General features: G+C 50.4%; 6 protein-coding genes and 2 long non-coding RNA genes across 27 annotated transcripts in view; 3 read left to right on the forward strand and 5 right to left on the reverse strand.

Moving 5' to 3' along the window:
- Positions 1 to 7,282: 7,282 nt before the first annotated feature.
- Positions 7,283 to 16,576, forward strand: BBC3 (BCL2 binding component 3). 3 transcript variants are annotated; one of them, XM_045441926.1, is made up of 4 exons: positions 7,283 to 7,365; positions 11,172 to 11,460; positions 12,953 to 13,143; positions 15,474 to 16,576. In XM_045441926.1, the coding sequence occupies exons 2-4, from the start codon at positions 11,187 to 11,189 to the stop codon at positions 15,588 to 15,590; spliced, it is 582 nt and encodes a 193-aa protein (XP_045297882.1). In that variant the 5' UTR covers positions 7,283 to 7,365; positions 11,172 to 11,186; the 3' UTR covers positions 15,591 to 16,576. The 3 variants fall into 3 exon arrangements, with proteins under 3 accessions (XP_045297882.1, XP_045297881.1, XP_045297880.1); XM_045441925.1 differs by lacking the exon at positions 7,283 to 7,365 and adding an exon at positions 8,299 to 8,619; XM_045441924.1 differs by lacking the exon at positions 7,283 to 7,365 and adding an exon at positions 9,145 to 9,251.
- A 7,061-nt stretch (positions 16,577 to 23,637) lies between these two features.
- Positions 23,638 to 98,650, reverse strand: SAE1 (SUMO1 activating enzyme subunit 1). Of its 4 annotated transcripts, XM_045441920.1 has the most exons (9): positions 98,361 to 98,650; positions 85,835 to 85,946; positions 79,687 to 79,860; positions 77,442 to 77,584; positions 74,883 to 74,982; positions 62,823 to 62,928; positions 39,408 to 39,552; positions 28,729 to 28,798; positions 23,638 to 24,686 (listed from the first exon to the last, which is right to left on the reverse strand). In XM_045441920.1, the coding sequence occupies exons 1-9, from the start codon at positions 98,456 to 98,458 to the stop codon at positions 24,594 to 24,596; spliced, it is 1,041 nt and encodes a 346-aa protein (XP_045297876.1). In that variant the 5' UTR covers positions 98,459 to 98,650; the 3' UTR covers positions 23,638 to 24,593. The 4 variants fall into 4 exon arrangements, with proteins under 4 accessions (XP_045297876.1, XP_045297877.1, XP_045297878.1 ...); XM_045441921.1 differs by lacking the exon at positions 28,729 to 28,798 and having other exon boundaries at positions 98,361 to 98,560; XM_045441922.1 differs by lacking the exon at positions 79,687 to 79,860 and having other exon boundaries at positions 98,361 to 98,559.
- Positions 98,651 to 101,089: 2,439 nt separating this feature from the next.
- Positions 101,090 to 117,370, reverse strand: LOC123578768. Of its 2 annotated transcripts, none has more exons than XR_006702504.1 (2): positions 117,258 to 117,365; positions 101,090 to 101,296 (listed from the first exon to the last, which is right to left on the reverse strand). It is a non-coding gene; the product is annotated as an uncharacterized LOC123578768 (long non-coding RNA). The 2 variants fall into 2 exon arrangements; XR_006702505.1 differs by lacking the exon at positions 101,090 to 101,296 and adding an exon at positions 104,802 to 105,383 and having other exon boundaries at positions 117,258 to 117,370.
- Positions 116,797 to 161,531, forward strand: ZC3H4 (zinc finger CCCH-type containing 4). Of its 9 annotated transcripts, none has more exons than XM_045441930.1 (15): positions 116,797 to 116,880; positions 118,000 to 118,165; positions 135,498 to 135,717; positions 136,026 to 136,136; positions 139,527 to 139,749; positions 142,139 to 142,290; positions 142,961 to 143,057; positions 143,170 to 143,309; positions 143,869 to 143,976; positions 145,337 to 145,448; positions 146,010 to 146,119; positions 152,369 to 152,733; positions 152,931 to 153,274; positions 156,193 to 156,444; positions 157,636 to 161,531. In XM_045441930.1, exons 2-15 carry the CDS (start codon positions 118,005 to 118,007, stop codon positions 159,153 to 159,155), a joined length of 3,915 nt encoding a protein of 1,304 aa, XP_045297886.1. In that variant the 5' UTR covers positions 116,797 to 116,880; positions 118,000 to 118,004; the 3' UTR covers positions 159,156 to 161,531. The 9 variants fall into 9 exon arrangements, with proteins under 9 accessions (XP_045297886.1, XP_045297891.1, XP_045297885.1 ...); XM_045441929.1 differs by lacking the exon at positions 116,797 to 116,880 and adding an exon at positions 117,614 to 117,876; XM_045441932.1 differs by lacking the exon at positions 116,797 to 116,880 and adding an exon at positions 119,597 to 119,658 and having other exon boundaries at positions 118,071 to 118,165.
- On the reverse strand, positions 120,854 to 134,458 carry LOC123578767. Its single transcript, XR_006702503.1, has 2 exons — positions 130,049 to 134,458; positions 120,854 to 121,088 (listed from the first exon to the last, which is right to left on the reverse strand). It is a non-coding gene; the product is annotated as an uncharacterized LOC123578767 (long non-coding RNA).
- Positions 161,532 to 176,283: 14,752 nt separating the features above from the next.
- Positions 176,284 to 178,959, forward strand: TMEM160 (transmembrane protein 160). The gene is made up of 3 exons (XM_045441943.1): positions 176,284 to 176,529; positions 177,812 to 177,904; positions 178,618 to 178,959. The coding sequence occupies exons 1-3, from the start codon at positions 176,322 to 176,324 to the stop codon at positions 178,881 to 178,883; spliced, it is 567 nt and encodes a 188-aa protein (XP_045297899.1). The 5' UTR covers positions 176,284 to 176,321; the 3' UTR covers positions 178,884 to 178,959.
- Positions 178,960 to 179,077: 118 nt separating this feature from the next.
- On the reverse strand, positions 179,078 to 194,812 carry NPAS1 (neuronal PAS domain protein 1). Of its 5 annotated transcripts, none has more exons than XM_045441940.1 (12): positions 194,637 to 194,812; positions 193,349 to 193,531; positions 192,686 to 192,921; positions 186,022 to 186,095; positions 185,670 to 185,759; positions 183,606 to 183,777; positions 182,107 to 182,222; positions 181,788 to 181,945; positions 181,221 to 181,327; positions 180,747 to 180,894; positions 179,994 to 180,088; positions 179,078 to 179,663 (listed from the first exon to the last, which is right to left on the reverse strand). In XM_045441940.1, the coding sequence occupies exons 2-12, from the start codon at positions 193,468 to 193,470 to the stop codon at positions 179,200 to 179,202; spliced, it is 1,782 nt and encodes a 593-aa protein (XP_045297896.1). In that variant the 5' UTR covers positions 193,471 to 193,531; positions 194,637 to 194,812; the 3' UTR covers positions 179,078 to 179,199. The 5 variants fall into 5 exon arrangements, with proteins under 5 accessions (XP_045297896.1, XP_045297895.1, XP_045297894.1 ...); XM_045441939.1 differs by having other exon boundaries at positions 193,349 to 193,558; positions 194,637 to 194,807; XM_045441938.1 differs by having other exon boundaries at positions 193,349 to 193,579; positions 194,637 to 194,807.
- Positions 194,813 to 207,614: 12,802 nt separating this feature from the next.
- The window catches only part of ARHGAP35 (Rho GTPase activating protein 35), a 78,186-nt gene continuing 3,244 nt past the window's right edge, over positions 207,615 to 282,556 (reverse strand). The window contains exons 1-6 of one of the 2 annotated variants that reach the window (XM_045440768.1): positions 282,106 to 282,556; positions 269,650 to 269,794; positions 219,377 to 219,454; positions 217,621 to 217,752; positions 210,486 to 210,591; positions 207,615 to 209,703 (exon numbers count right to left, since the gene is read on the reverse strand). The exon at positions 282,106 to 282,556 is cut by the window's right edge and continues 3,244 nt beyond it. In XM_045440768.1, the coding sequence (XP_045296724.1) occupies positions 209,346 to 209,703; positions 210,486 to 210,591; positions 217,621 to 217,752; positions 219,377 to 219,454; positions 269,650 to 269,794; positions 282,106 to 282,556 (1,270 nt within the window). In that variant the 3' untranslated portion in view covers positions 207,615 to 209,345. Of the gene's footprint in view, positions 209,704 to 210,485; positions 210,592 to 217,620; positions 217,753 to 219,376; positions 219,455 to 269,456; positions 269,525 to 269,649; positions 269,795 to 282,105 lie in introns of those variants that run through there. The other variant, XM_045440769.1, reaches the window with a different exon arrangement.

Consider the following 282,556-nt stretch of genomic DNA (forward strand, 5'->3'; position numbering starts at 1 on the left):
GCGGCGGCGGCGCGGCCGAGTTACCGAGTTACCAAGTTACCGCAGGATTCGCGAGCTTCTCACTGGCGAGGCCGCAGCCAATCAGAAAGCAGCGCCGCTGTTCTCGGGCAGGAGGCCCGGAGACGCGCGCACCTTCCCCCGACACCCAGCGAAGCGCACTGACACACAATCACAGCAGCTCACACACACACACACACACACACGCGCGCGCGCGCTGTCCCAGGGACGCGCAGCCTCGCCCCCCCCCCACGCACCATCCCAGTGACAAGCACACCGACACACACACACACACACACGCACCAGGAACGCGCCGAGACGCACGGCATCACACGGGCAGCAGACCCGGCCCCAGGACGCACGGCACTGCCCAGACCCACAATCACAACGACACACAGCATTGGCCTCACACCCACGACCACGTCGCCCAGACACATGCCATCCCCGGGACTGAGTCCCTAGAACACACGATGTCAGTGACACGCGCACACGATGGCAGCGACGCCCTCACGATCCCGCAGCCGATTTATCCCACGGACACACGATCACACAACACTGCCGAGACACGGCCGTGTATACAGTCCCGTGGACGCACAACATCGCCCCGACAACACAACCGCAAGGACACACGTAATCATCGCAGTGACACCCAGAGGTGCACACTCTCAGGGACAGGTAGGGCCACAGACACACAACATTTCAGGCATAATGACAGTGTCGCACACAGGGTGCCACCCCACGCGGCACTGTCCAGACACACGCGGGAACAGTAACACGCATGCATGCCTTGCCCTCCACACAGAGCAAAGCCCAGTGGCACACACTGTCCCAGGGGCACAACATGCCCAGCAGGCTACCCCAGTGACACCGATGCATCCGCTAACACGCGGGCGCAGTGACACAGCCCTTTCACAAGCACATCCGCTAACACGCACACAACCCCAATGTCACACGGACACACTCCATCTCAGCCCTGCGCACGAGCACATTGCACCAAACGACACATGGACCGCAACAACGCACAGATACACCCGTCACACCCGTACACAGCACGCCAGGACGTCCTGCGGGAGCACACTGACCCACAGCCACCCAGTGGGACACACGCAGCGCGCTAACAACCAGCATCGCCTGATGGACACCCACAACCGACCGACACGTGATAGCGCACCCACAGCCACACACACCCACGCGAGGCACCCGGACACAGCCACCATACTCCTAGGTCAACCCCTTGACCCACAGCCCGCTGACCCCACGGACCTCCAGAGAACCCTCCAGGACACAGACACAGTCACACAAACACTGCCCCCATCCCTGCCCTTGCCCCAGTGAGATGTGTGCAGTGTGGGATGCTGGAGGGGGCGGGTGTGCTGAGTGGGTTTGTGTGTGTGTGTGTGTGTGTGTGTGTGTGTGTGTGTGTGTGCGTGTGTGCGCTTATGCCTCCCGCTCCCGGCCTTTCCTGGGGGGGCGGGGCCATGCGGCAGCCGCTGTTACCGGGTAAACTTCCCCGCCCCCCCCCCAGCGCGGCCATTAGTCAACCCCCCCCCAGGATGATGTCATCGCCTCATTCTGGAGGCTGAGTAATCCTCGACTCCGCCCCCCCCCTCCAGGTACCGGGGTAGGGGCAGGCCGCACCTGGGCTCACCAGGGTCTGGAGCTAGGTGCTCTGCTCCGTGGGTCTCTCCGGGGTGGGGACTGAGGAATCTCAGCCTCTCTGGAGTGGCCTGGGGACTCACATCAGGGTCCCTTGAAGCCGGAGGCTCCCAGCCCTGGATCCCTGGTGGCCAACTAAAGGCACTGGAAGGCTGGAACTTCCAGACCTGGGGGCCAGGGCATCCCAGGGTCCTGGAACTGGGAAGAGGCCCCCTGCAGCGCTGTGAGGTCCTGGGTCACCTGGGCAGGTGTTTGGGGGGAGGGTGTCTGAGACACTTGGGGCTTAGACTCCCAGGTCGTTGGCATTGTGAGGCCTGGTACCCTGGTGTGGGGGAGGGGGGCTGGGGGGGGCGGGTGAGTGCCAGGGAGTACAGAGGGCAGCTGTGGGGTCAGATGTCTGGGTCTTGGGAGATGACCAAGCTGGACCCTGGGGGAAAAGGACTCAGAGGGGAGGGAAACGATTGGTCTGCACCCTGGGTCTGAGCTGGTGGTCATCTGGATGAGTTAGACACCTGAGGGTCTGGTGCCTGTTGGGGGGAGGGGTCTTCCAGTACCACTACGGAGGCCCCGGAGGCCCAGGGGCTCTAAGGCATCTCAGGGCCTGAGGTCCAAAGGCCTGAGTCCCTGTTTGGGAGGGGAGCTGGGATGCTGTGTCCTAACTTTCACAGCATCAGGCAGGCCTGGAGTCCCCTGTTGGGGGCACCCTCAGCCCTTGTTTCCTGGGGCTAGGAAACTAACATCCCCTGGGGTGAAGGGGCTCATATCTTTGATGTCACAGAGGGCATGGGCATGCCTGGGTCCTTTGGAGAGGGCGGAGGCGGTGGGGGGGGGGCACTCCTGTCTTTATGGGGTCAGGACGCTGGGTCCTTTTCGGAGGAACAGGGAATCCTCAGCTTCTTTTTCAAGATGCCTGACTCCGGTTTGGGGGGTGGGTGGCGGAGGACAAACAGCCCCTGCCTTCGTGGGGTCAGGGCGCCCAGGTCTCCTCTGGGAGGGGAACGCGTGGTCCCTGTTTTCACAAGGCCAACTCCTGCGTACCTTCCCGGTGGGGTGGAGGGACGGGATGCGCGGCCCCTGTTTCCAGCCCATCCCGCGTGCCCATCCTCGCCCGAGAGTGCGGGGCGGGGTGGAGGGGGAGGGGATGGGACGGTGCCCAGCCCGGGCCTCACCCCAGCCCGGCCGCAGGCTTGCAGGCCGTGCGCCCGGCAGCTCCCCGGGGCCCGGCTCCCCGCCCCCCGCGCCGAGGGCTCCCCCGGATCCGGGCGGGCGGGCGCGGCGGCGGCCAATGAGCTCGCTCGCCGTCTCCGGGAGCCGGGCCGGCTCTGCCCGCCTGGCATTGGGCACGCGGTGGGCAGCGGCGGGCGGGGCCTGGGGGGTCCTCGCGCCTGGTTGGGCCAGGCTTGTTGCTGGGTAACGGGGCGGCGAGTTTCCCCTGGCAACGGCGGCGGGTACCGCTCACTGGCTGGCCGGGAAGGAGGGGGGGCGCGGGCGCAGGCAGGCCCCGCAGACCCCAGCAACAGCGCGCGGCCCCCGCCCCGCCGGGGAGCGGTAACCTTCACACGCGCCGGCCGCTCGGACCCCGCGGACACCGGCGCCCCCGCCCAGCCCCCACCCGGCTCCGGTCCAGCCTCCGGGCCTGGGAGGCCGGCTGCACCCGGGAACCCAGGAGCCCCCCCCCCCCTCCTCCCCACCGTGGAAGGCCAGGACTCAGCCCCTGCAGTGAAAAGTTAAGTCCTTCCCAACTCCCTCTCCCCGAGCTGAGAAATCTACTAACCCAGCACGGCATACAAGATCCTGGGGAAGGTAGTGGGTCTGCAGTAAACCAGCGGGGCCATTTATTTTATCTATTTTCTTTAACCAGTATTTCCCACGGAAGCAACCACGGCGGGGGTGGAGGGGGGGGGGAGCCCCGTTCTAGGTGCGCTACAAACAGAAACCCATGCAATCCCCACATTTCATTTTGGGTCCCACGGTGACCCTCTTTGCACAGAGGAGGAATCAGAGAGAGGAAGCCACTTTCTCAAGGTCATCATTTGAACCCAGGCGGCCCGACTCCAGAGTCTGGGGGCTTTATCACTTCACTGTGCTGAATGTCCCTTCGAGAGGCCTTCTTATGCACAGCTTTTTTTTTTTTTTTTTTAATCGTTTTTATTTTTTAACTAATCTCTATGCCCAACGGTGAGGCTCGAACTCAGGCCCCCGGGGGACCGAGAGTCACCTGCTCTACCCACGGAGCCAGCCAGATGTCCTGAGGCATTCATATTCAAGATGAGAAACCGTGCAGGTCAAGCAAAGCGCATCAGTGGCTGGCCTGTGGACCACTGGTCTGAGACCCCTGCCCCAACCTGAGAGTCTTAGCTTGAGATCCTTGTTTGGGATTCTCAGAGTCAATGGACTCCCACACTGGCAGTATTAATGATGGGTCACATGTATCATTAATCACCCACTAGGCCCCAGAGCTTTATTTTTATTTATTTTTATTTTTTTACATTTATTTATTTTTGAGAGAGAGAGAGAGACAGAGCACAAGTTGGGGGAGGGGCAGAGAGAGAGAGAAAGAGACACACAGAATCTGAAGCAGGTTCCAGGCTCTGAGCTGACGGCACAGAGCCCGACGCGGGGCTCGAACTCACAAACCGTGAGATCATGACCTGAGCCGAAGTCGGACGCTTAACCGACTGAGCCACCCAGGCGGCCCCCCCCACTTTTTTTTTTTTTGGCCTTCTTACTCTTCAAAATCGTATGAGGCGGGAGCCTGTGCTGTCCCAACTCAAAGATGAGGAAATTGAGGCTCAGACACCAGACCACGGGCCCAGGGCCACACCGCTAAGAGGTGGGCAGAGCTGGGGATCCTAACTCAGGCCATGGAGACCCAGAGTCCATTCTCTTTGGTGAGCTCTGCAAGCAAGCTCGGCGGGGAGGAGCCACAGCTTTGGGGATCCTGACTGATTTCCCTGAGCCAGTGGCTCTCAGACAGGGGTGATTTTGCCTCCCAGGCGATATTTGGCAATATTTGAAGACATTTGGTGATTGTCACAAAGGGTGGGGTGCTCTAGCATCTAGTGGGTAGGGGTCAGGGAGGTCACTGAGGGCCCTACAAATCACATGACAGCCTCCATGATAAGGAATCCTATTTGGCCCCAAACAGAGAGGAGGTGGAGAAACCCTGGTCTGTGCCAAGCCTGGCCCGCTCTGTCCCCTGTCGACCACCCCACCCCTGAACCCGCTCATGTTCTCTCCTTCTGATCCCTCCCTCAGTCTCTGACTTTCTCCACTTCCCTGAGCTGAGTCTTCCTGTCTCTGTCAGTATCTCTCTCCATCTGTATCTCTGTTTCTCTCTCAGAGGTGCGGGTGACTCCTCCCATCTTAAGAGACCCTTGTCCCTCCCCCACTCCACCCCCCCCCAAAAAAAATAGACCCTTGTCTCCTATCCAGGGGAGCAGGGACCAGAGGCAGGATTGGAAGGAGGCCCAGAATGCTCTTCCAGGAACTTAGAAGACAGAGTCCCTTGGTCCCTCAGGAGACCAGGTAGAGGTGGAGGTGGGTGGGGCCTTCTCCTTCCCTGGGCCCCTAGGATAGGGGGCTCTCAAAAAGGCAGCCCTCCGAGCCAGTCACAAACTTTAGTTTTCTTTGCCCACGCAGTTTGTTATGCCTCTAGAAGGAAAACACCTGCTCTACTTAGCCACAGTCCTCACTACTCCCTGTTGCCTTACACTGGAGGCACTTCTCTCACTTATCTAACGATGGCTCTTGAGGTTGAGACCCCTGGTCCGGGGTGATAGGATGCCAGCATTTGGGACAGGATCTGGACTAGACAATGGGAAGGATCTTAACAGGTGACCATGTTGATGGCCTGGTAAACTCTTGGCTCACACCTCTCTCCCCACGAATCGTCACACTCGTTTTTTTTGTTTTGTTTTGTTTTCTAACATTCCAACACATCTGGCTTCCTGGTGTCCAGTCTTAGATGAGGCAGCTGGAGGGGACAGATCTGTAAGTAAGGATAGACTGTGAGCTAGCCCAGGGCTGGGTTTGCCAGGCACAGAGCAAACACGGACAATAATTAGTATTACTAGTGATAAGAGCTAACATTTATGAGGTGCTCACTATGTGTCAGACGCTGCACTCACTTGACTCCCATGCATGATCTCATTTCATAAAGGTCTAAAGCAGCGTTTCTCAAACACCTTTAAACTTGGTTTACGGTCAGAAACACACACTCTTTGTGACCTGGTATGTATTCCGGATGTATAAAGAAATTTTTCACAAAGCAACATTTTCCTTTGACTTCACGATAGTTTTAAATGATATTCTTTTTCTTTTCTTTTCTTTTCTTTTCTTTTCTTTTCTTTTCTTTTCTTTTCTTTTCTTTTCTTTTTTCTTTTTTCTTTTCTTTTCTTTTTTCTTTCTTTCTTTCTTTCTTTCTTTCTTTCTTTCTTCCTTCCTTCCTTCCTTCCTTCCTTCCTTCCTTTTTTTCTTTCTTTCTTTCTTTCTAAGTCTGGTCATGAGCCACTCAAGTCACAAGTCAAGGGATTGGCTATAAAGGGGCACCAGGGGAGTATTTGAGGTGATAGAAATGTTCCGGAACTTGGGGTGCCTGGGCAGCTCAGTGGGTTAAACATCCGACTCTTGGTTTGGTCATGATCTGAACAGTTTGTGAGTTCGAACCCCCGGCATTGGGCTCTGCGCTGATGTGTAGAGCCCGCTTGGGATTCTCTCTCTCTTCCTCTCTCTCTGCCCCTCCTTTACTCGTGCTCTCTCTCCTCTCTCAAAATAAATAAACTTTAAAAAATGGAAAAAAAGAAATGCTCTGAATCTTGATTGCGGTGGTGCACGCACATTTACACACAGCATGCATTAGTCACAACTCACCAAACCTTACACCCAAAAGAGTGAAGTTAATTACATATAAATACAGCTCAATAAAGTTCAGTAAAAACAAGATCCACAAAAGTGATTTCACAATCCATGGTTTGCTCATGATCCACAGTTTGAAAAACACTGGAAGGGAGGAAGAAAAGGGAAACGAATGAATGAAGGAAGGGAAGGAAGGCTGAATTAGTCCCCGGTATTTATTTATTTAGTGAGTAAGCTCTACACCCAATGTGGGGCCTGAACTCATGATCTGGAGCTTAAGAGTTGCTTGCCCTTCGGACTGAGCCAGCCAGGCGCCCCCCAACTCCCCAATATCTCAAGTCAGGAGATTTCACAGGAGATGTAAATTTCCTGTTTCTCTTGGGAAATGGAGGGACCTGGCCCCCGGGAGAACCACATTTGAGAACCTGGAGAAGCCTACCTTTGCTCGGGTCTGGCATCCTTCTCAGTCAGCCCAGTGCTGGGCACTCAGAGGCCACTGGCCCTGAGTGGGGGGGGGGGGGGGGGACATAGAGGGAACTGAAGGTATACAGGAGACCGAGCTCCGGAGCCCTTGGCGGGAGGCGGGGGAGGGGGGGGCGGGGGGTGGGGAGGAAGGATAGAGGGTCACCAAGTCCAAGAGAGGGCAAGAATGACAAAGAGAAACTGAGAAAGGGAAGTGAAAGCCAGAAGGCAGGGGTGTACCTCAGTGCAGGGGCTGCCCGGGCATGTCCCCGTCAGGTGCCTGGGGCTTCCTTCTTCCCTGGGTGCCCCGTCAGATTTGTGGCAAGTGTGGCTAGGTGTGCATGCTCCAGAGTGTGTCCTGTCAGTGGGCCAGTTACCGGGAACCTTTTACAGGTGTGACTTTATGACCGTATCGGGGGTCAATTTTTGTTGATGTCTAACTCGATCTGTGTCTGTGAAAGTCCATTTCTGACAGTTTTAACGTGCCAGCTGTGAATGGGTGTGGGCGTGTTTGCGTGTGTCCCTGTAGGAGTGGGAGTGTCACCTAGATCGCGCTGTGTGTCCAGGTGTCCCTGTGACAGGTGTGTGTGTGTGTATGTCCCGCTGCGCCTATCAGGAAGCGTGCGTATGTCCTGCGAAGCTCTCAGCCTGTGAGTGTGTGTGTGTGTGTGTGTGTGTGTGTGTGTGTGTTGTGGGTGCCTGTTCCGTGGGGACGTCTGTGAACACAGTTTATGGGTCTGGATGCGCTCATCAGCGCGGGTGCTTGTGCAACACACCCCCGCCATCGTGTCGGTCTGCGTGTCCCTGTGACCCTCCCGTCCAGCCGGACTATGCGTTTGTGCCTGGGTGTGGGAGTGTGTGTGCCCCGGTGTGGGAGTCTGCACATCCACGCCCCCGCCCGGGGGTGTGCGTCTGTGCGTGGCCGTGTGCCTGCGAGTCGGCGTGTCCCCGTGGCCCTGTCAGCACGTGACTTTGTGTACCCCGGAGCGCAGTCGGTCAGCCTGCGTACACGTCTCCGGGCGCGTGTGTCTGTGGGTCTCAGTCAGTGTGTCAGTGTGTCAGCGTGGGTGTCCGGCTGTCCCGCTGTCTGGGCGGGGCCCCCGTCCGCGCGCCTCGGTCCCCCTCTCCCCGGGGCCAGGCACTGCCCCGCCCCCGGCTGCAGGGAAACCCCCGCGCGGAGGTAGGGGGCGCGGCGCGCGCCTGCAAGTCCCGACTTGTCCGCGGCGGGCGGGCGGGCGGGCGGGGCCGTGGCGTCACGCGGGGGCGGGGCGTGGGACCCGCCGGGCGGGGGCGGGGGCGGGGGCGGGGCGGGGCGGGGCGGGGCGGCCGCCGAGCGGGCCGGGGATCCGCCGGGCGGCCTGAGACGCGGCGCGAGCCACATGCGAGCGGGCGCCCGGCGGCGGCGGCGGCAGCAAAATCGGCAGCGGCGGCCACGACGCGGACGCGCCTGCAGCCGGAGCAGGAACAGCGGCAGCCACAGCAACAGCAGCCGCCACTGCAGTTAGAGCAGCAGTAGCAGCGGCCGCAGCAGCAGCAGCAGCAGCAGCAGCAGCCGTCGCAGCGAGCGGCGCTCGGCGGGCGCGCCCTCTTGAAGGAAGCCGCCCGCCCCCCCATCGCCGCCCCCTCCGGCGTGTTCATGCCCCCGGGGTGAGTGTGCGCACCCCGAGTCCTCGCTGGCCGCGATTGGCCAGGCCGGGTGGGCTCCCTGGAGGAGGTGGCAGGAGTGCGCTGGGAGAGCAGTGGGGGCGCGCTGCATCCCCACAGCGTGCCTCCCTCTCTCCCCTCCCTCCACCCCACCAGCGACCCTGGGCTGGGGTCGCTGGGCCGGAGGCGCTAAGGGTCCGGGAGCGCAGGTGCCTCAGCGGTCTGGCGGGTTTGTTTACAAACAATGGGGTGCGGGCTCGGCAGCGCCCCCTGGCGGCCAGTGCGGGCCCGGGGAAGTGAGTCGACCCCGACTGCCCCGGTCCCCGCAGTCCGGGAGGGGCGGGCGGGGGGGGGGGGCGGCCCGGCTTGTCGGGGCGGCCACACCCCAGGCGCGCGCCCGCTGGGGGCGGCGACAGGGGGCGGCACACGGGCCGTGGAGTCTGCGGCTCCTACGGGCGGGGGCTGCGCCCCAGCAACAGCCGGTTATTGGCCCCGCGCTCGCCTGGCGGGCGGGGCGGGCGCACGTGGCGGCGGCGGGGTGGGGGGGGGGATGCTGTGACAGCGGAAGGGGGAGTCTGGGCCCGCCGTGGGAGCGCGCGTGTGCGGGGTTGTGGATCTGCAGGTGTCTCGCCTGGGTGTGTGCGTGTGCCTGTCTCCGAGTTTGTGCTGGGGTCTGCTGGGAGTGGCGGTGCCAGTCCAGGGGAGTGTTGGGGCTGTGGCCCGTCGCCGTGGGCGCTGGAGTCCCCGTGTGCATTCATGTATGCGAGGCTCTGTCTGTGTGTGCCCTGCCGGAGGGGTGGGTGTTGTTTATGTGTGCTGTACCTGTGTGTGTGGGGGGGGGGGGTCTCGGTGAGAGTTGTGTGTGTGCGCGCGCGCGCTGTGTGGGGGTGACTCCGTGGGTCTGTGTCGCCTGCGCGTGCCACGGTGGGCGGACGGAGTGTTTGTGTGCTGCGAGAGTGAGCTGTGTTTGTGGGTCCGTCTGTGTGTGGCTTGCCCCATGTGCTGGGCTTGCGTCCACGGTGTGGACTGTCTGTGACTGTGTGTGTGTGCATCTCCAGGGCATGTGTCTCAGCTAAGCGTTTGTGACGGTGCGCGTGCTGAATGCGACGTCTGTGTGCTGTCCAGGCGCGTGTGTGAGTTCTCTCGGTGTCTGTGTTCTGTCCAGGTGCGTGTGTGCGCGCGCACGCGCGCGCGCGCTGGGTCTGAGGGGCTTCTCTCTGTGATCGGCTGGCTCATGTGTGTCATGTGGGCTGCGTGTGTAGTGTTTATGTCGGTCACGTGAGACCAGTGTTTTCTGTGGGTGCTTTAGGTGTGCGTTGCCAGGGCTGTGTGGGATTAGAGTTAGCCGCGGTGTGTGCGTGTGTGTCCGGGGCTGACAGTTGGCGGAGGAGGGTGAGTTGATGTCTGCTCGCCTGCATCCGTGGGTCGTGGCCGTGGCCCGGCATGTGTGGTGACGCATCTGGGTCCGGTGACCTGTGCCTGTGGGGGCCCGACGTACATGGGTCCTGGGGGCCGAGAGTTGGTGACAAGGGGGCGTGTTTCAGTCGTGTTGGTCTGCATGTGGCCGTGGATGTGTTTCGTGTTGATGGGCGCGTAGGTCTTACCTCTTGGGTGTGCGGGGGGGAGGGGCGTGTGTGTTTGCAAAGTCTGAGAGTGCCTATTCAGTGTGTCCGTGTTTGCGATGGCTGCGTTGCGTGTGTGTGTCCACGGGCATATCAACAGTGGGTCAGCATGTGAGGTTCTGGCGGGGTGTGTGTGTGTGTGTGTGTGTGTGTGTGTGTGTGTGTTCGGGGATGGAGGGGACGGGTCGCGCCAGCCAGTATGCGTTGTGTGTCTACGCCTTGGCACCGTCTGAGTGTCTGTATGTCCACGTTGTGGCCACCACTGGGTAGCAGTGTCGGAGACTGGAACCATCTCGGTGTTTCTGTGCAAGTGGGAGATGAGGGGGGAGGAGGTCAGGCTGGCCAGTCCTGAGTGAGTCCTTATCTGTGTGCTGTGGGCCTTTCACACCCATCCGTGGTCTCTTCCATTTGGGTCCTGCATGAGTCCCTGTGTGTGCCCATCACTGTGTTCCGGAAGTTAGCCCCACCAGGCCATGCCCCCCGGGGGACTCCCAGGCTGGGTGAGTTTGTGTTGTGAGGCTGTCAGCTCTCATACACACACACACACACACCAGACAGACCCCTCCATCTGGGTCCCGCGTGAGCCCTGGGACTCGCTGTGCCTCCATCCTGTACCTCCTTGTCCCTCATGTGTGCCCATCACCATGTGCGGGGGAGGCTGTCCCCACCGGCCAGGTGCCCTGCATCAGACCCTCGGTGGGTGTGTGTCTTGTGGGGCCACCACGCACACCTACAGTCCCCCATCCGGGGCCGTGTGTTCTGTGGGAGCCATCCCTGGGCTTCCCTGGCCCCCCGCCCCCCCACCAAGTGTGCTGATGGCCGCGTGCAGGAGAGGGGGTGTCCCGTGTCCCCCAGGTAGGGTGTGTGTATTGTGGGGCCCTAGTGCCCTCTGCACTCCCCCGCTGACCGCACCCCTCTCCCCCTGTCCTGCAGGCCCCAGGGAGCGCCATGGCCCGAGCACGCCAGGAGGGCAGCTCCCCGGAGCCCGTAGAGGGCCTGGCCCGCGACGGCCCGCGCCCCTTTCCCCTCAGCCGCCTGGTGCCCTCGGCCGTGTCCTGCGGCCTCTGCGAGCCCGGCCTGCCCGCCGCCCCCGCCGCCCCCGCCCTGCTGCCCGCCGCCTACCTCTGCGCCCCCACCGCCCCGCCCGCCGTCACCGCCGCCCTGGGGGGCCCCCGCTGGCCTGGGGGTCCCCGCAGCCGGCCCCGAGGTCCGCGCCCCGACGGTGAGTGCCGCCCCACAACTGGCGCCCCGGGATGCTGGGAGCGGGGAAAGAGACACTGAGGGACTGGAGAAGTGGGAGCGAGTGGGGGGAGGCGGCGAGCCGGCCGGGCCACAGGGAGGGTGTGGCCAGTGTGGTCTTTGTGTTGCAAGAAGCAGGAAGAAGGAGTGGGAGGCTGGGGGGGGGGGGGGAAGGGGGGGAGGCCGAGTGGGAAGTCCCTCCTGGAATCTGACTGCAGTCCCCGAGTTGCAGCCCACGGCCTTTTCCGGGCCTGGGGCAGCAGCTGTTTCCCAGCACCGCTCCCCCCCCCCCCCCCCCCCCCCCCGCCGCCCCCCTAGTCTGGGTCTCCTTAACCTCCCAGAGGACCGTGGTTGGGGAGAGTGTGGGCAGAGCGAGAGGACTGTCACTTCAGGACTTAGGGGAGGGTGGCCTTTTGCCTTCATCTGCATCTCCGGCCAGGGCCGCCCCTCTCCGCAGTCCGGGTGGAGAGAGGAGAGGGGGAGGGGCCATTGTGCGGGGAAAGTGGGGGTGGGGGAGGCGGGAGTGGGAAAGTGAGTCTTGGGAAGGGAAGGGTTAAAGGTCCCCTGCCGGATGGGCTGTTAACCCTGTGGTGCCCTGCTCGCCCCATCCCAGGGAGCACACTCGGTGGCAGGGAAGACGCTCCTGGCTTCTCTCTCCACCCCAACCCCCGCACCCTGTGCCTGAAGCCCAGGGAGGTCAGGGGAGAGAAAACTTCCCCGGCTGAGTTCCCCGGCAGCGGGGGCAAGAGGGGACCCGGTTTCAAGCCCACAGTCACAGGTGTGGAAACTGAGGCCCCGATCTTAGGCCTTCGAGATCCCTCACACCAGGACCTGGTGTGGCAAGGAGGGAGGAAGAGACTTCGGGGCTGCTCAGAAGGGGGTGAGGCAGGAAGGCATCTCCCGAATCCCAGCCCCCGCCAGGCCCGAGCTCGGAGGCAGCCAGTCTGGCCTTCTGGTCTCCATGCCCCTGCCACATCCGGGGGGTGTGGCTTCACTGTGGTTGGACACGAGAGGGCAGGAGACCTGAGGCTTGTGACTGGGTGTAGTCAGTCGCCTTATCCCTATGTGACCTTGGGCCACTTCTTAGGGTGGGCCTTAGTTTCCCCGTCTGGTAAATGGAGCAGGCAAAATTTGGTCCCGTTTTGGAAGAGTTAGGTCGGATAAGAGGAAGGACTTCCAGACTAACATGGGTCGTGGGGGTGGTAGCTGGCTAGACAGGTGGCCCCCAGAGAGGCCTCCTCCGGGCCTCTTCTTGCTTTCTGGTACCTGGGGAGTAGAAGCTGAGAAACCTGACTTTAGGAGGGGAAAACAGAATTGCTAGAAATGAGGCGGGGAGTAGAAAGGAAACCAGGAGGCTGGAAAAGGGAGAAGCGGGCCCTGGCTAATTGGTCCCTCGGGAACACCTCAGGGCCTAGAGGGGTGGTGGGTGCTGATCACGCCCCCCCTCCCCCCCCCCCCCCCCCGGCTTTCCCCAGGTCCTCAGCCCTCACTCTCGCCGGCAGAGCAGCACCTGGAATCGCCGGTGCCCAGCGCCCCGGGGGCCCTGGCGGGCGGCCCCACCCAGGCAGCCCCGGGAGTCCGGGGGGAGGAGGAGCAGTGGGCCCGGGAGATCGGGGCCCAGCTGCGGCGGATGGCGGACGACCTCAACGCGCTGTACGAGCGGCGGGTGAGTGCTGGGGGAGGGGTAGACGGCAGGTGGGACTTCCCGCCCGGGAGGGGGCTGCGGGCCGCCCCGCCAGATGTGCGGCAGCTGCCGCCCGGCGCGGCGGGGTCGCGCCGGGGACAGGCAGGTGGGAGGGGCGGCGGGCCCGCGGACCTGCCGAAGGGCCCGCGCCGCGGCGGGCACAGCCCGGGCAGGGGCCCGGACCGCCTCGAGCGCCGCGGCGCGCCCGTGGCCCGCGGCCGCGGGGACTGAGGGCGGCGCTCAGCGGAGCTGCTCATATATCCCGGGCTATTTATAGCCGGTGAGTCAGCAGCGGCGGCGCGGCCGCGCCCGCCCCTCCCACCCGCCGGCGCGCGGCCGGCAGCGCGTCACCCAGCTTCCCGGGCGGCGGGGGGCGGGCCCTGGAGCCCCGCCCCGCGGGACGCCCCGCCCCCAAGCCCACACCTCGGCCTCTAAAACAAAATCTGTGAAGCCTGCCGCGGAGAATAGAGAATAACAAATATCAGCGCGCCCACCACCCGGCTCTGTCCAATCCGAACATTACACCCGCACGGCTTGCTAATTGAAAGAAAAACAAAACCCGGATGTTGTGAAGCCCCGTGTTCCCTTCCCTTGACCCTCTTCTCCTCCTTTCCGAAGGAAACCTCTCAAGTTGGCTTGTCCCCTGGCCCCCCGGGTGCTGATTCTTTCACTACATATTTATCAGGCCACAAACAGTGCTTAGGTTGGTAGGATGCTTTTTGGCTTAATGTACACATGGTGTGTTCCTCTCCAAACTTTCCCCCTCCCTGTATCGTGCTTTGAGATTGAGCCATGGGGGCAAGCTTTTAGCTCATATATTTTCGCTGCTGTGTAGCATTCTATCGGATCGTATAGTATCCTTGTTCATTTTCTCACTGGTGGATATTTAGGATTTTTAAAAATGTTTCAAATGTTACTGGCTTTTTTTTGTTGCTTGTTTTTTTGGCGGTGGTGGTGGTGCTGGTGGTGTTTTTGGTGTCTTCCAAACGATGCCCATCTCTGGTGCACTTGTGTGTACCCCCAGGGTAGATTCTTGGGTGCTGCGCACCACCCCCCCCCCGGCTTTACTAGATGATTGCCAGCTTGCTCACAGAGATGTCTGTGCCAGGTGGCCCTGTAGCAGTGTGCCATTGGTAGGCTTTGTAACTAATGTCATTCTGACATGCCCCCTTTGCTACCTCCTGGCTGCAGGAGGGAGTAATGAGGGGGCAGGGGCTGGTACAAGGCATCCCACACCCTGGCACCCACTAGGATCATTAGGATGGCTTATCTGACCTTGTCCTCAGCTGTAAGATGGCTTTCTCCTCTTTTCATGGGGCTGAGACTAGGTGGGCCCTGCTTTTAAGCACAGGGCCCGGCCATGCACTCAGGATAGGAGCAGGAGAGTGCTACAGCTTATGTTTAATTTTTACCGGTGGGGACTCTTTTCTTGTATCTAGTATCTTTTGTTCTCGCTTTGCTAGCAATTTGGAACTGAGAGGGGCCTGGAGGCCACCCCAAGCCTTCATCCTGTCACTGGGGAGGAGGGCAGGGGTTAGCTTTGCCTGGATATGTTTCCACGCAGCCTCCACACAGAATGTGAACTGTGGTTCCCAGTTCTTGTCCTTTTACAGATTGTTCTAGAATTGCTGAGACCGGGGCTCCTGGGTGGCTCAGTCAGTTGGGCGGCTGACTTTGGCTCAGGTCATGATCTCACAGCTTGTGAGTTCGAGCACCACGTCGGGCTCTGTGCTGACAGCTCAGAGCCCGGAGCCTGCTTCGGATTCTGTGTCTCCCTCTCTCTGCCCCTCCCCCGTTCACACTCTGTCTCTGTAACTGTCTGTCTCTCAAAAACAAATAAACATTAAAAAAAAAAAAAAAAGAATTGCTGAGACCATGGGCTCCCTGCTCCTTTCTCTCCCACTTGCCAACCTTTGAGAGGAGGGCGGGACAGGCTGCCATCCAGACTCCCCTGCCGCCTCCCCCACCCCCAGCCTTGGCTGACTTTGGTGACTTTCTGGAAACTGGAGACGAGGGGCACCCCTGCTCCAAGCAAGCACTGTGCTGAGAGCATTCTGTCTTGTCTGCATCCTCTCCATCCTGTTCTGCTCTAGACGAGGATGCCGTCGTCCCTTGAGGTGACATGAGCCCAGGTGGTCGGGGAACTGGGACTTGGGCCCAATTAACGACAAGAGTACCTAGGCTCTGAGGGTTGGTTCAGACTGTAGATGGCTCTTAGGACTGTGCCTCCCCAGCTCGCTGCCCTTGGGCCTAACCACCCGACGCCCCTGCCACTAGCCCGCTCCAACTTCCTCTTCTCTCTCTCTCCCTAGAGACAAGAGGAGCAGCAGCGACACCGCCCCTCACCCTGGAGGGTCCTGTACAATCTCATCATGGGACTCCTGCCCTTACCCAGGGCCCGCGGGGCCCCGGAGATGGAGCCCAATTAGGTGCCTGCACCCGCCCGGTGGACGTCGGGGACTTGGGGGGCAGGACCCTCCCACCTCCTGATGCCCTGGCCAGCGCGGGGGGACTTTTTCTGCACCATGTAGCATACCGGACTACCAGCCCTGCCTGTCCCAGGGGCGGGCCGGGGCAGCCACTCCAGCCCCAGCCCCGGCCTGGCCTGGGTGCACTGACGGAGATGTGGACTCCTGGGTCCCTGGCGGAGAAGCCAGGGGAGAGAGGGCTGACGGACTGAGCGTCTGAAGGCGGCGGTGACGGAGAGGGTGGGGACAGAGCCGCCCGCCTCTGCCGCCCACCACCATCTCAGGAAAGGCTGCTGGTGCTGGCTGCCCGTTCCAGCTGCAGGGGTGACACTGGGGGAGTCTCCCTCCCAGTGCTCCTTCACTTTGGGCCTGGCCTCAGGCCCCTGGTGCTTCCCCCCCTCCTCCTGGGGAGGGGGCCCGTGAAGAGCAAATGAGCCAAACGTGACCACTAGCCTCCTGGAGCCAGAGAACGGGGTGGGTCTGATTGGCTGCCCCAGCCCAGCGCCCAGCCATCTTCCCTGAGCCAGCCGGCGGGTGGTGGGCATGCCTGCCTCACCTTCATCTGGGGGTGGCCAGGAGGGGCCCAGACTGTGAATCCTGTGCTCTGCCCGTGACCACCCCCGCCCCCATCAATCCCATTGCATAGGTTTAGAGAGAGCACGTGTGACCACTGGCATTCATTGGGGGGGTGGGATATTTTGGCGGAAACCGCCCCAGCCTTAGTCCCCAGGGCGAAGCGCTGGGGGGAAGACAGGGGAGTCAGGGAGGGGGGGAAATCGCAGAAGAGGGAGGAGTCTGGGAGTGGGGAGGGATGGCCCAGCCTGTAAAATACTGTATATGCGCTGCTGTAGATACTGGAATGAATTTTCTGTACATGTTTGGTTAATTTTTTTTGTACATGATTTTTGTATGTTTCCTTTTCAATAAAATCAGATTGGAACAGTGAATGCTTTCTGCTTTCTTTCTCCCCTGCATGCTCTGGTCCAAGCCTCTGTGACCCCTGTGTGGGAGGAGGTGGGAGAGGGTGTCCATGGAGCACATCGGTCTGTCTAGCTGTATCCGAAGCGAGACTAAACAGCACGGGTGCCACAGTATGTACCCAGTCTTCACGCATCCCCATCAAAAGCAAAGCCTCATGGAGGGCAGGGTTGTTTTTTTCTTTAAAGACTTTATTATTAAAAAATATTTTGGGGAGAGCGCAAGTGGAGGAGGGGCAGAGAGAAGGGGAAAGAGGATCCGAAGCCGGCTCTGCGCTGACAGGCTGACAGCAGCGAGCCCCATGCTGGGCTCGAAACCACCAACTATGAGATCGTGACCTGAGCTGAAGTCAGACACTCAACAGACTGAGTCACCCAGGCGCCCCTAAATATTTTAAAGTAATGTGGACACCCAGCATGGGGCTTGAACTCACAACCCAGAGATCAGGAGTTGCAGGCTCCACCCAGAGAGCCAGCCAGGCATCCTGAAGGCAGGATTGTTTTTATTTTTTTTTGGTGCTTTCTTCTCACTTCTTCCCTGCTGGAGGAAGTATGTCCTGGAAGCTCAAAATATTTACCGAACAAACGAGTGACCTGTAACTTATTCAGAAGTACCACCATGAGGAGTCCCTGGGAAATGGGTTGGTAAGGAGGTGGACCTTGTCCCCACCCTCAAGAAGGCAGGTGACATCTGGGAGAGCACCTCAGGCTAAGATCAAAGTGAAGCTTCACCTACACGAGGCTGCCCTAGAGCCTAAGACGCGGCCTGGCATAAAAAGCCTGTAATTAATTAGCGGGGCTCCTACCGCTATCTTCCTGAAAACGGGCAACTGGCCAAATGCTTTCCCTACGCCCTCTCCTACACGACTGGCCCAGAAACAGGTTGTGCTTCGGGGAGTCCTCACCCGTAAAGGGGAAATTCAGGCGAAATGGTCCTTCTCCTGAAAGACCAGGGTAAGGTAACCGGGATCCATCACTTTGGACAGGGATTTGGCAACAGCTCGTCAAGCAAAGGATGCACGTAATCTATGCCAGCAATCGCCTTCCCGGGTGTCCTCCCTTAGCAGTGGACGCGCACAAGTGTCCATGTGTTGGCCAACCATCCGACACAGTATCCGACAGCAGTTGAAAGGGTCTCAAGCCGTGCAACAGAACAGACAGCACTTAGCCGGAATGAACTAGAACACTGCGAACGACAAATGATGGCGAGGAAAGCAAGTGGCAAGATGGTGGTGGGTACTTGGGTGCGTCTTCTTCTCTAGATCGTCCCTTGGGCTTAAATGCCTGTGCACAGAGCCGGAGGCCCTGGCCGGGGGGTGGGGTGAGGGGGGTTGGTGTTCACACCCAGCTGTGTGGCAGCCGATGCTTCCTGCCCCTGCAACCGACTCCTTCCTCTTTCCAGCAAGTTTGTGGAAATATTGATAGGGCCAAATTGGATCTGTCGATTTATTTACTTTCCCTTTCCGTTCCTCTTTCCTCTCTCCTGTCTTCTGTTGGATTTATGAATGCTTTTTTGAATGCTTTGAGACTTCTCTCTTGGTACTTCAGCTTTTAGTACTGCTCTAGGGATTAAACACACATCCTTACCTCTTCTCGGTCTATTTAGGGTCAGCATTGAACCACTTCACTTACACGGTAGAGATGGTCACTGCGTAGGCCGCTGGTCCGTTCCACCCTTCCCACCATTTTGTAGCTCCAGCTTACATCTCCACGCATTACAGATTCCGCAAGGCAAGGCCAGAACTTTTGCTTGAACTTGAAGGACTTCCATTAACATTTTGTATAGTGTAGTTTTTGCTGGTGACAAGTTCTCTTTAGTCTCCGTTTATCTGAAAATGGCTGGTCTTCACTGGCTATAGAATCCTGGGGTTGACCGTTTCTTTGCCATACCTTGACGACGTTCCGATCTCTGGCCTCCCATTTCTGAGAAATCCAGGATCGCCTGAATCACAGTTCCCTTGACTGTAGTAGGTTATTTTGGTAAGGCTGCTTTCAAGACTTTATTTAAAAGGTCTTTTCCTCTTTTTCAGACTGGATAATTCCTATGAATGTAGTTCCAGTGCATGAAATCGCTCATCCCCTTTCTGCTGTTAGGTCTACCAGTGAATTTTAAAAATTGCTGATATTGTATTTTCAGTGTTAGAACATCCATTTGGTTGTTTCCATTTTCTTTCTCTGTGGGGACTTCCTATTTTGCAACATTATACATGTATTTTTCTTTTACCTCAATGAGCATAATTGTAGTAATTGCTTTAAAGTCCTTGTCTGTTGATTCCAAATTTTTTTTAAATTTCCTTAACATATGCTCCACGCCCAGTGTGGGGCTTGAACTCACAACCATGAGATCAAGAGTCATGTGCTCTGAGCCAGCCACGCACCACCCCCCCCAACACTTGGGTTCTCTTGGTCATCTTGTCTTTTCCCTTGAAAATGAGTCACATTTCCCTCATTCTATGTATATTGGGTAATTCTGCCTTGTGTCCCGGATATTGTTACATTGTAGCCATTCTGGATTCTGTTATATTCCTCCAAAGGATGTGAATGTTCTTGTCTTGGAGAGATCTGGAAATCCCAGACTCACACTGTTGTAGTTGCTGACAGTGTAAATCCAGTTTGCTTCAGTTATGCTGAGTTGGCCCCACACATCCATAGCCCAGTGGTCAGCAAGAGACTTGGGTTGAATTTATACACACAACTTGGGGTTTCCCTTCCCTGGCACCCTCCTTTCCAGTAGCTGTGGTTATTCGGGGTTCTGTCCTCTGCTTCTTCAGGCCAGTAAGATAGACGCTTTTCTACCTGAGTTTTAGCAGCCTGGCACAGTGCCAGGGGCCGCAGCCTGCCCTCAGTTAACACCGTAGGCAAACACACACACGCCAGAAAACTACTGTGGTGGGGGCTCTTGCTGCAACTTTCAACTGCCTCCCCCAAATCCACCTGCTTTTTAATCGCTATCCTGAGGTTTCCAGTAGTTTTGTTTTGGTTTTTGGTATTTTGTCTAGAATGTATAGTTACCTGCAGGGAGACGGTTGTTAGAAACCTAATGCATCATACCATAAGCAGAACTGTTTTTTTTTTTTTTTTTTTAATGTTTACTTATTTTGACAGAGAGAGAGAGAGAGAGAGAGAGAGAGAGAGAGAGAGAGAGAGAGAGATTGGAGAAAGAGCAAGCAGGAGAGGGGCAGAGGGAGAGGGAGACAGAGAATCCCAAGCAGGCTGCCACTGTCAATGCAGAGCCTGATTCAGGGCTCGAGCCTACGAACTGCGGGATCATGACCTAAGCCGAAATCAAGAGTCGGATGCTTAACTGACTGAGCCACCCAGGTGCCCTTGTATTTTCTTTTTAATAGACCTTATCATTTTTTAGGACTGGAAGTGGGGAATCCTAACTCTCCAGGTTAGATGGAGAGTCAGGGGCCCAGGGACAAAGTCAGAGAAGGCCAGACTTTATTAGCAAAGTCCAAAGCTCTCCTAGGAACACAAAAAGCGGCTCACTTGTTCCAGAGGGAATGGAAACACCTAAAGTCACCTCTGTGGCCTTTTCTCTCAGAACCAAGGTGCTGAAGTCCTGCAACTTGGCAGAGTTGAGACTCGGAGCGCCTGGCGAATGAGGTCCAGGACTGAACCTTTGCCACTGGCGAGCTGTGCCCCCTCTAGCAAGCTAATACCCAACTTGAACTGGTGCTCCCCACCCAGCTCCAGTAATCCCACCCTGCAATGGTGGCTTCTGGAAGGGACAGATTTACTTTTCATTGTTTATGTTTTTTTCTTCCTTAAAAAGACTGCATGTCTTTGTAAACCTTTCAAGTTCTGCACTACGTGCCCAAATGATCTCTCCAAACAACAAATGACATGTAAAATGCTACCATGCTAGTCTTTTGGAAGGAATCAACATCCCAAATGCATTTATACACTCCCTGATGTCAGACTTTGGGAAGTCTTTCCCAAGTGTGTCCAAAGGAAACCAGCTCAATGTCCCTCAACAGCAGACTGATTAAATAGCTTCTGGTTCAGTGTGGTTTTGGAACTCAGTGCACAATGCACTGACAAGGACCTCAGGACACAGAGAAAGCAAGATGCAAGAAAAGCTAATTCTACATGTGCGTAACAGTAACTAACACAGAGCCATTTCCATTAAAAGAATGTATTCATTCAATTCCCACATATCAGGGGAATGTACTATTACCCCATTTGACACATGGGGCTACAGAGCCACAAAATGGTCACTCGTCCAAGGTCACATAGCTACATGGTAGGGTCTGCATTTAAACCTACCAGTCTGATTTAAAAGAAAAAAAAATATAAAAAAAAAAGGGGGGGGGGGTGCCTGGGTGGCTCAATCGATTACGCGTTCGACTTGAGCTCAGGTTACGATCTTGCAGGTTTGTGGGTTTGAGCCCCACATCAGGCTCTGTGCTGACAGTTCAGAACCTGGAGCCTGCTTTGGATTCTGTGCCTCCCTCTCTCCCTCCGCCCCTCCCTCGTGTGCGCTCGTTCTCAAAAATAAACATTAAAAAATTTAAACCTGCCAATCTGGAAGGATTCACTCTCCAAGGCTGCCAAGGGTGACCTCTGGGAGGCTGATATGAAAAAATACCCGAGTTTGGCAGTGGGCAAGGGGGCGGGGGCAACAACAACTTTTCACCCCTATGTATGTGTGTTGCTTGAATGTTTTACTACAAGCTTAAAAACAAAACCTACCTGTCCTTCTGGATCGAGCTGAAGGCCCTCCCTCAACTCCGGGCCTGCCTGATGGTTTTCAGAGGTGACCACTAGGTCTCAGGACCTCGTGAAGGCAAAACCTGAGTCAGTGACAAGCAGCGGCGCAACTAGATGGTGTCTACTAAGTGTCCTGCGTAGAAGCCTCCCCGTCAGCCCACATTCTGGCCCTTACTTGGGGGAGGCTGTGCCCTCATCTGCAGTATGGGCGTCTACCCCCACGGGGTTCCTGTGAGGATCACTTTAGCTAAAGTACAAGTGCTATTAAGGGCAGGAGGCAGTCAGCGTGGGGAGGTTGGCTATCAGTAGGCTCTTCTGACCTGCCAACCGCGACCTAAGCCTCCATTTCTCCATCTGAAAAGGGCAAACTGGACATACCTCAACAGACAGACACGTTTGGATTTACCAAAAAAAAAAAAAAAAAATTGCCAGAAACTGACAAAAGGGGTCTGCACTGCAAAGGGAAACCACAGAATGTAGGGCTCTGATGGGACCGAGAGCTTTTTTTATTGTTGTACTTTTTTACCTTTGCATGCGTTACTTTTCTGAGTAGCACCTGTTCCACTAGAATGTTCTGAGGCTTCGACACATTAAGCACTTAACAGAGTTTGGCTACTACACATACCACAAACAACAGAAGTGGGGTGTGGAGTGGAGAAACCTGGCAGGCCCGAAGTCAGCCCACTTCCTTTCATTTGGCAACTCTAGCATCCCAGAAGTATTTGTTACCTTTACAGATTAAAAAAAAAAAATTTAAGTTTATTTATTTTGAGCGGGGGAGGAGCAGAGAGAGAGACAGGGAGAGAGAATCTCAAGCAGGCTCTGCGCTGTCAGCGCAAAGCCTGATGCAGGGCTCGAACTCCTGAACGGTGAGATCATGACTTGACTCAAGATCAAGAGTTGGACGCTCAACTGACAGAACCGCCAGGGCGCCCCTACCTTTTACAGATTAGATCCTCCTTCCCAAGTAGGCTAGAAATCTCCCGGAGGGATTAGAAACCACAGGATAATCATTGTGCTCTTCCTGGAGACTTGGGGAAATCCATTTTTATGGTAATACTATCACGTAATATGGGAGAGTATGAAATGTGAAGATACGAGAATAAAGACGTTTCTCGCCTGAGGCTGGCAGCTTCCAGCACCACCCCTAGATTCCCGAGGGGTCCATTCTGGATGACTCAATTTCTGCCACAAGGGGTACAGAGGTGAAGTTTGAAACGCGTCAGAAAAGATTCTAGGATGACAGTTTTGTTTTTATCCATCCAGACCCACCTGCTCCCCCTTGTGACCAAGGCCCCACATTACCAAGCTCAAAATTTCAAAGAAAGGGGATTTTCACACACTGATAATTGGTGCCCCTGATTTGACACTGACAGGGTGCAGAAAGGGGCCCCTCCAGAAACACAGCCCTAGCCTCCCCTAGGGAAGGGCAGAGGTGACCAGGAGAGTCGGGGAATTGAGTTCCCCCTCCCTGGGGAGACCATTTTTTTGTTCTCTCACTGTAGCAGGATGCAAATACGAAAGGAGCTGCTGATTTGATTTGTTCAAACGGGCCAGACTCACACCTCACACACTTCTACATTAAGGGAGAAACCCAAGAAGGGTGACGAGAAGTGGAACATACTCAGGCTGCCGAGTCAAGACAAAGCCGGTGTCTGAACCAATGAAAGCTCTGACCCCTACCAGCTGTGGGACTTGAGGCACATTACTGAAGTGTCACGGAACTTTAAAACGAAGCTGGGGCGCCTGGGTGGCTCAGTAGGTTAAGTATCCAACTCTTGTTCTCAGCTTAGGCCATGAACTCATGGTTCGTGAGTTCAAGCCCCGCATCAAGGCTCTGTGGTGACAGCACAAGGTCTGCTTGGGATTCTCTCTCCTCTCTTTGCTGCTTTGCTGCTCCCCCCTTGTCTCTCTCAAAATCAACTTTAAAAAATAAAATAAAACGAAGCTATTGTGACTGTGAGTCTGCGCAGTGTCTGGTACACAGAGAATCTAAACAGAAGGCAGCATCAGTATCACCTCTTTTACTTCTTTCTTCTTTCCCGTTAAATATAATTCTTGTCACTGAGACCAACCACCATGGACCTGAATTATTCAAGGGACAGGTGGAACCAGAAGCTTCTATGCACTCTAGAATTTGAACAATCTAATTCTTGATGCATTACCCAGTAAAACAGTGGCAGGAATGGTGATGGAGGGGAGGAATCTCTGAGTCACATCGAAGCATCCAGTAAGATTTCTTCAGGTTAAAAAAAGCAATTGGTAGGATCACTTCCTGTCACAGGAAGATGTTTATAATGCGGAAGAAAAACAAATCCTAAAGCAAATAACTTTATTTCTATCATTCCTTTTTAAAGAACCAAGGAAATATAGAAAATATAAAAAACCACACAAACAGCTGCAATTCAGGGGGGAAAGGAAGGACTGACGGGGCCCTCGAAAGCAACAGCCTCCAGGATGGTCTGAGCTGCATCAGGGATGGGGGCTCCGAGAAGACGGGCTCTCACATCCTAGCTTGGACCCCAGTAAATCAGAATCCCCAGGGGCTGGGACCCCGGCACCTGCCTTTTTAATACAAGTTTTCCCATTAATATTCACTTTGCAAGGTCTCGCCCTAATGCCCGAGGGAACTTTGGTAACATTTCCTCTCTTCCAAAATCCAGGCTGAAACCCAACTAATCCTGAACTAAAGCTCCAGAACAGCACACCAGATGGCACCTGTTGTTTTTCGGGATCTCCGACTCTGGAGGAAATATATCCCGCCTGCCACGTCGTTTCCAAAGCTCTAGGGCACCTGTCTGCATTTGGGACTGTGGCTCCACTAGTGTTTCACGGGGCCCAGCCTTACTCCCCACCTGGAGTCATCGTCTTCTTCTCTGTATGACATCAGGCGGGGAGTAAGTCCAAGAAGGTGGTGAGAGGATCCTAAGCGATGAGGCGTGCTGGTTCTGGGCAGGCATCTCCCACGGTGCCCCAGAGGCCTGGCGACACCCAGACAGAGGGACGCATCACAGGGGGCTCTCTGGCGATGCCCAGTGAACGGCCCTGGACGGTGCCGGGACGGGGGCGGCCAGTCCCTACGCCCCGAGTTTCGCAGCTGCTGGCGTTTGCAAGTCGCGTGTCTGCACAACCTCACTGCTCCCAGGAGATGGTCTGGACCGGTCCGAAGACTTCAGCTCTTCCCTCGCCTGGAGCCGCCTTCGTGGGGGGAGGGGACGGGAAGGCGCGGGCAGGCTGCAGGCCAGCGTCGCCGGGGCCGGCAGATCTCGGTTCACTTGGGGCCAAGGCACTCCACAATCCCATTCCCCTTCATGCCATCAAAAAAGAAGAAGTTGTTGTGAGGAGGGTCCCTTTGAGACAGGGCCTGGGGAGAAAAACAAGAGGGCTCAGCTCAGATGCTTTCAAACGGATAACAGGGCGAGAAAAAGAAAAAAACCTCAAGCACAAGATCTTCTAAAACTGCGCAGTTTGGGCACTGGCTCTCAAAGGAGGTGGATTTTGCTTCCCGGGGGCTAACGGGCCATGTCTGAGACATTACTGTGCCTGCCAGGCTTCTGCTTTGTCCCTTACCAGCTGGGGGTCTCTGGACAAATCAGTTAGCCTCGCCGAACCCCGTTTTCCCATGTGAGATGAAAACACTACCTGTACCGTCCTAGGCTTAAAAGAGATGATGTACCTCAACTGCCTGAAAGTACACTCCACGTGCAGGAGCCTGCTGGCCATGGGCAGCAGTAATTATTTATGACTGTCCAACTGAGAAAGGAGGCAGCTTGTCCCGACACGGTGCAGATGGCAGCCGTCATCACCTGTGGGGCCACACACTGATGCGGAAGTGGCTCTCCTAAGAGGAGACACGTTTCCTGCGATCTTCTGCATGGTGGGCCAGGGCTAAGATCCAGAAAGGCTGGGAGGTACCATTTAGCCACGGAAATGGCGATTATTTTGCGAGGCTAACGGAAGTACACAGCACATTAAAAAAAAATTTTTTTTAATATTTTATTTTTGAGAGCCAGAGCCAAAGCATGAGTAGGGGAGGGGCAGAGAGAGAGAGAGAGAGAGAGAGAGAGAGAGAGAGAGAATCCAAAGTAGGCTCCAGGCTCTGAGCCATCATCACAGAGCCCAACACGGGGCTCGAACCCGCAAACCGTGAGATCATGACCTGAGCCAAAGTTGGAAGCTTAACCAACTGAGCTACCCAGGTGCCACACCCCCACAGCACCTTTAATATGTTTTTATTTACTTTTCAGAGAGAGAGAGAGAGAGAGAGAGAGAGAGAGAGAGAGCATGCGAGAGAGTGAGCACAAGCTGGGGAGAGACAGAGAGAGAGAGGGAGACACGGAATCCAAAGCAGGCTCCAGGCTCTGAGCTGTCAGTACGGAGCCTGACATGGGGCTCAAACTCGTGAATCGCGAGATCATCACCTGAGCCGAAGTCAGACGCTCAACCGACTGAGCCACCCAGGGGACCCCAGAGCACCTTAAAGATGGGGCTAGCCCTCCTGAAATGACATGCTGAATCATGTGTACTAGAGGAAGGACTCATACGTGTCAATGAGTTTTCTCAGAGGTTCTTAATCAAAAAGGACTGCCATTTAAAGACATGGACATCATCCAAGCGAAAACCTCTAGGCAGGAGCACCATGCCTGTCACTCTTAAAGGACCTTTTTTACAAGGTTAGGAACACGCTCGAAATATCTTGAACTTCTCTCTGAATTGGGCACTAATCCCAATCTGTTTCTTCATCTGTAAAATGGGGATAATTATACCTACTTCAAGTGGTTGTTCAACCATCCATCCACGGAAACCACCTAGAGCATCCACCCCTGTGCCAGGTATCGTGCTAGGTACCGAGGATTCTGAAGCATGGTTAAGACAGAGGTTCGCTCCCCTGCGCACACATACACAATGGCAAATCGACAGCACCTGCCTGGTATAGTTTTTGGTGAACATGAAACACGATCAAGCTTGCAATGTGTCTGGCCCGTAATAAATTCTCAAAAAGTAGGAGGTGCTATTATGAACAGGAGCCAGGGGGTCTCTCACCAAACTGTGAGGAGATCCCAGGCACTCAGCCGGGTGGAAGGGCCCAAGAGCCCACAGTTAGAAGTTCTAGACCCTAGAACTCAAGTTACAGGAGGTGATACAACGGGGCCCGATATGGCTGCCGCCTCCATACTGTAGGCAGGGAGGCCTAGCAGGGACAGCGGGAGACAAAGGAAGGACGACTTACACCTAGGGAAGCATGACAGGACAAGGGACGTGGACGGAAGATGTAGTGTTTGGAATGATGGCAAGAAGGAAGGAAAGAAGAGGATTCCAAGGGAAGAGACTTACGTTTGCCCCCCGCCTCCTAACATTTATTATTATGGGTGGTGAGATGGTCGTCAGGAGAGAAGGGGGGAAGGTCTGCGGCCCTCAGATTGTGGAACCCTGGTGCCAACTGGCTGAAGGCATTACTGTGTTAAGTAAGGGTGGGGTGGCAGGGACAAGACACCAGGCCATGGGGTGAACACGGGGCAAAAGGTAAAGTGCTTCCCAAGCAAGATGGGGGTAGGGGGAGATTCCAAACACACCCAGCAACCAAGAATGCAGAGTACTCTGGCCGTCTGGGATAAACAGAAACAAGATGCGGGCAACAGCTGTCCCCAGCAGGCAGGAAGGAGGGGGCTGCATTAGAGGTTAGGACTGGGACGCAGGGAAGCCACTGCAAACAATGGGGTCAAGGCCAGCTGCCCCGACCCCTAATCTCCATCCCCCGTGAAAAACCCAGGGAGCAGCTTCTCGGTGGGGGGTACAAAGTGTGGCCGAAGACACAGAGGCGGTGTCCCGGGTCCATGCGGACAGCACCTGAAGCACAAGGGCCGAGCGGGGAGGGGCACAGGCTCCGAGGCCAGACGGCCCGGGCTCGGATCCTGGTGGCGCCATTCTCTGCGCCTCGGCTCCTCCTCTGTGCCTCGGGGGTCGCACCAGTTCCCACCTCCGAGGGTTGCTGTGAGGAAGAGATGAGAACATCCATGTGAAGAACGTGGTCCGAGTGAGGGTACAGGGTGGGCCTTCGATACGCACTGTTGCGGTGTTGTCACGGTAACAGGCTACGGAAACGCGTCTGTTCCCTTAGGATTCTTCCATCGCCGCCCTCCTTCCCGCCCACTCTGTCTATAGGCAGCTTCCCAACCTCAGCGTGGGCTTCTGGGCAGCCCTACCAACCGACCGGGCGCACACACCACGATTCTCACGGCAGTCTGGGCTCACCAGAAGGCACGAGCGAGGCAAACGATGCGGCCATCACATCCCTCTCTTCTCCCTCTACCTCCCTGGTGCTCGCCCTGCTCCCTAGGACACAAGAGGCGGGGGGGACACAAGAGGGTCTGAAGGAGAGAATTTGGTTCAGAGAGAAGGACCAGGAGAGAGAAACAAGAGCCTTTAGAAGACGGTGGCAGGACCATCAGACTCAGTCAAATGTCTCCAGAGCAGACGTACTGACTTCAAGACAAAGTAGCGAGAGTGGGGTCTCCACACGCCTCTCCCGAGCTCCAAGATGACGTGTGAATGGGCTCAGAAAATCATTTAACGAGGCACGACTCCACTCCAAGAACAAAAAGGACAAATCATCACCGCCAATCTACTGAAGCAGTCAAGGACCTACAAAAGGCAAAGTGAACATCTTTGGGCAAGTATCTAAGTCCCAAAGAAAGCATTTGGGAACATGCTAGAATTCTGACAACCCAAATGTTCCAGAAGAGACTCAAAACGTTGTGCTAGTTACCAGTTACGGGACCCCCAGTTGACTTCCCTTCTGAGAGGGACGATGCCATCAAACCTAACGTTTTCACAGGTCACCCTCTGCAGAGCTCCATGGGGCTCCCAGCACCGTGCACACGCTCCCCTGGTACCGAATGCCCCCTTCTGAGTAAACACCCATGGCGTGTGCATTAACAAGAAGCTCCGATGCCACGATCGAGGACAAAGAAACACCGCTTGAAGTAGAAGTTAAGGGCACAGGTCTTGGAGGCCCACCTCCGGGCCTCGATGTCTTCCCCTTACACGGAGATCATGACAGTACCATTTCACAGAGCTGTGAGAAGCAGAATACGTGACAAGGGTCAGAAGCACCACGCAAGCAATCAGTACAGTCAGGGGACAGTAGAAGGTACACCTGAAGACACTATGACCAGCTCTGGGCACAGCACAGAGCAGACACTCAAAGATCATGTGCTGAATGCTCATCGGGATGGGCGGGAGAGAACAGGATGAGGTAGAAAAGGGAAGAAAGGAAATAGGGCACGAAACAAGGATGAATGGGGTCAGAGAAACCAGGCAGTTCTCTAAGGCAGTCATGGTTCTTTCGGTTGGCACTCTGACAAGGTCACGGTGGACCAATGATCTGCTCCTCAGGGACTCTTTACCTTCACAATTTCCTGGGCCAGGATCCCTCCAACCACTGCACACACGGGGGCCATCTCAGAGAAGCAGTACCTACAAGAAAACACAAATAAAATGGAGCCCTGAGGAACAGGAAGGCTGGTAGGACATCTGGCAAAGGTCAGGAGTGGGCTTGCAAGAATGAAAACATCTCCTACCAGGAGGAGTCCATCCACACGGCAATGGTAATGCTGGCACCTAGGCGTGAAAATGAAATCTGGTCCAGGAGGTTAGCTGGGAAAGACCTCTGAACCTTGGCAGGCAGGAATTGTTTCACAACATTTTTTGTTTAAGTTAAAGGAAAGACTATATCTGTGCTTCCTAAAAATAAGGTCAACAAATATCAGATGTTTCGGTGCCCCGGTCACATTCTCGCAATTCTCCTCTTACCCACAACGGGCAGTGGGTCCTATATGCTATTCCCAGACAAATGTCAGGGAGAAGGCCTGTGTTAACATGCAGGAGGCATGGGAAATCTGGGGCCTGAAACTGAAGCATGGGGACAGAAAGTCTTCACTCCTCCTATAGATACCAACCCTTCTGGACCGGGATGGGGCATCCAGAAGACAAATTTTGGCCCATACTGTCACCTGCCCCTCCAAATCACAGGTCCTAGGCAGTAAAACACTTTTCTACCACCTCCCCAGAGGAAGTGTACTCTGCCAGTTCTCAGCCCTGAACACAAAGGCATTTTTCTTTTATTTTTACTTTTTAACAGTTTATTTATTTTGAGAGAGAGAGTTTGAGCGTGTGTGTGGGAGAGCCTAAGTGGGGGAGGGGCAGGGAGAGGGAGAAAGAGCATTCCAAGCAGGTTCTGAACTGTCAGCATGGAGCCCAATGCAGGGTTCAATCCCAAAACTGTGAGAGCCAAAATCAAGAGCCAGATGCTTAACCAACTGAGCCAGCCGGGTGCCCCACAAAATTTTTTTTAATTTTTAAATTTAAAAATTTGCTCATTTTTAAAATGAGCAAAGCAGAACACAGAGAAGTTAAGGGGAGAGCTTACCTAAGGACCCCACCACCAGGAGACTACCTCTAAACTTCCCAGTGTGGTACACACTCTTCCTGATTTTTCAAAGTGCGCGTATGAAACACACATAATCAAAACCCCAAGTAATATTATTCACTCTGCTCTGTAATCTACTGACTGATACTTCTGTTCCACACGGCAACACACATCTTGGCACAGGTGTCCAAATAATTCCTCATGGCAAATTCCTAAATGTAGAATTTCTGGGTCCTGACACATGGTGCCAAAATGCCCTCCAGAAAGTCTCTGCCAATTCAACTCGTGCCTACTGTGTGTGAAGGTGCACATCTCCTCACGGCCTGGCCTGGCTGGGACTGGCATTCCCGTCTGTGCAGCCACAGCGGTAACTTTGACTCCAGATCATCAAGGTCCTTTACAGAACTATAAAACATATAGAGAACGATACCACAGAAAAACTAGTCATCCATAATCCCACTACTCAAAGACAATCAAATGTGGAAATAGGTTTTCTTTAAAAAAAAAAATTACACCTATACTCTGTGTGATACTGTACAATTTATTTATTTTTTTAGTGTTTGTTTATTATTGAGACAGAGCGAGACAGAGCATGAGCATGGGAGGGGCAGACAGAAGAGGAGACACAGAATCTGAAGCAGCCTCCAGGCTCTGAGCTGTCAGCACAGAGCCCGACACCGGGCTCGAACCCACCGAATGCGAGATCATGACCTGAGCCGAAGTCGGCCGCCCAACCGACTGAGCCACCCAATACTGTACATTTAATATTTGCTCTTCTTCTCTTAAAAGTTTATCATCAGCAAAATGCTAGCAAACCTAACCAGCAACATGCAGAAAGGATTACACACCATGATTACATGGGACTTACAAGCAGGAAAGCACGGTTGGTGTAACATCTGAAAAGTCAATCAATGTTAGTACTGCATATTAACCGAATAAAGGGACCATAAACACACGACCATCTCAACTGACAGAGAGAAAAAAAAGCATGTGACAAAATCCAGCACCTCTTCATGCTAAAAACATGCTACAAACTGGGAACAGAAGGAAGTTTCTTCAATCTGATCAAGGGCTATGAAAAATCCACAGCTAACATCATATTTAATGGTGAAAGACTGAAAGAAAATGTCTTCAGTCTGATCAAGGGCTTCTATGAAAAATCCACAGCTAACATCATACTTAATGGTGAAAGACTGAAAGCTTTCTTCCTAAGAATGTCTGCTCTTACCACTTCTATTTGACACTGTGCTAGAGGTTCCAGCCAAGGCAATTAAGGAAGGAAAAAGAGACACGACAGCCAGATTGGAAAGGAAGAAGTAATACATATTCATAGATAATATGATCTGCTATATAGAGAATACTAAGGTATCCAGAGAAAAACTATTTGAACTATTAAATTTATTCAACGAGGTTGCAAGACAGAAGATTAGCATACAAAATCTATACTTCTATACATTAGCAATGAACATTCTGAAAATGAAATGAAGACTTTCATTTATAATACACCACCCAACAGTATTTTTTTTTTCAAAACAATAGAATATTCAGGAATAACTTAACAGTAGTTGTGTAAAACTTATATTCTGAAGACTATAAAACATTGTTGAAAGACATAAAAGACCTAAATAAATGGAAAGATATCCCACGTTCAAGAATTGATACATTTGGGGTGCCAGGGTGGCTCAGTCGGTTGGACGTTTGACTTTGGCTCAGGTCACGGTTTGTGAGTTCGAGCCCCGTGTCGGGCTCTGTGCTGACAGCTCAGAGCCTGGAGCCTGCTTCAGATTCTGTGTCTCCCTCTCTCTGCCCCTCCCCTCCTCACACTGTCTGTCTCTCTCTCTCTCAAAAAGAAACAAACATTAAAAAAAACTCTTAAAAAAAAATCAGAACACTTAACATCATTAAGGGGCCGATGCTCCCCAAATTAATCTATATATCTGGCACAATCCCAATCTAGCTGCCTTTTCTGTAGAAATGGAAAAATGCATTCTAAAAATTAACATAGGAATGGAAGAGACCCAGAATAGCCAAAACAATCTTGAAAAAAAAAAAAAAAAAAAAAAAGCTGAAGAACTCACATGTCTCAGTTTTGCAACTCACAACTACACAAGTATAGTCATCAAAATACTACGGTACTGGTATCTATATGGACAGACACATAGATCCATGAAGTACACGGGAGGATCCAGAAATAAAGAAATACATACATGGTCAACTGATTTTTGACAAGGGTGGTAAGACCATTCAATAGAGAAAGAAAAAGTCTTTTTACCAAACAATACTGGACAACTGGGTCTCCACATGCAAAAGAATTAAGCAGGACCCCTACCTCACACCATGCACAAAAGCGGACTCAAAAATGGCTCACAGACGTAAATGTAATAGCTAAAATTACAAAACGTTTTTAATGTTTATGTATTTTGAGAGTGAGAGAGAAAGAGAATCCCAAGCAGTCACCACTCTGTCAGCAGAGTCACATGCAGGGCTAGACCTCAAGAACCGTAAGATCATGCCCTGAGCCAAAATCAAGAGTTGGATGCTTAACTAATTGAGCCACCCAGGTGCCCCTAAAACTACAAGACTCTTAGAAGAAAGCAGAGGAATAAATCTTCACGACCTTGGATCAGGCAATGGTTTCTTAAACGGTATCATACCAAAAGCACACATAAAAAAAGAAAAAACAGAATAATTGTATTTCATAAAAATTAAAAACTTATACTTCAAAGGATACTTTTCACTTCAAAGAGGGTGAAAAGACAATCCACAGATTAGGAGAAAATTTTTGTGAATTATGTATCAGATAAAGGACTTGAATCCAAAGTGTACGGAGAACTATTATGATTAACAATAAAAAGATAAACCAATTAAAAAGTGGTCAAATGATTTGAACAGACATTTTGCTGAAGATCATACACAAATGGCCAGTGAGCCCATGAAGAGATGCTCTACATAATTAGTCACTAAAGAAATGCAAATCAAAACAACAGTGAGATAGGATTTATTGCCCACTAAGGCTAAATAACAGACAATAACACTTGTTGGCAAGGATGTGGAGAAACTGGAACCCCCACAAAGTGCTGGTGGAATGGTAAAATGGTGTGGCTGCCATGGAAGACAGTCTGGCAGGTCCTCAAAATGTTAAACAGAGAATTACCATATGAATCATCAACTCCACTCTTAGGTACACACACCCAAGAGAGATAAAAACTTATGCTCACACAAAAACACATGAATGTTTATAGTGGCTTTAGTCGTTAATTGCCCAAAACTGGGAACAACCCAAATGTGCTTCATCTGGTGAACAAACTGGTGTATCCATACAGTGGACTACTGCTCAGCAATAAGAAATGAGTTATCGACTTCATATAACATGGATGAATTTCAAGTGCATTAAGTCAAAGAGGCCAGACTCAAAAGGCTACAATGAACTGAACAGATTCCATTTGTTACACTATTGGAAAGGCAGAACTGCAGGGATAGAGAACAGATCTCTGGGTGCAGGAAGGAAGGTGCTGCCCTGTTATCAAGACTCTACAAGAGAATTTTTACAGTAATGACACTTTTCTATATCTTGACTGTGGTGGTTACATAACTCTATACCTTTGTAAGAATTCATGGAACTTTTTTTGTTCTTTAAGATTTTATTTTTAAATCATCTCTATGCCCAACGTAGGGCTTGAACTTACAACCCTGAGATCAGGAATCACATGCTCTGGGGCACCTGGGTGGCTCAGCTGGTTAAGCATCCAACTCTTGGTTTCAGCTCAGCTCAAGATTTCATGGTTCTTGAGTGTGAGCCCAGTGTCAGGCTCTGTGCTGACAGTGTGTAGACTGTGTGGGATTCTTTCCCCACCCACTGACCCCTTCCCTCCCCTGCAAAAAAAGGACCACGTGCTCTACTGACAGAGCCAGCCAGGAGCTCTGAATTCCAAATTCACGGAACCTTATTTATTAAAAGTTTATTTATTTTGAGAGAGACAGCAACAGCACAAGAAAGGGAGGAGCAGGGAGACGGGGCGGGAGGAGGATGGCAGGGGGAGAAAAAGAGAGAGAGGAAGAAAGAGAGAATCCCAAGCAGGCTAAGCATCACCAGTGCAGAGCCTGACATGGGGCTCGAACTCACAAAACCGAGATCATCTCTGAGCCAGAATCAAGAGTCGGACTCATAACTGACTGAGCCACCCAGGCGTCCTATGAATTCATGGAACTTTAAAACAAAACACACACACACAACTCACATTACTATCTAACAAAAGATAAATTTTACTGTATATAAATTATTTAAAGATTTTTTAAGTTTATTCATTGACATCATCTCTACACCTAACATGGGGCTCACACTCATGATCCTGAGAGGAAGTCACATGCTCTTGCAAAAACACCATTGAGGAAACAAGTCTAAATAATAAAAATGAAACAAGAAAATACAAGCATCACCTCAAGAAACAATCAGAAGAACCCAGAATATGGGTGGCCTGGACTCCTTAAAAAAAAAAAAGTGTGGGGTGCCTGGTGCCTGGGTGGCTCAGTCAGTCAGGCGGCTGACTCTTGATCTGGAGTCACGTCATGAGCTCACGGTTCCTGAGATCAAGCCCCACCCATGTCCAGCTGCGCACTGGCAGTAGGGCCCTGCTTGGGATTCTCTCTCCCCCTCTCGCTACGAGAAATAAATAAACTTAAAAAAAAAAGGGGGGGGGATAAACTGTTCTAGATTAGGAATTGGAAAACTTTCTCTGTAATGTACTCGACAGTAAATTGTTTTGGCTTTATGTGCCATATGGTCCCTGTTTAAACTCTGAGTCTGCTGTCACAGAGCTGTAAAAACTACAAAAGCTACCACAGATAATACATAAATGAGGAGGTGTGGAATAAAACTTTATTTACAAAAACAGGTGGCAAGCAGTTTGCCAACTCCTGAATTAAAAGAGACACAGAATTGAAAGCAACTGATGAACTTGGATGTGTCCTTAAGGATTCAACTTAAGTATCATGTCATCAGTGTCCCCCCCCCCACCCCCGCCACGCCAAAGTAAAAGCAAATTATTAACGACTGAATCCAACTGAGTGGTCCGTTGGCATTCACCACTGGATGATTCTTTCCATTTTTCTGTATGCTTGACACTCTCTATAATAAACATCATTTCAACCTGCACACAGCACTGCATTGATCTGTGTCATTAACTCTTTAATGCCGTTCTAAGTTCTTTTTCTTTTAAATATGATAATGAATACCTTTTGTACATGAATTTTGCTCACATTATTTCTTAAAGGTATATTCTCAAGTAAATCAAGGAGAATTACTGGACCAAAGAGAGAACAGGATTCTTGATGCACATTTCCAAACTGCTTCCTAAAAAGGCTGTACTTTGGGGCACCTGGGTGGCTCAGTCAGTTAAGTGTCAGACTTCGGCTCGGGTCATGATCTCACGGTTCATGGGTTTGAGCCCTGTGTCAGGCTCTGTGCTGACAGTGCAGGGCCAGCTTGACATACATACATTCATTCATTCATTCATTCATTCATTCATTCTCTCTCTCTCTCTCTCCCTCTCTGCCCCTCCCCAATTCGTGCTTTCTCCCTCAAAATAAATAAACTTTAAAAAATATATATAAATTAAAAAAAAAAACAAACAAACACTTTTTTGGGGCACCTCGGTGTCTCAGTCAGTTAAGTGTCTGACTTTGGCTCAGGTCATGATGATCTCGCGGCTCATGACTTCGAGACCTGCATGGGACTCTGCTGTCAGCGTGGAGCCCGCTTTGGATCCTCTGTCCCTCCCTCCCTCTCTCTGCCCCTCCTGTGTTGGTTCTCTCAAAATAAATAAACTTAAAAAAAAAAAAAAAAAAAAAAAAAAAAACTTTTTAAACAGTGAAAGTTGAATTACATGCACAAATTATGAATGTTCATCATAAATGTTTGTAATACTGAGAAACTATAAACAGCCTGAATACCCACCAATAAACTAATGGTTATATAAACAACCATCTATCTATCAAACAATGAAACATGAAGTACAAGTGAGGCTACTGATCCATATTTTTGCCGCAAACAGGTTGAACACATGCTGGGAAAATAAGGCTATCATAAGGAAAGTGTGATCTCATTTTGCTATTTAAAAAGTGAAAAAAATAGGGGTGTTTGAGTGACTCAGTCGACTTAAGTGTCCAAATTCAGCTCAGGTCATGATCTTGGGGTTCATGAGTTCGAGGCCCACGTTGGGCTCTGTGCTGACAGCTTGGAGCCTGGAGCTGCTTCAGATTCTGTGTCTCCTTCTCTCTCTGCCCCTCCCTCACTCTCTCTCTCTCTCAAAAATAAATAGACATTAAAAATTTTTTTTTTTTTTTCAACGTTTTTATTTATTTTTGGGACAGAGAGAGACAGAGCATGAACGGGGGAGGGGCAGAGAGAGAGGGAGACACAGAATCGGAAACAGGCTCCAGGCTCTGAGCCATCAGCCCAGAGCCCGACGCGGGGCTCGAACTCACGGACCGCGAGATCGTGACCTGGCTGAAGTCGGACGCTTAACCGACTGCGCCACCCAGGCGCCCCAACATTAAAAATTTTTTGAAGGAAGGAAGGAAGGAAAAAGAGAGGAAGGAAGGAAGGAAGGAAGGAAGGAAGGAAGGAAGGAAGAAAAAGAAAGAAATATAGGGTGCTTGGCTAGCTTAATCAGAAGAGCATACGACTCTTGATCTTGGGGTCTTGAGTTCGAGTCCCCCACTGAGTGTAGAGATAGATCACTTAAATAAATAAAACTTAAACAAAAATTGAAAGGAAAACTAGAATAAATAATACACGGAGAAGTCTGTGAGGTGAAACCCAAAACATTAACAGTGGCCACTTCTCAAGGGTGGGACTATGGGCAATCTTGTTCCTCCTTTCAATACTTCCTGGCAAGGGGCATCTGTTACTTTCATAATCAGAAAAGCAATACAGCTCTCCGAAAGAGAATAAATAACAAAGGACAGTGTTAGAAATTGCAGAGATGAGGGCAATGGAGACTTGTGCACAGCTCTCTCAACTCAAGCGAGTGCACCCTGCTCAGAGCTGGCAGAGGACAATTTGTGAGGGCAGCTCAGCTGCCAGGCGGCGGCTCATTTCCTCGCCAGCGTCTCTAGCCCATGTTAGGCTGTATCTCCATCTACCTGCACACACTCTTCAAGAGGCCACTGGACACCTCTTGCTTAAAGGGCAACAGAGTGGGAGCGCCTGAGCACATGAGGACCTAGACAAGGGAAGGCAGTTTCTGCAAAGAGGGTGGGCAGGGAAAGAAAACACTCTGGAAAGAACACCAGCCAGCAGCCGGTTAGGCTGTGGATTTTTCCTTTGGGAAGGCAAGGCCTGCAGTGCACAGGCAGACTGTTCTTTTTTCAGGCCGTTCTTCACTCAAGACGCCAAATTAGTCACTAAGCTGCATCCTCACAGCCCGGCACTCGGCGTCGGCCTTGCTTGGTGGCCCCGCGTGGCCCAGCCCCTCCTCCTATAACAAGCACAGAGCAGACGCCACTTGCTTCTTACACACTGTTCTTCCTCCAACAGACGCATACCTGGCTGTTAGCAGGACACAGGGACCCCACCCAGCCCGCGGTGTCGTGAGCCCCTGACCACACAGGGCCACCTTACACAAGTGCCCCGGAGACTGCTGCCTCTTTTTGGCCGACGGCTTGGCAGGTGGTTCAAGGCCCACTGCTGGGCCTAAATTGGTTGGGCTTTGGTAGGGTCTAAATGAGGTTCCCGGCCAAAGTGAAGAAAGTCGGGACCAGGAAAGGGAGGGACACTGATATACTTTATTGCTGAAAAGAAATCAAGGTAGTACTGTGTTGTTACCAGAAATTAGCAGTGTGGAAGATCTAAGTGAGATTTTGGCTGGCTGCATACTAAAACCTCCGGCAAGGGGCGCCTGGGTGGCTCAGTCAGTTGAGCATCCAACTTTGGCTCAGGTCATGATCTTAGGGTTTAGGAGTTCGAGTCCCACCTAGGGCTCTGTGCTGTCAGTGCAGAGCCTACTTTGGATCCTCTGTCCCCCTCTGTCTTTCTGCCCCTTTCCCACTCAACGTGCATGCATGCTCTCAAAAAACAAACATTAAAAAAATAAATTAAAAGTATGGGGTGCCTGGGTAGCTCAGTTGGTTAAGCATCCGACTCTTGGTATTGGCTCAGGTCATGATCTTGCAGTTCCCGAGTTTGAGCCCCGCACTGGGTTTTGTGCTGGCATTGCAGAGCCTGCTTGGGATTCTCTCTCTCCCCCTCTTTCTGCTCCTTACCCACTCTCTCACACACAGACTCTCTCTCAAGATAAATAAATAAACTATAAAAAATTAAAGTAAAAAATTAAAAATAACACCATGGGCAAGTGATTGCATCTTTCTGAGCATTAGTTTCTTCATTTAACTAATGGGAAAATAAAAATAATAACGCACACTTCAAGCGATTATTGTGACAATTAAATGTAGCTGTACAGGTAGGTAAAACACAGAAAATCTTCAATACGTGGTGCTATTGTCATTAGCTGTTGAGCTTTAATTTGGCTTTTCCTCCCCTAAATAATGGGTCGTTGCGAAGGCAGACCGTGTACATAAGACAACTACCACAATGCCTGGTACATAACAGCTGCTAAATTAAATAAACCCAATACAGCCACCATAGCTAGTGGTATAAGCTGGAGGCATTTGGGGCACCCTGCAGAGACGCTGAAAGAATGACAGTGAGATGATCCCAGAACTGCCTGGAAAGGGGACCCAGACCTAGTTGCCCTCTGGACCTCTCCAAGCAAATCCTAAACCTGCTGAGTATCAGAGTAAAAGACTGGTCGTCTAGGGCAAAAGCATCCCAGGGCCCAAGGGTGAGGTGCTAGGACTGTAGATGTCTTTGCTGCTGAGGGTATGGACTGATAAGCTACCAATGGAGAATAATGGGGTACTAGCCACCAAATGATAAATTACCATCTTCTGACCCAGCCACTGCCTTTCTAGTAATAGATCTTGCAGTTACACCTGCACACATACAAAACGCGAGTCACAAGGTCATACACTATGGCATTATGTGACAGCAAAAGCCTGGTCACAACTTGAGTCGGTAGGGGATGAGTTCAATAAACTATAGTGCTCCCATGTTGAAATACCGTAGAGCTGCAGAAACAAGGGAGGGAACTATGTACTGATCTGGAAACTTCCCCAAAAGATGATATAAAGAGAAAGGTATAGAGTAATGTATATAGATTTTTTTTTCAATGTTTATTTTTGAGAGAGGGAGAGAGAGAGGGAGAGGGAGGGAGAGAGAGAGAGAGAGAAAGAAAAAGAGAGAGAGAGAGAGAAACAGACAGAATATGAGCGGGGAAGGGGCAGAGAGAGAGAGGAAGACATAGAATTTGAAGCAGGCTCCAGGCTCTGAGCTGTTGGCAGAGTATATATAGAGAGTATATATATAGTGTATCTAGATTTTCTATTGCCTTGAGTTTTCAGCCACGTGAATATAAAGTATCTATGACAAAAGACAACCTGCACCTCTCTTCCCAGAGGTCAATGGGAGTAGGCAGAATACAGCAAAGGAGGCTCTCCTCAGGGCTTTTGGTCTTAATAAAGGATCTCCCCAAATTAAGCACGTACTGAAAGCAGGCAGTTCTCGATACAGGCTAACCTGTGGGAAACATGAAGACTAACCTGACGAAATCTTCAGGAAGCAGGTCAGGACTAACACCCAGGGAGTCAAGCACATCGTTTCGTATCTGGAGCAACAACTCAGAATCTTCCCCAAAGGTATCAGAACTAGGATCTCTTCCTTTATCTGTGCGGAACTTCAGGAGCACTGGAAAGACGAAAAAGGCAGGTTAGAAACAGGTCTTTTCATAACAAATGCTTACAGATGCTGAGAACGAAAACACAGAAAATGGTACATTAATTAAAATGTGGGCCAAGTAAGGGGCGCCTGGCTGGCTGAGTCGGAAGAATGTGCAACTTTTGATCTCAGGGTTGTGAGTTCAAACCCCACGTGGGGTACAGAGATTACTTAAATAAATACAACTTTATTTTGTTAAATTAAAAAACAATTTTTTTTAAATTTGTATTTTTGAGAGAGATAAATACAGAGTACGAGTGGGGGAGGCACACAGAAAGAGGGAGACACAGAATCCGAAGCAGGCTCCAACTCTGAGCTGTCAGCACAGAGCCCGACGTGGGGGTTGAACTCATGGACTGCAAGTTCATGACCCGAGCTGAAGTCGGACGCTTAACTGACTGAGCCACCCAGGTGCCCCTGTTAATATATGTTAAAAATGTTTTTTATTATTTATTTTGAGAGAGAGTGCAAGTAGGGGAGGGGCACAGAGAGGGAAGAGAGAGAATCCCAAGCAGGTTCTGCATTGTCACCGGAGAGCCTGATGCGGGGCTCGACTTCCCAATCGTGACCTGAGCTGAAATCAAGTCAGACGCTTAACCAACTGAGCCACCCAGGCGCCCCTAAATAAAACTTACCAAAAAAAAAAAAAAAAAAAGCGGGCCAAGTGAAAGGTAACATACTTTTAATTTATTCACAAACATAGCCAGAAAGGCAATCGATAATTTTAAAAATGACTAAAATTACTGTGACAGGTAATTTTAGTTTAATTTCCCAAGCAGAGGAAAAAGACCCTATTATGCCCCAGAAGACAGGTCAGGGGTGGGAGGCATCATTCTAGGCATCAGTTCAAAGGGCTGCTTCAACCAGAAAGGCCAGCCAAATGCTCAGACTCATCAGACAGCCAGGTCATTACAAACAAAACCTCCCTCGTGTGTCAACCTCCAGAACGAAGGTTTAATTTCGCTTGTGAAGCAGAGGAAAGGTTCAGAGGACAGCAGCAAATCAGAGCTCCTGCATAACGAGACCCTAATGAGGTTTGAATTTTTAACTCCAACAAAAAGACACAGGAAGGAGCCTAAGACTGATCAAAGTACCGGCACCCTCTCCTGCCACCGCACCTCATCCGCGATGTTCACCGCACACAGGGTGGATGGTGTTCTTGTCCCCTGTGTGCTTCCTGAGGCCGTCCTACGGCCAGCCCGGGGCCTCATCCCTGGGGCAACACCCCTCCCTCCCGCATCACCACCCGAGCTGCTTCAGAGTGGGGGTGGAGACATGCGGACCCTGGGGCGCTGGGATAGCAACCCACACCTGGAGGGGGCTTCGCAGTTACCAAGGCGCTTCCCTTGGGGCACCTGGGGGGCTCAGTCGGTTGAGCGTTGCATTTCAGCCCAGGTCATCATCCTGTGGTTCAGGAGCTGCAGCCCCCCAAGGGGCTCTGCGTTGACAGTGTGAAGGCTGCTTGGGATTCCCTCTCCCTCCTTCTCTGCCCCTCCCCTGCTCGCTCTCTCAAAATAAATTAATAAACTTAAAAAAAAAAGTGCTTGCAAGTCTCATGGGGATTTGCGGACCGAAAAAGTGAACTCCGTCAACAAATTATACTTTCCATCAGTACAACAGGCTCTTCCCTAAAAATTAAGGTGGATTGAAAACTGACACAATTACTTCGAGGCTCTGTAAAAATTCAAGTATTTGGAAGCCTCCCCAGACTAAGGAATCAGCCCTACTTGTTTTCTGAAGACTCAACTCACAAACCGTCTCCGTGATGAGCAGCCTGGCTTGACAACCAGCAAGACGGCCAAGCACAGGCTGTGGCCCGGAGGCTGAGGAGGCTGAGGCCCTGAGGCTGCACCTATGGAGGGGTGGGGGGTGGGGGGGCGAGGACTCAGGAACCACAACCGATGGCCCCCACGAAGCCCGAGGGAGGTTCCTAAGTGGGTTGTTTTGAAGTGCTCCAAACCATGGAGGCCCAGGTAAAAGAAAGACCCGACCTGCCCTGGGCTGAGTTTTTCTCAGAGACAGGCTCCCGTTCCAAATTTCTCTGGCAACCTTCACACTCCCAGGACGGGGCTCTGCAAGTCGGGAACTTTGAAGAAAGGACTCCAGAGGATCTGTTTTGAGTATCGTTCCTTTCCTCTCTTCCAATAGCAGAGCTCCTAGAACCTTCCATTCTACCTGAGCACTTGGCAGCTGACTCCGAGCTGCTGACAATGTGGATGCTGGCTAGCACTGTCCTGCCATCACCTAAGCCTCACTTCGAACTCGGCAGATGTGCTGCTGGAATTCCAATTTGGAGAAAATAAATGCAGTCGCAGAATAAGCATTTGGGGGCAGGGTGGAGAAGATGGCAGGAGCGGCCGTTAAATCCCTGTTTAGCGCAAGCCTCTTTTTCAACAATGTCCTGTGAAGATCAAGGAATCTGGAAATTTGCTAGTGTGGCCAAAACAGAGGCTACTCTGAGCGGACTGTATTGAATGTCATCATCATTCCTATCGATCACTCCCGAGAGGACACAAGGACAGACCCAGAATGAGTTACCACTGTTGCCTGAGCAATGACAGAGGCAACGGCAAGTGTGGGCCGCTCAAACTGCCCAATCCAAGGCCCTGTGGCAACCGTGTGGAAACTGAGGGAGGCTGCTTGATTTCCAGCTGTCAGGGCGGTGGGCAGCAGGAGCCCCACGCTGGCCGCCTCCAATGCCCCTCACTTCTGTGTCACTGGGACAGAAGCACCAACTGTCATGAGGGATGGGGAGAAGAGTATTTTTTCAGCCCCACCGCAAAACTTTTCATCTTCTGGCTAGACAATACAGCTCTTGGAACAAAGTTCACACCATTCTGATAACTATAGCACAAACAGTGCCTACAACGTGCCAAACACTACTACTCTAAACATTTTACGTGCGTTACCACTCATCCACAATGACCTAGGGAGGTAGGTAGGTCCGATTAAGCTCCCCACTTTATTGATAAAGAAACTGAAGTTCAAAGAGATTAAGTGGCTTGTTCAACACAACTGCCAATAATAAGCAGTGGAGCAGAAATACCAATTAAGGTCTGGCTTCCTAATCTGTGTTTCTTAACCCTAATCGAATCCAGAAGAAATGGCCAGAAAATCAGGAACACAACCCCAAGGGTTCCAAGTGGTCTGGCTCTTTGCCCCAACCTCAGGAGGACTCCCACATTTGACCACTTTTTTGTGAGATGCACTTTCCAGATGGGTCCTGCCCTCTCCTCTCCCAATTGGTCCATTAATTCTAAGTTCTTAATTCAATGGGTGAGAAGCAGAAGCAGAGGCCACAAGTAACCTTGCCCGTTAATCTTCAGAGTGTAAGACTAGCTTCATCTCAGGAAGAGGGAAGATGTGGCACAAAGAGAGCAAAGGCAGCCAGCAGCTGGCCCCGCTGTTTCTCTGGGCCCCTTGCCCGGTCCTGGTGCAGGCCGCCTGGCCAAGGGCCGGCAGGCCGGCACCGTCCAGATACCTCACTGACCACATCTGAAGTCCTCTCAGGGCCTCTGGGAAGGGGGCCAGTCCGTCCAGCCACTTACTTGCAGCAAAGCAAACAGAAGCTGTATTTTTCACTCTTTTTCAAATGTCAGCGCTCCAGTCAGCAAGCGCGGAGGGGGACAGGGAGAAGCCCATGTCCTGGGCAGAGAGCAGCCCCAGAACTGACCCTGTCCCCTAACAAGCTCTTGCTCATTAAATTCTCTCTTTGTTCTGCTTTTGACCCCTCCCAAATAGCCAGCCAGCCAGCCAGCCAGCCAGCCAGCCAGCCACACACACACACACACACACACACACACACACACACACACACACACATTGACTCTGCATTTCTGAAGAGCACCTCCTCACCAGTTTCCAGATTATAAAACTGTTCCATTAAGATCAAATATTGTCGGGGATGGAGAGCTGCTCTGCCAAAAGATGACTCATCGAATCATATCAAAACACTGCACAAAATTAGAGTTCCAAACTTGATTAACTTCCTCTGAACCTTTTAATTAACTCAGGTTGTTAAAGTCTGGGGGAATGACATTCATCGCTACAGATGATAGGCCAGTGTCTCTGCCCAAGTTTAGGACTTGCCTGTGTAAGGGAAAAAGGCAAACTTCAAAAAGGAGAAACCAAGAACCTTTTCATATGTTAAAATAAAAATTATGTACATGTGAATATACTGCTCTTCTGTAAAAAGAAATTGACACTCAAACTCACATTTAACCTGAATCAGAATATCAGATTCATGTTACAACAGAAATCTGGAAAGCAGTATTATTAATCACTGTATTTCTTTCTGCAAATTCCTTACTACATTTAAATGGTTGATTATATTTAGCATAATCACTAAGGCCAATGAAAAAAAACAACACTTTTATAGGGGAAAAAAGTGAAGTCAATGTTGCAAATTAGCCCCAACCCAATTGCTGTCCCCCCAAAACAGCTCAATTGAGAAGGGGGAAAAGCCACATCTACACAAAAACCTCATCTGCCTGACACCTAAAGCTTCTCTGTACCAGACGCCCTTGACCCATCTCCCCAACCTCCCACAGACCCGTTCTCAAGCTGGCTCACCCAGTGGAGACTCATTATCTCTAGGAATGGCCTGGAAATCAGCTCGAGTAAGAAAAGGAAAAGTTACCCTCCTAACCTATAGTCTATCTTTTAAGGCAAAACACTAGATCTCCTGTTTGGTCAATTGCTCTTTCAATAAATACATACCACGGATACTAATAACTAGTATTATTGTGATCATTTCACAGTGTATACAAATATCAAATCATTATGTTGTAACATAAAATAGAATATTACAGGTCAAGTACACCTCCATAAAAATAAATATGTGTCTGGGTGGCTCTGTCAGTAAGCGTCCGACTTTTGATTTTGGCTCAGGTCGTGATCTCACGAACCATGATCTCACATTTCTTGCGATCGAGCCCCATGTGGGGCTCCAGGCTGACAGTGAAGAGCCTGCTTGGGATTCTCTCTTTCCCTTTCTCTCTGCCCCTCCTGTGCTCATGTTCTCTCTCTCTCAAAATAAATAAATAAACATTAAAAACAAAAAAAGAAAAAAAACCCAAAGGTGGGAACCAGAAAAGGTGCTTTGAGACAGCACTCTTAGATAGAATGGGGTGGTCTCACTGGGCAGAACCATCTCGTCCTGACCGGCCACCAGGCCCAAACACTGACCCTGGGCACCTTCTCACCCTTGGCACATCCACGTGCTGCTCTTCAGAGCCTGAGGAGCTTTGAAATTGGCAGACGGCAGCAGTGACAACCACAGCTCTGGGGCCAGGCTGCCTGGGTTGGATCCCGATTTTTCCACTCACTGTGACCTTGTGCAAGTGACAACACCCCAAGCTGCTCTGTAAAATGGGAATCCTAAGTGCACTTCCCTTACGGGGTTTAAGAAGTGAAGATAATACCCTGAGAGCAGCCAGGACAGCACAGGGAGCAGCGTAAGCACTGGGTAAATGACACTACTCTGGAACGGCGGCTCTTCCGCGGTCTCCGTAAACCCAGCTTGCACGTCCCCAGAGAAACTGACACACTTCATGCTGAAATCTCCCACTTAACTCTTATTACCATCGCTAATTCAGCTGTCAGCTCTGGAGACTAGAGGGACTCGGCTCTGAACAATCCTGATACTCTCCACACCCTACACTCTTTCCTCCGATGCTTGGACCTCAGTATGGCATTTTACAGGCGTCTATAAATTCACTTGTGCAAGGACTGACCTGTCTCCTCTCCTGGATTTTTGTGCTTGTGGGACAGAAACCATATCTGCTTTGTTCACTATTCTCTACTTAATGCCCAGCACAGGGCACACCCCACAGTAGGCACTGAGAAAATATCTGCTCTGTGGGAAGCCTCAATGTTTGGCCAAGGAAGAAAAAGTCACACAGAGGAGGGCTCACAACAACTGACACAAGGTCCTCACACATCCTAACTAACCAGGCCTGCTTTTCTACTGACAGAATTTAATAGAGTTTTCAAGATAGCCAGGATGGATCTGTTCCTTACCATGTCATTTACAAACACAGTAGATCTGGAAGGTCCAGCAAGAAACAAAAAAAGATACACAGTGCACCACATGTGCCCTCAAGAGGGAAACAAGATGAAGTCTGGCTTTCAAGGCCATAGCTGAGGGTTAAAGGTGCAGAAAAGCCAGCCAATGGGCATGAAGCTCAAAGGAGGGGGACAGAGCTGGATTGGAGAAGGCAGGGACATTTCACTGGGAGTTTGGCCCTCTCAAACTCTTTCCTACCTTTGGAGGCACCTGGTCATCTGCTCAGCTCAGTTCCACAATACTTACCACCCCCCCCACACACACATTTTTTAAAGTTTATTTATTTTGAGAGAGGGAAAGAGCAAGTAAGCAGGGAAGGGGCAGAGAGAGGGAGGGAGGGAAGGAGAAATCCAAGTAGACTCTGCACTGTCAGGGCAGAGCCCAAGGCAGGGCTAGAACTCACAAACCATGAGATCACGACTCGAGCCGAAGTCAGACACTTAACTGACTAAGCCACCCAGGCGCCCCCACTTCCCCCTTCTTTTACCCCGCTATTTAACGCAGAAACTTATAAGTAGGTATTTGCATGCATTCATTCATTCATTTTTCATCCACAAACATTTCCTGAGCACCTGCACTCCACGCCCACACCCTGTGCTGAGCTGTGCTGGAGGCCCAGAAGGGACCCAGACAGCCCCAGGCCCTGCAATCCAGAGGGCATGCTCATAAGCCCTGAATGTCACCACCGCAGAGTGCTTTGATCTTGCTCTCCAGAGAGGCTCACCGCTGGAGTGGCCTCAGGCTTGCTCTGAAATGCCCCTCCAGAGCTCCAAATCCTAGCCACCATTCACCAGAGAAACCCGGTGTAGGACCTCATCACATATCAGCTCAAAACAGAAAAGAAAGTTGCCTGTTATTTACGTCTCACTTTCTTCTGAAAAGCATCTGAAGTAGCTGCGTGGAAGTTGTTGGTGGGGGGAAGGAAAGGAGAGTGCTACTTCTCAGAAATGACCTGAAAACAAGATGACATGTTTTGCCTACCAAATTAAAGGCCAAGGTTACTCAACCTAAGCAAGAAGGCAGAGGGCACTGCTCTGTCACTCAGAGCTCTGGTGGGCGTGTACATGCTCAGTAAACCGTGAGAAAATGTGGTTCACAGGATCTTTATGAAGGGTCGTGACCCTTGGCCAGTGACTGAATTATGTATAAATGGTCACTGCTACGTTATTTATACCACTGAAAATCTGGAAATAACCTCACGTTAGGTGACAGGATGGTTACATAAAATATATGTTGAGAGGTTGGAATAGTATTCAACTATTAAAATTATGTTTAAGCAGGTTTTAGTCACATGGGTTTTACAACATTTAGGTTTAAAACAAGTCCTACAGGAGCACTGGTTGGCTTGGTCAGTGGAGTGTGTGACTCTTGACCTCGGGGTCGTGAGTTCGAGCCCCACGTTGGGTGTGGAGATTACTTAAAAATAAAATCTTAAAAAAAAATTGTTTTAATGTTTATTTGTTTTTGAGAGAGACAGAGAGACAGGGTGACAGCAGGGGAGGGGCAGACAGAGAGAGAGGGGGACACAGAACCTGAAGCAGCTGTCAGCACAGAGCCCGACACAGGACTCGAACCCACGAACCGTGAGATCATAACCCGAGCTGAAGTCGGACACTTAACTGACTGAGGCACCCAGGCACCCCAAAAACACAATCTTAAAAAAAAAAAAAAAAAGAAAGAAAGAAAAAAAAGTTCTCGGGTGCCTGGGTGGTTAGTTGGTTAAGCATCCAACTCAGGTCATGATCTCTCAGTTCATGAGTTTGAGCCCCAAGTCAGGCTCTGTGCTGATGGTGTGGAGCCTGCTTGGGATTCTCTCTCTCTCTCCTTCCTTCTCTGCCCCTCACACACACAGTCTCTCTCTCAAAATAAAGTAAGTCCTATTATATCCTATATTCAAAATGCACTCCACCACGTGGAGATAAAATAGAATGAGGCAGGTACAATTGTCACCACTCTGCTCTAGAGGTGGGAAACGGAAGCTTAGAGGCTCAGAGTCACAATGGACTCAAAGGTCACCACCACACGCACTCGGAACCTCAATGTTACACTGCCTTCCTGGGAATAGAGACAAGGTAGGAAAAACGCTAGTGAGCAAGAAAAAAAGCACTTCCAATGGATTTGGCTCCCCACCCGAGCCCACCAGTTTAGAATAATGCAAACCACTCACTCAAACTCTAGTCCAGCCAAATATTCTATTTCTCCTTTAAAAAATGTCAAGTGAGGGGCGCCTGGGTGGCGCAGTCGGTTAAGCGTCCGACTTCAGCCAGGTCACGATCTCGCGGTCCGTGAGTTCGAGCCCCGCGTCGGGCTCTGGGCTGATGGCTCCGAGCCTGGAGCCTGTTTCCGATTCTGTGTCTCCCTCTCTCTCTGCCCCTCCCCCGTTCATGCTCTGTGTCTCTCTGTCCCAAAAAAAAATAAATAAATAAAAACGTTAAAAAAAAAAAAAAAAAAAAAAAAAAAAATGTCAAGTGATTCCTGAGCTAGAATCTCACCTTTGAAAGTAGAACAGTATGCAAAGACTGTAACTTATAAAAAGAGAAGGACAAAGAAATTCTCAAATGCAGAGGCAAATTATGCGGAGGGCGAGGATAGAGACCCACAGCCCCCCGCTGCAAGGCCCCTTCTCTATCAGCTTTGCCAACCTCACCCTCTACTCACAGAGGGGTTCTGACAGGGCCCTCTGCATTCACACTCACCCTGCCTGGTCACAAGCAGCAGGGAGACAGGGCCTTTTCTCTAGCCCAGCACTTGAGTGGCACATGACCTTGACTCTGGGCATCTGCTGCTCTCTGCCAACCACTCTTACCGAGGGAAGATGGCACAGGACATTCCCGTGACCGTTGTCTGACAGTCAGAGAAAAGATGGGAGGCGCCAGACAAGAACTGCAGCTGGGCTGGGGGCCCGAGAGGAGCTCAAGCACAGGCTGATGTCGGGGGTGGGGGAGACGCTGGGGCCGCAGAGCAGACAACCAGGCAGGTCTCGCCGACAATGCTGCCCATTATTACAGTCTGCTCCTAGGGGCCTCAGGTTCCCATCTGCCAAGTGGAATAAGAAAATGTCACAGGGCTTTTGAGAAGTTCAGATTTTTAAAACAGACATAATGCCATTATTAGTAATGCTAATATAGTCGACCCTTGAACAACACAGGGGTTTAGGGGCATTTGGCTCTCCAAAAACTTCACTACGAATAGCCTACTGTTGACTAGAAGCCTTACAAACAATATAAACAATAGTATTTCATGGTATGTGTATTATATACTGTGTTCTTACTATAAAGTAAGCAAGACAAAATAAAATATTAAGAAAATCACGGAGAAGAGAAAACCCATTTTACGCTACCGCCCTGTAGTCATCGAGAAAAATTTCACGTGTAAGTGTACCCACACATTTTAAATCTGTGTTGTTCAAGGGTCCCTTGTAATTAAAATCTGACTGTGAGGGGCAATGCTTGAACACTTACTAGGTTTGGTGACCCTGGACAAATGACTTAGCCTATCTAAGACTCAATACCCTCATATGAAAGTGGATGACCATAGTAAGACATGCTCTCACGAGGGCATTATGAAGATTTAACGCGATTTTGACACAGGTGAAACACTTACTTAATCAACAATTACGAACGCACAATATATGCCGGGCCTTCATTTAATCCTTGCGACCCAATGAGGCAGACTTAGGGTTCTACCCATTTGTCAGACTGAAGAGTGGAGCAGGTGCCTCACCAGGGTGGGTTTTCTCGCCAGACTATCTGCTGCTGGCTGGAAGGTGCCAGACCACACTTACGGGTCACCTCTGCCCTTCCCCTCACCTCTCTTCTCTCACATGGCACTGTCTTCCTTTCTGAATGACTGTGGTCTGTGTTCTCTACCACTGATAAGGCAGTGGCACCAAAAAACCCAAACAACAACAAAAAAACCCCACTGCTTTTCTTCTTTCACCCTTCCTACAAATTATTTTTAAACATCTGCGGTCATGACAGCAGCAAATCAACAAGCACTCAAGTGTTGGCCCCGTTATCGGAACTCATTTCCCCGTGGCCGTCTCCTCCTCAGTAGTTCTTGTCATTGATGGACACCAAAACACCCACTGGGGAATGCCAGGCCCAAACAGCGATGGCTGCCTCTGACCTGGTTCGCGAAGGTTGTTAAGTTCTAAAATAAGAAGTTCCTTCTGGGGTGCCTGGGTGGCTCAGGTCATGATCACATGGTTCATGAGTTTGAGCCCCGCGTCAGACTCACTGCTGTCAGCGTGGAGCCTGCTTCAGATCCTCTGTCCCCTTCGCTCTTTGCCCCTCCCTTGCTCACGCACACACACTCTTTTTCTCAAAAATTTAAAAAAAAAAAAAAAGAGAGAACTGATCACCAAATCAAGCTGAGGTCTAGAGACCAAGACAATTACATATCATTACATATCATAAAAGCAGACAGATAAGTAAGGAGTGTGGTGCGGGCAGGGAGAACTAAAGAAGGAGGGATCAAAGAAATAAGTTTCCTGAAGTCTACAATAGTTGACAAATCATCAAGACACCTTGCAACAGAATCCATACAGAGATGAAGAATGAGGTATAAGATACTAGAAAGTTCTAGAGGCACCCAGCTAGCTCAGGTGGTGAAGCACGTGCCCCACATTGGGCATAGAGGTTACTAAAAAATAAACTTAAAAAAAAGAAAGAAAAGAAAAAGCTCTAGAAGAATACACAATGAATGGCGGTTTCCTCTGAGGTATCTGAATATTCTATTAATATGTTTGTTTCACCTTTACAATTTAAAAAAGGAGAAAACAGAACTATTTCAAAGGCTCAAGGATACATGATCGTCAGGAGTATAAAGTTATCAAACTTTCCTCCATTTCTACAGAGGCCACTAGGTGAAGGAACTGACGTCAAGGCCAGGAAATACCTAGCAGGGCTGGGACCTGAACTTCTTCCTTCAGATCAACGCTGGAGACTTCAATGCTTAAGTGACTGAGAAGATTCTACTGGTGGAGAAAGGAAATGTGAACTCCAAACTTGACTGGCTAGATTCACAAACCAAGATTAGCCACCTTAGAAAAGATCCTAAACTCCCTGAGGGAGGTCCTTAACCTTGCCAGCTCCTAGCAGACACAGGAGCTGCTTGCTCCGTGGACATGGGGAGTCCAAGGAGAGTGCAAACACTTCTCAATCCTTTACATGCTTAGGGCACAGTCTTGCAGCCAAGTGTGGGGCTTCCAGGTAATTCTGGTCTGGTGGCATAGTGGGGGAAAGGACAAAGACTAGGCAAATTGGCACCATCTAGGTGGCTTTACATGAGCCCAAAGAAATTAATGAAGCCACAGATTAAGAATTAGCAAAATTCTTCAAACTTGGGACAGGTGACCTCAGCAATCAATTCACATTTACCAAGGCTCTGCACCTGGCCTGTGCAGGACAGTCAAGAGACAAGGGAGCCCACAAGACAGACGTCAAGTCAGCTATGTTGTCAGGAGGGTGGTATGGGATTACCAAGGAAGGAAACGCAACTCAGATAAGGGGAGTTAGGTTCCTGGAGGTAACGCTGGAGCTGAGCAATGAGAGTAAGAGGGAAGGGCTGAAGCAGGATGTTGCAGGCAGAAGGAATGGAAATGTGTGTAGAAATGAAGGGATGACAACATGGGGTGACAGCAAGTAGTTCAATAAGAATGTAGGGCTCGGGGCACCTGGGTGACTCAGTCGGTTGAGTGTCCGACTTTTGATTTTGGTTCCGCTCATGATCTCTCGGTTTGTGAGTTCCAGCCTCGCATCGGGCTCTGCGCTGACAGTGCAGAACCTGCTTGGGATTCTCTCTCTCCCTCTCTCTCTGCCCTTCCCCCACTCACATTGTCTCTCAAAATAAATAAATAACTTAAAAAAAGAAAAAGAAAAAGAGGCCAGCAGGTCCTAGGTCTAGGATGCCAATCCAGGGAGTTTAAATTGCATCCTGATGGGAAAAAAGATGCATGGAAGGATTTCACTTTTTAGACAGATCAGTCTGGTGACTGGAAATGGATTAGGAGGAGGAACTCTGAAGGCAGAGGCCGGTAAAAGGACTATGCCACGGATGAAGGCTGCTGGCGAGAGACAATCCTATGGGAAAACTCAAGATCATCTGAATAGGAGGGAGGCATCTGGCTGGACTCTGGCATCAGACAGAGTGCTTGTCTGGGGTTTTAGGTGAAAGGAGCCACCAATCAAGCATTTGAACTTGACAAAAGCTCCGCAGAAGAGAATACAGCAAATAGGTTGGAATAAAACTAACAGCTCAATTTGGAGCACTGGTTTCCAACAGATTCACTCTGTGTATACACAGACAGCATGTTGGGACACCTCGTCTTTAATCCACCCACAACCAACAATGAGGGTCGGTAGGGGGAAATGACTTGCAGAGGCCACCATCTAGATCTATGCCTTTAGCCCCGCCTAGTACTTGCCCTCAGGCTACCATTTGTATTTTTTAATAAGGTCCTGCCCAGCTCCAGACAGAACTTAAAGGCTTGCTTGGAGTGTGAACTGTTTACATGTAAATACACCCCTGAAGTCTGCCTACCACTCCTGCTTGACAGAGGAGAAATTCTTTTCTGCAGAGCAAAGGCCCATAAATGGAGGCCATCCCAGCCTTGCACAGCATCTCCTGCCTGATTCATCAAGGCTTTGCTGTTCTCACTGGTGATATGCGGTATTTCTCTCCCAGCAAGGGTCTCTCGGCACCCCTGAAAATCTAGGGAATCTATATGGCTCTTTTCTAGAGGAACTGTACACAGAAAATAAGAGATTCAGATCTCCCCACCATTTGAAGAGATGATGAGGATGTACTTACTTAAATTAAACACGTCATTCTATGGACACAGCACAGATCAAAAAGCCCGTTGCAATGATTACTCATCAGCTATAAAATATTAACATAATTCCAGGTGTTGAGAATTAGTTCTTTTGGAGATTGTTCTTGCTTTTCATTATTTTTAGCTTTTGAAATACTTTTTTGACATACAGAAAAACTAGACAGAATTCCTGTATAACTTCACTAGATTCCCCAAATGTTAACATTCTTCCATGTTTATCAGTATTTCTTTATATCTATACATACTTCTTTTTTCCTGAATGATCTGGCATTTGTCCCTAAATACTTCAGAGTGTATTTCCTAAAAACAAGAACATTCTCTTACATCACCACAAAACAATTAGGCAAACTAGGAAATTAACCTTGATAGGATATTATCTGATCTACAGATCTTTTTCAAATTTTACCAACTGTCTCACTAATGTCCTTGAGAGCAAAGGGAAAGAAAACTCTCCCGCTTTCCGATCTAATCCAGAATCCTACATTCCATTTAGTTAACCAGTCTCTCTCGTCCCCTTTAATCTGGAACGAGAATTCTTTGGTCCTTAGTGACACTTGGAAGAGTACAAGCCATTTACTTTGTACAATATTCTTCTATCAGAGTTTGTCTGAGGTTTCCTCATAATCAGACTCACATTACCCACTTTGGGCAGGAAGTTCAGACTGCTGGTGTGTCCTTCTCAGTGCATCCTCTCAGGAGGCATGAGCTCTATTTGTCCCATTTCTGGAGCATCAGCTTTGATCTCTTGGTTGAGATATAATCTGCCAGGGCTCTCTAAAGTCTCTCTCTGCAATTAGTTAAAAACTAACTTGGGGGGTGGCAGCACTTGGGTGGCAACTCAGTCAGTTAAGCATCTGACTCGATTTCAGCTCAGGTCATGATCTCAGGGTTTATGAGATGGAGCTCGGCACTGGGCTTTGCGCTGACAGCGCAGAGCCTGCTTGAGATTCTCTCTGCCCCTACACCACTTGTGCACTCTCTCTCAAAATAAATAAACAAACATTAAAAATAAAATAAAATAAAAACTACCTTGGGAAGAGATACCGTTTCTGTTTCACAGCAAACCTTCCCATTAGTTTTAGCATCCATCAAGGATTCTTGACGGAGACAATTTTTACTACTATGGTCATGGTCATATACAGATTTTGCTTTATTCTTCTATGGTGGGGGTGTGGGGGGTGGGGGGAGAACTTTCCCCTCCCCCCATCTATTTACTTATTCACTTAAGTATCAATAAGATTCATGGGCTCTTTTTTATTCTGTGGGTTATGTTTCTTTGACCCATATTCTTTTATTTTTATTTTTTAAATTAATTTATTTAAGGATTATAATCTATTGTTTACTTGATCCTCCAACTTTCCCAGATTTCACCAAGAGGAGCCCCTTCAAGTTGACTCCTGTGTCCTTGACACGACCTGTCATTCTTTGAGCGCTTCCTTACTTTCTGGCATAGAATGTTCCCAGCTCACCTGTAATTTTCCAACCCAAGCCCCAGAAACAGCCATTTCTCTGAGCTTAGATCTTGGGAGATTAACAATCAGGGTCTGGGCACGAGGTGTATTCACGGCTTGCTACCAGAGTGTCTTTGCTTCTCAGCCCTCTCAACAAACAGAACTAGGAAATAACATACATATCATGTGAAGACACATACATACACATGTCTATTTGTGTATCTACACAGAAAAACCAGAGTTTACCTGGTGACTCCAACTCCCATCTGATCCCACAGGGCTCTTCCTAGACTCTCCCACCTTCCATACTTCTAGGAACTCCCTTTTCTGGCAATAAAAAAACCTGATTCTCATCATTCACAATGTATTTACCAATTTGCTCCATTCTAGAACAAACTAACTAGTTTCAGAATTGCTAACCCATATACCACTGTGAAAAACAAACCAACTAACTTGAGTCCAATATTTGTTTATAGTTCTTTTTTCTTTAGTCTGAGAGTATATATTCAAAAACTACCTGGGTTAGTTCCTTTTTTCCTGCCTCAGTGTAGTAATGGCCCCATTCAAAATAAATACTTAATATGTTGTAAAGTAAGAACACAACGAGTGACTCAAAGCTGTGACACAGGACACGGGATGGCCTTCTCTGTGGCAGTTTCCCTCTAACTGGCTGAGCCTTCAGAAACTGGGGGGCTGCACAAACATGCAGAGATGCCAGCCTCACCTAGTTACTTCCATCCCCTAAATCTGAGCTAGAACCTGGGTATCTGTATTTTTCAAATGTTCCCTAAGGGATTCTGACATCCTACCAGTTGGGGAATGACTTGCTATTAAGAATAAAAGCCTGGGGGCCCCTGACTGGCTCAGTTGAAAGAGCGTGTGGCTCTTGATCTTGGGGTTGTGAGTTCAAGCCCCACACTGGGTGTAAAGATCACTTAAAAATCCAATCTTAACAAAAAGAGAGAGAGAGAGAGAATTAAAGGCTGAAAAGCAGGGCCCTGATGACCTTCCCTCCAGCCAGCTCCCGGCGAGCTCCAGCCTCGCTACACCATGGTCTTGGCGCCAACAACCTGGTGCAGAGACTGCTTGTCCACCTGCTATATCCTTGCCTCTCTTCAGCCCCTAGCAAACCCCCTCTTTTTCTTTAAAATTTTTTTCTAATGCTTATTTATTTTTGAGAGAGAAAGATACAGAGTGTGAGTGGGGGTGGGCAGAGAGAAAGGGAGACAAAGAATCGGAAGCAGGCTCCAGGCTCTGAGCTGTCAGCACCGAGCCCGACGCGGGGCTCGAACTCAGGGAACAGTGAGATCATGACCTGAACCAAAGTCGGACATTCAACCAACCTGAGTCATCCAGGTGCCCCGCCCCCCTCGTCTTTAAAAGCCAGCTCAGATGTCTCATCCTCTGTGAAGACTTTCCAGCTCCCCAAAGACGGCCAAACCCCCGGTTCCCTGAGCTCCATGGCAGTTTATTACAGAGTACTTCACACAGGCTGGAGAACAGAATAGCACAACACGACCGCCATCTCCACGGCTCTGGTACAGCTCTCCTCAAGAGCAGGAGAACTGTTTATGTTTCTCTTTTCCACTGGCAAGGATCTGATGAGGATTCCCAGGCACAGGATCTGGCACATAGCAGGTGCTCAAACAATGTTTGGTTAAGATTATTTTCAGCTTTAATTCTATGGCTCAAAAATGGCCTAAGTACTTTTCCACAACTCATCAGAACATAAGAAAGTTCAGATTGCCAAGGATTCTCTGCTAAGTAATTCTCATCTTGTGACGAAGGCCATTTCTTCCTGCTCTGGGCTAAACCTGCATGGTATTGGTTCATGCTGGTACGTGAATGCTGTTTCCATACTAGACCTGATATTTTTAGCACTCCTGTTATGATAAACTCACAGTAACCTCAAAAAGAACAAATCAAAGTCAACTTTTTGCCACAGGAAACCAGCTCACGCTTAATGTTTTGCAACATGCCATGGGAGAATAATAAAAAGATGAGACCTTTTGCTCACAGATGGTGAGGCCAACTCTCAAGATAGTGGAAAAATGCAGCAGGAAGCATGCAGTCTGGCCACTGTCTTATGAAGTAAACTGGAAAAACACTCGACACCCAAACGAGGCAAACACACACACACACACCCCAGGGCAGCTGCTTCATCAGAGGCTGTTGTGAATGGGGTGGTAAGAAACTCCTCCGTGTGAGGGGCAGGCCAGGGCGACGTGGGAATCAAGAGTCTGATGGGTGCCTAGAGGAGCAGGCTGGCAAGATGGTCCTCCAGGGACATCAGTGGGCAGGCCCTTCTCCCTCTAGAGGGGAGCAAATGACCAGAGGAGCCCGAGTCAGTCACTAGGGCAAAAAACTATTTCTTTATGGAACACCTACTATATGCTCCACAGGGCAATGGGGACACAAAGTCAGGTTCCCTGTGAGGTCTTCTCAGGTGTACATCATAGCCAAGTGAGCACTCCATCCTCATTAGGAACTCCTAAGGTTTCATGAGATACGTAAGACACCATCCTAGAAAGGCTCTCGGGAACAAATTCCAAGGCCTAGGAAAAACTGAAAACAACCTACATGGCCTTTTAAGATGAAACTGGTCACAAACAATGGTACACCCAAAGGAACACTACACATCATGCAGCCAACAAGACATGTGAGGTCACTCTATATATGCTCCAAGATCTCTCCAGATCATGTAAGGCCATCCGGTGAAAAAAAGCAAGCTGCCTGACAGCGTTGAAAAGTTTGGTTACATACACACATGCGTGATTGTAATTGTTAATCATTTTGCAAGAAGGCAGGCAACAAATTCTTAGTAGTTTCCCTGACAAATTGGAAGAGGTGTGGAAATAGGGAGGGCTTAATGAAGAAAACTTACTTTTTTACATCATTGGGAATTCTCTGAAAATTGCTTACTGTGATATTATTCCCAACAAAAATAAAACTCAAGTGTTTTTTAGGGAAGGAAGAAAACTATCTGGGTCAGAATTCAGAGCACCTCTGTGCCTAATATATATTTGAACCAGGGTTTTTTGTACTGTAGTGGCCATCCTATTTCCCTAAAAGGCAGAGCTCCTGATCTGAAAGGTAACGAGATCACTTAGAGGTGCATATAACAGATGTGAAGAGCAGAGTCCATGGGTCAAACAGACCTCATGGTCTCAATCCTGGTTCTGTCTATAAAACCAAGCATATGCCTGAGCAAATCACAGCCATGCTCAACCTTGGTCTCTTTCAACAAAGCGGGACAACAACCACACTTCAAAGGATGTCATGATAATGGAAGACAATATGTCAGATGCTCAGCATGGTGCCAGGCAAGGCAGCAAGTAGTGAAATGCACAATAACCACTCTCACATGCCACATGAAAACCACAGTAGTGTCTAGAAAGTTGACCGTTCACCTGGATATTCCCTAAGGCCATCCCACACCCTGAAGTCAAATGTTAACACTGTTTGACTTTATAAAACAAAAGCAAGGCCATTTTAGAATTACATCAATTTCAGGTATACAAACCTTGACTTGAAAAAAACAAACAGCTGGGGTGCCTGGGTGGCTGGGTCAGTTAAGCGTCTGACTTCAGCTCAAGTCATGATCTCATGGTGAGTTCAAGCCCCACATCAGGCTCTGTGCTGACAGCTCAGAGCCTGGAGCCTGCTTTGGATTCTGTGTCTCCCTCTCTCTATTCGTGCTCTGTCTTTCTCTCTTTCTCTCTCAAAAATAAGTAAACATTAAAAACAAAATTAAAAAAAAAATACAAAAATCTTCTCTGGGAATGCAAGCTGGTGCAGCCACTCTGGGAAAACAGTATGGAGACTCGTCAAAAAACTAAAAATAGAACTACCCTATGACCCACCAATTGCACTACTACGTATGCGGTTTCAAAGGGGCACATGCACCCCAATGTTTATAGCAGCGCTATCAACAATAGCCAAAGTATGGAAAGAGCCCAAACGTACATCGATGGATGAACGGATAAAGAAGATGTGGTATACATATATATAGCGGAGTGTTACTCGGCAATCAAAAGAGAATGAAATCTTGCCATTTGCAACTACGTGGATGGAACTGGAGGGTATCAGGCTAAGCGAATAGACAAGAGAAAGACAAATATATGATTTCACTCCTATGAGGACTTTAAGATGCAAAACAGATGAACATAGGGGAAGGGAGGCAAAAATAATATAAAAACAGGGAGGGAGACAAAACATAAGAGACTCTTAAATATAGAGAGCAAACTGAGGGTTACTGGAGGGATTGTGGGAGGGGGGATGGGCTAAATGGGTAAGGGGCACTAAGGAATCTACTCCTGAAATCAATGTTGCACTAGATGCTAACTAATTTGGATGTAAATTTTAAAAAATAAAAAGTAAAACAAGTTAAAATTAAAAAAAATCTTAGTCCTCCTCAATATCTGATCAGAAAATATTCTGAATAAGAGTCAAAAGAGAATATTAAATAGTATAGAAGTCGTGCCCCTGACACTCACCTCTCCCACTTACCATCTCATTACCTTTCTTAGAGCTGAGGAAAGGCAGGGTTATTTATCCCTTAGCTCCCTTAAGCCCAAGTCAGTAACCCAGATTGGAAGCTCACGTACCAAAGGTTAAGCCAGCTGAGCTAGGCGCGGAGCTGTGATCTGAGCTCAGCTCTGGTAGTCCCCAAAGCCTGTGCTTTTTCCATGACACGAGACCATCAGCCTCTATTCGGGCTGTGCTTTTACTGCTATGGTTAGCAATCAAAACAGACTGGGCAAAAATAATGATTCTAGTTAAAAGTGAACTTCAAGACTACCTAGAGGATATTCTGTTTGAATTAATGAAATGATTTCTAGAACTCTTTTAAAAGAAGCACACTTAGGGGCGCCTGGGTGGCTCAGTCGGTTAAGCAGCCGACTTCGGCTCAGGTCACGATCTCACGGTCCGTGAGTTCGAGCCCCGCGTCGGGCTCTGTGCTGACAGCTCAGAGCCTGGAGCCTGTTTCAGATTCTGTGTCTCCCTCTCTCTGACCCTCCCCTGTTCATGCTCTGTCTCTCCCTGTCTCAAAAATAAATAAAAACGTTAAAAAAAAATTTTTTTAAAGAAGCACACTTAGAATAAGTAAATATTCTGGTATAAATCATAGGTCAATAAAGTTGTTAATTAAGGGGCTCCTGATTGACTCAGTCTGTTAAGCGGCTGACTTCAGCTCAAGTCATGATCTCGCGGTCCATGAGTCCAGCCCCACGTCGGGCTCTGTGCTGACAGCTCAGAGCCTGGAGCCTACTTTGGATTCTGTGTCTCCCTCTCTCTCTGCTCATCCCCCGCTCACACTCGCGCTCTCTCTCTCTCTCTCTCTCAAAACTAAACAAAAGAAAATTTTTTAAAAAGTAAATAAATGTGACACTATTCCAAAATAAAAAATAAAAAAGTTATTAATCGAAAGTATAAACATAATAAACAGAAATACAAGCCACAAGAAGTTCGTATTTTATTGGATACACTGATTATTTAGACTGAGAAAAGATTTTAGCGACAGGCTCGCCAACTTAGTCTTATCATCGTATAAGTGAGGGGACAAAGTCCTAGAGAGGCAAGTTATTTGCCCAAAGTTACAAAGACAGTTGATGGCAAGTGTATTTGGCAGAAGGAAACTTCTCACGTAGGAGATGGTGCGCTCTGCTGCGTGAATCCAGTGAGGTCAAATTACAGGACACTTTCATAGCTACATGAATGGCTGGGCAAGAAAAACTGAAAGAAGGGGCGCCTGGGTGGCTCAGTCAGTTAAAATGTCTGACTTCAGCTCAGGTCATAGTCTCATGGTTTGTGAGTTCAAGCCCCGCACCGGGCTCTCTGCTGTCAACACAGAGCTCGCTTCGCATCCTGTCCCTCCTTCTCTGCCCTTTCCCTGCTCATGCTCTCTCTCTAAAATAAACACTTTTAAAAAATCCGAAGATTTCTTCGGATGTAAGATGAAGATGATACACTCATAGAGTCAGGTTCATACCTACAGGTGGAGGGTTCTAAGCTGCTGGCGTAACCAGGTCACAAGGGCCATTTCCCTCTACTTCCAGGACTTTAGTCCAGTAGACAGCGGAGGGTGTTAATCAAGTATGCATTCTCGGAGAAGCTCCCAGAAGCCAAATTGGCCCTCGAGCTCACTGCACCTGGAGCACTCCCTGTAGCTCCAGTTGCAGCCCTTCTGCAAAGATACAGCAGAGCCCGGAGACCAAGTGAACACATCAGCAGGGATGCGTGTAGGACACCACACATGAAAGGTCAGAACCTGTCATCTGCTGCAGAGAGAAAAGCCCAGGCAAGGTTGCGACGGATCTCCAAAAACAGCCAGGAAGGGCACAGGGTGTGGGGTGAAGGCACCAGCCCCCAAAGAGTCAGGAGACGTGGGTGTGAAACCCACACTACAGCACTAATTTGTTCTACAGTGACGGAGACTCCCTTCCCCTCTCGTGTCACTCACTGCAAGGGTTCTGAGGCTTAGGGAAACTGGTCTGACAATCTGGACTCGCTGGCCAACGATGAGGGTCCTTCACAGCCACGTCTGCCACAGGTGAGGCGGGGAGAGGGAGGAGTGGCAAGCCCACACCTGTCATTCCTGGCCTAGAGGCGATGTGGGCCCGCCTCCTTCTAGAATTCTATGACCGTTACAGAACCGTACATGGGAAAAAGATTAAGATAGTACACTGTATGGTATGTTTCTTACTACAGTAAAAAAGTTTCTATGACTGTTAACTAATGGACATCGTTCAAATCCAAAGCCCTGAACCTTGAAACCGAAAACGTAACTAGTACCACTTAGAAGACAGAAGTAAACAAACACAGGGGATGTATTACCCAACAAAGTGTCATAGGCAGAAAATTAAAATCCAGTGGGAATAGCGACTCAAGTATGGAATTAAGGGAAACTGAGTCAATCCCAAAACTTCTCTGCAGTTGCAAAGTACTCATGCCAAAAACAAAAACCCCAAAACAAAACCAAAGCCCCCAACTTCACAGACAACGCAGGTCTCTAGGACTTCCTCACTTTGCGTGGAGCCTTTTGCCCATATACAAGCCTCACAAAAATCCCATGAGGCAAGTGCTATTAACACCCCCAAGGTCAGAGGTGAACTTGAGTGAGCTTCAGGGAATTTAACTCTGTGGCTATCAGCCACCAAAAACAATGACAAAACCAGGACTGAGAAACCAGATCTGTTCTGAACAACCATGCACCACTGCCTGCTGTAGAGGTCACAGCACTAAAACGACAGCTTCTTCCTCGCGACGCTCTATTCCCCCCACCCCTTGTAACTTCTGAAGGCCAGCAGCGCCCGGATTAAATACAGACTTTCCCCCCCACACTGTTTCCAGGTTACTAGTTCTGCCTTCCCGCCTCAGTGATGGCCTCCCAAGGGCAGGGATGACTGCAGGTCTGGGCCTTCATCGGTCCGTGCCTTTTACAACAGCTGTACTCGGGGACCGGCAGCTGCTTCACACGAGTGTGGCGAGGGTCCCATAAGCTCCTATCTAGAAGCACTCCGAATGGAGCCGGGCTGCTGCTCTCACGGGTCTCACACGGTATTAGGTGTCAGGGTCCTACCTCCCTTGTCACCGCCAATCGGCATCCTCTTAGATAAAACACTGAGCCTTTCTAGGTCTCTGTTTCCTCACCTCAAGAGACCAAGCTGAGGAGAACTCCCACCCTGTCTACCTCACAAGGGTGCTGTGATGAGGAGATGGGAGGAGAAAATACTCTAGAAGCTGCAAAGGGCTAGATCACGTTCTCACCATGACGCTACTGACACTAGCGGCTGGATAACCTTGTTTGTCGGGGGCTGTCCTGCACCATGGATATTTAGCAACATGCCCGCCCTCTCCCCACCCCACCTGCCCCCAGCCCGAGCAACCAAAATCGCCTGGACACTGCTAATGCCCCCTGGCGGGCAAAACTGCCCTTAGCTGAGTATCACCCGATTTTGGTAAGCTCAAATACCAGACGACCGCTTTTATAAGCCGCAGCCAGAACCGCTCAGGCTATACCCCAAGGCTCTGCAAACTAATGGCCACTGTTTACTGAGGGCTCTCGAAGTGCCAGGCACTGATGATCAGCTTCTCCCGATGGCACAGGCCCCAAGCTCATGCTGAACCCTGGACTGGAGAGGGCACTCCCTCGCTTGCTGCTCTGTCCCAGTCCAGGGAAGGAGGTGTTTTCTGAGTCCTAGCAGACTCACGTGAGTAAAACTCATTACCACCTAACCCACTGGATGATTTCTACACAAATGGATACTAAGTGCTCTGAACCAGTTCTTCCCAGCCCCGATCTGGCGAACATCACTGATAATATGGGAAAAGCTTTCTTCCTAGCTAATGAAGACATAAACCTTAGCCTCCTCCAATCTTCAGTTTATTAAGAAGTTTTATACAGTTTTACGTATTTCCATTTCAATCTATATACACAGCGCCTGGTTTTGTGTAGCTATCACAAACAGCCACATCTGTCCTGATATGGGGTAGGAGGTGTTCCCGGAGTCTGCGCAGACAACTAGAAGGAAGGAGGTGGGGATGTGGCTCCTTACCCAGCCCTGGAGAAAGGAAGGCTCCAATGCGCCCAAATTTACATTTCTGCAAACTGTCCAAATGTGCCCAAAATTACATTTCTGCAAACTTTACAAATACAAACGACAGGTCGACCTCAGTCTCCCTGAGAATGGGTCAGGGTTACGCAGAGCTCAGTGAGGGGCCTCATCTCCATCCACCTGGATGTTCTCGGGGGGGGGCACTGAGAACCAGCTTGTGAGGAGCTCGACTTGGGGCAAACACCAAGAAATCCCTTGGACTGTACAGCCAAACCCGCAGCAATCCAAGCACATGGCGCTCATCCGGAAGCTCTGCTCTAAGCCCTCACCTTGAAGGAGAAAGTAATCCGAAGCTGTGCGCTTCAGAGCGGCCTTCGCTTTCTCACTGCTCCAGTCCACCTCCAGCGCTTCCTTCACGGAGCAGAAGACCACTTTCTGTTGAAAAAAGGCAGAACTGGTTAGGAAGAAAAAATGTCGGCTTTAAATTACAAGGCAGTAGCTCTTCACCTTCTAGGAGAAATGTGATTATTCAAGGTTTACTGTTTGTTAAAGGAAGCTGAGGACCACTCAAATCCAATAAACATTTATTAAGCACTTACTGTGTGGCTCCTCTGGGCACTGGGGACACAGCAATGAGTGACACATACTCCCTGCACTGAAAGAGGTCGGAGCAAAGCTAAAAGACCCAGTTCCACTCTGGCTGTCCTGAATTCTGTGTTCACACCTCAGACATACCTGCATGAGTAAGCAAGTGTGTGTGCCTAAAAATATTCAAGAAAACATTCTAACAGTCAAAAGAAAAATTAAATAGGTCTCAGTAGAAAAATGATTCGATGATAACGATACCAATAAATACAAGCAAAATACAAAGCAGAAAAACAAATAAGGGTTATGGAACGAAAGTGCCAGGCTGTGGGAATGGAAAGGCATTTGCAAAAGCCCTGTGGTAGAAGGAAGCATGGCTGAAACCTATTATGCTAAATGAAATGATCTTGAAAACTGCCATCACAGAGTTATATTTTAAAATACACATAAACAATTAACTATGAGTAAGAAAGTGGTTTTCCTTTTACTTTCCTAAATCATTCAGTCCAAAAGCCAAGGGCTGGGACTCAGGAAGGGTAGGGAACAGAGTGTGAGTGGAGGGGCTCAGTGGCCTGATAGGGATAGAGCAGAGCAACGTAGGAGGGGCGGCACTGGGAGACTGACTCCCCCCAAGGACTTACGCAACAAGTGAATATACGGGAAACCCAGGGTTCTCACTGTCAGAGAAAACAGTCCTAATTGTGGAAAGGGAAAAAACGAGAGTAAAGCCTGTGGTGGGCTACTGGTGTGAACTCATTTTCAATATATATATAGACAACAAAGTAAACGTAGATGCAAGCGTGTCTGTGTACACACACAAATATAGTAAAACTTTGGATTGCAAATAAGCTGTTCTGCGAATGTTCCACAAGACAAGCAAAAATTTCTAATAAATTTTAACTTGATAAACGAGTGATGTCTTGCAACACGAGTAGTCTGTGCCATTGAAAGTCACATGATCACAGCTGAGCCAATGGTTCTTTGAATTTGCTTTGATATACAAGTGCTTTGGATTACAACCATGTTTCTGGAATTAATCATGCTCACAAACCAAAGTTTGACAGAGCTATGTCCATGGACAAGGTATCAAAGCGACGATGCCCTGACAGCAGTGAGAACACGTAATAGCCAGATGGTTTCTAACCGCCACCAGAGAAATAGTTCTCTTTGGAAACATGGCTGATTTTGAAGCTGGGGCAGAGCCCATTTACTACTGTGCCTAGAATAAGGAAGCGCGCAAAGAATGACGGGGAGGTATCGAGAGGAAACAGGAGCCAACATAAATAAACTTAAATAAACTAGAATTCATTAGTCATAAATCTAAAATTAACTATTACTGTGACCCCCACACCGCTGCGAACATGGCACTATGAGCGGTACGGAGCACATGGCCTTTCGCTTTCGCACCCTCGGTGCCCTCCACACCCTGCCTGCCGTGACCCTGGGGGCTGAGGGTGGGCATGGGCTCTGCTCCACTCTCCCTGCGTAAACTCAGACAAACACGAATGGTATTTGAAAACAAGAGAAAACGGTATTTGAACAGTGGGAATCAGCAATTTTGCACAGAACTGTAGTCTGCCTGAAGTTGGGACAAAATCAAACACATAAGATGAGTTTGGTGCTTTGGAAAATGTGAAAGCTGCTAGTGATGTCTACTCCCCTCTATCAGAAGTAACTGAAATTAATGAAGCTCTTGCAGAAAACCCAGGACTTGTCAACAAACCTTCTTATGAGGATGGTTGGCTGATCAAGGTAACTAACATTCAAGAATCCTTCAGAACTGGATGAATTAGCGAGTGAAGAAGCATATGAGAAATACATAAAATCTGAGGAACAAAAATGGAACCCCTAAATTGACTAGCATGAAACAAAAATAAAATAAAAGCAATTAACAAAGTTTGATGAAGAATACGGTACTTACGTATTTTCAAAATACCTCTCTGAAAATTACGTATTATTGCACAGAGCAGAGAGGAATTGTTTTCAAAGGAGAAATCTACCTTGAATAATCCTACTCTGAAATCAAAGTTAACACAGCCAGTAAAGGAGCATGTGGAAGCCAGCACCAGACCACAGGATGGGATGAGAGGCACCCACACTCTGGTGTGTCTGCCCAAGGTGTGTAGCTAGAATCTAATCGTGAGAGAACATCAAACAAAGCCAAACTAAGGCACATTTTAAATTTTTACAAAATAACTGCCTTGTAATCTTCAAAAGCATCATGAAAATCCAGATAAATGCATGATCCTGAACTGGATCCTTCTGTCATTAAGGACATTATTGGAACAACTGGTAACAGTTGAAATGGGTCTGCGGTAGACGGTAGTGATGTATTCATTTGAATTTTCTGATTTTGAAGTTTGGTTTGATTTCTCTATGGAGAATGCCTTGTTTGAGAAAATGCAAACTGAAGTATTTCAGAGTGATGGATGGACCCCTTCCTTATTCTCAAATCGTTCAGAAAAAAATGGTTCTCAGTACTAACTACTATTATAAAGTTTGAGATGGTATGTGCATATACAAGTAATTTCAAACTTCCAGAGACATAAGTCTCTTTTTCTCCTTCCTTTTCTCACTACATATACACACCACACCCCAGATATTTAAAACAGAAAAGAGACACAGCATAATTTAGAAGGCTAAGTGAACCAAGATCTAACTGCTCCCAGGCAGTTGCACGGTCTGCTAAGGATCAAAATGGAATTGACAGATGAAAGTTCAAATAGCTAGTGAAGATGAAACAGTCAGGTTTTTAAAATGTTTTTTTAATGTTTATTTTTGAGAGAGAGAGCTAGAGAGAGCATGTACAAGGTGGCGGGGGGGGGGGGGGAGGATCCAAGGCATCTGTGCTGACAGCAGAGAGCCTGATGCAGGGCTCTAACTCATGAATCGCAAGATCATGACCTGATCCAAAGTCAGAGATGAAGTCAAAGGCTCACCGACTGAGCCACCCAGGCAGCCCTGAAACAGTCAGTTTTTAAGGTGGCTTTCTGCTTCCCCCATAAATACTCCTTTGGGGTTTAAACCCACCGTAAAAGTTAGTATACAAATATTTGTCCTGACCTCAAACCTTTTGGTCAGTGGGTCTGTTTGACCTCAAAAGTCAAGTCAAATAATCAGCTGACTGACATTTATTGCCTGATACAGACTGCCAGATCCTTCCTAAGTCTTACAAAACGATAAAGCCAGCCGCAGTCTGGGAACACCATCACAATGATGACATAAACTCTCACTAGGTTTCATAAACTACCTAGATTTTAATTCGGAATTTTTGTAGTTTACTTGGCTAAGAATTCACTAATTTGTTAGGTCACACTATGACAAACAAGGAAAAAAAAAACTGAGTCTTAGTCCCAGGCAGGCCTACCTCTAAACTTTCAGGGCCCAGGTTTTGTAAAAGTACAAATGGAGGGGCGCCTGGGTGGCTCAGTCGGTTGAGCGTCCGACTTCGGCTCAGGTCATGATCTCACAGTTCGTGGGTTTGAGCCCCGCATCAAGCTCTGTGCTGACTGCTTGCTCAGGGCCTGGAGCCTGCTTCAGATTCTGTGTCTCCTTCCTTCTCTGCCCCTCCCCTGCTCACGCTTTGTCTCACTCTGTTTCTCAAAAATAAATGTAAAGGGGCGCCTGGGTGGCTCAGTCGGTTAAGTTGTCTGACTTCGGCTCAGGTCATGATCTCGCAGTCCATGAGTTCGAGCCCCGCGTCGGGCTCTGTGCTGACCGCTCAAAGCCTGGAGCCTGTTTCAGATTCTGTGTCTCCCTCTCTCTCTGACCCTCCCCCCCGTTCATGCTCTGTCTCTCTCTGTCTCAAAAATAAATAAACGTTAAAAAAAAATTTTTTTTAAATAAAAATAAAGTCTCTGAGCTTTAATTTCTATAAAAATAAATAAATAAATAAATGTAAAAAAATTTTTTTAAAAAAAAAATACAAATGGAAACCCGTATCACAACTACATATTTAGGTATACGTCACACTAACAATTAAAAAAATAAAGTATACTGTATTCTCCTGCCTTGACAGATATACGTTCTTCATTACCACCTGGAAGACAGGGTTCAAATGTGGAATCCTCACACTCCTGGGACGTTCTATGTCAGAATGAGATGCACTAGAAAGCTGGTCCTCACCCCCTCCTCCCCCTTTCTTCCCACCTCTGGCTCTGTCCCACAAGGCAAGAGGCTGTGCAACTTGGGTGTGGCCACCCAGGCCACTCTTCTCGACTAAAACACTTGCCCTTCAGGCCTAGGTATTTGGACATTGTTGCAAAGTTTGCACTCCAAAGGCAGATCAGGGAAGAAGCTCACCAAAGCCTGGGAAGTAAGCCTGGGACTGTTTGGCAGGAGATTCCAGGGGTCCCAAGTATCCACAAGGGAGTCTAGGACAGAGGGGTGGGGGGATGGACTCCAGATGGACATATCTCCTTAATCCCATGGAATTCTCACTCTGCTAGGGGAATGGCTGGTAGGAGGCCAGGGTGGGACCTTCTAGAGTACTAGGGCCAGGGACAGATGCCCTCTTTCCTCCCCAAATCTAAGGGCAGAACTACTCACAATGTTGCTAATAACTTGTGAACTCAGACAAATGAATTTACCTCTCAGGCCTGTCAGTGGCAGACAACTTTTAGGGGGGTGTCCTGGTATTTGGGGAGGCGGGCCCTAGTAGCCTCGTCTGATATGTGTACCAGCCCTCCAGCCACAAGTGACAGGGCCAAAGGTAGGTACACGGCCCAAGTCACACCAACCAGATTCTTTATTCTGGGAATCAAGAATCTGAAAGTTAAAAACAGAGGCATGTGAAGGGCAGGCAGGACTCTTTATAGAAAAGCTAAATTCCTACAGCCTCCAAGTCTCCCCATCTGGCTTGGTCTTTCCCCTTCTCAGGTCACAGTAGTTCTAATGCCTCTTGTGCTACTCCAGGCTGCCTCAGTCAGCAGGGTGTGCAACTCTTGATCTCAGGGTTGTAAGTACAAGCCCCATGTTGCAGGTAGAGATTACTTAAAAATAAAATCTTGGGGCGCCTGGGTGACGCAGTCGGTTAAGCGCCCGACTTCAGCCAGGTCACGATCTCGCGGTCCGTGAGTTCAAGCCCCGTGTCGGGCTCTGGGCTGATGGCTCGGAGCCTGGAGCCTGTTTCCGATTCTGTGTCTCCCTCTCTCTCTGCCCCTCCCCCATTCATGCTCTGTCTCTCTCTCTGTCCCAAAAATAAATAAACGTTGAAAAAAAAAAATTAAAAAAAAAAATAAATAAAATAAAATCTTAAAACACACACACACACACACACACACACACACACACACACACACACACAGTCTACCACTGTCATTTGTAACAATTAAAAATAAAAAAAAAAACAGGAGTGCATGGCTGGCTCAGCTAGTAGAGCATACGACTCCTGATCTAGAGGTCATGAGTTCGAGCCCCACATTGGGTATAGAGATTACTTTAGAAAACCAAACCAAACCAAACCAAACCAAACATAATCATGTCACCTAATCTATACTACAACAAATGCAAATGGTGGTACCCATCTTACGCACCTGACACTGGATTTACAATGTGAAAAACATGCTTAATGGCACCTACAGAGAAAGAAGTCTTTCAGATGAAGCACCCAGCAGTGCCTGCCGGGTAGCGGCAAAACTACTTGAATGAACACACTGTAACAGGTAACTTTCACATCTCACTCACCCCTCCCACTTCTCCATGCCCTCAGCTCATGGATCTCTCTGGGTAGAATGCCTGACTCACTTCCCTCCACTATCCATTTCTTTTCCGGACAATTCTGAGCCTTAAAGATCTCAATCTGATAGTCTAGTTAAGGCTAAGCCCTCTTATTCCTCTCCTCAGATGGGTATCAGCTTCCTGAGGCAGGGACCAGTGAAAGGCACAGCCCTGCATAGAATAGACTGTCAATAAAAATCTGCGAGCTGATAGGATCCAACCTGCTTTTCACTTGCCAAAAAGCCCAACGGTAAATATAAAAGATGAACTCTCCCACACGGTTGGACAGACATCAAATTGTAGGGCTGTGCTGAGCCACTCCAAACAGCGGGCAAGTACAAATACATCAACGCAACAGGAGCAGGTTTAATACTCCGAGGCAAGATGAAATCAGCAAACCAATACAGCCTCTTAAAACCACACTCTCCAAAGCAGACTATCCACTCCTGTGCTTACAGAAAATACGTTGAGCAAAAAAACAAAAAAAGCAAAGACGATACACATGTAAGTCATATGTACATAAGATCACTATGTATTTCTCATATGTGTTTATGTGTGTTAATTAGAAATCCAATTGTATCACATACTGGAGTAGAAGGAATACTGAAAGGAATGTGTAATTATTGGGGAGCAAGGTTCATGTTTTCTCAACTTGTTCTGTATCTTCCAATTTTGGGACTGTAAACGTATCTTACTTTAAGAAGCAGCCTGAACATCTATAACAAGGGATACAGCTCTGGCTGTAAAGCTAAATGTAAATCTTTGAAACGACTTTGAAAACTACAGATTTCTAGGCTGGATTTCCACACCTACTCGTGGGAGTCCATAGTTTTCAAAAACATTCTAACAAATGACAACCGCCATCCAAGACAAAGCTGTCACACTCAGCAGAGTGGCAAAAGAGCCTGAAGTTACCAAATGTTGCCATTACATACTGCTGATTCTGGAATGTGAATTGATAAAACTACTTGCAAGTAATTTAGCAGGTCTGGTAAAGTTGAAGCTGCACATACCCTAATTTCCCTCCTAAGTATACGCCCCAGAAAAATCACACATTTACCCAAGGAGATTATCTTCTCTCTCTCTCTCTCTCTCTCCCCTCCTTCCCCTGCCCTCAACTGCGGCACCATTTGTAACAGAAAAAAATTACACACCCACATGCCCATCAATAGAAAAATGGATAAATAAATAGTAATATATTCACACAACAAACACTCTACAGCAAAAACACACAAAAAAAAACAAAATAAGAAAAAATGTCCTGCGTTGCTGTCCAAGATTACTCACTATCATGATGAAAATGTTCTGTATCTGTGCTTTGCAATATAGATGCCATAGCCACATGTGTTTGGTGAGCATTTGAAATGTGGCTAGGGAGACTGAACTAAATTTTTTAATTTTATTTTAGTCCATTTTAATTTAAATAGCCATACGTGGCTAGTGGCTACCATAATGGAAAGCAAAGTCCTAGAACTGCGTGCAAACACAGATGGCCTCACAAACATAAGGCTGCTCTTAAAAAGCAGGTGGCAGCATGCATACAATATTAAACTGATTGGTAAGAAGTTAGAAGGCATACCAAACAATTCTATACTGCTTGGAAATACATATGTAGCAAGAAGAAATGGGTGGGAATGAGAACCACAATTGAGGACAGTGGTTACTTACGTTGGGGAGGGAGAGCCAGGGGGTCAGGGGGCCCTGACCAAGCTGGTCAAGTTGAGTGCTTGAAATTGGGTGGTAACTACATGGTAGTTAGCTCTAACATTCTTAATTTATACCTGCATCACATTCCAGTGTTAGATTTACAAACATGGGTTAAGATGCTGCATCAAGCAGGGCTATAACCGCCCCTCCCCCTTCCGGGTACTTTTGAAAATCCACACAAACATACCAGCCCTGGAGAGAAGACAGAGAAGGAACATGCAGACTGGCACAACAGGACTGGAAATGTTTTGATTTTTAAGTTGGACAGTGTTTTATTGTCATGTTCTGTAATCTGTATTGATGTATTATTTTGGGGTATCAAGTATCACAATAAAAAGACTGGATTGTGATGTGATGCTGGGAGAGACCCCCTCCCCTCATCTCTAGACAGACCCCCCCCAAGGCAGCAGCAGCACCCACACCCCACCGGCCACCACACACACAGAACCATCCTACGTGGGAAACCTATCAGCACTCCACCCAGCCCTGCAATCTGCACCCTGCATCTCCTGCCCCGGGCCCCCAAACCAGGTGATTCTGACAATTAGCACAGTATTGAACACCTCTGGCCTAAAGGTCTTGGTCTAGGCAACCCCATGAACTTACTTCTAAATATTCCTGGCCAAGCCCCCCTGTTCTCTTTAGAACTGTGTTCTCTCAGCCCAGCTCAGATAACCTAAACCATTATAACCAATGTATTAGGAAGTTAATACATTCGGTTGATCACAAAGAAAATCGATTCGGAAATTCTTTTTTAAAATCACGATCTTGGGGCGCCTGGGTGGCTCAGTTGGTTGAGCTTCCGACTTTGGCTCAGGTTGTGATCTTGTGGTTTGTGGGTTCGAGCCCCACACTGGGCTGCTGCTGCTGTCAGCACAGAGCCCACTTCAGATCCTCTGTCCCCCTCTCTCTGTCCCTGCCCTGCTCACACTCTCTCCCCAAAAAAAAAAAAATAATAATAGTAATAATAAAATAAAATAAAATGACAATGATCTCCTCCAAAGCCAACACACTATGTCACAGGAGCAGCCACATCACACTGGACAAACATTTCCCAGGTAGGACCGTGCCCGGTGCTACACTAGGAACACAGTGGCGAACAGATCCGCCCTGCCTTACAGAGCTTGGACTCTAGTGGGAGAGACCCTAACAAGTCCCTCGTTGTGCCAAACCCAGATGCCACCTAAAAGAGGAAGGCTGAAACCAGTCTGTCCCTGGAATGTTCCCTTCAGGACGGGGGTGAGAGGAGATGAATTGTCCATAAACTGCTCAGAAAGGGGGATCAAAATAACGAATCACTACTCAACTGTGGAATTTCACAACTGATTCATGACAAGAGTATTAACAGGGCCCAAATTAGTCCCCTACTATTTCAGAAACAGAGGTGAAATTAAATCTGTATTTCTTAGCATGTCCCAAACAAATCCTACTTTATCTTTAATTTTTAAAGAGCTGTTATAGAGAGCAACCACCACCAGGCATCTACTGGTGTCTGGCAGCACCTAACAATAAAGGAGACCTTTCACCCTAAAGGTTTTTCCAGAAAGGTCCCAAGTTTTGCATATTTTATCCCATCATCCCCATAAAACTTCAAATTATCCTAGAAACTCCAAGAGGATTCACCTTTTAAGTCGCAGGGCAAGCCAGTGCCCTCAGCCCCTGTGCCCCCCTCCAAATCGGTCCCATCGATCTCGGGCAGGTCAAGGAACTTCTCTTAGTGACCGCTGTACGTGGAGACGACAGGACTGGAGGTGCTTCCCTGCACCCAACAGAGGCCCTGCACACAGTAGGCATTTTACAACTCACAGATGCAGAAAGAGCTGGCCGTTTGGGGGTGAGGAAACCCAGACTCATCCTGTTCCTACATCTGTGCTTTCTGTCGGTCCTATCTCCTATGACTAAATGCCCGTCCCGGCTTCGGTGCTTGGCAAACTGTCCTTCACGTGCCGCCTCTAACAACTCTTCCTCCGGGAAACCTTTCTGGACAGTTCTCTATCACAAAACTACTGCTCTCTCCTTATCTATTGTGACTGATGATGTCTCCCCATCAGGCTCGTGCCCAAGACCTGATTCTGATGAAGTCTGTCTCCTACCTTTTCCTGGGCACCAAAGGAAGCAAACCACTGAGCACCTACCTCTGGGCTATGCGTTTTCCCACTGTTGTATTTATCATGATGACACATGTGTTAGAAAGGCCCAATATCCTCCGAAGCGGTGTGAAAACCACAAGCTCTATTTTTCCTCTTTGTTTTTTAAGCGTTTCTAATTTAGGAGCACAATGTGTACCTTGAAGCAAACGTGGCTATACAACATTTGGTTGAACCTAAGGAGGGGGGGGAGGGAACCCTAACCAGAAACCTTTCGCAGGAAACAGGAAGTGGTTGCCTCCCCGCCCCCATCCTGCACTTTGAGCATAACCCAACTACTTATTCTGTACAATTTAGGCAAAAGGGCATAACCTCAATCAAGGAATTTTTGAGTTGGAAGACAACTTCGAGATCACGGAGCGGTCTCTGCCCAAACTGCGGTGGCGAAGTGGCAGCCCCACCGGTCACAGCCGGTCCTTCCACAGCGCTCTCAGGGGCTCGGTGAGGTGGCACAAAGGCAAGGTTCGGAATCCCAGGGACCCAGGGACCGTAGTGAGGAATGCACCGCATGCCTCACAACCTTCAGGGCTCGGGGCTGGAATCCAGGCCTGCATTGTCCAAGTGAAACAGCTGACTAACAATGTCAGCTGGGGAATATTTTGATACCTTCAGATTCGGCCCCTGTGGGAAGAGGCTGCACGAGGAGCCCTGTGACTGAAGAGCCCTAAGAATGGTACGCGAAGGCCACCGGGGGCCTACCAGGGCCGCCCGCATTCTCCTCATAGCTCGCTAAAGTGGCCCCCCGAAGGGGTTTCCAGATCTGCCTCAGTGGGCACCACCAGTACTGACTCAAGGGAAACTTCCAGCTGTGAAGGGCTAACAAAGCTGGCCGCTCTCCCCATTTGAATGTAAAAGACCCGCCTCAATCAGGGAAGGCCTTTAGGCCATAAAACCCTTCACACCAAGGCCAAGTGTCACACTTGTAAGAGGGTGTGATTTATGAATTGACAGCACCCACAAAGCTCCTTTTGTGCTCCTCCGTTAGTTAACAATTTATCTCCCCCCACCGAACTCACCGAGCTATTCAGATAGAGCTCGACTGGGCCTCAGAAAGAAAGACAGAAAAGAGGGAAAAAAGAAAAGGACCCAAGTTTTGGCCAAAACACCAATGTTCACTCTGGATAATTACCGGTCCTGTGAATAGACACCAAAATTAGGGCTTAATAATTCCTCTGTATCACACTCCCAGCAGCAAACTCTTCCAACACAAACATACAGAGCAAGAAGACGAAAATCTCCAGCGCAGCCCTGCGGGAAACTCAACAGAGTTCCACTTCTGTGGTTTCTGCAGTCTCTCTTGTGGTTTCTGCACTCTCAGAATCCCCCCGTTAGAGCAATTTTAACTCGAAGCTCCGACCAGCTGTTTTTCTTTCTCAACATTTCAAACTACAAAGCAAAGGGTAAATATGGGCTCGGTCAAGTCTTTCCTCGGTTCCACAAAACCAATCCCGGCCCCTTCTGTCTGGTCTCCCCCATCGCATGACTCCCTTCTCAGATTCCAACACTAGCTGCCGAGATCATCTCCTTCCAAGTCCCCGCCCCTCCTCTCTCTGTAAAATGAATTTAAATTACTGCGCGAACCAGGCTGAAAACAAAAAAATACACACCGGATAGTAACACTTGCCAACACGGAGGCCTTTATTCTTAAAAGGTAATCTGGTGGAAAGACGACCCCAAACATTTCATCGTAAAGAAGCAAAGCATATGCAATTCAAGCTTAAACGGTCTTCCTGCCCGCTTAGGTAGGACCTTCCTAAATTATCTAACTATCTCCCCAAGATTTATTTTATGCAAAAGGGATGGCCTTTGCTCAAGAACAGTGTTTCTGATACTGCTCCAGATACTAGAAGCCCAAATCGGCCCACACACCACGTCAGTCCTGCAGGCATGTTTTCTTTTGTCTCCATGGGGTGAAGGAACAGCATTCAAACCAAGGTGAACAGACTGGCGGTATGTAAAAGTTTGGGACAGAGCCTATAAAAAACACATCTCCAATTCTGTTAAAAATTCATACCCTGCATCACTGGGTCCCTACTCGTCTTCATGGCAAGAGCTGGCTGCCACTAAGCAGCAGTCATCCCCTTTAAGTGGGACGAGCACTGGCCCGGCTTGTCCAGACCCCACCTCCCCCTTCAAGACTACCCGCGTGCTTCCCCTGCTTGCAGATGTAATTGCCCGTCCCCTACAAGGCTCCAAAGTTTCTGATCTTTGACCCCTTCACAGTACACATACCTTTTTGACCATAGTTGTTTCAGATGAATCAAGTTTTGCCCTCTTGGTATCAGGTCCATCTTCTACTCCTTGGCTAACTTTGGCAACTTTGGTTTTCTCCCTAGAGGGTGACAAAGCGAGGGAACGGAGTTTACTCTCTGAATCATGCCATTAGAACAAAAAGAGCATCATCAGCTCACAGAATAGGATGGTAATTAAGAGCAAAAGCTTTGGAGTCAGGCAGATCTGGGTGGATTCAAATCCGAGGGTGGCCAATGATTATCTGATAAATAAGTTACCTACCACGTGGGAATAACAATCCCTGACAGAATTACTGTAAGAAGAGAAATAACAGGGGCGCCTGGCTGGCTTGGTCAGTTGAGCGTCCAACTCTTGGGTCTTAGCTCAGATCATGATCTCACGGTCCGTGGGATCGAGCCCCGCATCGGGCTCTGTACTGACAGCACGGAACATGTTTGGGATTCTCTCTCTTTGCCCCTCCCCTGCTTGTGCACTTTCTCTCTCAAAATAAATAAATAAACTTAAAAAAAGACAATAATAAATTGCTTAGCACACCTGCCTAGCATAATAGCAAGCTCTCAGTAAGCTTTATAAATTTCACTTGAATCATGAAATAAAAGCCAAACTTAATTCCTCCCCTCTGCCATGGGGAACTCACATTAAGATAACCTGGGCTGTTTTCTCTACTGTGACTTCTCTATTTATAGTATGCCAAGAGAACTAGAGTTTCTGAAAGCCATAAAATGCCAAAGTTATGAGAAATCTCGAACATGTCTGCCCTTCCCTCATTTTGATTTTACAGACAAGAAATTTGCAGACCAGGGACACATGGGGGGCTCAATTGGTTGAGCGTCCAGCTCTTGATTTCAGCTCAGGTCATGATCCCAAGGTCATGGGATTGAGCCCTGCACTGGGCTCCACATGGAGCATGGAGCCAGCTTAAGATTCATTTTCTCTCTCTCTCTCTCCACCCCTCTCTTCGGCTCATGCTCTCTCTCTCTAAAATAAGTAAATTTTTTTAAACTGAAAGAAAGAAAAAAAGAAAGAAAGGAAGGAAGGAAGGAAGGAAGGAAGGAAGGAAGGAAGGAGGAAAGGAAAAAGACTTGCAGACCAGAGAAATTTCAGTGATTTGCCTAAGAAGCTGAACAAAAGAGGGGTGCCTGGGTGGCTCAGTCAGTTAAGCGTCTGACTTCAGCTCAGGTCATGATCTCGCGGCTTTTGAGTTAGAGCCCTGCATCGGGCTCTGTGCTGACAGCTCAGAGCCTAGAGCCTGCTTCAGATTCTGTGTCTCCTCCTCTCTCTGCCCCTCCCATGTCATGCTCTGTCTCTGTCTCTCAATAATAAATAAACGTTAAAAAAAGCTTTTTTTAGGGGCGCCTGGGTGGCGCAGTCGGTTAAGCGTCTGACTTCAGCCAGGTCACGATCTCGTGGTCCGTGAGTTCGAGCCCCGTGTCGGGCTCTGGGCTGATGGCTCAGAGCCTGGAGCCTGTTTCTGATTCTGTGTCTCCCTCTCTCTCTGCCCCTCCCCCGTTCATGCTCTGTCTCTCTCTGTCCCAAAAATAAATAAACGTTGAAAAAAAAAACACAAAAATTAAAAAAAAAAAAAAAAAAAAAAAGAAGCTGAACAAAAGAAGGCCACTTTTTTTTTTTTTTTAACGTTTATTTATTTTTGAGACAGAGAGAGACAGAGCATGAACAGGGGAGGAGCAGAGAGAGAGGGAGACACAGAATCCGAAACAGGCTCCAGGCTCTGAGCTGTCAACACAGAGCCTGACGCGGGGCTCGAACTCACAGACCGTGAGATCATGCCCTGAGCCGAAGTCAGACGCTTAACCGACCAAGACACCCAGGCACCCCAGAAGGCAATTCTTGATTCTTGGTAGGAAGCTTCACCTACCACACAGGGTGTCTTTTTACCTCTTATTAGCAAGGGACATACAAGAAACAACAGCCAAAAACCCACCACAGAGTTTTACAATACGGGTGTCATCTGCCATCTCTCATCTAGAAGCTGCAAGTTCAAACCACTGCAGGTCCCATCATGTGAGAATCCCCACGGTCTGCAACCTTGATATTCAAAATGAGAGGATGAGGTGTGTTTGTTATACCAAAGCAGTGTCTGGACTTTGGAGCTTTTCCCAGGTAGACTGGCTGAGTGTGCCTCCAGAGTTACCCATCTGACTACTCTGTACTCACTTTACTACCAACCTGAAAACACAGAAGCCAAAACTGAGAAAGGCAATCCAAGCAAGCCTCCCCTATACAGGAGGTGTGTGGTTTCACCAAATGAAGTCCAGGCCCATCAAATACCCACAATGGTGTACTTTGATTCCTAAAGAACTCTGCTTTATTTAGGATTTAGATCAGAACATTATTTTGGAAGACGGGGCTGCATCTCCTACGATTCTGAACACACAACCTATATAATCAGTGAGCTGAAAATGAAATGGTTTCTGAATATTCTAAGAACACTTTCCTTAGACGGGTTGTTCCCCACCAATGAGTAAAACTGTATTTTTCTGAAAATGTTACGTTCTCCCCTCCTCTCCCAAAACTTACTCTACGAATTCATGCTCTCCAAGATTGGCAAATGTGTATCCATGGTAGCCAAAAACATCTCCTGTAAAAAACTTGATGCTATTTTTGTGACAGATCTGGTCAACTTTAACTATGACATCCCTGGAGCAGCAAGTCAGACAAACCTGCAGAAAGAAAAAATTCGCTGGGTGTGAGTTTTGCAAACCGTGAATCACTGCCCTGATGTCTAAATAAATCTTAATGAACAGTCTCTCTGGGCATGTCTAAAGCCAGTTTTGAACTGGTATAACAGGTTCTTTGGATCCTATGGTTAGAAGACAAAAGACAAGTTGCAGGTTTCAGGAGAAATATAAATTGCAAGACCTCTACTTTCAGCAATCAAAACAAAACGGGTTTGGCTAGAAAGTAAAAGCTATTCAATGAATTTATTTCCTCTATTCTGTAAACATAAACAAACCACATCTCACAGTTTCCGTGAAGTGGAAAAAAACAGTAACAATTTAGCGTAAGTTACTTCTAAATTACTAAATCTATTAAAATCTGAATAAGCTATCACAAGAAGCAAAACCAGTTTTAAGTGACCCAAAGGTCACTTTAAATACGAGGGCATTTTTCCCCCTTCTTTTGATTGATAGGTTAAGATAAAAAAGATAAACAAGTCCCGTTGAGATTAGTTTTCCACAGTTTTCCACAGTTTTCAAAGTGAAACTTTATCTGAATCTGAGGACAAAAGAAAAGGTTACACACCAAGTGACCTTCCATTCAGACGTAGACAATGAACCGGTGATTCACTCAATGGAATTATCAATGTTGCTCTGAGGCCCCTAGGTTGTGTTCCAGTAAGTTGAAGCACTGGAAATAGCTAAGTTTTACGGCAAAAAACACCTTTTCAGGAGAAACTCTGTGATAAGGGCTATGAAAACAAGTTCCAAATTGCACATGTTTTCTTCTAAACACAGAAAGTTGGAGAAGAAGTTACAAAAGGATATTTTCATTTGACAGAACCTCTTTGCTGCTGTCTGGCAGCCTGAATACCGAAACAGCCCACAGAAATGAGTGCCTCTGGTGTCATTCAAAGGATGCAGCCACCTAAGGGAAAAAAAAATCATATCTAAAAGGCAAGATACCCACAGTTGAACATGCAATCAAGCGACCAAAGGGAACTCTGCAGAGTCAAAAGTGAATGTAAAATCTCCAAAGACCAGTCAAACATGGCCCAAATAAGGCAGTCACCTCACCCAGCACACAGGCTTTATACAAGCAACCGGCCCGGTGCTTCGGTTCTTAGAAACCCTCTCTCTAAGTGCTAGAAATTCAAGGGGCAGCTAGAATTAACTAAATGTGGTTACTATGGATAAAGAAACGAAGAGAAGATGGTCCAAACAGTCCAAACAGAAAATGTTCCAATACTTGGAAGATACAAGATAGAATTGGAAAAAAAAAAAAAAAAAAAAAAAAAAACAGACAAAACGCACAGATGATCCATCATTCCAAGCACATATTTGAACAGATGCACATATGAAATATAACAATGTGGAAAAACAAACTACCCAACCCAAATTCTAACCTCTCGTGTAATGGGCCTTTCATTTAAAAAACAAGTAGATCATCTGTGACTATTTCATGGTTATCCAACATTTGTTTAGCTTTTCCTGGGTCCAGGGAACCATGTCTGAAGGTCACAGACGCTGGAACCGAATTTAACTTATCCTTTCACCTCTCCACAGATCTGGCAGTGAAACCAAATGAGGTTGGATATGCCTCATTTGGCTTATGACTAGTGAATTTGTCTCATTATCCATGGCAACGTGGTCAAAGTGGCTGTGTGAAAGAGACAGACACAGACCAGGATCAGGTGTGCTCTTTTTTTAAGACAAAACACAAGCTGTAGTTTGATATTTCTAACCAAAAAAAAAAAAAAAAAAAAAAAAAAGCAAGCCTCTACTACAGAAATTAACTACCAACTTGTTTTTAGGAGAAAACATTTGCAATAAAATGTACCAAAGCTATGTGCAAAGATTCTGGAAGGAATACAAAACACCAATGATGAAACCTGGTCTCAGGGAACATATGCCCAAAGAAGAAACCAGCAGACAGCAAGTCACAAACAGCCACAGCAGAACCAACAGACTGGATCTACCTACCGACACATTCAACGTGGAAAAGCAATATGCTAATAAGGCACATACACTAAGGCAATACAAGACTTGAGACTACAAAGGCAATGTACTGAGCCTAAAGATTTTACACTCTTTATGAAACTTACAGCATCGAACTGAGTGAAAAATGACTCAGGTTTCTTTTCTATATTCTCAGTGTCCACCTTCACATCCACCATGGGGTTGAGATTCTGGGCTCGCTCCAAAGAGGCTTCAGCCCTGTTTCGGCCAACAGATCCAGCACGGATTAGAAACTGAGCTCCGGGGTCTTCTGGAGATACCTAGGAATAATTTTTTTTTTTTAAATGCTTGAATTTTGGGGAAAAAATTTTTTTCAAAGACAACGAACCCTTCCATTTCAAAGCATAACTAAAATACCTACAATTTAATTGTATTACTGTTCCAGTGGGAATTTGCCTAATGTATCCTACATACACTCAATCCTTCGAAGGCTTTCAAGTAAAGACATTTAATTTTTTTTTCACTTCACATTGATAGTTAAAGAGCACCCCCTGGTGTTTGTAAAGAAAATTCACTCTAAACAGAAATGTCCACTCTTTCTTCTTTCACAATTAAATTTGTAACTGCTAATAAAGTGACACAATTATCAGTGCAAAGAATTTACCCCAAATATTTACTCTGTGCCAAACTTTAAGGATACTCCTAGACAAACAACAGTAGTTTAAAGGATGTACTCCCTGCCTACGATTGGTTTAAAATCGGACCAGTGAGGGGCACTTGGGTGGCTTAGTAGGTTAAACATCCCACTCTTGATTTCAGCTCAGGTTATGATCTCACAGTTGTGAGATGGAGCCCTGGGGCTCCACAATGACAGCGCAGAGCCTGCTTGGCTCTCTCTCGCTCTCTCTCTCTGTCTCTGTCTCTCCATCTCTCTCTGCCCCTCCCCTGCTCATTCTTGCTCTCTCTCAAAATAAACAAATAAACCTTTTTAAAAATTAAAAAAAATAAATAAATCAGACCAGTGAGGGGCAGTACCTGGCTGGCCCAGTCTGAAGAGCACACAGCTCTTGATGTCAGGGTCCTGAGTTCAAGCCCCACGTTTGCGTGTAGAGTTACACACATATGTACATACATACATACATACATACACCAATATGCTAAAGAAATAAAATCAAACCAGGGCAAAAATCAAACATAATTAAGAATGCTTGAAATGAACTCTTAAATTCAATTAAAATTCAGAAAAGAAAGATGAGGGGGGCTGAAGCAAAGGGAGGATTTCACCCACAAGGCTGGATGTCAGCAGAGAAGAACCTTAAATCCAGATAATACAATCACCTGACAGCTGCCAGTAGGGTTACAGATTCCCACTGTTCACAGAGCCATTCTTTCCACATCAAACATCTAATTTAACCATTAATCTCCAGTATGACCCTGCTACCTTCACCAAGACTGGATTCAATACAAGCAATCTCTCTCCTCTCCTCTGGCCAACTACCCAGAGCACATACTCGCACTTGCTAACTTTTCTCCAAGGAAATGAGCTGGTCCTCCTCCCTTTCAAGGCCAGCCCTTTAACAGTCTCCTTGACCTTTCCTGTCCTGCTTCTTCAGGGATCTCATTTCACACTGAGAAGCTGTACATCATAGTAGTTAAGAGCAAGGCTCTGAAACAATTCAGGTTGGATTCAAATCTTTGGCTCAACCACTTTAACTGTGTGACCTTGAGTGAGCGAGTACATGGGAATCACATGCAAAATGAGGAGGTTAAGAAAAACAGTACACTAACTAATCACTCTATCAGTGCTGCTCTGCTCCTGCCCCCACCGGACACCCAGTCTCCACATGGGCCCTCTTGGGTGTGGCGGCCCCAGGATTCCATCTCAGAATCACTCATCTTTCCACTTGGCATAGCTCCATGCTCATTGCTTCTTTCGTTCTTACAGGTACAGATTGCTTCCTGATCCATCTGAGACTTTTATTAAACTGCCCACCAGATATTTCCTCCTGGGTAAGTCCGCAGGCCCTTCATATTTGACTATTTTTTTTTTCTTTTGTCTGTTGATGAGCCTACCAACCACCCATCCAGTCACCTGAGTCAGGAACCCAGTCTTTACATCCCTGATATTTCCCTGAGAGCAGCCACCTGCTGAGATGGCTAAGAGCATGGGCTCTACAAAGAGTCAGACTGTCTGGGTCCTGGTCACAGCAACTATTGTGACCTTGGGTGGGCCAGCAATTCAATTCCTTTTCTGTAAAATAGGGATGATAATCCCTGACTCTCAGAGTTGCTGTGAGGACTAAATGAGATACTACAAGTGCTGCTTTTAGAACAGCGTCCAGCACCTTGAGGAAGCATCACTGCTGCAGTCATTCCTTGCCTTCCCTACATTCCCATATACAATCCTACTGATTCTATCCTCTGGTATTTTCACCTCAAGTGCTTCTTGCCGTTTCTATCGCAGTGCTGTTACTCAGACTCTTCTCATCTCTCACCTAAACTACGAATACAAAATAATAGTAGAAAAAAAATAAAACAAAAAAAAAAAATAAACTACTAATGCAGCCTTCTATCTAAGTGGTTTTCTGCCCCAGATCTTGTGCCAATCATACACAGTAGCTAGTGATCTACGAAGAGCCGGAAGTTGGCTAGGTCACCTGTCTCACATTTGAAACTCTTTAATGAAATCCTCACCACCTAGAGGATTGAGTATGAGCTTCCAGCAAGGCTTACTAACAGGCCCTTTGTGATTTGGACCTTACCTACAGCCTGCATCCACCCCCACCACTTTGGGCCTCACACTCTAAAAACACCAAACAGCACTGCTTGCTATATTCTATTTCTACCATGCTGTTCTGTGCCACTGCTAATAATGTCTCCTGCCTAAAATACAGCCCCTCAACTTGAGAAACCTCCAGTTGTTCTTTAAGCCTCAACTAAGATCACAGCTCCAGGAAGCCGTTCGTGTCCCCCTACCAAAACCTGAGTCAGGTAAGGCTGCTCCGGTTTATGGAATAAACCCTGAGAATGGGAACCAAATCTTGTGCATCTTTGTATCACAAGGATCTAGAATGCTTCAGGGCAGCCAGCAGGTACTCTCGGATGTTTGCTGATGTAAACAAAATGAAAACCTCTGTAGGGCAGGAATTAACGTCCTTGATGACCACACTGAGGGGTGCCTGCCTGGCTGAGTTGGTAGAACATGTGACTCTTAATCCTGAGGTTGTGAATTCAAGCCCCACGCTGGGTACAGAGATTACTACAATAAATACATAAATAAGAAAAAAAAAAAATTTTAATAGATGAGAAAACAGAGTCTCTGAGAGGTTAAGAGACTTAACCCAGCTTGAAGAGGTAGATTTGAGCCCAAATCTACATAATTCCAGAGCTTTTGCATTAGGTAGCACGGTCTCCCTGAGATGTTCCCAGTCAGGGAAAAAAAGTACAAGCAAACTGCAAAAGGCAGAACAACCAAAGAGTGTCCATGAACCACTAAACATATGAGGTAGGAGTCAGGCTAAGTTGACTGGGCCCAGGTTATACAAAGCCAGTAGTTCTCAACTCTACCTGACTTCTAGACTCACTTGGAGAACTTTCAAACCCCCCCCCCCCCCCAATATTCAAAGCACAGACGGGATTGAGAACCACTGTGTTGGGCCTTGAAAACCAGTCAGAAGAGTTAGGCTTTGCAGTGCCAGATAGGTGAAAAGTACTGTAAGTCCTCAAAGCAGAGAGGGAAGGGAGGAGAGTCGGCCTGGTCACTGTAACACTGGTGGCACCCATCACTGGACTGAGGCAGTGACAGAACTGCATCACACACCGCTCAGTATTAGATCATGGTTCCCCATTCTCCGGCGCTCCCAACCACATGAGGAAGTCACGATCCCCATCCGGTTTCATTTTCCCACACCAAGGGCCTGCCTCCACGTTTAGAAACCATCCTTCCCTGCAAACAAATTCTCCCTCCAGATGCCTCTAGGGGGCACTGTGGTTGGGGAAATGTCAAAAAGGCAAGAGCTCAGACTGCTAATAATCTGGCAGCTTGCCTGCAGGAATTTCTTTCCTTAGAAGGTTTTGAATTCAAGTCAAAAATCAATTTATGACTGTGATATTAAGTGAGCCAACCCACGTGTCTTCACTGCAGAAGAATTAAAAAAAAAAAAATCCAGGTATGATTTTTCTCCTAAAACCCAAACAAGAGGAGCTTTAAAAAATTTCATTTGGGGGGCACCTGGGTTGCTCTGTAGGTTAAGCAGCCGAGTCTTGATTTCGGCTCAGGTCATGATCTCACGGATCATGAGATCAAGCACCGAGTGGCTTGGGATTCTCTCTCCCTCTCTCTCTGCCCCACCCTCATGCGCGCTCTCTTGCTGTCTCTCTCTCAAAATAAGTAAGTGTTTTAAAATTTTCATTAACATTTACCTTCTTCCACAGAGCCTATACCACACTCTGTGTGTGGTAGTTACCATGTATGAAACAGGACCCTTATTCATTGCCTATAAGGAAAGACACTAATAGTATCATGTGATGACATAATCTTCAGAGGTTTTGGGGTTTGTTTTAATTTTTTTTTTTTTTTGGAGACAGTGAAAGCGCAAGCAGGGGAAAGGCAGCAAGAGAGAGGAACAGAGGATGTGAAGCGGGCTCTGCCCTGACAGCAGAGAGGCCAACGTGGGCCAGAACTCACAAACTATGAGACCACGACCTGAGCTGAAGTCAGACGCTTAACCGACTGAGCCACTGAGGTACAGCACCCCTAAAGTTTTATTTTTTAAAAGGGGGTTGCACCTGGGTGGCTCAGTCGGTTAAGCGCCCGACTTTGGCTCAGGTCATGATCTCGTGGTTGACAAGTTTGAGCCCCACATCAGGCTCTGTGCTGGCAGCTCAGAATCTGGAGCCTGCTTTGGATTCTGTGTCTCCCTCTCTCTCTGCCCTTCCCCTGTTCATTCTCTCTCTCTCAAAAATGAATAAACATTAAAAAAAATTGGGCGGGGGGACACCTGGGTGGCTCAGTTCATTGAGTGTCCGACTTTAGCTCAGGTCATAATCTCGTGGTTGACAAACTGGAGCCCCGCTTCAGGCTCTGTGCTGACATCTCAGAGCCTGGAGCCTGCTTCGGATTCTCTGTTTGTCTGTCTGTCTGTCTCTCTGTCCCTCCCCTGCTCATGCTCTGTCTTTCTCTGTCTCAAAGATAAAATAAACATTAAAAAACATTTTTTTTAATAAAATAAAAATACTGTCCAAAAAATACAGGCGAGAAAATACCGATAAAAAAATAAAAATAAAAATTGATCTCTGTAGAAGCCAGGTAGATGGGGTGTCAAATGCTATTCTACTTCTGTATATATTTAAGTTTTTGTATAAAAGAAAATTAAAATGTTTTTTTGAAAATTAAAATGTTATAGGGGCGCCTGGGTGGCGCAGTCGGTTAGGCGTCCGACTTCAGCCAGGTCACGATCTCGCGGTCCGGGAGTTCGAGCCCCGCGTCGGGCTCTGGGCTGATGGCTCAGAGCCTGGAGCCTGTTTCCGATTCTGTGTCTCCCTCTCTCTCTGCCCCTACCCCATTCATGCTCTGTCTCTCTCTGTCCCAAAAAAAATGAATAAACGTTGAAAAAAAAAAAAAATTAAAAAAAAAAAATCATTAAAAAAAAAAAGAAAAAAAAATTAAAATGTTATAGCATGAGAATGTAGAGAAAGTAGTTATTTTCACCTTGGAGAAACTGGTCAGAAAAAGCTACACAGGAGCTGGGAACGACTATTATAGCAACAATTAAATGGTCTATGATGTAATTAATTATCAGATGCTTAATACATGCAAGCACTATGCTAAGCAGTCTGCATAGATCCTCTCTGATCCAACATTTTTCAAAGAAGCTCTCCTGAGACAGCTTTCAAACGTACAGGTTCCTCCTGAGCATCATCTCAAACCTTCTAAAGCCGAATCACTCAGGGTAAAGGCTAACCTGTGACAAAGCCCCAAGGCAATTCTGCATTTTTAATTAGTCATGCAGGTGGTGTACAGGTACAAGGAAGAAAACCCCCCCCTCTCCCCCCACAGTAACCCTCCAAGCGAGAGATTAACTACACTTTACGGACTGGCAAGCTCAAGGAGAGTGGTCGACCACCTAGGATGTGCCAGTGCCATTGGGCCAAAGGCCACAGCTCACTAATGCCAGCCCTCCTTGCACAGCTTGGCGGGGGCATGTAGGAATTCAGAGTATCTCCAAGTGTTTATATTTATACTAAAGAGGGCAGACTGTGAAGAAAGAGTGTTGAGGTGGCCAAACATCTCACCTGTTCAGGATCCAACATGGTCAGTCCTTTCACTCCCGCCAGAATGAGATTCTTGGCAATTTCAGCCCCGAGTCCTTTCATGCCGACAAGAAGCACCCGCGAGGCCCGCAGCCTATAAGGCAGACAACTGTTAACCGGATGCCACAGAACAGTGGAAGCTTCACCGAGTCGTTAAGAACAAGCGAAAGCAACAGCAAAGTAACTTTGGTTTTCATTAAATGCACGGAAGCACCAAGGCCTCAAATCTAGGAAAGAGGCTCTAATCCATCCTACAAAGAATTCATTCAATAAACATTTACTAAGCACCTACTATGCCAGGCACTCTTCTCAGGTATAGAAATATATCAGTAAACAAAATAGACATAATCCCTGTCCTCCTTGAGCTTACATTTTATGATAGAGGTAGACAAATATATGATATGCTAAAAAGTGATGAAAACCAGGGGCGCCTGGCTGGCTCAGTCGGTAGAGCATTTGACTCCATCTCAGGGTCGTGAATTCAAGCCCCACATTGGGCGTAAAAAAGTGGTGAAAATCAAGCAGGATATGGATCAAGAATGATGGAGGATGCTATTGCATGCAGACTGAAGGCCTTTCTGAAAAGGTGCTGAGCAAAAATCAAAATGAAATGGACAAATATACAGATATTTGGGAGAAGAGCATTCCAGGAAAGAAAACAACAAGTGCAAAAGCCCTGAAAGCAGACGGGTGCACAGCATGTTTCAGGGACAGGAAGGACAGAGCGGCTAAATAACAGTGAGGAAAGGGAAGAACAGTAGGAGACGGGTCACAGACGGAACCGGGGCCACATCATGAAGGCTCTTACAGGTATTGTAAGGGCTGGATCTTACTCTGAGCACCATAGAAAGCCATGGGATGGGGGACCCTTGGGGGAAGGGTGTCACAGTTGAGAGAGGGGACGATGGCCCGGACTGGTATGATAGCAGGAGAGGAGGTGAGAAAAGTTACTATCTAGGCTGTCACACACAAGCAAAACCGTAGCAGCATGAAAGAGGGTGTATTTGGAAAGTGTTCGGATCATCCTAGTCTGTAAAGTGACAAAAGATGAGGCTAAATGAAGGTAGTCAGAGGTTGGGCTGTCTCAAGAAGTCCAGAGTTCTTGGGTGGCTCAGTTGGTCGAGCGTCCAACTTCGAGTCAGGTCACGAGCTCACGGTTCCCAAGTTCAAGTCCCATGTCGGACTCGCTGCTGTCAGCCTGTCAGCGCAGAGCCAGAGCCCACTTCAGATCCTCTGTCCCCTTCTTTCTGCCCCTCCCCCACTTGTGCTCTCCCAAAACTAAATAAATATTTAAAAAGAAAGAAAAAAGAAAAAGTCTGGACTAGGGGCGCCTGGGTGGCTCAGTCGGTTAAGCGTCCGACTTCAGCTCAGGTCACGATCTCGCGGTCCGTGAGTTCGAGCCCCGCGTCGGGCTCTGGGCTGATGGCTCAGAGCCTGGAGCCTGCTTCCGATTCTGTGTCTCCCTCTCTCTCTGTCCTTCCTCCACTCATGCTCTATGTCTCAAAAATAAATAAACGTTAAAAAAAAATTTTTTTTTTAATAAAGAAAAAGTCTGGACTTAAATCTGAGGTCAGTGGAAGGCAGTATAGCTCCACGAAATCTTAGCTGAAAGAAACCCCTTGAGCCAGAAGTGTTTCACAATCAGAATTTTTCAGAATTGGTTTACATCACGTACTATGAAACAACCCCATCAGGGTCTTGGGCCGCACTCTGTAATCAAACCCATTAATATTTTTGCAGCAAATGTATGACTATTCACACTGAAAAGGGATAGTTAGAACTAAGAATGACCTCCCATAAATTCAAGTTTGGCTGGCTGAAGAGTTTGCTCTTAATTTATGAAATGAGCCCATTTTCAACTTGCACTAGTATTAGGGAGAACATGCAGAAAAGAAACTCTTTCAAAAGTAGTCCTAAAAATTAGGAGCACTTGCATGTAATTAGAGGCCTTTAATGAGGATGGTGGCTGATAAGAGGGTCCTGCACTGATTCTTGATACTAGAGATACTGAATTTCCTTCACTAATACAATCAAAGGGTAAAATGTGGGGAGGGAGAGAATAGGGACAGAATTTCCTTCAAAGGCCTATGTCTGGGTCTCAGCTTCTCTGTTATCGCTTTTATTCTATGGGGACCTTCCACCATCAACCACAGGCTAGCGGACACGGCCCTTCAAGTGACAATGCTACTTCGTTAGAATAGGAGGGAATGGGAAGGAGGGCCTACAAGATACAAGCAAGGTAAATAACATGCTAGCAAAACGTACGTTGCTTACCAAAGATTTATACCAGTGGGTGGAGGAAGAAAGGCCATGTGGCTTTCCAGAGGAGCTCCAATCCCTCCAGAATCAGCATATACGGACAGGCAATGTTTCCAAAAAGAACCTTTGATACCAGAAAGGCTGAACACTCTTGCATTTGGCTGTACCTTCCAGGGCTCTGGAGTCACTGTCTACAAGTCTTCCTTGATACTGTCCCTCCCACACCCACCCCGGAATTCCAGAATGCCAAGTTCCCTTTCAGTCCAAGAATGGCCCAGATTGGTCCAGCTCTCTTCTGGGAAGCCGTATCTTCAAACAATACCAACAGCCTCCTAATCCCTAGACCCCCTGAATTCTTCTCAGGCTCTGTTCTCTCTGGTGTTCCTTCCGCAAAGGGCACTGCTAATCACTAAATGCCCTCTAGGTCTGGAGACAGGTTTGAATACTGGTTCTGCCACTTCCCAGCTGGGTGACATGGACAAGCTGCACAAGCTGTTTGAACTTCAGGTTTTTCATCTGTAAAATGGGGATACCAGATCTGACATCTTGTCAATTAATCCCCTTGACAACCTGGTAAAATGTGTGTGCAAAAGCATCTAGCATAATACCAGGCACATAACAGATGCTCGATATGTTACTTCAACTTACTGAACTCCTTTATCCCACTCCTAATTACCAAAAGGGCTTAGTGGTAGGTGTGACTCTGATTTTCAAAAAAAAAACAAAAAAACTCACAAAAAAATTCTAAAGCTGCATTTAAATTCCTTCAGTACTGGCTCCCTTCCACCTGCCCAGCCTTCTCCCCTACCACCACCAGATTACCGCCACCCAGATCTGCCTTCCATTTGTTACCCGCCCCCCCCAACCTGTCAACTTTACATCCCAGCATTCCACACACCTGAAATGCTCTCTCTTCCTCTCTAGGTCAAGTCAAGCTTGTCCCCAGACTTCAAACCCCAATTCAAATGCCATTTCATCAAAAAGTCCCCCTCTCTATGGCTGACTGAAGTACGCGCTCCCTCCTCTGAGCTCTTAGAGCACTGCAACATATAAATGCCTCTGACATAAATCACATTTAGCCACGTGGCCTCTCCAAGATCCCTACATCCTACAGAGCTCTAGACTCTGACTGCTTGGGAGGTTTGTTTTTTTTTTTCAACTGCCATCAACGCTGAAGATCACATTTGTATTTTTAATCCTTAACCATGCTAAAGACCCTGAGCCGACAGCTTACTTATGGCTCAATTACACGAAAGATACTTAAAATAGTACCTGGCACATAGTCAACACTTAATGAATGGCAGCTATTAGTATTCATATTTGATATATGAATACTTCTAGGAATTAATCCTACAGAAATACTCTGGTGTGCACAAAGATCACATACAAAGCCATTCACAGCAGCATCCGTCCACTTCCTTTCACCTCCACAGGCACCATCACTTCTCACCTACGAAACTACAACAGCTTTACACCTGGTTTCCCTGCTTCCATTCTTGCCCCCTACAATCTGCTGTCCCTGCTCAGGAAGAGAGATCTTTTAAACCAGATTATGCTGCCCTCCTGCTCAAATCTTTCAGTGGTTCCCTATGCAAGTTCCTTAACCCAAAGCCCTGCATACCGCTCCCATCTTGGATCGTCCTATTCTCCCCACTGCTAATTTGCCCACAGCCAGGCTCCAGCCTTTGGACTTCAGCATTAGTTGTTCTCTGCTTCTTCCCCCATTTTTTGCACGAGCAATTCTTTAGGTCAACTCAACTGTCACCACCTTAGAAGCCCACACTGGCCACTTAATCCAAAATTATGTCCACACCCTCTTCTATCTGGAATTTGTTGGTATGTTCACTGTCCACTTCTCCATTTGAATGTAAGGTCCAGAAACCACCGTATCCCTAACACCTATGACTATGCTTGGCACTTAGTTTACTGTTACTCAAACAGCTGCTGAATTAATAGAATACATTAAAAGAAACCCGGCTGTCCATCCGCAGAATTACATAAATCTACTACATAATAAAATAGTAACAGTTAACATTTACTGAAACCTCACTATGTGCTGGGGCCCTTGTCTGACTCAATCAGTAGAGCACTTGATCTTGGGGTTAAGTTGGAGCCCCGTGTTGGGTGTGGAGATTACTTAAAAATAAAGTCTTAGGGGAGTCTGGGTGGCTCAGCTGGTTAAGCATCTGACACTTTGATTTCAGCTCAGATCAACACCTCACCGTTCTTGGAATTGAGCCCTGCATCGGGCTCTGTGCTGACAACGAGGAGCCTGTTTGGGATTCTTTCTCTTTCTGTCTCAAATTAAATAAATAAATAAATAAATAAATAAATAAATAAATAAATAAATAAATAAAATCTTAAAAAAAAAAACCTCACTACGTGCTAAGCACTCTTCACACGTATTATGTTATTTAATCCTCAGGGCAATCTTATGAGCTGGTAACTTCTTATCTCTATTTTGCAGCTGAGAAAACAGGCACAAAGAGGTCAACTAGCTTACCCAAGATTACATAGCTGGGAATTGGCTAATAATCAGCCACTTGGTAAGGGCAACAGTAAGAGAGAGCAATTAAGATCCGGGGCTCTGAGGCCACACTGCCCTGATGTGTATATACTATGGAAAACTAGGTAGCCATCAAAAAAAAATAAATAGGTAACACTTATTAAATACTTACTGTATGCCCAGCACCATTCTAAGCAATTTATGTATTCAACTCTGCAAGAAAAGACACTATTACTCTCATTTTGCAGAGAAGAAAACTGTAGTTTGTAGTAGGCAAAATAATGCACTCCCACGAGCCAAATGCAGGTAACTTCTAGATGCTAGAAAAGTCAGACAGATTCTCCTCTAGAGCCTCCACATGGAACATGGCCCTGTCAACACCTTGATTTTAGCCCAGTGGAACTGATTTCAGACTTCTGACCTCTAGAATTGTAAGAGAATAAATTTGTGTTGTTTTAAGCCACTAAATGTGTGGTAATTGTTATAGCAGCAACAGGAAACTAATACACTGAAAAGAGAGTTACAGAACTTACCAAATATTGGGGTGCCTCAGTGCTGGGTGGCCCAGTCAGCAAAATGTCTGACTCTTGATTTTGGCTCAGGTCATGATCTCACGGTTTGTGGGTTCAAGCCCCACATCCGGGCTCTGTGCTGACAGCACAAAGCCTGCTTGGGATTCTCTCTCTCTGCCGTTCCCCCACTCACTCTATCTCTCTCTCTCAAAATAAATAAGAACTTAATAAATAAATAAAATGCATCAAAACAACAAACAAACTTGCCAAAAACCACACAACTGCCAAATGGCAAAGCAGGTATCAACTTAAGCAATATTGCTCCAAAGTCTGTGGTCTTCAAGTTATATTGCCTCTCGGGGCACCTGGGTGGTTCAGTCAGTTAAGTGTCTGACTTCAGCTCAGGTCATGATCTCACAGTCCATGAGTTCAAGCCCTGTGTCAGACTCTATGGTGACAGCTCAGAGCCTGGAACCTGCTTCAGATTCTGTCTCTCTCTCTCTCTCTCTCTCTCTCTCTCTCTCTCTCTCTCTCTCTCTGTCCCTCCCCCACTCATGCTGTCTCTCTCTCAGAAATAAACATTAAAAAAATATTTTTAAGTCATATTGCCTCTCAATACCACAAATAATGTAAAATTACATTGATATATTATGTATATAGTCCACTGATAACAACAATGGTAGTAGTTACCCTCTACAGAGGGCTCACTAGGTTCGAGGCATAGAATTATACATAGCACCTCACTGAAACCTTAATTGTGGTTCTTTGCCATTTTTCTTTTGGAAAAAAAGCATACACATCCTAAGTATTGCATAAGATGTCTCTCTAGAAGTCCAAGGGGCTCCACAGACCCCAGAGTACACTATCACGTTTCCACAGGAAAGGATTCATGTCTGCCTAGAGTATAAAGAAAACAGAGGCTCAGAAAAGGTGCCCAAGCTCTCCCAGGTAGTAAGTGGCCAGAACTGGGATGAGAATACAGTTCTGACCACAATCTATGAGTTTTCCTCTTTCAATGTCTCTTCTACGTTGCCTTGCACACAAGTAGGTTCTAAATAAATATTTGCCAACTTTGCTCTCTCCTCTTTGACTTCTGCCACAGGAATACCTCTTAAATTTCTGGGAAGGAATGAACAGAGCCTTTATATCACAATCTCTGAATTCACAATACACACTACAAGTTAAGTCAAGCCAAGTGAATTCCACTCATGGTTAAAAATTCCTAAGACTACCAAATTCACATTTATTTTATTGAGTCTAATTGTGTGATGACAGTGAGTCATGAAAAAATCTGGTATAAGACTATTTTAAGTAGAGTAAGCACAAAGACCTCAGGCCAGAGAGAGGTTTAGCATATTTGAGGAACAGAAAGATTCAAGAGCTCAAATGAAGTGAGCCAGAGAGATATAGGCAAGATCAGACAGGGCACGGCATGGAAGGTAATGAATTTTAAAAGCTTTGGATTTTATTCTGAATATAAGAGGAAATCACTGGAAGGCTTTATGCAGAGAACTGTATGATCTGATTTTTTTTTTTTTTTTTTTTAATCTATCTGGCTGCTGTGGGGAGACTGGATTATAAAGAATCACAAGTGAAACACAGGAGAGCAGTTGAGAAGACTACTGAGGTGACCAATCAGAGATAATGAGGGTAGCTTGGAATAAGAAAGAAAGGTGGCTGAGATCGTTTGAAGCAGAGTACACAGGACTTGACAAGGGACTGGACATGGGCCCAAGGGACAGAGATGAATAAAGAACTCTTAAGTTTCTGGTCTGTGCAACCAGATAAATGGTAAAGCCAACAGCATTTGGCAGATTGGACCACTTTCTCCTTCAGAGACAATCTCACCTTCACTTAACAGCAAAGTACTTTTCATTTAAATCTACCATCTTCTTCCATCCAACTGCCCATTCATTACATTTACTTCAATGTCTTGTCAAAATCCAAAACAGAACTTAAGGCTGCTCCCCACCATGATCTGCTCAGGCAAATCTACTCCCCTTACAATCTTCCTCATCCTTCTGGAGTCTCCACTCACCCCACTGACTTTTACTTTACATTGGCCTTATTTATCTCAACCTATTTCCTATGTAGCTTCCCTTCTCCTGTTGCTAGTGATTTTTTTTTTTTTTTAAAGACTGTTCTAATGTTTATTTATTTTTGAGACAGAGAGAGACAGAGCATGAACAGGGGAGGGTCAGAGAGAGAGGGAGACACAGAATCCGAAACAGGCTGCGGGCTCCGAGCTGTCAGCACAGAGCCCAACGCGGGGCTCGAACTCACGGACTGTGAGATCATGACCTGAGCTGAAGTCAGACGCTCAACCGACTGAGCCACCCAGGCGCCCCTGTTGCTAGTGATTTATACTTGTCAAATAACTGTAACTATAATTTACTAAATGCTTTCTGTGCATAAGCACTATTTATGCATTATCTATTATTTTTATTTTTTAAGTTTTTATTTATTCATCTAAGTAATCTCTACACCTAACGTGAGGCTCAAACCCACAACCCTGAGATCAAGAGTCACACACTCTTCTGACTGAGCCAGCCAGGCATCCCTTGCATTATCTCCTTTAATTCTCAACTATCTTATAATGTAAATTCTATTATCTCCACTTGACAAATGAGCAAACTGAAGTAGAGAAGTTAAGAAATGTATCCAAGGTTAAATAACTAAGAATTTTTGCCGCTGAGATTCAAACTGAACTATTAATCACTATCGACACTACAATAAATTGGTCCTTAAGTGAAACAATCAGGATTGGCCCCTAAGACACAGTACGTACTCAGTCACTATTATGGCAAATGTGTGCCTACGGAATCAACTGAAGTTCTTTTGAAGAGCGGCAGTGTTGGATAATGAGGCTCTGAAATTAGGAAAGTTTTTGTAGTACCTTTTTTGTAAAGTCAAAATTTCAGAGTTGAAAGAGTCCTTAAAAATTTAGTCACACTCACTCCTCCTTTTTGCAGATGTGGAACTTAAGGCCAACGAACTTTGTGACTGACCCAAGGTCAAGAGAGCTGGTTAGCAGAACTGGATTGAACCCAGGTTTCTTGAATTCCTAGATCTTTGCAACGTACAATCATTTCATCATTCGACAAATACATGTGAATGTCTACAAATTTGCAAGCACTACAAACTGAATAAGACCAGTCAAACCCCTATTTTAATTGTCAAACATTTATAAAATGCTTGCCCTCATAGAACTTATCATCTACTTTGCTCTTTTGGGTCACCCTCCGTCCTTCCTCACTCTTAGATACTGGATCAATTACTATTGAGTGGAAGAAAAATCAGACATGCCTTGGTTGTGAAAGGCAGTGCAAAAACTGCTGAAGCATGCATTCTGAAAACACACACAGCTGCCAGCCTCAACATCTTCCTTTATGATTATTTGACTGAAAGAATGAGCCCCGATTGTGGAAAATGAGCTGAGGGAGGGGAAAGGGAGTCACTTAGATTCAACTCCTGTTTACTTGGTGCATAACCTTGGGAGCCAGCTCTCATTCCTTGAGCCCCATCCATAAAGTGGGCTATGTCCCACAGCAAAAAATGGAAAGTTGCACCTGTAGGGCCAAGCAAATCAGATCAATGAGGGAAGCTGAACTGATGGAGACAAGGCTAGAGAACCACGTGCCATGTCAGAGGTGGCCTCTGCTTGGCTCCAACCAATGTGGAATATCTGATCTTTCTATTCTTCAGGAGATGACAGAATTCAGAAATTACCAGATTGCAGAAGAGGGGTGCTTGGGTGGCTCAGTCAGTTAAGCATCCAACTCTTCATTTCGGTTCAGGTCAAGATCTCATGGTTCGTGGGTTTGAGCCCCACGTTGGGTTCTGCACTGACAGTGCAGAATCTGCTTGGGTTCTCTCTCTCTACCCCTCTCCCACTTGTGCACTCTCTCAAAATAAATAAGCTTTAAAAAATTATAGAAATTTCCAGATTGGGGAATGGGGCAGGGGGAGGGACAGAGAGAAACACATTTCTTTTCCACCTTTTCATTATAAAAATTTGAAACACAGAAAAGTAAAAAGAATAGTTAGCATTTTGCCTTTTACCCATACACTTTCACCACAGCATGTCACAACTTTAGCATGCACCTCCAAAAATGGGACACTCTCCTTCATAACCATATTATTACCACATCTAGAAAATAATTCTCAAATATCTAATGGGGGGGGCACCTAGGTGGCTCAGTCTGTTAAGCGTCTGACTCTTGATGTGGGCTCAGGTCACGATCTCATGGTTTGTGAGTTCGAGCCTGACTTTGGGTTCTGCGCTGACACTGCGGCGGAGCCTGCTTGGGATTCCGTCTTTCCCTCTCTCTGCCCCTCCTCCATGAGTTCTCTGTCTCTCTCTCTCTGTCTCTCAAAATAAATAAACCTTAAAAATATAGAGGAGCATCTGGGTGGCTCAGTCAGTTAAGCGTCCAACTCTTTATTTCGGCTCAGGTCATGAGCTCAAGGTTCGTGAGATCGAGCCCTGTGTGGGGCCTGCTTGGGATTACCTCTCACTCTGTTCTTCCCCTGCGTACGCACGTGCTCTCTCTCTCCCAAAATAAGTAAACTTTAAAAAAAAAATTTTAAATATGCATATATCACCTAATAGGACTGAATATTCAAATCTCCATTACTATCTAAAAGACGTTTTTATAGGAGTTTTCTTTTTGAACCAAGATCCAGTCAAGGTTCACATTTTGCATCTGGCTTCACCTCTTTATGGTTTTTAAGCCTAGAACACTCCCTTCCTTTGTTTTTTCCATGACACTGACTTCTGGAACAGAACCAGTACAGCTGTCTTATAAAATGTCCCACATCCTGGACATCTTATCATTACCTCAATGTTCTTTAATCTGTTCCTCTGTTCTCTGAAAGCATGATTAGGCTAAAAGATATTCAGCAGGAAAACTTCACAGATGACACACTGAAGTTCTTATTTCACCACATTAGAGGGTGCATTGTTAATAATCACTTCCAAAGGCAATAAATTTGTTTTTAATTTTTTTGTTTGAATATTTCCTTGGCCTTAGGGATTCTAAGTCATTAAGTATTTTTAAATGAAGTCAATTTCTTGCTTTTTTAAAGGTTTTATTTTTAAGTAATCTCTACCCCAACTGTGGGGCTTGAACTCACAATCCCAACATCAAGAACCATATGCTCCACTGACTGAGCCAGCCAAGCACCCCAATTTTTGTCTCAAATTCAGCCAATTCTCTAGATTTTTCAAATGTTGGCAACTCATTTCAAAAAATTTTAAACACTGTATGAAAGATACAGCCCAATTTTTAACTGCTAGACCCTATGAATTCCCTGGAGGGCCCTTTTGGTTATTACTCTCCTTTTCAGTTTTCTGATAAACTTGGTCCAAACATCACGCAGAATCAGCAACAAAAAGGTTGCCAGAATGTAGTCGGCCATTTCCTAGGCCACCTTCCATTTCACATTTCCAGATCTTCAGAATTCTATTCCACCTGGAATTTCCTTAGAGGCAAGTCAATTTGCTTTGTGCAGCCTCTTTCTTGTCTGTACAGGGGGAAATCACTGCTCTTCCTACTTCAGAGAGCTGCTATGAGACTCAGTTGAAAAATGTACGTGGGGGGGGGGGGGGCACTTGGGGGGCTCAGTCAGTTAAGCATCTGACTTCTGCTCAGGTCATGGTCTCGAAGTTTGTGAGTTGAAGCCCCGCGTTGGGCTCTGTGCTGACAAGCTCAGGGCCTGGAGCCTGCTTCGGATTCTGTGTCTTCCTCTCTCTGCCCCTCCCCCGCCCCCTTCAAAAATGAATAAAAGTTAAAAAAATTTTTTTCATCAAAAACTAAAATAAGTAAAATAAAATGCAAATCTGCTCCTGTGACTCCTATGCTCAAAACTTTCCCATGGGTTTCTCGGAATAAAAAGGCTACACCTCGGGGCACCTGGGTGGCTCAGTCGGTTGAGCCACCAACTTCCGCTCAGGTCATGACCTCACAGTTTGTGAGTTCGAGCCCCGTGTCGGGCTCTGTGCTGACAGCTCAGAGCCTGGAGCCTGCTTCGGATTCTGTGTCTTCCTCTCTCTCCGCCTCTCCCCGACTCATGCTCGCTCGCGCGCTCTCTCTGTCTCAGAAATAAACATTAAAAAAAAATTTTTTTTTTTTAAAGCTACACCTTATTTGCTTCCAACCGCCTTGCTTCTTTGCTTCTCTCTCTCATTTGCCAAGCATGCTCTGGCCTCCAGAATTTTACACTGTTTTCTCTCTCCTAGCGAGCTTCTTCCATATGGTTCTTTTCCTTCATACAGGTCTGTGGCTCAATGAAGACCTCTCCAGAGGTCTTCCCTGGCCTCCCTATCAAAATAGCTCTCCCACCTCAGCATCCTTTAAAGATCCTCTTACCCTGGTTTATTTCTCTCTCAGCACTTGCACTGTCTAATATGTTATTTATGTTAATTGCTTCCCCCACCAGAAATGCACGCTCCATGTGGGCAAAGGATGCAGCTCGCTAATACTCGCTAAGCGCCAAGAAAAAGCGATCGTGGCAGGTACTTAATATTTGATAAAACCAATCAACCCTTTCGAAGACCTCATCCCCCCCGATAACTACCCCATACCCAAGGTATGCCCAACCTTAGCGCCCAGTCCTCTAGAGACACACCCTCATACCTAGGCATAAGCAACCTCTTCGTGTACCTCCAACCCCTGGCCTCCCCGAGCTCCTCAAGATTCCCACTTGAAATATGTTGCTCCAAAACTCCTCAAATACCCTCCTCCTTTCATAGCGGCCCACCCTTTCGAAGCCACAAGAACGTAAATTCGCGCGCGTTCGGTTCGCCAGTCCCCCCAGCGTCCAAGAGATTCCCACAATCCACGAATGAATGAACTACGCCCCCCCTTCATCCTCCCCCTGCACGGCCGGCCCCTCCTCCTCCCTAAGCAACCCCCCCCCCCCGCATCATTCCCTTCGGGCGCCTGAGTCCTTGAGTTTGAATCCTCAACCAGGACTCCCCCGCCGCCCCTTCCAGAGGCCCTCCCTCGGAGCGACCCTCCCACCACCCTGGGAGGTCCCCGCTTCCCTCAGCTTCCAGAAACACCGCTAACCGACCCCTCCAGTCCTCTCAGGAAGGCTACCAACCCCGGGCACGTAATTCCCGCCTCTGCGCTTCAAATCCGACCCTCCGGCTCCGCGAGGGCGGCGAACGCCTCAGGCCAGACGCCCCCAACAGCCCCTCAGCCCCGCGAGCCGCGCCGGCCCTGACCGTTTCTGGGCCTCCAATCCCCACAGACGGATCTGCCGGTCATACTGCGCCGCCTCCTCCTCGCTGATGCCGCCGCCGGCCTCTTCCTTCTCCACCATGGCGCCGGCTCCAGCTGCCTGCGCTCGGGTCCTGCCCACGGCAACCGCCCGCCGGCCCCACGCGCCGCCTACCGCCGCCGGCCGCGCGCCCGGGCCGCGTCTGCGCCTGCGCCACGGACCGCGCCTGCGCACGACCTCCTCCACGGCCCGGCCCGCCCCTAGAGCCTGGGACCACGCGAAGCTCGCCCGCCTGAAAGGCGGGCCGGCAGGACTGTCGACCACGTGACCGGGGCTCCAGCCAATCCTGGCCCAAGAATGGCGCGATTCCCCGCCCCCCTTCCCCCCACCCCCCACCCCGACGGTAAATTTCCAAGTGCTCACCTGATGGGGCTTTTTAGTTTTTATTTATTTATTTTTTACTTATGGGGCTTTTTAAATCAGCAGATATTTATCTAGCACCTGCTGAAATCCCGGTAGTGGAGGCGTTGGGCAATAGAGCAGCGAATAAAACAGAGCCCTGCCCTCAGGCGGCTAACGTTCTTTCGAGGGGAGCCCAAAAACAAATAGAAATCAGACCGTGAGAAATGCTGTGGAGAAAAATAAGCCCGGATGGGACCACAGGGTTCCAGGAGTGGCCAGAAAGAAGCTTCTCGCAGAAACGGGATATTGAACCGAGATCTGGAGGGACTGAAGAAAACAAACCGTGTGGTTAACTGGGCGATGGAGCATTTCTGGTCAGGGCAAACAGCAGGTGCAAAGGCCCTGAATCTGGAATGTGCTAGCATAGCTGAGGAACTTTGGAGAGGGCAAGGTGGCTGGAGCAGAGTGAGAGGATGGGCAGTGGTAAGAGGTGAAATCATAGATGAAGCAGGTGGGGCATCCTGAGGGACCTTGTAGGCCTGGTGCTAACTAAAGTGTATTTTAAGCAAGGTGCCTTTTTATTATTCATTCAACAAATACTTATTGAACATCTGTTATGTGTTAGCCATTGATCTCAGTGCTGGGATAGAGCACTGGCAAAAAAAATAGCTGTCTTCTCATGGAGTTTAAATGGGTTTTCAGTGAATTTTTTCTCTTTTTTGGGTTTGTTTGTTTGAAAGAGAGAGAGAGAGAAAGACGGGGCGGGGGGGCGCGCCTGGGTGGCTCAGTCAGTTAAGCATCTGACTTCGGCTCAGGTCGTGATTCTCACTGTTTGTGAGTTCGAGCCCCGAGTTGGGCTCCACACTAACTGCAGAGCTTGCTTGGGATTCTCTCTCTCTCTCTCTCTCCCCCCATCTCTCTCTCTCTCTGTCTCTCCCCCACTTGCACACACACACTCTCTCTCTCTCTCTCTCTCAAAATAATAAATAAACTTTAAAAAAAAATTTTTTTAAAAGACAGTGCACAAACCGGCAAGTGGGGGAGGGACAGAGAGAGGAGAGAGAGAGAGAATCCCAAGCAGGCTCTGTGCTACCAGCGGGGAGCCCAGTGCAGGGCTCGGTCTCAAGAACCATGAGGTTCATGACCTGAGCCGAAATCGAGAGCTGGACGTTGAACCCACTGAGTCATCTGGGCTCGCCTATGGGAATTATCTTTCTAATTTTTTTTTAACGTTTATTTATTTTTGAGGCAGAGAGAGACAGAGCATGAACGGGGGAGGGGCAGAGAGAGAGGGAGACACAGAATGGGAAACAGGTTCCAGGCTCTGAGCAGTCAGCACAGAGCCCGACGCGGGGCTCGAACTCCCGGACCGCGAGATCATGACCTGAGCTGAAGTCAGACGTTCAACCGACTGAGCCACCCAGGCGCCCCTATCTTTCTAATTTTTATGAGATTAGTTAGGTTCTTTTTTTTTTTTTTAATTTTTTTAACGTTTATTTATTTTTTAGACAGAGAGAGACAGAGCATGAATGGGGGAGGGTCAGAGAGAGAGGGAGACACAGACTCTGAAACAGGCTCCAGGCTCCGAGCGGTCAGCACAGAGCCCGAATCGGGGCTCGAACTCACGGACCGCGAGATCGTGACCTGAGCCGAAGTCGGCCGCTTAACCGACTGGAGCCACCCAAGCGCCCCTAGTTAGGTTCTTTAATAGAACTATTTCATACGTAATGAGTCTGAGGGCCAGCAAAGTTATCAGTAGCCCGAACGAAGTCTTGTATCTTAGAAGTAGTGAAGAGTAAGATTCAAACCCGGGCTATGTGGCCCACATGCTTCATCAGGAGATGATACTGCTGATGGCATATTCAGCTTCTACTCTGTGCTCTGATCTTGCCCCTGAGGCCCATACATACTCCGCGAACCTCAAAGATCGATATTTCTTTTTTTTTTTTTTTAATTTTTTTTTCAACGTTTATTTATTTATTTTTGGGGGGGGGGGGACAGAGAGAGACAGAGCATGAACGGGGGAGGGGCAGAGAGAGAGGGAGACACAGAATCGGAAGCAGGCTCCAGGCTCTGAGCCATCAGCCCAGAGCCCGACGCGGGGCTCGAACTCACGGACCGCGAGATCGTGACCTGGCTGAAGTCGGATGCTTAACCGACTGCGCCACCCAGGCGCCCCAAAGATCGATATTTCATCCCCTTTTACAGATTGCAACTCTGGGACTCGGGGAGGGGTAGGAATTCATCCAAGATCACAACATCACTCCAAAAAAGTTTGGCCGATGCTTACCCTCGGTTATTGATGTGAAACAAATCACGGAAAAGATGAGGGACTTAACGATACATACATATTATCTCTTGTAGTTTTGTGAAGCTGGACTTCAGGAGCAGCTGGGCCGGGCTGTTCTGGCACAAGGTCTTTTGTGAGAACGCAGTCAGAGGTCAGCTGACGCTACAGTCATCTGACGGCTTTTGATGGGAGTTCCTCTTCCGTCGATGATGGGAGGAGGAGATGACCCACTCCCGTGGCCGGAAGTCCTGGGGATACAATAGTGATAAAAATAAACATACGCCAGGGGCGCCTGCGGGGCTCAGTTGGTTGGGCGGCCAACTCTTGATTTCAGCTTGGGTCATGATCTCACAGTTTGGGAGTTTGAGCCCCGCCTTGGGCTCTGCGCTGACAGTGCGGAACCTGCTTGGGGTTCCGTCTCTCCCTCTCTCGCAAAATAAGTAAATAAACTTTTTTAAAAAATGGACGTACCCCTGCTTTATGTAGGAACCGTCACAAGACAGTGGGAGAGAGAGAAAACAGTTCCATAAATATAAATAGAAACTTCATGAAGTGCTGTGAAGGAAAAGAAGAGAGAGCTATAAAAGTGTTTTTGAGGGGCGCCTGGGTGGCGCAGTCGGTTAAGCGTCCGACTTCAGCCAGGTCACGATCTCGCGGTCCGTGAGTTCGAGCCCCGCGTCAGGCTCTGGGCTGATGCCTCAGAGCCTGGAGCCTGTTTCCGATTCTGTGTCTCCCTCTCTCACTGCCCCTCCCCCGTTCATGCTCTGTCTCTCTCTGTCCCAAAAATAAATAAACGTTGAAAAAAAAAAAAAGTGTTTTTGACTCAGTGTCGGAGTCAGAAAAGTATGTCCTGAGGGGCGCTTGGGTCACTCAGTCGGTTGAGCTTCCGACTTTGGCTCTGGTCATGATTTCACAGGTCATGAGTTCGAGCCCTGTGTCAGGCTGTGTGCTGACAGCTCAAGCCCGCTTTGGATGCTGTGTCTCCCTTTCTCTGCCCCTCCCCACTCACACTTTGTGTGTGTGTGTCTCTCTCTTTCTCTCTTAAAAATAAATAAACGTTTTGAGAGACAGAGAGTGAGTGGGGGAGGAGCAGAGAGACAGAGGGAGACACAGAATCCTAAGCAGGCTCCGGGCTCCGTGCCGTTTGCACAGAGCCAGATGTGGGGCTTGAACCAGTAAACCTGAGCCCTAGTCGGATGCTTAACCCACCGAGCCACCTGGGTGCTGCCCCCTCTTTATTTATTTATTTATTTATTTATTTATTATTATTTTTTAAGTTTAAATTTTTTTAACGTTTATTTATTTTTGAGAGAGAGCACATGAGCAAGGGACGGGTGGGGGGGAGGGGGGGGGCGGGACACAGAATCTGAAGTAGGCTCCAGGCCCTGAGCTGTCAGCACAGAGCCGGATGGGGGGCTCGAACTCACCAACCAGGAGATCGTGACCTGAGCCGAAGTCGGACACCGACTGAGCCACCCAGGCGCCCCCACTGAATTCTGTGTTACGTGAATATCTCAGTAAAGCTTTGAGTAAAGAAAGACAAGAAATGGAAGCGTCCACTTTCCCTCCCTTGGGACACTTGATTTTAAGCTCAGCCTCCTTGCTAGGAAAAGCCAAAACAGCCCAGAGAGAAGCCTTCGTGGAGAAGAGCCACAAAGTTCCTGACCCTCAGGCAGGCGCCAGCGCCAGGCGCCGGCCAGCACCAACTCGCTGGCCATGTGAGTGAGCCATCTTGGAAGTATATCCTCTGGCAGCTGGTCAAGCCACCCCGGAGGGAGCAGATACGAGCCATTCCTTCCAAGCCCTGCCCGAAGTTCTGATCCGTAAGCAAAATCAAGGACCGCTGTCAAATTATACCACAAAGTTTTGTGATCACTTGTTACACAGCATTAGATTCCCTGGACACTGCCCTCTACCAACTCTCTTCACACTTTCTTTTTTCTCCATAATGTTTCCTTCTCTCTCCCTCCCCCTGGCGTGCACCCTCTCACGGGGCCAAACAGGCGCTCTCTCTATCTTCCTCTTTCCTTCACCCCATTCTCTTTCTCTAACTCTCTTTCCCTTTCCCTGCCAACACTCTCCGTCTTTCTGATTTTAGTCTCTCTGACGAGCTCCTTCTTTCTGTATTCCCTGAAGACGTCCTCTGAGCCCAGCCCTGTGCGAGGTGACACATAAACCCTGGGGGGGGATATGTTGTCCTGTGGCATCACAGAAGATCTCTCAGAGGAAGTAATGACCGAGTGGTGATGTGGAGAATGATGACAAGTCAGGTGACCGAGCCATGGTGACTGAGGGGGATAAAGGCGTCAATTAAGAAATCGGATGGCGGGGGCACCCAGCTGGCTCAGTCAGTAGAACATGTGACTCTTTATCTCTGGGTTGTGAGTTTGAGTCCCACGCTGGATGTAGAGATAACTTAAAAATAAAATATTTTTATTTTATTTTTTTTAATGTTTATTTATTTTTGAGAGAAAGAGACAGAGCATGAGCAGGGGAGGGGCAGAGAGAGAGGGAGACACAGAATCCGAAGCAGGCTCCAGGCTCTGCGCTGTCGGCACAGAGCCCAACATGGGGCTCGAACTCACCAGTCTTCCAGCTGTGGGATCATGGCCTGAGCCGAGGTCAGCTGCTTAACCGACTGAGCCACACAGGCACCCCAAAAATAAAATCTTAAGCAAGAAAAAGAAGCCAGATCATGAGTTGCCTTTTTTTTTTTTTTTAATGTTTATTTATTTTTGAGAAAGAAAGACACAGCGTGAGCTGGGGAGGGAGACACAGAATCCGAAGCAGGCTCCAGGCTCCCAGCTGTCAGCACAGAGCCCGATGTGGGGCTTGAACTCACAAATGGTGAGATCATGACCTGAGCCGAAGCGGGTTACTCAACCAAGTGAGCCACCCAAGTGACCCTTGTCCTTTTTTTTAAGCCCTGAAAACCTATTTGTTAATTACAATATGTGACCGTTGTACTTTGAGGCAAACAGAGAATATAAAACATCGGTATCCTGAACACTAAAGAAACAAGTCCAGAGTGAACATCACTTTGCTTAGAATGATTTGAGGCTGGAATGTCTGGGTGGTTCAGTCGGTTAAGCATCTGACTCCGGCTCAGGTCATGATCTTACGGTTTGTGGGTTCAAGCCCCTCGTTAGGTTCTGTGCTGACAACTCAGAGCCTAGAGCCTGCTTCAGATTCTGTGTCTCCCTCTCTCTCTGCCCCTCTCCTTCTCACCCTCTGTCTCTCAAAAATAGATAGATGTTAAAAAAAAAAAAAGAAAGAAAGAAAAGAAATGAGAGAGTTTGGGAAGTACACGTCTCTTCAAATCTGTATTGTTTCTTCCAAATATCGCTTGGCCCCCTAGGAAAGTCCGTTTTCTAAACATGACCTTGATCTAGATGGCTTGAAGTTCAGAAACAGAAAGAGAATAGTGGACACTATTTGGTAACTTTTATTTTATCACAATCTTAAAAAAAGTTTCATGTTTATTGATTTTTGAGAGAGACAGAGTAGGGAAGGGACAGAGAAAGAGGGAGACACAGAATCCGAAGCAGGCTCCAAGCTCTGAACTGAAGGCACAGGGCCTGATGCAGGGCTTGAACTCACAAACCGTGAGATCATGACCTGAGCCGAAGTCGGACGCCTACTCGACTGAGCCACCCAGGTGCCCCACAAATTTTTTTAAGTAACCTCTACACCCAACGTGGGGCTCAAACTCACAACCCCGAGGTCAAGAGTCACATGCTCTACAGACTGAGCTAGCCAGGCACCCTACAAATTTTTATTTTGGAGATCTTCAAGCTTACAGAAAAAAATAGTCCAATGAATATTCATATATCCTTTGAATAGATTCATTAATTTGAAATTTTGGCACATTCTCTCTCTTTCTCTCATACACACACACGCTTACCCATATACTTTTCAGCTAAACCACCTTACAGTTCGTCCTTCCAGGTCTTTAAGTCAATGCAGGGAAAATTTTTGAGAACCAGTCGGCCAGATTCTCTTACACACTTCCTGCATGTGAAATGCCAAATATGCACAAATCCCTTCAACTGAAAGATTAATTCCAGAGGTCTGAGCCACTTGAAAATGTCTATATTTAACTCCAAATATTCACTGGGTTAAACGACGCCAATGAAGGAAACGATTATCGCAACAAGGGCATGCAGTACGTTCTCTTGATTAGCGCTGAGGCCGTTTGCATTTTGCACAGATGGCTACAGCCCTGTCGATCTTCTATTCCCCATGCTCGATCTTCAGCAACCCCTCGACGCTACTCCCACCGAGAGGGTGCGGTGTGAACGCATCTTAATTTAGTTCATTATATCTTCAATGACCCTATTTCCGAATAAGGTCACATTCTGAGGTTTCCGGAAGAACACGAATTGGGGGGTAGGCAAAAACTACTTAACCCAGTACAGGTATCAGTGCATATTCTTAAACATATAACAACATACGAAGAAATAACTGTACACGTGTGGAGCTAGCTAATTAGCTAGCTAGATAAAATAAATCTGGCGTTTGATTGAAAATAATTTGGCAGAGTTGGGGATGGTCAGTGGGTGGAAATAGGGCGTGGCTATGAGTTTATAATTCTTTTTTTAACGTTTATTTTGAGAGAGAGAGAGAGTGCACGAGTGGGGTAGGGGCAGAGAGAGAAGGGAGAGAGAAGCCCAAGCAGGCTCTGCATTGACCGTGCAGTGCCCAATGTGGGCCTGGAACTCACTAACCGTGAGATCATGACCTGAGCCCAAACCAAGAGTCACACGCGTGATCGACTGAGTCACCCAAGCGCCCCTGTATTTTTTTTTTAAGATTTTATTTTTATTTATTTATTTTTAATGTTTATTTATTTTTGAGAGAGAGAGCACAAGCGGGGGAGGTTCTGAGAGAGAGCGGGACAGAGAATCCGAAGCAGGGCTCCGCACTGACAACAGAGAGTCCGATCTGGGGTTCCGACCCCCGAACTGTGAGATCGTGCCTAGAGCCGAAGTCAGACGCTTAACTGACTGAGCCACCCAGGCACGCCAAGATTTATTTTTATTTTTATTTTTTATAATATACATCCAAATTAGTTAACACATGGTGCAACAATGATTTCAGGAATAGATTCCGTAAGCCCCTTCCCCATTTAGCCCATGCCCCCCTCCCCCAACCCCTCCAGCAACGCTCTGTTTGTTCTCTGTATTTAAGAGTCTCTTATGTTCTGTCTCCCTCCCTGTTTTTATATTATTTTTGCTTCCCTTCCCCTATGTTCATCTGTTTCGCATCTTAAAGTCCTCATAGGAGTGAAATCATGTATTTGTCTTTCTCTTGTCTATTCGCTTAGCATAGCACCCTCCAGTTCCATCCACGTAGTTGCAAATGGCAAGATTTCATTCTTTTTGATGGCCGAGTAATACTCCATTGTATCTATATACCGCATCTTCTTTATCCGTTCATCCATCGATGCACACTTGGGCTCTTTCCATACTTTGGCAATTGTCCATAGCGCTGCTATGAACATGGGGGTGCATGTGCCCCTTTGAAACAGCATACCTAGTAGTGCAATTGCTGGGTCGTAGGGGAGTTCTAATTTTAGTTTTTTGAGGAGCCTCCGTACTGTTTTCCAGAGTGGCTGCACCACTTTGTATTCCCAGCCAAGATTTTATTTTTAAGTAATTTCTGCACCCAATGCGGGGCTCAAACTTCCAACCCCAGAAGCAAGAGTTGCGTGCTCCACCTTCCGAGCCAGCCAGGCGCCCCTCCCATCTTCTTTCTCAAGGCTGAATATGAATATGTTCCGTTGTAAACTATAAACCACATTTTGATTATCCATCCATCCGTTCGGCAGACATTTGGGTTGCTTTTCAGCCTTCGACTAGTGTGAATAATGTGGCCATGCACATGGTGTCCAAATATCTCTCTGAGACCCTGGTGAGACCATGGGATATATACCCGGGGGGGAGGGGGTAGTTTTGTTTTTTTCAGCCACAGCTAATCGGAACAGCTGCCAAAACTGAGACTTGGTCACTGAAAGGGGGTGGAGAGCAGTTAGTCAATAGATCAGGCCCCTGGGTTTAGGGATTACATAATTACCTCCACCCAGGTGGCAGCTCCACATTAACCACCTCGGTGGTTCGCAGCCCCACCTGCACATTAGGATTATCTGGGGACAGTTTCAGCAACTCTAGTGCCCGGGCCCCACCTTCCGAGACTGATTAATTGGTCTGGGGTGGAGCTGAGACACTGATTTTTACAAAATGCTCCCCAGATGATTCTAAACACAGTCAGGATGGAGAACTCTGTAACAAAGGCACGTGTGGTGTCTTATTCCAGTCTCAGTTCTTTTCCCGCCCTTCCTGTTCGAACCGCCTAATTCTTAGGATTCTTTAAACGACATCGGATTAGGGGCACTGGCTGGCTTAGTCAATGGGGCACGGCACGTGATCTCAGGGTTGTGAGTTTGAGCCCTACATTGGGGGTAGAGATTACTTAAAAATAAAAATATTTAGGGGTGCCTGGGTGGCTCAGTCAAGTCGGGCGCCCGAATTCAGCTCAGGTCATGATCTCGCAGTCTGTGAGTTCAAGCCCTGCATCGGGCTCTGTGCTGACAGCTCGGAGCCTGGAGCCTGCTTCGGATTCTGCGTCTCCCTCTTTCTGCCTCTCTCCTGCTCACACCTCTGTCTCTCTCCCTCAAAAAGTAAATAAACGATAAAAAAAAAAAAAAACTTTTTTTAAGTAAAAGTATTTTTTTTTTAACTTTTTTCAACGTTTATTTATTTTTGGGGGGACAGCGAGAGACAGAGCATGAACGGGGGAGGGGCAGAGAGAGAGGGAGACACAGAATCGAAAACAGGCTCCAGGCTCTGAGCCATCAGCCCAGAGCCCGACGCGGGGCTCGAACTCACGGACCGCGAGATCGTGACCTGGCTGCAGTCGGACGCTCAACTGACTGCGCCACCCAGGCGCCCCTTAAGTAAAAGTATTTAAGGGGCACCTGGGTGGCTCAGTCGGTTAAGCATCTGACTCTTGATTTTGGCTCAGGTCATGATCTCATGGTTCGTGGGAGTGAGCCCCATGTCAGGCTCTGCACTGACAGTATGGAGGCTGCTTGGGATTCTCTCCCTCCCTCTCCCTCCACACACCCCCCCTCCACCGCTCTCTCCTGCTCTCCCCCTCACACATGCTCCCCCCCGCCGCTCTCTCTCTCAAAATAAATAAACATAAAAAATTTTTAAAAATTAAAATCTTTGAAATAAATAAAATTACATTTAAAAAAATTAGGCAGCACCTGGTCAGTTCAGCCAGTGGAGCATGTGATTCTTGATTTCGAGGTTGTGAGATTGTGAGCTCGAGCCCCACAGTGGGTGTAGAGATTGCTTTAAATAAATAAGTAAACTTGAAAAAATAAAAAATAAATGAATAAGTAAAAACTAGCATGTTTGAATAGAAGTAAAGATAACCTTTATTACCTGTAATAAAATACATACATTTAATTATACACAAGGTGGATTTTTACGTACATGAGATGTTATGGATCAAATTGTGTCCCTGCAGGGGCGCCTGGGTGGCGCAGTCGGTTAAGCGTCCGACTTCAGCCAGGTCACGATCTCGCGGTCCGTGAGTTCGAGCCCCGCGTCGGGCTCTGGGCTGATGGCTCAGAGCCTGGAGCCTGTTTCCGATTCTGTGTCTCCCTCTCTCTCTGCCCCTCCCCCGTTCATGCTCTGTCTCTCGCTGTCCCCAAAATAAATAAACGTTGAAAAAAAAAATTAAAAAAAAAAAATTGTGTCCCTGCAAAAGATATGTTCAAGTACTTATCCTTGGGACCTATGAATCTGATCCTATTTGGAAATGGGGGTCTTTGTAGATGTAATTAAATTAAGATGACATCATTAGGGTGAGCTGTAGTCCAATATGACTGGTGTCTTTATAAGAGGAGGGAAATTTGAATACAGAAACCACAGGGAGAAGGGCCATTTGAAGATGAAGGTAGAGGGGAGCCAAGAGGCTTAATTGGTAGAGTACGTGACTCTTGATCTCAGGGTGGTAAGTTCAGGCCCCACATTGGGTGTAAAACTTACTTAATAAATAAAATAAAATAAAATAAAATAAAATAAAATAAATAAAATAAAATAAATAGAATAAAATAAAATAAAATAAAATAAATAGAATAAAATAAAATGGAATAGAATAGAATAAAAGCTCCTGGCTGGCTCATTTGGTGGAGCATGGGACTCCCAATCTCAGAGTTGTGAGTTTGCGCCCCATGTTGGGTATAGAGATTACTTTAAAAAAGAAAAGAAAATATTTACATTTTTAAAAGTTTATTTATTTATTTTTGAGAGAGAGAGCGCACAAGTGGGGAAGGGGGGTAGAGAGGGAGAGACAGAATCCGCAGCAGGCTCCAGGCTCTGAGCTGTCAGCACAGAGCCTGATGCAGGCTCAAACTTACAAACCATGAGATCATGACCTGAGCCGAAGTTGGATGCTTGACTGACTGAGCCACCCAGGTGCCCCCGATGTTTATTTATTCTTGAGAGAGAGAGAGAGAGAGAGAGAGAGAGAGAGAGAGAGAGAGAGAGACAGAGACAGAGCGCAAGCCAGGGAGGGGCAGAGAGAGAGAGGGAGACACAGAATCCAAAGCAGGCTCCAGGCTCTGAGCCATCAGCACAGAGCCCGACGCAGGGCTCAAACTCACAAACCGTGAGATCATGACCTGAGCCGAAGTTGGATGCTTAACTGACGGAGCCACCCAGGTGCCCCTTAATCTCTATGCCCAATGTGGGGCTCAAACTTATAACCATGAGATCAAGAGTTGCAGAGGCACCTGGGTGGCTCAGTAGGTTAAACATCCGATTCTTGATTTCAGCTCAGGTCATGATCTCAGGGTCGGTGAGTTTGAGCCCCACATGGGGCTCCAGGCTGACAGTGTGGAGCTTGCTTGGGATTCTCCCTCTCCTTCTCTGTCTGCCCCTCCTCTGCGCGCGCTCTCTCTCTCTCTCTCTCTCAAAATAAACGTTAAAAAAAAAAAAAAAAAAAAAAGAGTTGAATGTCTACTGACTGAGCCAGCAGGGTGGCCCTGGAGGGTAGAAGTTTGAAATGAAGGTCTGAGCTCCTCTGAAGGCCCTAGGGAAGCAATCCTTGCTTCCTCCAGCTTCTGGTGGTTGGCCAACAATGCTTGGCTCATAGATTACTCCAATCTCTGCTTCTTCTGTCACATGTTGTCTCCCTGTGTGTATCTTTGTGTCTCTTCTCTTCTTGGAAGGATACCAATCATATCAGGGTAAGGGCCCACCCTACTCCAGTGTGACCTCATCTTATTTTTATCAATCATATCTTTAGTGACCCTGTTTCCAAATAAGGTCACGTTCTGAGGTTTCAGGAAGAATGTGACTTTGAGGGGAGGGAAGCACTATTTAACCCATTACAGGTACAAGTATATATTCTCTTTTTTTTAACATATATTTTTTAATTTGAGAGAGAGAGAGAGCAGGGTAGAGGGGCAGAGGGAGAGACAGAATCTCCAGCAGGCTCTACACTCAACTTGGAGTGTGATGTGGAACTTGATCCCACAACCCTGGGATCATGACCTGAGCTGAAATCAAGAGTCAGACAGATGCTCAACCTACTTACACCCAGGTTCCCCCCCTTTTTTAATATATATACTTTAAAGTTTATTTATTTTGATAGAGAGAGAGAGAGAGAGAGAGAGGGAGAGAGAAAGAGAGGAAGTGTAGGAGGGGCAGAGAGAGAGAGAGAGAGAGAGAGAGAGAATCCCAAGCAGGCTCCACACTGTCAGTGAGGAGCCCGATTTGGGGCTCAATCCCATGAACCTTGAGATCATGACCTGAGCTGAAATCAAGAGTCTGACACTTAACCGACCGAGCCACCCAGGCATCCCACAAGTGTATATTCTTAAATGTGTAACAACATATATAGAAATAACTATTTATGAATATGTGTGGAGCTAGGTAGTTAACTAGCTAGATGAAACAAATGTGGTATTTGATTAAAAATAAACTAAAATGGGTGCCTGGTGGCTCATTCGGGCATCCGACTTTTTTTTTTTAATTCTTTTTATTTTTAGAGACAGAGAGAGAGAGGAAAGGAAAGCATGAGAGCACTAGCAGGGGGGAAAGAGAGAGAGAGAGAGAGAGAGAGAGGGAGAGAGAGGGAGGGGGAGAGAGATTGAGAGGGGATCCTGAGCAGGCTCCACACTGAGTGTGGACCCCATAACCCTGGGATCATGACCTGAGCTGAAATCAAGAGTTGGACACTCAGGGCGCCTGGGTGGCTCAGTCGGTTGAGTTTCCAACTCTTGATTTCAGCTCAGATCATGATCCCAGGGTGGTGGAATCCAGCCCAACATCAGGCTCTGTGCTAAGCAGGGAGCCTGCTTAGGATTCTCTCTGTCTCCCTCTACCCCTCTCCCCCCTCCCTGGCTCTTGCCAGTGCGGGTTTACTCACTCTCTTAAAAAAAAAAGGCATTGGTGTGGGCACCTGGGTGGCTCAGTCAGTTAAGTGTTGGACACTTGATCTCGGCTCAGGTCATGACCTCACAGTTTGTGAGTTGCAGTCCCATATAGGGACTGCTAGGGATTCTGTCTCTCCTTCTCTTTGCCCCGCCCCCACTTGTGCTCTATCAAAAATATAAATAAATAAACTTAAAAAAATTAATAAGCTATCAGAGTTGGGGGACGGTCAGTGGGTAGGTGTAAGGAACTTAATTTCCCTGAGTTTATAATTCTTTTTTTTTTTTTTTTACATTTATTTATTTTCAGAGAGAGAGAGTGCGAGAGAGAGCAGGGGAGGGGCAGAGAGAGAGAGAGAGAGAATCCCAGGCAGACCCCAGCTGTCAATGCAGAGCTGGACACGGGGCAGGAACTCATGAACCAGGAGATCACATGACCTGAGCCCGAATCAAGAGTCAGACACTTAACCCACTAAGCCACCCAGGCACCCCAAGTTTATAATTCTTGAAGCTGGGTGATAGGTATATGAAGGTTCATCTTACACTTTCCCGTTTTTGTGTATGTTTGAATTTTTCCCTAATAAAAAGTTTTTTAAAACCCTTATTTTAATGTTCCGAATCTCAAACTCTTAAACTATGCTGTGCTACGAAAAATGCCAGTGACAGGATCAAACAACCTCTTTGTGCACAAAAGATGTTTCGAAGTCTTGGAATGACCATGCAGCAGAGGGCTCTATCAAACATCCGTTGGATAAGACTTTGGAGAGAAACGCTTTTGCTGAGTTGTCTTGTAGTGTTAAAGTGAAATGTGCACGGGTCATAGAAATAAAAATAAAGGGAGTCAAACTATTTTGAAGAACTAAAACTGATTCTTAGCATTAAATGATTTATTAGTTATTATATTGACCTTGAGATGACCCTGAAGATCCATGGCATGTGGTCATTTGTAACTGGTTAGCGAATGACCGGAGCTATTTCCTGTGACTTTGCAGCAACTCTTGTGAACAGTAACTTTGTGGAAAAGGACTGAAAATAAACCAACCTGGTCTATAAATTATTTTCTCCTGGACCTCTAGACTCATTAAACATCTAAAAGGGTTCCTTTTCCCACTCCCCCTTATAGTTTTATAAAGCTTACAAAGAACATTTAATGTAATGGTAGGTTCTCAAATTTGGGGGTATATATGTTCTTAAACTTTTTTTTTTTAAGGTGAAATTCACATCAAAAAAAGAAATTTACATAACTTAAAATTAACCATTTTATCTTTTTTTTTTTTTAGCTTATTTTTTATTTTGAGACAGAGAGCGGGGGAGAAGTAGAGAGTGAGTGAGAGAGAGAGAAGAGAGAGAGAGAGAGAGGGGGGGGGAGAGAGAGAATCCCAAGCAGGCTCTGCACTGACAGCTCAGAGCCTGATGTGAGGTTCGAACTCGTGAACCTTTCAATCAGACCTGAGGCAAAATCAAGAGCCAGACACAACTGACTGAGCACAACTGGCTATAATTTTGTTCATTAGGTGAGCATTTATTACCCATAGTCAGGTTGGTCCCTGTGCTGTCATCCTATCATCCCTGGTCCCTGTCCTCTAGTGTCAGTAACAACTCCTTTATTATTGTGATGTCCCAAAAGGTCCCTGCAAACTTCCAAAATGTCCTCAAGGGTGCAATACTCTCCCCTTGAGAATAAAAAAACAAAAACAAAAACAAAAACAAAAAAACCCCAAACCAACCCAACAGGAATTTCCCACAATAAGTCCCAAAATGTCCTCTAGGGGGCAACATCATCTCCTTGAGAACTAGGTGGAACCATGATCTAGCCTGGAGTTCACTACCCTCCATTTCCCAATAAAAACAGGGTTGGATTAGCAAGGAAGGTAGAGAAAATAGCTATTGGTTGGCAGTCAGCAAGATACCATAATGCCTCCCTTTGGCCAATGGTCTCCTCCTTTCTTCCCTAGTTATTTCCACGGGCTGGAGCCAGCTCCTGGCATTTCTTCCACACCGTGTAGTGACTTCTCTGTAGAGCCATCCCCGTGACTAGAAAAACAAAATCTTTTGCCAGAATAATGATGTTCCCAGAGTAGAAAGAAATAGGTACCAGGGAAGCATTGGTCACGTATGGGCATCACAGAAGTTTCCATCTCAGAAAAATACAAGGACCTGCCAAGCTTGGAGACATTTTGGAGGTCCAGATGAAGAATTTTGGAAACGATGGGCAAGTTGGTAAAACATGCAACCTTCCTCCACAACCTCCCCACACCACACCCCCCACACACCTGGCACACATGGACACGTGCGTGGGCACACACACAGATACACACACGTGCACACACGCAAAGCACGTTTGGTAGCTCTGTGGGAATCTTAGTGGCAATTTGTATCATGACTGGGAGACTTGCTCTCACTGATCAGCAAAGAAAACTCAAAGGTATACAAAAGAAGGTTCTTTAGATATATCGCCCAAGATGTATTGCAAAAGACTGCCATCTGGGTCTTCCAACCCAGCCATCCAGGGGGTCCTCAAAAGTGGCAAATATACTTCAATTTATTTGTCTGTTCTCCAACCGATGGGTATTTAAGTTGTTTCCAGTTAGGGACTATTTTGACTAGGGCTGCTGTGAACATTCTTTTCATGCCTTTTGGTACACATTTGTTGGATACATACATTCGGGTGGAATTGTTGAATCATAGAGTAAGCTTCCTTTCAGCTGGAGTTGATATTGCCAAGCCATTTTCCAAAGGGGTTCTAAGGGAGATCCTGTGTTTCTCCTCTACTCTAACATTCTATACTTCTCTACTCTGGTCACCAAATGCTTGGAGGCTTTCCCACACCAAGCAGTGCTGCAACTGGGGGATACCAGCTGAAGTTCAATTCCGTTCTGATACTATCTACCCGGAGTTAGCATGAGATCCCGTTGGTTAAGAGCTCATTCCCACAAGATTGCCCACCCCCAGCTTCAGCCTCAAATTGGAAGCACTTCTGATTGGGTATAAATCAGATGTTGCCACAACCCCTTTCTCTGTTTCCATTAATTTGCTACAGTGGCTCACAGAAGTCAGGAAAATAGTCTACCTACTAGACTACTCGTTTGTTACAAAGGATATTAAAGAATATGAATGAACAAGGGGCGCCTGGGTCGCTCTGTCCATTGAGCATCCACTCTGTCCACTGAGCATCCGACTTCAGCTCAGGTCACGATCTCATGGTTTGTGAGTTCAAGCCTCATATCAACTCACTGCTGTCAGCATGGAGCCCACTTCCTATCCTCTCCCTCTCTCTGCCCCTCCCCCATTCAAGCGCACATGCGCGCACTCCCTCTCAAAACTAAAACATAAAAAAAAAAAAAAAGAAAAGGAATGAATTTAACTCATTAATGAGCGAACCAGCAGAAAAATTAAGCTGGTTCAAGTTGGAGATGAGAAACGTGTATGTATAAAAACAAATGCAGGAATTAGGTTGGAAAGTTTGCTACAAAATTGATTAATACCATTCAAGGTCGTCTTTCCTACCAGGCCAAAAATCCTTTGAAACTTGAGAATCTTCCATAACTTCTCAGAGTCTAGACCCCAATCAACAGTTACATAGTAAGTCAAAGTGACATTTAGAATGTTAGGGCGGGGGCGCCTGGGTGGCTCAGCCAGTTAAGCATTGGACTCTTGATTTCGGCTCAGGTCATGATTTCACGGTTTCATGAGCTGGAGTCCTGCATGGGCTCTGTGATGACAGTGTGGAGCCTGCTTGGGTTTCTCCCTCTTTCTTTGCCCCTCCCCTGCTCGCGCTCTGTCTCTCAAATAAACTTTAAAAAAAAAAAAAAAGAATGTCAGAAGGGCTTGGTAGGCAATGTTAGACAGTGGTCTAGTAAGATTCTGAAAAGGCATGGAGAAACCTTCCTGCCTCATGAGACTTGCTGATCTTTTCATTTTTCTCATTACCTAAAAGCAGACAGCCCTCTAGAATTCTGGAATGGCCTGCTGAAGCTTCAGAGGTGGCCAGCTGGAGACCACAGCATGAAAGGACAGACCATGTGGTCTACAGTCTTAACCAGTGTGGTTTCATCCATCGCTAGAATACATGGGGTTCAGAAAACAAGGCACAGAAGGGGAAAGACAATTCGCAGTATTTTTCTTTCCATTCGAATAATCCTGCTCTACTAGTCTTGTGTTAAAGAAACCTTTCCGACAATTTTGTTAAAAGCACGTGCCAACATTTTATTGCAATGATGCATGCAAAGAAAAAAAAAGTCTCTTGCAGGTGAATTAGAAATGTATTCTTGGTATGGACATTTTAGGGGAGAAGTGAATGGTTAAATAACCATCATTAACTAGAGGCTAGATCCAGAAAGTAAATAAAACTAGATCCAGAACATAAGAAAGGAAAGACGGAAGATTAGGAGTCTTGATTGGCAGGCAGTAGTTCCTCAGAACAAATTTCATAGCCATCAAAATTCACTCGAAATGGCTTAAATCTTTTTTTTTTTTTTTTTTTGTCAAGAAAGCTAATTACTTCACTGAAGGAGATTGTTATAAATTACTCACAAAAATCGTATGTCCCAGACTAGTTTGCGGGCATTTTTTTTTTTTTTTCTTTCATGGTAGGATCAATAGACCAAGAAGTAATTTGGCGCCTTTACCTCCAGATTTATCTTTCATGCTGCACTGGTTTTCTGTTCCCGGAACCTAAATGGTCCACACCTCGTCAGGGTCTGAAATAAACTTTTTCTTGGCTTGGAACTTTCTCTTCTCCTTCCCATCTCAACTTAAACAACCCTGTCCTGGGCGCCCCCTTTAACACCTCATTTAATAGAGGCTCTCTTCCAACTTCCAGTTCCTTTCCCCTGGAGCATTATCGGTTTTTAAGCTCCAGGAAGCTAGAAACTGTTCCCATCGACCATCACAGAGCTTGACACTGTACAAGGAGCTCATAAAAGCACAGAACAAAGATCCTTGGATATAAACCGGCCTCAACGAATTTTTGCAGTAGGCAATGGAATGCCCACACGGACTAAAATTCTTGAGGCGCTCTTTACGGCTAATATTACGTTCCTGAGACAACTATTTAGACACCAGGATTGTCTGCATCCATTAAATGAGAATAGTAGTTCCTCCCAATGGAGTTTCGAGGATCAAAAGATTGTAGGTCGTTTGCACACCGTTTGAACCCGGTCAGTCGCTCCCACGTGTAACATTTATCTAGAGCCTTCCCGATAACCTACGCTACAAGCTCTTAAATTTCCCGGAGGCAGTACCAAGGCCCGCCCCTCTCGCACCGCCCCAGGGAGACGTCACTGACCGAGGTTTCTAATGACGTCAGCTCCGGACCTGTTCGGCTCCATCCTCCCCTTCTCCGGAAACCTACAACTCACGGCACCCGGCCTCCAGCTTTCGGTTATTTTTTTTTTTTTCTTTCCGTAGCTCGAATTCTTTCCCTCCCATTCTTCCACCTAAAACTTTAGTCTCTTCCCGCCTTCCCTCAAGCTGGTAATTTTCGGTTCTTCCCGCTTGCGCTCGGGTGAATTTCCCAGCCTTTTGCTCTGTTAATCGCCTCCCGAGCCCCGCCCTTCAGCCTTTCCCGTCTAAATTCCTCTTTCGGCTAGTTCCGCCTCCTGCCACCCGCCTCCGACACCGCCTTCGGCTCCTTCCGGATCGTCGCAGTTCCTTGCCTTCCCCGCGCCCCCCCCCCCCCATCCCGTCCTGGTCCGCTTCGGCTATCTCCGGCTCCCGCGACTTTCCATCCATTCTTTAGCCACACCCCCATCACCAACCTCGGCTTTTTCCGTCTCTGCCCGTCTCTCGCTCCTCTGCCTTCGGCTTTTTCCGCCTTGCCTCGACCTCACTCCCTCCCTTCGGCTCTTTCCGCCGGCCTTCGGGAGAAGGCCTGTGCCCCTCTCCTCCACGTGACGCGGCCTCCGCCTCCGCCTCCCAGTTCCCCCTCCCACCTCGCCCTTCCTCCTGCCTCAGCCTCTCGGCTCCTCCAGGCCGGGCCGCCATTTTGTGTGAATTTCTGACTGCGGCGGGGGCCGAGCAGCCGGGGCACCTAGGGCGGGCAGACAGACAAGACAGTCGGCCCGTCTCCGCGGCCCGTTTCCTCCCTCCCTAAAATCCTTTTTTTTAACCCCCCTCGCTCGCTCTCCTCTTCTCCCCTCCCCCCTCGCTTGCTCCATTGCGCGCGGCCCGCGCTAATTACACCCAACCACCCACCAGTGTCCGTGTCTCCCGGGTCCCCCACCTCCGGGCCCGCGGGGGAGGTGTGTGTGGGGGCTCTCGCCCCGATGAGGGCCCCGCGCCCGTGAGCGAGTGACCCCAGGGGCGGGCTGCGGAGAAAGGCGGCGAGCGGCCCGCCGAGGCCTAGGCCGCGCGGCCTACGCGGAGGTCGGCGCAGAGGTGATTCCGAAACCGAAAAACTATATACCCATTCCTATCAGGAGCCCTCAGAGCTGAAGTGTGCCCCTCCCGCCACGCCCAAGCAGTCCTTTTTCGTGCATTAACATCCCCTCCCCCCCAAAGGAACTATGGAGGCCGCGCCCGGGACCCCCCCGCCGCCACCATCAGAGTCGCCGCAGCCGCCATCGCCACCGCCGCCATCAACGCCTTCGCCTCCTCCGTGTTCCCCCGACGCCTGCCCGGCCACCCCGCACCTCCTCCACCACCGCCTCCCGCTCCCTGACGACAGGTCAGGCCCCCGGCCCGGCCGGGGCAGCGTCCCCGGGGGAGGAAGAGGAGGAGGAGGAAGGGGGGCGGCCGCCATGTTGGGCCGGGCCGCGGAGGAGGAGGAGGAGGAGGAGGAAGGGCGGGGTCGGTGGGTGTCTCTCGCTCGCTCGCTCTTTCTCGCTTGCTTTCTCTCCTGGCCTCATGCGTTTCCCCCCCCTCGCGGCGCTCGCCCGCTCTCCCTCGCTCTCGCTCTGTCTTTTTTGGGCGCCATGCTGAGGGGAAGGTGAGGAGGCGCCCCCCGGACCCCCGCGCCCGCCCGCCCGCCCTGGGGAGGGGGCGCTGGGGGGGGGGCTGCGGAGGCCCACGGGGGTCCTGGCTGCCCCAGCGCCCGGAGCTGGCAGCCATGGGCCCGCCTGCCCGTCGCCTGGCTTCGGGGAAGGGGATGGGGGAGGGGCTCCCGGACCCTTTTTGGGGGGGGATCTCGAGTAGTAACCCCGCTCTTAGGGACTTGGGAGTTGGGGGTTTCCAGCCCCTGGCAGTATCCTTTCTCCTGGGGGAGGTGTGCCCTGCCCTACTTGGAGAGGTACCCTAGTTTAGGCAGAAAGTGGGGGTTCGTTCAGTTCTAGCTCCATCCTTTTAGTGGGGGGGGGTCCTTTGGGTGGGGGCTCTCGCACTTTTTTTGGCGGGAGGGATTTCCTAGCTATTACCTAGAGGGCAAATTTGGTTGGGGGGGGGAATCTCTAGTTCCTTCGATGGAAGCCCCTTTCTCTTTTGCGGGGAGAAGCCCCCTCCCCGTGTTTTTCCTTGAAGGCAGGGGTCCTCTCGTTTTTCGTAGGTAGGTGATGCGTTTTTGGCGAGGGGGGTGGGGGGGGTGAGGTTTGCTTTCCCTGCCTTGGAGGGGAGAGGAAGTTGGTCTCTTTCTCATGGGGTTCCCTCTTTCGGGCTAAAATGGGGCGCCATCCCTTCCGGGGGAGATAACGATTTTTTTTTTTTTTTAATTTTGTGCTTTTGCAGGGGGTGAAAGGGAGTGCCCCCCTTCCCCTTTTATTAAGTGCGAAATGGGTTTGCCCCACGCCCTTCTCTGGAGGGTGATAAAGGGGCCAGCCTGGCGCGTTTTAGAGCGAGGTTGGGGCCCCTGTTTCCCCTGCTCCAGCAGAGGGTTGGGGTGCAGGGTTTGCCCTCCCTTTCCTGGCGGGGCAGGGGAAGAGGTGTCTAGAGAGTGGATTGGGAAATGGAAGGAGGTTTTCAAGCGGCAGGAAAGGCAGTCTGAGAAGGAGTGGGGGTGGGGAGGGGAAAAGATCGAGCTGGACAGATGGCTGCCCCATAGCAGCCCGGGCTGGGGAGTCGCGGGAGGACCCTCCCCTAGATTGGGGTCTTAGCGAGGGCTTCCTTGCCAGGCACCACGGCCCCTTCTCCCCACTGCCACCTCCCCTTTTCCCTTTCTCCTTCACAGACCATACTTTGCCTTTTAAAAGAAATGCCACCCACATTCAGAGACACAAGTGCAGCAGTTTGGTGAGCTTTTACAAAAAAATTTTTTTTTGGTTTTTTTTTTTTTGTTTTGTTTTTGTTTTCTGTTTTGTTCTAATTAAATGTATCGTCCTGGGAATCGCAGCCCATCGCAGCCTGACTCCAGTTCAAGGAAATAAACAGATTAGCAAAGGTCTGTGCGCTAAGCCCACGTTGGGCTTCCGGGCCCCCTCTTGGGGGCAGGTGCATTACTCAAAGGTGCTTACACGCTTTATTCGACCTCTAAGGAGTTCTCTTATGTCAGAAGTGTATGTCTTACAATGGGTTGGGATGGTAAGTAGCCTCTTTTATTGAGTAATTCAATTATCTCCCTCTTTTTGTCCCTTTCCTGCCTGCCTTCCTCCTGCCTTTAGACCAAAGTGATGCTTGAGTGAATTGATATGTTCGAATCAGGATTCTAACCCAGTTTTGAGCCCTTTTAGACTTGCACATCCTTTCGATCTTTAATTTTTTTTTAATTTGTCGTACACAGTTTTGTCAAAAAAAAAAAAAAAAGAGCGTTACTGTAACATGACAAAAACTTATGTAAAAGGCCCATATGTTTTCAAGCCCTTGGTATCCCTCTGTCCCTATCAGTCCATTGCTTTGTCTCCAGCCTTCATCTTTGAAGAAAGTGGACACTTCAGAGGTCCATTTCTAGGAGACGAGGTTAAAACTGGATTTGGCTTATGATCCCTGTATTTGAGTTAATGTGCTCCCTCCCTCCCCCCCCGCCCCTCCCCCCTCCCCAAAAGATTGTGGTTCAAGTAGATCCAATTTTCTCATTTTACTCCAATGTCTCTTATGGTGATGGACGTTTAAATTAAGCAAGTCATTTGTAAAGTACTGTTTAAGCACCAAATCTGTAAAGTGTCAACCCCCAGTCTCCTCTCCCCGTCTCCACTGTTGTTCCCTTTGTTCGAAAGCACATGCCTGACCGTGAAAAGTTGATGCAAACGTGTTACATGCCCAGTCATGGTGGAGAGAACACTTCCTCCGGCCCCCAGTCCTCCCTCTCCTACACATACAAGGAAAAAAACGGCAACAGAAATGACTTGCAGAACCAAACACTTGTACTTCCGATGTGTTTTACAAGCATAAGTTCCGTTAAAAGACAAAACACGTTGAAGTTCCATTTTCCCTCTTGGCCCCAGTTTTGGTCCCTGATGTACTTTGGTCGAGAAAACTTTTTAACACACGGCCCTTTTCCCCTCTGAAAGATCCTGTTTACCTTTTTTTTTTTTTTTTTTTTCCCATTCTTAGGGGGAAAAAAAAAGTTCACTTACGTTGGGATAAGGAAATGTTAACTGCAGTTCAGTGGGCCATTTGTCTTAGTCTTCCTCTCCAAATACTCACAACGTAACTGCTGTGAAGTGGTGATGTTAGGTATGTAAAATCAGTTGTGGGAGGAAGAAGTGTCCACACTGTACAATATCCTGCAAAAAAAAAAAAAAAAAAAAAAAGTCTCAAGCACGAACTGAACACACTCTCTCCAGTGCGCAGGGTCAGCCGAAAATGAACGGCCTTTATTTGAAGTTTTCCATCCTTGGTGAAATTCCTTCTCCAGGAGCCAGATTCAGCAACTGGCTGCTCACAGACGAACTTTCCAAGTTTCGAGGGCAACTGAGTTGTAGAAGGATGCTTGTTTAACTTGACTTGAAATGTTAAGGAAATGGGATTTCGTTTGTAAGTGAACATTGTAGCAATCATTCAATGAATTCAAAAGTATCTCCCCAAACACTTAAAAAGGACTCAGGCGTAGCAACACAAGGGTTTGGTTTGGTTTTGTTTTTTTTTTTTTCCCCCGTTCTCGAAGGAATCTCATCCATGAAAACCAAGAAGCCCCAGTAATTATGTCAAACTGTATTTCCATAGTCTTTGTTTTTGAAATGTCACAGTACTGCCTTTTTTTTTTAACCCCCCCAAACTGATGTACCAATGCTAGTTAAAATTCAAATTAATGGATGTTGCAAAAAAAGAAAAAGGGTGTCACTCAGAATCCCTGATTTAACAGCAACTCTTAGACGCTTGCAATCTTTAAAATTGTTATATTCTCTGGGGAGAGGTTTAATCTGAAACCAAATACAAATCTCCCAGTAGAAGTACAACCAATTGTAGCCATGAAAATACCGGTATTCCGCTCATGAAACCCCTTTATGTTTTATTCTTAAATGTGTTCTTCAGAAGAAAAAGATGATTCCCCAAAAGGGCTTTTCTCATTCACGGTCTGTCCTGTCTCCCAGATAGGGTTTCGATTTGCTCAAGTTTTTGAGTTGTTGACAAGCCAGGATTTGTCAGTACAGCAAAGACACTCCTATGGCTTTTGCTTAGCCAGGAAGGCTCATCCCAAGTGGAAAACTGCTTTGCGCCTGTGGAACTGAAGGCTTTCCCAGCTGTTGACTCCCTGGCAAGCTAGAGATGAATGGTCGACTCCGAGTTTGTTTCCATCCAGTTGAATGTAGACAGTTTCCTATTAAGCCGGTTTAGTGATTTGTCCTTTATTATTTATTTATTTTAACGTTCTGTTTATTTTTGAGAGAGAGACAGAGTGTGCGAGCAGGGCAGGTACAGAGAGAGTGGAGGACAGAGGATCCGAAGCGGGCTCTGTGCTGACAGCAGAGAGCCCAATACGGGCTCCAACCCGTGAGCCGTGAGATCATGACCTGAGCCAGAGTCAGATGCTCAACGGACTGAGCCACCCAGGTGCCCTGTAATGTATCCATTAATAATTCCTCCACCTCCGCTCTTTTCAATCTTTTCTCTTCCCTGATAGGGGAGGAATGGATGTCTCCCTGTTGCCTTACCCATTGTTCCCTTCCGTTAACGTCGTCGTGGCTATTGAGGCCCGAGGACCGTCTCGTAGAAGCCAGATCCAGTTACAGCAAATACCTGGATGGTGAAAGTCGCTAATTATTCCCAAGCCTCCGGGGATAGCTTCAGGTCAAACCATATTCCGGAGAACCCAATTTTGGTCCCTGTGGACAGAATGTGCTAGAACCAGAGTGACTGTTTCAGACCCAGGGTGGGAAGTTGAGTGACAATAATTCGGAGCAGAGAGTAAGTGAAATGGCTGAGTTTCTAAGCAGGCAAGGTGCTTGCCTTTACCTTGGCAACATAGCCCCTAACACAATAGGAGAAAAGAGGCCGGTCTCTGAGGTTCCTGGTAGTTGGTATTTAATAGGTCGATTCAGGCATCTGTGTAAGCGCAGTCGGCTCATCGGAGGCAGGAATCAGAATAAATGATTCGAGGCCGGTTTCATAATTAACACCTAATGGAAAGAGAGGAGCAAGCTGCTTGTTCGGGTGGCTGATGATGTGCTTTTGGTTAAGGTAAAACCGGGGCTGTATGTTTGGAGCCAGGTTTCATTCATGGATTTGGCTCTCCAAATTTATCGGCCTCGTCTTTGCCGCGGAACTGTTCTAGTTTTGGTAGTTAATGAAGATGGAGTCTGGAAAGGCTGCACAGGGTTTTTTTCTTTTTCTTTTTCTTTCTTTCTTTTTTTTTTTTAGCTTTGTAACGAAAGGAGATTACACGGGCAGTTTTAAAATTTCTGACTTGATCAGTTGATGGCAGTTTGAAGACGTGGCCCCCTCGGTTGGTGTGGACTTAGTCGCATCCCACAATCATCATTCCGATAGAATGCTTTTTTGTTCCCATACTGGATATCTACCGGGAGCATAGTTTGCTTCTCTTGGCCAAATTGCTCAGGAGGGAGAATCTCTCTCGTATTTTTTTTTTTTTTTCCCTCCTTGTGTATTTTTTTTTTTTTTTTTTTTTGGTGAATTTGTATCTGTGTGAATTGGTGACTCAGCTCCCTGTGTGTAAGGCAAGTGTTGACATCTTTTGAACATTGGAGGTGGCTACGGGATAGGAAGGAACAGTGTGGGCCCTGGAAGCAGATAAGATTGTGTCCAGGCCTGGCCATCCCTGCAGTGGGCACTGAGGCTAATGCTCTTTTCTCAGGGTCATTGCGGTCAAGTGGGCATGTAACCGGACACGCACACGATGCCTAGCATTTGGCAAATCTTGGTTTCTTTATCTTCTTGCTGTCTCTACTGCAGAAAAATTCTAAATCGAATGCATAGCCTGGTATGTAAGCAGAAGAAAGAACATCTGTGGTTTGTTTCTTTTAAATGTTTTTATTTATTTTTGAAGGAGAGAGAGAGAGAGAGAGAGCATGAGCAGGGGAGGAACAGAGAGAGGGGGAGAACACAGAATCCGAAGCAGGCTCCAGGCTCTAAGCTGTCAGCACAGAGCCCGATGCGGGGTTCGAACTCCCAAACTGTGAGATCATGACCTGAGCTGGAGTCAGACGCTTAACCGACTGAGCCACCCAGGTGCCCCAGAGCAACTGTGTTTTTCAGGCAAGTCCGTTTCTCTTCACCCCTTAGGTTCCTGGCCAGCTTATTTAATTTTGAGCACCAGATTGGGGTTGAAACTAAGTGGAAGCCATCTTAAGGCCTTTCTGGCTTGCTCAAGGTCCTTGTTATAGATGCTGGGACGGTCTCGGCGGCTTGAGCTTATGCTGACGTCCTGCCTGCGTTCGTCTTTGGCGATTAGGGTTTGAGCCTTCCTGCCACCTCAGTGGGCCTCCTGAGAACTGAGAAAGTGGGGCTGGAGCACCCCAACCCGCTGCTGACTGGTCTCGTCACCTCAAGCAAGTCCTTTACCCCCTCTAGAATCTCTGACAGACGAGCAAGTCCCGTCCCAGCTCCCAAGATTCTCCTCGCCCCTTGGGAGTTTGGCTGAGTCAGTAAAGGTTTTTGTTCATTCAGCAGTCAGGCCCGTACCGTGCTTTGCTTGGAGCAGAAAAGTTTTCAGGGTGTGCAAGGAGCTCTTCTCTCTGGAGGACTTTATTTAGATTTGAGCTAAGCTTGTTCCTACCTTTGCCCGGCCTCAAATTTCCTTCCCATGTCTGACACCTGCAGCTTCCGGCCACCATAGGGGTTGCTGCTGCTGTGGCAGCTCTGGAGACCCAACTGCAAAGGGGGTGCCTTAAAAATGAATTGCGAGGTTAGGCTGAGTGGTTAGATTCCAGGTGGATCTGTCAGTCAGCTGAGCACCTGGTTTCTTTGTCCCTGTTGTCTCTGTCCGATGGTCCCCAGAAACCATGAACTCCTAGAAGTTTAAAGCTTAGTACCGCGTGGATTCCGTCTGTTCCCTTTAAACCTGTCTTGATCCTCTTCTGGTAGAGGGATGGTGGGGAGTGGTGGACGGCGTGGACGTGGGGGTCAGGCCGACTGTATGTGACCTGTGAGTCATTGACTGCTGGTCTCCCCAAAGGTGTGACAGTGCCTCGTGTGAAGGTCAAAGATTACCTCCCTGGGACCTGCTGAGTGCTTCCCATGTGCTAGCTCGCCGCAGGCCTGCGCTGAGAATTTGAAACAAATGAAGTCACTTGTCCAAGGTCACAGAGCTGGGTGTGGAGGCAGAGGTAGAACCCCGGGCCCAAGCCCCGTACCTATATGCTGTCATGGGGCCGATACGATGTTTTCAAACTGCAGTGTGCAGCCATTAGCAGGATATGAAGTCCCATTTATTGATTTGTCTCCTGCATTTGAAAAACAAAGGAATGAAAGAGGGTAGAAAAAGCAGAGTACAGTGGAGTTTAAGAGCCACTTTGTAAAACTTCAGAGAAACATATAAAGGAGGTGTGGGTCAAGGTCAAAGCTGAAAAGCTGCTGGGAGGACGGGTGGACAGTCTGTGGCTCTACAAGATCCAAGCCTGCCCACTTGGCTTTTTTTTTTTCTCCCCGCTAAGTAAAGTTTTATTGGAACGTAGCCACGCCCATTAACTTATAAGGTCAGTGCTGCTTCTGCACTAAACCTCAGAGTTGCCATAAAGGTACAGAGAACTGTACGGCCTGCAAAGCCTACGGTATTTATTCTTGGGCCCTTTAAAAAAAATTTTTTTTTTATTTAGGTAATCTCTACCTCGAACGTGGGGTTTGAACTCAGTGACCCCAAGATCAACAGTTGTATGCTCTTCTGGCTGAGCCAGCCAGGCACCCCCACATTTTGGGCCCTTAAAGAAGAAGGTGGCTGGTCCCTACCTGCACAGGAGCCATTGTTGTCTTTGTTGTGGCAGGGGTGGTGGGAGAGAATGGAAGGGAAGCACAGGCATTCCCTTAAAAGTTGGCCCCAAAGACGCCTGGCTGGCTGTCAGTAGAGCGTGCAACTCTTGATCTCAGGGTGATGAATTCCATCCCTACTTTGAGTGTAGAGAATACTTTAAAAAAAAAAAAAAGGGGGGGGGGGCGTCTGGGTGGCTCAGTCGGTTGAGCGTCCAACTTCGACTCAGGTCACGATCTCGCGGTCCGTGAGTTCGAGCCCCGTGTCGGGCTCTGAGCTGACGGCTCGGAGCCTGGAGCCTGCTTCCGATTCTGTGTCTCCCTCTCTCTCTGCCCCTCCCCCGTTCATGCTTGTCTCTCTCTGTCTCAAAAATAAATAAACGTTAGGGGCGCCTGGGTGGCGCAGTCGGTTAAGCGTCCGACTTCAGCCAGGTCACGATCTCGCGGTCCGTGAGTTCGAGCCCCGCATCAGGCTCGGGGCTGATGGCTCAGAGCCTGGAGCCTATTTCCGATTCTGTGTCTCCCTCTCTCTCTGCCCCTCCCCCGTTCATGCTCTGTCTCTCTCTGTCCCAAAAATAAATAAACGTTGAAAAAAAATAAATAAGTAAATAAACGTTAAAAAAAATTAAAAAAAAAAAAAGTTGGCCTCAGAGAGTGGGGACCCTCCGTGACCTGGTGCAGCTCCATCAGCCCATTGTTTCACTCCTTCCAGTACATGTAGAGGCCCAAGCTTGGGCTTTTGAACCTTTAAGTCAAAGAGATTTTCATTCGGAAGTAACGGGAGACTTCTTGAAGCCAGCGGGGAAGTGGATTGCAGCTAACACGTCCCTGTTAGGGCCCAACCCAAGGGAGCTGGGCCCAGACATGAGTGTCACTTGGCTAAATGTCCGTTGCAGGTGGCTTGGGTTATTGCCCTCCTCATTTTCCTAACAGACACCAGGGCTTAGGTTTCCTTGGGATTTCAGGCCCTGCCATTGCATGGAAAGCCAGAGCAGTCCCGGGAACCATAGCTTCTTGCCAAGGGAGGTGGGCCGCATCCCTGGGGGGTGCTGACTGGTGGCCCCTTTCACGTCAGTTGATGCATCACGTACGGGTTTTTGTCACTCTCTGGCCTATCAGGAAGCCCTTGATAGACACTCGGTGAATGAGTTTTTAAATGGATTTTTTTTTTTCAACGTTTATTTATTTTTGGGACAGAGAGAGACAGAGCATGAACGGGGGAGGGGCAGAGAGAGAGGGAGACACAGAATCGGAAACAGGCTCCAGGCTCCGAGCCATCAGCCCAGAGCCCGACGCGGGGCTCGAACTCACGGACCGCGAGATCGTGACCTGGCTGAAGTCGGACGCTTAACCGACTGCGCCACCCAGGCGCCCCATGAGTTTTTGATTAAAGACAACCCCTCGATTACCTCATTGGAGTTTTAGGTAACCCACGTTATTGCCTGTGAAAATAGTCCCGTGTCTGTGTTGACGAAACTGAGCAAGAGGGTATGGAGAGCTGAGGTCGATGCTGGGTTTGTGTAGAACATGTCACAAGTGCTGCCCCCAGTCTGAACCTGGCCCTGTGCTGAACCCTTGGAAACTCAGGTGACCGCCAGCCTCTTCTCTGTCCTCCAGGAGCCCACAGTTGAAGTTAGCAAAGAGTTGAATACAGATAATTGCAGTTCTGTTTTTTTTTTTCTTCTTTTTTTTAAGTTTATTTATTTATTTTGAGAGAGAATCTCAAGCAGGCACAGAGCCCCATGTGGGGCTCAGACTCACAAACCATGAGATCATGACTCGGGCCAAAACCAAAAGTCAGACGCTTGCCTGACTGCGCCACCCAGGCACCCCCAGATAATTGCAGTTCTTAAGGAAATTCTTTGGTGGTGTGTGAGCAAGAAATCCTAGTAATCCTAGGCTAGGTTTTTTTTTAAGACGAAAATGTTAATATATTCTTTGTCTTAGTTGAATGTATGTTGAATGGAACCAAACCTATTTCCTCTGAAAAGATTCCAGACGAGCAAGAGGCTTGGTTCACAAGTTAAGTGATTTGATTTTCCTTTCTGGAATAATAGAAATTGGTCCTCCTTGGATGAGAACCAGCATCCTTCCAGCTGTCTGAAGCCTTGGTTGGCATGAGAAGGTGGTTAAGAAACTCTGTTGCTGAGAAACAGACTTCAGAGGTTCATCTGACAGGAGGAACTGGGATCAGATGGATGCCTTTACCAAGAACAGGAGCTGTGAGGCGCCCGGTGGCTCAGTCGGTTAAGCATCTAGCTCTCGATTTCGGCTCAGGTTGCGATGTAGAGGTTCGTGGGTTCGAGCCTGGGCTGTGCACTGACAGCAGGGAACCTGCTTGGGGGTGTCTGTCTGTCTCTCTCTCCTCCTTCCCTCCACACCCCCCCCCCCCCCCACTCTCGAGTGCTGGCTTTCTCGCTCTCTAAATAAATAAATAAACACTAAAAAAAACCAGGAGCAGCGTTCAGAGTGAGTGGGAGTGAAAAAGTAGCTGTTCAGGCGAAGGAAATGACACCGGACTCCGTGAGACTCTAGTAAAGAGGCCAGGTTTTTTCTCGATCAGCTTGTTTGAAGCTCTGCAGAAACGCTCTGCCTGAGGGGTTTGTGTGCTTGGACAAAGCCTGGCGTGGATGCCGCACACCCCGGGATGAAGTGTTCCTGCTGGTGTTGCACGGCTTTGGAATTTCCTTCCCTTGGAATGATTCCCGTTGCTCTCTGTCCATCTGGGGAGAAGACCCTTTCCTTGGGGTTTTTCCAGGATTCTTTGGGCCTTTCTGTGCAAAAGTCTTTGGTGAGATTTTTGAACGTCTCATTTCCCTTTATTTGATCTTGGAAGGACTGTATTTGCCTCGTGTCTTTGCTTGAGGATAGTTTTTCCTCCTAGGCATTTGTTCTGGGCCAGGGTAGTGCTAAGCACGTGATTGACCACGGTCTCAGGAAATTCTTCCCAAGAGGATTCGGTCCTTCTCACAGGTTCTGTTTCTGTCTTCACCTCACAGTTGAAACCCGGACACAGACCTCGCCCGATGTCTTAATACCTCGCTGTGGTGTTTCTTGGAATGCTGTTTCCTTTGGTCGGTTTTCTGTACATCTGTCTTCTTTTTGCCAGCGCCGTTATAAATTTCGGGGAGGGGTTTTGGCGGTTGGCCTGTTGAGTTAATTATTCTCTTCCAGATGATTTCTAATTCTCCAGGGTCGAGGTTGAGAGTTGGGCCTGGAGTCAGAGAATCCAGGACTCGTTCCAGTTTTGCTCTGTGCTGTGACCTTGTAGGCAAATATCTTCTCCTCCCTGAGCCTCTGCGAAATGGGGGTACCGATGACTCACGACCAGCGTGGGTCTGCTACCGCGTCTCAGTGAGAGATGAGTGGATGGGAACTCAGCAGTCTGGTGCCTGGCATGGAAGTCGGCTGCTACAGGATGTTTGTAACGAGTACTTCTCGCTGCTTTCAGTGTATAAGACGCTGAGGTATCCTGGCAGGTTTTGTCGTTGAGGAAATCAGGGCCGAGAGGTAAGGCCCTCATGGGGGTGATGGAGCCCCCCCCCCCTCCCCAACCCCAGACTCCAGCTCTCTGCCTTCCTTGATAACTTCTCCTCAACTTGTTGAGGCGGTCCCCACTCAGGGCATCTTTTTTTCTTTAACTTATGGAAATTTTCTAGCATTTTCGTTAGAAGAGAAAAGCCATCATCTACACATCACCTGGTTTCACAGTTATCTACATTTTGCCAATTTTGGTTCATCTCACTACATCCCCCATCTGCCTTGCATATTTTTTTTAATGTTTGTTTATTTTTGAGAGAGAGAGAGAGAGAGAGCACGTGTGCGTGCAGGTGGGGGAGGGGCAGAGAGGGAGACAACAGAATCCAAAGCAGACTCTAGGCTCTGAGCTGTCAGCACAGATCCTGACGTGGGGCTTGAACCCATGAACCACAAGATATGACCTGAGCTGAAGTCAGATGAGTAACTGACTGAGCCACCCAGGCGCCCCTGCCTTGTGTATTTTAAAGCAGATCCCAGATTTCACGTCATTGACCTGCAGATTCTTTAGTGCATATCTGTAACTTGGAGATTTTTAAAAATTATTATATTTATTTACTTATTTGTTTATTTCTTTTAAAGTAGGCTTCACGCTCAGTGCGGAGCGCAACACAGGGCTTGAACTCAAGACCCTGAAATCAAGACCTGAGCTGAGATCAAGAGTCCGGTGCTTAGCTGACTGAGCCACCGAGGCACCCCAACGATTTTTTTTTTTTTTTTAAACGTAACCGCAAAGCTATAATCCTATGTAACAAAATGGACAGTAGCTACTTAATATTTCAAATACCCATTCCAAGTGCAGATTTCTCCATTTCCATTGGAGAAATTGACTTCTGGCTGTAGGTGCGTTCCCATCCGGGTCTCAGCACCGGACCGTCTCTTCTGCTCACGTTGAAGTGAGGGGTTCGGGGTGCTGGCGATCGGGCTTCTCGTGTCCCATGGTTGGTTTGCGCTTGGCTGCTCGGGTGGGGTGTTGTCTGTTACGTGGGCACGTTACCATGGAGGTGGCGCGACGTCACAGTCTGTTGTGACACCACGTGAGAATGTTGAGGGGAAGGGAGACATAGAGCCCATTTGCTCTTGAGTTCTGGTCGATAAACCTAGGTAGTAAGGACACTGAAAACCATGTGCGAGACCCAGAGGTTTATTTCAAGAATTTCCTGCCTCTGAAAATCCCTCAGTGAGGTGCCCCCCACCCCCCGAGTCTCCTTCACCTCGTCGGAAAGCGAGGGAAAGCCTCTGTGCCTTCGCTCCCAGTAAACAGCTGTCCCACACGGTCGGATTTGGGGACTTCGGCAGTTGGGCCTGTCATTAACCATTTGAAGAGGCAGAGCCTCCCCGTAATTTTTGTAGTTTTGTCCCCAGTTAATGGGTCATTCCGAGCCTACCCAGGCAATTTGTTGAGCGTTTGGGCAGTTAATGGTCATAACCCTGACCTTCCCATTAACCTAGCCGCCTCTTGTCAAGGGCTCTCATGATCTTCAGGTAACAGCCACTGCTCCCATGAGCGTCCACCTTTTGGGTTTTTTTGCCCCCACCCCCTTCTCTTTTTTTGCAAACCAGATCGATCCACAAACCCGGGCCCCTTTCAGTTTCCTTCCAGCTCTCTCGTCTAGAGAATTTCCATGTCGGGAAGCTTTGTTTTTTTAAGGGGCCTTTGTCCCTTCTTCCTGGGGCTCAGCTCTCCCTGTGCCTTTCCCTCCTGGTCACCCACTCGGTTACTTCCTCTTACCAGCTAGACTAGAGCAGAGGAAGGGGACGTGTTGATGTGTCAGTTTTGTCAGGGTTTGTCGGGAGAGGATAGCGCGTACTCAGTCCGGCCAAGTGTAGCGGGAACTTGTTGGCCAGCGGTCAGCAGCGACCCTCAAGGGGAGTTGGCTGAAGCTTCTCCGTACAGAAAGTGCTTCCTGATGAGCACTCCAGCCGGTTTAGGGTTATCCTTAAATCTGGTAGCTGCTTTTTGTCTGGTACTTTGTGCCTTTCTCACGTCAAGGGCTTTATCCACATTAATCTCATTTAACCTTAACAACCCTGGTAGGTACTACAGTAACCCCATTCCACAGGTGAGAAAACCAAGGCGCTAAGTTAGCGTACCAAGAGCGTAAGAAGCGGAGCTGGTGGTTGGTCACTTGGCCTGCAGAAAGCGGCCCCGTGCCCCACCCCGCCAGCCTGCTTTGAAGCCATGAGATTTCTTGACTGCGTGCTGTTTTTGCCAAGCCCTTGGTGTGTGCTGAATTCAGCATGCTCCTGTGCCCTGTGGAGTGGCCAAATAGGCATTCCTTAGAATGGGCACCCAGATCTAGTCTTTGACCCGAGAGGGAGGAGCTGGCTGTCACCAGCTCTGTGAGTGGGAATTTAAATGCCCTGGAAGCTTAGTGCAGGAGGCACGAGACAGATCTGACCCTCGGCAAGCCGGTGGCTTCTTCCCGTTCCCTCCTGGACACCCGTTCCAAGTCAGTCCCCCAGCTTGGTCGGTTGCCTGTCCCCGATGGCCCCGGCGGGCCGACCCTGGCGCGGCCATCCTGGGACATTGCCAGTCCGGGCTCTGGGAATAAGGTCGTCCCTGCTCAGGCTGACGCCTCAGGCTTTCTCCTGCTTACTGGTCTCAAGAGGGCTTGGCAGGTCTAGATTGAAATGATTAGCGCAGTGGGGCTTCCCCCACTTTTCTTGAGGGATTATGTCACAGTCTATTAGGCAAGCTCCCTCGGTATTTAATCCCACTCTGACATGGGCTTTGCTGGCAGTCTTTGAGGTGGCACCACTGGAGCCTGGCTGCTGTTCCTGGAGCCTGCTTTTGTGCCGGCGTGTCAGTGGTCCCCGGGGATTTCTGCCCCTGTCCCGGCTGGTTCGGTTTTCTTGGTTTTTGTTCTTTCCCCTTATAAGGAAGACAGACCCCGTGTTCATACAGAAGTTAAGCTGGGAATTTCTTGTGTTATCAGAGGGCACCCCTCAGGTGACCAGAGGTTAGCCCAGGGCTCCGAGAAGTTTCAGAGCACAGCATGGCCAGATGACACTGAGGACGCACAGTGGGCACTGGAGGGTCACCGGCCTGGTGTCCCTTGCAGTCTCCCATTTTCCCTTCGTAAGTCGCCAGCAGGTTTTTTGTTTCTGTTTTTTAAATACTGTTTGTCAGTTTTCCCCAAGTCCGTGTAAAGAAACAAAGTTCTAAGTATTCATGACCCATTTAGTAAAAAGTTGCGGGGTAGATTCTCACTGAGCCCAGATATCCCGGAGGTGTTCATACAGGTAACGCAGAGCCCCTCTTTGGCTGAAAGTCTTTGGAGGGTGGATTTGAACACTGTGCTTCCTTGCTTTGGGAAGTCCTTCGGCATGAAAGGGCTTTCTTCAGGGATCATTCTTTTTTTTTTTTTTTTTTTTTTTTAAGTTTATTTATTTTGAGAGAGTATGTGTACGAGTGGGGGAAGAGCAGAGAGAGGGAGAGAGAGAATCCCAAGCAGTCTCTGTGCTGTCAGCACAGGGCCCGATGCTGGGCTTGAACTCCCAAACCATGAGATGAAGTTGGACACTTAACCGAAGGAGCCACCCAAGTGCCCCCTAGGAATCTTTCTTGATGGTGGTGAGGACTTTGGAGTCGCTCGGGTGGTCTTTGTAGCCAGCCCCCAGGTGTTAGGTGTAGACCCGGCCCACGTATTCAAGCAAGCTGGCTTGTGGGTGCGGGACAAGGATGGAGCCTGACCCTGACCCTGGGCAAGACCTTGGCCTGCCCTGTCATGCTGTGGGCGGAGGTAAGGGAGTGTCTGCAATGTCTGCCCTTCACAAGTCCCGTCACCTGTCCTCCCTTTGCGATCCACCTGCCTGAGAGGAGAGTGTTCAAAGCGTCTTGCCATCCCTTCCACTCTGATAGGCTTCTTCTGGCTCCATGAGGGTCTTTTGCTCTGGGAGCCTTATTTTCTTTCATCAGGGCTTCTGGGAGCCCGGGCCCTTCTTGTCTTCCTGTGTCCCCTCCGTCCCCACCTGCCCGGAGATTCTGGCCGCTTTTCCAACATGTCCCTCTGAGCTTTTTCCTTTCCAGACTGTTGGTTAAGAGTGATGCGCTTTTTAGCTTTTCTTCATGAAGTACGGGCCTCCATCCCCGCCAACCTCGGTTTGTCTCTGGGCCTTCCTCAGCTCCATTTTGTCTGTCTGTCTCCCTGTGTTTCTCCTGAGGTGTGGCAAACTGGTCTGCCCACGGTGTTCCCAGCAGGGAGGGTCCTGTTTGCTGCGGGAACCACACCCTGGCATCCGCCGTGTTTCCAGGCAGCAGGGAGCCTGCCCTGCTCCCTCCGGCTGGAGAGCTCGCTGAAACCAGTTTCCCCAGTCGGGTGGCACTTTTACTGTGGGCAAGGCCACTCCAGCCGAGGCAGCTTCGTCCCACACCCCGTGGGCCGCACCCAAGCCCAAGCCGGAAGGTGCCTCACTTGTCAGGAATGCCGGCTCCTCCCCGCTTTACTCTGCATCGTTCTGCGGGGCTTCCCCCCACCCTGGCGATTTGCAAGGAGACAACCCGAGACGCACGTCGGTCACCTCCCTGACTTGTTTCCTTTGAAACATCTGAACAAATTTTGTGTCCCGCGTTGTGTGTGAGAGAGCTGCCCTTGACCTCTGCCGGGCTGTCCGTGGGGTTGGGGCCGCTTAGGTTTTAAGCTGACCTGACCGCTTTGAATGGGGAATGAGAATTAAGAGAGGCTCCTTGACATTTGGGGAGCAGCGCCACCCGGGCGGACAAAGGGGGTTGCGTGAGTGAAAGGACGCGAAGGACTCTTGGAGCATCACCACTGTGGTGTTTCTCTACAAAGCCCCGTAGAACCTGCGGGGGCTCTGGGGGCAGGCTTGTTCCCACTCTGACCCCGGACCCGTCTGGGCAGCAAGGTCTTTTCTGCCTGGATTAGATCCTTTCATGGTTAGCCTTTCGGATCCTGGGTTCATTATGCCCCTGTTTATGTTCTCTTCGTTCTCTTCTGGGGTCCTAGTTAATGGAGAAGAAAGGAATTTTTTCTCTTCTCACACACGCTCTTCCATGGTCACGCATGAGGAACTGTGGGAGCTTTTAGAAAAGATGTGCGGAATTTATTTTATTTTTATTTTTTAAACCAACTCCTGTACTTGTGACAACTGTCTCTGTGGGTTTGGCCAAAAACTGGATTCTTTTTCCAGTTGCTTTCCTTCTTAACCCTATTTATCCCCTTCCCTCCTCCCCACCCTGTAGATATTTAGAATGTTCTGTGGGCAGCGACTGTCATGTTTGGAGAGTGCTTTTATTTTTGAAAGTACTAGGGATGGGGGTGATGTGGGGGCAGTGACAAAATCAGGAAATCTGTAGGAAGGGGAGCCAGAAGGGGATACCGGGGGTCGGCAGCAGTGGAGTGCGGGGACCCGACCCCGACAGTTGTTAGGAGGGGACATCAGGAGGGGTTTGGGGCCTGGGACCCTTCGCTCACCCCTTCCCCTTTCTTCACCTGCTCGGTTGCCCCCTGGCTCCCCAGCCCAGAGCTGTGCACTCCAGGCTGTGGGTCAGACCTCTGGAGACCAGAGCTTGTCACTGGTAGTTCTTACGGGGCTTTGGTGAAATACGTTGTGTCCTTGGGCACAGCCCGAGCCTGCTTGTGGGTCGGGTCCAGGAGACCGGGGGCCGCCTCTGGTTTAGAACCACGGCCCTGTCCCCACTGTGCACAGCCACCACCCTCAGCTCACAGGACACATCCATAGGACTAGGACCAAGCCCGTGACCTCAGGCCGCTGTGCACCACTGCACTCTGGGACGGATGCTAATCCGTGTTCCCTGAGAGACAGCAGCCTCTCTGGTCAAGTAAGTCCTGGAAATGCTCTTAAAGCAGGGCTGCGCAGGCTTCTGGACGGTAAGACCTCTGGGAACTTCCGTTAGAGCATTAAGCACTGTGATGGGGATTTCCTCCCCCCATTTGACCACAGAACCTTGTCGCTTTTCTTCTTTAGGATTTGAGGTCCTTGGAGCACTCTGAGAAATACTGACTTAGGGTGGTCCCTGTATCAGTGGCTGCACCTTGAAAATCCAGCGGTGTCGGGCCCCCACCCGCTGTCCCCCAGCCAGGTTACACGAGAGTAGGCGCAGTCCTTGGGGAGGGGGCGCCGAGAGGCAGCGGCCCCCAGTCCTCCCAAGGAAGGCCTCGCTCTCTTCCTGTCCACCGGGGCCACCCCGCAGCCCTTGGACGTCCCCTCTCACACCCCGGCTTCATATTGGCTTTGGGATTGGTTTATAGGGAAGATGGTGAGTTGGAAGAAGGTGAACTGGAGGATGATGGGGCCGAGGAGACCCAGGACACCTCCGGAGGGCCCGAGAGGAGCCGGAAGGAAAAGGGGGAGAAGCACCATAGCGATTCGGACGAGGAGAAGTCTCACCGGAGACTGAAGCGGAAGCGGAAGAAAGAGAGGGAGAAGGAGAAGAGGAGGTCGAAGAAGAGGAGGAAATCCAAGCACAAAGTAGGTCTGGGAGGGTGTGCCGGGGCCGGGCTGCGTGCACCGGGCCGGAGCGGAGCCCCGGGGGCCGAGCTCGCCTCGGAGGCCAGAGGGCACGCGTAATAGTGGTGCTTGTTCCTTCCCCAAATTGGATAAACAGTTTTATTTTTCTTTAAAGAGTCAGTGGCTCATGCTCCATTGCCACTAAATGCCCTTAGGTGAGGTGTTTGGCAGGGAGCGCTGGGCCCTTCCGGCACATTCCGGCAGCGTCTGTCCCCGGGCTGACACTGCCCGCGGCGGAATCACTAAGTCCGTTTCTTCTGCCACTGCAGCGCCACGCTTCTTCCAGTGATGACTTCTCGGACTTTTCAGATGACTCGGATTTCAGCCCCGGCGAGAAGGGGCACCGCAAGTACAGAGAGTACAGCCCCCCGTATGCACCGGTGAGTATCTGCCTCGCAGGGGCCCCCGCGGAGCCGGGGAAACCGCCCTTGTTTGCTAAGCACTTGCTGCCTGCTGGGCATTCTTGCACCACATGTTACGTGTTACGTGGGTTTTAGGCCTGCAAGATGAGACACTGTTTTTATCCCTGTTTTACAGGTGAGGAAAACAGAGCTGGGAAACCAGCCAGGTGGCAGCCGTGTAGTGTAGGAGCTGGGGTTCGGGCCCAGTCAGTGGCTGATCTCCATTAGCCATCCTAAGACTTCCCTCTTCTTCCCATGGCCTTGGCAGGACTCAGGATGTCCCCGTCCCCCAGAAATCTGCTGATTTATCCTTGGTGTAGCTGACCGTTGTCCACCATTGAGAAATGACCTGTTGTGGAAAATTGGAGCAAATTTTCTCAAGGGCCGTAGAGTCAGAAGTCAGATGTTTATCCTGTTATAACATGGAGCTTAAACGGGCATTTAAATTATTTGTGTGGTTTCTGTACTGTTTTTTCTCCCCAGCAAAATCGGTAAGAAAAATTGATGTAGGGGCGCCTGGGTGGCGCAGTCGGTTAAGCGTCCGACTTCAGCCAGGTCACGATCTTGCGGTCCGTGAGTTCGAGCCCCGCGTCGGGCTCTGGGCTGATGGCTCAGAGCCTGGACCCTGTTTCCGATTCTGTGTCTCCCTCTCTCTCTGCCCCTCCCCTGTTCATGCTCTGTCTCTCTCTGTCCCAAAAATAAATAAACGTTGAAAAAAAAAAAAAATAAAAAAAAAAAAAAAAAGAAAAATTGATGTAGATTTTCAAGTTTTGATGAAAAATGCTTTTAAAGTTAGTAGCTCTAAAATACATCCCTGTGTCCCATGACTCAGTATCATCTGTCCTAACGAATAATTCAATCGTATGATGTTACACTTGACGTTGATATGCTAGCAGAGATTCAGACTTTCAACCTGAGACAAGAAATGGAGGGCACACCACAGCTTCGATTAGGAACTAGAGTTTGAGGCTTTTTTTTTTTTTTTTTTTTTAAGATTTTATATTTAAGTAATCTCTACCCCCACGTGGGGATCGAACTCACAACCCCGAGATCGAGAGTCACACGTGCCACTCACTGAGCCAGCCAGGCATCTGGGGTTGAGGAATTTTAAGGTCTGCTAATGTAGTCCTATGTGTCTATATACTTACGTTCTGTATTTTCTCATAACGAGTGTGGATTTTTTATTTTTTTTTAATTATTTGTTTACGTAGGCTTCACACCCAGCACGGAGCCCAACATGGGGCTTGAACTCATGACCCTGAGATCAAGACCTGAGTTTGAGCTCAGGAATTGGATACTTAACCGACTGAGCCACTCGGGCGCCCCACGAGTGTGGGTCTTTTAAATTAATATAGATTGTTTCTTAGAACAGTTTTAGGTTTGTAGAAAATTGATGCCTTAAATGTTTATTTACTTTTTTTTTAAATTTCTTTTTTAACGTTTATTTATTTTTGAGACAGAGAGAGAGCATGAAAGGGGGAGGGTCAGAGAGAGAGGGAGACACAGAATCGGAAGCAGGCTCCAGGCTTCAAGCCATCAGCCCAGAGCCCGATGCGGGGCTCGAACTCACGGACCGCGAGATCATGACCTGAGTCGAAGTTGGACGCTCAACTGACTGAGCCACCCAGGCGCCCCAATGTTTGTTTAGTTTTGAGAGAGAGAGAGAGACAGAGCATGAATGTGGGGGGGGGGGTGGAGAGGGAGGGAGACACAGAATCTGAAGCAGGCTTCAGGCCCTGAGCTGCCAGCACAGAGCTCTATCGATGCGGGACTTGAACTCACGAGTTGTGAGATCATGACCTGAGCTGAAGTCGGAAGCTTAACCTGAGCCACCCACGTGTCCCTCTCCTGTTAACGCTGTACGTTATTATGGTACATTTGTTGTAATTGATGAGCCAGTATTGATGCATGGCTATTAATCAAAGCTTATGGTTATACTAAGGTTCCCTCCTCTGTGTTTTACAGTTCTTTTGTTTTCGACAAATGCTCATGTTATGTATTCGCCTACACTATCATATAAAATAGTTTCAGTTCCCTAAAAATCCCCTGTGCCTTACCCCCTCCCTCCTCCCTGAGCCTCTGGCAACCCACAGTCTTTTTCTGTCTCTGTTGTGTTGCCTTTTCCAGAATGTCAGAGAGCTGGACTCCTACAGCGTATAATTTTTTCGGATCAGTTTCTTTTACTAAACAGTATGTGTTTGTCGTTTTCCCGTGTCTTTCCGTAGCCCCGTGGTTCATCTCTTTTAACCAATGAATAATACTCCATTGTCTGGATGGACCCCAGTTTGTTTATTTGTTTACTAAAGGCCATCTTGGTGCTTTCCATTTGTGTGTGTGTGTCTGTCTGTCTGTGTGTGTCTGTCTCTGTCTAACTTCATCCGATATCTCTTTGCACTAACACACTTTGGAAAGCATCATTTAATAGCTTTCTAGTTTGGTTGCCAAGTAGATTATTAATTGAATTCCAAGGCCCCAAGAAAAGGTTGACCAAGGAGCACCCCTCTTGGGGGTGCCTGGCTGGCTCTGTGGGTGGAGCGTGCGACTCTTGATCTCCAGGTTAAGTTCGAGCCCCATGTTGGGTGTAGAGATTACTTTTATTTATTTATTTACTTACTTACTTATTATTTTTTAAATACTCATTTTTGAGAGAGCAGGGGGAGGGGGGCAGAGAAAAAGGGAGACCGAGGACCTGAAGTGGTCTCTGTGTCGACAGCAGAGCCTGATGTGGGGCTGGAACTCACAAGCCGAAGTCTGCCGTTGAACCGACTGAGCCACCCCGGCGTCCCTAGACGGCATCCCCTAGACGGCGTCCCCTATAAATAAATAGATGGATCGATAGGTAGATAGATGCGGGCATCTTGGTGGCTCAGTCGGTTCAGCGGCAGACTCTTGATTTCAGCTCAGGTCATAATTTCAGTTTTGTGAGTTTGAGCCTCATGTCGGGCTCTGTGCTGACAGCACAGAGCCTGCCTTGGGATTTTCTCTCTCTGCTCCTCCCCCACTTGCTCTCGCTCTCAAAATAAATACATAAAAAAGCGCACCCCTGTTGCCTACCAGGCCTCCTCCCCAAATGAGATTGCATATCCCTGGGCAATAGCCCTTTCTCTCCCCTCCCCAGTTCTTCCGGGATCGTGGGGTCCGTGTTTCTAAATTTTCTTTCAAGCCGTGGCTCTTTCTGAAGAACAGAAACGTCTGAGCCCACCGCCCAGCTCTCGCTCGTCTGGGAACCAGTGCCCCGAGTGCTGGGGGCTGGTGTGTCGCCGCTGGGGTGGCAGAGGCCCCCAGACAGTGCATCAGTTAAGGGAACAGCGGGGATCTTGGCAGTCGGGCCCAGGGCCCCGGGGCCGCCTCACGCCCTCTCTCCATCAGTCCCACCAGCAGTACCCCCCGTCGCACACCACGTCCCTGCCCAAGAAGGCCTACTCCAAGATGGACAGCAAAGGCTACGGCATGTACGAAGACTATGAGAACGAGCAGTACGGGGAGTACGAGGGCGACGAGGAGGAGGACATGGGCAAGGAGGACTATGACGACTTCACCAAAGAGCTGAACCAGTACCGGCGTGCGAAGGAGGGCAGCGGCCGGGGCCGAGGTGAGGCCCTGCCGCCTCTGGGGGGGCGGGGGGGGGGGGGTCCGAGCAGATCCGCGGCGGGGGCTCGGGGTGCAGTGCGGGGCCCAGTGCTGCCGAGCCTCCGGTGCGGGAGGAGAGACCGGCAGTGGTTTCGGTGCAGGGGTGAGTACAAGGGAAGGGCGGGGGCTGCACACGCAGGGCCCTGAGAAGAAGCCCCAGTGCTAGGCCTGTGCTTGGGACGCAGCCAGGCTGGCGGGAGGCGGGGAGACGCCCTCGTGGCTGAGGGTTGTTTTCTTCATTCACTTCCTGTTCAGCTGTGAGGAGCGAGAGAAGGGACAGCTTGTCAGATACAGGCCAGGGTAACGGACAGCTGGCTGCCCCAGCCTCCTCCCCACTCCTCCCAGCTCCTATCACCCAACAAGGTGTGCAGCCTCTGAACCTTGAACTGTGGCAGTTAGGAGGTGAGGGAGGGCGGAGCACCGGAGACCTTCTAGAACTGGCTCCTGCCTGCGAGGTTTTGCAACCCACAAGGGTTCCTGGGACCTTATAGCTCAGCAGTACTTAGCCCTGACTAAGGCCCAGCTTGTTGTTAGAGTGGCTGCTCATTCATTTTCTTGGCAAGTCTTCCCTGGACACCTCCCTGGACAAGCCCTGCTCTTTGGGGAGATTCTAGACCAGTGCCGTCCAACAGAAATACAGTATGGGACACCTGGGTGGCTCAGCCAGTTAAGTGTCCAAGTTAGGCTCAGGTCATGATTTCATGGTCCATGAATGCGAGCCCTGCATTGGGATCTGTGCTCACAGCTCACAGCCTGGAGCCTGCTTCACATTCTGTGTCTCCCTCTCTCTCTCTACCTCACCCCACTCGTGTGTGCGTGCTGTCTCTCTCTCTCAAAAAATGATTAAAACATTTAAAAAGAAAATTATATATAACACAAGTCACCGTAGAATGTAGAATTTTCTAGCAGTCCCATTGAAAAAATAAAAGGAAACAGATGAGATTAATTTAAAATTTTATGTTCATCCATTTTTTTTTTTTTTTTTTTTTTAACATTTATTTTTGAGACAGAGAGAGACAGAGCATGAACATGGGAGGGGCAGAGAGAGAGGGAGACACAGAATCTGAAACAGGCTCCAGGCTCTGAGCGGTCAGCCCAGAGCCCGACGCGGGGCTCGAACTCACGGACCATGAGATCATGACCTGAGCCGAAGTCGGCCGCTTAACCGACTGAGCCACCCAGGCGCCCCTGTTCATCCATTTTTGAAAGAGCACAAGCAGGGATGGGGTGGAGAGGGGGCGGCGGGGGATACAATCTGAAGCAGGCTTCAGGCTCTGAGCTGTCAGCACAGAGCCCGATGCGGGGCTTGAACTCATGAACCGCGAGATCATGACCTGAGCCGAAGTTGGATGCTCAACCGACTCAGCCAGCCAGGTGCCCCAGATGAGATTAATTTTAACGGTTTATTTTATCTACCTCATATACTCCAAATCTTACTTTAACACATTATCCAAACAGATAGATGTGGTATTTTATGTTATGCCTTTCTCTCTCTCTGTTTTCTCTCTCTCTTTTTAACGTTTACCGCAATTGTATTTTTTTGTGAATGTTTACTTATTAAAAAAAAAATTTTTTTTTGACATTTATTTATTTTTAAGAGACAGAGCGTGTGCAGGGGAGGGACAGAGAGAGGGAGACACAGAATCTGAAGCAGGCTCTAGGCTCCTAGTTGTCAGCACAGAGCCCGACGCAGGGCTTGAACTCACGAACCGTGAGATCATGAGATCATGACCTGAGCCGAAGTCCATTGCTTAACCGACTGAGCCACCCACGTGCCCCAGTGTTTACTTATTTTGAAAGAAAGAGAAATTGTGTGTGTGAGCAGGGGAGGGGCAGGGGCGGGGGGGGGTGGGGTGGGAAAGAGAATCCCAAGCAGGCTCCACACTGACAGCTTGAAGCCATGAATCTCAAAATCATGACCTGAGCCAAAACCAAGAGTCAGGTTCTCAACCGACTGAGCCACCCAGGCACCCCGGCTCTTTTTCTTTTTCTTTTCCTTTTTTTTTTTTTTTTTTTTTTTTTTTTTAAATGATGTTCTGTAAATCCAGTGTGTGTTTCACCCTTGCAGCATCTCTTAGTTTGGTCGTGTTACAGGGGCTCTGTAGCCACAAGTAGCTGGACAGTGAGTGCAGCTTTCAACGCACAGATGCCCTTGTGGCTGTGTAGTGAGTGCCATAGCAGGTGCACATCCAGAATGCTGAGGGGACCTGGGCTGGGAACCATGGGACCTTCTGCCTGGAGCTGCTAGGAAGGCTTGGGGAGGAGGAGGAAATGACCGACCTCGGGGGTGGAAAATGGGCTGCTTTCTCTCCTGCTGGGGGCATCTGCTCACCATCTGAATCGCCCTGCAGGCAGCCGAGGCCGTGGCAGGGGCTACCGGGGCCGAGGCAGCCGCGGAGGATCTCGAGGCCGAGGCATGGGCAGGGGCAGCCGTGGAAGGGGCAGGGGCTCCGTGGGAGACCACCCGGAGGACGAAGAAGACTTCTACGAGGAAGAGATGGAAGTAAGCTCTCCTCCAGTCCCGGGGGAAAGTGGGGGGCTGGTGGGCGCTTTTGGGGGAAACCTTGGAAACAGTGGAATGAAAGCATCGGGTGGCAGTTCTCTGCGTTTCCACATTCGTTTCTTATTTCGGAATAGAGGAAACCTTCACATGGTTCAAAATTGGAAAGGTACCAAAGCTGTGAAAACCTCTCCCCACTACTGCTGCCCCCCGGCAGCTTAGTTCCCATCCCTGGAGACAAGTTTCCTGAGTGCCTTCTGGAAATGTTTGATGCCTTTGCAGTCAGGTGCTTGTTTATTCACGCCCCCCTACACACACACACGCACATAGCTTCCACATTCATTGTTCTATCCCTGCCCGAGACCTTTCCCTGGCGGTCCGTTGTTACAGCCACAGCTGTCTTGTGTAGGAGGAGCCCTGTGGGATTTACCTGGGGGGAGGGGAGAGGAGTTGTAGGGGTGAAGACAGTACCAGAGGTTAGACACCCCCCTCCACCTTAGGCTGTCACATGTAAGAGGGGGCATAAGCAGGTGGCCTTGGGTGGGTCATCTGCCCTTCTGAATCTGGCGTTCAGCCAAATAAAAAGGCGTAAGGGGGCAGAGAGCACAGTTAGGGACAGTGCTCGTTGTTCCCTGCACGCCACCTGCTTTTCTCCTCCTTTCTGGAACCCTAGTATGGAGAAAGTGAGGAGCCGATGGGAGATGAGGACTATGACGAGTACTCCAAGGAACTGAGCCAGTACCGCCGGTCCAAAGATGGCCGAGGACGAGGTGGGCAGGGGGCCCAGGAGGTGACGGGTTGGTGGGGCTCCTTCCGGCAGCTGCTGCTGGACCAGGATCCTGGGGAGAGGCAGCAGGTGAACGCCATCTCTCTCCCCTGCAGGGTTAAATCGAGGCCGTGGCCGGGGTTCCCGAGGTCGAGGGAAAGGGATGGGCCGGGGTCGTGGCCGAGGTGGCAGCCGAGGAGGGATGAACAAGGGCGGAATGAATGACGACGAAGACTTCTATGACGAGGACATGGGCGTGAGTTGACCCTTCATTCGGATCTGAGATACTTAGCTGAGGCCCCCTTCTCGGACTTTTCCTTTTCTTGAACAAGTTGGCCTCTGAGGCCTGTTCATCCTCCTGCTCCTGTCCGCTCTTCTCCATGGGACAGATGAGCTCTCGTCAACTCTCATGGTGGGTGTGCTGCTGGTGAGACCCTCTGTTTTTAAAACCACATCTCTGTAGCACCTGCATCTCTGAGGTGTGGAAGGTTCTAGGTGACCCATCCAGGCAGCCTGGAGAGTTTGCCCTCTGGGAGGTGGATGCGTTCCTGCATAGCTGTGTGGTGCCCTTCGGTTGCCCACAGCTCCGAGTGGCAGAACTTCTGTCCGCGCGCCAGTGCCCCCTGCCTTGGGGCTCACACCCCGCACGGCCATGACACTGCTCTTGTTACGAGAAGACGCTTCTGTCGAGGGAATGCTCGTGCCCACCGGCCAACTTCTGTCACTCCCTCGGAACCCGCCTCCCCCAGCCTGCGTTGTCCCCCCAACCCTTCCTTTTCACTCCCCTTTATGCTCACACTCTGTGTTCCTGACAGGATGGTGGCGGGAGCTACCGGAGGAGCGACCATGACAAGCCCCACCAGCAGTCCGACAAGAAAGGCAAAGTCATCTGCAAATACTTCGTGGAGGGGCGGTGTACGTGGGTAAGGGGCCAGTTACAGTGCCTGGGTGCCGGAGCAAGGCAGCCACCTCACAGAGGATGCTCAGGCCTCTGGGAATGTTCTAGAAGCCACACTAATTGGGGGCGGTGGCCAGGTAAGGGTGGAAGTGATCGCCTACAAGAGATGCTGGGGAAGACGCTCTTGCAAAGATGTAACGTGCTGTGGTGAAGTTACTAGACTTTAGCGTTGGAAAGAGAATTTGTTACGACCTGTAGATAAAAAGGCAGGTGGGGTGAAGCAGGCCAGCCTTGAATTTCACAGCAGAGTTCAATACCAGAAGGTGGGCCGATGACCGCAGAGCTCTGAGGGTGTAACCCAGTGTGAATGCTGCCAGCCTTGTATTCAAGTGCGATGGCAGTGGACAGACAACGGCACACACATGCCCAGGAAACGCCGCACCGCATGATAAGTCTTAGGAAAAACTGTGCATTTCGAACAAATACGAACAAATGCGTACACGTGTGAAAAACGCTCTGTGTTACAGTTTCGATTCATACTATTTTTAGAAGCTTGTAATACATCCAACGAAAAATGAGTAGCCACTCCTGAGAGTAAGGGGAAACAGCCATAGGACAATTTCTATATTTTGTTCACCCGGGTGTTGTGTTCTGAGTGTGTCTGTGGATAATGGAAAATCAAGCCCTGCTAGCTTAAACGCTCAGACATTGCTCCTCTGAAGTGAGGGACGTTGGTGCCCTGGTCATTGGCACCCTGGGGAACTCAAGCTCCTTCCTCCTTCCTACTTTTAAGAATATCTGCCATCTTTGCCGGTCCCACAACGGCTGCTGGGGCTCCGGGCGTCCCATCTAAGGGCTGAGAGGAAAGATGGGTGAAGGGGTTTGATTTTTCTTTTAATTGAAGCAGTATTGTCCTCCCTCGGGGACGTTGGCTTATATTTCATCGGCCACAGTGTCTCCACACGAGCCTGGAGAATGTGTTTGTAGCCGGGCACGTTCTTCCCAAACAAAACGGAGGTTGCGTTAGGAAGGAAGAAGCGTGGCCGTCATGCAGCAAATGGTGAAAAATAGTGGCTGCAGGGAGGGAGAGGGAGAGTAAGAACGAAGCGGTGCAGGGCAGCGGAGCGGAGCCTGGATGAACGGGGACGTGGGGCGGGGAGGCAGGGCCCGAGCGAAGGGAGCGCAGCTTTGTCAGAACTTTCAAGGTGGTGGGAAGCCACGTCGTGAGCCCTCCCTGCCCTGTTTGGGGGGGGGGGGGGGGGCATGCGTCCCTGCCATTGGTCCCTCCATGCTTCAGTGGTGACAGAGGAGGACTTCCCGTTGCAGGTGGTCGTCGGCGAGGGCTTAGCGTGGCACCCCCTTACCTTTTCCCGCCTCTCTTCCAGGGAGACCACTGTAATTTTAGCCACGACATCGAGCTACCAAAGAAGCGCGAGCTGTGCAAATTTTACATCACCGGCTTTTGTGCCAGAGCCGAGAACTGCCCCTACATGCATGATATCCTTTGGCGCTCACGCGTGACCTGCCGCAGCGTGCAGGACCTCCCCCGTCCTCCCCGGTGACAGTGGCTGGCCCGCGCCACCCGCGCTGGCCCTCCGCGCCTGCGCTCCGTCCGCCTCTCCGGGCGACCCCTCGCGGTCTGTCGCGTGGCAGAGCTGCCATCCCTGTCCTGCAGATGAGTGAACTAACCACTCACGCGTCCGCTCTCTTTACGGGTACCCTCAAGGCCGTTTGTAGCACCCTTGTTTGTTCCCTTCCTGAGACTTCCCCAGTTGGCCGTGTGGCCTTGGGCAAATCCTCGACCTGAATCATTCCTGGGGAGTCGACCTGCGGACGTGGCCCTGAGGCCAGCGTGGTGCGGGCAGGAAGCCCTCCGGAGGGAGGGTCCTGAGAAGACGGGCTCTTGTTGGGTCTGCTGCGAGGACGTCATGCAGCCCCTGAGCAGGTCACTTCACCTCTCTGGGTGTCCGTTTCCCCATCTCCAAAACAGAAGGGGCTGGATTCCGCGCTCGGGTGGGTTCCGTGACACGATACGTTTGCCTTAACGTGCCCGTGAACGTGATTTCCCATGTAAGTTGTACCACACGACGGGGAACTGCATCAACGGGGACGATTGCATGTTCTCCCACGACCCCCTGACCGAGGAGACGAGAGAGCTCTTGGATAAGGTAACGTTTGGGGGCAATGTGGGGCCACAGCTGCCTCCAGGGGAACCAGGAGGTGCGCCTCCCCTTGACCTGGCGCGTCCATATGGCTTCTGTGCGGGACCAGAATTCCCACTTGCCTTGATCTGGAGCTGGGCCGTCTGAGGGAGGGAACGGGGGCTGTTTTCTCTGTGGGGAGAACTGAGGTGCTCTCGCGTGTATCTTCTCTCCAGCCAGGGCGGTTTTTGTGGCGGGGCGGCGGGGTGGGGGTGGGGCAGCGGTGTGAAAGGAACATTGCTTGCAAACACATCTTGCATTGCTTAGCCATCTTTTAGGGAGAGCCCATGATGCACAAGGAGGAGAGTGAAACTTGGGTGGGTTGTATTTTGATGGAAACGTCAGATGCTTCCTCCTAAGACTTAAGGATTCCGTTACGCAGCTGACAAAGTGCAGGGTAATTGGAGGTTCTCCGGAGAGAGCGGCTTCTCCCATGCTATGCCAGGCCTTCCTCCCCAGCCAGGCGATGTTTGAGACTCATCCTAGTATCTGTTGTTCTGCCCGATGAGTCATGAGGACTCTGGGGGGCCCAGGTTCCTGTCTTGGGCTTCCTAACGCACTAAGGGAACGGGTGAGGGAGAACACAGGTCCTTTCAGATGAAGGCTTTCGTGCCTTCTAGTTCACAGCAGGTTTGAGAGCTTTGGCCGGTTTTTTAAGAATGGAAAGGATCGAGTCTGAGTAGCACATGAGGCAGCTTCTGGAGTCCGTCAGTACTGCCCTGTTTCCGGTGTGGTCCAGGTCTGCCTGAGGGGTCAAGGGTGAGCACTGCACGAGCAGAGCAGGGAAGCACCCCAGTGCTCACGGGCAGTGCCGTGGGAAGAACTCTCCCCTTACCAGGCCCTCTGGGAAATCTAGTATCCTAGGGATAGGGTTTTGCAATGAGCAGCTTGTCTAGAGTCTGTTTCTCTGACAGGGTAGGGAGCGGGGTAAGCAGTGGCTTCCTCTCACAAGAAGAACTGAACAGTTACTTGCCGAGGCCTGCCCCCTGCTGGAGGTTCAGAGCTGGTGCTCTAAACCAGTGCTGTCCAAGTAGGGACACGGCCGAGTCAATGGTGTCCTGTCACGTTTTCTGGAAGCTACGTTAAAGTAGAAGGAAACCTAGAAAAGTTAATTTCAGGCAGTTTGTCTTATTTAACTTGGTATGTCTGTGTTCAGAATACCGTTTCAGCAAGTGATAACGAAAAACGTAAGACGTTTTGCATTATCGTTCTTGTTGCTATCGTGTCTTTGGAATCTGGCGCTTATCTTCTACTTAGAGCCCCTCTCCGTTTGCACCAGCTGCATTTCAAGCCTCAGTAGCCACATGTGGCCAGTGATCATCGCCTTGCACAGCCCAGCTCTAAACGCCCTAGTAAAAACCCAAAGCAAACCAAGATGGTACATTTCAGCTCCCCGTTACAAACATTTTGAAAGCATCAGTATCCTCCCCAATCTAAAAACTAAGTCTCAGTGGGTGAAAAATGAGTGTTGACGGACACCTGGGTGGCTCTGTCGGTGGAGCTTCCAATGCTTGATTTCAGCCTCAGGCCACGATCTCAACGGGTCATGGGATCGAGCCCCGCTTTGAGCTCTGTGCTGACACTGCAGAGCCTGCTTGGGATTCACTCTCTCCCTCTCTCCCCCATTCGTTCTTTCTCCTTCTCTCTCTCTCTCTCAAAATAAGTAAACTTAAAAGATGGTGGAAAAACCATACCAGAGTCAAATTTGGGTAGTCAGAAAGTAAAACTCAAGATGAATTTTAAGGACCCGGTTAAGCCAGATGAAGGCATCGGCCATTCCTTCTTGCCCAGACAGCTGCAGCTTGTTGGCCAGGGTTGGGGCCTGGAGCTTCTGGGCGGCCCCTGGGTCCACACCGTGGTGCCAGTTATGCCGGGGCCTTGGCCAGCCTCCCCTGAAATGCCCGCGCTCTTTTTCTTTCCTTCCTTCCTTCAGCTCTGTTTTCCCACTTCGCGGACACCTTTCTGTCCGTCTGGACACATGTATTCCCAGCCATCCGTTCCACCTTTGGAAGCATGCTTGCTCCTCCGCCCAGATTTGTCTGTTAGCAACATTCTGCCCCATTTGCTCCTGTTTCATTTTATATATGTGTGTGCACGTTTGTCGGGTTTTTTTTTTTTCCTCCTCGAACCATTCGGGAGTAAGTTGCTCACGTTTTGGTTCTTTACCCTGAAGTCCTTCCTCACGCTCTGTTTTTTTATAGTCAGGTTTGGCAAGGTATAGTTTGTATCCAGTAAAATTCCTCCCATTTAGTGTAAAGTTCTATGAGTTCTGACAAACACAGAGTCATGTAGCCATCCCAAAATGTAGATTGAGGAAATTCAGTCTTCCATTGCCCCCAAAACCCTGCCCCTATAGACTCAGTGCTTCTCCATTTTCCAGCCTTTGGCATCACTGCTCTGTTTTCTGTCCCCTGTAGTTTGTGTTTTCGAGAACGTTCTCCGAATAGGCGTATCCAGTAAAGAGCTTTTAAACACACGTACGTGTGTGCATAACCTCTTGAATCTGCTTTTTTCCACCAGGCATAGTGCATCTGTTGAGAATAGTTGTTGAGGGTAGTTCATTGCTGTTTGTTGGTGAGTACGAGTCCGTTGTATGGATGGTCTTAAATTTGTCTAGTTATCAACCGAAGAAGATTTGGATTGTTTCTAGCGTGGGGCAGAAACTTAAGAATTTTCTAGCCAACCAACCGACACAAGCTGATTTCTTTGCCTTGATGAGCCTTGGCTCACATACCTTTGCGTGTCTGTGGGTGTGAGTGCCCTTTGCCGCTAAGAGGCTGCTCTGTACTTTCGGAAACTCTTGGCCTCAGTCAGGATCCATCCTGGTAGAGGAGGGCCCTGGTGTGTCTCGTCTGATGGAAAGGTCCTGGGAGTGCTCGTCTTTGCAGGCGGAGAGGCCCAGAGGGGACGCGCAGGAGGTCTGGAACAGACGTGTCCCTCTCGGCGTCTCTGAGCAAGGGCTGTACGGTTTGGGTTCGGCTTTCCTGGTGGGAACGTGGTTTTAATGTGTTTTACGTGTCACCGTCCTGCCCTCTGATGTGGTTCGGCGCCTGCTTTCGCAGCGACGTGTGTGGCTCAGGGTGGGAGATGGAGGGTAGAGAGACGAGCGCAGGGAGCTGGTCTAGACGTGGAGCTGGGGTCTGGCGAGGGGTGAGGGGAGCTGAGTCCTGCCGCGGGGGGGCCGCGTCCTCCAGCTGGCCAGTAGGCTGGGACGGGAGACTCCCGCCTGGCGTGGGGCAGGAGATGGAGGCCCTGGTGGCCGAGACGCTGCTGGTCCCGAGTAGCGCCCGGCGCGTGCGGGCTGCTGGGCCGGCGCCGGCAGACGCTAGTGAAGACGGCACACAGGCTCGCTCTCCAGAGCCCGTGGTCTAATGGAGGAAGGGACACTGGCCGGGTGTTCCCGACTGTTAAGTGGTACAGAGAAGCGCACGCGACAGGCATGTCTGGTCTCCAGAGGCCATCAGAGGCTGGTGGCAGGAGGCGACCCAAAGGAAGAGCAGCCGTGGGGCAGAGGAGGCAGCGCTTGCAAGGAGGGAACGATAGGGCGTCTGGGTGTGAGCTCGGGAGGCCAAGGGAGCGTGACCCCTCCGGTGGCCAGAGCTTGCCACCCCCTCCACGGGAGGGGAGGAAGCTGAGGTCAAGGTTGTTCCTGGTTAATGAGGTATAACCTTGTTAGGTTCTGCCTTCTGCCTGAGGGCATCGAGTTGCCGCTGACGGAAGGACCTAGCTTTGTGATTGATGTGTGCTAGGTCAGTGTGCAGGGGACGGTGGGAGGGAGACCAGAGACCAGGTAGGAGGCTGGGGCAGAGTCCTGGCCAGAGGCAGCGGGGCCCAGGACAGAGGGCGGATGGGCCGCTTGGGAGGTCCAGGCAGTAGCTTGGGAACAGTGTGTAGGAGAGAGACCCCAGATCGTGGCTCGGGGTTCAGAAAGTAGAGGGGGGTCCCTCACTCAGAGAGCCACGCTTATGGCCAGTGGAGAAGGCACGTGGGGTGAAGTGTGCCCGGGTGGAGCTGAACACCTACCCGCAGCTCTCCAGATGGAGGAGTCTCCCCAGCCCCATGCTGGCACTGACTGAAGGCTTCGGGGCGGGCAGGGCCTTGGAGCCAGGGAGGGGGGGTGGAGGCGGGGTGCCGGGGAGACCCACTGGAGAGGAACATCAAAGAGCGGGGTCAGGGTGGCCAAGGCCTTAACTCTCTCATCCCCCCACGCGCCCCCCACCCCTCACCCCTCCCATCCTCTGTGGTCCTGATGTTAACCGGCTGTTCTCTGGAGCCCAGGGAATGCAGGGAGAGGTGCATTTGTCTGTTTTCCTTGCTCATTTACCCAACAAATGTGCGTCCGTGCCTAGCTTCTGCCGGGCACCGTCCTGGGCCCTGGGGGACACGGTGGCGAGGAGACAGGATCCAGTCATTGGGCAGATCCTGATGATGCACCGGGATCGCGGAAGTGGAGGGAATGTACAAGGAGCCCAGAGGCTCTGCAGACAGGCTGCCGTTCACGGGAGCCTCAGTGGGGCGACCCTGTGCTGGTCCCGAGGTGAGTGGTAGGAAGAAAAGAGTGAGAGGCACGTGCTGAGCAGGGGACACAGCACGGGCAGCAGCCACGTGCTCGGTGGAGAAGCAGAGGGGGCCCAGGGGCCAGTACGCTGGGCGGGAAGTGGACCGAGCTTCAGGGCGGTGAAGCATGCAGGGCCGGGGCCTGCCTCGCCGCTGAAAGGCACTGCTGGTTCGGGGCAGGGTCGCCCACACCGTCCCAGGCACCTGTTAAGATGCGGTTCCGGTTCAGCAGGTCGCCCTGTGCTGCTCGTTCACGCTCAGACCACGCCTCGAGTAGCGGGGCTCTAAGGGACAGATGTTTTCTGTCAGTTGGTCGTTCGATTATTCCGGCACCCTTGAAGCCATGTTCCTCCTAGACCCCGCTGTCCCCAGGTGCAGGTACCATTCCTGACAGGAGAGAGAAGAGCCGAGACCGGCCTGACACGCACCTGGAGACCCTGCTCCCACCACCCACGCTCCCGCCATCGCTGCGGGGAGGGAGGAGCAGGGGGGCGGTCTTGAGCGGTGCTGGGGCTGGGATGCTAGCTGCTAGCTGCTGAAGCATCTCTGAGCCCCATGTTAGGATCCACGAAGGCATCTGTGCTGAGGTCCCTAAGGTGGCCCGGGCCCAGGTTCAGTCGTTTCCTGGCGGGGGGCGGGGGCGGTCCCAGGACCAAACGTGTAGCCGCAGTGGGCGAAGGCTGGAGAAACCAGGCGTGAGCGTCCAAGAGTCCTTGCCCCGTGGAGTCACAAGGACCGTGCTTAATCCTCAGGTTGTGACAGCACTTGTGGAATGTTCTATACCAGGGATGCCCAAGGGACTCAGTGCTCAGGGTGGCGCCTCTGCCTGGCATGTACCAAAATTCCAGAATCCCAGAAGGAAAGGATGTGTTTCGGCAGAAAGCACATCGTTTATATAAACAGTTTGGGCACGGGACAATAGGGTATTAGGTATAAGGTAGGTGGCACGTGCTACAATGTGGGTAAACCTGGCATTTTTTAAAATGTTTTATTTGTCTTTGAGAGAGCGCAAATGGGGGAAGGGTGGGGGAGGCGGGGACAGAGGATCCGAAGCAGGCTCCGTGCTGACAGCAGTGAGTCTGACGTGGGGCTCGAACTCCTGAACCCTGAGATCATGACCTGAGCCGAAGTCTGACCATCAACCGACAGCCACCCAGACGCCCTGAACCTGGCAAATGTGTTGAGCGAGAGAAGCCAGTCGCAAAAGGCCGGGCAGTGTATGCTTTAATGAACTCTCCAGAATAGGCAGGTCATAGACATGGCAAGCAGATTAGTGGTTGCTGGGGCCCAGACGAGGGGGAAGGGGAGTGACTGCTAATAGGTATGGGCCCTCCTTTTGGGGTGATGGGGAAGTTCCGGAACCAGATAGAGGTGGTGGTTGTACATCCTCATGACTACTTAATGCCATTGAATTGTACAGTTTAAGGGGAGAAAAACAGGTGTCTTGGTGCAAACAGGAGTGTCTGCCCCCTTCCCTGCCCCCAGCTGGTCACAGAGCAGAGGCAGCAGTGGTGTGGGATGATGACTTCCGTGCCTCATGGCATGATGGCCGCGGGGTCCTTGTGTTTTAGGGTTCTCAGAAAGTTCAGCTTCCCGCGCGGGAGGCCTGGTCCCTACCTCATTCCTGTCTATCCCCCCCCGCTTTGTTCTCACCGGCAGATGTTGGCTGATGACGCAGAGGCGGGCGCTGAGGACGAGAAGGAAGTGGAGGAACTGAAGAAGCAGGGCATCAACCCCCTGCCCAAACCCCCCCCTGGTGTGGGCCTCCTGCCCACCCCTCCTCGGCCCCCCGGCCCCCCGGCCCCGACCTCTCCCAACGGCAGGCCCATGCAGGGCGGCCCCCCGCCCCCGCCCCCACCTCCCCCTCCGCCTCCCGGGCCCCCCCAGATGCCCATGCCTGTGCACGAGCCGCTGTCCCCACAGCAGCTGCAGCAGCAGCAGGACATGTACAACAAGAAGATCCCCTCCTTGTTTGAGATCGTGGTGCGGCCCACAGGACAGTTGGCTGAGAAGCTGGGTGTGAGGTGAGTGCCCCAGGGCCCCAGATTCCGTCTGGTGGGGCTGGTCTGGCCTCGGCCAGGCTCCTCTGTGCCGGGGGTCTCACTGCGAGCCTGGTCTGGAGCCCTCCGTGACCAGCCTCACGGATGCCACCGTGTCTCCTCAAGGGCATGGCTACCATGCATGCTTTGCAGCCCCTCACAGGTGCATTTCTTCCTCCTAGGTTCCCTGGACCCGGAGGACCCCCGGGGCCAATGGGCCCCGGGCCCAACATGGGCCCCCCGGGGCCAATGGGGGGCCCAATGCATCCCGACATGCATCCCGACATGCACCCGGACATGCACCCTGATATGCACCCCGACATGCACCCCGACATGCCGATGGGTCCTGGCATGAACCCTGGCCCGCCCATGGGCCCCGGTGGCCCCCCAATGATGCCCTATGGTCCTGGAGACTCCCCACACTCTGGAATGATGCCCCCCATCCCGCCATCTCAGAACTTCTATGAAAACTTTTACCAGCAGCAGGAGGGCATGGAGACGGAGCCGGGACTCATCGGGGACGCAGGTGCGCGGGGGGCCGGGTGGGGGCTGGGAGGGGCCGCTGCGGCTCGCACAGGGGAGTGTCATCGGGGACTTGGCTTTCCTCCTTGGTCCGAGTCTTTGGAAGCATGAATCCGACTCCATCTCTGTCCCGTGAGTGGTTGAACGTTTTCAGTGACGGGATTCACCACCCCGTTGAGGTTGAAGGGAGTCCTGTGACGTGATGAGTCTGGTTTACTTGATTGTCGCTTGCTCTGCCTGGAAGCCCAAGGGGCGGGTGCGGGGTGGCACTGGGCTTTGAGGCCAAAGCGCCTTCTCCAGTGTGGGCTCCTTCCGGACGGTCCTTGGCTTGGAGCTGCTGGTGTTCTATCGACTGACCGTCTTCCTTCCATCTTTCCTTCCCTCCTGGCTGAAACAAGAATGCGTCCTGGTAACAGCTTCAGTGTCTGACAGGGTGCTGGCTGGCCCATGGCGCTGCATCCCTAGGAGGTCACATGCCGCCTTCGGGAAGGCTGGGATGTGCCCACTGCTGCCAGGCCTGGGGTCAGAGCAAGCAGGGCAGCCGTAGGCCTTGCCTCAGCTGCATTTTAGTTCAGGGAAGCAGACAGGAGACGTGTAAATAAGCACATATGCTCGTTTCAGCAGAGATCGTTTCTCGAAAAAGTAAAACAGAGAGCTTGTGGCAGACGGTCAGGGCAGAGGCAGGTTGGGAGTGGCTGGCTGTGCTGCGTGGGGATGGCCAGCAGAGGCCTCTCTGAGAAGGGAGTGTGAGTTGGGATGTGAAGGGGAAGACGCCAAGGGGCAGAGACCCCGGTCCATCGGCTCGGTTGAGAAAAGTAAGGGCAGCCATGTAACTTGGGAAAGGGAAGGGACAGAAGTCCCAGCGTGGGGACTCCGACGGCCCTGGTGAGGTGGCCTCATTGGAAGAATGGTAGGGTATAGGCAGAGGCATTCGAGGGGGTGGATAGTAGGGGGTTGGAGTGGAATCAGGGAAGTTTCTGGAATGCTATGGAGTTGTCCTGGGCAGAGCTGGCCGTGATGGGGCAGGAAGTAGCGAGTTTGGAGAAAACGCCGTGGGGCCTACATTCCTCCTCGTGCACATGTTATAAGACAGGAAGGAGCAAATGGGGACGCCGGCCTCGAGGCAGGGTCACCTGGGCGGGTGCTCACGCCGTCCCCGATGCCGGAACGTCCTGCTGGAGAGAGCCAAGTTGTGGGTGCTGAGCACCCACAAGAGATCACTTCAGCCGCCCTGTTAAGCAAGAGATGCCCATTTGACAGCTGTGGGGAAACTTCGCGGGGCATCAGGGAGACCACCAGGCTGGGGGTCAGTGTGAGCCTCCCGCGTCTCGGTGGTGCTCGGAGCCACGGAGCAGTGTTTGCGGCAAGGAGCGGGAGCTTTGGAAGCGGGAGTGAGAAAGGCAGGCTGTGTGAGGGAGGTGCCGTGGTTCCCACGGGCCCCTCCTCCTTTCATAAACGTGTAGAACATGCATGGAAAAAGGCCTGGGTGCGGAGGAAAACCAAGTCTGGCGAGCTGTTCACAGTAGGTGCCTCTAAAGTAATTCGCCCCTATTTCCTTATCCGGAAATCTCCGCATTTGAAGTGTGCCCGCCCAGTGGTGGTTACTATATAACAGTCGTACGGCCGACGAGTAGTTTGTTCTGTGCAGAGGCGACTGGGACTGTTGTTCACGGCCTGTGCCCGGCACCGCGCTAGGCTCCTGCCCCATAGTGCAGGTTTGCCCACGAAGTTCAGGGGCTAGAAGAGGGTGGCCTTTCACTTTTTCCTTCATATGCTTTGTGTATGAAATATTTACAAATCGCGTTAAGCCTTTTAGTTTCTATTAAGTTACAGATTATCCTCTTGGTAGCACTGGCCACATTTCAGATGCTCAGTAGCCCCGTGGAGGATAGTGGTAGCCAGGTCACACTGTGCAGATACGGAATATTTCATCATTGCAGAACGTTCTACGTGTGGGGCAGCGCTGACTACACGTTCTCTGTCTGCACACACGCACGCATGCACACACAGTCCCCACGTGCAGCAGGCCCCTGCCTGCCCTTCAGGAGTGAAGGCAGACCCCGACCCTCGAGCCCTGTGCTTCCCAGACGCCATGTGAGAGAGACACCCCCCGCCCCCCGCCCTTAAATGCAACCGCACGCTCGTGAGCATTTGCAGAGTTCAGGACCCCGTAAAGGAGGGAGGGAGAAGGAGGAATCACCCGTGAGCCTCTGGATTGACATGTGGCCATAGCAACATTTCAGTTATTTCCTTTTATTTACAAGTCTTTGGTCACCGTGGCCGAGCTCATATTACGAGCTCTCTACGAGATGCAGTGTTTTTCTTTTCTGATTATTACAAAGAAATCATAAAAAGAGGGCGCATGGCTGGTGTAGTTGCAAGAGCGCATGACTCTTGACCTTGGAGTTGTGAGTTCAAGCCTCACGTCGGGGGTAGAGCTTACCTAAATAAATAAAACTTAAAGAAAGAGGAAAAAAGAAACCATAAACTGAATGCCCCTCACCGGTAATGAGAACAGATCAGAAGCACGTGGGGGCCCCTCTCTCCCGAGTCTCGCTCCCAGAGGACTGTTTTCTGTCTGTCTGCAAAGCCTTTTCGTTGCATTTTGTAAACATCTGTACGACGTTGCGTCTCGTTTTCACTTCATGAGCATTTGCCCGCCCACATCACTAAATCGTGCTGTGAACCCCATTTTTCAGTGGCTGCATCCTGGGTGGGGAGACCCCCGTTGGCTGCTCCGTCCCCTGCTGTTGGGCCTTCTGTGGGGACCCTCCTGGGGAGGGTAGGAAGGGACGGGCTGCACATCGTCACCCATCGCCATCGGGGGGGGGGGGGGTTCTCCAGTTAAGGGCGCGCAGGTGGGGTGGAGCTGGTGCCGCAAGGCCCTTCCCGACACGAGCCCTCGGTTCTTCCCTGCCACAGAGGACTACGGGCACTACGAAGAGCTGCCGGGGGAGCCTGGGGAGCACCTCTTCCCCGAGCACCCTCTGGAGCCCGACAGCTTCTCTGAGGGAGGGCCCCCAGGCCGGCCGAAGCCGGGCGCCGGTGTCCCCGACTTCCTGCCCTCAGCCCAGAGGGCCCTGTACCTGAGGATCCAGCAGAAGCAGCAGGAGGAGGAGGAGAGAGCGAGGAGGCTGGCTGAGAGCAGCAAGCAGGACCGGGAGAATGAGGAAGGCATGTGTCCTCCCCAGGGGCAGGGGCTTCCCCCGACAGGCACAGGCCCCCCAGGCCACTGTGCCGTGGAGAGGTGGGGAAGGCCTAGCTGGGCTCTGTGTCGGAAAGGAGCTTGTGGCCAGAGAGGACCCCTGCCCAGGGCCGCGGAGCCCGGCTGGAGCTGCTGCATTGCATGTCCCCGAGGAGATTGGAAGTCAGGGCTGCCTTTCTGTATCTTGGGGGTCGAGAGAGACCCTGATCCCATTGAGGAGGGAGGTGGGCTGGTCCCTGGAGGAGACAGCAGCCAACAGGGTTTCCCTTCTGAGCCCTTAGAGAGGAGGCTCACAGCTCTCCTTTCCCTAGACCATGCTCTCCGGAAGTCAGCAGATGACACAGCCAGTTGCTGACATAAACCAGTAATAAGCACAGTCCCAGCTGCCAGGTCACTTGGTGCCACACAGCGGATCTGATGGCATCCAGCCCAGGAGGAAATGGGGCGGACAAATGGTGTCTAGAACCGGGAGCTGGAGCCTGGGAGCAGGTGGGGACAGTGGGAAGAGGGGGCCACGCCCTCCCTCGGTGGCCCCGGTTTCACCTGCCCAGAAGGTTGGACTTGGGCCAATCTCTGAGTCTGCCCACCTGGCCCCGTCTCTTATCAGCCGGTGACTGCCCTTCGCCGGGATATGGTAACGCTTCGAGGGGCCTGGGGGCCGGTGTCTGTGAGCCCCAAGCACAGAAAGAGCGGAGTCAGTGCTAGGTGCTCCCAGGCACCCAGGGCAGGGCCTGCCATGCTGGGACCCGAGCCCATGGCAGGTGAGGACGAGGTGTCGGAGCCCCGGGCTGGGATCCTGAGCTCAGTCCTTGCTCTGCCCTCGATCTCAAGGTACCGTCCATGCCTCCGCTTTCTCGTCTGTCAAATGGGCGTGATAGTAACACTGCCTTCTGGGTGGTCATGAGAATTAATCAGATAGAGCACATGGGGAAGGATCCAGAAACAGTAGCCAGTGATCTCCCAGGCTTGGTGCTCAGCCCACCTGAGTTTCGTGGCTGTTCGTAGCAGCCCGCAGAGGGAGGGGTTTTTAGGAAAGGAGAAACTGAGGTTCTGAGAGGTGAGAGGCAGAGGAGCCATTCACCCAGCGGGCCGCTGTGGGTCTGCGGACTGGTGGCAGTGGCGGTGGCCGCTCATCTTCCTGTACCTCTGTTCTTGCTCAGGTGACACCGGAAACTGGTACTCAAGTGACGAGGATGAGGGTGGGAGCAGCGTCACCTCCATTCTTAAGACCCTGAGACAGCAGACGTCCAGCAGACCCCAGGCTTCCATCGGGGACCTGAGCAACAGCGGGCTGGGGGATCCCCGTCTCCAGAAAGGACACCCCACGGGAGGCCGGCTGGCCGACCCTCGCCTCAGCCGGGACCCCAGACTCACCCGCCATGCCGAGGCTTCCAGCGGGTCTGGCCCAGGAGACGTGGGGCCCTCCGACCCTCGGCTGGCTCGCTCCCTGCCCAACCCAAAGCCCGAAGGCGGCCTTCATTCCAGCCCTGCAGGCCCCAGCGGCTCCAAAGGGTCTGGACCACCCCCTGCAGAAGAGGAGGAAGGGGAGCGGGCCCTGCGGGAGAAGGCCATGACCATTCCCCTGGACCCTCTCCCTGGGCCCCCGTTGCGGGACCCACGGTCACAGCTGCAGCAGTTCAGCCACATCAAGAAGGACGTGACCCTGAGCAAGCCGAGCTTCGCCCGCACTGTGCTCTGGAATCCTGAGGACCTGATCCCCCTGCCCATTCCCAAGCAGGACGCGGTGCCCCCGGTCCCTGCAGCCCTGCAGTCCATGCCCACCCTGGATCCCAGGCTGCACCGTGGCGCTGCCACGGGACCTCCCAACCCCCGACAGCGCCTGGGCACCTCCACAGACCCCGGCGCGTCCAGCTCCAACCTGCCCGACTTCGAGCTCCTCTCTCGCATCCTTAAGACTGTTAATGCCACCGGCCCCTCGGCGGCCCCTGGCTCCAGCGACAAGCCCAGTGACCCCCGGGTGCGGAAGGCACCTACCGACCCTCGGCTCCAGAAACCAGCAGACTCTGCTGCCTCCTCCCGGGCTGCCAAGCCCGGCCCCGCCGAAGCACCCTCTCCAGCCGCCAGCCCCAGCGGGGAGTCCTCCCCACCAGCCACCGCCCCCTATGACCCCCGAGTGCTGGCTGCCGGCGGGCTGGGCCAGGGCAGCGGGAGTGGGCAGAGCAGCGTGCTGAGTGGCATCAGCCTCTACGACCCCAGGACTCCCAACGCAGGTGGCAAAACTGCGGAGCCAGCCGCCGATGCGGGCACCCAGCCCAAAGGCCCTGAGGGCAATGGCAAGAGCTCGGCCGCCAAGGCCAAGGAGCCCCCATTCGTCCGCAAGTCCGCCCTGGAACAGCCCGAGTCCGGGAAGCCCGGTGCAGACGGGGGCACTGCCACAGCCACAGACCGATACAACAGTTACAACCGCCCCCGGCCCAAGGCCTCCGCGGCCCCCACCACCACACCGGGTGCCCTGCCACCAGAGGGCGCCCCGCCCCAGCCTGGCGTGCACAACCTGCCCGTGCCCACCCTCTTTGGGACTGTGAAACAGACGCCCAAGACGGGCTCTGGAAGCCCATTTGCTGGCAACAGCCCAGCCCGCGAGGGCGAGCAGGACGCGGGGTCCCTGAAAGATGTTTTTAAAGGCTTTGACCCCACTGCCTCCCCCTTTTGCCAGTAGTGTTAAGCTGGAGTCAAGCGCTCCCCGCACCCCACCCTTCCCAGGGCAATATTTAAGGGTAGCAACCAGAGTTGAGAACTTGGGGGGAGGGGGGCTCTGGGTGGTTCCCCCCCCCTTTTTTTTTTTCTCTCCCTCCCCTTTTCTCTCTTTCTTTTTTAATAGTACTTTCTTTGCAACACATAAATTGTATATAACCATTTTCAGTCAGTTCTGGTCAGTGCTGCGGGGCTCCCAGGCTCCCGCCAAGGAAACCTACTTGTGCACATGAACAGTTGGAAGTCCCTGGGGCCTCAGCCCCAGCGGGCCCTTCCTCTGGCCAGGCTCAGTTATCAGGGACTCTCTGAAGGCTGGAGCCCCAGTCTGGTGGCTGGAGGTCCAGTGGGTTTTCTGGGCAAAGCTGGGCCCCTCCTCCTCCCCACCCCCCCCACCCCCCCCCCCCCAGCCCACACCCGAGGACAAAGGGAACAGTAGGTGTCAGAAGGCACTGAACGCTGCTCACCCCGTGTGAGTGGGGAGAGATGAAGCCGAGACCGTGGGCAGACCCTGCGTCGAAGCAGGTCCAGGCATTTCTAGAACCCCATCCCCTCTGCAGTGGGCCGGCCCCGACGACCCGCTTCAGGGGCCCGAGGAAGGAAAGGATTTGAAAGAAAGGCAGAGAGCCCTTGGAAGCTGTCTGAGCTGGGAGAGGCACAGCCATTTCTGCTCCCGTCTCCTGTGGATTCGCACACCGGCTTCCCTGCTGCCCTCCGTCCAGAGTTCGTCCTCAGACCTGTGCCCTCCGCCCACATCAGAAGACTCCAGGGTGAGAGACGAACCTGGAGACGGCAGGGCTGGTGTGGGGCGGCATCCCCCGAAAGCTGCCTCCAGGAGGCAGCCTCCGCAGACCGCGTGTTTTCTGTCAGTATTAGCTCTCGTTTTGTCCCGTCGCGGCCACGCCGTCCTCCCCTCAGCCCGGGGTCTTTCCTGGTCCCCCGAAGCCAGAGCACCCAGTGTGCCGGCCCCAGCCCCTCTGGGGACAGCTCAAGGATCCGTGGCGTGGCCGCTCCGCCAGGCTCCCGACAAGAGCCCCGGGGGGTTCTTGCAAAGTGTTTCTGTTCTCCGCTTGCTTTGAACCTCCTCCCACCGCGTCTGTTGTAGGGCCCGTGGTTTTAGTGTGTTTTTCTTCCCAGCTAACAGGTGCACGGGTTCAGAGGTATGTCACAGTGTTGGATTTGGGGGGCTTGAGGAAAGGGCAGGAGACTAGCCAGGGCAGGGTGGGGGGCCGCTGGGCCTTCTCTAGGAGAGAACCGGCAGGACCCCCTGCTTGCAGGTGGAGGGCGTGGAACCAGAAGCCTGCATCCTGCTCCCCTCCTCCGGCTGAGCCGGGATGGGAACAGAGACATCTGCACTGGACACCCCCCACCTGCCCCAGGCCCCTGGCTGAGGTCCAGCCCCATCCACAGAGCTCCAGAAAAGGCTCACCCTGTGGATGGGACCTGGGGAGGCCGGCCCATGGCTCCGGGGTCCTTCCTACCTGTGCATAAGCAGGTGCTGGCCATCTCTTGCCTTGCTCTTGTCCCATCACCCCAACTGCCTTGCTAAAGGCCCCCATCTCTTTCTTGCTAATAATGAAGAAAACTGGTGATCCAGCCAGAGGGTTCCCCTCCCACCTCCTTGGGGTGGGAGGTGAATGAGGCTCCTGTACCAAACCCCTCTCCCCCGGAAGAAAAACTGTCCAGTTTGGGGCCAGAAGCACGGGTGGGAAGAGGCAGCCCGCAGGGTCAGTGCGCCGCGATCAGGTTGGTTTGGTTCGTCTCTGTCTGTTTCGTTTTGTGGTTTTTAAACAATCATTAGTGAGATTTTTCTTCAGCCGCCAGTGTTGGCCTTGAAGCAAAGGGCTGCAGCCCTTGATGTTTGTAAAAAGTAAAGATGCACAGTGTGGCTGTGGGTTTTTTGTTTTTTGGGTTTTTTTCCTTCTCTCCCTCCCTCCTTTGAGAATTTCCTTTTGTAAAAGCAAAATTAAATACTTTTTTAAAACCGAAATCTGTGGATGAAATAGAAGCTGGAACCCTCCTCTAGGAATATTCAGCCTAAGAACCTCACGGGACTATGAATTCCCCCCAAAATCTTCATTTGCCATCAGGCCAAGCTTTTAAAAACAAAATGTTCTCTAACCAGGATTGTAACAAAAGTGTAAATATTACTTCAGAGTTGAAAGTTGATGGTGCAAATATGTATATAACGTACTGTATTTTTACAATGATCATCGCATGACTGTCCCAGCTCCCTTTTTGTACTCCTCCTCTGTCTTCCAGAAATGTCACCTGCCCTTTCTCCTGTGGTCTCTTAATCCAATAATTGTATTACTGCCATTAAAGGATGCAGTTATTTTAAAAATCCTGCGGTCTCGCCTCTCTGTGCCGCTCCCACCATCCCCCACCCTGGGAATGAGAAAACCTGTATGGGTTCTCGCGGTGGCCGGCCCCCAGGGTGACATTCGTGATGACCTCATGGGATCGGGGCCTCCGAACCGCCTCTGCTTTCCTTAGTGGTTGGCACCTGCCTCCCACGGTTCCCGAACCCCCGCTTTGGGCCAGTCCCTGCATTCAGAGCTGCAGCGGTGAGCTGCACGGCCCTGCCCCCGTCCAGCCCACGGAAGGGGCCAGTGTGAACTTGCAAGACCCCCGGGCTGGCTCCTGGGGATGCGCCAAAATGGGAGCCCTGACCAGCACAGACTAAATGCGTGCGTCTCCTCACAACTCATATGTTGACACCTGTTTTCCCACCCCCACCCCCACCCAATGCCACGGTATTAGGAGGTGAGGCCTTTGGGAGGTGATGAGGTCAGGAGGGTGGAGCCCTTCCACTGCTTGCTGGTCTAGGCTGCTAAGCTCTAAGTTCATGTCACAACCTCAGGATGCGATCTTTGAATTTCTTCCAATTCATCCGTTACTGAGTAAGGTTGATTTCACCTGCAACTCAAAGTTCCCAACTCCCCTTGGCTTCAACAGCCAGGAGTCCAGCATTTCTGGAAGGCCAACAGGGCAGTTCAGGGTTGGTCAGCTTGGAGTGAGTTGTGAATTCACACAGGTCCTGGCCGGTTTTCAGACTGTCGGTCACCCCCTTGTGATCACAAGATGGCTAGAGCGCCCGACAGCCTTCGCCTCAGCCAAGTGTGGGAGCAGGGAAGGAATTCTTCTGTACCTTCTCAGGAGCAAGGGAACAGTTCTGGAAGTCCCTCAGGACCCTTCCTGTCCGGTCTTGTCAGCCAGGATCAGATTGTGCGCCCCGTCCTGTGTTGGTCCCAGGGAAGAGGAGAACAGAAGTCTTGTGTTTAGTCGTGAACAACGACAAAGATCCAGCATCCTGAGGCTGAGCCCGCAAGGCTCTGTAAGGTGGGGGGAGGCACAGGGGTTGACAGTTACAGTGACAATACAGCCAGCAGTCAGGCATGGGCACGCACCCATGGTGCATCAGATTCTGTCGGCGACCCTGGGCTCCTGTCGGCGACCCTGGGCTCCTGCTGAGGCGACCCACCGGCCTGGGGCAGAGCCCTGCAAGGGGAAGGGAGCTGGTGCCTGGGTCACGTTGGCAGGTCCTGGAGATCCTCGAAGGCGGTGCTGCAGACACAGGGAGAGAATCTGGAGAGTCTGTGTTCAAGTAAGGTAATGACTGGGTCATGCAGACCGGAGCCTAGAACCTTCTTTCTCGCGAGCGTAGGAAAGGGATTGGCTAGGGCGAGCCTGCTGGGATGACAAAGCAACGGGAGCAGGCAGCTGGGGAGCAAATAGGCTTGAGACTTGGGGGGGAGATAGGGGTCGGTCACAGTCACACGTGGTGGGTGACCGCGAGGGATCAGAGAAGATGTCTGGTCAGCCCAGTGGAAGGCAGAGATGGCACCTCAGAGGAGGACGTGGTCTGGGAACTGGCCGAAAGCAGCTGTGGTCGCAGGCTGGGGGGCTCCTGCACAGAGCTGGTCAGGAGAGCCGCAGGAACGGGCGGCATCTCCAGAAGTGCATGAAGCCCTGAGTATCACTGTTGGAGGAAGAAATGGAGCCTGAGGACACAAGTGGCCATTGGGCACCGGCTGGTGATTGAGGCCAAGAGCTGTGTCAAGAGCCTTCCACTTTCACCCAATTCCTGGGGCATTAGGACCGGCAACCATGCCAGGTTGTCCTCAGGCACCTGACCCCGCCCACGGCCTAGATTCCACAGGTGTGAACATGGTACCATACACGCTTTATCACAGTTCAGCCATCTGCCCATCCCCCTCCCCACCCATCCATCATATTTGGATGCATTTCAAAACAACTTGCAGACATCAGAACAGAGTTCAATATTCACAGTCCTTTTTTTTTTTTTTTTTAATGTTTATTTTTGAGAGAGACAGTGAGAGCAGGGTAGGGACAGAGAGAGAGGGAGACACAGAATCCGAAGCAGGCTCCAGGCCCTGAGCTGTCAGCACAGAGAGCCCGACGCGGGGCTCGAACTCACAGACTGCGAGATCATGACCTGAGCCGAAGCCGGATGCTTAACCGACTGAGCCACCCAGGTGCCCCTAGGATTACTTTTTTTTTAATGTTTATTTATATTGAGAGGAAGAGTGTGCTTGAGCGAGGGAGGGGCAAAGAGAGAGGTAGAACGAGAAAGAGAGAGAGAGAGAATCCCAAACGCAGAGCCTGACAGGGCAGGGACTTGAACTCACAAACTGTTAGGTCAGGACCTGAGCTGAAATCAAGGACCAGATGCTTCACCGACTGAGCCACCCAGGTTCCCCGGTGAGGATCTGTTAAGACTAGTATAGAAACAACTGTTTAAGATGGGGAGTGTATCAGTTGTGTAAGTAAGGATGGGCAAGGTTATGCTGCAGAAACACTAACTCCCAAATCGCAGTGGCTCATTCATGGGTCGGCCGGAAGTTCTGCTCATCATAGCCACTGAGGAAGGAACCCGCGCTGAGGCTCCGCCCCTGAAACCACTCGGTGAGGGAAGGCAGAGGATAGCACCCCCCACCCCCCAGCCCTTAACTGCTTCTTTCCCAAAGCCATGGACTTCACATCTGTTGTGTTTCATTGGCTAAAGCGGGTTCCAGCCAAACTTCCAGGGGTATCGGGAGGTGCTATTCTGCTGTGGGGCCGGAAGACGGACAACTGGAGCTGCTTGGAGACCAGCGCTAATGCCTCCACACCAGCCCTCCCAGGTTCTCCCAGGCATCCTCCTTGCCTGCAGGGGTCCTGCCACGGGCTACAGTAGCCAGCTGAGGAAGTATGGTGGCCTGGGAGAAGGTGTCTTCCACTGCCCGGGAGCGTCGCTCACCCAAAGCCCCAGCACCTGAAATTCACCGCGACATTTGCATGGAGGCCACGCCCCGACAGGCCGCTCCAGCCAATGAGTGAGTGGGGTGGGGCTGGGGATGGCGTTCTCCAGGGGATCCGGGTGGAGAGAGCCAGAAAGCGCTCAGGCGCTAGTCCTCCTGGATCAGGGCCCCCACCCTATCCCCTCATTTAAACGTAATTAATTACCTCCTTAAAGGTCCCGTCTCCAAATGCAGCCACGCTAAAGGTTAGGGCTTCAACAAATGAAATTTTGAGAGGACACACTTCAATCCGTCGCACCCACCCTGCCCCATTCCACCATATCCCTCCAAAAGATGATTTGAAAGGCAAAATCTTTTAAGCATTCCTTCTTATTTCTTCTGGTGGTTACTCTGTTTCTCTTAAACTGTGTCAGCTTTAGGTGTTTTTTTTATCGACTTCCTGCTCCCTCCCCTCTTCCTTACTTTCAGGTTTGTCTTGTAGCTTTACACACTATGACACATTCCCTGTGCCCTATTCTCTCAACCAGCACTGCCCGTTAATTAGAATGTTCCGCAGGGATGGAAATGGACTCTCTCCTTGCTGTCCAGGAAGGCAGCCGCTGGGCCCATGTAGAGACACTGAGCACTTAAGCCCAGGTACTGGATTTTAATTTTTGGTTCATGTGAATTTATACGTACATAGGCCATGTAGGGGTGCCTGGGTGGCTCCGTTGGTTAAGTGACTGACTCTTGATTTCAAGATTGTGAGTTCAAGGGTGCCTGGGTGGCTCGGTCATTTAAGATCTGACTTTAGGGGCGCCTGGGTGGCGCAGTCGGTTAAGCGTCCGACTTCAGCCAGGTCACGATCTCGCGGTCCGTGAGTTCGAGCCCTGCGTCGGGCTGTGGGCTGATGGCTCAGAGCCTGGAGCCTGTTTCCGATTCTGTGTCTCCCTCTCTCTCTGCCCCTCCCCCGTTCATGCTCCGTCTCTCTCTGTCCCAAAAATAAATAAACGTTGAAAAAAAAAATTAAAAAAAAAAAAAAAAAAAAAAAGATCTGACTTTAGCTCAGGATATGATCTCACGGTTCGTGAGTTTGAGCCCCGGATCAGGCTCTGTGCTGACAGCTTGGATCCTGGAGGCTGCCAAGGGCTCTGTGTCTCCCTCTCTCTCTGCCCCTCCCTTGCTCATGCTCTGTCTCAAAAATAAACATTAAAAAAATTTTTTTAATAAAAAAAAAAAGATTGTGGGTTCAAGCCCCACGCATTGGGCTCTGCGCTGAGTGTGAAGTTAAAAAAATAAATAAGGGGCACCTGGATGGCTTCCTTGAGTGTCCAACTGTTGATTTCAGCTCAGGTCATGATCCCAGAGTCCTGGGGATCAAGCCCTGTATGGGGCTCCAGGCTCAGCATGGGGTCTGCTTAAGATTCTCTCTCTCTTCCTCTGCCCCCCCACCCCCCCACCGTTCACGGACTCTCTCTAAATAAATAAATAGGCCCATGTGCCCAGTGGCTGCCATGTGGGACAGCACAGCCCTAAATCCTACATACAGCATGGGACTTCCCAGCTCTTAAAGTGATCACAATTACCAATTTGCTTTCCTCTCCAGACCTCCCACCTCCTGGCAACTTGTATTCATGGTCAGGCTTGGTAACCGTGTTTGCCACTGTAATAAATTATCACAAACTTAAGGGGCTTAAAAATAATGCAAATGTATCCTGTTATGGTCCTGAAAATCAGAAGTCTAAAATCAAGGTGTTCAGCAGGGTCATGTTCTTCCTGGAGGGTTCAGGGGAGAATTCATTTCTTTGCCCTCTCCAGCTTCTAGAGTCCTCCTGCGGTGCTTGGCTTCTGGCCCCTTCCTTCTGTCCCTCTGACCTCTTGCTCCTGTTGTCACATCTCCCACTATTAACTGGTCCTCCGGCCTCCCTCTTGTAAAAGCCTTTAATGCGCCCCTAATTCCTGGAACCCGAGAACGCTATGTTATATGGCAAAAGGAAATTTGCTGGTGGGATTAAGTAAGGGTCATGAGATGGGGAAACAATCCTGCATTATCTGGGTGGGCCTGATGTCATCACAAGGACCCTCAATAAATTCGAGGCAAGAGGGGGGCACCTGGGTGGCTTAGCTGGTTAAGTATCTGCGGCTCAGGTCATGATCTTGTGGTTCGTGAGTTCAACTCCCCGAAGGGCTTTCTGCTGTCAGCACGGAGGCTGCTCCGGATCCTTTGTACTCCTGCCTTTCTCTGCCCTTCCCCTGCTTGCACTCTCTTTTTCTCTCTCTCTCTCTCTCTCTCTCTGCCCCTCCCCAGCTATTTCTCTCTCTCAAAATAAATAGATTTACTTAAAAAAAAAAAAAAAGGAGGCAGGAGATCAGAGAGGTTAACTGGGAAGCAAAGTTTGGAGTGGTTCAAGGAAGAGGCCCCAAGCCAAGGGGAGCAGCTGGCTTTCAGGCCATGCTTCCCACCAAACCCCCAAGCATTGAAAACAGGTGCATTTGGGGCACCTGGGTGGCTCAGTCGGTTGAGCGGCTGACTTCGGCTCAGGTCATGATCTTGCAGTTTGTGAATTCGAGCCCCGTGTTGGGCTCTGTGCTGACAGCTCAGAGCTTGGAGCCTGATTCGGATTCTGTGTGTGTGTGTGTGTGTGTGTGTGTGTGTGTGTGTCTCTGCCCCTCCCCCACTCACACTCTGTCTCCTTCAGAAAGAAAGAGGAAGGAAGGAAGGAAGGAAGGAAGGAAGGAAGGAAGGAAGGAAGGAAGGAAGGAAGAAAGAAAACAGATGCATTGGGGGGCCTGGGAGCTCAGATGGTTAACCATCTGACTTCAGCTCAGCGCATGATCTCACGGTTTGTTGGTTCGAGTCCCGCATTGGGCTCACTGCTATCAGCATGAAGTCGGCTTGGGATCCTCTGTCCCCCTCTCTCCCTCCCTCTACCCTGCTCACGCTCTCTCTCTCTCAAAAATAAATAAACATTAAAAATTTTGGGGGCGCCTGCGTGGCTTAGTCGGTTGAGCGTCCAAACTCGGCTCAGGTCATGATCTCGGGGTCTGTGAGTTCGAGCCCTGCATCGGGCTCTGTGTTGACAGCTCGGAGCCTGGAGCCTGCTTCAAATTCTGTGTCTTTCTCTCTCTCTGCCCCTCCCCTGCTCACACTCTCTGTCTCTCAAAAATAATGAATAAACACTAAAAAAATTTTTTTAAATAATAATAGCCAGTAAGAAATATAAAGGTAAAGCATGCCTTCACATAGAATGGGGGTAAAGTGGGGTGAGAGAAAAACATTTTAATAGAATTGAGTTACCCAACGGCTTATGAACTACGGAATGGTGTAATAAGCTTTTCTTGCAAGATTATCACAGATCAGTGAATAAAGAAAATTCATCCCCTACAAAAAGACAAAAAAAAAAAAGTGAAAACATTAAGTTAACTGAAAGAAGCCAGACAGGGGCTCGTGGGTGGTTCAGTCAGTTAAATGTCCGACTTCGGCTCAGGTCATGATCTCGCGGTTTGTGGGTTCGAGCCCCGTGTCAGGCTCTGTGCTGACAGCTCAGAGCCTGGAACCTCCTTCAGATTCTGTGTCTCTCTCTGTCTCTTGCATTGTCTCAAAAATAAATAAACATTAAAAACAAATTTCATAAAAGAAGTTTATTTATATTAATTTAAAAAAAAAAGAAGCCAGACACACAAGGCCCCCCCCAACATGTCCAGAACAGGGGCTCTGTCGGAAGAGCCGGTGACTCTCGATCTCAGGGTCGTGAGTTCGAGCCTCACGATGGGTGTAGTGATTACTTAAAATCTTCAAAAAAAAAAAAAAAAAAAAGACCATTACAGTGAGGAGGCTGTTCTGACCTCAAGAGGTCTCTGCAAGTGTCTCCAGGTCAAACAGGAAAGGGCATTGCTTCTCTATGGTGAGCTGGGTTGGCAGTTGGGGAAGTTGGGTCGGAGAGAGGAAAGAAGTCACCAGTGTGGTTTGACAGGAAACGTGTCCTTCTGTGGTCAGCGGGTCTCGGGAGATGCTGGCAAAGGGACATGTCCCACATTTCCGAGCTCAGTTAGCACTTGGAGAATTGAGGTTCGAGGCCAGCGGGGGGCCCGGGGGAGAGTAGCCTAAGGTTTGGTCGAGGGGGAGACAGAGGGTAACGGTGAGCACCTGGTCAGAGGAAGTGTTACAGTTGTGTCGCAGGACTTAGAGAGCAACCTGAATAAAATGCTTGGTTTGTGGGTCACATGACCTGCCCTGTGACCCCTCAACACACGCTCAAAAGTCCTGCCACAAAAGCCGATCCTTTGTCTCTGGTTCATTGTTGTGGCCACAGTGGTTGGAACGGGGCCTGACATCAGGTCAGCTCTTTTTTTCTTTTTAAAGCTTATTTATTATTATTATTATCTTAAATGTGCATTTACTTTTAAGAGAGAGAGGGAGGGGCAGAGAGAGAGGGAACGGAGGATCCGAAGCAGGCTCCAGGCCCTGTGCTGTCAGCAGAAAACCCGATGCAGAGCTCGAGCTCACAAACCGTGAGATCACGACCTGAGCTGAAGTCAGATGCTCAGGCAACTCAGCCCCCGGGGAACCAAAGTTTATTCATTTTGAGAGAGAGTGCACTTGTGAGTGGGATGGGGAGGGGAGGGGAGGTGGGGGGGTGGGCAGAGAGCTAGGGAGAGACAGAAACCATGGGATCACGATTCGATCCGATCCCATGAACCGTGAGATCATGACCAGAGTTGAGATCAAGAGTTGGACACAAAACCAACTGAGCCACCCAAGCACCCCCAGGTCAGCTGTTGATAAAAATATATTAAAAAATTGGGAGGGGGGCGCGGGGGCGGCGCCTGGGTGACTCAGTCAGTTGAGCGTCCGACTCTGGATTTTGGCTCAGGTCATGATCTCATAGTTCGTGAGACTGAGCCCCACCCACATCAGGTTCCATGCTGATGGTGCAGAGCCTGCTTGGGATTCTCTCTCTCCTTCTCTCTCTGCCCCTCCCCTGCTTGCTCTCTCTGTCTCTCTCTCTCAAAAGAAGTCAACTTTAAAAAACGTTTTTTAATTTATTGAGATGTAATTGACATAGAACATTGCGTAAGTTTAAGACACAACATGGTGCTTTGATGCTCGCTGATTACATATATACATGTGTATATGTACACACACACACACACACACACACTTATATATAGTATTTCAATAGGATTACCACTGGAACGTGAGCTAACACCTCCATCATGTCACACAGTTTTCATTTCCTTTTCGTGGTGAGTAGATATATATCCTGTAAAAGAATACCAATGCCCACTTCCTGCTTCCCATCCGCAGATATGGCTGCGTTGGTCCGGGATGAGGCTGGAGCGTTAACTTGTCTTTAAAGCTCCCGGACAGTTCGTGTATTAGCACCACTGATCAAATTACAAGTGCAGAGGCAGCTGGCCAACATCACGATCTGTCTCTTTAAGGAGGATTTGTTTTCTCTGCCCTGACCCTTTCTGGCATTCGTTTCTCTTTCCCTTCTCATCAGCCTAAACCATTTCACCAGCCAAGAATGTGAAAAATGTGTCTCCAATATTTTCTGTTCCACTTAATCCCATTTAATGCTTAGCATTCATTGCCAGCAGGCAGGCTGTTACAGCCCAGTTGAACTCCCTCCCAAGTTCAACCCCCTCCGGGGCTCCCAACTTGCCTCCCCCTCCATAAAATCTAAGCTCTTCTCGCTGGGAGATTAAGATCAGGTCTCGTAGACAAGGTTCCAGAGGGTGATGGAGAGCTGCGGAAGGGTTTCAGCTAGAGACACATCACTAGCTGCTCATTTAAAACATCCTCTCTGGGATGCCTGGGTGGCTCAGTCAGTTAAATGTCGGACTCTTGATCTCGGCTCAGGCCATGATCTCATGGTCTGTGAGTTCAAGCCCTGCGTTGGGCTCTCTGTTGACAGAGCAGAGCCTGCTTGGGATTCTGTCTCTCTCTCTCTCTCTCTCTCTCTCTCTCTCTGCCCCTCCCTTGCTCAGTCCTTTCTCTCTTTCAAAATAAATACTTAAACATACGCTAAAGACATATATGTCAGTTCATGCTACCCCTCAGCTCAAACTCTCCCCAGCTCCCATCACACTTAAAATTAAAGAGGAAGCCTTCACTGTGGCCCACGAGACACCAACAACCTGACTCTCCATCTGGCTTTGACTTCCTCTCCTCTCCTCTCCCCTTGCTCATTTTGCTCCAACCACGTGGGGCCCCCTGGCTATTCTTCCAGCATGTCAAGCACACTCCAGCCTCAGGGCCTTTGCACTTGCTATCTATCCCCTCTGCTTGGAGTACTCCTCCTCCTCATCACCTCATCGATAACTCTTTGTCACTCATATTGCCACTCATATGTCACATCCTCAACACTCAGAAGCCTAAAACAATAAACACGTATTATTGTGTTTAGTTTCTGTGTATCAGGAAGTACCCACAGGAGCAGCTTAGCTGGGGAGGTTCTGGCTTGGGATTTCTCATGAGGTTCTGGTCAGGGCTGTGGTCCCCCAAGGGCTTGACGGGGACTGGAGAACCTCCCAAGGAAATTCGCTCATGTGGCCGGCAAGCTGGTGCTGGCTACTGGCCTCTTCACCAGGCCGTTTGTGTGTCCTCACGATGCGGCAGCTGGCTTCCCACAGAGAAAGGTGGAAGTGACAATGTCTTTTATGACCCAGCCTTGGAAGTCACACTCTGTCACTTCCACAGTATTCTACTGGCCACACAGAGCACTCCAGAGCTGGGGCAGGGATGGGGGTGGGGGTAGCATGATCTGATGTATGTCTTTAGAATATGGGATGAGACAACACAAACTGCGATGGCTGAGGTCACCTTAGAAGCTGGCTGCCATATGCTCTTGTCATTCTCTACCTCATCACCTAGATTTATTTTCTGGATGGATTTACCTTCCTGAAAATATATCAATCCTTCCTTGGTCTCCCTTTCCCAGTGCTGCCATGTCCATAGGGGCTGGGACACATCATTTTTCTGTCTTGTTCACTGCTATATCCTCAGGGTCTTAGGCAGAACTTGGTACATTGTAGATACTCAATAAATATTTGCCGAACTACTAAGTGGAGAATGTACCCTGAGGGCGTTCTGGAGCCCAATAAGTGGGCTGGTTTCAGCTGTCCAGGTGAAAGATAGCAAGGGTTTGAACTAGGAAAGAAATGGAGAGAAATTGATAGCTATTGGCAGGATCTCCTGTCCTCTTGCGAGTTTCTTATCTCTCCCTGCTACAACCCAGCCTTCGCAGGGAGGTGGAAGTGTTCTTAACAGATCAGTGGAACGTCATATGTCCCCTGCATAAATCCTCTATGGCTTTCTACTGCACAGTGTCAGGAGTTACAGGTGACCCAGGAACTAAAGGGGGTAACCTCGGAAGGTCCTCTTGCTCTGGTTGGGGTTAAGGTGGTCAGAGAGCTGCTTTTGTGGATTCAAACGATCTCTACACATTGTAGGGCATCTTAGAAAATATAATTGTGATGGCTGCCCAAGGAAGGAAAGGAAACCATCTCGTGATGGTAAATGATTGTTTATGTTCAGTGTCCTCCACTCAGTGTAATTTTTCTGGGCCACAGATTCTTTCTGCAAGGCTCTGATCATGGTTTATCTGGTCCATGCCTAGTCAGAGTTCAGGTTTCAACTAGGCTGGGTGAGGTGCCCTCTCTGGGCTCCTCTAGTCTCCTGGGCTTTCCCTAGAATGTACTTACTTAGCATGTTTATTGCTTATTTTCTGCCTGTATCTCTAGAACGGAAGCTCCCTGAGAGCGAGGAGCTTTCCAATCCATGAACATGGTATATATCTCCATTCATTTAGATCTTTAATGTACCTCAACAGTATTTTGTAGTTTTCAGTGTAGAAATCTTGCATGTGTTTTGTTAAAATACTTCCGAAGGTATTTTGGGGTTTGATACTATTGTAAACGAACTTTAAAAAAAATATATGAAAAAAAATTTTTTTAAGTAGGCTCCGCACCCAACGTCGGGCTTGAACTCACGACCCCGAGATTAAGAGTTGCAGGCTCTACCAACTAAGCCATCCAGGCAGGCGGCCCCAGGAACTTATTTTTAGTATCATTTTGCAACTGTTTCCTGCTAGTATATAAACATAAAATTGATTTTTTGTATATTGATCCTGTACCCTGAAATCTTGCTAAATTCACTTATTAGTTTTAGTAGTTATTTTGATTTTTTGGAATTTTCCACATAAGCAATCACATGTGCAAATATCAACAGTGCCAATCTTCTATCTTATGTCGATGCCCTTCTATCTATTTATTTTGCCTATTGCACTAGTGAGGACCTCCCATACAATGTTGATTAGAAATGGGGAGAATGAAAGTCCTGGCTTCGTTTCCAATTTTAGGGGAAAAGCAGTCAATATTTCACCACTAAGAATGGTGCTGGTTGTGACTTCTTTGTAGATGTCTTTGATCAGATTGAGAAAGTTCAGGGCAGAGAATGTTGTCTGTTTTTGTTGTTGTTTTTTTAAGGTTATTTGTTTTTTGAGAGAGAGGCACGAGTTGGATAGAGGGAGAGGGAGAGATCGTTTCAAGCACGCTCTGCACGGTCAATGCAGCGCCAGATGCGGGCCTCAAACCCATCAACTGTGAGATCATGACCTGAGCCAAAATCAAGAGTTGGACAGTCCACTGACTGAGCCACCCGGTGACCCCCCCCCTTTTTCCCCCTTTTTGAAAGATTTTATTTTTAAGTAATCTCTCCACTCGAGGTGGGGCTCAAATTCGCAATGATGAGATCAAGCGTTACGTGCTCCCCTGATTGAGCCAGCCAGGTGCCCCAAATTTTGTCTGTTTTGTTTACTGATTTGTACCAAATGTGTAGCATAACTGTCAGGGAGTGAGTGCTGAGCAAATGATGAATGAATGAAAGATCAAATGAGTATAAGCTGCATGGCACTGGGGCTAGTAATGTAGCATTGGACTTATCTAATTAGCTATGTGATTTAGGATAAGGTAACCGCTCTGTCTCCCTTCTCTGTAAAATGGGTATAATAATGGTATCTATCACAGAGGATTATGTTGAGGATTTAATCAGAGTATCCATGTAAAGCAAGAGCACTGAATCTGACACATGGTTAGTGCTCAGTAAACACCAGCTTTTATTACCTCAGTTTTCTGAGCCTCATTTTATTTCTTCTATAAAAGAGGGAATATTCCAATTCTTTTTTTTAAACTTTTAAAAATATTTATTTATTATTGAGAGACAGAGAGACACGTAACGTGAGCAGGGGAGGGGTAGATGGAGGGGGAGACACAGAATCCGAAGCAGGCTCCAGGCTGTCAGCACAGAGCCCGACGCGGGGCTCGAACTCACAAACTGTGAGATCATGACCTGAGCCAAAGTCGGTCGCTTAACCAACTGAGCCACCCAGGCGCCCCTCTGATTCTTTTTAAAAAAAATTTTTTTTTCAACGTTTTTTTATTTTATTTTTGGGACAGAGAGAGACAGAGCATGAACAGGGGAGGGGCAGAGAGAGAGGGAGACACAGAATCGGAAACAGGCTCCAGGCTCTGAGCCATCAGCCCAGAGCCTGACGCGGGGCTCGAACTCACGGACCGCGAGATCGTGACCTGGCTGAAGTCGGACGCTTAACCGACTGCGCCACCCAGGCCAGGCGCCTCCTCTGATTCTTTTTTAAGATTTTAGTTTATTTATTTTTTGAAGTTTAAGAGAGAGAATCTCAAGCAGACTCCACAGCTCGATGTGGAGCTTGAACCCACGAACCATGAGATCATGACATACTCGGGAGGATGCTTAAAACTGTCTCAGCCATCCAGGTACTCCTTAAGATATTATCTTTTAATGTATCTTTTTAAAAATATTTATTTACTTATTTTGAGAGAGAGAGAGAGAGAGATCATGGGAGGGGCAGAGAGAGAGGAAGAGAGAGAAAATCCCAAGCAGGCTCTGCACTGTCAGTGCAGAGCCCAACTCGGGGCTCGAGCCCACAAACTGTGAGATCATGACCTGAGCCAAAATGAAGAGTCCACAGCTTATCCGACTGAACTCCCAGGTGCCCCGAGATTTTATTTTTAAGTAATCTCTACACCTAACATGGGGCTCGAACCCACAGCCCCGAGATCAAGAGTCCTACACTCCACTGACTGAGTCAGCCAGGTGCCCCTATTCTAATTCTTAACTCCTAGGGTTACAATGAGAATTAAATAACATTACGCACAGACTATGCCTAGCACAATTCTTGGCACAGGCAAAGTCATTGATAAATGTTTGCTGTCATTATTTACCAAGTTCCCTACTTACACTGGGTTGAGGGCATAGGAGATACATCAATCAAGGACCCAGTCCACTGAAAACTGTGAAGCCTGTTGGCACAGATCAGTATAGAGATCATTACCACACAGTGTAGTAAGGGGGGGTATAAAGCCATGTGTGGACCCAGAGGCAGAAGCTGGCTGCTGAGATTTGCCAGTGGGATCAGGTCTGTCCAGACTCAGACCTAAGTTTAGACCTAAAAGGAAACAACAATGGTTTATATCAAGGAAAATTGGGAACAACCTACAGATGGGGATCACCTGTGGTACCAACCTGTAATGCATCAGTATGAACCATTAAACTTGATGCTGTGGAACAGAAGAGGGGGATGGTTGCCCGGGGCACGGGGTTACTTTCCATTAGATCCTTCTGTATGTTTTGTCTCTTGTACCATGTCCAAAATAAATTAATTTTTATTTATTTATATTTTTTAAGATTTTTTTAAATGTTTATTTATTTTTGAGAGAGAGACAGAGAGAGAGAGTGCAGGCGGAGGAGAGGCAGAGAAAGAGGGAGACACAGAACTCAAAGCAAGCTCCAGGCTCTGAGCTGCCAGCACAGAGCCCGTCGGGGCTCAAACTCACTAACGGGGAGATCATGACCTGAGCCCAAGTCGGAAGCCCAACTGACTGAGCCACCCAGGCACCCCTATTTTTGTTTCTAAAGTTTATTTATTTTAAGAGAGACAGAGACAGCAGGAGCAGGGGAGCACAGAGCCTGATGTGGGGCTCGAACTCACAAAACAGATCATGACCTGAGCCTAATCGGGGAGTCGGTCGCTCAACCGACTGAGCCACCCAGGTACCCAATGATTTATTTATTTTTAATTTGAGAGATATTGCAAAAGTGGGGGAGAGGGGCGGAGGAAGGGAGGGAGGCGGGGGTGGTGGGGCGAGAGAAAGAGAACCCTAAGGAGGCTCCAAGCTCACGTGGAGCCGGTGGCGGGTCTCGATCAAACCACCCTGGGATCACCACCTGAGTGGAAATCAAGAATCGGCGGCTTAACCAGGCACCCCAATCATATTTTTAATATAAAAATTATGAAAAGTATTCAATGCCATCAGCCAATGTTCTCGACTTCTATGAAAAAAGTTAATGGGTCAAAGGGCATCTCACTTGACATTTGCCTAGAAAAAAGACAGGGCAAGAGTACAACCGATAGCAGTAACTGCTCATCAGTGGGATTAATGTTGAGGTTTACTTTCTCCTCCGGGCTATTCCAGATGTTGCAAAGGTTCTGCATTAAGTATCCCAGCTTTGTTTTGTTTTTGTTGATTGGCTATTAGAATTAAAGTTATTAACATAAACTACAAGTCCCGGCAGACATCTTGCCTCCGCCTTCTGAAGACCGGCCTTCTACGGGCGCAATGATCGCTGGGATTCGTAGTCCAGCAGCAGAAGCGAGGTGGGACGCGCAGTACCGGCACAGATGACAGAGGAGGAATCACCGCTATTTCGACCAATGGACCGTGGACGCCAGCCCTGAGTGGCGCTCTCGAAGCCAATGGGTGAGCCGCCATGCCTGAATGACGTGGGCTTCAGCCTACGGGAGCCCGTGGGGGCGGGGCGGTGAGCGGCGGCCGTAGTGGGAACCATGGGAGGCGGCTGGTGGTGGGCTCGGGCCGCCCGACTGGCCCGGCTCCGCTTCCGGGGGGCGCTGCTGCCGCCTCCGCGGCCCCGGAGCGGGGGCGCCCGAGGGTCCTTCGCCCCCGGCCACGGCCCCCGCGCCGGGGCTTCGCCGCCCCCCGTGTCCGAGCTGGACCGTGCGGACGCCTGGCTCCTCCGGAAGGCGCATGAGACAGGTCTGAGGCTGGGGCTGGGGTCGGCCCCGAGGGGACAGGGGGTCCCGGATAGCCGAGCTGTCGGCGCGCGCGAGTGGGGGAAGGGGGTGGAGCTTCTGCTGGAAACAGGGCTGGGACTCCGGAGCGAGAAGGGCTTCCGTAAAAGCGCAGGGAAGCGCTTGCTGCAAGAGCGCAGTCTGTCCGCATAGAAGTGCTTGCGGAGGGGACGGTGTCCGGCTAGTGGGACGCAGTGGGGATTGGAAAGGTTGGTCGGGGTAGGACAGGCAGCCTTATAAAATTGCGCTGCCTGGGCGAGAGAGGCATCCGAAGAGGGTGAAGGGCGGGGGTGTTGCCTACTGGAGGGGTCCGCCTTGGAGGAGCCAGTTCAGATCCAAGAGGCGACCACTCTGCATTAGGCGGGAGCGTGGATCCCATCAGAAGAGGGGGTGAGTTCCGGATTGGAGGAAGGAACAACCAATACAAGAAAAGCTCTGGGCTGATTGGAGGGCCAGGTGATCCAGGCTGCAGGGGGAGGGGCCTCATGTGTCGATAGTGGATGGGGAGTGGGTGTGGGGTTTGTTACCCGGACCAGCCGGTTAGCGCCACACAAGGGATTTGAATGGATGTGAATAACAGCAAGGAAGTTCACACGCGGTAGCAAGATGATTGGCGTTTGAGGCTCCCTGAAGGGGGAGGCTGGAGAGAGGCCTGAAGTGCAGAAGTTTGTCCCAGAGCGGGGAGGCGGGAGGGGGATACACACATGTATGGGGAGAGGAGGGGTGTTGACCAGGATGACCCCTCGGGATCTTCCTGTCCTCATATTTAAGTTCGGCAATTTTCGGGGCGCCTGGGTGGCTTAGTCGGTTAAGCGGCCGACTTCGGCTCAGGTCATGATCTCGCGGTTCGTGGGTTCGAGCCCCGCGTCGGGCTCTGTGCTGACAGCTCAGAGCCTGGAGCCTGTTTCAGGTTCTGTGTCTCCCTCTCTCTGACCCTCCCCCGTTCATGCTCCGTCTCTCTCTGTCTCAAAAATAAACGTTAAAAAAATTTTTTAAACATATTAAATAAGTTCGGCAATTTTGGTTCCTAGATTCTCCTGCAGATTCTGCAGACTATGTTGAATCTTTGGTGCTGCAGAGTTTGGGGAGAGGGCTCGGATGGATGGAAGCTACAGTTTGGCGGGGGTTAAGGTTAAGTGGAGGGCCGTCAGGACCGGGTGGGGATTTGGGGTGCAATGGGATAACACTGTCTGGGCTGACAGGCTGATGCTGATTTCTTTCCCCTCCCCATTCACCCCTTCCTCCAGCCTTCCTCTCCTGGTTCCGCAATGGCCTCCTGGCATCAGGCATTGGGGTCATCTCCTTCATGCAGAGTGACATGGGTCGGGAAGCTGCCTACGGTGAGTGCAGACCCCCACTCCCGCCCCAACCAGGGAGTGTGGGCACTTGCTCCCCCACTGAGGAGGGCAGAACCCCCAACCTCCCCCGTGGGTGTAGATTCTTCCCTGCCCTGTCCCACCGCCATCCACTCTTTCCTCCCCCACCAGAAGCCACCTCATTTTCACGTGTGACTGTGGACCTTACATCCACCCGCCCCTGCTTTGTGGCCACTGGATCACCCGAGTGGGTGGCCCACGGGGTGGCTGTGGGTCCTTGTCCCCTCCGATCTGACTTTCCAACAAAGATGAGGGTCGCGTCTTAGCCCCTCATGCTGGCCCAGCCCCAGACTGGCCCTGCCACTTCATCCCTGTCTTTGCTCTCAGACCAGCTCCCCACTCCGCCTCTGGTCCTGAACCCCACCTCCCCATCCGGGACACCTCCTCTGATACCGATACCTCCTCATGTCTCTGACCTTGGCTCTGCACTACTCTTGACGCCTACCCTGCTTTTGAGTTTGCCTCATTCTGTAACTCCACCTTGGTCCCCTGACCCGCCTCGGTCCCCGGAGTCCTCTGGATCCCAGAACCCCCGCCCCGCCCCCCCCCCCCCCCCCCCCCCCCCCCCCCCCCCCCCCCCCCCCGCTTCTCCATCCTCCATCCACCCCACTGCAGTGCCAGCCTGGGAGCTCAGGCCCTGCCTCTCCTTGACCGTGGCCTCCTGCCCTCTCGCACAGGCTTCTTCCTGCTGGGCGGCCTGTGCGTCGTGTGGGGCGGTGCCTCCTACGTGGTGGGCCTGGCTGCACTGCGGGGACCCATGCAGCTGTCGCTGGGGGGCGCAGCGGCGGGCGTGGGGGCCGTGCTGGCCGTGGGCCTGCTCTGGGCTTGTGCCGTCGGTCTCTACATGGGTCAGCTGGAGCTGGATGTGGAACTGGTGCCCGAGGACGATGGGACCGCCACCGCCGAAGGCCCCGACGAAGCCGGCCGGCCGCCACCGGAGTGAACAGCTGGGCCACGGGGAAGGGCCGGGCGCTGGACGGCCCGAGGACCGGGACATTAAAACCTGACCCTTGTCCACATTCTGAGTGGCGGTTCCTGCGACCGGGAAGGGCGGGCATGGGAATCAGTAAAAGCAGGTGGAGGTAACCAAGGAGAAAGAAAAGGAGCGAGGGGCCCCAAGGCCCCGGGAGACTGAGCCACGGAGGGGGAGAAGGTGTTTAATTCTCAGGGAGGGCCATCGGGGCCGTGAGCCCCGCCCCTGCGCCCTCAGGGCCCCGCCCCTCCTTCAGGGTCCGGCTCTGGAGGCCGCTCTCCAGTCCTCAGTCACCCTTCCGCTGCACCCTGGTGCCCGCGGGCCCCGGGTACGACAGGCCCAGGGTGGGATAGAAGGCCTCGGGGAGGCCGGGCCCCGGGCCCAGCCTCTGCAGGTGCGGGTACATGAGACCCAGCTCCGCAGGGCCGTAGCGGATGGTGCCGGGCGTGCACAGGCCCCGCACGACGGGGGGCAGGAAGCCCGCGTGGAGGAGGGAAGGTGGGGGGTCTCCAGGAGGCCCCAGGCCCCAGGGCCGCACCAGGTCCTGCTTCAGGGCCCCTGCCCGGATGACAGAAGTAAACTCGGGCCTCGGCAGGGCTGGGTGGCTGGACGGCTCCTCCTCCGCGCTGTCCTCCGGGTCTTTGGTCTCCCCCGGGCCAGGCTCCACTTTGATGCGTTTGCCCCGGGTCCGAGGGGGCTCATCCTTGTCTAGGGGGGCAGCCTGCTTCCCTTCCACCGGAGGCTCTGGCTCTGGAAGAGGGAGATACAAAGGGCACTGCGGGTGCGCGTCCCCAGCCCTCAGTCTTCCCATCTGTGGTCTAGACCTGTGTTGTCCGACAGAACTTTCCCCGATGACGTGCCGTATCTTTATGGTCCAACCGCATTAGCCACTGGCCACGTGAGGCTATGGGGCCCTAGAAATGTGGCGGCTGTGACTGAGAAACTGAACCGTTCATTTTTAATTGAACATAAGTCACCACTCGTGGCTGGTGCCTTCTGGACTGGAGAGCACAGGTCCCAGAGGCCCCTGGGAGCTTCCCCCGGGGGCTGGGGTGCTGGGGGGTGGGAGGTGGGGCTCACCTGTGGGTTCTGGCTCTGGGCTGGACACGTCCTCACAGGCCACGCTGGCTGGAAGCTGGAAGGCGTCCAGAGGGGTCTGGCCACCCTCGGCTTGGCTGGGGACAACACAGGTGGGGTAGAGCCCCCACCCCATGGTACTTAGGGCTCATCACTGGACCCCCCAGGCTCCAAGCTGGCTTCTAGCCCCACAGCCCTGTCATCCGAGGCCAGACCCGGGCAGCCTGTGCCCCCCTGCCCCTGATGCCACCAACTAAATGTCCCCAGCATCTTCCTTTCAGGCCGCTGTTCCTCTTAGGGGCCCAAATCCAGGCCCAGCAAAGCCAGAGACGTGGGTGGCAGCAGACGGCTCTTCCCCTCCTCCACCAGCATTGCCTGGCATTTCCGGGACTTGCCCCTACCTCCTTCCTGGGCTCCCAGCCCCCGTGGTGCGTCCCTCAGAACTCTCATTTCGAGGCAGCCAGAGGGGTCTTTCCACAAAGCAGATTTGACTGTGACCCTCTCCAGCCTTGAAGCCTGCCGTGGCTCCCCAGTGCCCCGGAGTCAAATCCAGACCCTCTGCCTGGGCTGAGGCCACTTCAAAGCCGCCCCCCTGCACGTAAGGTCTCGCCACCTCCAAGCCTCTCCTCTCACCGTCCCCTTTCCCCTTCCTGTTTTCAGGCCCCTCTGGGTTCTTGTCCTCTTCGAGAAGCCCTCCCTGAAGAGCCTCCACCCCAAGCCCCCTTCCCGGTGAGGCCGGCCGGGGACAGCCCTCACCTGAGCACGTAGCTGACCCACAGCACGTGGCGCTCCCCGGGGCTCTTCCCGCTCACGGCCACGGTGGCCACGGACTGCAGCCACACAAAGCCCCCGGCTCGCTGCAGCCAACGGTAGTAACCGGTCATCACCTGACCCTTGTCCAGCACTGGGCCCAGCGCAGGGACGGGGTGAGACCGTTGCAGAGAGACAGGTGGACAGGAAGGCGGGGGTGAGAGAGGGAGACGGGGACAGAAAGGGTGGCGGCAGGGAGGAGACAGAGGGGGGGGACGGAGAGAGACAGAGTCAGAAGGACTGAAGGCTAACCTGGCTGGGGGGCCTTCTGGATTTTTAAGGGTGGGCCCGAGAGACCCCACGGCCCCTTTCCTCCCACCCCACATGTGAGCTGTTGCCCAGGCTGCAGGGCACAGCGGGGCGGTGGGGGGGGGGTGTTGTGGACTCAGGCCTGGGGTGCCGGTAGACAGGGGTTCTCACGGTCCAGGTGGCTTTGGCGGATCCTGGCTGCGTCCTGGCCGTGGACAAACTGGTAGCAGCTGCGGCCCACAAGCTCTGAGGGCCCCAGGTCCATGTGGTCGCTGACTCTGAGCACAGGGGGCGACAGAGAGGAGGTGAGAAGGGCTCGGAGACAACAGGGTCGGGGGCAAAGAGGCAGGGTTGGTTCTGGAACCCCCAGCTCCGAAATCTTGCTCTGGAGCGCTCTGGGCCTCAGTTTAACCCTCGGTACAATGGTGGTGTCATAACAGCGTCCCGCCTGGAGTGGCTGTGGGCCTCGTGGGGTGGGGCCCAGGGCTCCCCGAAGGCACTCGGAGCGTGGGGGCTATTTCGCGATTTAATTTTCCCCGCCACGTGGTGCAGGGCGCAACCTGCCCCGCCCCCAAAGGCCCCGCCCCCAAAGGCCCCGCCCCCCGGCCCCCTCCTTCCAGGACCTCCTCCCTCGCTGCTCTTGTGTCCCCCTGGCTCCCCAGAGCCCCCCCACCTGCCCGCAGCCCTGGCTCCCCCGTGTGGCCCCATCCGCCCGCCTCGGTCCCCCGACCCCGGTACCTGCTCTCACAAGCAAGGATGGTGAGACCCAGGCTGAGGCGGAAGACGATCATGTGTCCGTGTAGTGGCAGCTCAGCCAGTGGGGCTGGGGGCAACGTGTGGCCCAGAGCCACCAGGCCCAGGGAGCGGGCCCGAAGGCGCCCGGTGACGTGGATGACCTGTGGGCAACAGGCGGGGTTGGAGGAGAGGCCTGGCGAGGCCACCACCCCGCCGGGGCTGGGGCACAAGGACATAGCTGGCAGGAATGTGGGAGCCCCCCGCCCCCCGCAGGAGAGGAGACCCAGGAGTCAGCAGCCGGGGCCAGAGAGCTGACCCTCACCTTGTACCCCGAGGCCTTGACGTGCAGCCCCCGCTTGGTGAGGGTAGATTTCATGCGGATGAAGAAGGAACGTTCCTGGGCCCGGGAGAAGTGAGGCACCTCGGCGGGGCTGGCCTCTGGGGTGGAGAGTGAAGGAAGGTTAGGAGGTCCTGAAGGAGAAACACACACAGGCCGTCCCTGCTCCTCGCCCCCCCCCCCCCCCCCCCCCCACATCTAGCCAGACAAGGTCAAGGCCACAGCCTGAAGGTTACACAACCTCACTGAAGTCGCAGACTAACCTCCCCTCTGAGCTACAGCTGAACGGGTCTCTTCTAAAGCTCAGATATGACCCCGGCCCCTCCCTGCCCTGAAACTGCCATGGCTCCCTAGGACCCTTGGGAGAAAGCTCAGCTCCTCACCTTGGCCTAAAACTTCCGCAAGAACTGCCTCCCGCTGACACCATCTCTAGCTACAGCCTCCAGGTCTCAGGGTAGACAGCTCCTCCTCCAGGAAGCCCTCCCTGACCCCCCCAGGCTGGGTCAGCCATCCCTCTGGGGTCTCCCACCCCAATCCCAACCACTTTGGATTATCATTCTCTAGGGACTGGCCGGTCTGCCCACACCCGGACTGTGAGCACAGGGAGGGTAGGGCTGGGGATGCTGTCATCACTGTGTCCCCAGCCCTCCCCAGCACAGAGCAGGGGCTCTGGGTATAAGAAACAAGTAAGACTCACAAATACAGATTCGTCTGTAAATCCCGTGATACATTCTTGTAACTGCTCACCGCCAGACGAACCTGTTTCTCAATCTTTGATGCAAACCTAATCACCTTCCCCAGTGGACCCACAAACATCTCCCAAGCGTGCAGGCCCTGATGATAGCTCAGATGTTTTTGCTGTTAAGCAAACCCAACGGAAGAAAATCCTCCTTACGGGAAAGTTAACCTCCTAGTCCCCCCACATCTCAGAGCTAAAAGAAACTTCCAGGGTAATCTCCCAACACCCTCCTTCTCTAACATGGACTGGAATTTTCCACTGCAGGGAAGGACTAGAAACACAGATGCAGGAGCCAGACAAACCCGGGCTGCGGTCCAGATCAACCACGTACAGCTGTGTGACCCGGGCCAATTAACTTAACCTCTCTGCGCTGTGCCTCAGTTTCCACCTCTGCAAAATGAAGACAGTGATAGTTCCCCGCGTGTGGGGTGGTGATTAGGGTTCCAATTACGCAGTTAAAGGCGCAGCATGGGTAAAGCCCGTGAAGCACGGGCTTTATTATTACCAAAGCCTGGTCCCATCTGTCCCCCACAAGCAGTGGCAAGAGGGGTCTTTCCAAAGCTCGACTCTGGGGGAGCCAGGCAACCTTAGGCAGCTTAGGCAATTTTCGGGAGCCAAGTCGCGTTGCCTTGGTTCAGACTCTGATGCATTTTGCAAAACTTTGCACAACTCGAAGGAGAGCGGGTTTTGTAACAACAAGCCCTACACCCTTGAGGCCGCGTGACTTTGGGGCCCCTGGAATTACCGATCTCAGGAGTATCTGCAAGCGAGGAAGAAGACGAGGAGGAGGAGGAGGAGGGGACGGAGGGCGGCGTGGGGGGCCCGGGAGTCCGGGCCCGGAGCCCCAGTTGCTCCAGCACTTCTGAGTGGTCCCCGGGATGGATGTAGTCGAAGACGCTGCTACCCGTCAGCTCCACCTGCCGGCGAAAGAGGGGACGGCAGAGGGCGGGTAAGATGCGCGCGCAGCCACTCGCCCGGCCTTCAGCCTCCGGCTCCCTCGCCTAGGTTGCAGGCGCGCTTCACGCCAGTCTCGTGTTTTTATCAGGATTGCTTTTTAACCTTTTAAAAAGAAGAATACAAACTTTTAGGCTCTTCTTAAGCCTTCCCACTTCAAACCCGGCGATCGTTAAGGATTTTCTGCACCTGCTTACTCTATTAAGAAGCTGTGTACTGGGTTGTCGTAGCCTCCATTTACCCAACTCCCACCCACTCACAGCAAAAAACTGTGCCCTGAAATGAATCACAGGATGTCCCCGCAGGAATGGCAATCAGGATGCAAGCAGTGGAATGTTTCTCGAACTCTTTAAAGAGTTAGAACTTTTTGAAGCGTCTGGGTGGCTCAGTTGGTTAAGCATTCGACTCGATTTCGGCTCAGGTCCTTATCTCACGGGTTCCTGCGTTAGAGACCCACATCAGGTTCTTCACTGATAGCGAGGAGCCTGCTTGAGTTTCTCTCTCCCTTCTTCTCTGCCCCTCCCCTGCTTGCTCTTTTTCTCTCTCAAAATAAATAAACATAAAAAAAAAAAAACAAGAATAACTTTTTAATCAGACAGACTTTCACACTGAATTCACCCCAAACTCTCAGAGCAGTTCCCCTTCTCTCCACACCTCCCTGCTCCAGGCCCCCAACTTTTCTCTGCTGTCTTCCTGCCCCAGGGTCCTCCCTGGTGCTCTGGCCTTCAGTCCCCAAACACCCTTGCTAAATTACTCATCTGACCATGGCCCGCCTCCTCTCAGAAACCTCTCAGAGCTCCCACTGCCCCTGGGCTTGGGGTCCCAGGCTCCCCTCTGTCCCTCATCCCTCTGAACTCCTCCTCATTAAACCCTTCCCTGCACCAGCTTCCAGCTTTTCCTCCACTTCTCCCTCCCTCCCTTCCCCTTGTCCACATGCCCCTACCTCCAGGGTCTTCCTCCTCCACATATCTCCAACAACTCACTGTAAAGGTGCTCACAAAGGCCAAATACCTAGCATTGAATTTTCTAAATTTACCATTTGCCAAAACCTTTGTAATAGTGATAACAGAGGACAGTGATTTATACTGAACGTATTGGTAGTAGGAAGGCCACAAGGAGCCAGGCCCCTCAGGATTGGGAGTCCGTTTCCATTTCTGATATATATATATATATATATATATATATATATATATATATATATATATATATATATAAATTTTTGAGAGGGAAGAGAGAGGGAGACACAGACTCCAAAGCAGGCTCCAGGCTCTGAGATGTCAGCACAGAGCCCCCCACGCGGGACTTGAACTCAGACTGTGAGATCATGACCTGAGCCGAAGTCGGACACTTACCCGACTGAGCCACCCAGGCGCCCCCTCCCCTGCCTTTTACCTTTCAGTGCCAGCTGCAGGGGCTGGGGCAGAAACAGCTGGCTGAGATAGAAAAAGCAAGCCAGTTCACTAAAACGCTACAGAAAATCTTCCAAAGTTGGCAAAACCCAGGCCCTTACGATGCAAATCGCTGTAATTCTTTACAATTGTGGAGGAAAAAACAAAAAAAAAACAAACAAAAAAAAAGCGAGTTTTGGTAAATATGGCGCATTTGGCAAACACTCATGGGCAAACTGACCTTTCTGCTAATTTGCCTTCTTCAAATTGACCTGCTACTTTAATAGCCCCCCTCTCACCTGTAAGGAGGAGCCACGTGGGGTTCCCAGGGGTGCACTTTGGGAACCACGGATGCAGCCCACTTTTCGGGCTGGGATGGTGAGGCCAGGAGAGAGGAAGGGCATGCAGGGGCCAGCAAGGGAGATGGTGGCCGGGCCAGTCCAGGCAGCCGGCTGCGGGCCCCTTACCTGTGAGAGACCCAGATAAATGGAGACGGTCTCTGAAATGTAGAGGAATTTCCCTTCCTGGTTCAAGGCAAACACGAAGCCATCCAGGGACTAGAGTGGGGAGAAATAGGGGGCGGAGAGAGGAGCGCTGGGCATCTGTCTGTCCAGCAGGCAAGTGGTAAGAGATTCTAAAAGCCGGATCTCCACCTAGGATGGATTCATCGGGGGGGGGGGGGGGGGGGGAGGGGAAGGGGATCGGGTGGCCCTCGGAAAGGGGGCCCTCGCTGGGATGGATGCTGGAGAAAAGGGTGCTGCTCGCCAGAGGTGGCCGCCAGGTGGCAGCAATGAGCAGCAGGCAGGGAAGGGGCCTCACCTGCAAGATGTGTCCTCCCAGGTGCTGCTCGAAGACTTCGGAGACCAGCGCCACGGGGCCCCTGTGGCTGGGGGCTGGGGGCAAAGGGAGGGGTGAGGCCGGGGCCTATTGGCCCCCATTCGAGCCAGGCTACAAATCCCGCTCTCTTCTCCCCGGTCCCGCAGCCACCTTGGGGTACTGGGGACCCCGGGCCCTGTCGGGGAGAAACCTGGGCTGGGGGGAAGGGTGGAAGGGGCAGGAGTGGGCTGAGACACACAGAGACAGACAGAGACACCAGAGGATGCAGACAGGGGTCCGTCCGTCTGTTTGTCCATCCATCCAATCCAGGCAGAAACTCCCTGAGCACCAACTGTGCGGCAGGCCCTGTCCTAGGGCCACCGAGGTGACCGGGGCGGCCTGGTTCTCCCCTCCCAGGCCAGAGGCAGATACACAACACGCAAGAAACTAAAAAATCCAGGGGCGCCTGGCTGGCTCAGTCGGAGGAGCAAGACATTTGATCTCGGGGTCGGGGGTTCAAGCCCCACGTGGGGTGTGGAACATACTTAAAAAAAAAAAAAAAAGTGAAAACATTACTCAAGACCCAAGAGGCCACACACTGTGTGATTCCATTTCTATGAACTGTCCGGGGAACAGGGCAAATCTACGGAGACAGGAAGTAGATTAGTGGTTGCCCAGGGGCTGACGGGAGGGAGGGGGGATGGGAGTGTCTGCCAATGTGGGCAGGGCTTTTTCAGGAGGCAGTGAAAATGTTCTGAAACTAGGGGCACCTGGGTGGCTCAGTCGGTTAAGCATCTGACTTCGGCTCAGGGCTTCATCTCATGGGTCGTGGGTTCGAGCCCTACATCAGGCTCTGCGCTGACAGCTCAGAGCCTGCTTGGGATTCTCTCTCTCCTTCTCTCTCTGCCCCTTCCCCCAGTCATGTGCACGCTCATTCTTTCTCTCAAAATAAATAAACTTAAAAAAATTAAAATCTTGGCACGCCTGGGTGACTCAGTAGGTTAAGCATCTGACTTCGGCTCAGGTCATGATCTCACGGTTTATGGGTTCAAGCCCAGCATCGGGCTCTGTGCTGACAGCTCGCTCAGCTCAGAGCCTGGAGCCTGCTTCGGATTCTGTGTCTCCCTCTCTCTGCCCCTCCCCGGCTGGCTCTCTGTCTCTCTCAAAATAAAAAAAACCAAACATTAAAAAAAAAAAAAAAAAGAGGTGGAGAGAAAAGAAAGGAGATGTCCAGGAGAAATACAGGGAAAGACAGTGACAGGAGGTCATGTCAAATGGGACAAAGGGCAAAGAGCGCCCCAGCCCCCACAGTCAGGAGCAGAGAGGAGGGTAGAGGGTTGGGGGGGGGGGGTGGATGGAGGCTGTTCCCACGCAGGTCCCTCTCCCTGACCCTGCAGAGAAACACCTCCCAAGGGGCTCTATGTCCAGATCAGGGAGCCAGGGGACTCCGTGACCTTGAGGGTGGGCAAGTGGCTGGCTCCTGCAGGCCTAAGGGTCCTGGTCTGGTGCCCAGCCCCAGGGCAGGCCCTCCCTGGCTGTGTGCCCTGGGACCAGTCCCTTCACCTCTCTGTGCCTCAGTTTCCTCCTCTGTCAAGTGGATTTGCAAAGAGCGCGGACCTCACAGGCTGGTTGAGCACTCAGCATAAGGAACAGAAAGGGCCCCGCACCCGCCAGGCACACCTCAGGTGCTCCCAAACACAGAGCCAGGATCAGTATTAATAGTGTGATTACTATTGTTATTTCCAGACCCTCAAAACACCAGGCGGCCAAACCCCCGCCCCGGAGCCCCCATCAGGACTCAGCCCCCCCCACAAAACATCTAAGCCACGCCTCCTCCCGGGAGCACCTCCCCGCTGTTCGCACCCTTTTTCCACCCCTGGCTGGAGCACCAGGAACAATAAATGGAGGGGGGGGGGGTGCTGATGGGGACCCCTCCCCCGAGATGCAGCGCGAACCAGCCGGGTGACAGGCAGGAACAATGCTGCCTGCTAATTGTCGCAATTTTCCCCTGTCATTTTTGCTAATTCCTTCATTTTCCCGCTCACAGGATCAGCCCAGGTCAGACTGAACGGCTGCAATTAACAGCGTTAATGGGCACGTCGGATGAGGGGGGTGCGCAGGGGGAGGGCTTGCTGTTCCCCCGTTGGGACGGGAGCTTTGGGGTCGGTCCCCTTCGCTGACTGATGCATCCTATTACCCCCAGCCCCCCCTCCCTCCCCAAACCCAACTCCAGACTCCTTCCTCTGCGTTCCGGCCTCTCCAGGCAAATGCCTCAGCTCCTCTGTCCCCCAAATTCGGCAGGTGGCTCTTTACTGCTCCCAGATCTGCCCCCTGCTCACGCCCAACCCCCAACCATCACTCACTCACTCAACAAACATTCGCTGCGCTTTTCATTGGAGCCTGACTGGCCGCTGGAGAAGAAAAACTGTCCTAGTTGTCATCACAGAGCTGGGACTGAGGGACCCAGGGGAGAAGGGGACTCCCAGGGGTCTGATCACCTCCTATTCTCAATTGCTCAGAGAGATTCCCCGACCAGGTGGTGGGGATGAAGTCCAGAGAGGGAAACCCTGCTCCCAGGAGGGGCAGGCCCCGCGGGCCAGATGGGGCACCTTCCTCAGCCTCAATTGTAAACTGGGTCTCGTGCTAGAGCGTGAATGGGTTCGTGTGTGTGAACAACACACGGCCAGGCACACGGTAGGGACCAAATTCCCGAGTCCTGCCCTTATTCTTAACAGGTACGGTGGATAACTCGGGGGCACCTCTACCTTTCCAGGGAATTCCTTGCCGTTGGCCCTGACCTATCTCTTTCTCCCACCCACGGCTGTTTTCAGCACATCCCTCTCCTGATTCCCACCACCCCTCACCCCACGGCCCCCGCCCTGGTCTAGCTGCCCCACCAGGCAGGAGCCTGGACCATTGCACTCGCGTCCTCACTGGGCTCCCCGCTTCCACCTCTGGCTCCCGTCCCACTTGGGCTAACAGCCAAAGTCCTCACCAAAGCCCACGAGGCCCTGCAGGGCCTGGTTCCGGCTGTCTACTCTCTGCCTCAACTACTTACTTCTCTCTGACTACTCGGCCTCATTGTGCCCTGCAGCCAGTAAGCGGATTCCTGCCTGCCTCAGGGCCTTTGCACATATTCCCCGCAGTCCAGACTGCTTTCCTTCCAGCTTTTCTCACGGCTTGCTTCCTCACCTCCTTCCAGTCTCAGCTCAAAGGTCACTTCCTCAGAGTGAGGCTGGGCCTGACCTGTGAATTAAGATGTCAACCCTCCTCCCCTCACTCTGTTCCATGGCCACCCAACAAATACTTAGGGAGCCCTTACTCTGCCCCAGGAACTGTCCCAGGCTCGGGGAACACGGTGTCATGGGGGAGAGACACAATAGACAATAAGTGCTTTGGAAAGAAAGAAGGCAGGAAAGGAAGACAAGAGAGCGCTGGGGGACAAGGGTGTTGTCAGTTTTAACAGAGTGGTCAGGGCAGGCCTCCCTGAAGAGCTGACTTTTGGAAGGAAGGGAGCTCCTGAGGGAGGGCACAGCAAGTGCAAAGGCCCTGGGGTAGGAACATGTTTCTCTGAGGAATAGCGAGATAGTCACTGTGTGTGTGTGTGGGGGGGGGGAGTTTGAAGAGGTGAGAGGGGCAGAAAAATGAGATCAGAGAGGTGAGGGACAGTGGGCACACCACGAAGGGCTGGTAGGCCCACCCTTGAGGTCAGGGACTTTGTCCTGTCCCTAGAACAGGGCCTGGCACCGAGAAGTGTTCGATGATGCTGAATGAATGACGACCACTGATCTAAGATCCAGGCTGTCGCCTCCCCGGACGTGGAGGCCCAGGGCGAGGCTTCCGCATCTGTTGTGCTGTTATACAGACACAGAGGGAGGCCCAGAGACAGGCCGAGACCCGCAAGACCCCCGGAGACCTATGGACGTGCCAGGTCTGGAGGCTGAGGAGGTGCACTCTGAAGACAGTTTGGATCTCAGCCGGGCCCAGGCTTGACCGATGGGTGAACGGCTTCCCCTCTCTGGGGCTCAGTTTTCCACTTCTATAAAATGGGAATCAACACTGCTCTCCTCCTAGTGTTTGTGAGAGGATTGAGTTTTGTTATTTTTTTATTAAAACACTTTTTTTTTTTTTTTAATGTTTCTTTACTTCTGAGAGAGAGACAGAGAGAGAGCGTGAGCAGGGAAGGGGCAGGCACAGACGGAGACACAGAATTCGAAGCAGGCTCCAGGCTCTGAGCCGTCAGCCCAGAGCCCGACGTGGGCCTCGAACTCACACACTGTGAGATCATGACCTGGGCGGAAGTCGGCCGCTTAACTGACTGAGCCACCCAGGCGCCCCGGATTCAGTGAGTTAAAAAAAAAAAAAAATTAGGGGCGCCTGGGTGGCGCAGTCGGTTGAGCGTCCGGCTTCAGCCAGGTCACGATCTCGCGGTCCGTGAGTTCGAGCCCCGCGTCGGGCTCTGGGCTGATGGCTCAGAGCCTGGAGCCTGTTTCCGATTCTGTGTTTCCCTCTCTCTCTCTCTGACCCTCCCCCGTTCATGCTCTGTCTCTCTCTGTCCCAAAAATAAGTAAACGTTGAAAAAAAAAAAAAATTGGCGAGTTATTTGTCTATAGTGCTCAACATGGTCTGACAGGCGTTGTATGTTTTTATCATTATTATTGAGGAAGCCACAGAATGGGAGACACACGGCTTTGCTCTCTGACTAGCTAAGACCCTGTCCTCAGTTTCCCCGTGTGAACTACGGAAACAGGCCCCTCTTGTTGGGGCCCCTGGGAGGCAGGAGATGCCTCCAAATGCCTACTTCAGGGGATCCGGGGAGGGAGTCCACGCAGTACCTCCCATACGGGGCCGGGGGGAGGGGGAGGGGGGTGCTCCCCAGGAGGACAAGAGGGGGGCCTCGACGGAGTCTGCGGTCTGCCCCCTCGGTGCTGTGTCCTCAGCGGGCTCCTGTCCCCTTCAAGTGCCCATCCGGGCAGCGGGAGGTGGTGGTGGGGGGGGGGGGGGAGCTGGACGCCGGAGGGACTATCTCAACACCCCCTCCCTTCCTTTCTCTCCCCGGCGTTCGGGACAATAGACAAGATGTTTATCCCCCCGCCGGCGCACATGTTGTTCGCGGTAATGACAGTAATCAGCCGCGCTAATGCCGCATTCTCTGGGCGCCAGTCAATTCGCCTAATTACCGCCTGGGAAGCCGGATTATTTAAATTTAAATGGTGATTTATTGCGAGCTTAATCAATGCTATTTTCTCTCCCCCCCGCCCCACCTCCTCCCCTGGGACCGGGGGCAGGAGGGGAACTGGAGCCCCTCCAACCTCACCCTAAGGACACCCGTTCTTCTAGGGGGCCCCGTCGCCTGGGGTGCCCGGTCGCTGTCACCTGCCACCTCAGATTTACACGATTCACTGTCTTCTAGTTGAGTGAAGCAGTAATACATAAAACAAGCAATAACAGTAACATAACACTGCTATGCATCCATCAGGAATAAAGTTGAATTCTAGAGGCGCCTGGGGGGCTCCGTCGGTTACGCGGCGGACTTCGGCTCAGGTCACGATCTCGCGGTCCGTGAGTTCGAGCCCCGCGTCGGGCTCTGTGCTGACCGCTCGGAGCCCGGAGCCTGCTTCGGATTCTGTGTCTCCCTCTCTCTCTGCTCCTCCCCCACTCACACTCTGTCTTTCTCTCTCTCAAAAATAAACAAACATTAAACAAAATTGAATTCTAATAAAAGTCGATATCTGTGTATCTGTATCTGTCCTTTACCTAATTCTATATTTTTACAGATGATAGATTGCATTTCTTTGTTCATTTCATTATTGGGTCTTGGCTACTGGGATGTCAGCCTGTGCAGGACTTTTCTCAAGTTTGTTTCCTGCTGGCTCCTCTACTCAGAACAGTAGCGGGCACACAGTAGGTGCTTAAGAAACTGCAGGTTCCGCAAGGTAACCAGTGGCACTAAGGGTCGCTACCTACTCATTGCCCAGGCTGTGCCAAGTATATCCAGGCTCTTTGCACACATCACCTGGCTTCCTTCTCGGCTCTCCGGGTGTCTGTGTGCGGACTTTCATCAGGATTCCCATTTCACATATGAGGCACAGAGAGGTAAGGCGACCTGCCCAGGGTCACAACGCTGGGGAGTGGCCGGGATGGGGGTGGGAGGGTGGGCAGGGACCCTGGAGAGTCTTTCTGAAGCTCTCTCCATCTCACCTGCCGCATTATACTGTCTCCCTCCCGCTTTCCCAAACTGGGAATTCTGACTCCAGAGTCCTTGCGCTCAAGTCTGAGTGAGGGGGTTTCTTGCCCATGAGTGGATAGGAGGCCCAGGCTGGGCCCCCTCTGTCCCGCCCATGGAGCTGCGGGCCTCCTTTGTGAAAATGATTCATCTTCCCTAATAAAAATAATAGCATTTACTAGTGGTCTGATCCCTGGTGGCCAAAATTCATGAACTCATCCCTACCTCGTGTGCCCATTTAACAGATGAATAAACGGAGGCTCGGAGACTAGAAGCCACCTGATAGCGACACACAGAGGATCTGGTTGATTCCAAACCTCGTGCTCCCTCTCGGCCAAGAAGGAACTGGGCAAAAGCTGGTGGGCCCTTCATGTTCCCACTTGCCGCCCTCCCCCCCGCCCCCGTCCCCGTCCCCGTCGTCCCCTGTGCACGCGCACTCACCGAGGCCGGCCGGTGGCCCCGCGGCCCGCAGTCCCCAGGGCGGCGCCCCGAGGGCGGCGAAGCGGCGCAGGCGGAGGTAGGTGACGCTGAGGCGCACGATGGACGCCTTGTCCAGCTGGCTCGAGATGGCTCCGGGCAGCGGGAGCAGCTTGGCCAGCTCGAAGAACTCCAGGTTCTCCTTTCCGCGCCGCGAGCGCGCCGCGTTACGGGACTTCTCCTTGCGCTGCGCCTGCAGGCTGGGCGGGCGGCGCGGAGGGGGCGTCAGCGGGGCCCCCGGCGCTCAGGGGTCCGCTGCCTGGGGGAGCCCTGCCCTCGGGGCCTCGGAACGGGGTCGGGACGTGGGAAGTGGGTTCGACACTGGAGGTGGGGGCGGAACCTGCGTGTGGATGCTGCACCCGGCCGTGGGGACAGAACCCCGGGGTGTAAATCAATTCTGGGGCGGGGGGAGGGAGGAGGCAGAGGGGAGAAATGAGAACGTTGGGTATGAACTCTGAGGAAGGGGGGTAGGAACAGAACGTGGTGGGGGTTGTTTGTAGAACAAAGGTTGAGCTTCCCGGGGTAAGAAATTCTAGCTCCGGAGGGCGGGGCGGAAAGCCGAGTGTGAATTCTCCCAGGACGCCCTTGGGGGCGGGGCCACGGCCCGGGGGGCGGGGCTTTGCTCACCAGGGTCCGGGCGGGGCCTTGACCACTAGCCCAGGCAGAAAGTCCCACGGGACGCTGCGGCCACGACCTCCCCCGCACTTGACCTCGCCTCCGCCGCCACTGCTGGGGTAGGGGGTCGCCATCTCCGCGGGGGGGGGGGTGCGGGTTCAGGCGGACTCAGGGCAGCCTCGAGACCCGCGTCTCCTACCGCGGGAAGGCAGCGCTCGGTGCCTGCGGGGGTACCCCGGGGACCTGCTGGGGAAACTGAGGTCCGTGAGGGGCTCGGGGTCCCAGCAAGGAGCTGGGGCCGGATGGTGCCTCAGTTTCTCCTCCCCGGAGGCCCCGGGACGGAGCCCGCCGCTCTCTCACCCTGCCCGGCCCCAGGCGAAGCTCGGGGCGAGGACGTGCCCCGCCGCCGCCGCCGCCGCCGCCGCCGCCTCCCCCGCGCCGCCCGCCAGCGCGGCCGCCTCACGCCCGCGCCGGGCCGGCTCCCGCATACCAATAGGCGCACGCGGCGCGCATACGGATCCGACCGGCCCGCGCGCTGCGTGCCAAGCATGCCCAAGCCGGGCGGGCGGGGGGCCGGCGCCTCGCCGGGGCCCAGGCGCGCCCGGCTCCTGCCCCCAGAGCCCTCTGTTCCGGGGATCCGCTCTCCTAGCCCATCCCACGAGTCCGAGCGCTCGCATCCGCGGGGCGCCCATTTCCCAGCCTGGGCTAAGGAGGTAAGGGGGGGAGGGAGAGGGCAGGGACCCCACCCCATGCCCGGCCCAGGGACCACCCCCCCCCCAAGCCCCTTGGGGTGGGGCCATGTGTCCGGGCCGCCAGATCTCCGCAACCGCAACTTCCTTTCCGAAGACCCGGGCGTGCGAGCCACAGCCCCCGACGCAGTGGCCAGAGCATCAGCCAGAGGACGCCCGCAGGATGGACCCGACACTCGGGGCCCAGGTGTCCCGGGATCCAGATCCTCCAGAACCAGGAACGTGTTCACTCAGGTCTTCATTCCCCCAGGACTAGGCATTAAGGATTCCCTCCCCCACCCTGCCCCCAGGATCCAGGCCGCCCCCAAGCCTCTCCAACCAGGTGTCCAGATGCCCTAGACCTTGGTGTCCAGGTACCCAGCCCCCTATTTCTCCAGGACCCAAACATCCGTGTGCCCCTTCCCCCAACCTCAGGATACGGGCGTCCTGACACCCTAGCCCCCAGGACGCTGGAGTTCCGGCCCCCCTATTTCTGCAGGACCCAGGAGTTCCCTGTCCCCTCCTGCCAGCCTCCAGGCGTCCCCGACACGCAGGACCCACAGCCCCCTTACCTGGCCGCAGGGCAGGCTCCGGGCGCGGCGTGGGGCCGGCCGGGCGGCGCAGAGGGGTGGCCCCATAGACCCCGGGGCAGGCCGGGCTCGGCGGGGCGCGCGTGCGGTGGCGCTCGGTTCTCCGCGCCCACCGCGGCCTCGCAGACTTGGAGACGCGCGGACCGCGCTGGCAGGCGGGGGCGGTGTCTGCGGAGCCCCGCCCACCTAGTCTCCGCCCCTTCGGTCCCGCCCAACGCCAGCCTCTCCGGCCTTTGACGGGGTAGGGGGTTCCCAGCCAGGGACTCCCGAGCTGTCCTGGCGTCCGAGTCCTCTCCCCCCACGGCAGCTTCGGGGGTCCGGCCCCCTTCCCACCGGAATGAGAACCTCGGAGCCGGAGCTTCCCTGCCCCGACAGGGGAACCCCGGAGTCTCCAGACTCCACCGGGAGGAGCTGGCACCTTAGTCGTCCAAGAGAACCCCGTGCTCCAGCAGCCCCCTCGGGACACGGCGGGTACCGTGCACCCAAGCCCCCTGTAGACGGAGGACTTAACCTTCAGTACCCGCGCCAGGGACGCGAAGCCAGGTGTTCGAGACCGTCCTTTCCCAGGAGAGAATTTCAGGATGTTAGTATCCCTTCCCCATAAGAAGAGGACCCCGCCCTCTGAGGGCCCCCCATCTCATAAGGCCAGGCTTTGGCGTCTGGACCTAGGCTGTCTCACGCACTGGGACCCAGGTATCCACAGAACTTCAGAAATCAGGATCCTGGGATCTGACATCCTCCCCCTATCACAGGGACGGGAACCCCAACATCCGAGCTTCCTATCAGATCATAAATAAGAACTCGGATTGTAGCACCTCCCACGGGGAACCGGGATCCAGGCGTCCAAGCCAGGCCCTGTCCACCTCTGTCCCTCCCAAGCCTCTTCAGCAGCCTGGCATGAGGGGCTCCGGGAGCTTAACTGCTCCTAGGAGACCCCAAGGCCACCAATGCAAATGGAGTCTTAGGAGAGCCAGGCAGACAGGGCCTCACAGAGAGCATGGCCTGTCTCTGTTGGACAGATGGAGACACTGAGGCACACACCTCCGAACAGTCCTGTGCGCTGGCTGGTGGGAACCCTGTTTTTGTTTTTAAAGTAAGCTTTATGCCCAAGGTGACGACCACACGATCAAGAATCACATGCTTTACCAATTGAGCCAGCCAGGCCTCCCTGATGGGAACACTTTTCAACCTGTTCACGATCACCAATTAACAGCCAGGGATCACTTACGTTCTGCGAATTCTTTTCTCCATAGGAAAGTTCTGAGCGGGGCTCTATTGCTAAACCCATTTTACAGCTCAGGAAACTGAGGCAGAGAGAGACCACACAGCCTGATTATGTTGGTCTCTCAGCCAATAATATTTTCCTGTTTATCCCCGGCGAGACTTGATAGGGCGTCAGGGTAGGGATTCAAGCCCAGATCAGTGGCTCCTATCTCCTGATCACTACTGTCACCACTTCCTGGCTGTGTGGCCCGGGGAAGTGCCATGACAGGCCTCGAGAGGAGCACTCGTGCTATGCAATTGATCTATGATTACGTACACACAGATCTTGTCAAGGTTAAGGGCCTGATTGCTCAGGTTCAAACCCCAGGTCTGTCATTTACTGCTGTGTGACGCTGGGCAAGGAGCTTCACCTCTCTGGGCCCCCGTTTTTTTCTTTGTAAAACGAGGTAAATTTCCATCTAGTACACACCTCATAGCGTGGCGGAAAGCGTTACAGAAGTTCATCCGGACGTTCTCAAAGCGTGACCTGGCGACTGGTTCCTGAGACCTTCTCTAGGTCAGATTTGCACATTGAGATGTTTTTCTGCCTTTTTCGCTTCGTTCTGGCACTGGTGCCCGGTGGAGTTTTCCAGAAGCTGCATGGCATGTGATATCGCAATAGGCTCCACGCAGGAGCGGCCTTGAGGGTCCGGCTGTCTTCCGTAATGCCGGACTTTACAGAACTCTGCAAAAGTGAGAGATAATGACATTCGTCTCGCTAACATGTTGTGTATGGGAACATAAATTTTAAAACCGTTATTAATGTTAACCTGTAATAGATTTATTACTGCTGTTTAAAAATGAATGTTGCCTTTAAAAAAAAAAAAGATTCTCAGTTTTACGGTCTGGTGTGGCTGCTAAAGCAAAAATAAAGCTCTTTGGTCTTTCCTAAGGAGGTACCCCAAATCCTTCACCTCCACACTACTCACAGAGTCGCCGGGAGACTCGTATGCACACCACTAGGGGTCTCAGTTTCCCGTCTGTGAAATGGGTGGCTGCCCTGTGGTTACCCGCATTCTTCTGCAGCTCCGAAGCCAGCGGTGGGAAGAAACAGGAGAGGGTCTGGGCTGGGGTGTGTAGCCGGCGGGGGAGCCCTCCAGCTGGGAACTGAGCTTTTCGCCAAGGGCTCTTGACCAAGGTTTGGGGACATCCAGGAGGGCTGGTGCGGCACCCAGGGCCGGCAGAGCAGGGAGCAGTTAGCACCTGGGGCCTGAGGGGGAAGGGAGAAATGGGGAAAAATAACATGTCCCCTTGGTAGGTAGTGAGCTCCCTGTCACCGGGGGGAAATCAAGGAGAGGAACAAGGATTTTGGTGCGCACTGAGAGTGGGGTGTGTGTGTGTGTTCCAGTGACTTCTAAACATCCTTGTTCTTCCAGGGTGCCTGGGTGGCTCAGCTGGTTGAGCGCCCGACTCTTGACTTTGGCTCCGGTCCTATCTTGTGTTGTGGTTCGTGAGTTCAAGCCCTGCATCAGACTCTGCATGGACAGCACAGGGTGGGCTTGGGATTCTCTTTCCTCTCTCTGTGCCCCTCCCCGCCGCTCAAAATAAATAAACAAACTTAAAAAGCATTCTCATTCTGGGGCACCTGGGTGGCTCAGCCGGTTAAGCGGCGGACCTCTGCTCAGGTCATGATCTCTCGGCTTCTGAGTTCGAGCCCCGCGTCGGGCTCTGTGCCGACAGCTCGGAGCCTGGAGCCTGCTTTGGTATCTGTGACTCCCCCCCCCCCCTCCTCCCTGGCTTGTGCTCTGACTCTCTCTCTCTCTCTCAAAAATAAACATTAAAAAAATTAAAATAAAGAAATACACACACAAACTTAGGGAAAGAGAGAGAGAAGGATGAACGTGATGAGGTCGTTGAGTCTCCAACGACTCCAGAGGGAGAGGATGTGGTTGGCCGGGGAGGGTCGGGGGACCAGGGGGTGGGCCCCCGATAACCGCTTAGTTATTATCCCTACAAACAACCAGGCAGAGGTGTTTCGTGGGATCTTTTGTTTGTAGGATGTAATTTACGATAAGACATAGGAAGCGCTGGTCCCACAATGCCAGTGAGCTGAAAACCATTTCAACAGGGTCAAGCGGGGGGCGCCGGGCCGGCTCAGTTGGCGAAGCGACTGACTCTTGATTTCCCGCTGGGGTCATGCATGGTCTCACGGTTCGCGCCCCACGTCAGGCGAGCCTGAGCCCGGCTCTGCTTTGGGCGAGTCCTGCTTCTCTCTCTCTCTCTCTCTCTCTCTCTCTCTCTCTCTGCCCCTGGCACACTTGCGCCCCCTCTGTCTCATGAATACATAAATAAGCAAAGAGGTAACAAGCCATCTTTCTTTGGGTGTGGACGGACTTCCAAAAAAAAAAAAAAAAAAAAAAAAAAAGTGGATCGTCTCCAGATTTAGTGAGATTTCAGGAAATGGGTTCTTTTTTTTTCAGGCAACCTGGTCGGCAAGGGGAGATTTATTCTGCCTCGGACAGCCTTCGGGATTATTTTAATTACTTTTTTGGACCACGCATGCATTTAATGAGAACATATGAACAAACATGAACAAACTGCTCGATCCTAAAAAATGGGGAAGTACCTAGTAGGTGCTAGGGGCTGGGAGACGTCGGTGACCCAGACAGAGAAGGTCCCTGCGGGACTGGGGGGAGGCAGGCACAAGGGGCGGGGTGGGGGGAGTCAATGGGCAGGGGCTTTGGGGGAGGGGTTTGGTGTTGGCTCCACGGAGATGAGAAGTGATGGGGGGGGTGGTGTGGGGCAGGGGCAGGGCCTGGTCGAATTCCTCATTTCTAAAGACATCTTGGCTGCTGAGTGGGAAAAGAAATGTCATGAGCGAGAGCAGAAGCCGGGGGGGGGGGGGGGGGTGTAGCTGAGGAAGAGACTGGAAAAGTCCAGACAGGAGGTGACAGCGGGCCGTGCCGGAGACCGGGTGCGAGGGGGGAGGAGCCACGCGGACGCAGGGGTGTGGGCAGGAGAGGCCGGGAGGCAGGGCCGCCCTGAATGAGATGGGGGGCAGGGGCTGGGTCCGAGCTCGCGAGGGGGCAACGTCCCAGCAGCGGATGAAACCCCCCGCCCCGCCTGAGCCGTCTTGTTCTGGAGACCCCCCCCTCCCCCTTTCACTTCTCAGGAAGTCCTACTTCCTGTCCGATCCGCCTCCCTTCTGCATTGGGTCCTCAGTGCGCCAACATGTACCCAGAGGGGCCTTAGAGCCAGGCCTTGTCCAAGGCCAAGGATTGGGAGACCTAGGTCATCAGGGAGATGTCTGCCCTGGCCCTGGGGTGCTAGTGGGGTGCAGCACCCCAGGAACGTTCTCCTTGAGAGGATGATGTCGTGTTCAGTTCTAAGAGTGAAAATATTTTAGGGGCGCCTGGCTGGCTCAGTCGGTTAAGCGTCCGACTTCGGCTCAGGTCATGATCTCACCGTTCGTGGGTTCGAGCCCCGAGTTGGGCTGTGTGCTGACAGCTCAAATTCTGGAGTCTGTTTGGGATTCTGTGTCTCCCCCCTCCCCCCGCTCTCTCTCAAAAATGAATAAATATTAAAATATATATATTATAGGGGCGCCTGGGTGGCGCAGTCGGTTGAGCGTCCGACTTCAGCCAGGTCACGATCTCGCGGTCCGTGAGTTCGAGCCCCGCGTCAGGCTCTGGGCTGATGGCTCGGAGCCTGGAGCCTGTTTCCGATTCTGTGTCTCCCTCTCTCTCTGCCCCTCCCCCGTTCATGCTCTGTCTCTCTCTGTCCCAAAAATAAATAAACGTTGAAAAAAAAATTAAAAAAATAAAATAAAATATATATATTATAAAGCCCATTAAATGGATGACGAGGGGTCATCCATGGATGACATCTGGGCAGCCCAGTTTGGCCCCAGAGTTGTCACGCTTTTGTTTTTGATCCGTCTAGCCAGAAACATTTATTGAGTACCGACTGTATACCAGATGCTCTAGGGATCCAGCAGGAAAGGGACAGGCAGAGGTTCCTGTCACCTGAGCGCCCGTCTTAGTGGGGGGTGTCGGACAACAGACAAAACAAGAAAATCCTGTGTCAGATGGAGCTAAGCGCTAGAGGACAGACTAGAGGGTGCGGGCGCACGCGCATACACGCCGTCACGTCGGCTGGTCAAGTACTGACAATTATTAGCAAGAAGAAATTGGGGGTGAGAGAAAACACCCCCCCACCAACTCCATAAATGGCCCCACATCTAAATATCACCCAGCTTGACACTTGACTGTCCTCCCGATGCTTTCTGCCTCACTCCGCTGTGGCTCCCATCTCCCGGCCCCATGTTGTCTCCTTCAGGCCACCCAAGGTGTCAGGGAGGAACTCTAATCTCAAAGAGGATGGCGAGGGTTACCCTGCCACCTGCCACCTGCCACCTGTCCACAGGTGCAGAAAGAAAACGAACCTCGATGGAACAGAGCCGGAGGCTTGTCACAGCAGGGCGCACAGAGGGACAGTCAGCAGCGCGCTGGGCTCGTCCTCTGCCCCTGAGGGACACTAGGCAAGGCCACCGGCCAGTGGGGATGCCTCCTCCGGTCCAAGGGCGCTCCTTCCAGAGAGGGAGGGCTTTTCTCTCCACAATGCTGCAGATTCCGCCCCCCCCCCCTCAGAGGGGACAAGAGCCTGCGCTCTCGCTGGGGAGGCAGCGGGGGGGGGTGGGGTGGGGCCACAATAAGATGCCTTGTGCAATTATTAGGCACCCACCCCTCACTGTCACTGCCTTCTGTGTTCTGCGGACTTTTCCACATCGGGGTCTCTCACTTGGTTCCAGCCCCGAACGGAACTGCCCTTCAAGGTAGTAAGAATTATACCAGCGCCAGCAATAATAATAATAATATGGAGAAGAGTTGAAGGGGGGTTGAGTCGTGGCCCCCCTCCCCCCAGAAAGATATGTCCACGTCCTAACCCTGGAAACTTTACAAAAGTGATCTTATTTGACCTTATTGGCAAAAGGGTCTTTGCAGATGTAATTAAATTAAGGATCTATGGGGCGCCTGGGTGGCGCAGTTGGTTAAGCGTCCGACTTCAGCCAGGTCACGATCTCGCGGTCCGTGAGTTCGAGCCCCGCGTCGGGCTGTGGGCTGATGGCTCAGAGCCTGGAGCCTGTTTCCGATTCTGTGTCTCCCTCTCTCTCTGCCCCTCCCCCGTTCATGCTCTGTCTCTCTCTGTCCCAAAAATAAATAAACGTTGAAAAAAAAAAAAAAATTAAGGATCTCGAGGGGAGATCATCCTGGATCGTCTGGGTGGGCCCTAACCTCAGTGACCAGTGTCCTCGTAAGAGACAGAGGAGGAGGGACGCCGGGGCGGCTCAGTCAGTGAAGCGTCTGACTCTTGGTTTCTGCTCAGGTCACGATCTCACAGTTCCGTGGGATCAAACCCCGCGTTGGGCCCTGTGCCGACAGCCAGCCTGGTCATTTGGAAGTCAGATGGCCGGGCTTCTTCAAACCTTGGCTCCCTCTCACTCGCTTGAGACGTCGGACAAATCACTTGGCCCTTTTGTGCCTCGGTTTCCTCATCTGGAAAATGGGCATAATGACAACGTCCTGGAGTTTGTGTGAAAACTGAGTTGATAGAGAAAAAAAAAAAAAAACAAAAAACAAAACTCAAACAAGGCCTGATACCTTGTAAGTGTCCCCAAACCATTAGCTTTTGTTAGGATTCTTCGCCTTGCTAACATTTACATCCACTGTGCGCTCTGTAATCCCATGGCGGTGGGGGGGGGGGGGGGGCGGGATGGAGCGATCTCTCCAGTCCCCACTTTCTTCTCCTTCCCCCGAACTCCTGCAAATCCAACCCAGCCTCACCACGCGGCAGCGCCCTGGGGACGAGCTTGTAGCCCCGTGTGGCCTGGCTGCGACTGAAGGAAGAAATGGATGGGTGGGTGGAAGGAACAACAGGAGCAGTAACTCGTCCCCGTGCTTCTCAGTCTGCTCTTGGGCCGCTGCCAGCCCCATTTCTCAGAACCCGCCCCCGCCCCGGTCCCCACTGGTCCCCGTAATCCTCGACTCCCTTTCCTTAGATCGCCACCAACCCGGCTTCCCACGCGGTCCTGCTCGGCCGGGGCTGGGCAGGCGGCGCTCTGCTGACCCCTGGTGGCCGCGGGGAGCATCGCCGCACTCGCCGGCGGGCGCTCGGGAGCGCCTAGGATGTGCTTTTTGGGGAACAGACTCCGGCTGCTGGGTGTCGCAGGGTAGTGGGGGTGGGGGTGGCACGGAGGGTAATCAGTGTCAGCCCTGGAGTCGTCCGGTCCTGCCTTCTCTCTCCACTTGGCCGTCCCCACTCCTGTCTACCCACCACCATTTCCCTGCCGACCCCAGGCCGTTTTAGGATTTCTGCGCTGGCCTCAGGCTTCATTCGGTATGGCTCAACACCGTTATCGACCCGGTTTTATCTAAAATTGTGAACACCGATTTTTTTTTTTTTTTTTTTTTTGCACTTTAAAAAAAAAAAAACAAAACACCGCCTGGGTACATTTTTTTTTTTTTTTTTTTTTTTTTTTATCTTGATCCCGGAGTCTTTGTATCCTTTTTGTACCCGAGGCGAGTGCCTCACTCACTTGCTCTGCTGCAACGTCACCTCCTCCAAGAGGTCTTCCTGACCACCCTCAAAAGCATCCCTGCGGCCCCAAATCCACATCCTTAGCTCCTTATCTGTGCTTGATTGACATTATGGCACACATTCATTTCTTTGCCTGTTTACTGTGGGTTTCACTAGATGTCCGTTCCCAGTTGTGTCTCGGGGGCCTGGTACAGACAGAGTGGATGCTCAGGAAGAGTGTGTTAAGTGGCAAATAACAATTTGAATGAGTAACAAACTGAGAAGAATGCTCTTAAAGACGAGAGCTTGTCTTTCCTTGAAAGCAAATGGGTCCGTCCTGGTCTGGGGTCACAGAGGGCTTTGCTGAGCAAGTCGGTGGTTGAGGAGGAGGGTGTTAGCGAGAAGGGGTGGCCAGGAGGGGAGGACAGTGTTCCGGGAGGGAGCAGCCCCGCAGACGGCCTGAGGGGGGCGGGTCCCCTGGGAGTCTGAAGGCTGGAACGCAGGGGGAAGGGAAGGTCCCCCCAGAGGTGGGCAGGCTGAAATGCTGGGGCTCTCCTCTAAGGGATCTGGGGAGCCCTGGAAGGGGTTGAGGGAGGAGTAGCAGGGCCAGATCTGTTTTGGAAAGCTCCCTCTGGCTGCCTGAGGAGGTGGAAGGGAGGGGGTGGGATGGGACGTTGGAAGGCCAGGGAAGGAGCCGGGACAGACACCTAGGTGAGATTGAAACAGGACGGTGGCAGGGGACGTGGAGGAAAGTGGCCAGCCAGGACAGCTATGTGGAAGGTACAACGGACCGTGGAGGTGGTCCGGGTCGACGGGAAAGGGAGAAGGACACGCAGAGGCCTCCAGGGTATCTGGCTTATAGGAGATGGACAGCTTAGGAGAAAGGGTCAGGGGTTTGGCTGTGGGTATGTCACAGTGGAGTCACCAAGTACCGTGTCACGGGCAGGTGGGTGAGTGTGGTGCTGGGAGCAGAGCTGGAGAGTCACATGGGAGAGATCGGCTTATAGATGGAGAATCAAGTCAAGGGCGAGGTTGAGACCACTGCCATCTCCAAAGGGATCACCGTGTTCATGGCAGCTCGCGAGGACATGTGGGGGGGTCACAGGCCCTGCTCCCCAAAGCCCTCCAGTCGGGTGGGTGGCAGCTGAGAGGTGTAAGTATATAGGTACACACAACCTGAACGTGGAGAGCTATAGGCAGGTTTATGCCAGCGCACCATTGAGTACCAACTGTATACTGTAGAGAATTTTGTTTTAAACGAGGACAAATGCTCAGGCATTTACGGGGAGTTACAGAAGTCCCCAGAGCAGGCAAATAATAGCCGTTGGGAGAGTCACTGTGTGAAAGGGTCAGGGAAGCATTTCTAGACCGCGACTAGCTTTGAGGGGTCAGGTGAGGATATAGCTGAGGTGTGGGGGCACGTGGACAGAAGGAGTTCCAGGCAAAGGGGACAGCACAAGCAAAGACCTGGGTGCGGGAAGCAGCCACAACATTCGGGGACGTGCGTGATTTTGACTGACGCCGGGGAGCTGCTGGAAGGAGTGTGGGAGAGGCAGGCTGAATCCAGTGCGAGGGGCTCCAGCATGGATGTCACAGCATCTGAGTGACAGCCCGGCCAGAAACCCGTGCGAGCAGGTGGCCTCTCCAGTGCCAGCTCTGTTGATCGCCAGCGGCTGCCTCTCAAGGCCTGCTGGGCTCGAGCTCTGTGGGTGCCGTGGTCAACAAGCCACATCTACCGCAGGCACAGGAAGGGGAGGAGGCTCGTATGGGGACTGTTTTCCACTCCTGCCATAGGTCTCCTTCTGGATTAACTTTGGGGAATGAAGGATTAGAAGGGGCAAAACTGAGGGCAGGGAGGCCACTTAGGGCTTGGGGTTGTCGTCAGCCCAGGTGAGCTGGACTTTGGGCCTGTGCTGGAACGGAGGCAGTAGGGACAGGAAGGTCATGGCTGCGAGTGGACCTAGGGAGCCTAGAAGGGGAGGGGGCAGAGTAGCCAGATCTGGGTGACTGAGGCTCCTGTGGGAGGAGCACTGTCTAGAACGTGGGCGGTTAACAGAGGCTAACACTCCAGGGCTGCCCAGGAAGTCAACTCCCAGCAGCACCCCCAGCAAGAAGGTCTTCTCCTGGGGGTGCTCAGGGACCCTTGTGCCCTGTGTGTGGGGGAGGTGCTCAGGGACCCTTGTGCCCTGCAGGGGGAGGGGGGGAGGTGCTCTGGGACCCTTGTCCCCTATGGGGGGGGAGAGGGGGGTGCTCAGGGACCCTCGTGCCCTGCAGGGGAGGGGGGGGTGCTCTGGGCCCGGCAGGAGGGGTGGCCTTCAGGTCTCTCAGGTTTGGTTTTTTACAAGATTGATTTATTAACTATGATACATATCACATAAGGCCTTTTCAGTTTTTACACCATTCCCATTGAGACGAATACATTACTTTGTAGCAAATACATGATTTTAAAAAACAAAACCAAACAAAACCACCTCAGTCAGAGATGCTTCAGCCTTGATTGACGGCTGACCATGCACTAATCGGGTTGGAGCCTCAAAAACCCACAACGTGTTTTTTTTTTTAAAAAAAAAGGGGGTCTGGAAATTAAGCAAACATTCCTAACACCAACTAGAGGATGACGTCCTGGTTAAAGCCCCTAAAATACAAAGAAATAATTGTTATACTTTCTTTACATACAGTTCTCCACTTTTGCTGCAAAACAGAAATTTGGGCACACGGCCAGACTACTAACACATTTCAATACCATTAATATGCTTTTTTTCCCTCAGGAAACTCAAAATATTTGTTAATTCAACATATATAAAGATCATTTAACATGTGAAAATACAAGTACCAGAAAAATAAGCTGGCAGCAGCACTATTCCAAATTTTCAAACAAGTTTTATTCCCATACAATTCAGAGACATTGCCTTTTTTTTTTAAATGTACACAGGGAACAGGATTCTTTTTTATGCAAACAATAACTTACGCCCTGTCTCGACTACATGAAAGTGGAACATCACTGCCGCGGGCGCCGGCCCAGGGTGGCGGGCGGACGTGGCTCCCGGCTCCCGACTCGGGGGCTGGCGGTCCTCCCCCCATGCCGCCCCCTCTCCGGGGCCAGCGGTCCCGGACTCGACTCGGTCGGTCCTTTCACCTAAGCGCAAACGAGTGGCTTGAACCTGCCAAGCAACAGGAGGGCGGCTCCTCGTCCACCGTCCGCCGAGCGGGCCCGGGAGCGAGTGCAGCGCCCGCTGTCCCGGCCCCCAGGGCACACCGTGCCCACTGCACAGGAATGTGGAGCCCGGCCCCCAGAAAGCCGCCCAGGTCCCTGGGGCTTCCTTCTCTTGGAGAAGCAACGGTGGGCAGAGCCCTCGGCGGGCGGCAGCGAGCCAGCGTCCACTCCTTTCTCGGGAACCCCAAGGCAGTGTGGCTGTCCTCGCAGGAGTGGGAGGGGGCACAGAGGGAGAGGGCTTCTACCCAGTGTGGTTTTCAAGTTTCGGGGCCGAGGCTGGAACGCCCTCCAGGCCTCCCTCCCGAGACCAGGGGCCCGGGGCGGAGGCGCGCTGCTCCCAGGACGGCCCCCTCTGCCCACCTGGCAAAGACCAACGCGCTCGGCGGGAAGGATCACACCCGGCAGCAGGAAGAGCAGGGTGGCGGTAGGTGTAGACACAGGAAACCGTACGGAGTATCTCTCAGCACTCCAGCACGTCAAGTGACGGGAAGAACAACTCAACAGAGAGCAGGAATAAATGGGCCGTGTGTGATCCCCAACACAACACAGCCAAGAATTCGGGGCGAATCCGCAAGCCACGCCGCGACCCCTTCCTCAGGCAGAGCCTTCTAGAAGGAGCCTTCGGCTCACAACCAAGGGCTGTTCATTTCCACTGAATATCACCACCACATTCTTGTGGATGTCAGACGCGGGCCAGGCAGAGCGCTCCCAGGCAAACTGCTATTTAGCTGTCGGGCAGGAGGCAAGTCCCATACCTCTGCTGACCTGCTCACCCATTTCGGCCAAGGCTAATTAATGCCCGTCCTGCCCTCGGTTCCAGAGCCGTGGCGCACCTCGCATGAATCGTTTGTGAAAACACTTCAGAGCTGACCGCGCCGCACGCACCGGGGGGGGGGGGGGGGGGGGTGGGGGGTGGGGGGTGGGGAGCGACCCATCTAAAGCAGCACGGCCTGACATGGGCCCAGACTTGCCCTTCTGGGTCTTACCCAAGTGCCCATTTGGTATGGGCGCTCACTCCCAACCGGAGGGGGAAGCCCAGGGCCCAGAACTACCACTAGTGGCAACGCCAACCCAGGGTGACAAGACTAATACCCCCTAGTCCGAGTCTGGAGTCTGGAGCAGCAGAAAACTGGAAGCTCGGTCCCTGGCACTTCCTGTGCACTGTGGCTCTTGTGGGGCACGGGCCACCAGCTCCGCCCCCCACACGCTTTTAAGCCCCGGCAGGGCACAGGGCAGGCACACGAAGGGGCTCCCTGAGCTGGCTGCCAGGAGGTACCGTCGGCCCAGAGGCTGCCCTGGGGAAGGCCGGCTCCTGCTACTCTGGGGAGGGCAAGAGCACAAAGCAAGTATTCCTCCTCCCAGCGCGCCCCCCCCCCCCCCAGAAAAGTCACCATCTACACATCCGTTAGTCTCAAGAATGAGGGGAACTCGGGGGCTTGTGGAGTCCCCCATGCACAGCCGAGGTGGCAGGTGGTGGCGTGGGGCACCTGGCCTGGTGCACCAGCACAAAGTGGGCGGCCGAGGAAACAGGCAGTGGGTAGGGATCAGGCTACTTTTGTCCCCGTCCACAGGAGGGAAGGTGGTCCCAGGCCACGCACACCCAATACCTTAAAGGGCTGCCTTGGGGCGGGGGGCGGGGACAGGTGGGCACGATCTAGAAAAAGGCCGAGATTAATTCTGTGGAGTCATTTCCTTGCCTGCCCGGGACTTAGAGCGGAGGGAGCTGGAGAGCCAGAGCCACGGGTCTGCCACCACAGTCACCCACAAGCCAACCCGGGTCTAAAGCCTCAGGTGCAGATCGGCCAGGAAAGAGAGCTCTCACCCAGCATTTATGTAAAACATTCATGTACCTTGGGTTTCTTTTTGACTAGTGTTAAAAAGAGGTGGTAAAACTTGCGTGGTAGTATTTTCCAAGCACCTTATGTTGCCGTACAAGAACTCTGAACAGTAAGGTATTCAGCTTATCCAGAGGGAGCAGTCGGCGAGCACAGGCCTCCCCCCCCCCCCCCCCACGGCCAACAGGAAGTTTTTGGGGCCAGACCGAGGCAGCTTTTTGTCAGGCCACCGGCTGAGGGGACCCAGGGCGTCGGGGAACCCACCACAGGCGTTGCTTCTTAAAGTGCAAAGAGGCCCGGAGGCTGTGTGGCACGCAGGGCCCCGAACCCCACGACCTGGGCCCGGGGCACCTTTGTGCCAGGCTCCCCCGCTGCAGAGGCCCCGGCCCAGCCACGAGGAGTGGAGGGCAGCCAGTATCTGTAGCAGCCTTAGCACGGCCGCTGCACTGGAGAGACGGGTGGGCACTCCAAGGGTTCCCAGTGGGAAGGTGGGAAGGGCATGGAGGCTGAGGAGAAGGCCATTTCCCAGGAAGGGCCGGGGAAAGCCACGGGGCTTGTAGTGACGGGCAGGCCCGGCACCCTCCTCATGACTCCGACTGCTCCTGTGACTTCTGCTCCCCCAGGCCCCGAGTCCCTGTACAGGAACCCGGACCACACTCCCCCGTATGTCACCCACTTCCCACGAAGTGCCCTAAGCACTGGGTTGGTGGTGTTCGGTGGCCCGGGATGAGGAGGACTAAACCAAGCCCCAGGTGCCCCCAGCTGCACCCTAACAGGGACACACACACACACACACACACCCACACCCACACCCCGCACAGAATAGTGTTTCCACAGCACTGTAGTGTTTCAAAGCAGACCAGGATCCAGGCTGGTCTCCCAAGCTCTCCCACTAAGGGCTTAAACTGTCTTCTTGGGAAAAGGGGATCTGCTGACAGGGTATCAGTGGGACCCCAACGGCTTTCCTGGCAGCCACCCCTGGGCATCCCTGTTTCGCCTTTACCAAGGCAAGGGCCCCCCGCCCCCCGTTTGCCTCTCCGAGAGGTGGGAGGAGAGCTCAGTCTTGAGATCTGGATTTTCTTCCTTTTTCTTTTGTGAGTTATTGGAGGGGTTTTCCGTTTTTCTTCCAGAGTTCCCTCGTTTTAAAGGGAACGTAGGCCAGATCCTGTGAAGAGGGAGGGGGCGTGTGCAAGTGGAGGGGAGTCCCACGCTCTTGGTCCGGGCACACAGCCGCCCTCCCCCGGTTCTGACCTGCAGGGGCTACACCCTCAGCACGGTACCTTGGGTTGACAGAGCCACGGCCCGTGCATTCCCGAGGCCGCCACCGGACAGGTGCCACCCTGACGGGGGTGGAAGTGCAGACGCGGAAGGTGGAAAGAGGTGGACAAAACGGACGGGAATTGTTTTCTGCAGGGACCGCTGACCCCGCCCCGGGACAGCCCAAATCTCAGAACCTGCTTCCACTGGCAGAGGCCAGGGCTCTGTCCAAGCGGTGAACGATGCCCTGAGGCCGCTGTGCACGGGCAGGCGGGGTAAGTGGTCTGGGGAGCAGTGAGCGTGTAGAGGGTCACGGGGGCCACTGCCTGGCCAGTTCAGTTCTCAAGAAGGTCCAAGTCAGAGAGCAGGGCGCCCTCTGGCTGCTGCCTACGGCCAGCTCCGGGGTCTGCAGCGCTGGGCTCAGGGAGCCTGATGGCCCAGCACAAGGTGTGGACTGGGGCTGGTGCTACCGCTGAGGTCTTGAGAAGGTAACAGGGGAGAGGGGACACTCTCCCCACTCCTACCCCAGTGGACCTGGTTTTGTTCAAGGCCACATGCCACCCCGCGGAAGAGAGAAGGTCACCTTTGGCCCCAGGCCTCGGTGGCTCACAGCGTGTGTTCGGCTTGCAGCTGGGAGGGGAGCAGGGCCTGCATGGGAGACTGGGGCGTGGGTGGAGGCGACTGGGGGGGTGACGGCTGACTCGTGACAGGTGTGGAGGTGAGGAAGGGGACGGTGGAAGCCACGGCGGAGGGGGAGCTGGGCGTGGCACCGGGAGGCTCACTGATGGGCCGATTGTGGAAGAAGAAGGGGCACTGCTGGATGAAGAGCTCGATGATTGTCTGGTAGGTCCGCGTGGCCGTGAGGGCGTCCATGGTGCTGAAGTCGGGTCTCATCAAGGTGGGCCAGAAGCAGATGGAGAGGTTCTCACTGGTCATGAGATTCACCTTGTTGTTGTGGCTGACTCTGTGGGTGACACCAAACTCACGGTCAGGGCTCCACAGGGCAGGGGGCCCCAGATGAGGCTCTCTGCCAGCAGGGACCCTGCCCTGTCCCATGTGTGCTCGTGGTCACTGACACCCCAGACTGCTCTGCCCGCCTGCCCGTCTACAGCCTGAACAGAGAAAAGGCCCGAGCACAGCTCTCCCGGGCCTGGCCTGGAAGTCGAGGTCGGAGACCCTCTAGGGCTGGTCCTCTGCCTCGGTGTCGCCACAGGGCCAGCCCCCGAGGAGTGACTCTGACGTCTTGCCTCAGGGACAATCGCCCGGGCCTCAAAGTGTGTGACACTGCTCTGGCTGCACCGAGAGGGAGCAGGAACCCCATCAAACACCACTCTGGCGAGAGAAGAACAGGTTTGCCTGGAAAACCAACCTACTCTGTCTGTACATAAATCCGGGAAACAGTTACAGGCTTCCTGCCCACACTCCTGCACATACTCGACGGGTTCGAGCTTCTTCACAGCACACGTACCTTGGCAGTGTTCTGTCACATACCGCGGAGGACCCTGGGCATGCCCGAGGCCACACGGGCCTCTCAGACAGAAGCAGGACGGACATGGGAGGAGGAGTCGAGACCCCAGGATGCCCCTGGTGAGCCAGACGTGGCCTACTGAGGAGGGAGACGGCAGCCCTATCACTGCCAGGCTGAGGACAGGGCCTTGCTCTGCGTCACGCTGCTGCTCACCGGCCCGGCCCCTGACTAGCGATTTCAGGTGGAGGGAAGACCCGAGGGCAAGCCCGGCCACATACTTGTTCAGGTGAGAGATGACGTATTTGAAGACTTCGTGGTTTTCCTTTGGAAATTTCTTGAGTACTTCCTTAAGGGCATGCAACTTCTGCTCCCGGTCATTGATTTCTGAGGAAAGAGAAAACCAAAGACTTCCATGGCCACAGCTGGTGGGTGTTACGGGCTCGAGAGATGGCAGTCCTGGGTGGGTGGGGAGACTGGTGGGCCGGGGGCCGCCTGGGGGTGGCCCAGGGCTCTTACACCAGGTCAGCCCCACTCTTCCCCCCATAAGTCTGTGCCCACAGCGGGCACACCTGGCGGTGGCACCGACCCAGCAACCGGGCCCACCTCGGGGTCCCAGGCCCCTGCTGAAGGGGAGCACTGTGCGCCCGGGGCTTCCTGGCCCCCCCACCACCCGAGACTCAACGATCCACACAGACTCCCCATACAGAACACCATTCTTCGCTCATCCGGTTGCCCCCGGAGACAGGCATCCCGGTGCAGAAAGCCTGCGTGCTTCCTGAGCAGACGGGCGAGCACTGCCACCCACCCACGCCCACAGACTGTCTAGGGAGGGAGTCTGTCACAAGACCAGGGCTCTGTCCTTTCCCTAGAGACACAAGGACCCTCTACACATCCCCCTATTGGAGGAGCCGATGGGAACAGTGGGGGAATTCTCATGCAGTTCATCAAAGGGCCTATGCACCCCCTTCCCCCTCCACCACCCACACTTCGCCCATCATGGAATCCTAATGTAGTGGGAGTGTGAAAACAAGCTAACTCGAGTAAGGGCTTATCCACACCAGGCCTGGTTCAGCAAGTCTTTGCTGTCCTACGAGGAAGGGGCTTGTCGCCCTATTGAGGGATAAGGAATCTCATACCCAGAGAGGTTACAGAGCTGGGACTCAAACATCACTGACTGGCTGTGGATATCGTGTTCCCTGGGATCCCAGCTCCCTTCCCTGAATACGCCTGGCTTATCTTGGCTAGGAGAGCCAGCCTAGACAGATTTCTCCGAGCATGGAAAGATCCCCCTGTGGCTACTTCTTAGGAGTGAAGGTGATCTCTAGCACTCAGAAAAACTAGAGTAGGGCCCAGGAAGAGATAACAGCTATCCCACACTTACAGTTATGGGGGTGGATGAATGGGGGGATCGCTAAAAAAATACAATGGTTCCCGACTGGTTTGGGGGCACAGACTCCTTTGGGCTGGATGTGCGTTCCAGAACCTCTCCCCAGATAGGCCGTGTACAACCCCGTCTACGACCTCTGGAGTTCACGGACTCGCCCAAACCCATCACATTCCTTAGGAAGCCTGTGGCCTCCAAGTTAAGAACCTCTGCGATAGGCACTGCCCCTAGAGGGTCACGGTTTGGGGAAGCGCAGGAGGAGCCTGGCTCGAGCTGGGCGAGGAAGGACAGGTGGTGCATGAACGGTGTGTGTGTGTGTGTGTGTGTGGGGGGGGGGGGGGGTGGCAAGGGGCAGGGGGCCAGGGCCGTGCGGTGGGACAGAGCCAAACCCAACCCACACGGTCTTGGGTACAAATTCTGTCCCTGACACCCACCAGCTGTGGGATCTTGGGTGAGTGACACATGTGAGTGTCAGGCCCTTGTCTGTAAAAGGGGCTGGGGATGGTGATGCCATACTGTGAAAGGAACAGCACACACACAGTAAGCATCTGGAGGTGGTCTGAATGTCAGGAAGCAGCGGGAAGGGAGGCCACAGAGACAGGCAGGGCCAGAGCGACCCAGAGCTTTTGCCGGTAGGCTCACGGTCATGAAACTGGGGAGTTTTAGGACTCAAGATTGGGACTTGATAACAACAGTGTTTTGATGGTGTCTGTCTGTTAGCAAATGACTGAAAAGCCAAGGGAGCGAACTGGGTGGGGTCATTATCACCTTCACTGCTCTGCGCCTAAGATTTATTTTAAGGGTTCCACCTTGAGAGCACGCTTTGTCTCCGGCCTTGAATTTCAAATACTTTTTACTGTTAAACTTCGGTAAAAAGTTTACTTAAAAATAGTACACTGCTCTAGGGAGGATGCGCGATCATCCTGACACCCGAGAAGCACGGGCAGGGCTCAGAATCTCACTTCATAAAAAAGTGATGGCGCCCCCTTACACATGCAAGCCCGGCCCAGGTGTCTCCTGGGCGCTGGTGCGGCACAAACGCAGCTGTGTGTTTTCATCAGGCACTTGAGCCCTAGGGCGCCTTCACCCAAAAGCGGGTCTCTGCCATCCTGACTAGAGGCAGGAAGCGGGGCTGGAGTGACAGGTGCCGGTCTTCTCCTTCCCATCCATGGTGCCACAGGGATGCTGGCTCCCTTGGTCTTCCTTGGGAGGAGGGGGAGGAGGAAGAGGGGGAGGAGGAGGAGGGGGAGGAGGGGGAGGGGGAGGCGGGGGAGGGGGAGGAGGGGGAGGGGGAGGAGGAGGCAGAGGTGGGGGTACCAGGCTGCCTCGATAGTAACTCCCGCCCCTTTCTCAGGAATGCCACGTGGTGCGGCAGCAAGGTGCCCAACGAAGACCTAGATGGTCCCCCCTACTCATGCTTCCCCTCTCTTTCTCCAGCCAGCTTCAGGGTGCAGGTGCTCACGAGTGCTGGGGAGCACAGGGTTTGGCAGGAGGAGCAAGGAAGTCAAGGAGACAACAGGAAGCCTCTCGGTGCAGGGCCCGGCCCTCTGTTGTCTGTCTCATGAAAAACACGGCCCATCTTGCTGACCACCTTCTGACTTCATCTCGCTCACCTCCCCCCTCAAGCAAGCGAATCTTTTTCCCGGTGCTCGGGACGCCAGTGATTTCTTCCTCTGCACAGGCCAGAGTGCTAGCGGGGCAGCACTAGGCTCACCCTACACGCTGGCTGGGGCGACGCCAAGAGGCAGCGCCAAGGACGTAAGACTGGTGGGGGGAGGGCGGCCGGGCACAGGCTCCGTCTCCCGGCCCCCCACGTCTGCTCCGGGTCCCCTGCCTTCTGCCAGGCCGCAGCGCTCTCCGGCTTCAGATCCTCTTTGAAGGACGACTCGGGTGGTGAGGGGCCCTCTACAGGGCAAGGACCCCCCCCGGCTAACACGTCATACTTGTGAAATGAGGTCTCAGCTGACGGAGATGGCAAGACGGGTTCAGAAGAGGCATTTTCAGGCCAGCTGAACCAAGACAAAATCTTTACACGGACCAGGCATTTTAGAACCAATTTAGAACTAACACATACCCTAAGAACTCGGGAGGAAGAGAAGGGGACAGCCAGAGGCCACAGCCTAGAGGTTAGCTCGCCACACCCCTCACAGTATACAGAGAAACTAAGGCTCAGAGAAGTAAGAATACGGGCCCAAGGTCACACAAATTGCTGTCAGGGATCTCAATCCCACACACAGCCCCTGCCTTGGCCGTGCCGCCCTGCTGCCCACGTCACCCCAGGCCATCAGACAGGCTCTAGGCTTGGACTTGCTGCCGCCCCACACAGTGCCTGGAGGAAAATCTGATGGCCTTCGACCATCTCGCACACCTGCACCACCAGAACAGGAAAAAAGTGGCTCAAGGTCACAGCACCCTCTCAGCGAAGCATGCAAGCACGTACAGCATGCACCCTCTACCTCTCCCTCAGGTACAAAACGAGTCCAAGGCCAAGATTTCACTGCGCTGGGCTTGGAATGGAAGATTCCGGGTATCTCTCTCCGGGAGGCGTGACCCTGCAGTACCCTGTTCCATGCCTCCTACCCCGCCAGACCGAGGCAGGGACTACACACTCCTCTGTCTACTGCCATTTGTCCCTGTCCCACACAGGGCCTGGTACGTGCCAGGATGTGAGGGAGGAACACCCCTGTGACCTTAAGCAGCTATCTCGACAGACAAGAGGAGGCACGATCCCAGGATGTTTACCACCTCTAGCTGTAAGGCACCCCGTCTCCCGCTGGGAATGGTAAGACGGGAGCCAGTGCCCTGAACCACTTGGGTCCCACATCCCTTTGACAATCTGATGGAAGCTGCTGGTCTTCTCTGTACACTAAACTGCACATATGGAGCTTTGCAAGTAGTTACGGGGCTAATGAGGCCCCGGAACCAAAGGTCCTTAGGCTCAGAACTTCTGGACCAAGACAGGGCTAGCTTTACGTCCCTCTGGCATGAAGGACCTAGGACAGGACTGGCTGGACCGGAGGGACTCTAAATAGGTGGTGGTGAGGCTGGCGGTGTCATAGAGGAGGAGGGGAAGACGTGGGGCAAGAACGAATGATAATATTCGGCGAAGGCCAGGATGAGGTGTGCGTGTGAGATGAACAGGGAACCCAAAGCCCTTTTCTCTGCCTCCTGAAATCCTGGTCCTCCCTGAAGCCACAGCTCAGGTGCTATCTCTTCCACAAAGCCCTCCACCCTGCATTTTCTACCCTTCCAGCTCAGCTGGCTTCATTCTGTCTGGCAGGTAACTAACGTATGCACCCTGGCAGGGCAGGGACGACGTCTCTGCATGGAAGGTCAAGCCCCAGCGTGCCACTCCCCAGCAGTGTGGGTGACGGATGCTACTGCCACTCATTTCTGAATCACCCACACATCACCTTGAGTGTGGTAGGAAGATAAATGGTAAATAATCACAAAAACCTCTATTTGTGCACACATTTTCAGCAATGTTCAATACTGTGAAATTCTGGAGCTAACAAAACAATTTGATAGTGACCTTGATATTTGTTGTGATGGAATCTGAAACCATCCTCAAGCCCTGAACACACAGACACAACAGCTCTTAGTATTAAGTGGGAAGAGCTGGTCAAGTTGATGTTGCCATGGAAACCCAGCCAGGCTGGGAATAGCTACTTTTGGGCTTGAGAATCTTCGTTTCATAATGTCCCTTGACACTAACACTGGTACTGCCTACTTGGGGCCCCTGGCTCAGTTAAAGCCACCCCAGGACATACACAGCCCACCTTCACTCAACTGCTGTGGCCTTGAAAGGTGCCATGTCAGCGAGATCCTCTCCACCCTCCTGCCCCCAGGTTCAAGACAACGGAACCCCAGCTGACTAGCTCGGGCACAGGAAACACACAATGGGAAGAGGAAGCAGAAATCTCCACCCTTTTCCAGGCTGCTGCAGCAAGGGGCTCCCTTTCTCAGCAGTGGAGACTAGGGAAGCTGCTGTAGGAAGGGCAGCTGATTCTCTATCAATAACACCTCCCTCTCCTGCCCCCCCACACCCCTCCAAAAACAAAAAGATGCTATGTTAGCAGTTCCTGCAGAGACAATGGGATTCTGTCGGGTGCCAGAACTCTACAAGCCTCTAGATGGCGCCAAGTCAAGACAAATGCTGACAGGAATCCACTGGCTCCAGGAGGGGAGTACCAGCCCACACCTTTTCTCCCCAACTTCCGCCAAGAGACAAGCTTAGGTGGAGAGAAAGCTGGCTCCACGTAGAGATTTCCTATGTGGTTCACAACTGGGCCAGCCTGGAGCCTGCTGGAGGAGTCTTTGGACAGCAGGATCAGAGCAGAAGCTGGCACCTGTCCCCACCCAACTCATCTTGGAGAAACCCGGACTCCTATCCAGAGAAAGCAGGTGGGAAAGAAGGCCCGGCAACCCTACGACAGCCCCAGAACCATGCGCTCCTGCCCCATCCGTGATGGGCTTGGATAAGATCAGGAGCCGTGACAGATTGCAATCCACCGAGACCATGAGGATAAAGCAAGGCAAAGGTGGCACCCAGGTTGTGAAAGTTAGCACCGCGGAGTACGCAGACCTTGGAAAGGTGACCCCAGGGGCCCCGCAGTTCTGGCAGCAGCCAGGTTCTGACCTGGGCACCCTCACATTTCAGGGGTGGACTTTTGTCGGCACGTCCATTTCCTGAAGCCACTAAGAATCTGTGACCTGAGACTTAAAACCCTGATTTGCGACTGCCCCCAAATTTCTGCCTACACCACCAGCCTTGTGAGTAAACCATGCTTGCTTGAAACTCCCTCTTCTGAGTTGGGCACTGATGAGATGAGACTAAAGCCCTGTGTGGTCCAAGGAACATGGCTCCTTTTCCTCTTCCCCACCTCCATGGTCACCGGCCAAGACACTCCCTTCTGCAGCTGCACAGCGATGGCTCCTTCAGGGGGTCCCGGCCCACCAGAGCTGCACAGCAGGAAGGATGCCTCTGACTAAAAAAGGTAAAAAGTGCCACAAGGTGGGAAGCTGCGGTACTACACAAAGTCCGGGAAAGGCTGCCCGGAGGGAAGGCTCCCAATCGGGTGGACAGATGCCTCCTGAGAGAAGCAGGTCAGGGTGGAAACAGCTGGCAGGGCGGGCAGGATGGCACACAAAGGTCGCCATTAAAACCAGAGGTGCTGGGGCACCCGGCGGCTCAGTCGGTTAAGCATCCGGCTTCGATTCAAGTCATGATCTCATGGCTTGTGAGTTGGAGCCCCGTGTAGGGCTCTGTGCTCGGGGCCTGGAGCCTGCTTTGGATTCTGTCTCCCTCCCTTTGCCCCTCCCCCGCTTGCTCGCTCTCACTCTCTCTCTCAAATATAAATAAACATTAAAAAAATTAAAAACAACAACGAACAAAAAACCAGAGGTGCTGACCTGCCACCCCCCCCGGCCATTGATCATCTGGTCAGGGCAAATGGAACCATCCCTTTCCCCCCAGAGGTGGGCTGGCCCCAGACTACATGCTAACTTCCTTGTAAGAGGGATGGGCAAGCAGAGGGGAAAAGAAATACCTGCCCCCTTTAACAGGTCTCTTACCGCCCTGCCTCGAGGTCTCTCCTAATATTTCATAAATAGGAGCGGGGACAGTGTTGTAGGGAAACTAAGGGTCAGGGAACATTGTGTCAACCACACTTACACTTTGAACAAGCATAGGAGCAGATTTGACCCAAGTCTGCTACAAAACCAGGCTAGTAAGTCGTGGAGTTTTGGGGGAACCTGCAACGATTTTGCTAGAATGCTTAGAAAAGCATCTCTGGTCTACAAAGGCGGGGGTGGGGGCGGGGGCTGATCTACAAGCCCCTACGGCATCACCCTTGGTTAGTTCCCTGTCCTTACATCCTTCCAACCTCAGCTCTAAGAGCCAGAGTGTCTGTTCCCTGAGCACAGAACTCATTCTACTGATGCTCAGCTCCTCTCCCTTAGTTCAACAAACACAGTCAGCCTGGAGTGCTGCCTGGGCCCACGAGCCGGGCTGGGTTACCAGTACTCACTGTGTGCCTCCACCAGATCAATCTGCATGTTGTACGGGACCAGGGGGTCTGGCAGCTCTGAGAAAAAGCTCTTCATGGCACCAGCCACGGTATTCACTGTAAAGTCTTTCTCTGCCAAATCCAGGTTGTGGTCTGAAAGGAAGTTGGGAGAGTGAGGTCAGTCTAAGCTGGAAAGAAGCAAAAGGAAAACTCAGTGCTTGGAGAAAGGCAGAGAAACCTCGAAGACCCTGGGATGCTGCCCAGGGCTGGCCTGGAGCCTGGGCAGGGACTCAGGATTATCAAAGACTGAACAGGAGGTGGCATTCCCTGCTTAAAAAAAAAAAAAAAAAAAAAAAAAAAAAGCTGTGAGATTCGCAGACAGAGGCTGACACCCAATGCCTCCTTCCAAGGTCATCCTTTGAATAAAGCAGCTTCACCCCCTCCTTCTGTCCTGCCTTTTCCTTACACCCCCCTGCCCCCCACCCCCCCCTTGGAAAATCAAAGGACTTTCCTAAAAGGTTGGCTCACTTTTCCCAGTGGGTTACAGAATATTACCAATAATCTCAACTCCACCCTTATTCCTTAAGGTGGCAGGGTGAGCAGACTCCTCTTTCTCCCTCTGCCCCTCCCAGCTTATGAAACCAATGACCTCTGTGTCTTCACTTTTCTTTAAATACTTTATTACATTCCCGATTTACAAGAAATCATCTACTGTTAGACACTAGCTATTTCCATTTGGGGCGGGAGAAACCATTAACAGATTCTTGCATATATACGAGTACATAACTGAGTGTGTGGCTCTACCCTCGTGCTGACGTCAGGCCTCCCATCCTGCAAGATTCCTTAGTGCGTGCCCTCCCCGCACTGCTGGCTAACTGGCTGGCCGTGGCGGGGTTGGGGGCCTGCTCCTGGCCGCTGCTCTGTCCCACACGCCCACACGGGCTGCCTGGCTTCAGAATCTGGCTTGGTCTCCTCAGGCCCAGCCACACGCTGGGTTGGACCCTGCTCTGATCCTCAGCTTACTTTCCTCTCTGGCTGGTGACATCTGAGAACTTTCATTGCTTTGGCTCGTTTGCTTCTGGCACCAGTGGGTGTGACTTCTCAGCCCATAGTGTGCTCAGTTCTAAGACTTAGAGTTTAGCTCTCTGGCTTCAGACCTCTGAGACCCAGCTTTGGAGACAGGAGTCCCGGCCAAGAGCCAGTCTAACTCATGAGACTTCAGCTTTGGGAGTCTGGGTCCCAACGCTCAGCTGATCATAAACGTTCCCTCGCTTTGTCTCTCTCGTGCAGGGACTCTGCGAGGAGGGGAGTCATGGCTGAAGGTATTCCTGGGGTTGGCAAAACGGGACTATTGCTGCAACCCAACTTCAGATTATGTGCCTGCAATTACGCCCCGGGGGCCCAGGGCAAGGGAAGCAAGGCCCTGGAGAGGTGACGGAGGCACATGTTGCCCTTCCCAGGGTGAGAGAAGCAAGGCGCCTCGAGAGGTGACCTGGAATACGGTCAGTGGACGGTGACACGGGGGAGCAGCGGGCTGACTCGGGTTCGGCGCGGGGAATGCTTCCGTCTGGCGGCAGGGCTCGTTCCCCTCCCCTCCGAGTGGCAGTGTGACCTCGGAGGGAAGGCTAACTGGGGCCAAACGCTTTCTCTTTCTCAGTCACCAGGCCAGCACCTCTTGGCTCCGGGGCTGTGCGCGGCAGGACACCCCGGCAATTTGGCTGCCCCGTCCCCCCTGACCGGCTCGAGCCTCCGATGCTCAGCCAGGCTGTGGCCTCACCTTGATCAAACTGTCTCTGCAGACTCTCCATCTCCGACTTATTCCCGCTGACCCGGTAGATCCCTTCTGTGCTCAGTCCTGAGGAGAAACAAACAGGTATGTTAGGAGCAGGGAGTGCAGAGAATGAGCAGGACTGGACTTGAACAAAGACGGGGCGATTCCGTGAGGAGCCCACACGGGGGAGGAAGAGGGCGAAGCACAGACTTTCCTAGATGCTGCAACCCACTTCCCCCATTTTCATTTTTACGTCAATATTTAAAAATATTTTTTGTAAAAATTAAAAGAATATAGAAGTACCTCAGCTAAAGATAATTTTTGTCCACATTGTGATGTATATTCTTGTATTTTAATTAAAAACTTCAAAACAATTTTTTTTTTAGTGTTTATTTACTTTTGAGACAGAGAGAGACAGAGCATGAATGGGGGAGGGGCAGAGTGAGAGGGAGACACAGGATGGGAAGCAGGCTCCAGGCTCCGAGCCGTCGGCACAGAGCCCGACGTGGGGCTCGAACCCACAGACCGCGAGATCATGACCTGAGCCGAAGTCGGACGCTCAACCGACCGAGCCACCCAGACGCCCCTAATTAAAAACTTTTAAAAATATTTATTTTTGGGAGAGCACAAGCAGGGGAGGGGCAGAAAGAGGGGGACAGAGGAACCAAGGCAGGCTCTGCACTGACAGCAGCGAGCCAGATGTGGGACTCAAACTCACGAACTGTGAGATCGTGACCTGAGCCGAAGTTGGACGCTCAAACGACTGAGCCACCCAGGTGCCCCTTAATTTTCTTTTCTTATTTTTATTTTTATTTAAAAAAAAATTTTTTTTAACGTTTATTTATTTTTGAGACAGAGCATGAACGGGGGAAGGTCAAAGAGAGAGGGAGACATAGAAGCTGAAACAGGCTCCAGGCTCTGAGCTGTCGGCACAGAGCCTGACGTGGAGCTCAAACTCAGACTGTGAGATCATGACCTGAGCCAAAGTCGGACACTTAACCGACTGAGCCACCCAGGCGCCCCCTTAATTTTCTTTTAAAGTAGGCTCCTTGCCCAATGTGGTGCTTGAACTCACAACCCGGAGAATAAGAGTTCCATATTCTACCGACTGAGCCAGCCAGGTGTCCCTGGAGTTTTAATTTTAATTTTTTTTTTAAATGGGAGATAATGCTGTGTTTTAACCCGACCTTCTCACTTACAAAGTTATGTTGTGGGCTTATTCTAATCATTAACTATTCTTTACAACATGATTTTAATGACATCAAAGTATACAGTAACTTTAAAAACAGTCCTATTGTTAATCACTTAGTTTTTCCTGAGTTTTTTTTCCTGTTTAAATACCCCACAATTATGTTTCTTCTGTTTTCTGGAAAGCTAGTAAGTTTAACAGATTCTTGGCAATGTGTGTTTCTTACTTTGTGAATTTCCTATTCATGTTCTTGTCATTCTTTTTTTTTATTAAAAAAATTTTTTTTAATGTTTATCTTTGAGAGAGAGAGAGAGAGCGTGAGCAGAGAGAGAAGAGACACAGAATCCAAAGAATGCTCCAGGCTCTGAGCTGTCAGCACAGAGCCTGACGCTGGGCTCGAACTCGTAAACTGTGAGATCATGACCTGAGCTGAAGTTGGAAGCTCAACCGACTGAGCCACCCAAGTGTCTCTAATTTTTAAAAAATGTTTATTTATTTTTGAGGGGGGGGGGGGAGATTGGGCATGACAGCATGAGCAGGGGAAGGGCAGAGAGAGAGGGAGAGACAGAATCCGAAACAGGCTCCGGGCTCTGAGCTGTCACAACAGAGCCCGACGTGGGGCTCGAACCCACAAACTGTGAGATCATGACCTGAGCCAAAGTCGGACGCTTAACCGACTGAGCCACCCAAGCGCCCCTGTTCTTGTCATTCTTGTTCATTTTTTACGAGTGGTCCCTCTCACTGTGTACTTGAAAGAGGCCTCTGAATAGTAAGGAACTATGTTAATGTTACAACATTCCCCCTTTTTGTTATGTGTCTTCTAAATATGTATAATGAATTTTTTGAGGTATGTAATTTAAAATTTTTAGGCTTTCAGTCTGTTTATCATGTCTCCCTTTGTCTTTAAACATTTTTTTTAAAGTTTGTTTATTTTGAGAGAGACAGCCCGCGCAGTGGAGGAGCAGAGAGAGGGGGAGAGAGAGAGAGAATCCCAGGCAGGCTCTGTGCTATCAGTTCAGAGAGCCTGATGAGGTGCTCTATCTCACGAACTGTGAGATCATGACCTGAGCTGAGACCAAGAGTCAACCGACACTCAACTGACTGAGCCACCCAGGCGCCTGGATGTCTCCCTTTGTTTTTATCTTTGAACAGCTTTTCCTATTTTTAGAGCAGGTACTCTCTATTTCTTTCTTGTTCTTTTATAATTTTTTTTTTTTCACTTAGCTCTGTGATCCTTTTATAACTGATTTAGTATATACAGCGTTAGGTAAGGGAAAAAAATCCTAAAATGTAGTTAAGTAATACAGAAGAACATAAAGGATCAGGTCAGAGACTGACTCACCCCACCCTTCAGCTCTCAACCCCTCGGCACAGGAAGCACCGCTCAGGTTAAAGTGGAGTCCAGGCCCTGGCTACTGCCTCCACTGTCCTCATCTCAGGGAAGGAGAGGCCACGGCTGTGCCCCTGAAACCACAGTTCTAAAGGACGAGGAAGTCACAGTGAAGAGCAGAGTGGGATCTCATGGCTAAACCAAGCCTGGCCCCTTCTGAAGACTACGGTTTCGAGTAACCCTGGCTAGCTGAAGGGGCCCTGAGGATGTGCCCCGGAGCCAACACCAGAAGGCAGTGTGGGCAGTGGAGATGGGACCAGGCCCGGAAGTCAATTAGTGAGCTCCTGAGAGCCAAGTGTCTCAATGTCAGTTATCACCGTAATTACTGCCTCTGGAGAGGCACCCATCAGGCAAGATAAAAGCAGCAGCCTATTTCTGGGGCCCCACAATAGTAGCAGGTGAACTCTAAAGAACATCAAAGCAAGAGTCATCAATTCTCTGGCTTAAAAGCTGTTAATTGCACATAGGCCTTTCACCGCAGAGAAAAGGGGGTTAACGGGCCAGCCGTAAGGACACCCTACCTTGCAATGCCTGGCTACAAAGGAGCTGCCCTCACTGCATTTGTGGGGAGGGAGAAGTACGTACACTTTCCAAGCCTGAGGCCCCAGACGAACCCCGCTCGGCAACCTTGCTCACTGCCTCCCTTTCGGCACTGACGTTTCTTGAGTGTCTCTATGTTGTGCACTGAGCCGGGTGCTTCCCCACCACATCCACCTACCACTCACTCACTCACTCAATAAACGATGATGCCCCTGAACCCTCCAGCCCTTATGGTAGGAGCTGCTGGATAGTGAGAACACAGATGAGAAAAGGAAGATTCTAAAAGGTGAAATCCTCGCCCCAGACTGCACAGATGGTAAGAAGCCCAAGTCCAGGGCCTCTGTCACCCTTCTGCCTCAGTGCTGTTCCGGAAGATGTCTGGCATCTATCCAACAGGTTGGGGTCCAGACCACAGTCTTCCCCGCAGAAGATATGCCACACTTGAGTGAAGCCCATTGGTCCTCGCCATTCTGGGTCGCTTTTGAGATGGCACATCCCCTAATGCTGTCAACCCCCAAAGGTCAGAGTCAGGGATGGACCTCGTAAATTTCCAATGGTCTCTTTTCTTCTTAGTGACTTTTCCAAAGCGTCTCAGACATATTTAAACTTTTTACCTATTTCACATCCCAGGTAACCACACATATGACACACACACACACACACACACACACACACACACACACACACAAAATCATTCACACTTTCACATTTTGGCAAGCCCTGTGTTATGTGTCAGCAGGCACAAGGCTTCACCTCCTATAGGCTGAAAATACAAACTACTTTCTACATACTCTTCCCTTTATCTGAATATCAGCTCCCTCCAGCACACAGGAAACAACAGCACAAATGGCAGGGGCTTAAAAGTCCCTCAAGAATGTGGCAATGCCCTGGTCTGAGCCCCAGGTGTGGACAGGCCCCGTAGGAACTGCGGAAGATCCTGACAGCCTCAGGCCATTCACCATCTTCTGGCAACTCTGATCTCCAGCGTGGAGAGAAGTCCTCTGCGCTGTCTCCTCATGGCCACCTGCCCCAGCACCGGAGGGCAGAAAACAAGCTGCAAATCAGCTCTCTGGAAACTATCCGAGGCGTGGGCCTGCTGAAACCTCACTAGATGGACGATCACGAGAGTGGAGGCATTTACAAGCGCAAGGCCAGCTCCGCAGCGTCAATTCATCATCAACTTAGTATTTCCTGTAATCGGGACACGTGTTTATTTTACGAAATGCCATTTTAAAATAGCAATTCTGCTGCTGCCCTACACAACGCCACAGCATAATTTAGGAAAGGTATCATCTGCTTGGCCACTACAATTTTTCACAGCTACTAATCAGACATCAATTAAATAAAAACAAAAGCTCAGAACAGACTGCAAACACCACAAAGGCCGCTACCGAAACAGAGCCCAGGGCTAGCGATACAGCCGAGAACCACGGCCCCTGACACAGCAGGACCGGCTTCCCCGGGCTGCGCCTCCCGGGACCCACGCAGAAACACTCTGGGGGGGCGGGGGGGGGAGCGCCTGTGGCTCAGGCCTGCCAGCAGGAAGCAAAGCCCTTGCCAGCGGTGCCCGGATGACACATCCATTCCACGCCCGCAAGTCTGCTTGAGAAGCTTCAACCTCGACTCTGAGGCATCTCTGCACACCAGAAATCTCCAAAGACCCGCTACCAAAGCAGGGCCTCACCTACAGTCCTCTTTCTTTCCTTTTTAAAAAGTCCTATCTGAAAAAGCCCTTCAAATATCTTCTCCATTAAAGCTAATTTTTGGGAATAGAACAAGGGAAAGTTCAGAATGGCCAAGGTCACTCTCTTCAAATACCTCAACAATTGCTACGTGAACAGTCTTGTCCAACTGCTCTGGAGAACAGGGCTACGACTAAGAATGGAAATTGCAGGAAGGGAAATGTTCTCTCAATATATGAAATAACAATCTAATACCTACAGCTGACATTCGCTGGCCCGGGCCAGAGCTTCTGAGCTCCCTCTTCACCGGACAGCCATTTGTCAAGGGTTTCTGTTTAAAAATATTAACGCCTGGTCTAGGAAGATAGCTAACAACAACAATACCAAAGCGCCCACTGGATGCTTACTACGTGTGAGGTGCACGATGCCAAGCGCTTGCTGTGCATTTGTACGTTAGTTCTCACAACAGCCTCTTCAGAGAGGTTATTACTGATCCCGTCGTACAGTCGGGAATGCAGAGACTAAGCGGTGAAGTAAGACGGGCAAGGTCAGAGAGCTGCTGGGCTGTGATCTCAACCCCACCTGACTTTTAGAGTCTGCGTTCTTTTACCCTGTTCTAAATCACCAGTTCTGCAAACTGAGCACGCGTCAGAACCCCTGGGAAGGCCGGCTGCAATACAGGTGCCCGGGCTCTGCCGCAGAGATTCCGACAACATCAGCCGGGAGCGGGATCCGGAACGTGGATCTCTAGCACATTTCCGGACAGTGCGGACGCTGCCGGTCGGGGAACCATCCTTTTGGATAACCGCTACCGTAGGAGATGACCCAGACCTTGAAGATCTCAGACTCCTAAATTCGACTTTTCAATAAAACTGGGAGGCAATATGTACAAGGCAAAATAAATACTGGATACTCTGGAAACAAAGCATTTTCAAAAGTATTAAACTGCTGCTTTTTTGTAACGTGAGCAAGCCTTTAGTGTATTAAACTTCATCCACAGCCATGTATGACTTTCATAAAAATGTTAAAAAATAGTAAAGAGAAAGGCAAAAGGGCCTTATTCTTTCTTTCACTGAATATTTACCAAGCCCCTACATGGCAGTTAAGTGCCTTTCCAGAGCCTTTCAGGTGTGGTCTTCCTCAAAACTCCTCTGATGACCTAAGAAGGCTAGATGGCCCGCCCATGCCAGCCAGGAGGCATGCCCCATGGGCCCGAGAACTAGCATATTTCACCCTTGATTTCCCCGTCAGCGTGGCTGCTGACCCCGGCTCCTCCCTGGCACCCGGAGCACTAGGGACACTGGGAGCTTGGAAACCGAGGGGGGCGAATCACCTCCTGCCAGGGCACGTGTCTGATTTTCTGAAATGTCAGAAACGAGTTTATATTCTTGGATCCCAATCACCACTTCTCAGCACCAGCGTTCGTGGCCAGGCGGCTTTCTGCAGTCGGCCCACGTCAGGCTTTGCCTCTGCTCATTTACACCAGGACTCCGTTCCTCCCAAGTTTCCTTTCTAGCAACAAATCAATTCCTCTTCTAAGATAAACTCTGACTTGTTTATTTTTCACATTCTATATTTAGGTATAAAAACTCAGCACTTCAGTCCTTTAGAAAAAACTTAATTGGTGCCGCCGGTGCTCTAAGTGGCCCACACGAGACGGGCCTTAACTATGAAATAACTTTTGTTGACTTCTCTGGGGGCTGAAAACCCATCTAACAGAGTACTCTTCTCGTCCATGCATCTAAGAATAAGAAGTCACAGGTGGGCTAAATTACAAGCCCAGAGGGGTGCTGGGAACTCGGAGAGAAGGCAACTCCCTCGACCATAAAATCTAAACGGTCTTGAAGAGGGCCAGCCTCTGGGGAGGAGGAAGATGTCCTCCGTTGGGGCCGCAGGCCAGCAGCACACGTGGTCTCTCCTTCTGAGGGTCACACCGCAGCACCCCCGCCTTGGAGGAAGACGAAAGGGCTGGGGGCGGTGGAACACGGAGGTCAAGAGCAGAAGCGACCTGCTAGCTGTGGGGTCCCGGCCCCCTGGCTTTCCTTCTCTGCACAACAGACAGAACAGCTTCCCCGCGGTGGCCTAGTGGTGTGCCTTTCGGGAGACCTTGGGGTTAAGGCAGTAGCTATTACCCGGATGATCTGAGTGGAAAGCAAGCCGGCAAGTGGAGGGGCACCTGACTTTTGTCGTCAGGGAGACACGGGCTCGAATCCTGACCCTCGCTGCGGCTCACCTGACCACGGAACGGATGCACGCCCACCTTCGCTGCTGTGGGGAAGAGACAGAAACCTACGCGAAGGCCGCAGTTTAACGGCTGCTGTTGTCCCCCCTTGCTCTACACCCTTCACAAGCCTCAACGGCAGTGGCGCCTAGAGGCAGGGCCTGTTCTGAGGGCTGAGCCCAAACCAGCCAGTCTGCAGAAAAATATTTTAAAACACGCCTGGGCTTCGACACCAAAATGACCGCGATTCTGATCCTGGCTCTGCCTCACAGCTGGCAGGGTGACTGGGGACAGATCACTCACCTCTCGGAGCTTCGACTACTTGGTCAAAAACAGGGTTGTTTATTAAGGACTCTGGTCGAGACGCCGCAAATACTGAGATTACACACGTGCAAGGGAGGAATACGAATGGCTGGCACGCTGGAAGGCCAATGGCAGTAAGAAAACGATGACAGGTAACTTTTGTTGAGGGCTTACTACGTACCCGGCAGTTTTCTCAGCTCTTCACTAAAATTATCATAGTGGATCCGCCCACTAATTCTTTAAGGTAAATATTGGTTTTATTCCCATTTTACAGATAGCAAATGGAGGCTTGGTGAGGCTGAGCCATTTGCCCAAAGCCATGGAGCTGGGTCAGTGGTGGGGGCAGGATCTGAACCAGCTCGCTCAGGCTCTGTCTCCGATTACTGTGCAAGGGGTCTACTATCTGCAATGCTAATCCCCGGTCCCTTCTCCCTTGAATGTGGTATGGAGGTTACATCCTGCCAATGCCAGATCGATCCACTATGGGCTCTGAGAACTTTCCATCCCCTGCGTAGTCCTACGTATTCATCTCTTCATTCACACCCCGCTCCGTGTTCTCATCTGTCACTTGGAGGGTGAGGAGGAAGCGCCACAGAAAAAACGCCACCTCCTCGCCACATAAAAAGCAGCCAATGGGAAGTGTCCTTGCTTTATTCCTACGATGCACTTCTACTATTGATGACACGAAAGAGTCCCCGCCAGATCTCCCCGTTGCCTTCCTGTTTTGGATGTGCTCGGAATGATTTTCTGGCTCTTCTATTAATCGAACACTAGGGTCACTCTGGCCCCGCCAGCGCCCCTTTGTTAGCTGTCTTCCCTCGGTAATTCCCTCGTCAATCAAGATCTGTTTCTGGCAATGCCAGACCTCCTCTCTCCCCATGACAGAATGCCACTAACACTCTATTATGACTGCTTGACCGGGTGTTAGCCCCACAAGTAGGCACTGTGGCTTTATAAATTTCCAACTCTATTGTACGTACACACAGTCATGTCATAAATCTCAAGGCTGAGGAGGAAGGGAGAGAAGAGATCTGGGGGAAAGAGATGAAAATATCACACCAGGTCTGGGGCATCATATGGCTCTAGCATCTGGCTGATCCTTTATAAGCTACCCATGTACTTACTGCATTTAACTGTGAAAGAGGGCTTCTGGACTCTGCTCTGAGCCAAACAAGGGGCCCTGTATTTTTCCTGATTTTCAAGAAAATGCAGACCCCAAAAGATGGGTTTGAGAAACCACGCCAACAAAGTGAACTTCAGGTCAGCCTAGAGCTGATGCTGCCTGTTCTGGGCAGCCCGGGATGGAGGGGAGAGGAGAGTGCGACCCACAGTTGAGCTGAGCAAACCGTACCCAGCAAAGCAGCAACCAACGTTCCAAGCCGGGAGCAGCTGGGAGACCCTTCTGCCAAGAATTCGAGCATCCTTCGGGCTCCGGGTGTGGTTCTGTCGGCACACGCACAAGCCCAGTGGCACAGGGGTGACAGCAGTGTGACTCTGAGGCGAGCTGGGGCCACCACGGTGAGGGGTCTCACTGGCTAAACAAAGCGCTACCAACAAAGAAACAGCTCCAACCAGCGCAGAGGTAGTGTGTCACTGCCAGCCCCATGCATATAATGCCAACTTCCTTTCCGACAGGCCCCCAAGGAGAGAGGCCCCTTGAGGTCATGGGCAGATTCCTCCCAAGCATTAATGAGGGCAGAGGTTAACTTCTTTCAGGTTCCTGATTCCCAATGAACCATGAAAGGAACAAAGATGTCACCAATCACAGCCCGGTGTCCTTCCTTTCCCGGTTTCCCTTTCCTCACTAAGACGAGCACTCTTCATAGGTGAGAGGCCTATAATCCTCAGGCAGAAAAGGGGGTTGTAGCCCCCACAGGCCGGCAATCCTTCCGCTCTGCGTCTAGGACACAATACCGCACGTGGCGTGGGGTGGCCTGCGTCACCGCCCGAGCCTGCTCCCCAGGCCCCCATCGTGTTGGCTCGGAAGCACCGGATCTTTCTCCGCAAGGCCTTCTTACAGGTTGTCACTTCGACTTTTCCCTCCGTTGCTTCTGGCTGGCTAAACATCGCTCCCTCAGAGAGGACGCCCCTGACCCCCAGATCTAAATTAAGCGTGTTACGGTAAGTGCTTCCATTTATGCGGTGCTTCCACGACGGGCCAGGCTCAGGGATAAGCACTTTACGTGCCCCATCTCAGCAAGGCCTCATAACAACCCGGGAGCTGTAGACTACCATTGTTATGGTGCCCATTTTACAGCGGGACAGACCGAGCCATGCGGCAAACGAACGGCAGGGGTGCACTCGAACCCAGGCAGTCTGGCCCCGGAGCCTGTGCTTAATCCCCACACCCCACTCGCTCTGCACTTTCTTACAGGGCACCGGCGAGCTGGAAAGTCCCCGCGCAGCCGACAGGTTATTTGCTGCGTGCTGGCCCCCCAGTAGGCCATGGGAGCAGGGAGGGTTTTCTGATTACCCTTCTAGGTACCCGGACTCGGCAGAGCCACTCATACCGGAAGAAGGCATTCAGCAACGAGGCCCAGAATGGAGGGAAAGAGAAGTGCCTGACACTAAATGTGCAGTTTCTCTGGCTGAAGAGAGGGAGGAAGCGGATAGCCTCGTGCCTCCAGGCGTACTTACTGGCAGGCCTTCCCAGCCCGTGGAATGTGGGAAAGAGAAAGCCTCCAGCCTGGCCAGCATGGAAAAGATGTTTCATAAACAACTGTGTCCAACTCCTACCTTCTTTTACGCACCGGGTGAGGGTCTGCGCTCCCCATCTCCACTAGTCCCTGCGGAGGTCACGGGGACTTCATAAATTCATTTATCATCTCCTGGGGGTTAGTCGCCTGCTGCTCTGTGTGTGGCTTTCCGATCTGGGTTGTTCACATTTTTTTTTTTTTTTTTAAATGTTTTCTTTTATCTTCAAGAGAGACAGAGACAGAGCGCGAACAGGGGAGGGCAGAGAGAGAGGAAGACACAGAATCGGAAGCAGGCTCCAGACACTGAGCGTGTCTGCACAGAGCCCGACGCGGGGCTTGAACCCATGAACTGTGAGGTCACGATCAGAGCCCAAGTCGGACGCTTCACCAACTGAGCCACCCAGGCGCCCCTGGGTTGTTCACTTTTACAGAGAGGGGCCATAGTTTGGCTTTGGCTGGGATCCCCCACAGTGGGCTGCACCCCTTCCCACATGCACACGTGTAGGCATGAAGGATAGACAGGGACCGAGAGCGAGGGCGAGGGCCAAAGAGCTCCCCTCAGGCAACAGTTCAGGGTCACAGGCGGGTGCGGAGAGGCTCTCGCGGGCGGCCTGCCGAACCGACTGTGGGAGCAAACGCGGCGTGTGTCCGGGCCGCTCGCTAAGGGGGAGCAGCCTGCCTGACGGAGCTCACCGCTGCCGAGAGGGAAGGCACAACCGGAACAGCCAGGCCAGGCAGGTCTGTCGGAACTGTCTCGGGGATCTGGGCTTCCACCCAGACTATTTCTGTCTTGGATGGAAGGGCAGGATTACTCTGTGAAACAAGCTTTACTTCTCTTTGGCTGCTGGGCTGTCCAGGCAGCCTGCCAGGGCGCGCTGTGCAGATCAGGGCACTGGGTCCTGAGGAAATCCGCTAGCAACGCCGAGTCACAAGCCACACGAACTCTGCTTATCTGGAAGAGGCCAAAGTGGGGCTGACTGCCTGCTTTTATGGCAAGGGAGCATTTTTTTTTTTTTTTAATAAGTCAGTTTTTAAACACGTTTATTTTGAGAGTGAGAGATTCAGAGCGTGAGCAGGGAAAGGGCAGAGAGGGACAGATAGAATCCCAAGCAGGCTCCACACTGTCAGCACACAGCCTGAGGTGGGGCCCGATCCCACGAACCCACGAGATCGTGACCTGAGCCGAAATCAAGAGTCAGGCGCTTAACTGACTGAGCCACCAGGTGCCCCATGGGGGCATTTTTACAACGCAAGTGCCTGTGTTTAACTTACAAGTGACCAGAAAACAGGAGGGTGGTGAGAAAGGGGCACATGAGAGGCAGTCAAAAAGAGTGGAAAAACCTCTGTTTTCACACTATTTAGGTTATGGGCCAGCAACTTGCCAGCGAACCTAGAATTACAGGGGGTGGGGAGATTAAGGAACACAGAACCCCCATAAAAATCACAGCAGATGAAACCACACACCTATTTCAGCACTTTATCATCAATTCAAAGCAGTATAAATATGGCAATTACTCCATAAAGCCTGTTGGTGTACCCAAGTCGTAACTGCGCCTGTTAAACCGTTACAGTGATAGATGGGAGCATCTGCACTGAAATTAGCTGCCTTCTCTGAAAGACAGAACTACAGAGACCTAGGCTGACGGCAGGGAAATAACCGACTGGATCTGACGGCTCCAGTTCCACCAGATCTCCTCCACGACAGCGCTAGGATATGGCTATGATGCACGTGGATAGAAATATGGAGGCTCTTTTAGGGTAGCAGTTTCCCAAGTGTTAAAGAACTTGGTAAAATTCTGAATCTGTTCAGTCGGATGAGACAAAGCTCACAGCTTCAGCAGTGTGAAGCACGGAAGAAAGAGCTGGAACGTGGGTCCTTTCCATTCCGACGGGCTGCAAGTGGCCTCTGCCCAAAGGACTCCAGGACTTGTTTCCTCTCTTCTAAAAAGGGATTAGTGGTACTTTGAGATTAATAGCGTATGAAGTTCGTACGGTGACCTGGGAAGAAGCGGCACGAGCACAGGGCTCTCCCCAGGCTGCGGAGGGGCGCGCTGGCCCAGGCTGGGTTCTTCCGGCTGCTCCCTTCCGGCTTCTCCTTCCCAGCCTTGGAAGACAGCCGCCTCCTCGGCCCTGGTGCCCTCAGAGGGGCAGAGGAAGCCCACCGACAAGACCTTAAACTTAGGCACCCAGTGGGAAGACGGGCAGGGGCAGTGTCGTTCAACAGGAAATATACAGTTGGTCTTTGTCCCCAGTTCCTGGCACAGGGCTCCTAAAACCCTTGGAATTTCCTTAAAGATAAGAATGTCTTTTGTTATTCATAACGAGCCCTTTCTAACCATACCTGAGTTTTTGATGAGTGACTCTTACAGGGCGCTAGACAGCTTCACGGTGGGGGTTGGTGACCACAGAGACCGCGTCTTGATTAAAGGGGTTACAACTTTCAGTCCCCCTCCGTAAGAGAGGGGTTGGAGATCCAGCCCAATCACCGACAGTCAACGACCTAATCAACTATGCCTAACTAATGGCACCTCTGTAAAACCCCTACACAACAGGGCTGGGAGAGCTGCCGTGTTGGGGAACACGCCAAGGTGCCGGGAAGGTGGCACACTCAGAGGGCGCACGTGTACGATGCCCTAGCAGCTCTTCTGTTCAGCTCTTCCGGAGTTGCATCCCATGTAACCAACTGTAAGGGTCTGTCCGGCACCGTCCAGAGTTCTGTGAGGCGTTCGCCCGAACTACTGAATCTAGGGGGAGGTTGAGGGAACCCCTGACTTCCTGGCCAGGTCAGACAGAAGTGTGCGTGGGTAACTCGGGGATTCCATACTTGCAAATGGCGTCTGAAGTGAGGACTGGCTTGCGAGACTGAGTCCTTAAACCTGCTGAGTCCTACAGTAAGTAACCCTGGGGAGTCAGCGTCGGAAGTGAACTGCAGGACAACTAGTTGGTGTCGGAGAGCAGGAGAAGTGGTGCTGGAAAAGACCTCACATATCCGATGTCAGGAGGAAAATAAAAAACCTCTGATGCGGTTAGAGAGGAAGAAGGGTGTGTGGTGCAGGCAGCAGAGTCCAACATTAGCCGGCCTGACCCCACTGCTCCGGGAGCTGCCAGGGCACGATCTTCTCCGGGCTTCAAATTCCTAGCAAAGGGGGGGCAATACAGCTAAGAGGATAATGGCTCTGGGTTAGAATCCCAACTCTCCTACCTTCCCTTTCTGAATCTCATTTTCCTTATCAGAAAATCGGAAATCACGCCCATCTCAGAGGGCCGCCATGAGAAAATGAGACTTCTGGAAACAGCTCTGGCCCTGTCGACGTGAGCTCCAAACTGGCCCTCGGGCCACATTATCTGCCGTAATACCCACGACTCCCCTGCAAGGGAGCCGTTTCCATCTTCATTTTACAGTCCAGGAAACCGAGCCTTAGACGTTCAAGAACTCGCTCAGGGTCACACCTGTCACGCTGCCCACAGATGTCCCCTCTCTGGGCAAGGCTCTGTGCGCCATAAAGAGCGTTTCCCAATTAGATCAAGCAACCTGGGAGTTCACCAACAGCTGGAGGAAATCAGCTCAAGTAACAGTTTGGCCTTTTGTCTTGCTGTCTCCCATCAGGGCGACACTGTAATTTGCTCTCAGTTACGAAGCTGAAAATTACATGCGTCTTACTTACTCCAAACATTAAGCAGCCATTTTCCATGGATGAGTTTGGTGGCGTTTTCTGGAGGGCAGTTCCAGGGAAGACTGGGCCGGGGTGTTCTGAAGAACCGTGAACCACATATCCGAGTGTTCCCTAACACTGGGAGGCTTTCTCATGTTCACCGTGAAGACACAGGAAGAGAGAGAGACGTGTGCTAGGCCGTCTCTCTGTGAGGAGGGATAAAACTCAGGGACCCCTGATGGTTGTCTCTTTTCAATCTACAATATGGAGGCGACACCCCGGAAATAAAGCCAGGAGCTAACCTTACCGCATAAAAACACTTTTACTGCCGTTGGTCATGAGCATACGTGACCAGTGAGTGACTCTCACTTGGGAAGGACCCAGTGGGAGGGGACAGGCACACAGTAAAGCCGGGGGTGGACTATACCCACCCTCTTTGGCCAGCGGGGCACATGGAATCCCTGGGAAGCTACGGTCTCTCCCGTCCCGGGGCTGTGACGAGAACACTGTTCCAGCTAGGCTCAATCACCTCCCAACTACTTACCCTTTAAGTAGGGGATCTCTACCTCCCGGCCCTCACAGAGCTCTCTCTTGTCAGCTCTGAGTGGTTTAGGGCCAAGTGGTTTTGCTTTTATTGGACCATAAACTCCTTGAGGACAAGGGTGTGCTGTCATCCTGGTTTGCTCTGGGTCATATGGCAGGTATGCCACAAACACGTGGCTGCAGAGCTATCTTTAACCTTTTGGGAGGAGGCTCCCCTCACCTTGCTCACCTGACGAACACGGCTGCACATTGTGGTCTAGCCACAGTGTGCGTGCGTGCGCGCGCACACACACACACACACACACACACACACACACACACACACAACCTCCGCACTGATTTTCAGGGGTTCGCGGATCTCCGGAAGCCCATCCACAGACCCTAGTTAAGTTAAGCGCCTCTAAATACAAAATACACTTGCTTGCACAGTCCCTCAAGTTGACTCCAGGGGTCTGAGAATCTGCTTTTCCCCAAGTTATCTGCTCTAACAATATAAATCCCTCCAACAACAAACATTTCACCAAACTCCACAAAGACAGCCCTTGCGGCAGGAGCATCCTACAGCCTTCAAAGGTGAAACAAAACTTGTGTGCGATACAGCCACCTGGACAAGGAAAAAGAAAAGCAAAAATGACGGGCTCCAGCCAGTAAGAGATCTCCAAGTGATCAATCCTCAGGAATTCATCTTGCATCTAGCGACTTTATTTCCTTCTCTGCCCTCGTCTAACCAAGTCCGTGCACAGGAGGAAGAAGTCACTTACTCCTTCGATAAATACCCGGGTGCCCACAACACGTGAGGGGCCACGCTAGGTGAAGGCGAAGAAGAGGCAGTTCCTGCCCTGGAGTAGCAGCATTGCAGGACACAGAGGAGCAAAGTGGCAGCACCAGTACAGGGCTGTGCACCAGCAGCAGAGAGCCTACTGGTTCTGGTGCCAACCCCTCATCTTGCCTTGAGCAGGTGGGAGAGTGGGACTCAGAGAAGGACTCCTGAAAGTGGAGAGGACAGACAGAAACAAAAACGGACGTCATCTCAGACGCTGAATCCAACCCAGGAATACACGGAGCAGAGAGATCCAACGATGGCATGAGTTCAGAAACCTGGGGCTGAGGAAGAAAATCGACTGCTTCTTTGAGGCTGAGGACACCCACGGAAGCGATTCACTCAGCAGTTATTTAGGTCGGGATGGTTCAACTCGGGGTCTTTAGACCCCTGAAGAGAGTGTTCTCTATTGTTCTGCCTGTTGCTGCTCAGAACGGCCCGGATGTAGATGTTCTCTCAGAGTCACTGAGGCTCTAACGCGGTCGCTGTCTCTGCCGGCCCCTGCTTGCTCCGTGGCTGAACGATGGAGCAGTCCCAGGGTGCGTGAGACAGCAGAGAAATCAGGCAGTGAAGAATCTTTGGCAGACAGATCTCTTCTCAAAGGACCCACCTTTGAATGAGTACTGGCTGCTACGAACGGAGAAATTTTAAGTACAAACCTAGAGCAGAACATCTACCCATCTTATCCTCCACCCATATTGTTGTTGTCATTATGTAACAGCCCTATAGAGACACAATTCACATACCATACAATGCACCTGTTGAAGGTACACAATTCAATAGTTGTTGTTGTCGTTATTCTTCTTCTTATTATTATTATTTAGAGAGACAGTTCGAGTGGAGGAGAGGAGCAGAGAGAGAGAGAGAGAGAGAGAGAGAGAGAGAAAATCCCAAGCAGGCTCCATGCTCAGTGGCTGGGATCATGACCTGAGCTGAAATCAAGAGTTGGATGCTCAACTGAGCCACCTAGACGCCCCCAATTCAGTGGTTTTTAAATAAATTTAGAGAGTAACCATCATCACAATCAACTTTAGAACATTTTCATCAACCCAAAAAGAAACTCCATACCCGTTAGCGGCTACTCCAAATTTCTCTCTCCTTGAAGCCCCTGGTAACCACTAGTCTACTTTCTGTCTTCATAGATTTGCCTGCTCTGAACATTTCCTATAAATGGAATCCTCAAGTATGTGGTCCCTGTGACTAGCTTCTTTAACTTATTTTAAAGGGTCGCCCACGTTGTATTAATTTGAACCCTAAATTCTAAGATGATTTTCAGACACTTCCCCAAACCCAGGAAAGATGCATTTGAATATTCATGGCTGGCACCTCCACTCAGGACACCACATCTCCCATTAGCCCAGGCAGCCTGATTCATTCGCTTTCTTGCCCTGCTCTGCTGACTCACAGCCCCTGTCTTTCCAAGCTTGTCTACTTCAATATCCTACCTCTTAAGTTTCACACATCCCTTGGACTGTTAACAGTACACCCTCTACCCCTCACACTAAGAACACAGAGAATCTGTTTCCACTCCGATGCTGCAACCTTGCTCAAGGTTAGTATTGTATGCATCTTTTTACTTCTCCTTTTCTGTGCATACAATTCCATGTGTCCACTGAATGGAAGTCTAGAGGGAAGAGGTCTTTTGAATGTCTCTATACCAGTCTACCAGTCGGTCATTCACAGCCATTTATTAGAGCCCTGTGTCCTTAGTTTGCGGGATACAATGATGAAGACCCAGTCCCTTCCCTCAAGGAACTTAGGATCTATTGAGGAAGGAAGACAATCGGAGTTCAGTGTGATGGACTGGTCACAGAGGACTGCACAGAGCCCTACAGAACATGGGGTGGGGTGGGGTGGGGGGGTCCTGGCTCAGAGGGGAGGTCAGAGAAGGACTCCAGGAGGGGAGTCCTTGAAAACAGCAAGTAAAGGTGGTGTGGGTGAGAAGTATCACAAAAGCTTAAGGAACTGCACATAGTTCTAATCTGTGTGGCCGCATTTTATCATTGTGGATGAAAGTAAAGGCGAGAGGTGAAGCTCTCTAATGACAGGTGGGGGCTGGATCCTACTGGCAATAAGCATTAAAACTTTATTCTAGGGGCGCCTGGGTGGCGCAGTCGGTGAAGCGTCCGACTTCAGCCAGGTCACGATCTCGCGGTCCGTGAGTTCGAGCCCCGCGTCAGGCTCTGGGCTGATGGCTCGGAGCCTGGAGCCTGTTTCCGATTCTGTGTCTCCCTCTCTCTCTGCCCCTCCCCCGTTCATGCTCTGTCTCTCTCTGTCCCCAAAAAAAAATAAATAAACGTTGAAAAAAAAAATTAAAAAAAAAAAAAAAAAAAAACCAGAAAACTTTATTCTGAGCCACTGAAGAATTTTAAACAGGGGAAGGTGATGCAATCTCATTTATTACAGAAAAACATCTGCAGCAGCGTGGAGAAGGGACACAGGACAAGAAGCTACATCCATAAACCAGGAAGGCAGACTAAATGCAGAGGTGAGGGCCAGATTCGAGACCCTTGGGGAGTAAAAACAACAGGACTGATTGATCAGAGTGACTGACGTGGGAAGGTACAGAGGGAGAGGACTCGGACAGCCTCATGCGTACACAGTTCGGCAAATTCTTGCGGATGAAACCCTTCAAACCCTGCCTTCCCACTGATGACAGGGCTGACAAGCTTTCTTGGGAGCGGCAAAATCCCTTCTCCAAATGAAATCTGAAACTAAACCTTCAGGGTGAAGGACCCAAGGTCCTGGTAGCTTGCCTTCCCCATCTGCACACAGAGGCACTTCCTTGGACTCCTAGGGATCCAAGACAGGGAGTCTGAAAAGCCCTGGCCACGTCCAAATGCTGGAGCCTGACCTTCATTCCTAGGGCAACAGGACTTTGTGGTCAGCAGCACCTCTCACCTCCACACCCAACTCTTGTGCAGCCCACTTCCCTCGCCTGGAAGATTCTTCTGCATCCATTGTTTGCTACAGAATCCAAGTTCTCCTACAGGCCTGGCCACCACCCCGGACATGTACCAAGCCAGCTCAAGGGAATTCCTTCCTTCCTTCCTTCCTTCCTTTCTACTAAAACCTCAGTTTCATGGACACTGGGCAAACTCACTGCCACGAACTCTTCCCTGTTCATGTTCTCTTCCATGGAGCCATCTCATCTCTCCAACGAGACCTGGTCTTTGGCTTCCTCGGGATTAAAAATGCCTTGGGAGCACCAGGGTGACTCAGTCAGTTGGGCATCCAACTCCTGATTTCAGCTCGGTCATGATCTCATGGTTCGTGGATTTGAGCCCTGCACTGGGTTCTGGGCTGACAGTGTGGAGCCTCCTTGGGATTCTTCTCTCTCCCTCTGTATGCCCCTCCCCTGCTTGTGCTTGTGTGTGTGTGCTCTCTCTCTCTGTCAAAATAAATGATAAATAAACATGGCGGGGGGAAGAATTCACATACTGACCTTAAAACCCAGGGTAAAATCATCTTCCTCTAAGCTCCAACAAGCCTTATCAAGCCCTCTGCTGAACTAAAGCTGCCTTGTCAAGCAAACATGATCCCAAATTCAGAGGCTAGCTGAGTCAGTTAAAAGTTGAAAATTATTCTGTCACAGCTTTTCAGTGGAGGCTGACCTATGGTATAAAGGAAGACAAAATGTCAACAGTTCAAGTTCGCAAAATAAGTTGGAAATTGGGGGGCGCCTGGGTGGCTCAGTCAGTTGAACGAGCAACTCTTGATTCTGACCCAGGTCACGATGTCACAGTTGTGGGACTGAGCCCCATGTTGGGCTCCACGCTAATAATGAAGCCTGCTTGGTATTCTCTCTCTCCCTTTCTCTGCCCAACCCTGCCCTTCCACTCTCTCTCTCTCAAAATAAATAAATAAAAGTATACCAAAAAAAAAGTTGGAAATGAATTTTCAATTTACAGTAATCTCATCTCTGATGATATGGTGGCATTTGGTTAAGAGAGCATCACAGCAACAAGTCATTACTGACAAGAATGCTACTGGGTGACACTCTACTGAATTCCACGAATAGTGGGGATACAAAAATAAAGAGCACTGTTGTGTCTTTTCAGGTGACAACTTGGGGAGACAACGTAAAGATGTGAAAAGTGAAATCACACTTAAAGGTAGTAAGGATCGTCGGGGTGCCTGGGTGGCTCAGTCAATTAAGTGTCTGACTCCTGATTTCGGCTCAGGTCATGATCTCAGGGTTGGGGAGATCTAGTCCCACGTTGGGCTCTGCACTGACAGCGAGAAGCCTGCTTGGGATTCTCTCTCTCTCTGCCCACCCCCTCCTCTCTCTCTCTCAAAATAATAAACAAACATAAAAAACATATAGTCAGGATGGTCAATCAACAAGAAAGAAGGATTCAGGCTGGGCCTTTGATAAAAGACGGATTTGCTGAGGCCAGGGGGGAGGACAGAAGGCAGAGGGTAAAGGAAAACAGAAGGGAAGAAATAGGTGAGGTGTGTTAGGGGCCTGCAGGAAGGCCTAACATGGGAATTGTCTAGCGGGAGAGTGCCCCCCTATAGTAGGCCCCGTCTGGTTCAAAATAAGGACTTACTAATATCATCCAAATAAGGACTTACTTCAATATTATATCTGGAAGGTCCCTCCTCCAGCACTATATTTACCAGTGTCCCTTTAGAACAGATCAGGAGGTTTAACACTTCCTCTATGTGTCAGGGGTATTTGGGATTTAAGAGGAGGCCAGTCTGAACTTTATACAGTTATCTGAAGTTTGCACAAATCTCTCAGTATGGACACGGAACACACCATGCTCGTGAGGCTGTCTTACATTAAGGGGGCTGGCCCTTGTAATTTAGCCCTCTTTCTTTCCTTCTTTCTTTTTTTTAAGTTTACTTTTATTTATGTTGCGAGTGAGCACACACGAGCGCGGGAGGGGCAGAGAGAGAGAGAATCCCAAGCAGGCTCCCTGCTGTCAGCGCAGGGCCCAACGTGGGGCTCCAACGCGTGGACTGTGACATCAGGACCTGAGCCGAAATCGAGTCAGGACCTTACCCGACCGAGCCCCCCAGGCGCTCCATTAGCCATTATGTGTAACACATGACCAGACAGGACATCCACAAAGATGTGCCACCAGTGCTAGCAAAGTCAGAAGTGTGTGCACCAAGTGTTCAGAATACATCTCCAGTCAAAAGCAACAACTTCTGGCCACAGGAAGTGTTCAAACATCCAGCTACGCTTTGACTTACGGAAGGTTTCCAGGTAGAATCTCCACAGCAGAATAAAGGAATCTTGGAGGCTGAAAATCTCCCGTCTTGGAGCCACACACCATGCAAACAACCCCTTGGAATCCACCACTCTACTGCCCTCTCAAAGCAGGCCGCGAAGGACAAAAGAGAAATCAGTTTCCTTTCTACTTTGAGCAAGTAATTTTCTTGAAGACGCAATTATGTGAAACAGGGACCGGCCTGAAAAATGACCAGGAAGCAGCAGCAGAGGGTACAGACTGGACTGAGTGGGAGAAATCACGAGTGAAGGGCAGGATGGCATGACGGGCACTCTGACTTTCTCGGCAGTCCACGAACCTTCCTAGGCTGGTCTGTGTGAGGCCCTGGGCCGGGACCTTCCCCGAACACGGTAGCGTGTGGCTGTCAAAGCAGAAACTCCTCTTGGCCCATCAGCGGCCTCTCAGACGCACCGCTATTCTTCGGGGGCCTCAAGGTGAAAGACACGGTCACACATTCATAGCACTTCTGGATGCCAAGAGCATCCCTAGTCCAGTCTGGGCAAGACAGGCAAGGGCTCTGGCTTTAAGCACAAGGCTCTCAGGAAGCCTCAGCTGCATGAGGTGGCAGAGGGAGGGGGGAAGCTTTCGACTCGTGGGGTTTTAGCTGTAAAATGAAAAGAGTTGGACTAGACGCTTCAAAAAGCCTTTTTTTAAAGTTTATTTTGAGAGAGACGGAAACTGCACGAGTTGGGGAGGGGCAGAGAGAGGGAGAGAGAGAATCCCAAGCAGGTTTCATGCCGCCAGCGCAGAGTCAGACGCAGGGCTCAGACCCACGAAGCCACGAGATCATGACCTGATCTGAAACCAAGAGTTGGACACTCAACCAACTGAGCCACGCAGGCGCTCCTAAAAGAGCCCTTTGCTGAAGTATACTACACATTTGTAAGGTTTTTTTTTTTTTTTTTTTAAGATTTTATTTTTAAGTAATCTCTACACCCAACGCGGGGCTCGAACTTACCACCCCGAGATCAAGAGTCACACACTCCACCAACTGAGCCAGCCAGGTGTCCCCACATTTATAAGTTTACAGAGAAGTGCACAGTGATGAGTTTCCATGCACCGAACATACCCACGTAAATAGCACCCAGGTAAAGAATCAGAGCATTCCCAGAATTCCGGAAGCACTCCTCCAGTCTCTACTCCCCGCCAAGGATAACCACTGTCCTGATTTCCAACAGCATAACTAATTTTCCCTGATTTCTACTTTACAGAAACAGAATCATACAGTATAGTTATGTATTCCTTTGTTTCTGGCTTCTTTTGTTCAGTATGTTCACGAGAGTCACCCCTACTGCGGAGGGCTGAACTAGATGATTACAAAAAAAATTTTCTTTGTTTACACTTTATTCATTTTTGAGAGACAGAAAGAGACAGAATGCAAGCAGGGGTGGGGCAGAGACAGAGAGGGAGGCAGAGAATCCAGAGCAGGCTCCAGGCTCTGAGCTGTCAGCACAGAGCCCGACTCAGGGCTTGAACCCACGAATTGTGAGATCATGACCTGAGCCGAAGTCAGACGCTTAACCGATTGGGCCACCCAGGCGCCCCTGAACTAGATGATTTTTAAGGCGCTTTCCCATTCTAACGGGTTACCATGTAAAAACCACAGTGTTGCCTTTATATACTGCATAAAGGCAGATGTGGGTGGCACACTGGACAGCATTTTGGCAATATCCATAAAATACAAAATGTACACACCTGTCCATTCTGAGGTATTTATTCTGCAGACAGATCTGCACACACGTATGTATGCATATGTGTATATACCCCCCCCTGCAGATAGACAGCCACAGGAGTACAGTTTATAACACAAGATTAGAAACAATGTCTTTCAATAGGAGACTGCGTAAATAAATTATGATCTATCCAGACCAAGAAATACTATGCAGTGAGGAAGAGGAGGAAGAAGGGGAAGAGGAAGAAGAGGAAGAGGTAGTAGAAGTTCGCACCTACCATTATGGGAAAATGTCTACAATGTATTTTTATATTTTATTTTTTGAGGGAGAGGGGAGAGGGAGAGAGAAAGTGAAAGGGAGGGAGAGAGAATCTTAAGCAGGCTCCACACCCAGCACAACGGAGCCCGACATGGGGCTCAATATCACAACCCTGAGATCATGACCTGAGCTGAAATCAAGAATCAGATGCTCAGGGTGCCTGGGTGGCTCAGTCGGTTGAGCGTCCGGGTTCGGCTCAGGTCATGATCTCACAGTTCATGAGTTTGAGCCCCGCTTCGGGCTCTGTGCTGACAGCTCAGAGCCTGGAGCCTGTTTCGGATTCTGTGTCTCCCTCTCTCTGCCCCTTCCCCACTCCTGCTCTGTCTCTCTCAAATGAATAAACGTTTAAAAAAAAAAAAAAAAAAAGAGTCAGATGCTTAAGTGACTGAGCAACGCAGGGGCCCAGCGATGTATTTTTAAGTGAGGAAAAAAGCAAGGCATAGAACAGTATGTTTGGTGTTGCTCCCTTTGTGTAAAAACAAGTAGCACCTGCTATATATATTGTGTGTATGTGAGGAGAAAAAGAAAGCTTTGTGAAGGAACGACTCAAACTCTTAACAGCAGGTAACTTTGAGGAATGAGAAGGCAACTTTATTTTTTTCCTTCAAACAATTCTATCCAGTTTAATTTTTTAAATAATTTAACACTTACTGTTAAATTCCTTTTCATTCAATGCAGCAATTATACATAAAGTACATAGTCAAAGTCTTATTTTTCACCATTACCCCTATCAAAAATCTCCCTCCACTCCCAGAGCCACCTGGGAGATACTCCCAAAGTCTTTGCCATTTCCAGACATTTTTCTTTTCTATCTTTTCTTTCCTATCTTTTCCTTCCTTCCTTCCTTTTTTTTTTTTAAAGTAATCTCTAAACCCCACCATGGGGCTTGAACTCATGACCCTGAGATCAAGAGTCACATGCTCTGACTGAGCCAGCCAAGTGCCCTGACATTTTATCATGTTATAAACACATACGCATGGTTTCTTCTACCTTATGAATGGGATAATACTACAGACATTCTATTATATTCTGCTTTTCTCACTTTCTAATACATTGTGGGCATACTTCCGTATTAGTACATACAGATAAACATCATTTTAACACCACCCACTGGATGGATGCACTGTTCTGCTGATAACAGACATCCTTGTACATAAATTTGTGGGCAGAGGCAAATAATTCCATAGGACAAATTCCCAGAAGAGCCAATGGCTAGGACTAAAGACATAAGAGCTTAAAATGTTTATTTATTTTTATTTTAGAGAGAGAGCAAGCGAGCACGAGTGGGGGAGGGAGGCAGAGTGGGGGAGAGAGAGAATCTTAAGCAGGCTCAGTGCAGAACCCGACTTGGGGCTCGATCCCATGACCCTGGGATCATGACCTGAGCCAAAATCAAGAGTCGGATGCTCAACCGACAAAGCCACCCAGGCTCCCCAAGGGTTTAAAATTTTTAACAGTTACTGCCAAATTATCTTCTTTAATGGCCATATCTATATTCCCACCAATAGTACACAAATGCACAATCTCTAGACACTGCACCTTTGGTGATTTTTAATAAGGAATACCCATTTTACCACAAAAACAAAAGCTTTAAAAAGATTGAAGGCTAAACCTAGCAAAAAGCCCAATTTCTAAGTTTAACCTATTTTTTTTTTTTAATTTAAAAAAATATTTTGAGAGAGAGAGCACAAGTGGGGGGGGGGGCAGAGAGAGAGGGAGAGAGAATCCCAAGCAGGCTCCCTGCTGTCAGTGCAGTCCCGATGTGAAATCTGTGAGATCCGTGACCCTGACTCACGAACCATGAGATCACGAGTTATGCTGAAATCGAGAGTCGAGCACTTAACCGACTGAGTCACCCAGGCGCCCCAAGTTTAAAAGCCAGTCTCCTAACTGCCAGATTTATTTAGAAGGCTGAACAAAGCACCTAACTTATCACTGTGCATATATTCTCCACTCACAAAGAATGCTGGCTCTGAACATTCTGACCAGAAACGATCAAGCCACCACGACGGCTGGTTGCCAAGGTCCTTGCTAGAGTCAGGCACGAGAAGTATAACTTGTGTTGCTAAGAATCATGTTTCTCTGCCATTATCGAGATTTCCATTTTAAAATTACTCAGTTGTAGGTTCTGGTTTCCTGTTTCTAGGAAAGGCCAAACCTTGTTTTTTTGTTTTTGCTTTTTATTGTTTGTTTGTTTGTTTATTTATTTATTTTCAACGTTTATTTATTTTTGGGACAGAGAGAGAGCATGAACGGGGGAGGGGCAGAGAGAGAGGGAGACACAGAATCGGAAACAGGCTCCAGGCTCTGAGCCATCGCCCAGAGCCCGACGCGGGGCCCGAACTCACGGACCGCGAGATCGTGACCTGGCTGAAGTCGGACGCCCAACCGACTGCGCCACCCAGGCGCCCCTGTTTATTTCTTTTTGAGAGAGACAGAGACAGAATGCAAGGGGGTTTGGGCAGAGAGAGAGGGAGACACAGGATCTGAAGCAGCTCCAGGCTCCGAGCTGTCAGCACAGAGCCCGACGCGGGGCTCGAACTCACGAGCTGTGCGATTATGACCTGAGCCGAAGTCAGACGCTCAACTGACTGAGCCACCCAGGTGCCCCTGAAAAGGCCAAACCTTGTAAGGGCTAGCATTTCAAAGCACAGACCAACAGGGCTGCTATGCTAGTTTTTAGGAAGGTGGGCAGATTTTTAAGTCAGCGAGGCCCTTGTCTAGATGAGCTAGTCTAATAAGCCTCTCATTTTAAAGTTGGGGACACTCAGACCTTAAGATACAAATAAATAAGATTAAGAGCTTGAGCTCTGGAATTAGATCAACATCTGAGATGAATCTGCTACTTATTAGTTAAGCCACTTCTGGGCAAATGAATTAATTTTCCTCAATACCAGCTCATCCTTAAAAGAGGAAAATGCTAGTTTCTTCCTCATAGGACTGGAGGGGGATTAAGTAAGATCATGCAGAAAAGAGAAAAGAGATTAGTCCAGAATACTTTCCCTCTGCAAGATCACCTAGGAAGGTCTACGCAGAGCTGGGCACAGACATTCTGCTCTACCGGTACGCTAAAAGAAAAACGTACAAATCCAAACACTAGAAATTCTAAATGGAACATCTGTCAACTCTGCTGACACAACTGACAGGTGGCTGTGGTAGCTTTAGTGCTTCTCCCAACATTCACTTCTCTTGGGAACAAGAAGAGTGAGCTCCCTTGCCCCCTGGGCGGGTGAAGTCACGTGCCCAGGTCTCACCAAGGCCTTACACATGAGTAAAAGTGAAGCATTAATGGCGGGAATGAGATCTTGCGCAAGTTGCAAGTTTCTTTCTCTCTCGTACCCAGCATCATTCAAGAGCGTGGCTGCCCTATCATCTGGGTCCCCGAGTCAGAACAATGAAGACCACAGCCCCCAGGACAAATGTCACGGCTAAGAAAAAGTCTGCTCTGGGAGAAAAAGGGAAAAAAAAAGAAAAAGTCTGCTCCTTTAAGCCACTGAGATTTTAACCTGGTCTGACCTGACACACCGTGGCCAATCGGAGAAATTCAGCTACAGAAATGATAATAATAATAATTAACGATGAGGTGAAAAAATGTCTTCTCTCAAAAAAGAACGTTGTTCTCTTTACGCAGACTAAAGAATGAAAACCTTGAGGGCACCTGGCTGTTTCAGTCGGTGGAGCCTGCGGTCCGTGATCCGCTCCGCACCAGAAGACCCAAGACCCGAGGGAGCCACAGGGGTCGGCAGGTCGGTTACCTACGAGCTCCCAAAGCGCCTCCGGTCTTGGCGACGACAGTGGTCTGCACTTGCTCCTGCCGCGCACGCTGCTGGTAGGAGAGGAGACACCTCTTCCTCCAGATTCTCAGCAGAGTGATATACACACGAGAAATGTGTACTCGAGGACAGGGAGTCCAACTGAAATGCTAATAAAATCAGAGGAAGACGGAAATAGCCGGGCTAAGGGAGAGAAGTCAGGGAAGGGTCTAAACCCACCCCTCTCAGTAAACCCTGAAGCCACTCCCTCAATAAGATCAGGTTACCCCGAAATGACACAAAAGCAGCAAGTTCCCAACCAATGGTAGTGAGGAAGTTCTCATCAGGAGGCAAAAAAAATAAGCACCGTAAAAAACGAGTTTTTTGGAATGTTCAACTGATTTAAGTTAGAAGATTGTACTTCCTTTTAAACCGGCAGAAAAAAGACGACTTGATCCCCTTTCTCCACTGGAGAATCACACGAACCAACCAGGAGAATGAGAAACAGAAACATCACGTCTTTGACAAAACTAGAGACATGTGTGACCCCAAACCCCAATATATGAGTAAGAACCGCCAGATGCTGTAAAGGTCAGACGAGGGTGTGGGAAAGCGATGAAAGAGGCAGCCTGTTGTTACAGATGTCGGACAAAGCAAAAAGCCCATTTCTAAAGAGTAAATTCCTCCTCCGAAGGGGGCAAACCCAGCAATCCATTGTTTCAACCAGTGGGAACTGGCTCAGGGACTGGTAACTGAGGCAGACCCATCTGGCACGAAGACTCGCGCACAAGTCAAACCTACAGGAAGCAGTCCTATCAGGGAGGCCGGCAATGGAGAAACGGCCTGGGGCCTTACAACCACCGATTCCAGACGTCCCAGGGCAAGAAAGGCTAGGAGCTCTGTTCACATGTAGACATTTAAGGAAAACTCCAGCTAAACCAGCCTCTCCCCCCCAAAACGGTACACAGATTTCCAGATGAGGAAGGAATTGCCTCATTCGAAGATGAATGACAATTTAAAAAGGATCTAGCACGTATTGAACGGGACCTTTAAAAATGGTCAAGACAGTAAATTTTATATTATGCAATTTTACCTTGCTTAAACTGTTTCCGATTCTGTGTCTCCCTCTCTCTCTGCCCCTCCCCCGTTCATGCTCTGTCTCTCTCTGTCCCAAAAATAAATAAACGTTGAAAAAAAAAAAAATTTAAAAGGGGCGCCTGGGTGGCGCAGTCGGTTGAGCGTCCGACTTCAGCCAGGTCACGATCTCGCGGTCCGTGAGTTCGAGCCCCGCGTCGGGCTCTGGGCTGATGGCTCAGGGCCTGGAGCCTGTTTCCGATTCTGTGTCTCCCTCTCTCTCGGCCCCTCCCCCGTTCATGCTCTGTCTCTCTCTGTCCCAAAAATAAATAAACGTTGAAAAAAAAAAAAAAAAAAAAAAAGAGTGCCCAAATTCTCCAGGAAGACTACCAGCAAAAAGGGAAGTTACAAGAAAAACTAACTGCAAAGAACATCTATCACAAGATGTTGCCATGTGGCAAGTAAAATATATTCCCATTAATTAAAAAAACAAAAGAAACATGCAATTCCCCCTGTGAAACAGCGTGTAAAGCAGAGATACAAGCACTGAGAGACGATGAGACCACAAGCAGAGAAAACATTTATGGGCAGAGTTCAGAGAAGTAGAAGAGAGAAAGAAATATTTTTCCATTATGGAAATTAAAAAAACACACGGAAAAGACATTGCTGAAAATCCAGTAAGGGACACATAGTACAGAAATTAAGATAAGTCAAATCTACAAATTAAAAGGGCTCACTACGTTCCAGAAAAAAAGTGACTTACTTCAATTAACAAGGTATGTCCTGATAAATTTATTGAACTTTAAAAAAAAAAAAAAAAAAAAAGTGGGGGGTGGGGGGGCTTCAGGTAAAAAAAGGCTGTCCTCAGATTCCCCCATGCACGGTCTACACTAGAAGACCACAGCACTGTGCCTATGAAGGCATCAACAAAAGACAGGATAACCCAATTATTTCATATCCAGTAAAACTTCCATTTGAATACGAAGACAATAAACATTTCTGAGCATTCAAAAGGAAAAAAAAACTCCCACAGAGTAACTGCATTTATGAATTCTGATGCAAAAACTGTGAGCAAATAGCATTCAGCAAGCAGCACATTTAAAAATAATATGCTATGTATGACCGAGTGATCTGTTTTTACTCACAACACCTCCGACACCAAATGTATGTGGGTTTTTCCTCACACCAGCCAATCCTCCGGATACCAGCTGGGTGTCCAATTCAATTCAATTCTCACACTAACTACCTGGAGTCAGTGCAGACCCCACAGGTGAAGGGCTCAGTCCCATAAGACTGGCCTCCACTTCGGAGGCCAGTCACAGATCTGGGGACCTCCCGTGTACTTCTAACAGCTTATAAACTGGGGGCTCCCACAACCCCTTCCGCAGGTTTGAGAACTTGCCTGAACAACTCTTAGAACTCAGGAACATCTTTTACTTACTACTGGTTTATCATAAAGCATACATCAGGAACAGGCGGAGGGAAGAGAAAGAGAAGCACAGGCCAGGGTGTGCAGAAGACAGGAGGAGCTTCCCTGCCTCTCGGAGGGTACCACTCTCCCAACAACTCAACCAGGAGGTTCTCCGAATCCCATCATTTAGGGGTTTTTACAGAGGCTTCATTACACAGATATTTTTGATTACATCACTGGCCTGCTGGTGAGTCAACTGTCTCCCAGTGAGTAGAAAATTATTAATTTACTGTATTCCTAAATAGGTGGAAGGAGAACAACTATAATGACTGCAACTTCATAAAAGCTCAGAGGGCATTTAATGTAACTGAACTCCACTCTTGATAAAAATAAAACCAAAAAATTCTTAGCAAAATAGGATGGATGAGTAAGCTCTTCAAAATGAAAAAATATATATAATTTATCGTAGAGGCCACCTTCAGCCAAGCAATTTGAATGGAGACCTGAGTAAGGCAGAAGGACCCACGGTGACCCCCACCCCCTGGCTAAATAGATAGGCCCATCAATCAACGCACCTCAAAGTATCTAGAAACCCTAGCTGATCAATGGGCTACTTACACGTGAACACAGGTACCAAAAAAAGGAAAATTCCATTTGTTCCCAGACCTCCTCAGCTTCTGCCTTTAACTACAGCCCCTCACCACTGCCTGGCAGAGTCTCTCCCTTGCTGTCCTGCCCACTGCTCCCTTGCAGTGTAGTCAATAAACTTCTATCTCCTTTGTTCTGCCTTGTGACTTCTTTCCTGGCCCATGCCGCAGGCCTCCATCTGATCAGGTTGCCCTACATTTGGTGGCCTCTATCTGATCAGGAGACCCCAAAAGCCGACAAGGAACAAGGTAAGAATATCCACCATTACTAGTATTATTTAAAATTGTCCTAAATTGTGGTTTATATACACAATGGAGTACTACGTGGCAATGAGAAAGAATGAAATGTGGCCCTTTGTAGCAACGTGGATGGAACTGGAGAGTGTGATGCTAAGTGAAATAAGCCATACAGAGAAAGACAGATACCATATGTTTTCACTCTTATGTGGATCCTGAGAAACTTAACAGAAACCCATGGGGGAGGGGAAGGAAAAAAAAAAAAAAGAGGTTAGAGTGGGAGAGAGCCAAAGCATAAGAGACTCTTAAAAACTGAGAACAAACTGAGGGTTGATGGGGGTGGGAGGGAGGGGAGGGTGGGTGATGGGTATTGAGGAGGGCACCTTTTGGGATGAGCACTGGGTGTTGTATGGAAACCAATTTGACAATAAATTTCATATGTTGAAAAAAAAATTAAAAAAAATAAAATAAAATTGTCCTAGAGGTACTATAGGTACTATTGATCAATGTAATTAATACAGAGGGAAAAAATATCAGAGGAATAAATACGCGAAAAAGGAGATAAATTATAATTAGAGATGTTATAAATCATTTACCTAAAAAAACCAGGAAGTTCTATATCTTGATTGTGATGTTACATCTGTCAAAACTCAAGAATGTCACACTTAAAATCGGTGTTTTATTGTATGTAAATTATATTTCAGTAAAGCAGACTGAATCATTTGAAAAATTATTACCAGCAATAAAAAGTTCAGTTAGGAGTCTGGTTACAAAGTTAATATACAGAAATCAAAAGCCTTCATCTACATAAACACCCACCTACTAGTCCCTTTTCAAACATTCATCTTAAAAAAATGTGCAAGACTGGGTGTTGTATAGAAACCAATTAGACAATGAATTTCATATATTGAAAAAAAATGTGCAAGAACTATAGGAAGAAAACTTTAAACAAGACTGAGGAACACAAAAGAAGACGTAACCTAAAGATAGCCAACAGTTAACATACGATCTAATATGATCCCAGTAGGATTCCAAAAGGTTTATTTTTAAAACTAAACAAATAGATTCTAAGGTTCATATGGAAAAATTAACAAAAGCAAGAAAAGCCAAGAAAATCCGTAAGTGGCTACCTATAAAAACTACAGTAAATAAAATAACACAGTTCTGGCACATACATGGACTGGAGGAGTACCTAGCTAGCTAGATCAATGAGATGAGAGGGTTCAGAAAGACATGCCAATAAATGTAAGAATTTGGTATATATTACAAGTGGTTTTCGAATCAGTGGTGGGAAGACAGATGATGCAATAAGCAATGCTGTCACAACTGAAATAATGCTGTATCTTCTTCTAAAATAAATTTTAGATAAAAATAAAAACCACAGAATACTAGGAAAAAATTATGGGTTTTCAAAAATAATTCCGAGTGGAGTAACCCTTTCTGAATACATCAAAAGCCCAGAAGCCAAAAGAAACAAGGGAAGATTCAGCTGTAAAACAAAGGAATAAATTCTACGCAGAAGAAACCTTATAAATAAACTCAAGCAATGAACAAAGATACCTGTAACTTACATCTTTAGCTAGTTTAAGGGGCCTGGGGCAGAAGGCTAAGAGGGAGATTTGCCTTTTCATTGCTTGCTGTTCTGCATTTCATACCAAACACAGGATTAAAAAAATTAACAGTGGACTAGCTCGTATTCTGAAATCACCTTTCCTACTACTTTGGGATTGATAAAGTATTGTCACTTTTTAAAAAAAACTTTAATTTTTTTTAATGTTTATTTATTTTTGAGAGAGAGAGAGAGAGAGAGAGAGAGAGAGAGCGAGCGCATATGTGAGTGCACACATGAGCGGGGGAGAGGGCAGAGAGAGAGGGAGACAGAAGATCCAAAGTGGGCTCCACTCTAACAGCAGAGAGCCTGATGTGGGGCTCGAACTCACGAACTGTGAGGTCATGACCTGAGCCGAAGTCAGATGCTTAACCAACTGAGCCACCCAGGTGCCCCTCAAAAAAATTTTTTTAAAGTTTTATTTGTAAGAGAGAGAGAGAGAGAGAGAGATGGAGGGAGGGAGGGAAAGGCGGAGGGGCAGAGAAAGAGGGGGACAGAGAGGATCTGAAGCAGGCTCTGTGCTGAGAGCACAGAGCCTGTTGCGGGGCTCGAATCCGCGAGCTGTGAGGTCATGACCTGAGTCAAACCTGGATGCCACCTAGGCACCCCAAGTATTGTTACTTTTATGAAATAATTGTCCAATAGGTTTCTTTTTAAGTTTTTATTTAAATTCCAGTTAGTTACCATATGGATTAACATTAGTTTCAGGTGATTTGTCTAATAGTCTACAAAAATTTAACGCTCGGCAGAATGAAAAAGCAACCCTGTATTATTCCCAAAATGCTGAGAGTGACTGTACTGAGTGATTTTAAATAAAAAAGTCTGGGAGCCCCTCTCGTGCAGGTAATGATGACACTGACAACCTCTTACAAGGCAAGATATGCAAGAAATAAGACCAAAGTTGTGATAATCCAGCTCTCTACTTGGGAAAGCGTAGCTGCTGATCACTTCCGATCTTTCCGGCACCATTACAGGGTCTCCCTCACAGGGCCGTCGTGAAGATTCGATGAGCTACTGTACCTGGCACGTACCTATTCAAGCACAGATGAAGGCCTCACTTCTTCTCTGAGACCAACACGCCTCCAGACAAGAAGAGCTGCAAAGTTTTATAATCTGCGAACATTTCAACATGTCTCTCTCTTTTTAAGTAGCTTCCACGCCCAATGTGGGTTGGAACTCAAGACCCCGAGATCAAAGGTCACATGCTCTACCGACTGAGCCGGCCAGGCGCCCCTCCATTTGTCTTTCTTCTGATCTCCAGTATCACCCATCATGTAGCACGGGTAAGGCTCCCTTCTGCACTGAAGAAACCAAGGACAAAGGAGACAAAATGACTCCAATTCTCTCCGCTGGGTTCTCCTAGTCTTTTTTTTTTTTTTCCTTTCCCTTTTTGTTTTTTCAAATTTATTTATTTTGAGAGAGAAAGAGTGTGAGCGGACAGAAGCAGAGAAAGAAGAGAGAATCCCAAGCAGGCTCCACACTGTCTGTGCGGAGCCCAATGTGGGGCTCAATCCCATGAAACGTGAGATCATGATGACCTGAGCTGAAACCAAGAGTCAGATGCTTGACCCACTGAGCCACCCAGGTGCCTCTTCTCAGTCTTTTGAACACAGACATGTCCCTCCTATATCTCTTCACCCATTCTCACCTCCTAACTCCCAAGGGCAGGAACCATGTCCTACTCACTGACTCTCGGACTGCTGAAGATGCTCACTCATTGCCTGAATGAGTGAATGACAGACCCAGAACTAAAAGTCAGATGTTCTGATGGCTGCATCAGTCACCTTGCCACCATACCAAAATGGCTACTATGCTCAACTTCACAAATTCGAAGCAACTGAGAAAGCCTACTTGGATGAAGAAATCATCTAAGCCACGCATTTAATAGTTTAAATCAGACTTAAAAAACAACAACAATCGGGGCGCCTGGGTGGCGCAGTCGGTTAAGCGTCCGACTTCAGCCAGGTCACGATCTCGCGGTCCGTGAGTTCGAGCCCCGCGTCGGGCTCTGGGCTGATGGCTCAGAGCCTGGAGCCTGTTTCCGATTCTGTGTCTCCCTCTCTCTCTGCCCCTCCCCCGTTCATGCTCTGTCTCTCTCTGTCCCAAAAATAAATAAACGTTGAAAAAAAAAAAAAAAATTAAAAAAACAACAACAACAACAACAACAAAATTGAAGGATAGTACCACCCGAACAATGGTATTAGAAGGTCAGCTTTAAGAACAGTTAAAAATCGGGGCACCTGGGTAGCTCAGTCAGTTGAGCATCCGACTTGGCTCAGGCCATGACCTCATGGTTCGTGAGTTCGAGCCCCAGGTGGGCTCTGTGCTGACAGCTTGGAGCCTGCTTGGGATCCTTTCCTTCTCCCTCTCTCTGTCCCTCCCCTGCTCTCTCTCTCTTACAAAGTAAACTTAAAAAGAAAAAAAAAAAAGAATAGTTAAAAATCATCTGTCAACAGTATGGTTTTTTGTTTGTTTGTTTGAGAGAGAGCAAGCGATTGGTAAGGCGGTGGGGGGTAGGTGAGGGGGAACAGAGAGAGGGGGAAAGAGAGAGAAACCCGGGCAGGCTCCGCGCTGCCAGCATGGAGCCCAACGCGGGGCTCAGAACTCAGATCGTGCCCTGAGCTGAAACCAAGAGTTGGACGCTTCACAGAGTGAGCCACCCAGACGTCCCTGTCATTAGTATGTTAACAGTGATCAACAAGTACTGTATTTGTCAAATGCGTAGAAATAACTGGTGAGGGGTGCCTGGGGGGCTCAGCCGGTTGGACATCCGACTTCAGCTCAGGTCATTATTTTGTGGTTCATGGGTTCGAGCCCCGCATCGGGGTCTGTGCTCACAGCTCAAAGCCCGGAGCCTACTTCGGATTGATTCTGTGGCTCCCTCTCTCTCTGCCCCTCTCCCACTTGCACTCTGTCTCTGTCTCTCAAAAGTGAATAAACGTTAAAAAATTTAAAAAAAAGGAAAGAAATAGCTGGTGAAATCTGGATATACGGACATATTGCAATATCGTTTTTATCATCATCACCATTTAATAGACTAGGAAGCTGAGACATAGACAGAGTAAGTAACGTGCCCCAAGTTACAGAGCTTTGGAGGTGGCAGAACAGGGCCTGGCACCGAAGCAGAAAGATCCCAGTGGGTTGTTCCCGACTGCTCTGTTGTATTCTCTTTCTTGTTAAATGATGCTTATAACTGAGTGGCAGCATTAAGGCTCATTTTTACTTTCTTCTTAGATCTTTCAAGAAGAAAAGTCTGACATTAATACAGCCATTTCCATTTTGTAAAAAAAAAAACAAACACAAAAAAACCTCATTTTCTTTTTTGGACGGTTTAAGGGGTTCTCCCCTGTAATCTTGCTTATGTTATTTAAATGATGCAGACGTCCGTCCTTCCCTTCCAAAATCATGAAGATCAAGCTGCCTTACCTAAAATACAGGAAATATGAAATAGAGATGTTCAGATTAGGAAGATCTCGTCGACCTTACGAAAATGCTGCCAAGAAGGCCGTTGAAAGGCAAGCTGTGTGTGGGCCAGGGCCGACTCCTCTGGGGCTGTACCCTCCCAGCGAGGATGAAATGAAGTAACAACGCTTACAAAGAGCTTAGAACTGGACCTCGGAAATGTTCATTATTCTCACCATTAACTGTTGTTAAAAGTGCCGCTACCACATTCCTACCATCAGATGATGTACGGATGACGTACGTCTCAGTCCATTTCAAGGTTTTCCCAACTAGGCTGACTTTTCACGAATACTTTACTTACTTGTCCTGCCCATGACCCTTCCCCCAAAGCTGGCATCACTTGCATGAGGGCAGCTGAGAACCAAGGGGCCTTTCTGAGAATCAAGAGTTGTTTCATTTAGTTCAGTTCCGGCCAGGTACTTTTAGCTTATTTTTCCTCATCTAGTCATAGCGATATCAAAACAACAGTGACAACAAATCCATAACCTACATTTTTAAGACTCAGAAGAATTTTGAATTTACCCAGATTTGGGGTCTTTCCCTCACTTTATGGGTCACAGAGGAATACGTGCTCTCTGCCTAGGAAGTGAAATACTTCATTCTAGATTAAGTTTCTACACAAACACTCTCTTGCTGCCACAGCCCCATATCTGGCTCCTGACAACCACAACAGAAGAAAGAGTTTTCTGTCGTGGCTTTTGAAACATGAAAACCAGATCACACCACGGAAACACTGGCCGTAGTTACAGTTATCAGGAGCTCTGGACCACGTACTAGAAAGGTCTTGTTTCAACCAAATTGCAGCTTACGTGAAAAGATAAACTGTGTGAGTTTGTTTCTTCGAACTCCTGGGAGGCCACCAAATCTACACAGCCAAAGGATTCCAGCCAGGAGTGAAAGAAGGCAAACAGAGGTGAAATCACAGGGCCTTTACACCATCTCTGTGTGAAAAAGTGGGATCCGATTGCCCGATACCCCAGTCGGCTTACATCGCAAACAAACCAACCACCTGAGAGCCAGGCGCTCCACAAAAGAGCAAGCTTATCTTTTCAGACCAGGGTTCTCAGGTGGCGTTCTTCCCCATCTCCTTCTACCAGCCTTAGGCCTTCTGACTTTCTGTTGCCTCAATTCCCATTCTTACTGACCCAATTGCTCTCTTCGGGTCACGTGAACACAAAGATCCCTGAGTGAGGTCACTGGAGAGCCAAGCCCCACTGGGATGCATAAGCGAAGAAAGAACTGGCCCCTGCCTTAAGGGTCTCAGGCTTCCCGATGCCTCTGTCAAACCATCTGGCCGTGTGTATCCATCGGCTCAGGCTGCCACGGTGTCTATAGAAAGTACCACAGACTAGGGAGCTTAACAACAGAAACACTTTCTCAGTGGAGGCTGGGAAGTCCAAGATGATCACAGCGCCGGCCAATTCAGTTTCTGAGGAGCGAGCTCTCTCGCGTCTCTTCTCAGAAGGACACGGATCCTACCAGATCGAGGGCCCCACCCTTATGGCCTTATTAACCCTCAAGCAAGGCCAATGTGACACAGGAGAGGTACATCTAGAGTGTGAAGACTTTAGAGAGAGGGGGGATTTGTCAGGTGCAGGGGTTGGGGGAGGGCACGTACACAGCACATCGGGCGGTTAAGAACAGCGATGAGCAGATATGGAAGCATGAAACGGGAAAACGTGAAGAAAGAGGAGGTTGGAAAGGCAAGCCAGGATCAGCAGCTGCCGCGCCTGCTTACCATTTCTTGCATTCTCCCAGTCTGGCTCCAACCGGGCTGCCCACCCCCGGCTGAGTTATACCCCTCCACCCTTTCAGGTCTAAACCAAGGGTCTAGGTCAATCCATGCCAGCAATATAAGGGACTGGTTACATACCCAGAGAAAGGGCAGAATGGAGGAAGATTTACAGAAATGCAAGGAGATCAAGCACACTCGAGTTCCCAAGGGTCAGGACTGTTCCCTCCGCAGTGGCCAGAGTTATTTTACTGAGCAGAGGCCAAACACTGTCCCTCCACTTAAAACCCTCCAGTGACTTCTTACCTCACTCGGTAAAAGCCAAGCCCTCACCAGGAACGTTCCGGTCTTGGGAATTTCACACTGGCTCTTTTCTCTGTTTGGAAGGTTCTTCCCCAGGTAATGGCACGGCTCCCGCCCTCGTTTCCATCAGGCTCTCGTCAAAAGCCACCCTCCCCCAGCTCCCCCGTATCTGAAATTTTAACACTTGCTCCAGACATTTCACATACCACTTTCCTGCTTTATTTTTATTCTCTCGAGCACTAATCACTAAGATTCCTTATGTATATTTGATTTCCTGTCCGTCTCCTCCACTAGATCGTAACGCCTGCTGCACGAGAGCAAGAATTTTTATCTGTTTTGTCCAATACTCTGTCATCAGCGCCTTGAGCGGTGCATGGCACACAGTACGTGAGATGTTCAATGCGCAGGTGCTGACGGAATGAAGGACAGGATCCTCACGATTCCGGGTACCCTAGGCCGCTGGCACTCTGACCCAGGCAGAGGAATGAATAAGTGCGCGGGGACCACCTACCCTAGAGAGTGAGGTAAGAGGGAGGTGACGATAGCCCTGTGGAAGAAGAGATTCCCAAGGCTTCACGACGGGCCAAGCAAGCGCGGACGAGACCTAAAACAAGAGGCTGACGGTGAGGAAAGACCAGCTAGACGGGGGTTCTGAGCCAGCCCACGAAACACTAAGCACGAGCAGGAAGCTCAGCCCCCCAGATTTCACCACGAAAGAACCGGGGCTCCCCGGTGCTCTGTGTCTCCGACGTGCCAGGCCAAGGGGCTCACATGCATGATTTCATTCAGCCCTCGCAGCCCTCACGAGGTAGGTCCTCCCGACGGCTGCACTGCACACAGGAAGCACGGATCTCAGGACCTCAGGACCTCGGAGACCGGAGACGGGAGGCGGCTCAGCGAAGAGAAGTAGCTGAGCTGGAATTTTAAACGGAGTGTGATGGGTTCTAAAGTCCATGCCTCACCTGCCCTGCTCTAGGTCTCGGCTCGGAAGGGAGAGGGAGTCGCCCTCGGAAGGGAGAAGGAGCCCCCTGGGCGACCCTCAAAGGTGAGGGGCACGATGGCCCGCGGGCGCGGCAGGGGCCCGGGCGGAGGAGGGCTCCTTCAAGGTCAGGCAGGGGCCCGCCCAGAGTGGAAGGTGCAGCCTGGGCGACGGGAGCGGTACCAGAAGCAGCAGCAGCAGCCCAGGCTGATCACTCCTCACAACCCGCCAGGTACTCTTATCAGGCCCTGAACATACCAAAGCACCTCAAGGATTCAAAGTACCGTCACCCCCATTTCAGAGTCAAGGAACAGAGTCGCAGAGAGGTTCACCATTTGTTCACAAGCAGCAGCGTGGAGATCTGAGTCCAGGCACCCTGGCTCCGGGCTCATCCTGTACAGACTATTCGGCAGCAAGACGAGTCGGGGGCAGAGGGCTACCAAAACCTGCCTGATGAGTACGTGGCGTGTGCGTGCGGTGCCCCGGCCTACGGCACAAGCCCTCGCGTGGCTTCTCGGTGGGCACGGTTACTAACGACGGCGCGCTCTGTACCCTCCTCATCTCCACCTCCTGCCTTCATCTGCCCTGATGTGTTTGTGGCCGGGCCATCTCCCAAAGGCCTCTGCTCTAATGGCGAGCGTCTCTCCCTGAAGATGCTACCCTCAATTAGTGGTGAAATTTAAATCTGCCACACAGAAAGCACTCTGCTCGTTTATCCAGGCAAATGAGCTAAATCAGGAGGAAGGTCACAGCTCTGAGTATCTGTCAAAGACCATTTTTATAGAGGGCTTCCATTTGCGCAGAGGAGATGAGGGCCACCTCTGACCTGCGAATGACGCAGACTAGCTGAATGAGAGCCACGGACGGCCTTCGAGCCGTGGCTGCAGGGCTCGGCACTCGCCCTCAGAGACCCCTGCTTCTGAAGCCTCACCCTTCCTCCCCTCACAAACCGCCCGCAGGGCTGAGCCTTTCGTTTTGGAGCCTCACTGGTGGATGTCAATAAGAACACCTACTTATCTGTGCTACAAAACAGCCAAACTCTAATCAGGGAGCAAAGCCCCTACGACGGACCGCGAGTAAACCCCACCGGGTTATCCAGATCTGTGCTGACCACAGCCTCACCTCAAAACCACAGACAGAACCCCGGCAAAGAAAAGTTACCTCACAAGGTACTGGAAGAATTCAAGACTCCTCCGGCCAGGCACACTTTGCAAATGGGAACGATCCAGCTGCTAAAAGAGTACGTGAGACAGCTTTGTGTCCCCGTAAGCGCCCTTCCAGAACCACCCCTTAACTCCTTCAAAGATCCAAAACACCAACCCATGAATAGGTAGTAAGGAGAACCCCTTACTGCTCTAGTTCCCGGCCTCACAGATGATTGTCCCTTCAGGGACTGGTGTCTTTTAAACCATCATGTTCAACACGCTAAAATTAATTATTAAAAACTGCATCACTCTTGGGTATATACTTGAAGCACACGAGTGCTCACATACGCACCAAAATTCATTTACAAGAATGTTCACAGCAGCGCTATTTATAATAGCCCCACACTGGAAAGTACCCAAATGTCCATGAAGAGCAGAATGAATAAATAAAGAATGGATTATTCACGCGATGGAAGGGTATAAAGGGTATACGGCAATGAGAATGGTCTCCAACCACACACAAGCATGGGTGAATTTATGGATTCAATCACGGGATGAATCTCGCAGACACCATGGTCGAGTGAAAGCGAGGCCCCAAACTGCATTTGGTAGAAGTCCACTTTAAAGCACAAAAACAGACACAATCCTTCTATACCGTTAGAAGTCAGGGTAGTGGTAACGCCTGGGAAAAGGTTTCTAGGGGAATTCGCCCGTCTTCTGTTTCCTAAACTGGCTGCACAGTTGTGTTTGGTTTGTGCACACAGTTCACGGAGTTGCATTTATGGTGGCTGTACTTTTCCTTAATGGTTGCTATACTTCAATGAGAAGGTCCAAAAAAAACCGCCGTGCGATCTCATCCGCTACTGTTTTGGGGCGAAGTCCTGTCTGGATTTCTACAAGCGCAGCAAGTCGGTGACAGGAGCCACCAAAAAATGGCTTAACATCAACTGAGTGATGACTACGTACCAGGAATTATGTGAGAACATTACAAACAAGAATGCATCCAGTTCTCAAAAACTCTCTGTGAAAGACCTACTATTTTTATTCCCAACTTGTGAAGGAACAGAAAAATAGGGCTTAGCCGGTTCAAGCTGAAGGCCAGCTACTACCTGCAAAAGTCAGGATACCAGGGGTGACGCCGAAGCTTAGGGCCTCACCACTGGACTATCTGAATGGGAAAGGGGTTTATGTTATAAACACAGAAGTTGCGTTAGGCCCTCAAACTTTTCTCTTTTTTGTGACACCTTTTTATTGAGTCCAGGCCAGCTGTCTTCTAAAAGGCAACACGTTCTGGATTTATCTGACTGTTTCTTCATGGTAAGATTCAGATTAAATAGTTTTAGCAAAGGAGATCTATGCTTGGTTGAACCACTAGTAGGGGCACCCAGTCTGGTCACTTTGTGAAGGTGGTGACCCCCAGATCTCTTCATCTCCTTGGTGCTGGGTGACATTTTGAGACCACGGAACTATCGAGTTCCTTCAGAACTGTTCTCCAGCGATTTTTTTGTTTTTAGTTTTTAAAAATTAACTGTCGAACCATAATGTATACCTGATGAACCTATCCATTTGAAGTATACATAACATTTGATAGTTTCGAATAGAAGATTTCCATCATCCCCCAATTGCTGCCACGCCCCCTTGCCATCAATCCTCTTGACACTCCTAGCTCCCAGGCAACCACTGATCTGCCCGCTGTCACTAGAGATCAGTTTGTATTTTACAGAGCTTTATATAAATGGAATCAGAATTTGTCATCTTTCGTGTCTGGCCTGAATCACTCTCAGCATATAATGCTTCTGAGATTCCCCCATACTGCTACGTGTGGCTAGAATTTCTCCTTTTGGCCCCTGCGTAGTATTCCAGGGGTGGAAGGACTAATTTGTTTATTCACCTGTTGATGGACACTGGGTGGTTTCCGGTTTGGGGCTCTCATGAACAAAGCTGCTAGAAACAGTTAGGTACAGGTCTCTGTGTGAGTATGTTTTCATTTCTCTTGGGCAAATACCTAGGAGTAGAATGGTAAGTGTGCATTTAGCTTTCAATAAACTGCCAAAGAGTTTTCCAAAGGGAGTCTACCCTTTTACATTCCCATCAGCATCGTGTGAGGGTTCTAACTGCTCCACAGCCTCACTTGGTCCTGTCGCTCATTTCATTCCCCAGTGATTTTAAAATCCAATAATGTTCCTTGCCTGAATTAATTATGCATTTGTGTGCTTATGTCTCTGGACATCATGGGGTGGGGGGGGGACGGGGACTCGAGTTCAACACAGTTCCTAGCATAGTAGGTGCTTCATTAATATAAACAGTCAGTAAATATCTGTTGAATGAATGAAATCTGCAGACTTTGCCCCCAACCTCAACGAAAAGACAGTAAGCTAAACATTTTAGACCCTACTAACAACTTATCAGGAAGTTTCTATCTTTCTATAACTACTTGGTGCTGTATCCTGCATTCTCCCACTGAACCGGAGAGCAGAGGTCAAGGCTGACCGGATTCTGCTGTCCACTGAGGAGCAGCGCCCCAGAAGGCAAATAAGGAAGCCCCTCTTGCATGACACAGCCTGCTAAGGGCAGGCACTAAAACCCCAGGGCTCTGTGTGTGGCTCAGCCGCAGGCCCCGCAAGAGAGGGCTTTGAAGATACACGGGAGTTTCAGCTGCACTATCGTGTCCAGGTAGGTGCTGCCCTGAAAGGCAGAGCCCCGTTCCTGTCACCAGGTGAGAGTCCTTCCGAGACAGGAGTGGAAGAGACCGTGAAGGCTGCCACCTTCTCTCCAGCCAGGCTAACCCTGCACTTTATGGACACTGAGTCCTCCCTATGCTTGATACAAGATGTTGACCCTTCCCAAGGGCCAGCTTCCCACCACATCTGGGTTCTTGGGAGTAACAAAACAATCTCTTGTGAACTGAGGTCACGTATGCCAAGTGCCCAGGACAATGCCCGGGTCATAGCGAGCACTCCATAAATGTGTCAGGAATAGAAAATGGGGAGAGTTCATGTGATGGCAGACCATCTTTGGCGTTATTATTTTAAACAGCTGCCAGGCTTCCCTGACTACAGGGACTTTTTCATTCCACAGGGACAGACTGAAATTAAGATGTGCTAACAAAACCATGGCCTACCAGTTATTTATACGGTGGGGTCTGAATACATAATAATTCAAGATGTACAAGAGGGGCCCTCTGCCCAAATGAAACCGCCTCTCCCTGGGAACAATTTCTTTTCTCAGCCCTCTGTGGCACTTGCCAGAGGTGCCAGGAATTCGCCACCTCTTAGTAATTGAGCAAAGCAATTAAGAAAAAGATTATTAGATGGGAAACCATTTTTGCTATTGTCACCCTGCCCCCTCCCACTGCCAAAAGAAAAAGGTTAAAGATCACAGAAAGAGGGAGCAAGGGGGTCTGGTCTCACACATTACATCATTCAGCGAAGTCATTCCTAGAGAATGCGATCTTCAGCGAGGCCACAGGCCTGGGGAATACGTGCCGCAGAGCCCAGATGAGCACGGCACGAAGCACTCGGCCTCCGGGAGACTAGACCTTCAGGCCGGGGAGCAGTGACACTTGGAAGCTCCCTCGGGGGGTTTCTATGCTGCAGGACATGGATGTTTCCCCCAGTTGTGGGAAGAGAACCTTGACCCAGAACTGGCCCGGAGACCTGGGATTTAAAACCTTAGTTTTATGACCACAATGAGGTGTAAAGACAGCATACTTCTCCTGAGAAATTATTCTCAGGACTGTGAGTAGGCTCTAAAAGTAAGTCCCCACCCTGACTCCAGCGAGATAAACTCTGGACGGGGCTGAATATTCCTACTCCCTGCCACGCATCAGAGAGCTCAGGTTGGCTTGGCCAATGTTCTCTCCTCACTCGGCACCACACTGCTATAGAAGGGGAGCAGGGGCTCCACTGCCCTGACGATTTTCCACGTGGAGGAAAACTGGGGGGGGGAAGTGTTCTAGCCAGAAATACAAAGGCAGTCCAAATGGCAGCGGTGGCCCCAGAGCAGCTGCAGTAGCGACGTGCCCCCTCCCGGCCTGATCAGGTAACCAGAGCCGCAAGGGACGAGCTGCCGTCCAATTAGCACAGCAAGCACAGAGGCTGTCTCTGAGGCTGGGCTGGGCTAAAACCATCTGCAAATCAATCTGAAAGCTGTTCTACCTATGGGCCACTTCTTGAACACGTTCCACTTTTGTTTATTTTTAATGTTTATTTATTATCGAGAGACAGAGAGAGAGCACGAGCATGGGAGGGGCAGAGAGAGGGAGACACAGAATTCGAAGCAGGCTCCAGACTCTCAGCTGTCAGCACAGAGCCCGACGCGGGACTTGAACCCACAAACCACGAGATCATGACCTGAGCTGAAGTCAGACATTCAACTGACTCAGCCACCCAGACACCCCAAACACATTCCAGTTTTTCAGGAAATATGAAACGAGGGTGAGTGAACTGGTCGGAAAGCTCAGGAAAAATAAAGGTGCAAGCCAGAAGCAATCTCCAGCTCCCACAGAGTCCTGGTAACACACAGCAGGAGCAGCAAATTGTGAGGTGAGAAGGCAGCGATCCTTGCCTTACGATCTGTGTCAAGGAGGGCTCGGCAGTTTACTCACAAACTCTGAGGAGGAAACACAGCAGTCACAGGAACCTGCCGTGGGCCACCCCTGGAATACGGAGTTGCTTGCCAACGAAGCCTCTCTTCGTACACTCCCCGAGACCCCAGCCCCCACCCTGTCCCCAACTCTTGCCACCCTCTCTTCTCAGGTCCAAGATTAAAATGCAAGTTAGCTGGCTTGGAGATGGAATTAAAAAGACGATGCCCAAGGTGTATGCAGTGTTAAATTAAAACAAAAAATAAGCTGCAGAACAGCGCACGCACGATCTCGTGTTGTGAAACATTTGGGGGGGGGGGGTGGGGAGTACTAGCAGAAAACATAATCCATCTATTAATGCAGATTACTTCTGGAGATGAGACTGTAAGGGACTTTCACTTTCTGTTCTACATCTGTATTTATAATAAATTTTTTTTTTTTTTTTTTACTGTGAGCAAATTTGTTACTTTTGTAATTAGGAAAAATATTAAGGTGATGGGATAGTTCACGTTGTCCCAATTCCTAACGGTCATGCCACCACTTCCCCACTGCTGGCTGTGACAGACCCTGGCCGTGAGGTGGCAGGTGGGGAGCAACCAGGGTCCTGAGGCATGCAAGGAGAGGGGCTTCCTTCTGGGTTTCTCACTGGATCTTTCTTTCTCACTTTGGTGGGCAGGAGTGTGAATTCCCAAGCACGGCCTCTGAAAGTGACGGTGCGGTATTTTATTTGCCAGGACAAGCCAAGTGCCAACGTGTCTGAGACAGACACAAAGACAGGGACACGACAACTTTGGACTTCGAGCTGCATGGGGCAGACCTGGCAGACAAGTTTCATGTGGAGTATCATCTCCAATCAGCTAGACATGACTGCCTGAAACTGGGGTCATACGACGATTTCCACCATGAGCAACAGAGGGAGCGATGGGATGGACGGGTGGGGTGGCAGCAGAGGCTTTCCTAAGTGCAAGTTCAGGATAAGTCAGACCTGGGCACACACACGCTCTGTGATTCATTCAGTCATTCAACAAAATCTCATCAGTCCCAGGCCTCTGCTGAGACAGGAGCCGCAATGATGAGGCAGCCGTGGGTGGTGTCAGAAGGGGGCTGAGGATGATGGAGAGGTACAGACAGACAGCACACCACACAAGGGGACGTTCTACAAGACAACTGTCTAGACTTTAAAAAAAAAAAAAAAAAGGTCATCATTCAGAACAAAACAAAACAAAAGGCAAAGAGAACTGTTTTGGACTGAAAGGTGCAAAGGAAGCAATAGCCAAATGCGTTGTGAACATGGCTTGGATCCTAGAACAAAATCCTAGCTAGAAGAGAGAGTTTAAAGTCAAGTGAGTAAATTTAAACATGGAATGCATGTTTAATAGTAGTGAAATACTACTGAATTAATGCTATTATTCCTAAAAGTGATAATGTTAATGCAGTTACAGAGAGACTCTTTAAGCTTAGGGATACAAGCCGAGATTTTTTAGAAGTGAAGCGATGTGTGGCACCTGCAGCTTATTCTCAAATGATTTAACAACAATAAAAATGAGGAGAAGAAAGGGCAAATGGGGCACAATATTGAGTGAATCATCACACTACTCTTTTAACTCTTCCATGGGTTTTACTGTATTCAATTTAAAAGCTGGAGAAAGGGGTGCTGGGTGGCTCAGTCGGTTAAGCGTCTGACTGTTGATTTGGCTCAGGTCGTGATCCCAGGGTCATGGGATCAAGCCCCGTGTCAGAATCCAGCCTGAGTTTCTCTCTCTCTCTCTCTCCCTTTGCCCCTCTTCCCTGCTCATGCTCTCTTTCTCTTAAAAAAAAGGGGGGGGGGGAAAGGCTGGAGAGCAAAGAAAAGTCACAGATATTTACATTTATGGTATAGTCTGACAGGCAATAGGAAGAAGAACCAAATGTACTACTGGTGAGGCGAAGGCGACAACTGGCACATACTGAGCACTTGCCTGGGCCACGCGCCACACTCGGCGCCTCCGTGCAAGTCTGCCGGCACCTTCGCGGCAGCCCGAGCGGCAGGTCCTGTCATCACCCTCAGTTTCCAGATGGGCGTAAGGCGGAACGATTCTAAACCGGGCCTAACTGCAGATCTGAAGCTCTGTATCACTAGCCCAAAACGTCTGTCCCAGCGAATCTGGTTCTTTACATGCGTCAGGAGAAAATGCTGCATGAGCCCCCAAACAGGGGAACAGTTAAATAATCTATTTTACCGGAACGTCGTGCGGCAATTGAACGTTGTATTTTTGAGGGAGATCCTCTCTGCTTGCTTGATGGGATGCTACCCAGCTCGTGCATACTTAGTAAAACTACTTAGATCTTCACACTAAAAAAAAAAAGCCATATCTTCACAGACTCAACAAAACAATGTCTGATTTAAAAAGCAGTGATTCTCGGGGCACCTGGGTGGCTCAGTTGGTTGAGAGTCCGACTTTGGCTCAGGTTGTGATCTCATGGTTCCTGAGTTCGAGCCCCACATCAGGCTCTGTACTGACAGCTGGGACCCTGGAGTCTGCTTTGGATTCTGGGTCTCCCCCTCACTCTGCACCTCCCCCTCTAGAACTTGGTCTCTCTCCCCAAAATAAACAAATCTTGAAAAAAATTTTTTTAAAAAGCAGTGATTCTCAGGGCGCCTGGGTGACTCAGTTAGTTGAGCATCTGACTTCGGCTCAGGTTGTGATCTCATGGTTCGTGAGTTCGAGTCCCACATCAGGCTCTGTGCTGACGGCTCAGAGCCTGGAGCCTGCTTCGGATTCTGTGTCTCCTTCTCTCTCTGCCCCTCTCCTGTTCGCACTGTCTCTCTTTCTCTCTCTCTCTCTCTCTCTCAAAACCTGAATAAACATTAAAAAAATTAAAAAAAAAATAAATAAAAAGCAGAGATTCTCAAAAAATGGTCGTTCAACCCACCTCTTGGTTACTGAATTCTTTCCTTGCAGGAAAATAGGAGTAGGTAAGCTGGTAAAGTCAGGGCTCTTTTGCCTCATCTAAGTTATGCTAAAAAAATTTTTGAGAACTATCATACCACATATTATGTAGATATGTAAATATAATATTTGTATGTAAATATAATGTGCATTATGTAATTATGTAAAAATAAAAATCGACACACACATACAGAGAAATAAGACTATCAGGAACTATATCAGACTATTAACAGTGGTTTCACGAAGTGGAAGATCAACGACTCTTTAAATCCTTTTTCACGGTTTTTGGCTTTTGTTGAATTTCTACAATGAACATGCTTTAATTTTACTAAGAGGCAAAAAATCCTTCCAGGGAAAAGAACACACAACCCCTCCCCCCAAACACACATGCTAAATTAAATTCACAGATTCCATGTTTAATTTTTTTCCCTGAAATTCTATAAAAGTACAAACCAATGCCAAAGAGGGGAAGAATGTAATCAAACTTTAAAAGGACAAAGAAAACAAAGAAAAAAACAATGGAATTAAGGTATTCCAGCCTGAAGACCACTCATTTAATCAACAGGTAATGTATGTTGTGTACCACACTCTCAGAAGACAAGGAGAGCAGAGAATCCTGTTCCCAGGAAGTGAAAACATGCTTGAGAACTACCGGGGAGGTTGCATCCAACGGCTACTGGGGGTGGGGCAGTCTTGAAGAATGAGGACAAGTTCCAGAGGCAAGGAGGAATGTGGGATACATTTCAAACCACACGAAGAACCCATGCAAAGCAGCAAAATACAAAGAAATCCTGCTTGTATTCTTGCAAAAGTAATTTTTTTTAAGTTTATTTATTTATTTTGAGAGAGGAACAGTGTAAGCAGGGGAGGGGCAGAGAGAGAGAGAGAGAGAGAGAGAGAGAGAGAGAGAGAAAGAAAGAGAGAGAAAGAGAGAGAGAGAAAGAGAGAGGGAATCCCAAGCAGGCTCCACACTATCAGCGCAGAGCCCGATGTGAGGCTCAAACTCACGAAACCTTGAGATTATGACCTGAGTCGAAACCAAGAGCCGGACGCTCAACCAACTGAGCCACCCAGCTTGTAAAACAAGTTAAAAATTAATGCCTGTAGTAGCATAAAACAGAAAGCAGAGGACAGAAAAGGAAGAAAGAAGAGAGAGAGAGGGAAAGAGGAAGACGGGGGGCAGGAAGGTGGGCAGACAACCATAACAGCACCCCGCATGGGAGGAGGCAAGACTGCTGAGGCCGGCACCTGGTAGGCAATGAGGCAGTAAAAAGAGGTTTTTAGTAGAGGAACCGTCATATAATCAAGACGAGGGGGGTGATGGTGGGGAAGCAAAAATGAAACAGAGACGATAGAGCCGAGAGATGAGGAAGTAGAAGTGACAGACTTGGGAACTGATCGGAGGTGATCCTGAAGCTCCAAGCCTTTTGGTGACAGGGCGGACAGTGGCACAGTCTAAGAGAACTTTAAGAAAAGCAGCAGCTTGGCAGTGGCTGGTGGTAAAGCCTCATACCCAAAAGGATTCATAAATCCAAGAGCAAGGAGAGGTATAATTTTGTCATTGGATACCGAAAAATGGGGGCACCTGGGTGGTTCAGTTGGTCAGGTGTCCGATTCGTGGTTTCAGCTCACATCATGATCTCGCGGTTCGTGGGTTCGAGCCCCGTGTCGGGCTCGGCACTGGCAGTGCGGAGCCTGCTTGGGATCCTCTCTCTCTCCCTCTCTCTCTGCCCCTCCTCTGCTCATGCTCGCTCTCTCTCTCTCTCTCTTTCTCAAAATAAATAAACTTGAATTGCAAAAAAAAAGCGAATCAGTCTAAGAGCGAGAGAAGCAAGGTGCGGGAGGGGTTGGTCAAGACCACTGCTGTGCCCAGCTAGGGAGCATGTGGGTGACACTGAGGCACCCTGTGCTACCACAGGCGAGCCACTTGAGGAGACCGTTCACAAAAGGCTCCCCCTACAAAGGGAAGGCTCCCCCGGACAGGAGAATGCCGACTGATCAACGCTGAAGGAACCAGGGAGTCAAATGATGGGGAGAGAGTGGCTCTGCAGTGGAGAAGCTCGGTCCACACCGCCACCTTAACCAAGGGGTCCAAGTGAACGTTACCAGTGATGGGTCAAACTGACATCATGTGTCACATGGTGCGATGCACCGACAAGGACACGGCATCGCTTCCCTGCTGTTTCTGCCCAAGGTGCAAATAGGAACTTAATCTTGAGGAAAACACCCAAAAAACAAGCAAACAAAAAACCCAAAAAAACGCGAAACTGAGGAGGAACGTTCTACAAAATAACTAATCTGTAGTTCAAACTATTGAGGCCATGAAAAACAGACTAAAAACTGTTCTAGATTGAAAGAGACTCGAGACTCGACGACTACACCTAACGTGTAGTCCAGGATTAGCTCCCGGGCCCAAAATATTTTTGTGTTTTGCCATAAAGGACATTAATGGGACAACTAATGAAATGAAAACAGAGGACAGGTTAGCGTTGGGTCAATGTTTACGTCCTAATTTTGATAACCGCACGGTGGTTACGTAAGAGAATGTTTTTAGGAATTACCCACTGAGGTAGTTAGAAGTAAAGCTGCAGCAGATCTGCAAACTTTCAAATATTTCAGACAGTTATCTATATAGGAAGAATGGTGTGGGGGAAAGTGCTAAAACACTAACACTGAAGGAACCTGGGAATTTTTGTAACTTCCAATTTGTTTAAACTTGTAATTTTTCCAATAAATCGAAAATACTTTGAAAATAAAGGTAAGGAGAAAGCAACCTTCCCCTCCCCCAGAATGACACAGGGTATCTTTCTGAAGTGCTAGGTCAACATGTAAAGGCCTCAATCACCTGAATTGGACCTTTGTGCAGTTTTTCCCCTTGCACAAGGGAGTGGTGCCAGAAAGAAACTGATCTATAAAACCAGTGTCAAAAAGATGGACACTGACAAAAGTGTCCCCATTCTGGGGACAGAACGGACTAAACAAAGCTGCAGATCTGCTGTTAGATTAGGCAAAGTGTTCACCGTGATTCAACCCTGGTGTGTTGCAGAGAAAACCCCGGAAATAACCACGAAGTCTGCTTTAGCAGGCTTCAACTTGAAACCTATTTTCCCTGATTTGGCACATCCTACGTAAATATTAACACCGTCACGCAGCTTACTAGGATGCTGCTGAAATTATCTGCAGCACCCACGGGCTGTGCACACCATACGATACTTAACATCATTGCAGGGAACACCGGGATCAGAGCACAGAGGGAGGCTCTAATCCCTACTTTGGTTTCAAATTGTTTAAACTCATATTCTTGAGCTCAACTACTAATGCTAATGCCCAAGAACTGACCTAACCATGCACCCGCTTAGACTACCTTCTCCTCAAAGCTCATCAGCTCTGAGAGCATCCAGGAGAAAACCAAACCAAGGGACACAATGGCAAAAGGGAGGCCAAAGAGACACGTTACGAGAACACTCAATGAACAAATAAATGTTTTCAATACAGGCACAAATTTGTCACTTCGAGAACGATGCAGAAAACATTAAGACAGTTGTTCTTTACAGTAACACCAAGTTGTCAGTGGAGTTGAAATACAGCTGCCTGACCAGAAGATATCCAAGGATCCTAGCTGGGCTTTTTTTACCCCAGGGAAAAAATTCTATCAATAATGAATCCCAGGCGCCTGATCAAAGGCCAAGGTCTGCAACAGTCACGACTACTCCTTCGTTTTATTAAGCCAAAGTTTATTACCATTTGTGCCCAGGACAGGGCTGCGGACACAATGGTAACACGCCCCTTTCCCCGCCCTCAAGCGGCTGACAGATCTTCGAGGCCACAGACAAACAGGGTGGGTGCTCTGACAGGGAGCTGAGGGAGCACAGAGAAAGCACCTAACCAGCCACAGCTGCAGGCCTGAAAACACGCTGCTTGGTGCACGGAAAGGTCTCACAGATCCCATACAACAGCCGCAAAACTACACGCAGATGGAGACCCATAAGTCTGACAGCTGTCCAGACTGCTCAGCTCCTTCTCAGAAAGCATCTCACACTTAAGGAGAGCTGATCCCAGAGTCTCCAGATGGCTCAGCTCGCCAGAAAGTAGCCTGTAGACAGTGAAAGCCATGATCAGCTCTGAGGTAACAACACTCTTACCTGTGGCTTCAATGTACTCAATACATCTCTCAATAAACACAGGGATGGGCTTCTCTGGAGTCACGACAGTTGTCAAGGGCACCCCAAAATAGTTACTCTCCCAGGTTGCCTTTGTGATGGACGGCCGGGGTTTGGGCTTTGGTTTCTGTATAGGAAAGAGAAAAGAAAGCATAAAACAAAAACAAAGTGAATATCAACATGCAACTTAAACATCAGCTAAAGCTTCCAGAAGGGAATTCACAGTGGTGTGGAAACTGCTGGGAAGACTCCAAGCAGGATAGAGATCCATTTGCTCATCTCACTAATTTTGTATTTTCCAGCCTCCAAATATCACACAAGATGCCAGCCAGTTGACACACAGTCACACCCTGAGTGTGAGACTGCATTATCAACACAAAGGTGTTTAGAAGAAGCAGGCCATGTTGAGTTAATAACAACGAGATGGCTATCCACATCCTTTATCAGGGGTGCCCTGGAGTAAACAGGAAGTTTTCCAAACATGCCACATGGATAATGAATGTCATACACTCAAGACGACTAAAATCTTTAAAAAGATAAAAGATGGAATGGAGAATGAGTAATTTCCTCTTTCCAGAAAAGAAATAGAGCATGTGTTCTGCTACGGCTGAAAGCTCCAAATGAGAATTCCCTTCCATACATTAGCCCAGGGTTAATTTTCAATGGCTTCCGAATCAGGAAAGGGTAAAACCAACTGAGCAAACATGACAAAGAAGGTAATACTTGTCTCTTCTTTCCCAGCAGCCCCCTTCCTCTGGAGCAGGAGCAGCGGCAGCGGCAACCACTTGAGAGCTCACCGTGTACCAAGCCAGGTCCCAAATATTACTTCTTTTAAACCTCACGACATTCCATTGAATCAAGGAAAAATGTCCCACGTGCCTAAGTCACACAACTAGTAAGTCATAGTGCTGGGATTCAAACCCAGGCGGGTCTGTCTCCAAAGCTCAGGCTCATAGACCTCTCTGAGATATTCTGCTCCAAAATTATTCAATCTTTTTATTTCGAAGCTCACATGAGGAAAAAATGCTCTGAACAAACGGTAAATTTCCTAAAAGTGACAAAAACGTACCTGAAATTCTGGACTTTTGTTAAAATATCTACTAAGGAAAAGGGTAACCAAACAGGAGCAAGGTAAATGGACCCAGGTGTAGCTCCGGCAATTCGGTTTCGTGTCCAAGTTAACGAGATGAATTTAGAGGGCAGATTTATTACAAATATATGCAACCTATAAACTTGAAAGTATTTAGGGATCTTTGCATAAAATCCACTGGAGGGACAACTAACTAGCCAGGGTCAACCATTCGCATTCCTCATCCTGCCCATCTTCGTTCCTTCTGGTACCTCTATTTATATGGGAACAAATCGCTTCCTGTTTAGTCTGAGATTCTCAGAGGACTTCCTGTGCAAACAAGTACCAAAGAAAAAGAACAACTGAGAAGAAAACGTACACGAAAGAAGGCACAAGCCCATCTCTAAGCTGGTTGACATTACCTGCAATGACCACCAAAAGGCAAAGACAATCCACTCTACACAGAGCCTGCTAACTGGGTCAGTCTGGAAGACTGTACCGCCATGCGAATGGATCTTGGTGTTCCAGAGAAGAACCACAAAGCCTCCACGAGGCTCACCCCTGCCCCTGTCCCACTCCTCATAAATGCAGCCACACCGCCTCTCAGGTTGCAGGGAGTGGCCACTGTTCCTTCCCCTTCCAGACTGCCTGCCAGAGGCAAACAGGCTCGGACCTAGACTTTTTACCAAAGAAGTAAGGAAAAGCAAATGAGTGATTTATGATGTATCTTTACACGAGATAATTTAACCAATCTAGACTCTCTCCCTGACATCTTCTATTTATATGAAGTATAACATAAAGAATTTAAGATCTGAAATCTTAGCAGACCTGGGTCTGAATCCTGACAGACAAGTCCTGTGACTCTGGGTAAGTGACTTATTAGCATCTCAGGGACAGGGCCTCCTCACAAGGTGGTCTTGAGGGTGAAATGTGGGCGACCTGGCTCAGTGCCTAGCCTCACGGTAGCCATCCAGTAATTCGAGGAAAGAGAGGGGTGAGTGCTTCTGTTGTCACACATTGTGGCAACCGGATAACCATGAGTCAAGCGATGCTCTCCCTTAAAAATGCCATACAGTCTAAATTATTAGCTACAGATTCTGAATATACAAGGAAGACCATCTGGATTTCAGCGACATTCTTTTTATCAGTCTCAGTCTTGCAGAATTTCCCTGTCAAAACTGACAACAGTATTGTTCTTCAATAAAACTGATGCTTCCAAATAAATTGTTAAGGAATAAAAAATGGAACTTTTTTTCTAATCACCATAAGGCCTTCTTTTTCTTAAATTAAGTTTACTTTTATTTTTATATTTTCATTTATTTTGAGAGAGAGAGAACAAGCAGGGGAGGGGCAGAGAGAGAGAGAGAGAGAGACAAAATCCCAAGCAGGCTCTGCACTGTCAGCGCAGAGCTGATGTGGGGCTTGAACTCACAAACCATGAGATCATGACCTGAGCTGAAACTGAGAGTCGGACGCTTAACCAACTGAGACACCCAGATGCCCCTACCAAGCCTTCTAACCATAGTTCTAGTATAACGATCAATTTTAATCTTATACTTCCTTCCTCCACCTTCTCAATACCAGAACAAGATGATGAGGTGTGTTCTAACAATCTAAGTTAACTAGAAACTTTACCATCTATCAACTGAATACTATGTACTGGACCCTTGCTTAAGTTCCTTAGATGTATTATTTCATTCCAGACTCACGACAGCTCCAAGGGTGTGGGGTTAATAACTCCATTTTACAGATGAAGCGGAGTCGTAGAAAAATTCAGTTACTTGCCCAAGTCAGTTTTGACTACAAAACTTGCTCTCTTAACCACTATGGTTCACGGCCCTTCCCTGAAAGGTCCTGGGAGAGGCAGAACGAATAAATGGATAGCTGAATAAATGATTAAGGGTACACCGACAATCTGGAGAGTTTCTAAGGTAATAGAGACCCACTCACATAAAATACCAGGGATCTTTAAGCTGGAAAAGGAAGGAATGGAGCATTCTGACAGCTATTTCATACAGCTATAGGACTATGTCTTGGAAAGAGAGATTATTTTATATGATTCCAAAGGGTTATGTTGAAAGAGGTAAGAGAACACAGGCAATTTTGGCCTTAAATATAAAGAGAAATTTAAAAAACAAAATCCCGGGGCGCCTGGGTGGCGCAGCCGGTTAAGCGTCCGACTTCAGCCAGGTCACGATCTCGCGGTCCGTGAGTTCGAGCCCCGCGTCGGGCTCTGGGCTGATAGCTCAGAGCCTGGAGCCTGTTTCCGATTCTGTGTCTCCCTTTCTCTCTGCCCCTCCCCCGTTCATGCTCTGTCTCTCTCTGTCCCAAAAAGAATAAATAAACATTGAAAAAAAAAAAAAAAAAAAACAAAAAAAAACAACAAAATCCCCAGGTATTTAAAAAGGAAGGGACTGCTCTGTATAAATATTCCAAGCACAGGCTGCAAACTACATACCTCTGCCACACCATTGTCAAGGAGATTCTGCCATTCAATGAAAGACTAAATTGGATACTGCCCTTATGCCTCTCGTCCCAAAGAATCCAAGACCCGAGTTCAGTGCTTCAACTTACAAAATGCAGAAATGGAGAGTAAGCTTTAACAACAGGATCAACTCCCGTTACTAAATGACATGGATTCTCCCTCTCAGATTTAAACAAACCCTGGTTTATCGAATGTCAAAACACCTCCTAGAAGTAAGTGAAGGCTCTGTAGGGTGTCACAAAATTAGGACGGGGATTCTTGCACAACAAATTCTAAACCTTTCTAGTAAGGAAATCAGACTTTGTGGTACACACTAAGAGGTGGGCCAGATTATCGGTATGACAATAAACACATCAGGCACCTGAAGGGTTACTGGGCACATGTCAGATGGAAACGCCACTCTTGTGAGTGGCCTGCCAGCTGTCTCAGTCCCCGGTCAGACGTGGGTCGCTCATTATGGAGTCCCTGGGGCCCTCCAAGCAGCAGGCTCTTGGAGAGGAGAAAGTAACACCATCCCAACATCAATCTTCTTTCGAGGGCACTCACAGAGCAGGCTGAATTGAAAAAAAGCATCTAGCCAGGGGAGACCAAGCCCTGAGAATAATCCACACATCTGTGCCTCTAAGTTTAGAGTCTTATTGGGTCAAAAATGGAAACCAGTGATTAATCTGGAGTGGCCATGTGCAGGCCACTGCTAGGTACTTTGCACAATTACCTGAAACCTTACAACCATCTTCAGGGTAAGGGTTATTAGCACCATTTTACAGGTGAGAAATCAAGCTCTGAGAGAGTCACACCCAGCACTGAGAGAGCCAGGCTCCAGAGGCTAATGATCTATAAACACCAAAGCCCCTTTTTCCCCTACGTGAACTCTATGATGAAATGCCAAAAACCAAGGACCGGGTCAGTCTGAACCACCTTCATCTTGTTCTTTTGGATGGATCTATTTTTTGAACGAGCAACACAGTGCATTGTTCTTTACTTCAGTTTCCTTAAAAACAGGCCCGAGTCTTAGTCTTGATAATACCCAGGTGGCAAAGGAAACAAAGAAACGAACCAATAGTTTCTGCCAGGACGGCACTGCGAAGAGACGGTGGTTGGAATTTCCCACTGGCCCCTTGGCTTTCGAAACAAGAAAAGAGCATAAAGGGAAACTCCCAACTCTGGTGGAGTAGGAAGACATCTGTAAGCCCACGGGGGTCCCTCTGGAGTCCACGGGGACAAGAAAAAGGTTCGAATGCCATGCGAAGAATGAGAAGCGACTGACAGAAGGGCCCTTTCTATCAGGCTGCAAGATGAGTGGGTTCCAGGGCCTGATATTATGCAGTAGGCACTCCATAAATTTCCTGAACAAAAACAGTTTCCAATAGTGCACAGGGCCAATATTTCTTTATATTTTTTCAAGTTTAGCTGAGATGAGGACTATCTCTGTATGTACAGACGTTTTTCTTCTCCTAAATTGTGCTCCTTTTCCGCGGATGGAGGAGGCAAGGCTCAGAAGGTCTTATACTGGCACTACCGTCCCAGACTCCCTTTTAAAAACCAGATGAGGTAATGAATTCCCTATGTCACTGTGTGGCCACTGGATAAAGGACAGTCATTTATGTACACATGTGACTGTTACCCTACTTAACTCAGTAAGGATCTTAGCATTTTTGTTTTTTAACGAATTATGCCCAAGGTCACAGAGCAAACTAGCAGCAGGGCTAATCCCAGGACCAAAGTCCTCTATCCCCCTCAACGAACTTACAATCTAACTGGTAAAAGAAAGATATATCCCTGGCAAGCAAAGCTGATCTAGACATCAGGCTCAGTAACAACTGAGCCACAAAGGAAAAGAGTCTCCCACGGCTCCAATGGAGAGCTCAGCCATTCCTTCTGGATAAAGAACATTCTATCTTCTGTGGGAATAGCAGGTACAGCTATTTGGCGATTTTGAGCTGACAACTTCAAATATTCTCTCCTGGTCTCTATAAAATACCTTTAATACATGTCAAATTATTTAACCAGATTTTAAAGTCAGAACATATGATCACCACAGTTGTACCACCTAGCAGTCTTTTAAATGCTTGGTAACCTATCTAATGAAGGAAATAAAAAACAGAATGCAGGTTGCTGGTTTCTCTCTTTTTTTTTTTAAAGGAGGAATGCCATAGACAGAATGTAGTCTGGGACGGGGATAGTGCCCTCTGAATGAGAACAGTTCTCCCTCCCAAGAGTGATATTAGCAAAGCCCTCGAGAGGCCCTCCCCTCTCGCCACGGTTTGCCAAGCAGTGTACTGGCTGACTCTGGATTAAGGGAAACTGGGAGGAGTCTTACAAAAACCAAAAGATTCCATACACAACGTGACTACAGGTTTCCTCCAAAGCACCTCTTGCATTCTATATTCAACATTACAGCTTTCTGATGAGTAATGATTCGTTCTTATTTCCAACAGAGCTTCAAAAGAACCTTTTCAATTACATTACTCACTCGTGCCCCAAATGTATTCTTGGTTAACTGGTGCTCCCTCTTCTGGCTCTGAAAAAAATCTAAGCCCAAGTTTAAGAGAAAACCTGAGGGTGGATCTGTTCTCATTGGCAAAGTCTGTTATGAAAGCACAAACGCTTATTAGACTTGGTCTCCTTCGCACTGCCAGTTAGTATTACAGCCAGGTCACCCACTGTCTTGAGGCATCTTTTTTTAGGGTTGGGAAAGGAAGCAGCATAAAGTCTCTGCCTTCCTAGCATCCCTAATCCTCTCCCAGGATGGGAAAAGACATGTGCCATCCCTTCACAGGCCCCAAATCAAGCGAGACCACAGCCTGCTGCTCTAGAAAGGCATGAAGTCTAGCAAATCTGGGTCAGCCCCTGCTGCTATCTCAGACTGAACGGCCAGTGCAACAGCGGGCTAACCAGGAAGGAGGGTCCACTAGTCCCAGGAAAGTTTTTTTTACAAACATCCCGCCTGATCCAACACTCACTGAATTCGGACTTCCCAGAGTTACAGGTCAGTTTTTATCTGCTTGCCTCTTCTCAAATACTGGATAAAATGCATTCAGAAGATCTTTCTCTATGGAAGCAGAGGTGATTCTTGACTCCTGCTGAAATAATTTGGGTCCTAAAAAGATATTTCAGTATCACTAGGTGGTGGATGAGAACAAGTTGGTTCAGTGATGATCAGAGCAATTCTCTGCTCTTTGAAAACTAGATATGGGTTGCCCATTGTCATTTTTTTTTTTTTTTTTTTTTAAGAACAGGTGTGCTATAAGCTAAGGCCCATAGTTAAAGATAGTCTATTTTTGTCACCAAAAACACACTACAGCAGTTCTTTGGGCTTAAAATAAACTGAGAAAACGCATGACACCAGTTCAAAACAATTTCTCAAAGTTCCAGTCGCTATTTCAGCGTCCCCATGCCTTTTTTGTCCTCTACTCAACTAGACTCTGAAGCCAGAAACAAATAGCACCAGGCCATTCTTAGAGGGTAGTGTAGGGAAATGGATTTTTTTAGATAATAAGCACAGTCCTTTGTCTGAAATGAACAAATTACTAGACTGATTGAGTGGTCCAAATGTGTGCCTGGCTATTGAAGATTACCATCTTTCTTGCGGGCTGGACTCTACCGACCCGTTGGAAGCGGAAGTCAGAAGAGCGGGTTCAAAAATCTCAGCTCCTCCATTTAGAAAACTACACCAACATGGGCGGTGGCAACGGGAAAAGGGCTGGTGCCACACCTGGCGCACAGCAAGCGTTCAGTACCTCCGGGGAAGGATGAAACCCCACGGTATTCGCAACCCTGCTATCCCCGGCCTGCTTCCCCTTCACTCTCCACAGCAACCACTCTAGGTTTCTTCCACGTGTTGTTTTTTATTTTTTCTTTCTTTCCCCCAGCTCCAAGTTCCGCGCTGTTTTCTCAAGAACTCTCCCCAGAAAACCTCCACCCTCACTGCCTTTGTCCGCCTCACTCTGTAAGTCTCCATTTACACACTGTTGCCTTGGGGAGCTTTACCGGACCCTCGCTGAGGTTAAAACTCCTTGCTCTACAATCCCTTAGCACCCTGTAGCTCCTCTGTGACAGTATTCAAAATACATGTCAGCGCATATTTAAAATCCGCCATCCCTTGACGGTAAGCTAGATAAACACACCACCACGCGCAGCACCCTCAGCACAAAGCCAGGGGTACCACTGCTCACTAAGCGTCCGTGCGCTGAACTGGAGGTTTCCTTCCCAAAATGAATGAATGAGCACATGCTTTGGAGCAAAAATCCTTCTCTTAAAAGATGCAATTCTTTCAGGAATCAGAAAATCCAAGGTCAAGTAGGCACCCCCCAACCCCATCTTTAAGGCTATGGTATTTATTTGGCCTCACAGCACATTGAGTAGGCCTAGCGTTTTCTGAAGCACACACTGAGAGTCTTTCCCGAGCAGGTTACAAAGAGCTCATATTTCATACCATTCAGCTTGTCTGTCAAAATGCAACATCCCTCCCTGGGGAGCTAGCTGTCCAATTCCCCAGCTGGTTTTTATTCACACTAGAAACTTTAACTCCGTTCTAGGCCTCACAAAATGAGAGCTGTGTCCACACAAAGCCCCAACAACCAGCCGATTCACTGAATCCAATGAAATAAGCCAATTCACTGGGGGGGGACACAAACTGTCAAACTGGTTACTTGGTGCCTTATAGACCAAACAATGCGTGATTGAATTGGTTTGCTTTTTCAATAGGTTGTCTTGTCATGTGGTAGCTACAGTGAGTGAAAGATTTTCTTTATCATTCTGTTGTCTTTTTTTAAACACAAAGATAAGAGCACATCACATAGAAGGGTGAATAGCCAATAATGTCTTGTCTTTAAATCCACGGTCAAACACACTAAATTCAGCAACTTGAGCTTGCCCAAAAGGCACATTTTGTGGACCAAGACTCCCAGCCTGTGGTTTCTTTTTTTTGTTTTTTTTTTTGTTTTTTTTGGTTTTAAAATAAGACCCTGCCGGTCCTGATCTCATCTTTGCAAACGCATGATACTGTGAGACAGAGACCATGTGCAACACCAACTCTTTCCAGACAAAGCGTCTATTCATGGGCCCCACTGAAGTGCAATCGTAGATTTTCAATTTCATTCAGCTGAGTGCGGAAGGCTCCCACTATGAGGGTGGGTTGCTAAATGGTTCAGCTGGGAAAAGGACCCAGAATGACAGTCAGCCTTACAGTCTTCACCTTCATTAACAGAAATGAAAGCGATTCCCTCACTCCAACTCCAATTTTACAGTAAAGAGCTAATCTAGCAAATCGGCCAAGGGAAGCTGAGCAATTTCTCTTTCTCCACATCACATCGGTACCCAGAGCACAGCTTTTTGTTGTTGTTGTTAGGGCTGTTGCTAGGGCAAGTGCTGAGAAAGCAGCTGAGTAACACACAGGGTTAAAACTTACACAAAAGGGAGGGACGATGTTGGTCCCTCAAGCCCTCGGCTAGACCAGACCTGCACTCTCCTCTCCTTGAATACGACATGCACATTTTCACCTTCAAGCTGTTCCTCACCTCTGCCACTTCTTCGGTTCTACCCACTCTTCAAGGTCTAGTTAAATAACACTGCCATACCTAACACCTGTCCGAGATGCAGTATGCTGAGTGTTTCACGTGCAAAACCTCATTCCGTTTCTCACCACCACGTGAGGAAGGTGCCACTATGTTGTCCCTTTCTGCCGAAGGGATATGGCAGGTGAATCACGCGCCCCAAGTCCCAGTGAGGAAGCGGAGGAGTCGGGATTTGGCTTTAGGCCCTCGATCCCGAGCTCCTAATCACTACACACGCTACACTACCTTCACTGCCCTCAGCGGTGGGATTTCCACTCTGCCTCCACACAGCGCCCCCTGGGCACACCACCTATTTCCAGTAGTTGTGGAGGTCTTGCTGCCTCCACTGGGAGCCACGGTCTGGGCAAGAAGGATCCGTGCCATTTCCCCAGTGGTGTCTAGCATTCTGGCACCCAGGAGGTACTAACTGTATCTTCCATGACCGACTGGCTCTCCCCGCACGTCAAATAAATACTGTATTGCCGTGTCACGCCAATAAAAATCAGAAGCCAAATCCCCCACGTAGGGGTTGGCTTGGCATTCTCTGTCCTATGGCATCTTGCTTTTCCAGTAAGACAAGTGTCAGTCTGCTTTCTTAAGGCAGCAATTTTAATAGGAGGTTTGCCCGAACGAACGGGGAAGAGAATGAAGGCTGATCTCTGGATTAGGGTGACAAAGCAACTACACTCATTTCAAAGCACCATTTTCCGAGGCAGGAAAAGACAGTTTCACCTTTTACTCACACTTTCCAAAGGATACTCCTGAACTGGCTTCTGGCACGCTATGGCTCTTGGGCCAGAGGTGTCATTTTTATTTGACTTGAAGAGGTGTGGCCCGCATAACTAAGACGGGAAGTTAATCACTTCTTGCATGCTGACCCAGCAACCCAGGGTAAGGAAGTTCTAGGTTAGGAAGTGCTCTTTAAAAACAGGGTCCCCAGCCGTCTTCGGCTGAGCCTAACGTGTGCGCTCTTTAAAGCACGGTCTGTTTGGGAATGTGTCTTAAAAACATTATCTTCAACAAGTGTTAAAAATGTAGTTAGAGGGGCGCCTGGGTGGCGCAGTCGGTTAAGCGTCCGACTTCAGCCAGGTCACGATCTCGCGGTCCGTGAGTTCGAGCCCCGCGTCAGGCTCTGGGCTGATGGCTCAGAGCCTGGAGCCTGTTTCCGATTCTGTGTCTCCCTCTCTCTCTGCCCCTCCCCCGTTCATGCTCTGTCTCTCTCTGTCCCAAAAAAATAAATAAACGTTGAAAAAAAAAAATTAAAAAAAAAAATGTAGTTAGAAGTCAGAAGATCAGTTACAACTCAGTGTGCTATTATGCCACCTTCCTAATCCTAATTCCCAGGTGAGCAAACACCCCCACAAATTAAGACTGCCAGCATTCAGATAAGCTATTCTGGTAACAGTCTTCATCAGGAGTGGAGGAGGAAGAGAAGAAAGTCAAAACGTTAAAATGTTTGGATTCCAGGATCATTAAACAGGAGAGCTTTGAGGAAATACTGGGAGGCAGGTGAGGCTAACTTCAGACTTCATAAATACGAAACGTTTTCAATGGGTCTGCCCATTACTAACCCTTGGAGGACAAAATACTGAAGGCAGATGAAGGAATCCAAGAGAAAAAACAAGGGGAAATCAAATAGGAGAATGCCTATGATATTTATTTATTTATTTATTTTTTTTTTCAACGTTTATTTATTTTTGGGACAGAGAGAGACAGAGCATGAACGGGGGGGGGGGGGGGCAGAGAGAGAGGGAGACACAGAATCGGAAACAGGCTCTAGGCTCTGAGCCATCAGCCCAGAGCCCAACGCGGGGCTCGAACTCACGGACCACGAGATCATGACCTGGCTGAAGTCAGACGCTTAACTGACTGCGCCACCCAGGCGCCCCTCCTATGATATTTATTAATGTTCAGTTCACGGCGGACCGGGGGGGGGGGGGGGGGGATGGGGAGGACAGAACACACAACAATGCTGCCCTGCCCTTTCTAAAATTACACAGGTGAGGAAATTCTGGAAACTCCAGCCAATGGTGACTGGGAACCACTGTGTATGCTCTGAGGGAACACAAAGTGAAGGTGCGCTCCCTGTGAGGGCCATGGAACCATGTTCCTCCACCTGCAAGGGCCCTCCTAACCAGTAAGAGCTGCAGAACTAGCCTCCGGGTGGTACTTACTTTACAACAGAATTGTCAACTCTAGATCCTTCTGATTTGGTACGTCTTGTAATAACATAAGTTTTTGGCATCCTTTCTTCCAAAGTTCCCTGAAATGTTTTCAGACAAGTGACTTTGTTCTCTGCTGCTTCACGGTAGGGAGAGGAGGAAAAGCTTTCAATGCAGAGAAATCCTCATTCTGTATGTCGCAAGGCTGGTCGTGGGCTAGCATATAACACACTTTTATTGTCCTGTCTCACCAAGATGTCTTTCTTTGAAAAAACAGAGTGTTTCCCTCTGCTCTAAATGGGGGGAAAAAAAGAAAAATCTGGGAAATACCTTTTCTATCTCAAATCTTAAGCCCAAGGGGACAGGGCACTCTACTTTGTACACCACAATTCGAAACAAGATAAAGAGGATTCACCTGCTGCTGTTTCCGCTCCATCTGATGGCAGGCCTGACACTCATAACACACGCGGTTTACTTTCTTTCTCTTCTCCCCATCCTGCTTTGGTCCCTAAATAAAACCTGAAGCCGTCACAGCAACTCACTTAAAATAATGCAGCTGGAGGGCACTCCAATCTCACAAATATGGGACAGGTTTATAACTCACAGTGGCAAGTTACTTCTTACTTTTCACTTACGTAAAGACCCTTCACTCATTCGCATATGCAAACAAAATAATCATCCAATTTTTCCTAATCTAAGATGCAGCAACCTTACGGGTCAGTGAGGGGAAAAAGGAGCTTTTATAAGAGGCATATGGATGAAATGTTTGTCTAGCAGTCAGAGACTGAGCATGCAATTTTAGATTCTGGTGTTCACATAAAGGAAGAACAAGCATATCGTCACTGGCTTGGCTACCTGTCAGGACACCGACAAGTTCTACACGATCTGCTCATTTTGGAATTACCTAACTCTTGTTCTGGACAAAGACAACTCAAACTCAGGCTGTCTATCCAAGGTCCTTACTACTCCAGAACTGCCAGTGGTAGCAATCTGAGACACTGCCTACTTTTTTACACCAAGTCAGAGAGTAAATGCACACACCGACCAATTTTTTTTAACCAGAATAAGCTGTCCTTGAAAAATCATCATCGTCGTCATCATCAGTCAGCTCTCACCCAGACACTGTGCAAGCCACTCCTACGATTCATTCCTAAACTGGTGTCTTACCTTAGTGTTCCTCCGTAGACTGCGAAGAATATTCCTCCTCCTTGGGTCTTCGTCTGTTTCATATGGAATGACGGCATTGTCCCCTTTATAACCTTGAGATGCCTGATCCTCCTCTTTTTTCCGAATGGGCCCTAGCTCATCATCACTCCCCACACTGAAGCTGGTTCGATAACTAGCAAACCTTCCTAGCCGGCTGCATCTCGTCCTGTACAGCACGGGCTTGCTCACGATGGACACCTTGCGGCCTCGCTCTAGAGAGCTGGTGTCCATTTCACTGTCGGAACCGTTGCCACTGCCGTTGGACTGGGCTTTGTTGATATTCCGAATGGTGATGATTTTGCCTTGGGTGCTGTCATGGGGCACTGAATATATGTTTTCTTCTTCGTTCCTTGGCTTGACCACAGCATCCATGGGTTCAGCGTAATCAGAAGGATCAAACCCATCCGGAGGT

The sequence above is a fragment of the Leopardus geoffroyi genome, chromosome E2, assembly GCF_018350155.1.
Source record: "Leopardus geoffroyi isolate Oge1 chromosome E2, O.geoffroyi_Oge1_pat1.0, whole genome shotgun sequence".
NCBI lineage: Eukaryota > Metazoa > Chordata > Mammalia > Carnivora > Felidae > Leopardus > Leopardus geoffroyi.

Excerpts from the sequence above, each read along its gene's own strand:
- BBC3 (XM_045441926.1), top strand. The coding sequence starts at position 11,187 with ATGGCCCGAGCACGCCAGGAGGGCAGCTCCCCGGAGCCCGTAGAGGGC. Across the intron at positions 11,461-12,952 it reads CCGAGGTCCGCGCCCCGACG|GTCCTCAGCCCTCACTCTCG; the intron begins GTGAGTGCCGCC and ends GGCTTTCCCCAG. Across the intron at positions 13,144-15,473 it reads ACGCGCTGTACGAGCGGCGG|AGACAAGAGGAGCAGCAGCG; the intron begins GTGAGTGCTGGG and ends CTCTCTCCCTAG.
- SAE1 (XM_045441920.1), bottom strand. The coding sequence starts at position 98,458 with ATGGTGGAGAAGGAAGAGGCCGGCGGCGGCATCAGCGAGGAGGAGGCG. Across the intron at positions 79,861-85,834 it reads CCATGTTGGATCCTGAACAG|GTATCTCCAGAAGACCCCGG; the intron begins GTGAGATGTTTG and ends AATTATTCCTAG. Across the intron at positions 39,553-62,822 it reads GGATTACTTTCTCCTTCAAG|TGCTCCTGAAGTTCCGCACA; the intron begins GTGAGGGCTTAG and ends TCGTCTTTCCAG.
- ZC3H4 (XM_045441930.1), top strand. The coding sequence starts at position 118,005 with ATGGAGGCCGCGCCCGGGACCCCCCCGCCGCCACCATCAGAGTCGCCG. Across the intron at positions 118,166-135,497 it reads CTCCCGCTCCCTGACGACAG|GGAAGATGGTGAGTTGGAAG; the intron begins GTCAGGCCCCCG and ends ATTGGTTTATAG. Across the intron at positions 156,445-157,635 it reads GGACCGGGAGAATGAGGAAG|GTGACACCGGAAACTGGTAC; the intron begins GCATGTGTCCTC and ends GTTCTTGCTCAG.
- TMEM160 (XM_045441943.1), top strand. The coding sequence starts at position 176,322 with ATGGGAGGCGGCTGGTGGTGGGCTCGGGCCGCCCGACTGGCCCGGCTC. Across the intron at positions 176,530-177,811 it reads CCGGAAGGCGCATGAGACAG|CCTTCCTCTCCTGGTTCCGC; the intron begins GTCTGAGGCTGG and ends CCCTTCCTCCAG. Across the intron at positions 177,905-178,617 it reads GGGTCGGGAAGCTGCCTACG|GCTTCTTCCTGCTGGGCGGC; the intron begins GTGAGTGCAGAC and ends CCTCTCGCACAG.
- NPAS1 (XM_045441940.1), bottom strand. The coding sequence starts at position 193,470 with ATGGCGACCCCCTACCCCAGCAGTGGCGGCGGAGGCGAGGTCAAGTGC. Across the intron at positions 186,096-192,685 it reads GGGGCCACCGGCCGGCCTCG|CCCCCAGCCACAGGGGCCCC; the intron begins GTGAGTGCGCGT and ends CTTTGCCCCCAG. Across the intron at positions 183,778-185,669 it reads TTTATCTGGGTCTCTCACAG|GTGGAGCTGACGGGTAGCAG; the intron begins GTAAGGGGCCCG and ends TTTCGCCGGCAG.